The sequence below is a fragment of the Chionomys nivalis genome, chromosome 7 (genome assembly GCF_950005125.1).
Source record: "Chionomys nivalis chromosome 7, mChiNiv1.1, whole genome shotgun sequence".
NCBI lineage: Eukaryota > Metazoa > Chordata > Mammalia > Rodentia > Cricetidae > Chionomys > Chionomys nivalis.
Genome location: NC_080092.1, coordinates 56588499 through 56832291, shown reverse-complemented (window position 1 = coordinate 56832291; position 243793 = coordinate 56588499). Strand labels below are relative to the sequence as shown.

General features: G+C 49.7%; 3 protein-coding genes across 8 annotated transcripts; 2 read left to right on the top strand and 1 right to left on the bottom strand.

The window, feature by feature from the left end:
* Positions 1–2151: 2151 nt before the first annotated feature.
* On the bottom strand, positions 2152–6662 carry Liat1 (ligand of ATE1). 2 transcript variants are annotated; one of them, XM_057776356.1, is made up of 2 exons: positions 6397–6662; positions 2152–2708 (listed from the first exon to the last, which is right to left on the bottom strand). In XM_057776356.1, exons 1-2 carry the CDS (start codon positions 6599–6601, stop codon positions 2227–2229), a joined length of 687 nt encoding a protein of 228 aa, XP_057632339.1. In that variant the 5' UTR covers positions 6602–6662; the 3' UTR covers positions 2152–2226. The 2 variants fall into 2 exon arrangements, with proteins under 2 accessions (XP_057632339.1, XP_057632340.1); XM_057776357.1 differs by having other exon boundaries at positions 2152–2705.
* A 20072-nt stretch (positions 6663–26734) lies between these two features.
* On the top strand, positions 26735–165578 carry Rph3al (rabphilin 3A like (without C2 domains)). Of its 4 annotated transcripts, none has more exons than XM_057775140.1 (9): positions 26735–26845; positions 83211–83320; positions 85148–85291; positions 87593–87722; positions 113454–113546; positions 142505–142679; positions 161712–161819; positions 163623–163769; positions 164696–165578. In XM_057775140.1, the coding sequence occupies exons 2-9, from the start codon at positions 83244–83246 to the stop codon at positions 164728–164730; spliced, it is 909 nt and encodes a 302-aa protein (XP_057631123.1). In that variant the 5' UTR covers positions 26735–26845; positions 83211–83243; the 3' UTR covers positions 164731–165578. The 4 variants fall into 4 exon arrangements, with proteins under 4 accessions (XP_057631123.1, XP_057631122.1, XP_057631124.1 ...); XM_057775139.1 differs by lacking the exon at positions 26735–26845 and adding an exon at positions 56557–56633; XM_057775141.1 differs by lacking the exons at positions 26735–26845; positions 113454–113546 and adding an exon at positions 56557–56633.
* A 44469-nt stretch (positions 165579–210047) lies between these two features.
* Positions 210048–238612, top strand: Doc2b (double C2 domain beta). 2 transcript variants are annotated; one of them, XM_057775136.1, is made up of 9 exons: positions 210051–210655; positions 219555–219634; positions 223789–223863; positions 225477–225586; positions 225676–225802; positions 228938–229095; positions 232519–232600; positions 233507–233603; positions 234047–238612. In XM_057775136.1, the coding sequence occupies exons 1-9, from the start codon at positions 210283–210285 to the stop codon at positions 234181–234183; spliced, it is 1239 nt and encodes a 412-aa protein (XP_057631119.1). In that variant the 5' UTR covers positions 210051–210282; the 3' UTR covers positions 234184–238612. The 2 variants fall into 2 exon arrangements, with proteins under 2 accessions (XP_057631120.1, XP_057631119.1); XM_057775137.1 differs by lacking the exon at positions 223789–223863 and having other exon boundaries at positions 210048–210655.
* Positions 238613–243793: the final 5181 nt, after the last annotated feature.

The following is a 243793-nucleotide window of genomic DNA, read 5'->3' as shown; positions in this document are numbered from 1 at the left end:
GCAACACAGGAAAAAAAATAACAAAAAACATATAAGTGTGTGTGTGTGTGTGTAAACAGTGTCTCAATAACCCAGGCTGAACTCAAATTGATTAAGTAGCTGAGAATGACCTTGAACTCCAGATCCTCTAGCTGCCACTTCCCAAGTGCTGGAATTCCTGCTAGCAAGGCATTTTGTAATGTTCCAGAATTTTGCTTAAAGTTCAGCCTGGCGACACAGACCTGTAATCCCAGCTACTAGGGGAGCTGAAGCCAGAAGAACTGCAAGTTCAAAGCCCACCTGGGCTACCAAATGAGTTCAAGGTTAGTCTGGGCATCTTAAAGAGACTCTGACTCAAAATAAAAGATACTCCAGCTCCAGAGGATCTGATGTCCTCTTCTGGCCTTCAAAGGCACCCATGCCCACACAGAGAGACACCAATATACATATAATTTAAACAGTTAGCTCCGGCTGCTCCTCCAAAGAATCTGGGTTCAGTTCCCAGTGCCTACACAGTGGCTCACAACTGTCTGTTAAGTCCAGAAGAGGATTTTATTCCTTCTTCTGGCCTCTGAGGAGGACACCAGGCATACATGTGAAGCACAGATATACACATAGGCAAAGCATCCATACACATAAAATAATTCTTACAAGATTTTAAATAAAAAGAAAAAAGAGGGTGACAGGCAGAGCTTGGCAGCGGGGTGCTTACCTGGAATGCTCAGTTTCAGTCCCAGTACTGAAAATATGAAAAGTAAAACTATCTTTATAAAATTAAAGAGAGAGAGAGAGAAAGAGAGAGAGAGAGAGAGATTCTCTCTCTATTCCTGGCTGTTCTAGAGCTTGCTTTGTAGACCAGGCTGGCCTCAAACTCAGAGATCTGCCTCCCAAGTGCTGAGATTGAAGGTATATGTATAGCCACAAAAATGTTTACTGGGGATATTCGCTCAATGGCAGAGTGTACACATGCATCAGACACTAGCTTCAGTCCTCGGTAACACACACACACACACACGTCTATTAAAAGAAACAATTTTGCTTGACCTTGCATAATTATTTCCCAGGGATGACATTTTAGATTATTTTTGTTAATTTTAAAAACTATTATTGTATACGCATGGGTGTTTTGCCTGCATGTAAATCTGTGCACCACAAGCTGATACATGAGGAGGTCAGAAGTTGTCGTTGAATCCCCTGGAACTGGGGGTACACACAGTTGTGAGCAATCATGTGGGTACTGGGAATCAAGCCCAGGTCCTCTGTAAGAACAAATGCTCTTAACCACTGAGCCATCTCTCCGGCCCCCTGCTTTACTCTTAAGATTTATCTGCTTATTATTTTATGTGTGCATGTGTTTTCCCTGCATGTATGTATGTGCACCATGCACGTGCCTGATATCTGTGGAGACCAGAAAAGGGCATTGGATCCCCTGAAACTAGAGTTACAAAGAGTTGTGAGCACCCATGTGGTGCTGGGGATTGAATCTGGGTCCTCTACCCAGGCCCCTAGGACTCAAATTTTAAACAACACATAAGAGCAAGTAGTGTATTTAGTTAAAAGAAAAAGACCTCCTGCTGGGTATGGAGCTGTACACGAGTAATCCAGCCCTTGGGAGGTGGAGGCAGGAGAATCAGGAGTTTAATGCCAAACTGGGCTGCATTGCCCCGTGGATGTGCACTCTGTAGGACTTTTATTCAGGATCAGCTTACGATTCAGGATATATGCAGCTATACATACTCTGTTTTTTTTTTTTTCTGAACAACTTACAAATGTCAAAGTGTTGAGAAATTAAATTACAGAGATGACGGCTTACTTAAGAAAAAGGAAATTCTGATAGGCACAGCACTGTGCTCACAAAAGGAATGCTTTCCTTTAAAATTAAATTTTTACCATTCTAACCCTGTGTGTGTGTGTGTGTGTGTGTGTGTGCATATGTACCTGCTTATGAAGGAGGCCAGAAGCATCAAATTCCCCTGCTGCTGAGGGTTGTGAGCAGCCTGATGTGGGTGCTGGGAATAGAACTCGGGTTCTCTGGAAAAGCAGTACACATCCTAACCGCTGAGCCATCTCTCCAGTTCCAAGGGCACCTTTCTGAACAGGGATGGTGACTCCTTGGTACCTGGGCACCAACCCCACACTACAAGCATAGGCTTCCTTTGGGTTCTGGTCTGATTTCTTTTTATTATGATTCTTTTTAAACATATAAACGTGTGGCAAGGAGGAGCTTGGCAGCGGGGTGGACCGATGTCACTCTGCTGCAGTGGTGGCTAATTCGGGATGCAAGAGTTTTGTGGCCTCAAAGTAGCTATGCGCGTGGTCACCCTTGGAGCTGGGCTGTTTGCTGCTCGGACCACAGTCTTTGTCTGAGAGGTAGGGCAGGTTCTCCACGCTCTCCTCCGTGCTGGGATCCGAGTGGAAGCCCTTGAGGGCCACGAGCCGGTACCGCTTCCTCCGGTTCATCTTGTAGATGCGGATTCTTTCCTTTTCTGCCTCGGGGTCGGTCAGAACCCCATCCCAACGCAGACTCTCATTGATCTGGTTCGAAAGGCTCTCTTCTATTTCGGTAAAGTAGGGGTGACTCATGCTGCACGAATAGGGAAGGCCATGCCGACTTTCCTCTTTATCTCTGGGCTCTGCTCTTGAGCCATGGTCTTTGTGGGGATTTAAGATGTCATGGAAAGATGAAGAAAGCGGCTGAGTCTTCCGGCCTCGGCTGTGATGTTTATCTGCTGAGGAGGTGAGGAGACAAATGTTTGTGCCTGCTAGAATGCCCTTGTGCCCGCTAGAATGCCCAATGAACCAGTGATGTAAGGGACGGGGCCTGCCCTTAGCTAGGGTTCAGATGGCAGGAACCTGGGACATCGCCACTGCCTGGATGCTTTCATCAAGGTATTTTAGTGCCAGAGGCACCTTTTTCTTTTTGTGGGTGCACCCACGCCTTGTGCATGCTAAACATAAGCTCTGCCACGACCTACACCCCAACCAGGGAACCAAGAGACTCTAAAGAGACCCTAAAGTTTCATTAACCGTTAGTGTCAAGCGACAAAAGGAGAAGCCAGATCTGAAGGCCCGTGTGACTCCTGGTGTCCTGTTTTTCATACTGCATCTGCTATCCCTCAACTTAACCTCATACCTGCACACCAAATACTCTGCCCACGTCTGTGACTCTACACCCATCCAGACACTGTATGGTAAGGGGGGGGAATGGAGGAGGCACTGGGGAAATTACAAATATTGTAATCAGTAGTGTATGGAACCAGGAAATGCTCTTTATTTTCCTTAAGGTGTTTTAAAAGATTTATTTACTTTTTGTATATAAGTGCTTTGCTTGAATGTTGTTTGTGCACCATGTGCATTCCTGGTGCCCAGAGAAGTCAGAAGAGGGCATCAGATCCCCTGGAACTGGAGTTACAAATGGCTGTGAACCACCATGTGGGCGCTGGGAATTGAACCTGGGTTTCTGCAGGAACAAGTATTCTTAACAATGGAGCCATCTCTCCAGCCCCTCCTCTTTTTTTCTTGTCCTTTTTTTTTCCCCCTCTTCTTTTTTCCCCTGGTTTTTCAAGACAGGGTTTCTGTGTAACAGTTCTGGCTATCCTTGGAACTCGCTCTGTAGACCACTTTGAACTCACAGAGATCTGCCTGTCTCTGCCTCCTGAGTGCTGGGGTTAAAGGTGTGAGGCACCACTGCCTGGATTTTTTTTCCCTCTCTTTTTTTTTTGAGATGGATTCTCCCAGGCTGGCTTCAAGCTCCCTAAATAGCCTAGGATGAGCTTGAACTTCTGCCTGCACCTCCCAATGATAGAACTGCAAGCATATACCAGCACCCCTGGTTTCTGGTGTGATGGACTCCAGGACTCTGTGGGTGCTAGGCAAACCTTCTATCAACTGAGCTACAAAAAGAGCCCAGGGACACGTATGTGCCTTTGCACGCCCCTTTCTTCCCTTCACTCTCCTTCCCTCTCCCTCCCCCTCCCTTTTTCTCTTTTCACATCTCTAGCATTGCAGAATTGCTTTTAAATGCTATAAATGCTGATTCTTTCATCTGCTCCTCTTTCAGCTTTATATCTCCTCAAAAAGGGCAAGCTGTGGGAGGATTAAGATAATAATAATAATAATAATACAGTTCAGTCTTGACATTTCCTCACCCTCCTATTCTCTGAAAACTATCTGCTGTCCCCTGCTAACAGTTTGATTCCTACAGTCAAAACTTGCGCCAAAAAGACAAAACCAACTCCGTGTTTTGCTGGTACACTGAGAATCCTTTGGTTTTTCCTCCCTTTAGCTCCATTCTGCCTGCAGAAGTCATTATAACCCCCATTGCTCCTTCCCCAAACCACAGCACTGTGGGAAGCCTGTAGCCCCTTCCACTACCCACACTGCATGTGCAGCCAACCCCCAACACCTGAGCCCATGTCTAGCCATGCCAGAGGTCAGGGCCACTTTCCTGCTGGCCAAAGCCACACAGGTGACACTTGAGTCACATCACTGTCGGGTGGAGTCATCGTGTTTCACTGCTGCATTCTTCATTAGAGTGGGCACTTGGTGTCTTTGCTAGGATATCTGGGGGTGCTATGATTGAACTTAGGGAGAGGCAGGGACTCTGGGTTCCTGGACGGTGCTGGTGTATGTGTACGTAGGTGAAGGTCTTGGTGAGCAAGACTAGAGTTACCTGTTGTGGGTGTGATGTTTGTGCACGTCTATGAATGTAAGTGCCTAGAACACCTGTGTGGGTATAATCTTTGGAGGGGGGGTATCTGCTAAGTAATTTTGGATATCCCCAGTTGCGGGTTTTTCCACCTATGCAATAAACCAAATCCAGCCGAATTAATAAAACCAGGTTTAATCTGAGCAAAGCAACTTCTGGGTGACTCTTGGGGAAGAAAGCAGGAGAGAAATCACGTGGCTGGTCTATGGGCAGGGTCTTAACTACTCTGTAGGTGTGATCTTGAGCTTCTCAGGGGAAGGAGCCACAGCTTGGTGGACTTACTCTGGGGCGGGACTGGCAAGAGAGAGAGGGGTGGGACCAAGGTGGGGCTTCCACCTAAACAGTATCTATGTATGAGAGTGTCTAGAGTACCTGCATGGGTATGATATATGGGTGTATCTATGCGTGTGAGCGTCTAGAGTACCTGTGTAGGTATGATATATGGGTGTATCTACACGTGTGAGCGTCTAGAGTAACTGCATGGGTATGATATATGGGTATATCTACACGTGTGAGTGTCTAGAGTACCTGCGTGGGTATGATATATGGGTGTATCTATGCGTGTGAGCGTCTAGAGTAACTGCATGGGTATGATATATGGGTGTATCTATGCGTGTGAGCGTCTAGAGTAACTGCATGGGTATGATGATATATGGGTGTATCTATGCGTGTGAGCGTCTAGAGTACCTGCGTGGGTATGATATATGGGTATATCTACATGTGAGCGTCTAGAGTAACTGCATGGGTATGATATATGGGTGTATCTATGCATGAGAGTGTCTAGTATCTAGTTGTGTTGGCATTTATGCATCTATGTAAGTACCTAACGAAATCCACATGTGTGCAGCCTACATGTGTATGCATGAAGGTGCCACCATACTTTAGATTAGTTGGACAGTGTCATATTGCTATAAGAAGGCAGTATAAAGAGTGTTAGTGATGTTAGGTGGTGGTGGCGGCGGCACATGCCGCTTTTAATCCCAGAATTTGGTAGTCAGATCTCTGAGTTCAAGCCCAGCTTGGTCTACAGAGCTAGTTCCAGGACAGCCAGGGCTCCAAAGAGAAACACTGTCTCGAAAATCCAAAACCAAAACAACAAAGAGTGTGGGTGGTGATGGCAGGATGAGAAGGGACTGCCATGAGTTTAAGCAGTATATAGCTGTCCCTTGGTGGAGTCCATTCACGGAAGATTCTGTCTACATTTATTTACACAGGGGTGATTCCTACTAGAGGGGAGAGAGCCTGAAGTCTATCTGTTCCTTTGTGGGAGTATCAACTAGTATCTTTCCTTCAAGGCTACTCTCTTTGAGAAGTCTGTTTGGAAGGGTGTGTTTGCCTGAGGGGCTAGGAAGTTGAAAGGAGGTGGGTATACAAAGATTAGGTGTACGGCTCTTGGGGTCGGTATCTGTGAAGGTATCTGTGTGGGGTGGAAGATCCTTAGATATTGAGGGTTCTCAGAGGAAGGAGTCTTTGGATGTATTGGGACTAAAATTGGTAGAGACTTCCTTGGTAATTAAGGGGTCTCTGTGGTGGTGGGCATAGTCTTATGGATAGGGCTGGGCATCTCTGGACTGCCCAAAAGTGTCCTGTGTCACTGTCGGGGTGTGACGTCTGTTTCTGGCCTGAGGTGACTTCCAGGTATAAGGGGCATCTGTGTGAGGAATCTCAGGTCCAAGAGCCAAAGCAGCCTCGCTAGCTGCTCCTCTTACCGTCGCCCTTGCCCGAACCTTTGGTCTTTTTCTTCTTCTTTTTCTTCTTCACCTTCCGTTTGGCCAGATCGGAGGTGGTGCCGACGATGGGGGGCAGCTTGGAACTCGGGGAGCCCTCAGCGCCTCCTTCCCGCACTTCCTCCTCTTCCTCGTCCTCTCCCTCTTCGCCATACTCCGCCGCTCCGGTCCCACCGCGGCCGGCCATCCGCCCGCGGGACCGCGACCTGCGCCGGGAACAGCCGAGGACCCGCGCCAGGCAAGCTCCGGGCGCTCACTGCCTGCCCGGCCACGCGTCTCCATGGCGACCGTTCCTCGTCGCAAGCTCAACCAGGAAGTCGCCGCCAGGGGCCGCCTGCACCTCTAGCCCTAAGCATGCGTGTTTCGGTTTGTTTGAGACCTGGTAAATCAAGGTGATCAGTGCGAAGCAGGATAGAGATTGTTCATGCTTGGGCTGACAGTGATATATCTTAGTCATTTCTGTGCCATTTTAAATGATAGCTCTTTTTTCTCTTTTTCTATTTTATCTTATTTTATTTATCAAAAGAGAAATTTTATCTGTTTTGAGACACGGTCTCATAAAGTTCGAGCTGGCTGACCTGGAATTAATTCCTTATTCTCTTGTACCTGCTCCCAAGGACTGGGATTACAGGCATGAGCTATTGCTATCTGCACCCCCCCGCCACGCACACACTTTAATAAATTGTCCAGGGTGGTCTGAAACTCTCACTGTATCTCAGTAGGCCTGGAACTCATTGTTTTCCTGCGTTAGCCTTCCAGTAACTAGGATTACAGGTATGAGCCACCAGTCCTGGCACCTCATAAAAATAGTTTTCTGTCGGGCAGTGATGGCATTAAAATCCCAGCACTCGGGAGGCAGAGGCAGGCGGATCTCTGTGAGTTCCAGGACAGCCAGGACTGTTAATACAGAGAAACCCTGTTTTGAAAAACAAACAAAACAAAATTTGTTTTCTTTAAAAAAAGAATTTATTAATTAATGTTTATTTTGTGTATGTTTCACCTGAGTGTATGTGTACCTCTTGTTGAGGTTGTATGCATGTGTTTTTATGTTGTATGCATGTGTTTTTAATTTACTGGAGCTCTTCTGTAAGCCAGAGTACACAGGGCAAGACCAAGTAGAGATGGTTATATCTCCTTCACTCCTGTGCTGTCTCAGAGGTAAGAAGGGCACACCAGACCCTCAGGAACGGAGTTAAAGATGTCTGTGAGCTGTGGTGCTGGGAACCCGGATTGGGTTCTCTGCAAGAGCATCAAGTGTTGCAAACTGCTAGCCACCTCCTCAGCACCCCACCCCACCCCACCCCACCCCCATGGCAATTCTTATCAAGACTATACTTGCAGGCTGGGGAATTTAGTTTATTATTATTTATAATTATTATTATAATTAAATGTAGTTTGATGGTAGGGCTCTTATATAGCAAGTGGGAGACCCATGTGTCCCATCAACCCAGCACCACAGTTTTAAGAACAAGCTCATTAATTTAATTCGAAAGGCCTGATAGAATCTGTTGCTTACTTTTCTTTCAGGTCTAGCTGCTGCCACAGGTCATATTACCTAAACATGACTGCCAAAAGCCTGAGGTGTAGCTTAGATGGCACCATGCTTGCCTAACATACATCAAGTCCTGGGTTTGTGTTTGATCACCAGCACCCCATATACTGGGCAGGGTGGCACATGCCTCTAATGCCAGGACTCGGGAGGTGACGATAAATAGATGAAGAAATTCAAGATCATCCTTGGCTCCAATCTGATTCTGAGGCCAGCCAGATTACAGGAGACACTGTCTAAAAACCACAACAACCAAACCCAAGTATGACTGCCATAAAATTTCTTATCCCATAAGCTTTTCTGGAATCTCACCATTCCCACAGAAGGAGGCCGTCAGACTCTTCCCCTTCGGTCTGGGTGCATTTGTTGACGTTCTTGTCATGAATAGTCCGGGTCACGTCTGTGGTGTAGCTCATTTGTTGGATGCTTGCCTTACACGCACGGACCCTGGGCTTCCTACCTTCACGTCCCCTCCTACTCTCACCCTGTCTTCCTTGCTTGCTTTATTTAAAGGTGAGTTTAAAATTTTAAACTTCCCTGAGCTCAAGACCAGCCTGGTCTACAGAGTGAGTTTCAAATTTCTGCTATGGCAGCGCATTTCTGGAGCTGAGATTGCCCACACCCCAGCTATTATATGGTTTAAGATGAAGCCCCTTCTTTAAAATGGAGTTTGCAAAGTCAAGTCCTCACACCCTGTCTCGAACTCCTCCCCCAGAGGAAAAAAAAAAGAAAGAAGCTATGTTTCCTTGACTCTTAAGGTTAGGTTCAAAACCCATCTCAAATTAATTTGTGAGCAAAGTTAGATAGAGATCAACAAATGAATTTCCAGTTGTTCCCCCAAACTCCCATCAAGAAGACATTCTTTTCTTCATGGACTCCATTCAACACTTTTTTTTTTGAGACAAGGTCTTGCTATATAGCCCAGGCTAGTCTCCAACTCACAATCCTCCTTCTGCCTCAGCCTCCCAAGTGCTAGGATTATAGGAACCATGCCTAGTTTAACTCAGAACATTTTTAGAAACCTATGTGCTGTGGACTTCCAGTGGTTTTGTTGTTATTGTTGTTGTTTTTCTTTATTCGAGACAGGGTTTCTCTGTGGTTTTGGAGCCTGTCCTGGAACTCGCTCTGTAGACCAGGCTGGCCTCGAACTCACAGAGATTCAGTGTTCTGTCCTTAGCCTCAAGCCAACATCACCCACTTATCCCACATCCAGCATCCAGCCTAACTGCCCACTGCACAGATTCACTGGAACAGGCTGCATCAGTTACTGGGTTGCTTACTGTGTCGATTTGAGATCCCCCCAAAACAAGCATCAAGGCAAGAAATTGAGTGGAAAGAGTTTACTTGGGAGGTAATCCCAGGAAATACTGGTAGAAAAGAAGTGAATGAGTGAGCCCAGAGGTGGGACAGATAACAAAAGGCCCTGTCAGGTACTTCTGCACAGCCAGAGTGCAATCCTCCCAGAGAACTCTGGGTAGTGCTGTAAAAACATGCCCAGAGTGATCCCAACGGAGACACCAAGATGCAGCTGGAGATTATCCACCAGTGCCAGGAAATGGTTCGATTTCCAATGAGTCTGGCTTGCTTTGGCAGGCCCAATATGCTCCACGCAAGATAGAGTTGAGGGGCTGGAGAGATGTCTTGGTAGTTAAGAATGCTGACTGTTATTCCAGATGACCCAGCTTCAATTCCCAGCACCTACCTGGCAGCTCACAACCACCTGTTAACTATGCATGTGGTACACGGACATATACGTAGATTAAATACACAGATACATAAAATAAACAAAAAAAATTTTTTTGAAAGTGTCCACCCAGCCCTCAGGAGGCTGAGGCAGGCGGATTTCTGTGAGTCTGGTGTCAACTTGGTCTATGGAGTGAGTTTAAGTTACCCATGGCTACACACAGAGAAACCCTGTCTCAAAAAAAGCAATTAAAAAAAAAAAAGTCCAGGGCTGGAGAGATGGCTCAGAGGTTAAGAGCACTGACTGCTCTTCCAGAGGTTTTGAGTTCAATTCCCAGCAACAACATGGTGGCTTACAACCATCTGTAATGAGATCTGGTGTCTTCTTCTGGCCGGCAGGCAAACATGGAAGGGATGTTGTATACATAATAAATAAATCTTAAAAAAAAAAAAAAAAAAAAAAAAAAAAAAAACTTAAAAAAAAAAAGTCCAGGTAAAAAGTCTTCGGCACATGGAGGTAAGTGGCAGAGCTAGGGGTGGAGGGGACAGTCTGCTGCAGTGGCCACACCTCTTCATCCCCCTATTCTCCTGCTGCAGGGTGCAGTAGTCTGGTTTGGGTACCCGCTGCAAAGACCGTCTGTTTCCTGACCTCAGGGTAGAATCCAGCAGGGCCACTGTGACAACCCTAGTTATTTGCCTCATAGAAGGAATTTGGGACCCACTCCTGGCCCCGGCTGGAGGCCCCTGGAAGGTGCCAGGCCCTGTTGTGTGTGGATATGGGGCCAGGTCATGGCCAACATCTTCCATGTGATGAGCGTTAGCCCAAGAACAAGCCAATGCTCCAAATGGGAGAGACTCTTTGGGAACCCAACCTTTGAGATACACCCAGATTTAATTTTTCATGCTAGAGGGGTAGGGAACAAGGGGGAGCGTTGTGCGTGTGTGTGTAGGTGTGCGTGCGTGTGTAGGTGCGTGCGCGTGTGTAGGTGTGCGCGCGTGTGTAGGTATGCGCACATGTGTAGGTTGTGTGTGTGTAGGTGTGCGCGTGTGTGTAGGTGTGTGCATGTGTGTAGGTGTGTTCAGAAGCCACATGTGTCAAGTCCTCTCTGTGCTGGGATTACAGGCAGCTGTGAGCTGTGCAACATGGATGCTGGGCACTGAACCCAGGTCTTCTGAGGAGCAGCAAGTGCTTCTAACTACTGAGCCATCTCTCCAGCCCCTCGAGAGAAATAAATCTGAACAGCTATAACCTTAGCACTTGGGAGGTGGAGGCTGGAGGAGGAGTTCAAGGTTAGCCTCAAGACGTTTGGAGATCAAGGCCAGCCTGGTCTACATGTGAGCCTGTCTATTGAAGGTGGATCTAGTGATGGCCCTTGCTCTTTCCTTTGTCCTTCTAACCTGTCTTCTAACTCATTTCTTCATCCTGGCTTCCTGACAGCAGCCAGGTGTTAAGAGCAGAGACACGGCTCCCTCATCAGCAGTGGCAGGAGGGTGGCACTGGCTCTCTGTAGTGTCCTCAAAACAGACCCCTGAGCCCGAGAGGAGGCTGCGGCCGAGACAGGGTTGAAACTACTGAGCATGTGCAGACTTCTGGGATGCCAGCTTCTGTTCTTGTTGTTCAGCCCTGGAGCTGTCTTCAGGATGCAGGTAGCCTCCTCTTCCCTGGCAGTCGCCCTCTTACCTGGCTATCCAGACAGAAATAAAACTCCCTGCCTGCCTCGCTGTTTCCTGTCTCTCCACTAACTGGATTCTCGAGGCTGCAAGTGAGCAGACCTGACCCGGTCCCTCAGTACAGGGGCAGACCTCACAAATAAGCTAAATAAAAAGGGTGGTTTCAGGGAAGGCAACGTGGAGCTGAATGGGGGCTGGAGAGATGGCCTGCTCTTCCAGAGGACCCGAGTTCAGTTCCCAGCACCCAGCTCAGGCTGTCACAGCTGCATCTAAGCTGGGAGAATCTGATGCCTTGGGTCTTCAGTGCTCTGCTCATGTTGGAATTATTGATGTATACTCTACACCCAGCTTCACTGTGCAGCCTGGCACACCTGAACTTCCCTAAACCAGGCTGGCCTTGAACTCACAGAGCTCTACCTGCCTCTGCCTCCCAGGTGCTGGGGTTGCACCTGGAGTGATCTGACTTTTTGAAAACTGTAATTAACTGACATTTTGAAAACTGTAACTAATACAATTAATTAATTAATTAATTTTTATTTTATTTATTAATTGATTTGGTTCAATTCAGTTTTGTATCCAAGGATGAACTACTTACTGATCCTCCTGTGTGCCTGGATTAGAAGCAGGTGTCGTCATATTTGATTTATGAAGTAATATGAGCAGCGGGGCTGTGTCCCAGGCACCCGGCTGCCCTCATGGCTTTACCCAAAATAATTACACGGAAACTGTATTCTTTTAAACACTGCCTTGCCCATTAGTTCCAGCCTCTTATTGGCTAGCTCTTACATATTGATCTAGCCCATTTCTAATATTCTGTGTAGCACCACGAGCTGGCTTACCAGGAAAGATCTTAACCTGCGTCTGTCTGGAGTGGGAGAATCATGGCGACTCCCTGACTCGGCTCCTTTCTCCCAGCATTCTGTTCTGTTTACTCCACCCACCTAAGGGTTGGCCTATCAAATGGGCCTAGGCAGTTTCTTTATTAATTAACCAATGAAAGCAACAGATTAAAACAAGACCCACCTCCATCAGATTTATGCAGTTCTGGGACCTCACCCAGGACCCCCTACAAACTAGGCAAGAATGCTACCAACTGAAGTGCATCCCCTGCACTAAGTTTGTTTCTCTGAGATAAGACCTTGCTGGATCCTGGACAGGGTCTGGGCCAGCCTGGAACTCTGACTCAGAATGTCCTGCGACCAAGCCTTACCACCCGAGTTCAGTCCTTGGAACCCACGTGATGATCGGAGAAAACCAACTCCTGAAAACTGTCTTCTGAGTCCCTCTCCCCCCACATTAGTTAAGTAGAAATTCGGAAAGATTTAGCTGGGGTGGGCTGCACCCGTTATCACAGCTGCTCAGGAGGCAGAGCAGAGAGGCTCAGCTGAGCCGACAATTGCAACACGGTAAGACTCCAGCTGAATCAGCTTGGCCTTAGCTCCCATTTATCTGTCTTATAAATAATTCCCACCCTGAAGAAGTGCAGTGGGCAATGGGCAACTCTCAGAGAACCTTTCTTGCGTGCCTCCTCTGCCCGGCCAGGTTCCTTGAGGTCAGAGCCTGTGGCGTGTTTAACTGTGTCCTCCCTGCAGAGCCCAGCTCGTGGCACAGCTGAAATGCTATACATGAACGAATGATGTAGGATAATGGGACTCGGTGTCATCTCTGTGAGGGACTGTACCCGTCGGTGTGTCCCTGTCTGATAGACAGAGAAACAAGCACAGACTTAAAGTGACTTGCTCAAACTTTTCATGTTAATCAAGTGTTCCCGGAACCCACTGTTCCAGATCTACATATCTGTGTGTTTATCTGTCTGTCTGTGTGCATGTGTGTGTGGGCAGTGGTGGTGAGGAGTTGGGATCCATGCGCTCAGCATGCTCTCTGCCACTGAGCCCCCCCCCCCCCCCCCCCCCCCCCCCGCGCTCTGTGGCTTCTTTCAGAACACAGTAAGCTTCCCAAGTTCACTGACCCTCAGGGGAGCTGGTGGGTGGTGTTTTCATGGTCGCTGTTGGCTTCCTTGTTGACACTTTCTCCCCGAGGTAAGTGGCTGAGAGCCGTGGAGTCTTTCTCTGTGAGGATCAGGTTTGTTCCCCTTTGGTCCTCATTGCCATGGGTAGGGTTTGTGGCTTTGCGGCTTCCTGTTGCCTGCACAGCCTGGCTCCCTCAGCAGGCTGCTATGCTAAGCGCTATCCTGCCCAAGCTCTCTGTGTTTTCCCCAAGGAGGGCAGGCTGTTTTATCAGTACCGACCTGAGATTTGGGTCTAAGGAGCCCCTGATGCCGATCTCATATTTCACAGAATCCAGCTCAGCCTCTGCTCCGGTGACCTCTCCCGAAGGGACAGAGATGCTGTAGCCTAGGTTCCTGTCACCAGCAGTGGTGGGCCTCCTTCCTTGGTCCACTTCCTGGGCCCCTTCAGGCTGAAGGCAACATGGGTAGAACCTGGAAAAGCAGGTCAAAGTTTCCAAACTTGTGTGCTTAAGGGACCATTTTAGAGTAAGCTGGGAACAGGAGGGGAGGGGGCAGGCTGTGGGATGGTGGCACAGAACCCCCACGAAACTGAAATCTGGCCTGCCAGATTGGAGCGAAGGTGCATTTGTCAAGGTAGGCGAATAGTACATATTTTACTTAGCACTTTGTCAATTTAATTTCTAACATTTAATATTTACGCATACGGTGCGTGGGTCCCCGTGTCTGTTCTTGCCCTGGGGTTTGCAACTGTTAAAGGCAGGCCTGAGGCTAAGGATGTATCTCAGTGGTAGTATGCTTGCATAACACATAGGGTACCCTAAATTCAACCCCTCGTACACAAGGGGGAAAGAGAGAGGGTGATGTTAGCATTCATTCTGAGGGCTGGGGTTGTAGCTCGGCTGGTAGAGTGCTTGCCTAACTAGCATGTGAAGCCTGATGCCCCAAAGTCCTGAGTTCGATCCCCAACACCATATAAACTGGCTGTGGTAGTACACACCTGTAATTCTAGCACTTGGCGAGTAGAGACAGGAGTTCAAAGTCACTCTTGGCCAGCATGGGCTATAACAGGCCCTTTCTGAAAAATAAAATAAAATGGGGAGGGACTAGAGAGATGGCCCACAGGCTGAGAGTGCTGTTCCCTTCCCAGCTGCAGCACTGGATGCCCCAGCAGCCTATAGCTCTAGCCCCAGGGGATCCAATACCCTCTCCTGGCCTCCAAGGGCTCCTGCATTGTCCTGTCCCCCTGGACCCCCTGCACAGACACATGGGGAAAAATAAAATCTTTAAGAGAAATTTTTTTAAAAAGTAACAAAAGTACCCCCTCCTGTTAAAATAGGTTTGAGACCATTTGAGCAATAAAGCAAGAACCTGCTTCAAAGGGGATGGGGGCTGATGATAAGGTTACTTCATGGGCCTGAATCCTGTCCTAAAAGAAAAAGAGATTAGACCCAGGAGACAAAAGGGCATCAGCAAGGTAAGCAAGACCTCAGAAGAAGCCCGCCTGTGGCCCCTCCATCTCAGGCCTCCCGACTAGACAGCTCGGAGCCGACATAACTCTTGTTTAGCAAGTGCTGTCGCAGCGTTGTCTGTGCCCTGTCTATGGGGCTTCCTTGTGGCAGCCCCAGAAAACAATACAGCTCCTTTTGTCCTCCTCCTCCTCCTCCTCCTCCTCCTCCTCCTCCTCCTCCTCCTCCTCCTCTGCCTGGGGACCACACTTTGTTTGCTCTTTCCTGTTCTCCACCTGAGACCTGGCTCACCCCGTGACTTCCTGGTGTATCGAGTCACCAGAGCAGAGACGCTCAGCATAGTTAATGGTGGGTACGAAGGATTCAGCCACCTCTCTTCATCTCTGGATTTTGACATTTTCAAACCCCATCTTTGAGGGTGTGGGTCTTAGCTATGCAGGAGCTGGGGCTCCAGAAAGCGATGCAGACAGTAAAATTTCACTGGGCTTGTTAAGAAGGGGTGGGAGTGGGTTTGTGCGGGAAGGCACCCAGCTGCCCACTGGTCCCATCTGGAGGCTGCGTCCTGCTCGGCTATGTGCAGGTTTGAGTCTAGTTTTGCTGTTTATTTGCTATGTTGTTAAGAATTTAAGGTTAGTGGGGATTTTTACCCAGTTCAAGGCCCCCAATAATCTAGTCTAAGCCACCAATCACAATATACCAATGAAAGGGATAACTAGTTGGGATTGTTATAAAAGTAAATCTGCTGGCCTTGCCTGTCCCCTGGGTACCCTGTCCCTTTAAGGGACAAGCCCTGTCCACTCCCAATCTACCCCTTCCTGCCTAGGCAAGCAGATCTCCTGCCTCCTGTCTTTCCAAGAGGCTCTCTCTCTCTCTCTCTCTCTCTCTCTCTCTCTCTCTCTCTCTCTCTCTCTCTCCTTTTTTTCCCCTTGGATTTATTTATTTATTATGCATACAGTATTGTCTGCAGGCCAGAAGAGGGCACCGTATGTCATTATAGATGATTGTGAGCCACCACATCCGGGAGTGCCCGGGCTCTGACTGGGCTGTTGCTGAGGAGTCAAGAGCCCATCCTGGAGACTTCATACTTGGAATCCAGAAACTAGTATTTATGAGCTTTGTGACCTTGGGTCAGTAACCTCCGGAGTCCTCAGCCCTGCTTCCTCTACCTGTAAAACAGGTGGCTTTGTGAGGTTGCGATGGGGTCAACCAGAGTGTGATGGATGCAGGTTCTCATGTTGTCCTCTGAACCATTTCTGGAGGCCTTTTCTCACAAGTCCCAGGAGGCGGGGCTCACTCACCTGCAGTTGGGTTAGTTGTTTACCCGAACCTGCTTCACTGTGTGTGGTTAAGAGGAAGCTGGGACCTCTTTGAACCTCAGCTACCTTCAGCATGTGGGTTGCTGTGCCCGCTCCATCACCCAGGCCCCATGGAGGTGGCTTCCGGAACAGATTTATCTCAAATAGTTGTTATTGATTTATGCTCCTGTTCCCATAGGATGTCTCCAGAAGAGGAAATAGAATCAGGCCTTGCTGGGGACAGCTGCTGTGAGCCTGAACCCTGCAGGTTGTTGGTTTTCACACAGAGAGGGAGCCCCAAAAGGCTTGTTTCCCAGAAAAAAATCCTGGAAAGTGTTAAGAAAAACAAAGCTGCAGGCTGGAGGCTTCAGGTGCCATGGCCTTCATAATCTCTAGAGTGGGGAGAGGGAGGACTGGGAGTTCAATACCTACAAAGAGTTGAATGCCTTCCCAGGATGCAAGAGATCCTATTTGTTAAAACCACACACACGCACACACACGCGTGTGCACACACACATGCATGCATTCACAGGCACGCATACACACACGCACACACATACACACATAGCCCAGACCTGGTGGCATAGGCCTGTAATCTCAACTACTTTTGAGACTGAGGCAGGAGGAGCCTGCTTGGGTACTGAGGCAGGAAGAGCCTGCTTGGGTACTGAACAAGATCCTAGCTAGCTTAAAGGGCTGGAGAGATGGTTCAGCAGCTAAGAACATGCCTGCTCTACTCTTCCAGAGGTCCTGAGTTCAACTCCCACATAGCAGCCCACAACTGTCTATAATGGGTCCGATGCCCTCTTTTGTGTGCAGGTATACATGCAGACAAAGCACTCATATACATAAAATGCATAAACAAATAAACCTTTTGAGGCAGAGGTAGTGGATCTCTGTGAGTTTGAGGCCAGACTGGTCTACACAGAGCGTTCACGGCTACATAGAAAGACCCTGTCTTAAAACAAACAAGCAGAAACAAAATGAAAAGACTCTGTCTTTACATTTCTTGTTTTAGTTTGGTTAGGTTTGGTTTTTCAAGACACTATTTCTCTGGATGTCCTGGAACTCACCCTGTCAACTAGGCTGGCCTTGAACTCAAAGAGACCCATCTGCCTCTGCCTCCCAAGTGCTGGAATTAAAGGTGTGTGCCGCCACTGCCTGACCTGTCTTCAAAATTTTAAAGTTAATAAAAAATAGGGTAGGGAGGCTGAGGCTTTAGCTCAGTGGTATAGCACTTGTTTAGTATAAACAAATCTCCATCGAAAAAAGAAAACTTAGGAAGAGAGAATTTAAAGTATAGACAGTCCCTCAAATAGATATGCTGTGGAATAATCTTGTAAATGTAAAGATTTGTCACTCAAATTGGTTTAATAAAATGTTGATTGGCCAGTAGCCAGGCAGGAAGTATAGGCAGGTTGACCAAACTAAGGATGATGGGAAGGAGAAGGGCAGAATCAGGAGTCTGCAGGTAGATGTGGAGGGAGCAGGAGATGCACATGTCACGCTAAGAAAGGTACTACCATGTGACAGGATATAAATAAAGGGATATGGGTTAATTTTTAAAAATGATTTATTTGTTTTTATTTTTATTTTATGTGTATTAGTGTTTTGCCATGTATGTCTGTGATAGTGTTGGGTACCCTGGAGGAAGAGTTATAAGCAGTTGTAAGCTACCATGTGGGTGCTGGGAATTGAACCCAGGTCCTCTGGAAGAGCAACCAGCACTCTTAACCACTTAGTCTTCACTCCAGACCCAGAATAGGGGTTAATTTAAGAGTGAGGGTCCGGCCGGGCATTTATATTTCATATTCAACCTTTGAGTCGGTTATTTGGGACCAGGCAGGTGGGATAGAAAGCATCCCCTTATATAGATTCATGCACAATCAATAGGCATCCTCAGCCAAGCACCTTGGTCATGATGTTACACCCTAGGATGCCTGTGGGCCCTGCTGTTTTTCTCCTGGGATCACTTATCTTCAGGCTCTCTTCTTTTGCCTTCTCTGACGGATGGATGTTCGTGGCCATCTCAGAAGCACCGTACCTTCATCTTGGCCTGGAAGATCACTCTGACTGCTTCTTCAGCATGCTGGGAAACTGAGTCCATATTCCCATTCCATACTTCCCTCCCAAGGCCTGGAATTCAAGGCTCTTTGGAGCCTGATTCCAAGCACTGATCCCCAAGAGACAAGACTATGTACGGGGCAGACTAAACCTTGCCTTGGCCTGCTGTAACTGATGATGGAAAGCAGACAGGACTGGGATGTAGCTCACTAGGGGGTGTGCTAAATGTGCATGAGGCCCTGGGTTTGGTCCCCAGCATTGAGGAGTAAAAGTAGATCCACTAGCAATGAGCACATCCACGCTAGTGTCATTTTCCAATAAACTAATCCCAGCTCCTTGAAAATATGGCAGATTCTAGAATCATGGAAGGAAAACAAAATGAGCCTCAAGCATCTTATAATGCCAAAAAGTAAAGACGTTGCTAAGATCCCATCTTCAACTCCAAGTCCCCACATTGATAAAGATGAATCAAAGACCCATGGGAACCAGGTAAAAGACTGCCTAATAGTCAAAACTGGAAGAATAGGCGCAAAAAATCAAAAACAGAATTGGAATAAAACCCAAACTACACGATAAATGTCCATGAAAGTATACAGACACACACCAGTGACTGAGTAAACGAGCAGAGAGGAGACAGAGGTACCAACAGTGTGTGTGAATCCTCACTTCAAGGAGGCAAACACCAAGCTGTGGCATGGTGGTGCACACCTTTTTTTTTTTTAAATATTTATTTATTATATATACAATATTCTGTCAGTGTATGGGCCTGCAGGCCAGAAGAGGGCACCAGACCTCATTACAGATGGTTGTGAGCCACCATGTGGTTGCTGGGAATTGAACTCGGGACCTTTGGAAGAGCAGGCAGTGCTCTTAACCGCTGAGCCATCTCTCCAGCCCAAGTGGTGGTGCACACCTTTAATCTCAGCACTTGGAAGGCAGAGGCTGGCAGATTTCTATGAATTTGGGACCAGCCTGCTCTACAGAGCGAGTTCCAGGATAGCCAGAGTTACACAGAGAGATCCTGTTTCAAAAAACAAAGCAGCGGTGGTGGCGCACGCCTTTAATCCCAGCACTCGGGAGGCAAAGGCAGGCGGATCTCTGTGTGTTCGAGACCAGCCTGGTCTACAAGGGCTAGTTCCAGGACAGGCTCCAAAGCCACAGAGAAACCCTGTCTCGAAAAACAAAACAAAAAAAAAAAAAAAAAAAGCAAAAACAAAACCAAAAACATATAAAGCAAATAAATTAATAGGGGAACACCTCTGTACTCTCAATGTAGGCTGAGTGGGGCTTCTTTCCAAAGAACACGGCATGGAAAGTTGGGACAGAGTGATATTGCAGTGGCAAAGTCTGACAGACATCTCAGCCAGTGGATCAAGTGATCAAGGCCATCTATAGCAAAAAAACAAAAACAAAAAACTCTGCACTCTTTGTTTTGTGTATGTGTGTGCACATGCATGTGCATGTGTGCACGTGTGTGTGGGAGTGTGTGTGCAGTGCCCATGGAGACCAGAAGAGGGCATCAGACCTCCTGGGATTATAGGTGCTTATGAGCCATGCAATGTGGAAGCAAATTCAGGTTTTCTGTAAGAGCAATACCTGCTGTTAACCATTAAGCCATCTCTCTAACCCAATAATGTACACTTCTATGATAGACATATATAAAGGCTCTTCACTTCTAAATCTGTATTTCTAGTCTAATGATGAGAGAGCTCTCTGGTGGATTCTAATAGAGACAGCTCTGCTACATCTCAAGCAGGGAAGGTCATCAGAGGCAGCAAGTTTAAGAAACTGTCACAGCCAGGAGGCCACCAAGGAGACATGATGACTAAATTAACTGATATTTTGGAAGGGATCTTGGGACAGGAAATGGAATTAGGCTCCATCAAAAGAACATCTGAATGAACTGTGAGTTCCAGTTAGTAAACATGTTTCAGAGTTTGAATCATTCATTATCACAGATGTGAACTGGGTACCATGGCCCAAGTCTGGAGTCTCATTACTCAGGAGGTGAAGGCAGGAAGGTCATGAGTTCAAAGCCATCCTCAGCTATGTAATGAGTTCAAAGACAACCTGTACTATATGAGACACTATATAAAACAAAGCAAAAATGATAACAAATGTGCCATCCTAATGATAGGGAGTTCTCAATAAGTCTCTCTCTCTCTCTCTCTCTCCCCTCTCTCTCTTTCTCTCTTTGTGTGTGTGAGAGAGTAGGTGGTACATACAGAAGTTCTATGCTGTCTTCTCACTTCTTTTCTATATATTCACAGCTGCTCTAAAAATAAAGACAAGTCTGGAAGAAAAGTCTGGGATTCCAGCTGTACCAGGGCTATGGGATTGCAGGGAAGGTAGGCGAGGTTGCTCTCCTCACACCAGCTCTATGGGGAGCTCTACAGCTCTGCCTGTGCTGTGCCCTGGGCTGCCTACACCCCTGCTGCTTCAAGGCAGCCTAAAGGGGCTTCTGAGGCCAGTGTGCTGGTGACTGGTGACTGAGTGGGGCTGCTAGTCAGTGCGGCTCTGTGTCATTGAAGGTCTAGAGACTCCCACACTCTTGTGGTGTCCTGTGTCTGCCAAGTCGCCTACCCTGACTGCTCCCACCTCCAGTCTTCTGGACAGAGAAGCCTGAGCCCAGGTCCATTAAGGGATTAAAGGATTTAATATCCCTGGGTGTCACTCCTTGTTTGCACGGGGTGGAAACTGAAGTTCTTACTGTAGGAAGATGCCAGGGTGACTCCTGTCTCTTGGTCTGCAACACCCTGGTACAGTGTGAAAGGCAGCTGCAGGGTTGTAGTGGGAGTGCAGTCTCTTCTGTGACAATTTTTAAAGATTTATGCTGTTATGTGTAATGTGTATGTTATGTGTATGTGTGAGTGCTTGCATATATGTAAGTGTCCATGTGCATGCCTGGTGCCTGCAGAGGGCAGAAGAGGGCTTCTCATGCCCCAGAATTAGTGTTATATGGGAAATCGTGAGCCTGTATGTGGTTGGTGGGAACTGAACTCTGGTCTTTGAAATAGCAGCAAGTGCTCATAACTGCTGAGTCACCTCTCCAGTCCCTCTGAAACAACTTTCATGTTTTTTTTTCTGAAGGCTTGTTGTCTTTGTTGCTGTTGTGATTGCTCCATTTTTATTTTTTATTTATTTTCATAAACAGGGCCTAATAGCTCAAACAGAATATGAACTCACTATCTAGCTGAGGTTGGCCTTGAACTCCTGACCCTTGTGCTGGGACTCCAGATCTGTACCACTGTGCCTGGCTTTGACTCCTGCTATTCCTCTCCCTTTCGTCTGTCTACTAAGCCAGAGTCCTCGAAACTAGAGAGGAAGGAGGACCCTGAACCCGGCAGAGCAACTGCTCCTTAGAAGATGCTCCAGGAACGTTTTAGAACAAATCGGCTGTCGCAGGCAGGGTTTCTGTCAGCCCCAAAGGAAGACAGAGCTTGAGCCAGTAGACTGGAGAGACCCAGGCAAATGGACAGCTTCACCTGACTATTTGAAACGTGAAAAAGAGATTACTGATTTCCTTCTACTGTTCCATTGTGGGGTGTGTGTGTGTGTGTGTGTGTGTATGTGTGTGTGTATGTGTGTGTGTGTGATGTGCCACAGGCAGCATATAGAAGGTGGCTTATTGTTTACTGGACCAAAAGGGTGTCAAGTTCCTTGAGGCAAGGTGAAGAGAGTTCAAGGCACAATCACTAAATTCTAAGTGTGTCTCTGCTCATAGGAGCATGTCTCTAACCTGACATCTGGGTATCTGTACACAGATCATGTGTGACATAAATCAAGAGCTCTTGGGAATACAGGAAGCTCTGTAATGAGGATGTGTTTGTTACACATGAATATTCATGGTCTTAGCAAGAGTTAGCAAGAGGTCCCACCTGTGGGATCTGATATGTATTTATCTACATAATCTGATAAGTATTTATCCTTGTCTTGTGGATAAATTCAACAGGAAAGAGGCGACACACACACACACAGACACACACACACACACTGCTGGTTCTCTTCTTTGACACAAGATTTCAAGTAGCCAAGGCTGGCCTCCAACTCTCTAAATGACCTTGGATTCCTGACCCTCCCAGGTCTACTTCCTGAGCACTAAGATCACAGGCACGTGCCACCGTGCCTTGTTTTATTCAGGACTGTGAATGAACTCAGGATCCTGTACACAATAGGCAAGCATTCTATCGGCTGAGCGTCAGCCCTGATACTTTTTGCTGGCACCTCCAACTTTAGTGTCTAGGCTAGAGGCCATTGGTTATTAGGGCCTCTCACATTAGCCCCCAATAGCCTCTTTTTCTGCTCTGTCTGCCCATTTTCTACAACTTTCCAACATTCTCCTGCTGGATTCTTCTGTGTTGTCCCCCATATTTCATGTCCTTCCCCACATTCGCAGACTCCTGTTCACCCTTCATGTCTGCCCGAGGGTTTGCTAGGGGAAACTCCTCATGTCTTGCTACACTGAGGCTTATGTTTGTACCTTTGCCTCTGTCCTCTGGCGCTGGGATGGTAGGAACGCACTGCCTCTGCCAGCTTTTTCATGTGCCATGGACTGAACTTCTCATGGTCAGGTGACAACATCTCCCTCACCACCGCCACTTAAAATAAAAAGACATTATGTGTAGATGTGTGTGTATCTGTGTGGTTCCACGCCTGTGAGCGCTGGTGCCCTCAGGGGACAGAGCCATCAGGTGCCCGCAGAGTAGTTGCCAAACCTCTCCCCCCACCCCCATCATCATTGTTGTGTGTGTCCTCCCCCACTTAAATTTTGAGAAGGGTTTTACTCAGCACCTCAGAATGGCCTAGAACTCATGGCAGCCCTCCCCCTTGCTGACACGAGCCACTCTCCTGGCTCCTCTCAGCTCTTGGTGGTGTCTTCATCCCTTGAGTGTGTCTCCCCTTTATATGCACGGCCCTCACATGTGAGCCTTCTCATGGGGGTCACGGCTTATAAGATACTGACAATATCTCACTGTGAAATCCTTAATTTAAGGTCTGCCAAAAAATGTTTTTAAGACGGGGTACTCTGTGTTGCCCTGTCTGTCCTGGAACTCACTCTGCAAACCAGGCTGGCCTCGAACTCAGAAATCCACCTGCCTCTGCCTCCCAAGTGCTGGGATTAAAGGTGTATGCTATCATATCTGGCTCCTTTTTCTTTTTTAATATATGTATTATATATTATACTATATTATATATATTAGAAAACAGGTCAGTCACAGGTATGGCATGGATATTTTTTTTTCCCAGACCCTCATTTAATCATGCAGATCTGTAAATCTAAGTTCTATTGTCTTCCAACTTCATTTCTTTCCCCTGAAGCAGAGGGAAAGATGGCTTTCCCCTTCCTCACCCTTTTCTCTCCTCCAGACTTCCGCTTTCGTGGGGCTTTTCACGAGCCCCTGAGACAGCTGCAGGAGTCCTTCTGAACACTTGCTATAGAGGTCATCCCTCGGCCTCTACAGCCAGGAGTTCCCTGGGATCCAGGCACCTTCTTGACTTGGGATCTCCCAGGACTGCTAGGCCCCCAGCTGCAGTTGGCAGATCTTTCTTGGCCTTGGGTATCTCTCTTGGAGATGCAGGCCTCCCCCTCCCTGCCTTGCCCTGCCTTGCTTTGCCCTGCACTGCGAGCTGCTCTGCTCCTCACCTTCCCTTTCACGCTCTGCTAGGCAGGAAACCAGTCCAGGGTACTTGGTTCTCACTGGGAAGAGGGTGTTGATGTGGGAGGAAGGTGATCTCCAAGGACACTTAGCGATGTCTGGAGACACTTTTCATTGTCACAAGTGAGTGACAGAAGTCTGTACTACTATTTAGTAAGTAAAGGCTAAGGGGGCTGCTAAGTCACCCATTATGAGCAGGATAACCCTCTAATAAAAGTCCCTTGATGAATAGGACAGCAGTCTGGTGGCCGAGTGACTCTGCTTTTCCTCCATGCCTATCCTAAACTTAAGGATGAAGGCCCAATTCTCAAGAAACGCCTTCTCCCCATAGACTCTGCTCCTCCAGGGGCAGCAGTACTGGGCTCTGGTGATGTTCTCACGGGCATCCTGGATGGCCTGTGTGGCATGATGGTAGAGGAGGAGGCACAGAGGGTGTTGAAGAGGAGATGGCTTTCTCCTAACTCCCTCCCACGGAACTCAGCAGTTCTCAGTGGCCGTGGGGACCAACTGTCTCTCTTAGGGAGTCTTGGCCAGGGTCCTTATCTATCCATCTCCCTGGGAGGTTCCAGTTGGAGCTGTGAGCTGAGAGGAAGCGTAGTAGCCAGTCGACACCAGAGATTCCTTTCCTTTCTCCTCTCTGCTGGGAAAGCCCTGGTGAGGCAGAAGCTCTTCCAGCTTCACCTGTGTCCCCCGTACGTCAACATAATCACTCTGTTGCAATACAATGGCCTCAGTTGACAGTGAATGAAGTCTGCCTTATTTGGAGTTCTCCAAATAAGGTGAATTTGCAGCTGGAAGAGGATATGGGCTGGGGATGGGATTCGGGTGGTAAGGTGCTTGCTTGGCACACACAAGACTCTGTGTTTGATCCCAAGCATGACATAAACCAGGTGTGGGGGCGCAGGTCGGAAACCTCAACACTTAGAAGGTAGAGGTAAGAGGATCAAGAGTTCAGGAATACCCTCGGCTACATATAGAGTTTGAAGCCAGCCTGGGATACAGGGCCTTAAAAACAGACCTGTAATCTTCTTTTTAACAAGGTCTTTGCTGTATTTCTCAATTTGTCCAGGATGACATCGATGGCCTTGAACCTGTTATCCTTCTGCCTTTTCTTTTCTTTTTTTTTTTTTTTTTTTGTTTTTTGAGACAGGGTTTCTCTGTAGCTTTGGAGCCTGTCCTGGAACTAGCTCTGTAGACCAGGCTGGTCTCGAACTCACAGAGATCCGCCTGCCTCTGCCTCCCAAGTGCTGGGATTAAAGGCGTGCGCCACCACCGCCCGGCCCTCCTTCTGCCTTTTCTGCTGAGTAGCTGGAACTTCAGATGGACACCATACCCTACTTTGTGTTTGTTCCCTCAAGCAGAGGATCAAAAGCATGTGCACTCTGCCCCTGAGCTACACCCTGACCCCATCTGTAATCCATGCTAAGAAAGAAGAGAGTTGGCTTGGATCAAAGAGCAAAAACGAACTGTGTCAAGTGGATGTGGAGGAGGCTCTTCCCTACAACAGGAAATGAAGAGCTGGCAAGAAGAAAAGGACTTTGGAGCAAGCGCCCGTGCTGTTGGCGACTGGCCTATAGTGGTGCGTGTATTCACATGTATGGGCATTCTCACACAGACAGACATACAGACATGTGGAAGTATGCCTCCCCTAATCAGTGGGTGCACATTCAGGAGCCACCGGTGAGAATGAGGCCATCTCACAATGGGGCAGGACAGGATGCCTAGGCTGGTCTCCTTTCATATACAGGATGCCCCCAGGTAACAACCACACAAGGGCAGTTGGTTGTGTTGCTGCTGGGAGCCGTGTGGGGGACACTTAGGAAACAAAGTTTAATGAAACTGGCAAGAGTCCTCAGTCCAAGCCGGGCGGTAGTGGCGCACGCCTTTAATCCCAGCACTCGGGAGGCAGAGGCAGGCGGATCTCTGGGAGTTCGAGGCCAGCCTGGTCTACAAGAGCTAGTTCCAGGACAGGCTCCAAAGCTACAGAGAAACTCGGTCTCAAAAAAAACAAAAATAAATAAATAAACAAACAAACAAACAAGCAAAATAAGAGTCCTCAGTCCAACCCAAGTACACCGTTGAAGTACCTGCCACGAGCACCCACCAGGAGCTTTACTAGCCACAGGTTGAAGCTCTAGCTAAAGCAAGGCACTACACAAGGCAATCGGGATATCTATCAATTTCTCTTGGAGTGTCTTCCAAAGAGAGGCTGGGTCGCCTTAGAGACCGAGTATGCTGTAGCAGGCTATGCATACAGTCCTGTGAGCAGCTGCTGGAAGCTACTAGCTTGTGGGTGGACCAGTAGCCCTGCATCCTTGAGATCTGGGGGTTAGTTCAAACTTCTGTACTGTGGAAAGTTTCCTGGCAGGTCTCACTTACAGATTCACACAAGATCACGTTTCCCATGGGGGAAGATCTAGAACCCAGATGAAAGTCGATATGACCTGGGGACTAATCGGGGCTGCTGATTTGATGTGGTAACCAGGTGTCCCAGGCTTTTCACTGGACTGATTTCCAAGGCCATCTCGGGAATATTTTTTCATAACCGTTTTGTCTTGAGGGCTGGAGAGATGGCTCCACTCTACTTGGATGCCCAGGCACCATTCAGGCTCATAGCCGCTGGAAATGAATACAGCTTGATTTGTTTTGAACTGGTGGAGCCAAGCACTTAGGCTCTTTGCAATTGCTTCTTTTGCAGACCGTAGCATGCTCCCTCCATTCGTGCCTCCCCCAGCCACCCATTCATTCAACAAACACACATTGAGCTCCAGCTAGTGTTAGGCACCGCTGCAGTTTCCAGAAACCCTATCTTTTGCCTTCTGGGGTTGCTAGAAAGCGTTTGAAGCTCCCCAAAGAAAAGACAGACCTGCAATAAACGGAGCCCTCACAATCTATTCCGTACTAAGAAGAGCCATCTAAAGGGGATGGTACCTATCAGATGGCTTCAGGCCATCTTTAGCTGGCAGGAACAGGTCCCAGGTCAGAGGGGGCGGACCGGGGCGGGGCGCGCGCCCGGTACCTGCAGTGGCCGCCAGAGGGCAGCCAGGGAGCGCGCCCGGCCGGGGCGAATCCCCCAGGTAAGTGTGGCTAAAGTGGGGCCGCCCCCCTTTCGGGGCCCAGTCTCTCGGGGCCTGTGTGTGTGTGTTTGGCTCCAAGATGGGACCAGAGCGCATGCAGCGGATAGCCCCGTAGCTAGAGCTCAGATCCTGGAGATGTTGGAACCCGGGGTGGGGACGGTCCCTGGTCACCGTTGGGGCGCGGACAGGGCCTGGTGCCGAGCTTGCTCCCGGGCTTGCTCGCCCTCTCCCTTCCATGCCCGAGACTCCGGGCTGTACGCAAGCTGTCCCGGGACAGCTCCGCGATCTGCTCCGTCACCTCGCTCTCACTCCGGGGATCTGACCCACACCCCGGGGGGTGGGTTGAGCCTCGTGCTGCCCCGAGTGTGTCCCCGGCACGGGGCGGGGGCGGTCGGTGGGGGAGGGGCGCGCGGGCGGCGCGGACGGCAGGCGGCGCTGGGGCGAGCGCGCCCGCGAGCGAGTCAACAAGTGCGGAGCTCAGCGAGCGCGCACGTGCGGCGGGAGGGGCCTGCGGGTGGTGGCGGGCGCTGCTGTCCCTCAGTGCCCCTCCTGGTCAGGGTCAGGGATTCAATGCTTTCGGTGTTTGGTGTGTGTGTGTGTGGTGGTGGGGGGGTGTCCTTGACCCTGGACTTAGACTCAAGCCCACTGGTGGGCGTTCAGGAGTGGGAATCCGAAAGCACGTGGTGCCTTTTAGTGTGCAGGTGCAAGGTGGCAGCTCTCCGCCGTGGCGAACCGGTTCTGCCTCTGAAAACCCCTTCCCCGCTGTCATTCAGGTTTGGGGGAATGTTTCAAACCACACCGGACGCCGCCGTGCGCTCAGAATGGTGACACCCCAACCGGCTCCCAGGAGTCTCAATCCGTTTGCTCACTCCGAAGTGGTTACCTCCCGCCTGGCTGCTCTAGGGCAGAGAGACCCGATTTTCCACCCGTGTGTTCGGCTACACTTTAGCGGTCGCCCTGGGAGAAAGTGGGATGCTGAAGGTGGAAACCCGATCTCCGTGAGATTTGAGCCCGTGGGATCCAGATTGCTGCCTGTGGCTTTGTGCAGCGGGGAAACTTTGATTCCAGAGGGCACGGGAGGGAAAGGGGCGTCCCTGAGGCCCCAGAGTGGGAGCATCTTGGAGAAACCAGCCCTGTAGTTCAGGGTCCGTCCCGCCCCAACCTGAAGAGATTGCGCCCTCCATCGCTGCCTTTGTCAGCCACTTGGCGGCTCCCGTCTGAGAAAAAAAAAAAAAAAAAAAAAAAAAGCTGAACCGTGAGGTGAGCTGTAAGCTGCTCTCCCTGTCACATTACAAGTGAGCTCTGCACCTGCCGCCCTGTCCTCTCCCTAATCCCGCAGCCTGACTGCTGCCCTGCTACTTAGCTGAAGCTGCTAACTGGCTTTCCTGCCAGCCTCCCGCCCTCCTGTTCCCACTCCCTACCCATCCCCCGGTGCCCACTTTGCCACCTTCCTTCCCCAATGGTGATCTTTATTTCCGTTTTGTTCTTCTCCGGTTGTTTTTTTGTTTGTTTGTTTGTTTGTTTGTTTTTTGTTTTTTCTGAGCCCCCTTTCCTTGTTTCTGGTTTCCAGACCCAGATCACAGCTTCTCGTGCAATGGCCCCGGAGAGGCTTCTGGGTCACACTGTCTGGTGTCTAGTACTGTCCAGGCTTGTTTTGAGCTGCCCCACAGTCTCTCAGAGAGAGTCTGAGTCTGGACAAGTGTCTCAGACAACAGCCCTTCTCGTTCTGTAAGGCCACCCTTGCCTCTGAGGGCTCTTCCCTCTTCCTCTAGGACAAGCTTGCCCTGTACTGAATCAGTGTAGGTCTGAATACAGACTTCTGCTGCCAGCCCCATGCCACAAGCCATCAGGCATCTCACCTCTATAATGAGCGGCCCTTGACGCTTTCACTGGCTCCTAAGAACTCCTCTGAGTCTCTGGATTTCCTTAGGCCTTTCAGGGCTCCGCTCCTTTGCTGAGTTTACAGGCTGTCAGTCCTGGCACTGAACCTTCTCGCTTCCCTACACGGTCCCCCTTGTCCTTCCCTGTACTGCCTGGCTCAGGTGCAAGGGCCTGAGAAAACTCGATCCCACTGGTCCAGGACCCCCTTTCCTGGCTCTGTGTCTTTATCCACTGCTGTCATGTGGTTCTCTGACGGCAGCGTCTTCCTCTTTTCCCCTGGAGTCTTAGCACTGTGCATCCTGTAAACTACCCCCCAGATTTCTGAGAACTCTCCATCTAATCACCTGGAGCCCTGTTCAAATCAAGTCTCCCTCCAGGAGTTACTGATTCTTCCAGCTTCAGGGCCTTCTGCCTCTCTGGGCTCATGGGTGTCTTGGTTTCAGGGTGCTCTGTGCAGTGTAATCTTGAGTCTTCTCTGCTGTTAGCTTCTTAGCCACAGTAGTGCTATCCGAGCGGCCATTCTGTGTCCTGTGTTGGGCAGTGTACCAGGGTCCGGGTGTTTGTGAAGTACCCAGAGAGGTGGATATCAGGATTATCGTCTTCTTTCTGCCCATCACGATACAAACTCAGAGAGGGCCTGGGGCCTTTCTGAATTACATAGCTTGCCATTGGGCAGAGCTGAGATGGAACTCAGTCCGGCAGACTCAGTGGCGTCTTAAGATATAAGGGTTTGTTGTTTATCCCCAAAGTGTATTGTTCCACGTCTCCAGTGTCCCCTCAGTGTCTGATCCTGGTGTGCAGGGCATATTGGTGGCTTGGGACTCTGCTGGACTCTAGGAAAAGAATAACAGACAAATGGGTAACGGGATCCCTAACTCCAGAGGCTGTGACATCAGTCAGGGATCCCTGGAAACATGCTGTTGTCCCATCTGGCTTTAGAGTTACCGAGTAGAGAGCTGTGTGGGGTGGGGGTCCCCTTAGATCTGCCCTCCCAGAGTTTCCTAAGTGCCCAGCCTCTTCCAGTGGTCCTTTTGGAACCTTCAGCTAAGTTTCTTTAGAAGGCGCCCTTCCCTTCTGTTGCAGGCCACTGTCATATGAAAATGAGCTCCTGCTGTGAAATCCTGTTACCATAGCAACCAGTAGTGCTCATCCCAACCCTCCTGCTCCTAGGTCTCTGCACTGTGCGTGGAGGGGCTTTTTCTGTGTTTGCTGCCTGGAGAAATTAAGTATTCCCCTTCACGTTCTTTTTGTGTAGCTATTAAATTCTTTTTGCCTCTTCAAACCAGTGGCTTCTGGCATTGTGGGTGTCCCAGCCGGTCGCCAGGCAGCTGGTTCGCCATGGTGATGACCCCAGGGTGATGACCTTGGTTTAGGTAATCTTTTGAGTGATACCCACTACTCATGTGTAAGAGTTATTCTGCTTCTCATCTTGGATGCTTGTCAGGAAGAGGTAAAGCAGGTGCTCGAGGGGTGGGCAAGCCAGTTTTCTTCTTCAGCCCCAGGGTGGGCAAGCCAGTTTTCTTCAGTTGTCAGAGGCCTTGTCCATAGACATGACCCAGAACAGGGCACCTCAGAGGTGTGAAGGGAGACAAGGATGCCTTTGGCAGCGGCCACAAGCTATTAATATAGACCGAGTGTGGGGCTGGAGAGATGGCTCAGCAGTTAATAGCATTGGCTGCTCTTCCAGAGGACCAGGGCTCAATTCCCAGCACCAATATGGCAGCTCACAGCTGTCTGTGACTGCAGTTCCAGGGGATCCAGCACACTCATACAGACATACATGCAGGCAAAACACCAGTGCACATAAAAATAAACAAATCTTTAAAAATCCTTAAAAAACAAAAGCAAACAAAAAAGAAAGAAAAAAGAAAGAAAGAAAGAGAAAAATATGGGCCAAGAACTTCCAGATGCAGTTTCCTTATTTAATTCCCCACCAAGGAAAGTTAAAAAGTATTACTATTATCCCCGTTTTCCAGGACAGAAATGCCCAGAGAAGTAGCGTTTGTCAGGTGACGCACGGGTCCACGATGGAAAGTCTGTCCTCTGTGTCAGCCCTGTGTGGTGCGGATGGACAATGAAAGACTATGATTTAAGAATGCATGGGGGAACTGGAGAGGAACAGACCGGCTTTTCTAAGATTCAAGGCCTAGAGCAGGTGTTTTCAACATTGTATAAGTCTCCGGGTGGACAAGTAGCTACAGTGGAAAGAAATGTTACATTCAGACTGGCACTGTTAAACACCCAGTTAAACTGGAAAGGACTCAGAGTCCCCAGCAGGGACTGGACGTAGAAGTGGGGGCAAATGTAGGTACTCGAACTCCGTTGCGGTGAGAATGGGCGCTCCCCAGCCGCAGCTGCACCCTGAATGAGTCATGCTGGCTGAAATCTGAGGCAGCTGTAAGTCAGCACAGTGCTGCTCCAGAGGCAGGAGGGTAGCTGAAAACCTGCTGTGTTCCCCGGGGCTGGCCCTCCTGCGTCCACCTCATCTGGCTCTTTTTTTTTAAAATCTGGTTGGTCACATGTTTTGTTCATGCTGTCAGAATCCATCAGTCCCCACCCCACCCCACCCTGTGGCGCTGAGGACAGGGCTCAGAGCCTCATCATGTAAGAAAGGAGTCAACACCTGAACTGGACCCTAAACCCAGAATTTACTCGTGGGGCTTGGTGCTTCCTTCCCTGTATATATTATATGTCAACAGAATGTTCTAAAAGGGGCTGCCGTGAGCCTGACACTAGGGTGTGGTGGACACAATGCTCTCTTCCCTTATAGAAGGGTCACACACCTGTCACCTCACTGACTTTTCCTGGAATCTTGGCTTTTCAGTAACAGGCAGGAGGTGACTTGAGAATGGACTTCCAACTTCTAGAAGGAGTTGGTTTGGAGGTTGAGGGAGAGCCAGGGTTAGCTCTGCTCATGCCCCTTGCATGGCACTGACTCTGCCAGAGAGCTCACGTAACTAACAGGTAGCTACTGGGCTTGGGCACTGTCCCCGTTCTGCTCCCTGGATGGGCCAGGGGTGAGTGAGCGAGAGCACGTGTGTTTCCATTGGCTAGTTGCCAGGCGTTGGGTCTTCCTGGGTGTTGCAGCAGCCCCAGCCCAGACCTCGGTCTTCAGCAGTGAGCTGCCAACAAAAGAGCATTGCAAGGCCCGGGCTGGCTGCAGAGCCCAGCATGTGCACTGAGAGCGCTGCTCTGTTCGCACTGCATTTCCATGCTGCTAAAAATACAAGCGCGCCTTATGTAAGACTGCAGGTACCGTGTAGACGCCTTATATAAAAGCACTTCTCAGACCCTGGACAGTCAGCCACATGTCTCCATGACCGTTGTTAGGGTGCAGTTATGAAGCTGGTGCTCCACAGACCCTGGACAGTCAGCTGCATGTCTCCATGACCGTTATTAGGGCGCAGTTATGAAGCTGCTGCTTCTCAGACCCTGGACAGTCAGCCGCATGTCCCCATGACTGTTAGGGTGCAGTTATGAAGCTGGGGGTGGGTTTGCCTGTCAAGGAAGAGAGCTGTCATTGGTACCCTGCCCTGTCAGCAGTGTTTCTGCCTCATTCACATGTTGGTGTGTTTGTCTTTGAGTGTGGCCCATCTGAGCAGTCGGGTTGATGCTAGACTCTGAGATTTGCCCTTCCTCTGGTCCCAAGTCACTGACAGTGGATCCTCTGCTTCACCAAGATGCAGCATCTTAGAGTTAAGGGACTCCTCCAGGACCCCCTTTCATCATGACTAGGTGACCTTTTTGATTTGCCTCCAATGCTCATGGTGATGGGCACAGCCCATCTTATTGGTTGGCCATGATTTAATAATAAGAAGAAACAATGAAAACTAAGAAGTGCTGGGCCAAAACCAAGGAGAAATTTTATAGGGGCCTGACCTGTATGTCCATGGGTCCTGAGGCTTGGACAGGGGGATCTCTGTAGGGGTGTGTGTGTGTGTGTGTGTGTGTGTGTGTGTGTGTAGGTCAGAGGAAAGCTTACAGGAGTTGCTTCTCTCACTTGTGTCCTGTCAGGCTTGGTGGTGAGTGCCATTGCCCACTAAGTCATCTTGTCAACCCCAGTTGGATTTTTGAAGCAGCGTTTTGCTTATGTGGCTCAGGCTGACCTGGAACTCACAATCCTGCAGCCTCAGTTCCTAAGTGTTTTGATTGCAGCCATATGCCTCCATGGCATGCCTAGGCCCTGGGTTCAATCCCCAGCCCGTAAGGTGGGGGAGGGATAAGGGGTAGGAATACATGGCGGCTCTGGGGCAGCCTTCCTTCCTTCCTTCCTTTCTTCTTTCTTTCCTTTTTTTATTTTTAGACAGGGTTTCTCTGTGTATCCTTGACTGTCCCGGAACTCACTCTGTAGACCAGTTTGGCCTCAAACTCAGAGAAATCCACCTGCCTCTGCCTCCCGAGTGCTGGGATTAAAGGCGTGCACCACCGTGGCCCATCTACTTGCTTATAGCACCCAAGACCACCAGCCCATGTAGCAGATGATGGCTCTCAACTCTGTCCTCCTGTGTCTACCTCTTAAGTGCTAGGATCACAGACACGTACCACCATGCCTTCCTTTACTGTCGCACTTTTATTATGACTTTATATATGTTAGTGTCTGGACATGCAAACCCTTGTTCTTAATTTCCTTGGTTATGCTTGCCTATGTATTCATTATTCTTTATGAAGCCCTATGATTGTTTCATTGCATTTTCTAAAAGTATCATTAAAATCCCATTTGGAATTGCATTTGTGAAATAATAAATAGATAGAGTTTTCCAGTCCAGGAACACAGTCTTTCTTTAAGTCGTGTCTTCTTTCTGTCATCTCCTGTTATTATTGTTTTTAATGGAAGTGGTGCATATTTCTTCTTAGGTGTTTTAAAGACAATTTTTAAAATTACATATTTGTTTAGCATGTGAATGTGCAGGTGGCTCCGCCTTCTATCATGCGGGTTCCAGGGATCGTACACAGGTTTGGTGGTAAGCCTCTTGATTCTTCGAGCCATCTTGCCAGCCTCAAGTTTGTAGGTTGTGTTGCTTTTGATAATGGAGTGCTTTTTCTCAGCTGTCCATTCAGCCCTCCCTCCCTTTCACTCTCCCTCCCTCCCTCCCTCCCTCCCTCTCTTCCTTTTTTTTTTTTTTTTTTTTTTGGTGCTGGGAATGGAACCTAGGGCCTCAGTTTACTACTGAACTACCCTTCCATCCTCATTTTCTTGGTGATTAAATATTTTTGAAATAAAAGAAAATTACTGATTTCTTTTTTCTTCTTCTAAGTCTTACTATGTCGCTTAGGCTGGTCTTGAACTCACCAACTCAAGGTATCTTCCTCAGCCTATAAAGTTTCTGGAACACAGGTATACATCACAGTGCCTAGGTAGAAGTTATTAATTTTTAAATAACTATCAAATACACACACACACACACACAGAGAGGCACACGGACACATGTGAGCAGTTTGAGCAGAATGATAAGGCAGCCATGTGCCTGACCGACTTTACACACTGATTTTATACCTCTCCTTAAACAGATTTGTCCACCCTGTCTCCAGGGGACACTCTGGCCCTAATGCTATTTAATCATTAACTGCTCTTTATAGCTTAACCACATAGGTTTATAGCTTTAATGTCCTGTTTGATTTTTGCATGCATTTAAGCTTTTGTAAGTGGAGCCATACATAATCCACTTTCTTAATAGCCACATGGTGTGCGTGTGTGTTGTGGGGCTTACCCACTACTTGCCTGTTGCTGTGGTTTCTTCTGTGACTCTTGGTAAATGTCCACCTTATTTGTCCCTTCCACTTGCAGATGGACACTGGGCTGTTCGCACCTTCTTAGGCTATGGCCAGCGTCCTTTCCAAGTGCAAGTTTCCCTGGGCTGTTGTTCCCAGAAATGAAGGGACAGGGTCGCATACTGTTGCTCCTTGAAGTCTGAAGCTCCGGGTGTGCCTCTGCATCCTCCCAGTCCTCCCTGCACTCGCATTATCCACACTTTTAGTTCCTGCCTCTGGCCTGGCGTGCTGATCTGATTAGTGTGGGGGTGGCGTGTGTTTGTGGGTTGTGTTTCCTCATTTACTCTCCTGTACTTTCCGCTTTTTTTTTTTTCCTCCTGTACTTTCCTTTACCTCCCACCCCACCCGCTTTAGATTTACATCTTCACACGTCCCATGGTGGCACTAACCGACATGTGCTTCTGTGTCGCAGTCTTCTCTGGGATGTGGCTTTCCACTGAATTAGTAGCACCCTTTGAAGAATCAAACAGTTGGGTTCTTCGGTGAGCCTGCTCCAACCCTTGTTTCTGGTCCTGTTCTGTGGTTTTGAGGCTCAGATCCCACCATTTGTACAATGCTGCACATATAATAAAGTCCCCAAACCTGGCTTGTCCCTTCTGATGAACTCAGATAAAGGAGACTTTTTGTTTGTTTATTTTTGAGATGAAGTTTCACTTGGTAGCTCAGGCTGGTTTTAAGCTCATGAGCCTCCTTAATGCCGGCATTGCAAGTGTGGGCCATCAAGCCTGGCTTCTTTTATAGGGTTTCCCTCTGTTACGTGCTGAATTGCTGGTTTCTAGGCTAGGTGCAGGAGGGTGTGTGCACTGTGTGTTCACATATGTGCTTGCACATGCACAGATACAGAATCTGATGTCAGGTACCTTTCTTTTCCACCTCCACCCTAGTTGTTGAGACTCCGGCATCCATCCCCCTCTAGGATTACAGATTGTCGCTGAGGATTGAACTGAGGTCCTCACTCTGGCACAGCAAGCCCCTTTGCTCGCTGAACCATCTTCCCAGTCCGACTGCTTTACTAGTTGAAGCATAGCATCCACTCAGTCATAGTCACCAATGTACTGTGAATCTCATTTTACAAAGTGACTGTACCTCTGAGGCAGTCTCCCAGGTCGTTGAGGGACCTTGGCCCCCACTGTCGTGCATCCCTGGCCTGCCCCTGACCTGAGCCCTGGCTTGGTAATGCTGGCACGGGGAAGATATTGGGGCTAATATTCCCATCATGGCAGCTGATGAGCTCAGGACTCAGCGCATTGCAGTCTTCAGGGTACCTGTTTTAATGTCAGAATCGTTCGTCTTCCCATGGATAGCTGAACTACAACATGCTTCTCTAGGAAGTTTGTACATTTGTCAGCCCAACTTGATTCCTGTTGTTTACAACTAAAGATCCCTGTTGAATAGAGTGTGTCCAGCTGTCAACTGGAACCAAAGACAATGGAATGTGTCTCTCACATTGCTAAGTGCTGAGCATAAATCAGTTGCCTAACAGTTGATTAAGATCAAACCCAAAGTTTTTATTTATCTGACCCTGTTTGAGTCTCTCTGTGTGTATGGCTTTTGTTTGTTTGTTTTATGTTCAATGCTGGGGAGTGAACCTAGGGCCTTCTACACGCTAGGGAAGTGCTCTACCCCTGGACTGTGATCAGAGGCCTATGACTCTATTTGGATGGTTGGTTTTTTGGGGGCTGACTAGCAAAACTCTCAAGCAGGTAGTCTCTTAGTTAACTGGAGGGGCTGGAGAGATTGCTCAGTGGTCAGGGCACTTGTTCTTACAGAGGGCCTAGGTTCAATTCCCAGCACACACATGGTAGCTTTCAACTATCTGTAACTCCAGTTCCAGGCCATCAGACACCGACTTCTGTCTTCTGTGGATACTAAGTGCACGTATGGTGCACACGCATGCACAGAAGCAAAACACTGATACACATAAAATAAATAAATATAAAGGAGAAAAGAGTTAACTGGAGGCTGGCTTTGAATGATAGCACATGTCTTTACTCCAAGCACTGTAGAGGCTGAAGCAGGTGGATTGCTTTGAGTCAAAGACCAGCCTGGTCTACATAGTGAGTTTTCAGCCAGCCAGGGCTCCACAGTGAGACCCTGTTCTAGCTCCCAGGTCAGCGACCTACAACCACTCCAATTCCAGGGGACCTGACACCCTCTTCTTTGCTCTGTGGGCACCTGCACACACACACACACACACACACACACACATACACATGTGACAGATACTCACATAGAAACTCAAATAAAACAAAATCCTTTTAAAAGAAAGTTAACCAGAAAAGTTTTCAGCCAGCGGGGAAGGATTGGTGGATATGCTTGTCTAGTGTGTGTAAGCCCTGGGTTTGATTTTAGTCTCCCTCCAGTGACCCCAAAAGTTAGTTGCAAACTGTGTTAAACATCTGGTCTTGGTGTTTTGGGGGTTCCCCTGCTCCTTACTTTAAATTCAGTTCTGAGTTTTGAGGCAGTCCCCTGTGGCAAGCAGATGAAGAACACTGGCTTAGTTTAGCAGGAGAAGAGGAGGAGGAGCCTGTGTTGTTTTCCAGACTCTAGTTTTGGGAGCCTAGGTTTACCCCTCTCACTCCCTGATGGACAACATATTAGGTGAGGGGGTGTTAGGGTCAGGGGACAGAAAGCCAAGGTTCCAGACAAAGCAGTTCCCCCACCATCACAGAAACTGCGTGTTCTAGAAGGTTCCTGTCTAAATTGCTGTGCTCTGAGCAGTCTCATCTGAAAGTAAAAAAAGAAATAAATTCTCTTCTGATTTCTTTCTTTCTTTCTTTCTTTCTTTCTTTTCTTTCTTTTAACGTCATTGACTCACACAGATTAGTGACAGGGAACGACCCACTTTCAACTGGTCTCTGAATTGTCACAGTGCTTGTCCTTGTTAATGTCAAGGTCTGGGAGAGTATTTGATCAAGGGGAAGGGACCACGGGTGAGGCTGGCAAAGGAAAGGTCAGAGATGGATGTGATATTATCTCCAGCCCCCCATGGTAAGCAGCCCAGGCTGTCTGGCAGCTCACACAGCTGTGGTTCCAGGGTTCGTTCCCCAGTCCCTGATGGTTCCTTTCAGAGCTGGTTGCTGTGGTGACCTTTCTAATTCTGCTGCAGGGCCTCCTCATTTTCACTTCAAGTCCCTTGCCCTCAGTTTAGGCACAAAGACTTCTCTCCCCTTGCTCTGACCATACACACTTGACTTGAGCTAAGCAGTGGCAAGACATAATTCTCAGGAAGTCTCTGCCTTCGTCCCTGTGGGCAGCTGTATGCACACATCATAAGCCCCGTGTGTTGCTCATAAATGGGGGGAGTATGTTTCTCATCATCCTGGAGCCTGAGGGATTTAAGACGAAAGGCCTGGGCAGATTCTGTGATTGTGAGGGCCCCTGCCTGCTTCATAGACAGTGCTTTTGCACTGTGTCCACGTGGCAGGGAGGGCCACTGAACTCTAGAGGACATCTGGGGCTTTTGTTGTTGTTTGCTTTGGGGGGACCCTGGTGGAAGGGGTGAATGACATCCAAGGCTTTACTGAGCTACATCCAGCTCTGGGGGACCTCTTTATTTGTTTAATCCTTTCTCCTATGTGTGTGTGTGTGTGTGTGTGTGTGTGTGTGTAGCACTTATAGGCTAGAATTTGACTTTAGGTGTCTTCTTCAGTTTCCTTCCATCTTATTTCCTATTTTTTAACTTTTCCTTTTATTTTTCAGATTATAATATGATTACATTATTTTCCCTTCCCTTTCTTCCTTCTTTCCAACCCCTCTCATATATTCCTCCTTGCTTTCTTTCAAATTCATGACCTCTTTTTTTCACTAATAGTGTTGTTACATGCATATATGTGTATGTATAAACATACATATTTCCAAATACAACATGCTCAGTCTATTTAATATTACTCCTGTGTATTTTCAGGGCTGACCATTTGGTGTTGGATACCAGGCACTGTGCTCTTCCCTGAGGAAGACTGTTTCTCCCACTCTCAGAATTCCTTAGTTGCCTATAACTCTTTGGGTAGGGTTGAAGCCTCATGAACTTTCCCCATCCACTTTGGGTTGTCCTTGTTCAGCTCATGTTTAGACAGTCATGTTGGTGAGACTGTATGACTAAAGCTTCTGATATTATAAAAGACAACAAAAATTCCCTGATCCTCTCCCCTCTCTTCCAGAATGTTCCCCGAGCCTTTGGTTAGGGATTGTGCTGGTTAATAAAATGGTAACTGTAGGTTCTTCTCCAAGATCCATGACTTTGCTAGCCCTTCACGGTTGTCTAGGTTTGCAGTACCAGGCATGATTTCCCACTTGTTGAATAGATCTGAAGTCCAACTAGAGAGCTGTTGGTAGCTACCACGTTGTGTGCGCCACTACTGCACCCTTAGCGTGTCAAGTGAGTCACGTGAGTTATAGCTAGGTAGAACTGTTGGTTGCTTCCCTTCTTTGGAAGCTTGCACAGCACCGACTTGTACCATGAAGCTAATCTTCAGGTCAGTTCCAATTCAGGAACCTCTGTGTCTGAAGTGATGGTGTCTTTCACTTCTGAGGGACAGCCAAGGGCAATAGCAATAGGCAGTATAAGCAACCATATCCTTAGCAAATTATCTTTTAAAAAGAACCCTATAATACATGATTCTGTGTGTAAATATAGATGTATAATTTAAATGAAATTTTATTATCTGAGCTGATAGTGCTCCTTCTAAGAGCCAAAGACTCCCTAACAAAACCACCAATGCCAGACATGAGCAGCTGCCTTTGGGGCTGTTGGTGAAGTTGTCCAAGAGACTCCCAAAGCACCTTAGTTTTTGAGATGGGGGTCTCTCCCTGAACCTGGGGCTTGTTGATTTTGCTAGACTGATTGGCCAAGAACCCCCAGAAATCCTCCTGTCTCTGCATTTACCAACAGTGTGGGGTTACAGATGGGCTCTGCAACTCTTTGCTTTTTTTTTCGTGGATGCTATCATGTTTGCGTGACAAGCGCTTTACCAGCCCCTGGGGCATCTTTTGTAGGATCACTAATCTCATCATGAGGGCCCTACCCTCATGGTCTGATCACCTCCCAAAGACCCAGCGTCCTAGTCCTGTCGCTTAGTGGTTCGGATTTCAATGTGATCCGAACCCAGCAGTCTGTCAGGTGCCACCAAATAGGTTTCTGCTGTGAACATTTTGTTCCGCTAGAGCTGCCAATGGTTGTGTACATGGTGGGTGTGCCAGAGTCACTTCTGTAGGTTGTGTGCCATGTGGGGACCTCATGTGGAAGACAGCTTTGGCCTGAGTGGTTTATTGTGGCAGTTTGCTAACAAAGGAAGAGGAGTACACGGAGTACCTTGTTTTAATCTTTTTCTTTTCCACTTTTTGGTCTTGTTTTTCAAGACAGGGTTTCTCTGTATAGCTTTAGAGCCTGTCCTGGAGATCGCTCAGTATACCAGGCTGGCCTCAAATTTACAGAGATTTACCTGCCTCTGCCTCCCAAGTGTCGCGATTAGAGGTTTGTGCCACCACCGCCCGGCTCCTTTGCTGTGTTTTGTGGTGATCACTTTTGTTTGGGGAGACAGGATCTTGTGAACCTGGCTGCCTGGAGCTTATGGTCTTGCTCAGCCTCCCTAGTGCTGGTTATAGGGATGTACCACCATGCTTGGTTACTATGGTTTCTAAGTGGCCGGGGAAGTGATGTCCCTAGAGAAACATCTCTTTCGGTTGTGTGCAGAAGTGCCCTGTGGACTGGTCTGGCCTTAAGACACTGTCCCCCCAATCCATCTTAAGTTCTGGTGTCAAGGGGAAGTGAGTCACTCTTGGTAGAATGATCAGGGAATATTAATAATTCAGCAAAATGGAATAGTTGAGAATGCAGAGACTCCACATGGAGTCGAAACTGCCATTGTAGACTTGAAAGTCCCCATCCAGCTCACACAGTAGTCAGGCGGGGAAGAATAGGCCAGGGGCAGCCGGGATGAACTCTATGCCGACTCTTCACTGTGCTATGTCCAGAGCCTGGGCCAGTGTGGTAGCTGAGGACGGTCAGAGGCATGCACCATGGCCTCCACTGCTGTAAGAGAGATCACTGTGTGACACTGTCAGATGTGAGCACTCTAACAGGTGCAGAACAGGGACCCTTAGGGTGGATGTAGCCTGGGGGACACGTAGCGCATGAAACAGCCAGAAGAGCACACACAGCAGAAGACTGCTGGAAATAGAACCTGCTCGGGGTATATGAGTCGAGAAGAGACATATTTGTAAAACATGACAGGCAGGGGTCCCTGCAGCCATTTTCAGGGGCCACCAGAGGGTAACGGGATCCCAGCACTGGCTGCCTCAGGACAGACGCTTAGGAATGAAGAGAAGGAAGCCTCTGTGGGAAGGGCTGGACTGGAGGGGCCTGGTGCTCTGGTCTGGGGTGTGGGCAGTGCGAGCACAGTTGAGAGGCCACAAGAAGAGGGTCCCGCCTAGAGCTTTCACCTTGGTTCTCTTGTTTCCATTCTCTGCGGCCCTCTGTGAACCCCGGCTTCCTCAGCTGACGACGGGGTATCCGTGGTATTGCGGTAGGCATCATGAGAAGTTGTATACAACAGTTATAAGAACTGCTCCATGCCATGGGGGTGGCTTGTGTTAGTATCAGGGTGTCCCCAGCTTGCCCCAGGAGTGTCCTTTTGCACCTGGGATCACTGTGAATGGGGTTCATACTCAGAACCACCTCTGTCTGATTGTAAGGGGTGTCGCATGGCCTTAGTGCTCACCTTGTTTCTGGGGCAGCCAAGCGCTCTGAGTCAGACATGATACCCAGCTAAATCATGGAGTTTCCAGAGTCGTCTCTTCAGCTTGGTTCCTGTTTTGTTTTGTTTTTTTTAATCTTTGTTTAATTTTTTTATAACATTTAGCCCCCAAATTGCCTTCAGCCCTCCTCGAAATAGGCATTTGTACATTTGTACTGCATAAGTACATTCCCCACCACGCATTCACTCAATAGAAGTGAGAGAGCCGCCTGCCTGTATCCTGTTATACCTCAGAGAAGGTATAAGCAGTAAAAGGTCTGCCCTTGAACAGGGAGGGTGTGCAGCCTTCCCCACACCCACATTCGAATCTACAGCCCTGTGCATTCTATGCGAACTTCCTGCCAGTGAGTTTTGTCCCAGCCCCAGTCCAGTCATGCCCCTGTAGTATGCCTGGCACCGTGCTAGGTCCTTAGTAGATGCAAGACTGCTATGAGGGATGCAGTAGCGGGACCATAGAATTCTGGGAAGTGGACCCTGTGAGCTCTGCTAATGTGTTCTGCTGGGTTGGGCTTCTGGGGTGGATCTGGGGACATCCCAGGGGAAGGATCTGGAAGCTCAGGTGGCAGGGGCTAACTGGGGGTGTAGGTCTGCCTGGGGAATCAATCTGTAGCCCTATGGAGCCATATGAAGGGCCCACAGACAAGGAGTCCCTAGGATAGCCTCCCAGTCTGCAGGCTCCCCAGCACAAGCGTCCTGGTCATCTCATGCTACAGGAGTGTAGCACAACCACCCGAACCTGCTGGCTTCAGCAAGTGCTTATTTCTCAGTCTGGGAGTCAAATGAGCTGTCACTGATCTGGGCTGTTTTCAGTGAGCTCTGGTTGACTTTGCAGTGTGACTGGGCTTAAAAAATATCCCATGTGACCAGTGACCACACAGGGCCTGTCTGACTTGGGATGATGGGATCTGAGCTAACTCAATCATACAGTATGTCAAGTCATTGCACACATCATATTCACGAGCATCCCATTGGCCAAAGCAAGTCACGTGGCCAAACCTGAAGTCAGGGGACAGGCAAGTACATTTCCCACCAGAAGACCATGTCAGGATGTGGCTATTTAGTATTGTTTCAGGAGTGAAAACTTGAATGGAGTAATTCAGCCTCCTCGATGGTGGATGTCATTCATTCCCTGAGCAAACATTTACTGGGAGTCCTCAGTGTGCCAGACTCTGTCGCTGCCAGGGGAAGAGATGGGTCTTGTCTTCGGGAAGTTAGAACACACCGACAGCTGCATCTGCCATTTGTCATTTAGCTACACTTGAGATCACTGCAAAGAGGATTACAACACGCGAGCCTCCAGCTGTCAAAGAGCCTGGCCTTGTCTATCGGGGAAGAGATGGCTGAACTCAAACTGAAGAGTTAAAGTTCCTGAAGAATTAGGAAGGAACAGGGTGGTGGTGGTGTTCGTCTTTCATCCCAGCACTCAGGAGTTAGAGGCAGGTGGATCTCTGAGTTCCAGGCCAGCCTGGTCTGCCATGACTGTTTTACAGAGAAACCCTGTCTCAAAAAACCAAAAGAAAAAAAATTAAGCAGGAAAGTTGGGTCTGCTCGTACACATTAGCCACTCTAAAGCTGAGGCAGGAGGATCACAAGTGCAAGGTTAGCCTGGGCTACATAGTGAGTGAGACCCTGGTTCAAGAAAAATGTATGTATATAATAAAATCAAAAAAGAAAGAAAGGCAAGTAATCCTTAGGAAGTTTATACTGGGCTAGCAAGATGGATGGCTCAGAGGGTCATCTTGCCACCAAGCCAGATAACCTGAGTTCAATCCCCAGCTGGTGGAAGGAGAGAACTGATCCCTACAAGTTGTCCTCTGGCCTCCATATGTGTACCATGATGTTCATGTGTGTATGCTCACATGTAAATAAACAAATGTTTTTAAAAATAAAGCCACAGGAAAAGTTTAAGAAGCTTAGTGCCAGCCAAGCTTGTAGTAGGAGCTGCGGGCTACGTTCCTGCCGCCCGGCTCCCGGCCACCGGCTAGCTTTACCCGAAATAACAACACACAAACTGTATTCATATAAACACTGCTTGGCCCATTTCTATTAATGTGTGTAGCACCATGAGGTGGTGACTTACCAGGGAGATTCTAGCCTACGTCCATCTTAGGTCGGAGCTTCATTGCATCTGTCTCAGAGAGCAGAGCGATGGCATCTGCCTGAGGCATCTTACCTCACTGCCTTCTTCCTCCCAGCATTTCTTCCTCCCAGCATTCTGTTCTGTTTATTCCACCCACCTATGTTCTAACCTATCAGGCCAAGCAGTTTCTTTATTAATTAACCAATGAAATCAACAGATTGATATGACACTCCCACATCACAAGCTGTCCTTCAAAGTGAAGGAATGGCTAAGGGGCTGGAGAGGTGACTCAGTGGTCAGGAGCACTGATTGATCTTTCAGAGAACCCAGGTTCTAGTTCCAGAACCCACGTGGTGACTCACAACCATGGGCAATTCTGGGTCCAGGGAATCTAGTGCCCTCTTCCAGCCCCTTTTGACGCCAGGCCTGTTTATGGTGCACAGACATGCATGGAGGCAAAACACACATACACCTAAAATAAAAAATAAATAACATTCAGGAGAAATTAAAACATTTCAGATAACTTATTTTCAAAAAATAATGGGCAGCAGGGGGGCTGGAGAGATGACTTAGCAGTTAAGAGCACTGGCTGCTCTTCCAGAGGACCGGGGTTCAATTCCCAGCACCCACATGACAGCTCCCAACTGTCTGTAACTCCAGTTCTAGGGGCTTTGATGCCAATGCACATAAAAAATTTTTTTAAATTAAAAAAAAGAGAATTGGCTGGGTAGTGGTGGCATATGCCTTTATTCCTGGCACTTAGGAGGCAGAGGCAGGCACATCTCTTGAGTTTGAGGCCAGCCAGGGCTACACAGAGAAACCCTATTTCAAAAAACCAAAAAAGAAAGAAAGAAAGAAAGAAAGAAAGAAAGAAAGAAAGAAAGAAAGGGGAGATTTGAGAAAATTTGTGATTAGTAGATATATCCTGTAAGAAATTCTAAAATGAATCCTTGGGCCGTGTTATAAAAGATACTACAGAATGACTCAAATCCATGTGAGAAGATAAAGAACATGTTGCAAGACATAAATTCATTTTGTTTATAATTCTCCTATCTGATTAGTAAGGCCAATGTATAAAGAAATAATTATAAAACTGCTAATAGGCTTATGCCATAAAAAGCTAATTTGTGTGACAATAATAGCTCAGGGAAGAGGAAGGGAAGAAAATTAAGTTGTGTTCCACTCAACAGGGGCAGGCTTGAGAAGTCATTGCTAGGCAGTTCATCAGTGTGCAGACATTATGGGGCATGCACCCCGAGTTTATCAGTGTGCAGACATTATGGGGCATGCACCCTGAGTTTATCAATTCATCAGTGTGCAGACATTATGGGGCATGTACACCGAGTTTATCAGTTCATCAGTGTGCAGACATTATGGGGCATGCACCCTGAGTTTATCAGTGTGCAAACATTATGGGGCATGTACACTGAGTTTATCAGTGTACAGACATTATGGGGCATGTACACTGAGTTTATCAGTGTACAGACATTATGGGGCATGTACACCGAGTTTATCAGTGTACAGACATTATGGAGCATGTACACCGAGTTTATCAGTTCATCAGTGTGCAGACATTATGGGGCATGCACCCTGAGTTTATCAGTTCATCAGTGTGCAGACATTATGGAGCATGTACACTGAGTTTATCAGTTCATCAGTGTGCAGACATTATGGGGCATGCTCCCTGAGTTTATCAGTTGGCAAACATTATGGGGCATGTGCCCTGAGATGACTGCAGTCTCACCAGGTGACGTGACTTCATGAAACAGCTGTGGTGTGTGTGGTCCATGTTGGCTGAAGCAACATTATGCAGCACGTGACTGTGTAGTAGAGCAAAGCTTCTGTATTTTATTGAAACTAAATCAGTGTTAATCCAAGTTAGGTGATTGTAAATTAAAATGTTAATTGAATGGACTGGGGATGTGACTCAGTGATAGAGAAATTGCCTATCATGTGTATGGGCCTCGGTTTGATCCCTAACACCACACACACACACAGTAATTAGAATTATAATCTACAATTATAATCTCATAACCATTTAGGAATTATCTTAAGATGTAATAAAAGATGATTAATGAACAGTTAGGTTAGAAAATATCTAACAAGAGGCCCAATTAGATGACTCAGTGGTAAAATCCCTTGGCTCAAGGCCTGACCACCTCACTTCCGTCCTCACGGATGGAGGGAGAGAAACAGTTTTTGGAAGATGTCCTCTCTCTGACCGCCACATGCCTGCCATGGAATGCACGTATGCATGTGTGACTATGTGTACATGCACACACGCATATACAATACATGTAAAAGAGATGAAATGCCTATATTTTATATAGCAGATAAAATAAACTTTAAGACAAAAACTGTGACTGGGAACATAGTGCAGTGGTGGGGTGCTTGCCTCGCATGAACAACACCTGTGCTGTGGCAGGGGTGGGAGTGGCCAAGGCTGGTCAACACCTGTACCATGGCAGGGCTGGGAGTGGCCAAGACTGGTTACTAGAGGGACTAGGAAGATGTCTCAGTGGGTGGGATGCTTTTGCTACAAAGATGAGGGCTTGAGTTCGCTCCCCAGCCCCCATGTAAGAGCTTGGCATGACCATGCATGCCTAGAACCCCAGTGCTGGGTGGCAGAGAAAGGAAGATCTTGGGAGTTCACTGGGCTTGCCTAAATGGAGAACTTCAGGTTCAGCAGGAGACCTTCAGCCTCAAGGGAATAAAGTGGAGAACATTAGAGGAAGACGTTTGATGTTCTCCTCCTGGCCTCCCATGTATGCACTTGGGTGTATGTGTGCACAGTGACCTGTGCACACACACATCACACATACATCATTACTGAAGTGAATAAGGACATTTAGGATGCTAAAAAGATAATGTATCAGGAAACCGTAACATACACACACACACCACATATATATATATATATATATATGTGTGTGTGTGTGTGTATGTATGTATGTATATTCAGTAACTGACCCCCAAACTACTATAGAGAGCAAAATTAACAGCGAAGATGGGAGAAATGGGAAATTCAACAATAGTTGCAGGCTTCAAGGTCTTTTGCTTTATATTTAGTTAATTATTTTATTATTTTTGAGACAGTATCTCACACTAGGTAGCCCTCACTGGCCTGGAACTCCCTATATAGACCAGGCTGGCCTCAAACTCACAGAGATCCACCTGCCTCTGCCTCCTGAATGCTGGGATTAAAGACACCACCACTACACCCTTGTTATATGGCACAATCTGGCCTTGAACTTGCAACCCTCTTACCTCACCCTCCTGAATGCTGGGGTTACAGGCATGTGCCACCATTCCTGGATTTGAGGTCTCATTTACAATGGTGGATGCACATATAGGCAGAGGACGAATAAGGAAAAAAGACTTGACATTATAAACCAATGAGGCTTAACAGAGATCTAAGACATCTACAGAGTACTCTACCCATAGCAGCTGGGTCTTCATAATCGTACACAAAGCATCGTCCAGGAGAGACTACATGTTAGGCTTGAGAACAAATCTCAATAAATTTAAAGGGATCGAAGTCATATAAAGCATGTTCTCTAACTCTCCTGGAATATAAGTTAGGGCATCAAAGCTGAAGGAAACTGGGGAGTTCATAAACATGTAGAATGTAATTTCCTCCAAATACTAAAAGGAGAACTCACAAGTGAAATTAGAAAGTGCTTTAAGGAAAGAGAGAGAGAGAGAGAGAGAGAGAGAGAGAGAGAAGGGAGGAAAGGAAGAAAATGTAACGTGTTAAAGGCTGGTGAGATGCTCAGCAGTCAAGAGCTCTTGCTGCTTTTCTAGGGCAGGGTTCGGTTCCTAGCACCCAGGTTAGGTTGCTCACAACTGTAACTCCAGATGCAGGGGATCTGATGCCTCTGGTGTCCCTGGGCACCTGCACTCACAGACACACATGTACATACAGATAATTAAAAATAAAAGAAGTCTTTAAAGCTTACAGAATATATAGTTGTAGATGTCTATATTAAAAAGGGGGAAAGGCCTTAGGTCAATAATCTTGCACTGTAAGAAACCAGCAAAGGAGCAGAAACTAACCCCAAAGCAAGCAAAAGAGAGAAGTAATAAAGATTAGAACAGGAGAAAATGAAATAGTGAATAGAAAGGTCATGTATTGTATGACTCCATTTATATGCAGCTCCCAGAATATGCAAATCCACAGACAGAAAGTAGATCAGTCTTTTCCAGGGGCTGAGAAGGGAGATTGGAGTGACTGCTAATGCTTTTTTCTGGGGCGTTGAAAATGTCCTGAAATTCAACACTGGTGGTGGTTGCACAGCCCTGTAACTGTGCAGAAACCCACTGGGCTGTGAACTTTAAAAGGGCGACTTTTATGATTTGTGAATTGTATCTCCATGATGGTACTAACAACAAAAACAAACATTTTTTTTTTTTAACAGAAATAATTACGTGAAAGAGATTGCATCAGGGTTCCTGCAGGTCTGGGGGAAGAGTGTGTCATTAAAGGAGATAGGCAAGAAAGTTTTGGTATTGTATAAAGAGCAATAGGAAGCCACTGGGGCGATTTCCATAGTGGTTGTATGCTAGCTCTGGCCTTTTGCGAAGCTCACTGTGACAGAAGCTAGGATGACCAGCTGGGGTGGTAGCTGCTGTAACCAGGCACAAGAATCCGTGTTTCAAAAGGTTTGGTGTTCAAGGTCACCCTGCTCGGTGGAGACAGACCTGACAGCCTGCCTGGTGCCTCTGCTCCCCCAGTGCTGGGCTGAACCCCGCTCCCAGGTCTTCTTTGCTCAGGGTTGCAGGGGGAGCAGGGAAATGTATGTTCTATGAGGCAGGCTGCTGGGTACCTGTGGCTGACCTGGGCCGGTTGCAAATGGTAACAAGTGAGCAGAAAGAAGAATCCACTATCCAGGGGGCTGGAGAGATGACTCAGAGGTTAAGAGCATTGCCTGCTCTTCCAAAGGTCCTGAGTTCAATTCCCAGCAACCACATGGTGGCTCACAACCATCTATAATGAGGTCTGGTGCCCTCTTCTGGCCAGCAGGCATACACACAGACAGAATATTGTATACATAATAAATAAATATTTAAAAAAAAAAAAAAAAAAAAAAGAATCCACTATCCAGGCACTGGAGCAGCTCCCCGGAGTAGAGGGTGTCCACCCACCCGACCCTGGAAGACTGAATGAGGCTCGTGTTCTAGAAGGAGGCCTGGTGTCTGCTTCTTTCTCTGGCTCCCTGCTCTCTTAACCCTGCGGATCCCGTTTCTCATAGCTGACACAGGGCTAGGTCTCAACCCATTTCCCTAGGCCCCTGCTTTTGCTGCTGGAGATCTAACCTGGGGCTTCATGCCCACTCAGCTTGTGCTCTGTCACTGACTATGCCCTAGTTCCCACCATCATCCCCCAATTTCTCAGGTTATTAAGGGGGGCCCTTAGATGTGCTAACTTGGCCTGGGTATGGCCTGAGGGGACTGGGTGGTCACAGTGTAAATAAGGAGCTTCTGGTGCCATGCTTGGTGGTGGCTAGGCCATCAGACAGGATGCCAGGTTACCTTATTTTAAAAGGTTCTTCCTCACCCCTATTTGATAAGTTCAACATTCCCGTCAGTCTCCCCCAGAGGCTAACTACACAGGCTGTCACTTGAGTTTATTTGCGGACACGGCCTTTCATCTCCCATGCTCCCCCTTTCAGCCCTTAACTGGGCAGCTAAGAGTCTAGAATATCAACCGTCTTACTGCCTATGCAAAATTGTCGGTTATCTCCGAAAAGAAAGGCCTGGCCTGTGTCCCCCTGAAAAACATGTTGAAAGGACCCTCAGTCTCCTTTTTTTTTGCCTGCTGTTTGCCTGGAGATCTTGGGATAAATAGGCTTATAACTGGGGACTGGAGGGGAAGGGGACGGGCTCTGAAGTCTGTGGGAGGCTGTGGGAGGGGCACCTGCCCACACTGCCCTGCTGTTCCCTGCCGTGGCTCATACTCCTCTTTCAGCTGGCCCACGGGGACTGCATGCTGTGCCACCCTTTCTGTGGGGACACTGAGGTCAGGGGGCCGCATCTCAGGTCCTGAGCAGTGTGATTGATCTTGGCTGGGGTTTCCTCCCTTGCTGGGAGAAGCAAAGCCTGGAAGACCTGCAGTCGGCAGCTGCTCTCAGACATCAGAGGGGGACGGGGACAGTCTGAACGCAGATGCAGCTTGCGAGGGGATCTTTTACCCGCAGCATTTATGAAGAAGCCACTCAGTTTGCTGTCTCATTATTCATGGCCCAGTGCTGTTGTCTTTCTAGAATGTTGTCTCCAATACTAATTGCCAGCCCTGTGCACGGAGCCGTGGTCGATGCACTCAGCCACTAACCTCTGCATTTAATTTGCTGTCACTGAGCGGAGGGAGTAGGGCAGGCTGTGTTAGAGGCATCTAATAGTTGATAAAACCTCAGGGTGGCTGGGCAGGCGGGGGCGGGTGTGTGGGTCATCTTCCCCTTCCCATACAGTACAGCTAGCTGACAAGAGCTTCGGCAGTAGCCTGGCTTCTGACCGCTGGTACTGTGCTCCTCCCAGGGCCCGATTGTACTCCAGCCCTTCAGGCAGAGGCTGTGCCCTGCTTGGTTGTGTTCTTCTCTGATATCCGTCTGAACACTTATCCATCCACTCATCAGTACCCCATCATATTGCACATAGAAATCGAGGATGCCCATATGTCGTATGTAAGAAATGTACAGATATTTGTGATAAAAAGATAAAGTAGGGTGCTATGTACCAGGCCTGTGTATAGATAATGGTATGTGTACAGACACACATTTAGATTATCTGTTTATATGAGCATGTATAATTAAATAGAAGCCCATAAAAATAAGATCAGAAAAAATATAGATTAACTAAAATGTCAAACCCAGGGGGAGACAGAATATATATTCAGGCCATTGAGTTCAATACATTTCGCTATATTTGAATCAGAATTAGTGGTGTGGTTCATGTAGTGTGTAAGGAGGACACCAAGCGTGTTAGATCTGGAGGAAATGTCTCACTTTGGTGGTCACCTATTGGAGCCTCAGTGAGGAGGAAGATGCGGCAGAAAACGTATAGAAAGCTCTGCCATCCAGGTGCTCCCCTCCGGCACCACGGAGGACATCACTAATTGATCACTTCCGCTCTGAGACTCGGGATGCCTCGCTGCTCTTCGGGGCATAATACTCCAGGCAAACGCCGCTACTTACTTAGAATCTACATGGTATATGAAACCCACTTGCTCTGCCGGTATAAGGGATGGTGGCAGGATCAGGGGACTGCTGTGGGGGATTGAGTGGAGAGCCACCTTAAGCTGTGGGCTGCTCTTTGGGTATGGTGGGACAGAGCTGGGAAACAGGGCTTAGGAGTGACAGGGACCTTACCCCAGCAGAATGTGTCCTGACCCTCCTGCACCCACTGGCCTGAGGAGCGACCCCATCTACAGCGGGTTCTCGTCCTGCCATGCCAACTGCTCCTCCACTGACCTAGATTTCACCCTGCAGGAGGACTTCGTACAGCTAGTTCACAGAGACAACACGTTTTGGCTTGAAACATGTGTTTGTAATATGTCTTCACGGAAGTTTCTTTTAACTTGTAATTGTGACTTTTTCTTATTTCCCTCCTTTAAGTTTTTTTCTGTTTCTCCCTTTCTCTTTCTTTTTCCCTCTCTCTCTTCCTCCGTCCCTTCCTTTCTTTCATGACAAAGTCTCATGTAGCCCAGGCTGGTTTTGAACTCACTGTGTAGCAAAGAATGACCTTGAGCTCCTGGTCCTCTTGCCTCTACCTCCCAGGTGTTGGGATTACTGGTGTGCATCACCATGCTCAGTGCTCTTGAGTGTTTGTGTGTATGTGCACGTTCATTTGTGTGTAGGAATGTTGGTGCAGGTGTGCTGTGTGTGTGTGTGTGCGCGCGCGTGCACACATTCATTTGTGTGTAGGAATGTGGGTGCAGGTGTGCCGTGTGTGTATGCACGTTCATCTGTGTGTAGGAATGTGGGTGCAGGCATGCCATGGCATGCATGTGGAACCCTGAGGACAGCCTTGGGTATCAGTCCTCCCTCACCTTTTGCTTTGGTTGAGATGGGTGTTTTGTTTTCCCACTTACCACCCTAGGCTAGAGTGCCTTGGTACACCAGGTTAGATGACCTGAGAGCTTCCTGGATTTGATGTTGAGTGCTGATTGTCAACCTGGCAGGATTTGGAAGCCCCGAGGAGACATGCCTTCAGGCAGGCTTGGAAGGGATTATTTAGGTTAAGTTAGTTTCTGACCATGCTACTGAGAAATTATATAAATGACCTTAATTGAGGTAGAAAAACCCATCCAAATAGTGAACGGCACCATTCCCTGGCTTGGGTCCTCGACTTCATCAAGAGAACAAAGCTAATGGCATTAGCTTGCCTCTTCCCACCTCTTGAGGATAGATGCAAAGTGACCGCGGCCTCAAAGTGACCTCTTGCTATCATTTCTCCACCAGGATGGACTGTACCCTTGGACTGTGAACCAAACACACCTTTCCTGTTATAAGATGCTTCTTGACAGTATTTTAGGCTCTGACTTTTTTTTCTAAGTTTTTTTTTATTTATTATGTATACAATACAGTGTTCTACCTCCATGTATGACTGCATACCAGAAGAGGACACCAGATCTCATTGTAGATGGTTGTGAGCCACCATGTGGTTGCTGGGAATTGAACTCATGACCTCTGGAAGAGCAGTCAGCATCTTCAACCTCTGAGTCATCTCGCCAGCCTGACTTTTCTATTGCTGTGATAAGATACTGTGACCAAGGCAACTTGCAGGAGAAAGAGTTTATTGGCTTTCAGTTTCAGAGGGTGAACCCATGACCATCATGGCAGGGAACATGGCGGCAGGCAGGCATGGTGCTGGAGCAGTAGCTGAGAGCTTACATTCTTATCTGCACGTGGGAGGCAGAGAGCTAAATTGGGAAATGGCATGGGTTTGTAAAACCTCATAGCCCACTCCCCGTGACATCTCCCCTTCAATAAGGCCACACCCTCTAATCCTTTCCAAACAGTTCCACCAAGTGGGACACCAGCATTCAAATGTATGAGCCTTTGGGGGTTGTTCTCATTCAAATCACCATAGGAATTTTGCTGCAACATTGAGATAAATAACTAAGATACGGGGATATAGGAGCTCTAGAATTATAGATGATTTCACTGCTGTGTCTGGCCTTTATGTGGGTTCTGGGGATTCAAACTCCAGTCCTCAGGCTTACATGACAAGTGATTTTCACTCACTGAGCCGTCTTCTCGGGCTTCTTCTGAGCATTTTAAAATGCCTCAGTCACTAAGTTAGCAACTTCATTTGCTGTGTGTATTAATTATCAAATTGCTTATTTTCCTGTGTGAATCACTGTTTATCATCCTTGCCTCCCTCTTGCAAACTTTGCACGTTCATGGATTAAACAATTTAGCATTTACTTCCCTGCTTAGAGAGCAAGGAAGCAGTGACAGCCCTGCGCTGTGACTCCTGGCCTGACCGGTTCTTAAGCCAGTGTGTTAAGCCAGGAATTCTCAGGACCCTGCTGAGGGTGCTCGTGTTGGCAAGACGCCTTCTTTCTCATGAACATTCTGGATGCACTAGTCTGGAAGGGCAGAGATGTTCAGAGGTGGATAACGCAGTCTCAGCGTATAGCCTGGGAGACGGGCCAGGGTCTGGGATGAGCTGGGGCAGGATCTCTCTGGGGGAATCACTGGACTGGAGACATAGATAGGTGTGATTTGAAGAGAGTAGATCACACACCGTGACAGACACACCATCCAGGGACCACAGAGAAAGCACATGGAGGCAGGGTTCCCTGTGAGTCCCACAGCTACAGCAGAAGAGAAATCAGCCAAGGAGAGAATGCTGGAGATTGGAAGGAAGGCAGTCTGGCCCTGGCTCCTCTGGGTGGGCCAGAATGCTGCTGAGCCAGGCCTCAAAGGACAGTTAGCTGCAGGAGCAGACAGCTCCCCAAGGACTGAATCTATTTAGCTTGTGCATGAGTTCTGCAGAGGTGATTTTCTCAGAGTTTATGACTGCAAGTCAGGGCCCAATTGAAACTACCTGAAGCAAAAATGGGACCCCATGAGCCTGGCACCCTGGGAGCCATAAAAGTGGGTCAGACTTGGCTGCACTCAGCGACTGACAGTGTCTTCAGGAATATTTACTTCCGTCTGTTGACTCCCTAAGCCTCATTTCCTGACTGTTTCTGAGAGGCGGCAAGATGGCACCGTTTACCTTCCACACCACCGCTCTACCCATTGCTCACTTCCCATGCCGTCTCTACCCAGCACTCACTTTCTGTTATTAAAGGTAGAAACCACAGTACCAACAAGTGCTACATCTTTTTTTTTTAAAAAAAAATATTTATTTATTATGTATACAATATTCTGTCTGTGTGTACGTCTGTAGGCCAGAAGGGGGCACCAGACCCCATTACAGATGGTTGTGAGCCACCATGTGGTTGCTGGGAATTGAACTCAGGACCTTTGGAAGAGCAGGCAATGCTCTTAATCGCTGAGCCATCTCTCCAGCCCCAAGTGCTACATCTTAATACTCGTGGGAACACACAAACATCTTTAATAGGGCTCCTGTCCTTTCTCTACACGATAGATATGTCAACACATATTCCCACCCGCTTAACTTTCAAATCACCTTCGAAACACTTTTGAACCTTTGTAACCATGTGGACACTGCACACATCAAGATGCCATCTGTAGTGCTTGCTCCCCATGACAATATTACCACAGCTCACTGTCCTGAGAGGTATATTTCTCAGTAACCCAGGGAAGACATACCTTGGCCTGGGTCACATGCCCAGCCTTAAGCCAGTCATTCTCCAGGAAGTGGAGGAGGATGGTGGATATTTTAATAGGTCCCCAGTCGTGTCCACTTCCTCAGGAGGAAGAAGCAGGGGCCAGTTTATCTTTTCCCAGAAGGATCACATGACTACTTAAGCCTGAAGAAGGAAGCCGGACAGCAAGATGGATGTCCATCACATGAGGCCAGCAGAGGCCCAGGGCCTGTACTTTGCTAAAGGGTAGAATTATCTTCTGAGCCCAAAATGCACAGCTGTCTGGACCTTGGTGCTGCGGGTTTAAGGCTACTGTCTGCAGGTGTGGTGGCATCCCCAGTTCTGGTTCACACAGGGTGTGAACACTAGCACTCTTCACACCTTCCTGTAAGAGGCATCCTGGGCTTTATGATGGAGGTTTCCCACATCCCTGTACGGGAATTTCTAGCTTTCCTATCTAGTTCCCTCATGTGCAGTAAGCTGCTGTGTGCACGGGGGGTTGGGCGGGGGGGGGGACAGCTTTTCCCTGGCATGCTTGAATCCCAGGATGCTCCGGTGCCTCTCCTTGCCAGGGTTAGTCTCTCTGGGATGCTCATCTCGGCTCAGGTCCACCTGGTGGCTGGTCCTCCAGGTACTAGACAGAGTAGCCAGGCTGGGCCCTGACACAAGACTTCTGAGCTCAGTACATGCGCATAGCTGCTTCTGAGAACAGCTGCTGTGTGGCAGCAGCACCCCATAAGCCTTGGGATCTTCTGCCACTTCCCCCCTTTCGGCACTTCACCGAGTTTTTTATTTTCCTTTATCATTTTAGTATTAGTTGCTTCCCTCTTGTTGCTGTAGCAAATGTCCAAGGAAAACAACTTAAAGGGGGAATTGTTTATCCAAGCTCACGGTTTCAGAGGGCTCAGTGTGCCATCCTTCAGTCCCATGGATGGAACATCATGGCAGTGGAAGCATGTGGCAGAAGCAGGGGCAGAGATGAGAAGGCAATGTGTCAGGGCAAGACGTAACCCCCAGGACACAACCTGTGTGACCTCCTTCCTCTAGTGAGGCCCCACCTCCCACTATAATGTCATCATATTTTGAATCTATAGATGGATTAATCCATCAGTAAATCAGAGCTCCCACGATCCAAACTATCTGGGAAAACCATCGCAGACACACCCTGAGGTGTGCCTTCCTAATCCAGTTTCTTAATCCACAGCTTGCGGCTTGCCAACCAAGACTGTCCTTTTCTATTTCTCTGAGCTGGGAATGGAACTTTGTTTTGCTTACTAGGACTAGGCTCTGCCTGCAGGGCTGCACCCCAGCCCACTGGCATGCACTGTAAACCGCAGACTCTTTTCTTCAGATGGAGTCTTACCTGGAAGGCTGAGTTGTACTGGCCGGCTTGTTCTGTTTTTACTTTGTTTTGTTTTTACTATACAGCCTGGAAACTGGCTTCAGACTCACAGAGATCCGTCTGTTTCTGCCTCCCAAGTGCTGGAATTAAGGCATGTGCCACCACACATGGCTCTCTGGTTGGGTCGGAAAGTTGCCCACTCCTCTCCCACCTACCACAGCATCCCTGAATTATATCAGTGTCCTCCGGCCCCTCGGAACCCCATCTGAGAAGCCCTGGGTGATTGATTATGTCCACTGGACGCTCTTCTTAACATTTGTGTTTATCTCCGTGGGGATAAGGTCGCTGTGCTTTGACCGTCAAAACATTTTCTTCCTTTACTAGATTGTTTGTGCTCTGAAAAGGTCAGTAGTGAGCTCTTTGTCATCCCCGTCCTCGAATGCAGACATCGACCTGGACCACGCTCTGGCTCAACAGGCCTTTCCCATTGCCATTTTGCTCAGATGGCTGCCTTTGGGAGGCTGTTCTTCTACAGTAGCACTGGTCAAATTATCAGGGCTACAGTTTACTGTCTTCCCAAGAAACCACAGCCAGAGGCCCCACCCCTGGCATTGGAGAATCTGGGAGACTCTGTGATGCTTGGGTTCCCACCATGACTTTTGAGAAATGTCTACAATCTATGCCCTTTCTAACAGCAACAGACAGACAAGCCCTCCAGCGCTGGCATGGTGGCACGTGCTTATAATTCCAGTTACTTGCAAGGTTGAAGCAATAGGACCCTGAGTTCAAGGCCAGCCTGGAATATATAGCGAGACCCTATTTCAAAAACACATTCCCCGGAGGATGTAAACCTCCCCCCACCTCGTACCCCCATCCCCGGGGCCCTGCCTTGGAGGGGAATCGCCTGCATCTGTCTCTCTGCTACTGTCTCTGTGGCACTTGGTCTCTGGTACAGTTGTGGGATGGCCTGGCCCAGCTTCCCTGCAAGAGGGAGAGAATCCAGGCCTGAGTTTGGCTCCAGCTGAGCCTTCCACCAGAGCTGTTACTTATTGAGTTAAGTCAGAGTGGTTCAAATGTTGATGTGCAGCACCTGGGTCGCCCTTGACAACCAGCACGAAGGGAGGCCCTCCTTCTGCTGGGGCTCTGTGTAACCCTGTCTCGGCTGGGCCCATTGCTTCCTGGTAGGTGCTGCTGACTCTCGGGGCTCTAAGGACCCAGGAAGCTCTCTCTTTGTGTGTCTTTCCTGGCTGGTGCTTGCAGGGGCTTTTCCAGACTTTGCTGTGGGGAAGGGGTGCAGCACGCTTGCCTGGCGGTGGAAAGGTAGCGGACTGGAGGCCGGCCAGGAGCCTCCGCCTCAGACGCTGCCTTCTGCCTGTACCATGCTTCATTCTACTGCCCACTAAGGACAGGACCGGGGCGAGGTCCCGTGTGATGGCTTCTGAGTTTGGGTGGAAAGTTGGACAACAGGTGGACCAAGGGCCGGGCAGAGAATGGGACTATGCAGCTGGCAAGTCACCCTCCTCTGTTGTTGGCATGCTTGTGACAAGCCCGGCTCTGTGCAGTAGAATCTGGGAGACTCTGTGATTCTTGGGTTCCCACCATGACTTTTGAGAAATGTCTACAATCTATGCCCTTTCTAACAACAGGAGAGAGAGGGAGTAGAATGTCTGTCTGTGACTGGTGTTCACTTGTGAGGTCAGCTAGCATAAAACTAGAAAAAAGTCTCCAGATAACCACGAGGCAGGGCCAAACCCCAGGAGTCCCAGAGACAAAAACAAATACGCAGAGAAAAGCTCTATTTCTTAGAATACGTCTAGTGTTTGAAATGCTGGAGAGATGGGCTTTTAAAGCATTCTGCTCATTGATTTGCTACCGTGGGTGTTTTGTTTTGCTGTACTGAGATTTGAACCCAGGACCTTGTATTTTAATGGATATTAGAAAAAAACCCATAGCCTTTATGCAGGTAATGTGGTTTTCTACTTATGATAAAGATGGAAAGTTTCCTTTTCAAATGAATTTGAGCAAAAGCATGAACTGATACAGGAAAATACGAAGTCTTGGGAGCAGCCTTCTAGAATGCAGTAAGAAAAAAAGGGTTCATGGGAGAGTGAAATGGGCCCAGGAGGGGCAGGATTAGTGATGTGGGCCTGGAAGGAGAGAGACTGGATTCCTAGGTCCAGAGATGTGGCCGCAGATATCGGTGTAGTTCATTTGCGTTGTAATGGAGAAGACTGTAGTGGCTAGAGGGACTGGACGACCAGGCTCAGGGTGCAGACTTTTAATTCAGGAGGCACTGGGAACCATCGAAGGAGAAGTGGTTCATGATTGTCCTTGAAGAGTCTCTTCTGTGATAGGTACCAGGACTTGGAGTCAGGATGACCAGGCTGAGGCTTAAGTAAAAGTATTATTATGCGGTCATGCTAGGCCAAAGCTCATCACCTGCTGACTGGTTTACAGCCAGCTGTATCGGAAAGAGTCAGGTCTGAGGCAGATGAGACCAGCCTTGGTCCATTACAGAGAATGCTGAACTGCGCGTGGTGGTAGATCAGAAGCTGAGGACAGACACCTGGGGCAGGGGTGGGGTGGGGGAGTGCTGTCTGGATGTCCTGGGAGGGGAATGGGGAAGAGAACCCTGCGACAGCCCCAGTGCCTCCTGGCCTAGCACAGAATGTTCTGGAATGCTGTAAGGGAAGTAGGTGGGGTGAGTTGAAGGAAGCTTTTCTGTGGCCAGACCAGGAAGTGTGCAGTTTCCTGCCTGGGTTTGGTTCAGCCGGCCCTGGCTGACAGCCCAGGGTCAGGGATTCATTCAGCAGAATGACCTGTGTTACCTAGTTTGTTCATGACTGTCCGGTTTCTTCCTTCCCGCATGAGAAGTCCATCAGTTCAAACACCAACTTTGTTTCAAACCCCAGGCATTCACCCTTTGAGGGCCTTCTCAGTGCCAGGCAGCTAGGGGAGGCCTGCCTAGTCAGGTGGTACGGTAGGTGGGGTGTCCCTAGCAGCCAGATCCCAGGCAAAGATACCTGGGAACACAAATCATTCCCTCCCTCTGTGAATGTGGGGCGGCCCCTGCAGGGTGTGGGGCTGGAGAGTGCCAGTGCTCTCAGTCCTGGGCAGCAACATTTTGGAGCATTGATTCTGCCCGTGCTGTGGGTACAAGGCAAGGGCGGTGTCAGCATAAGCCTGTGGTCCGCACAGGCCTGACCGCTCCTTTCTGGAAGATGTTTCAGGGAGTGGGGGCCTCAGGGTGGGAAAAAGCATTCTTTTAAATTTATTTATTTATTTGCGTTCTTTTAATTTTTAAAATAATGTCAGCATCTAAGGGGGTTGTTCTTAACCTTCCTAATGCTGTGACCCTTTACTACAGTTCCTCATGTTGTGGTGACCCCCGCCAACCAACCATAAGATTATTTCATTACTACTTCATAATTGTAATTTTGCTACTGTTATGAATCCTAATGTAAATTTCTGATATGCGACCCCCAAAGAGGTCACGACCCACAGGCTGAGAACTGCCGGTGTAAACATTCACTCTTTGGGAAGGTGTGTGATCACTTAGCCACCGGCCTTGGCCTGGATATTGGGTGACCGTGCACAGTAGCTGCCATACTCTCTCAGCAGCCCTACTTCTGGGGAAGCTTGAGAATCAGGGTACCCTTGCTATTTTCATAGCCGTCTGGAGCCCCTGCTCTGTCCAGTGTTGGTGCTAGGAACCGTGTGAACTTGGGTGGGTACAATCACTTCCCTGTCCAACAAGTCTCCTTCCTGCCTGCCAGTCTGGTTCTGTGTTCCTTTCTGGCCCAGCCATCAGGAGGCCACCAGCAGGCTTCCTCCCTGGCGCCTCTGGGAGGACAATCCAGGCAAGCCGGCCCACTGCTCCTCCCAGTCCCGGGCAAGCCTGCCAGACTCCTCCACTCCAAGGAAGCCCTCCTCCTCCTCCTGGGACTGCCACAGGATCGGCTGTCACTGCGCCTTCCCTGAACCCCTGCCTTAGTTCACACAATCCCAGCATTAGTCACACTATTGACTGGTTCGTTCCAGATGCATCCCACGCTCCTTGTGACACAATAGAGGTGACCCTTCTCCCTGGGGACCACGTGGAAATTAACAAGTAAACAAAGAAATGTGTCTCTGTGTCCCTAAGGAGGGCACGTGGGCCTTAGAGAAATAAAGACACAAAACGTCACCAGCTTAAAGTAACTAGGGCTTATTGGCATCACCGTACAAGCTCTCAGAGTGGGGTGACAGTGTGGAGGGGTGTGCTGGTGACAGCTGGGACACTCCTGTTGAGAAGATTGCAGTTTTTGTCTGTGGTGCAGGAAAAAAAAATGGTTTTGATCAGAAAAGTTTAAAGTTTATTTTCTGAGAAAAGCCCTCATGTAGCCCAAGCTGGCCCTGAATTTGTGACCTTTCTGTCTCTGCCTCTGGACAGCTGGGACTACAGTCATATGCCACCATGCCTGAATGCGTGATTTGTACAAGGACATGTGCTATATTGTTAAAAAGTAATTACTTAGAAAAACACTTTTAGAAAGGAAGTGAAATAAGATTAAATTTAAGATGGTGATGATCTTATTTTTTTTAAAGACCTTGCCACCCAGCCTCTCTTTTTAAATATGTTCTGGGGAGGGGCTCACAAGGAGTTGCAAACTTGTTATAGCCTTAAGGCTTCACAAGGTAGCATTTTGTCAGTTCCGAGGCTCCTATCCACTGGAAGACATAAGGCGTGGGTGGACCTTGTAAATTAAAAGTTAAACTTAAGTGGGTCATCACTTGGCACACGCTAGCATGGGTCTGCCCAGCAAAGTCATGGCATTCATTTCCTAATGCTGTGTGTGTTATTTACTGTGTGACAAACTTCCTAGGAAAAAGCTTGTGCTGAAAGCAAGACAGGAGCCAGGAGATTCTGATCCACGAGTGTAGGTTCTCATCTGGGCGCCCAAAGGTTCTGATCCCAGGTGCCCACAGGGTCTGCTCTAGAAGTAAGCCCTCTGTCCTTATGGAAGGACTGTAGTGTTCTTAGAAAGAGGAGTCTGTGACTCAGAAACAGACTGAGGGCTCCTCCCCCAAGAGGAACCTACCTTAGAGAAAGAACCACATGTAACATGGAGAAAAAACAGCTTGCTACTTCTCTAGGATGCTGTAGGATAAAGACTAAGGAATAATAGGCTAAAAACTTGGGGAAGCGATACTCTTTGGACTGTAGGAGGTGGGTTCACTGCAGGTGGCCTCCCGAATGTGACGGGGGCAGTGATTGGCATGTGTGAGGGTTGAGGATGGCAGGAAGGAGAGAGCATAACAGAGAGAGACAGCTGTTGGGCATGGGTGAGGCACCTGGTTCTTAATCTTTGGGGGCACAGATGAAACACCTGGGAATGTTTGACTGCCATGACATGACGTTCAGATGAAATCCTTGTTTATGTTTGCTGCTTAGAATTGAACTCCTGGTCTTGAACATGCTAGGAAAATATTCTACCCTTGCCACATTTTTGGAGGAGGGGATGAGGGCTTTCTTTTGTTTGCAGGACTGGTGCTTGAACCCAGGGTGTTGTTATACATGGCAGGCAAGCCCTCTATCACTAAGCCGTATCCGTACCCCCCTTTTAACTTTCATTTTGAGTCTGGATATCTTGAAGCTGCCCAGCCTGACGTGGACTTACTCAGGCTGCCTCTATCTAACATGTACTAGCTTTCTTTCTTTTCTTTCTTTCTTTCTTTCTTTCTTTCTTTCTTTCTTTCTTTCTTTCTTTCTTTCTTTCTTTCTTTCTTTCGAGGCAGGGTCTCACTATGTAGCCCTGGTTGTCCTAGAACTCACTATGTAGACCAGGCTGGCCTCGAACTCACAGAGATCCACCCACCTTTACCTCGCAAGTGCCCAGAACACAAGTATGCGCCACTACACCCAGCGTGAACTCTTTTAAAAAAAAACAACAAAAGTCTTTTATTTGCATTTATCTTATGCTGAATCTCTTCCCACATCCTAAGCTTCTCTTTCATCAGCTGCTTCTGGGATAGCTTTTGTTCTGTGTTGGCTCCTCTTCTGGTCTGGGACAGTGGGTCTTTTCAGTGAGGCGCTCTCTATGTGACAGGGCGCTCATGGATGCTAATCCCACCTGGAGCTCTCACCTCTTGGGGCTCTGTGCACCTGGAGATACTGAGCCAGAGAATCTGCATCCAGACCTGACACTAAGCTGCTGCAGACATTCAGTACTATTTGGGGGGCTGACCCTGTGTCCAGCTGGGGCACACACCCCATGTCTCCACTGGAATGGTCCGCGGTGCTTCTGTGGAGTGACATCCTTTGCTTTGGTGACCTTTTAGATATGCATGTTTTGCGTTCTGGATGACCCAGACAACTTCACAGGTGGTGTGTGTGTGTGTGTTTGAGACAGGGTTTCTCTGTTTAACCTCTCTGACTGTCCTGGAACTCACTTTGTAGACCAGGCTGACGTCAAAGTCACAGTAATCTGCCTGCCTCTGGCCCCTAAATGCTGGGATTAAAGGTTTGTGCTGTCAGCCCGACCTCACAGGTGTTCTTAAAGTGAACAGGAAAGCCTGACGCTATTGATGGCATGAATCTGTAGGCTTTTCAGAGGGAAAGTAGGTATCTTGGTTAGTTTTTTGCCAAATAGAGACATACACAAGAATCCTCTGAGGGACCTCTGTTGCATAAATTCCTGGGGCAAGTCTGTGGGGCATTTTCTTGATTAATGACAGATGTGGGAGGGGCCAGGCCCCTGTGGATGGGGCCACTCCTGCGCAGGTGGTCCTGGTGCTATAAGAAAGCAGGCCGAGAAAGCCGCGTGGAAAGCCAGTTGGCAGTGTTTCTTCATGCCCTCTGTGTCAGTTTTTGCCTTGACTTCCTGCCTCATCTTCCCTCAATAGACTATGGCCTGGCATATGGAAGCCAAACAAATCCTTTCATCCCTACATTGTGTGTGTTTGCTTTTGGGGGGGACCATGGTCTTTATCACGGTGACAGACACCGATCTAAGGCAGTGGGCCACGTCAGGCTACTTATAGAAAGAGCCTGGCAGTTAAACATGTGATTTGTATTATTTCAAGGTGATGAGGGGAAATTAAACCTGGGGTTATAGACAGCGAGAGTGGTCCTCACTAGGAGTAATAGCTGTTTAGAGTTGTGTGTGTGTTGTGTTTGTGCGGTCATGTGTGTGTCCATGTAAATGTGTGTCATAAATGTGATGAGACAGAACAGAGAGTTTGGTTGTTTGCTCCCTCTTCCCCGCATCCTCACCCCCCTTTTTTTCCTCTCCTCCTCCTACCCCCAACCTGGACTCAAACTTACTTTATATAACTGAGGATGACCTTAAACTTCTGCTTTTCATGTCTCTACCTCCCAAGTTCTGGGTGAGAATTACAGGAATGCATTAACGGGCTGGTTTATACAGTACTGGCGATCCAACCCAGGGCAAGCACTCTACCGACCCCCTACACCCTCAGCCACTGCTTTGTGTGTGCATGTGTGTGTTCTAGGATTGAACCCCAGGCCCTATACATACCAAACAAGTGTTCTACCACTGAGGCACGTAGTTGTATTTTGAAAAGTTATGAAAGCATCCTGTCAACGACGCACAGCTGACTGCTACAGAAAGCTAATTCGTTACTGAGGTCAATGCTCTGCATTTGGGAGGAAGGTCTTCTGCAGTGGATGGTCGCTTGCTCCTGAGCTGGACGGTGGTTGCTTTGTTGTCTGGTTAGTGAAATGAGATGAGATCCGTACAGGCTGTCATGTCCTGAGTTGTCCCTCGGTGCCGTACCTTCAGAGTGGCCTGATGGGATGGAGAAACCTGATTTCCTGTCCCTGCACTCAGGAGCTACATTCCCAGGGAGGCCTCAGCCAGGCACAGCAGTGTGGTCAGCTCTTACGTCTCCCTGGAAGGCCTGGCCATGTTTTGTTTACAAAAGGCTATTTCGGTTGTTTTCCATTTATGAGTAAAGCTTCTATATATATCAGTGTGATGTGGGTGTAACTTTTCTATTTGTGTGTGTGTAAACACCACAAAGTGCAGTAAGACTGTAATCATCTAGTGTTTTCTCCAGTGTATCATTTTAACATTTTCAGTCTCCAGTGGAGGATAGTCATATACCCTTTATTATAGTATGCTATTACAAATTAATTATTTATGTAGTTAGTTTTTTCAAGGCAGGGTTTTTCTGTGTAACAGCCCTGGCTGTCCTGGAATTCACTCAGTAGATGAGTCTGGCCTCAAACTCACAGAGATCCATCTGCCTCTGCCTCCTGAGTGCTGGGACTAAAGGTGTGTGCCACCATCCCCTGGCATAACAACAAACATTTCTAACCACTGACCTATCTCTTCAGCCAGTATTTTTTAAAAAGTGTGCGTGTGTGGAGGCCAGAAGCTGACAATGGCTGTCTTCTTCAAACACTTTGCATTTACTGAGGCAGTTTCTGATGAAGTAAGAGCTCACCAGTTCCAGCTTGCCCTGGGACATCTCGCCTCTGCCATCTGAGAACTGGGCGACAGGTGGGTCACCATGCCCGGTTAGCCTTCTCCATGGGTTCTCGAATCTGAGCTCCAATCTCATGCTCGCGTAGTAAACACCTGATCCACTCCCAGTTTATTCTGTTCATTAGTAGTATTGTCAAACCCCCTCTGTAGCACTGATTCATTATCTCGTGGTCCAGGCTGGCCTTGAACTCCCATCTTAACCTCCCAGGTGCTGGGATTATAGATATGTGCTATCACACCTTGCTTGTTGCTAATCTCTTACTAGACTTAATTTCTAAATTAAACTTCACAGCTTGGTCTGTATAGGATTGAAAACACCGTGTGAGCCATCTCGGTGAGTTCTGGGGACTGAACCCACATTGCCAGGCTAGCCCTACCAGTACCGCACCCTCTGAGCCACCTCTGTGCTTCTCGTCATAAATTTTCTTCAGTGTTCAGATCTTTTCACTGTTTTTACTTTATTTTATTGGGGTGCTGACACCCCGAGGACGCTTCTGCCACTGAATGATACCGCTAGCCCCTGCTCAGAGCTTATGTCTACTTTCAGCTAGGTCGTGTGTTCTCACCTTTGGAAAAAAATATTCTCCGTTTAATATTTTAATCATTGCTTCTAACCTACTCAACAGTATAGAGCAGTGGTCCTCAGCCTTCCTAATGCTGCAGCCCTTTAACACAGTTCCTCATGCTGGGTGACCCCCCCAACTATAAAATTATTTTCATTGCTACTCCATAACTGTAATTTTGCCACCGTTATGAATCCAAATGTAAATAATACACAGTGTATCTGCTATGGGACCCCAGTGAGAGGGTCATACAACTCTCAAAGGGGCTGCAACCCACAGGTTGAGAACCCCTGCTCTAGATGTCCCGACTCCTGCTCCTTTAGAGACGGCCTAGTGTTTTTTGTTTTGTTTTTTGTTCTGCCCTGTTCTTGTTTTGAGATAGACCCTCACCATATAGCCTAAGCGGCCTAGAACTTTCAGCCCTGTCACCTTGGCCTCTTGAGTGCTTGCCATCCCCACCTGTTGGGTTTTTTTAATTATATTTATGTATATTTGTGGGGGGTGGGGAGTGTACTCAAGAGTGCAGGAGTCAGGGAGGACAGAGGCATCTGATCCCCTGGAGCTGGCGTTAACAGGCAGTTGTGAGCCGCATGGGTCTAGGGACTGGACTCAGGTCCTCTGTGAGAGCAGTATACCTCAACTGAGCCATCCTCTTTCTGGCCTCACAGCACATCACCTGTCCCTTTTAGGAAGGTCATGTTACTTGTCCCTTGAGCTGAGTCTTCTTCCCGTGTATATGGAAATGGCCCTTGCTGGGAAGTTCCCAAGAGTGGAAAAGGGGAGGCCTAGAAACTGCCTTCTTGGAGCCTGGGCCATGCTCTGGAGCGCCTCGTGTGATGGTCAGGGGAACAGCAGGGCTGGTCTCCTCACATCCACAGTTTGCAAATGTCTTCTTCCATCCTGCCAGTTCTCTTGTCGCGTTCTTAACATCATTGCTCAGGATTTTTGTTCTGATGAAGTTCAATTGTCTTTCTGCTGTTGCTTACGCTGCCACCAAGTCACCAAGTGAGGCAGTGAGTATGGGGCAGGGGGAGGCTCAGACTGGGACACGGGGCACGACACCAGCTGTTCCTGAGATGCGCATTGGCAGGACAGGTGTTCCATGGTCCAGGAAAAGACCGTGAACTCTCAGGTGAGGACACTGGACTTGATCCTAAACAGCTGTCTGAGCAACATGGGGCCCTCCGAAGGCTGCCTGGGGAGGACAATAGGCTGACGGAGGCCTGGAGAAGCAGTATCCTTCTCAGAGACTTATTTCTGGGCCCACGAGCGACCACAGCAGCAGGCAAGCCAGCAGAGGTCCCCGCTGCCTGTCTGGCACCTCTCATCCCAGCCACTGCTCACTGTTTGCAAGCCAAGACACAGCCTACCTCCTCAGCAGCACCCTCCAGTCTGCTCTGGCCTTTGGCCACCTCCCGCCCCACTCAGGTTCTGAGAGCCCCTGGAGAGTGTTTGGTAGGTGTTGACAACTCCCCCACCCCCTCTGGTTTATTACCTTTGTGAGGCACCATCTGCCAGCAGCCAGGTCTTCCTGGAGGCAGGGAAAGTGGGGCGAAAGCCCCAGGGCTCAGCCCAACTCAGATCAAAGTAGGCCACTTGTGGTAGCTATGGACACCAAGTGGTGGCTGCAGCTCTCTGGGGTTGGTTCCTTTGTCTCTGTAAGAGAATAGTGGTCCTCTCATCCCCGTGGATTGCTTTGAGTGCCAGCTATCAGGCTGTGGCAAATCCCCAGCGGACAGGCAGCATCTGTAAAGCTGGCTGCTTTGTCTTCCCTCTTTGGTAACGCAGGGTCGCGGTGAACATGTGTACATGTGGTTTTCATGTGGGAGCATCTTACGAACCCTGAAGACGCCCGGCTAGGTGCCACCGGTTTTGTCTGGACGCTCCTTCTACTCATCTCCTCTGCACCAGGTCCTATTCTGGGGTAGCCCCCACTGTTGCGTGGAGCCTAGGCAGTTGACACCAGGGATGTCATGGTGGGCATCTTTGTTTACTTGGGGTCCTAGGTAGCCTGCAGAGAAGCTGACAGCTGGCTCCTCGGCAGTATGGCACTTAACCTTGGAGCTGGAACAGAGAAACGTCTGTTTGTGTTTCCAGGAACAAGAGGGGACAGCTGGCCCGCAGATAGCAGGCTAGGTCAGCTGAGGGTTGCCTTGGCGTCTGGCTTTAAGCAAACAGCCAGGGCCAGGAGCTTGGGCGGAAGAAGGATGGAGAAGTGCCTGGAGGGACTGAGAACAACCTGAGAGCTACTTTCTGTCTGGGGGAGGCAGGGTGAAGGAAGTTACTCCAGGGACCCGCAGGACCACCTACCAGGCAGCTGAGAGTCAGGCCTCTACCTGACAGGTAAGGAGAGGGGAGCTTCCTTTCAGGGGTTCTGTCTCCTGGTAAATTTTGTCCAGCTCCTTCAATAAGCAGTACCTGAGCAGGAACTAAAACCATATTTCTTTTGCAGAAATTATGTTTGCCTGGGCTTTCAAGGTCCCATAAGTTACATAACGGAAGCAGGTTGATTTTTGGATGGAGAGTTCCAGGTGTGATGATGGCTCACGCCTACAGTTCCGCACTCGGGAAACACAGGCAGGATTGTAGAGAGTTCCAGGCCAATTTGGATTATAAAGTGAGTTCCAGGCTCATATAGATTACAGGGTAAAACTGAAGTCAGAGAGAAATAGAGACAGAGAAGGACAGAGAGGGAGAGACAGGGATATGGGGTGAGACACACAGAGGCACAGAATGACACGTGCACACACCCACAGGAGATCCCCATACACAGAGATCCACAGAGACCCAGATAGACCCAAACACATACACACACAAGGACACATAAACATTACAGAGACACCCAGATACACACATACAGAGAACCAGGCACACACACATGCACGCAGAGACAGAGGCACATACACACAGACAAACACTACAGAGACACCCAGACACACACTCAGACTCAGGCACATATATACAGAGACCCCACACACTTACTCAGACCCACAGAGACGCAGGCACACACATAGAGACAAGACACACACACAGAAGGACACACAACACATATACAGAAAGATACCCACAGAGACACATACCCACACAGAGACACACAGACACCTACACAGAGACTTACAGACAAGCAGACACCACAGACACACAATGACCAGAGACAGACACCCACACCCACAAACACCCACAGAGACACACATAGACACATACACACAGACTCCACAGAGACAGACACATAAACACAGACACACACACAGAGACACTCACGTAGACACAGATGTATACGCAGACAGACAGACACACATAGACACATATAGACAGATACACACACAGCATAATATGCTTCGGTGTATGTCTCAAGCCAGTTTTCGGAGCCCTGGGAGGATGTAGCATTTTCTGGGCAGACGCTTGCTTTCCCTGACAACGTGATGCTATTCCTATAACTGTTGAGCCAAATTCTGCTTCCACTTCCACATGTATGTACTCTACTTTTTGACAGTCTGGTTAATGTTTTTATTTTGTTTACTGGTTTTTTTTTAATTACATGTATTCACTCAGTGTGTAAGCATGTGCATAGCCATGCCATGGTACATGTGTAGGGACAGCTTTCAGAAGTCTGTCCTCCCCTTGCATCAATGAATCCCAGGGTTTGAACCCAGGCTGTCAGGCTTAAACGCACAGACAGGATAATTGAGGGAAAATAGTTGTGTTCATTTACAGTGATCGCAGTGGGTTTGAAAGCCGTGTTGTAGTGAATCCATGCGCTGTGTTGCTGATTCATGAGAGAAACAGCTTTACAGTGGGGTCAAACCACTGCTGTAGTGTGTGTATGTTCAAACGGGTGTGTGCGCGTGAATGTTATGTGTGTACACGCCTGCAGAGCTCCGAATTCATTGTTCAATGTCTTCCTTGTTTTGACTTATTTTTTAAGGCAGGTATAGGCTGGCTAGTCGGTGTGCGCTGGGGCTCTGCCCGTCTGGCCCGCTCTCCCAGCACAGTGGCCATAGATTTGAGTGCCGCTCTATCCCACACACTGCCACCTTTTGTTTGTTTGTTTTATTTTTTGAGACAGGATTTCTCCTTATAACAGTCCTGGCTGTCTCCTGGAACTCACTCTGTAGACCAGACTGACCTCAAACTTGCGGAGATCCACCTGCCTCTGCCTCCCGAGCACTAGGATTAAAGGTGTGCACCACCACCACCTGGCTATCCAAAACCTGCTGTTATGTGGGTGCTGAAGATGTGAATTCAGGTCCTCATGTTTATCCAGCAGGCACTTTACAGTCAGCCTTTCCCAACCCCCACGCCTGTAATTTAAAGTAGAGAGGAGTATTTTGAGATATCTGCAGTTCTACACTGTGTTGGGAAAATATCTGATCTTATGATAAAGACACCACAACATGACCGTGATATGCCATCTATATTCATAGTGAAAGGGAATGCAACATTCAGTTGTAGGTTAATGAAAAAAGTACTTTTTTTCCCCCTAATTTAAATCACAGATTCCTCCTTTAACTCCCAGGGGATGCAATAACCAAAAGGGGATGTTTCATGCTCCCTCCCTTCCCCCACTTTCCCCACTCCCAACCTCCCGGCTTTTCTTTAGAGACAGTGCTACTGTGGAGGCCAGGTTGGCTTGTCATCTCTGTTTCCTTCTCCCAAATGCACACTGCCAGCATGGAATCCTCTTGTGTGTGTGTGTGTGTCAACTGTGACTTCTTTGTTCCAGAAGTTGGAACCCTTTCTAGGTCCTTAGTACTGCAGGACATCCGCAAACAGGACCCTGTGAAACACCTTACACATCAGTGCACATAGTTGGATGGACCCACGGTGCCTCATGTCCCACCCCCATGACAAGACCGAGGCTGTTATCCTAGTACGTTGTGGTTGAACTATATCCCTCAAAAGGACATATTGATGTCTGACCTCTCAGTGCCCTTGGATGCGGCTTTAACTTGGAAACAGAGTCATTCCAGGTGTAATGATTAGATTGAGAGTCTTGTGGAGTGAGATGCTGTCTAAGTCTGGCATGCTTGCAATCCCAGGACCCAGGCAGAAGAGGGCGGAGAAGTGCAGGTTCTAGGCTAGCCTGGGCTATATAGTAAGTTCTGGGCTAACCTGAGCTCTCTAATAGCAAGCTCCTGTCTCGAAAACAAAACAAAGAAAACATGGGCAGGGAATAGAGTTAAAGGGTCCCGGGTTCAGTCTCCAGGACAAAAGGAAAAGGGAAAAGTCAAACTGAGGCTGGGTTATGTTAGCCCAGTGGCAGCACTGTGTTCTCGGCTCAGCACTGGGGAGGGAGAGCAGGGAGGGGCTGGGAGCAGAAGGAGGACAGCTGAGTGAAGGCAGGCAGACAAGAGCCCCTTGCAGTGCAGACAGAACTCAGAGGTGGCAGCTTCAGGCTTGGGAGTGCTGAGGAGTCAGCAGGCACCAGCGTGGGACACCTGGCAGCCGACACTCAGCCCTGCCATTTCCTGTGTTCAGACTTGCTCTAGCAACTTTGTGGCGGCACCCCCAGGACACCGCTATGGCCTGGTGCCAGCCGGAACAAGTGCCACATTGGGGCTGGAGATGGCCTGCGCTGGCCTGCACTGGCCTGCACGGCTTCCCTCCTGCGCCTTCATGGGTGATTCTTACCCAAGGAGTATAGTTAGTTACCCTGTGATTGCCACAATCTGAGTGTTCCTACCTGCCCCATGTCAGGCCTTTTAGAAATGTCAAGATCAAGCTGAGCCTCTGGGAATGCGTGGGCAGAGCCTGTGGCTTGAAAGATGGGGGAAGAATGAAGATATTTTACATCTCATTTCAGGTGGAAGCTTTTCACCCTGGGAAGATGAAAAGCATTTGTTAGACAAAGAGGCAGGCAGGGGTCACTGGCCTGGGCATCCCAGCTACTTAAAGGATCCAAGGATTAAATAAAAGAAGACGCCGTTATATTAAGGTGTCTTGTGAGTACACGTGGGAGGCCTGCGGGATTATGGAGGAGAGCTGCCTCTGCCAGGCCCCCAGTGCGTCTGTTGAGTCGACGGTGAGGTGGGACCGCATGCTGTTCTGTCTTGCTTGGGTGAGGACATGGATGAACCCTTTGCTCCGTGGCTTAAGTGGGATGGATGTGTCAGAACACAGGTGTAGGAGCCCCGCTACACAGCTGTGGGGCGCAGGGAATGAGCCTGGTCCTCCGGGACAGTTAGGGCATGCTCATCTGTTTACCGGCCTCAAGTCTTCCCCTGAAGGTGACCGGAAAGCTCAGTTCCCTACTGTCCCGCGAAGCCTGTGCCAAGGCTAGGAGGCTCCGCTGCCATTCTTTACGTGTCTCTCTTCCTCTCTCCTTATCTGTGCTTAAATACATCAAAATCTTTAAAGCATTGGCTGACCTGAAACTCACTGTGTAGACCAGGATGTCTATGAATCCATGAAAATTACCTGCCTCTGCCTCCCGGTGCAGGCATTAAATGTGTGTATTATCACATCTGGACATTTTTTTTCAAAAAAAAAACAAAAACAAAAACAAAAAAACTCCTTTTTACTGTGTGTATGATGGGGCACACAGTTGAAAACATTAATATGGGATTCATAGGGTAACTTGAAGGAACCAGTTTTCTCTTCCTCAGGCTTGGCAAGCACCTTTTCCCACTGAGCCATTTTACCAGCCCATTAACATCTTTTTATTGTTTTAAAGCTAGGTGTAGTAGTTCATGCCTGTAATCCCAGTACTTGGGAGACTGAGCAAGGAAGGATTGCCATCAATTTGAGGCCAGCTTGTGTTGTAGCCTGGGCCACAGGGAGAGACCTTGTCTCACAGTAAGAATGAGGGAAGGGTAAAATAAAGCAATAACGAATGTCTTTATAAACGCCAACTTTTCTTCATTAGATTGAAAAAGGTTCGTTAATAATTCCAGATGGCACCCTGCCATGTTAACACGCAAGTCCCAGAGCGCATCATGCATCCCTCTGCCTGCTGTTTGGTTCCTCTTCTGCAGCTAACTTGCTGTGATGACTTTTCCGGGTCGCCTGTCAGTTTTGACATTAACTGACCTTGGGCTAGGTTGTATCATTAATCATTCTTCAAGAATCAGGGTCTTTTCTGGGTTTCTAGTTGGTGTGAACCACCTTGACGTGGCCAGAGACAGGACACCCGGAGCCGGGTCTAGGCATGGCTGGGACACTGGGTGGATAGGAGACGAGGCGGCTAGCCAGCCTTGTTTTGTGGGCTGTGGCATATTGCTTCTTTAAGGGTGTGCCAAATATCAGCATGTTCTGGTACTGTGCTAGTCCAGGGACATGGAGGACATCTCCAGAGTTGTCTTCCTAGGGACAGCAGAGACAACCTGGAGGAGACAGAAAGCAAGATGGGGTCAGTCCAAATGTTGGCTAGGGAGAAGCTACAGAGAAGATGGGGCTGGCTATCTGTAGGAAGACAACAGGAAGAAAGTGTCCCAGGTAAAGGGTGGTGAGATGGGTCAGTGGGTAAAGCCTAATTAAACACACACACACACACACACACACACAGATTTAACATGGGCCTGGGGAGATGGCTCAATGGCTAAACCCTTGCTGTACAAGGATGTGGACTTGAATCCAGATCCCCAAACCCATATAAACACTAAATGAGCCTGCTCCCCCCACCCCCATAATTCTGGCCTTGGAAGGAGAATCACAGGAGGAGTTAACGAAGATGGTGGGTCCCAGAGTAAGTTGACTAGGGAGGCCAGGCATATTCCGTGAGCTCTGGGTTTGAGAGGTTGGCCTCACTGAATAAGGCAGAGGAACAACAGAGGATGTGCATGCATGTGCCCGTGTACATGTGCACACATACACGTGCTTGCATGCATGTGCATGCATACATGTGCTCGTGTACATGCGCACACATACTCGTGCCCGTGTACATGTGATCACGCACATATGTACACACGTGCTTACGTACATGTGCACACATACATATGCTCACAAGTCAGCTTGTGGTGGCATGTGCCCTTGATCCCAGCACTTGGGAGGCAGAGGCAGGTAGATCTTTGAGTTTGAAGCCAGCCTGGTCTACAGAGTGAGTTCTAGGACAGCCAGAATTACACAGTGAGACCTTGGTCTCCAAACAACAGAAAATGTCCTAGGTGAAAGGATGTGGGAGACAGGACCGAGCTCTGGGATGTGTCTGAATTCTAATGCCCAAAATCTGGTCTTTTAAAGAAATGTGGTAATAGATAAAACTCCAGGCGTATTCATGGACTCTTTTGAGCACAGCATGGGTCATCCTCCCGGTAGTGTGGAGCCATGGGCGTTTTTTGAGCACACTCTGACCTATGCTACTAAGGAAGATCTCTCTGGTTCCACAGGGTTTGAGTGTGAGCCAAAGTCTGGTTAGGAAAGCATTGCTAGAGTGTTGGCAAGAGAAGGGGCAGCACCTGGAGCCTAGGAGGAAGAGAGGAGTTTCCCCAAGCTGGCAGATCTGGCAGGAAGGTGATGACAGGGCAAAGTTACACAGGCTTCCCTGGGGCTCTTTGCTCGTCTTGAATCCTCAGGTCATTCCAAGATGCTTCTGAGTGAGCCTGCTCCTGGGTTCAGGGCTGGTCTTAGAGGCCTCCAAGCCTCCTGTCTGAGTCTTCCTTCCTCCCAGTGCAGCCTGATAGGTGGGGATGTAAATGTTTTGACTCCCCTCATTTGGTAGCTATCATCCTGTTTCTTGTATCATAGTAACAGAGCAGATGTCAGGGCCCATTGCTAAGGACTCCTGGAATATTAATGCCTGGGTGTAGAGTGAAGAAGGGCTTTCCCGCAGTGCCCAAGGCCTCAGCAAGCACTAGTATAGGCACAAGTATTCTTTTCTTCGTCCCAGCTTTTCCTCCCTCCCTGAGGGGTCCCCTGACCCCATCTCCTCTCTCACCCTCAGCCTATGCAGAGCTGCCTATCTTGAGGGTGACAGACTTGACAATAGCAAGCGTGCCCCCACTCCCCCTCCCCCACCAGGACAGACATGACTAATGGATCACAGCATTCTTCTATTGGGGCTGGATGGGGAAGCCCTCTGCGTGCTGGCTCAGATTCTGCACTCAGAATGAGGCCTCTTTCCCAGTCTCCCAAAAACTACCTCCTACCCCTGCTTCTTGGGGCTTGTCGTTTGTCATGTGAGCTTTATCTCGCATTTACTTCCTCTACCTAGACTTTCGATTTTTCCACAAGTGGAAAATCAAACCTGAGCTGGTAAGGGGTTTGATTGGGAGTTCAGGTCAAGTCCAAAGGTTTTATTTGCTAAATACTATTAGTATGTGTTATGTGTTGCTACATTAATGTGCAAAACAACCATCCTAGACTCTGAGGTTCAACACAACCGCTTTCAACCTTCCTGAACCTTTCTGCCTGGTGGTTCTGCCACCCACGCTGGGCCTTGTGTTTTATCTAAGCGCCATGTGACTCTTTAAGTGGCCGTGAGGAGGCACAGCCTACACTGGCTGGTTGCTTTCAATCCCTTTTGTGTTTGGTGCCACCACCAGACAGGGTTTGCGCTCTAGTTCCCACTCGCCTGCCCTCTCCTCGTTCTCCTGTGCAGTTTTCCGTTCTTCTCACATGGAGATGGTATGGTCTGGCTTGGAATGTGTTTCTCCGTGGGGCAGAGGGGAGCCTCTCACTTGTGGTGGTGTGGAAGCAGACCCTGGCCAAGCAAATTGTCTGGTCTTCGGCTCAAAGTCTAGCTCCTCCTCAGATTCTCCACTCATTCTGGAATGCATAGGTTTGATACCATCGTCAAAAATGTCCCTGAGAAGAGATCGAGGCGCTGAACACCCCAGGGAGAGAGTGAGCAGGAAGAAGCTGTCCCTTGGGGCTGTGCCCCACCCCAGCCATGGGTGGGACAGAGGCTCTGTGAGGGTGTCACAGGTCTCCAAGGGCAGGTTGATTTGCCCTCCAGGTACAGGTGTGTCAGGGGCAGCTGTGGGTGGGTGGTCTCCACCCTGGCATAGCTACAGTGAGGATGGGGATTAGGCAGCAGTGTTTCTGGGGTCACAGGGACCCCTGGGGCCCATGGTGGGAAGGACTTTGTAGAAGGGGGGTCACCTCTTCTCCCTTTTGCATAAATCCTCTTGGTTTGCCTACTTGTTTTTATGGTACTGGGGGTGAAACCAGGGCCGTATTCAATCACTTTACCATTGAGCCACACCCCTAGCCCTTACTCCTTTTTATAGAACATCCTACTGGCTAGCTGGTGCAGTACCTGCCTAGGCCCATCCACCAAAATACTGAAACAGTTGGTCCTACCAACTCCGAGCTAAGGAGCCAGAAGCCTTTTGTTTTAAGTGGATGCAAAGATTTGCAAAGAGGGGACTTTGTGGGAGTCATTTACTCTTGAACCCACTAATTGAAGATCTATAGGTAGGCCCTTCAGAAAACGCAACATTGACATTAGGCTGACAGGACCCTGCAGCTTCCAACAGATGTCCCCTGATGGACAATTCTAGACACACTTCTGAGAGAGCAGGCAAGAGGCCCACAGTTCACAGCCTTGAGTGGCTGTGAACTCTGCTGCAGCTAAGCTGACTCAAAATGTGTTTCCCAAAAATGCCCGCTCCACATCTCTTTTGAGAATTTATCCTGGGGAACTCTTCAGAGATGGCCACCGGGATGGATCTCTCAGGACACCCACTTTGTGTTGAGTATACAGAGAAAACTCAGAAGTCACCAGTGTGTCCCGGATGATGGACTGTGTCTAGAATACTCAGTTGTCATAGTTATAATACTGAGGAACTTTGGAAAGCACAGCATATAGTGGTAACCTGAATAAACAAAGTAGGCAATAAGAACCCAGTTTTACTTAAAATCTGTGTATAACACCCTCGGACACCTCATAAGGTCCTTACTTTGTTAAGATGCCGAGCATTGTCATGGGGAAGGAAGGGGGTGTGTGGTGCTTTTTCTTTAGGGTGTGTTGAGGCGAGGGAGCATGTCTTGCATGGCATTCATGTGTGACAGTCGGAGGACAACTTGCGGGAGGTGGTTCTCTCCATCCTGTGGCTCCTAGGTATCAAACAGGTTGTCAGGTTTGGAGGCAAACGCTTTTTCCCACTAAAAACAATTGTCTGGCTCTTGCTTTCTCTTTATCACACAACAGCCCATAGAGGCCAGGGCATGACGTTCTCAATGGGGACAAGTGCCCCAGGAATGTGGGCAGTGAACCCCCGGGATGACCAGCTTTTGAATTTGGAGAGATCCTGATCTCTCGGCAACACAGTGTTTGCTTTTACAGATCTTGCTCAGAGAGTTGACGGGGGCTTATGAACCTCCTGTCCCCTAGGAATTTTCTCAAGGAGTTGGCATAAGCCACTCCTGTCCCTGCCTGCCCCTCAGTACACTGTAGCCTACCTGAAGGGCCTCTGAGATGTCTACTGAATGCAGTTTCTGCTCAGCTTGTCTCACCCAGCATGGGATGAGAGATGCAAGGAGGCAGCTGCCTCCCTACAAAGGACCCGTGGGTGCCTCAGCCCCCCCAGGGAAATCAGCCAAGCTGTCAGAGCCACCCACTGCCACGTGGCAGCCAACCCACGAGGAATCTTGAGAAATAAACTGCCTATGAACCAACCAGCTGCAGAGCCTGACTAGAACCTGTCCTGTCGGCTTTTTGCACATCTGGATTTTTGACTCAGTGTCTTATTTGGGAAGAGCCATCTCTCCATGAAATACAGCTCAGCTTAGCAGGTAGTTGCTGCAGCAGACCCTGTTCCCAGGAGCCACAGTGTAGGGGGAGAGAGGATAGAGATGTCATTGCGGCCAGGCAAGGACCCCTGAGCCAGTTTCCAGGGTTGAGATCCCTCCCCCAGCGGCAGTCTTGACTTGGGTCCGTTGGATGTGCACAGCCATCGTACATGTTACACACTTACGCACTCACCTCTAGGGTCTTGCCTGTCACAGCTAAGATGACCTTAGAGAACCTGTGCACGCACACTCTCTCTGTGTGTGATTAATAGAGGAAGTGACCAGAGCCCCACACAGCCATCTTTCTGTCCATTTGCCTCTGTTCCCCTCCAGGCTAGTTCTACCCTTCTTCCTGGATAGATAGGCAGGGTCACCCTCCTGCTTCCTCCTTTTTTGTGAACCCTTGTTTTGTTCCCTCATAAGTTATTAACAAATAGGCAGGGCACACATTTAACACACACAGTGCTGTTGGAAGCTGGGAGGCCTCAATTGTGTGGGGAGGGGGGGGTTGGGGGGTAGCTTTGAGTGTGCACACTAGGCAGGTTCACTACCACTGAGATACACTACTAGCCTTTGGTTTTTGTTTTGTTGTTGTTTTTTTGAGACAGGATCTTTCTAACTATCCCAGGCTGGCCTTGAACTCTTAAGGATGTGTAGGCTGTAACCCTCCCTGAGGCCCTCAGTGAGGAGCAGGGGAGACATGTCCGATGGTGTGTAACACAGTTCAGCAGAGAAGTACTTAGGTAGAGGGGGGATGGGGGGCATGGTGAGGCTCGACTGCCAAGTCAGGGAGCTGGCAGCTAGCTCAGCCCGAAGAGGTTTGGCACACCCAAGCTGGCTCTGTGGCAGGTTCCTAAAATGGACCTCCTCGAGTTGCACTTCCTGTCCCCCATCTGTCCCGAAGCCGCTCTGTGTGAAGGACAGACAGCTGTGCTTGCGGAGGTGCTAGCCGCAGCCTAGGGTAGGGACGGCGGCCCCTGTGTTCTTGTCTCTGACCTTCCTTCTGAACCACCTCTGAGTATGTGCACTGTGGACTTGCCATCCAAGCGTCCCTGCCCAGCTCGTGCCGTGACCCCATGCTCCAGAAGTAACGTCGCTCCATCTCTCCTGACCTCCCCATAGACTGTAGTTCTGTCTGTCTTACAGTGGCTCCCGTCTCTCTATCCTGTGGACTGGCTGGTGCAGGAGTGTAGGTCTGTCTGTTTGTCTTACAGTGACTCCCGTCTCTCTATCCTGTGGACTAGGCTGGCTCAGGGGTTCCATCTAGGGTCCTCTGTCCCTGGACCCACCAGTAGCCGTGTCATACACCCGCTGTGAGACTCAGGGCAGCCTACAGGCCATCCATCCCTCTTGTACCATCAGGAGACAGGCCCCGGGAAGACCACTGACTTGTCCTGCACCTTTAGGAAATTTGCATGAGCACCATTTTTTATTTGCTTTTGCTTCTATTTTCTTCTGTGGACCTTTTCTTCCAATTTCCTCACTGCCTATATAAAGGCCGCCCTCTGTGACAGGTGGGGAGCGGTGCCCTCCACAGGTAACCGCGTGACCCTTTCATGGCCTCTCGACCCTCTCTTCTCATCTAACAGGAAAGAATACTGATTAGGTTAGGAAGGGCAGAACAGAATGGCCCATGGGCTCCACAGACTACATGGATTTGTAGTGGGTCAGCGGACAGCTGCGTTGGCAGTCTAAGGGTTCCCTGGCTTGTGGTCCCTAAAGCTGTGGCCCTGGGGTGTGACCTGAAGGCAGTGCAGTCATTCCCTAGAGATGTTTTAGGGGTTGGCTTGAAGCTCTGAGGAGCTCTCTTACATTCTCTGCCGTCACAGAAGTAAGGATGTCAGTACCAAGTCCTTCCTCGTTTTCCCTGCTTGTTCTCCCTGCTCATCCTGTCACGAGCTTCAGGTTAGAAGCTTCTGCAGAAAGTAAGGTCTTCCCAGTGCAGAGCCCCAAGGTTCCCTGGCTTGCTTCTGTCTCCCAGGGTCACCCTGACTATGCCTCTGCCTCTGTACAGTGGCCAGCAGAGCACAGGGGGTCACCTCCCTGCTGTGTCCAGTCACAGAAGAACTGGGCTGTCAGACTCGGGGTTGCTGTCCTGGACAACAGTCTGGGCATAGCGCCCCCTGCAGGTTAGGGGCAGAGCTGGGCAGCCTGTGTAGAACCTGTCTACCTGGATCATTGCCCTTTCTTTTCTTGACACTTGCAGAATGTTAGAAGGGGAAAAAAGAACATATGAGTCACGTGTTCTAAATATTTACTTTGAGCAGAGTGTACCACATTTCACACTTCTGTAGCAGTGTGACCACGCCGTTCACAAGCTAACAGAAACCAAAACAAAAATAACCCCACAGTGCACTAGGGGCTAGGAATGGGGCACAGACAGGTTTAAATTTTTTAATGGGCATGGCAATCCTATTGCATTGGATGTGTTTGGAGGAACAGCACATGCTGCAGCACGCCTGTGGAGGTCAGAGGACAGCCTGAAGGAGCTAGTTCTCTCCTTCTACCACGCGGCGCCTGCGATCACCTTTATGCGATGACGGCTCTCCATCCTTGAACTAGTCTTTTTTGTGCCTCCCTGTTTTTCTGGACTATATTAGCTCCATTTCGGAGAAGGTCCAGAGGTGCCTGGCTTGCCCATGGAGCCCATATGCCTGGCTGAATGGGGATCTTAAATGAAATGTGGATCAAGGTCGGATGTCAAGTTCACCGGAAGGTCAGGCGCAGAGACCTGTGGGGTGACAGTGCGTGCCCGCCAGGTAGCTCCAGCCCACACATTGCCCCCTGGGGGTCATGATGGACATGGGCTACGTTGGTCTGGAAGAGCAATTCTCTAAGGGTCCCCAACACTTTTCAGAGACCCCTAAGACCAAAACTATTTCTCCTCAACATGTGACCTTTGGCCTCTTCCACAAACACTGAGAAACAGGAAGTACTCAGATGTGGCTTCAGAAGCTGGGCTGGAACTATTTTTTAAGCGAGTGCCATCTGTTGAGTTTCAGTGCGGAAAAGCACACACCGTTATCTGGGAAAGCTATTAGACTACTCCTCCGCCTCCCAGCCATCCTCCACAGCCGCGAGAGCCTGGATGTCTTCCACATGCTTCACCGGAACCACAGCTCAAAGGTTGAAAGAAAAGGCCGACAAGAATGCCCAGCTGTCTTTAAACCCCAAATCAAAGCGAACTGTAAAAATATAAAAGCAATCTCTTTAATTGGAGTTTTTAGATTTCTCAGTAAAATATCAATAGATGTAACTCATATTTTGGAATGTTCAAAAGTTTAGTTTTATTTTTCATCATGTGTGTAAGATGATGTGTACCACGGCACCACTCTCTGGAGTTGGTTCTCGTCATCCACCTCATATGGGAATTATCACCCTGTCTAATGCCAGAATATTTCATCAGCCCACAAAGAAACCCTAAAGACATTAGCTGTCGCTGTTCTCTTGGGCCAACTAATGGCCGCTAATCCACTATCTACCCGTAAATTTGCCTGTTCGGACACGTCCATAAACAGCCTCATTCAGTATGTGATCTCTTGTACAGCCTGGCTTTTCCACTTAGCTTCACGTTTTCAGGGTTCAACCATGTTAGAGCAGGTTGGAGAACACTAACATTCTGACGTGTGGACAGGGCACACGTTATACCTTTATTAACTGGTGGATGTTTTAGCTGCTCCTGCTTTAGGGGCTGTTAGGAATGATGTGGCTAAGAACATTTGTACACACATGTTTGTGAGGACATATGTTCTCAGTCCATTGTAGTTGATATCTAGGACAGCTGAGTTGCTGGGTCATGTGGCAAGTCTGTGGTTAACATTTTAAGGAAATAGCAAACAAATTTCCAACCTCGCAGTTTTTCCCCTCTACATAATTCAATTACACACCTTTATTGGTAGCATGTAAACATACATTTCTTTATTATTTATTGTTTTTATTGCGCTATACATTTCTCTTCTTCCCTCCCTTCCTTCCCTTTCCCCTTTTATCCTTTCCTGTGATCCCCATGCTCCAAATTTACTCAGGAGATCTTGTCTTTTTCTTCTTTCTATTTAGATCCATGTGTGTCTCTTAAGGTCTTCTTTGTTGTCTAGGTTCTCTGGGGTTGTGGACTGTAGGCTTGTTTTTCTTTGCTTTATGTTTAATATCCTCTTATGAATGAGTACATATTACATTTGTCTTTCTGGGTCTGGGTTACCTCATACAGTATGGTTTTTTTTTTTTAGATCCATCCATTTGCCTGCAAATTTCAAGATGTCATTATTTTTACTGTTGAGTAGTACATCATTGTATAAATGTACCACATTTTCTTTATCCATTCTTCATTTGAGGGGCATCTAGGTTGTTTCCGGGTTCTGGATATTATGAGTAATGCTGCTATGAACAGAGTTGAGCACATGTCCTTGTGGTATAATTGAGCATCCTTTGGGTATATACCCAAAAGTGGTATTGCTGGATCTTGAGGTAGATTGTTTCCTAATTTTCTGAGAAATTGACATACTGATTTCCAAAGCAACTGTGTAAGTTTTCACTCCCATCAGCAATGCAGGAGTGTTCCCCTTACCCCATATCCTCTCCAGCATAAGTTGTCATCAGTGTTTTTGATCTTGGCCATTCTGACAGGTGTAAGATGGAATCTCAGAGTTGTTTTGATTTGTCTTTCTCTGATGGCTAAGGATGTTGAGCATTTCCTGAAGTGTCTTTCAGCCACTGAGATTTTTCTGTTAAGAGTTCTCTGTAAACATTTATTTTTAACACATTGCTATAATGTAAGGAAATTGTATTGAATAGGGATGAGGAACTCGTAGCAGTCACTCTCCTGCCAAGCCCATTGTATGTTCACATATGTGTCAGTGTGGTTTTGACCAATAAAGATAGAATTGTAGCATCCATACGACTTTTATCTCAGGGCAGGAGGAATTCAGTAAGTGCGAAATTTTATTCTGAGAATATCCATGCATTGTTTCCAGGCAAAGCTCCTGTAGTGTGATACAGTAGTGTAGTGTCTCCTTCTCAGGAGAAGAAACCACCCCAAAAGCAATTGGAAAGCTTGGAGAATAGAGCGAAGCCTTGATTACAGCACCGCCCCCCCCCACTCAGCATCTATGCTTTAAAAAATTATTCTGATGCAAATGTGTATTACATGCATGCAGTGCCTATGGCAGCCAGAAGAGGGCACCAGACCCCTTGAGAGTGGACTTGTCGACTCCTGTAAACTGCCCTGTTAGTGCTGGGAATTGAACTTGGGTCCTCTGGAAGAGCAGCCAGCCCTCTTAACTACTAAACCATTTCTTCAGCTTTCCTCCTTACTAATTTTTATAGAATATAAATGGATTCTGAATTTGCAGTGCACTGGACTGGATTCACTAAAAGCTCATCCTTGTGCACACTGACCCAAGTTCATCTCTTTTCCTCCCCAACATGTGAGCACACACAAAAGTGCACATGCACACACACTCTCTCTCACACTCGCTCCCTTTAGAAGGCACAAACAACATCATAATAAACGGTCTGAGTTAGTCCTCTGTTCAGTAACGCACAGAAAGCCAACTAAAGGGTCCCTTCCCTGCAGAATTTTCAAGGATAGCCCTTGTGGACAATGACTTTTAAAACTGTGCCTAGTGGAGGTGCTGGCGCCTCCTTATGCTTTGGCCTTGGAAGAACACTGTGGCTTTGGTGGGGACCTCTTGGGGAGCAGAGCAGAGCACTGTGAGCTGCTTTTCCATTCCCACGGGGGAAGGGGGAGAATCATGGGCTTGCCTCGGTGTCTCGCTGTCTCCTCATGGGCTGGCCCTTGGGGGTGCACTGTGTGAGAAAGGGCAGGGGTTGGATGCCCCGCGGGCTGCAACAAAAGTTGCTGAGATGACAATTAAGATAGTCATCAATCTGGCTGCAGGGCAAGGCCAGTTCAGGTACCCTCTCCACTATTGCTTAGGGTCTTAGCTGGAGTCATCCTGTGGATTCCTGGGAATTTCCCTAATGCTAGGTTTCTCGCTAGTCCCACAATGGCTCTCTCAATCAAGGTATCTCTTTCCTTGCTCTCCCTCTCTGCCTTCCCCCATCTCAGCCATTCTGTTCCCTCATGTTCTCCTCCCCCTCCCTTTCTCCTCTCCCCCTCCCCTTCCACCCTTGCTTCCCCCCCCCCCCAATGCTCCCAATTTTCTCAGGAGTTCTTGTCTATTTTCCCCTTCCTAGGGAAATCCATTTATATCTCTCTTAGGGTTCTCCTTATTACCTAGATTTTCTGGGAATTTTGGACTATATGCTGGTTATCCTTTGCTTTACGTCTAATATCCAGCAACTGATGGAAGCAGATGCAGAGATCCACAGCCAGCTCCCAGAGTCCAGTTGAAGAGAGGGAGGAGCAATAATATGAACAAAGGGGTCAAGACTGTGATGGGGATACCCACAGAAACAGCTACTCTGAGCTAGTGGGAGCTCACTGACTCCAGACTGACAGACGGGGAGCTGGCAGAGACCCGAACTAGGCCCTTGGAATGTGGATGACAGTTGTGTGCCTCGGGCAGTCTGTAGGGCTACTGGCAGTGTGACCGAGATTTATCCCTACAGCTTGAACTGGCTTTTTGGAGCCCATTCTCTTTGGAGGAATATATATAAGATATAAGGGGAGAGGGCCTTGGTCTTACCTCAAAGTGACATGCCAGACTGTTGACTCCACATGGGAAGTCTTGCCTTCTCTGAGAAGTGGATGCAGGGTGGGGTGAGTGGAGGTGGGGAAAGCAGAAGGGGAAAGGGAGAGGACACTGGGATTGGTATGCAAAATGAGAAAAGATGGTTTTAAAAAAATAAATACGAAAAGTTGCTGAGTGCGTACCTTCTCGTCGTCTTTCTGATTCTCGCCCTCTGATGTCCCTTCTGCTCTGGGCTCTTTGTCATGTGATGTACCTGGCCACTCAGTCCAGGAGCTTTGCTGGAGGCCCTTGCTGGAGGAGCGAGTGCAGTGGTCAGTGGGACCCCGCTTGCCATCAGCTCCCAGCCACTGACGTGCTCTTTCCTGTCCTCCCTGTCTCAGATGTGACTCCCGCCTCAGGCTGTGCTCCCTGCCATGGCTGACACCATCTTCAGCAGTGGGAATGACCAGTGGGTTTGCCCCAACGATCGGCAGCTTGCTCTGCGAGCCAAGTAAGTAGTTTGTGGCCTGCAGGGTGGCCCTTCCTTCTCCACCTGCTGCCGTCCTCCCAGGCCTTTGCAAGGTTTCTTCTCAGGAGAACGTTTGGAGAGAGATGGCTGGCGAGTACACACCACTCTTGGCCCACGGTGTAGAACTAACTTGTCCCCATTTCTCAGGAAAGGAAAGTGAGGCCTGAATGTCTTGCCCATGTCACTGATGAGCAGCTGGGTTGGGACCCACATCTGAGTTAGCTGACTCCCAAACCTGTGCTCTAGCACAGCAACCCACAGGGAACAAGGCCTCCTCATTGGCTCTGCTCCTGTCCCTGATGTCATAGTGGGACAACACGGAGCACGGGCTTGTTCCCTGGATGAATGGATCTCTTTGGCAGAGACCATAGCTAGTCCACAGCATCGCCCCTCACCCTTAGCAGGTTTTTTGTTCCTCTGTGGCTCCCTTGTGTCCCTTTGGGGTGGGGGGTGTCTTGATTTTCCTGTTAACCCTCAGCCTAGTGACCACTCGGTTCCAGTTAGGTCTGCTCCCCACCACACTCCCCACGCACTGTGCACCTTTCGCTGATCCTTCCAGATGTCCTCTTGCTCCTAGTCTCTTTCAGCTCTCTGGTGGGTGCTGTCCCTGGCTCTGATAGGCAAGGAGCACCCTGCAGCTGTTAGACTGTGCCAGTACCAGGAGCCAGCATCTCCCAACTGGGACCAAGTTTAAGAAATCTGCAATTAGACATTATGAGCCTGCGGGGGACAGGGCTAAGACATCAAAGGCAGACAGAAAAGCTAATCTAAACCGCTCAGGAAGAGTGGTGTCACGTGTCACATGTGAGCATCCTTGCTCCGCAGCTGACTTGTTCCTCTCCTCTGGGTGCCTCAGCACCCCCCCACACACACACAGGGAGAGTGACAAGGGATGCGGATGGTCCCTCTTACCTAATCTCTGATGCCAGGCCGTTGCCGTGTCCTCCGTGGCAGGGCCCAGCTGTCCCTTGACTCTCCAGTGTCCCCTTCATTTCCAACTTGAACTCTTGCTCAGCAGCTGCTGAGAGTTGTCATGGCCTTTCAGAAAAGCCAGTGTGAGGGTCTCCTCCTGGGTGTGTGTCTGAGGGACAGCTGTAACGACACCCCACTGCAGAGCTGGGAGCCGAGTCCAGGGTACCCCCTCCGGGAACCTGAAGAGTTTTCCAACTCACGCTCTTCCTACCGGGCACCCAGGAGTCCCTGAACATCCCTGAACTCATTTGGCCCTTTGAAATAAAGCAGAGATGGGGAGGGGTGAAGCTTGCTGTGGTTTCCTAGGGATGTGCAGTTCTTTTCATTGCAATGATTGACAGTGGGCTGGGGGCGGGATACTAACTGGGTCCAGGACCAAGAGAGACTTCCCTTTGAGTGTGATGCTTCTGTTGACCCAGAGAAGTAGACGTTGTTAGGAAACAGGGAAAGTTCCAGGCCTAGGAAACAACACACACAAAGGTCCTGAGGTGGAAGAACCATGGCGTACAGAGAGGCTGACAGGAGACAGGTGTGGTTTGAGCACAGAGTGTGGGGGTACACAGTGAAGAAAGCAAGGAGGTGGCTGTTATCAGACAGGATACGGCCTGGCCCTCCAAGACCCCCCACAAGACTGGAAAATGGTGGGTCCCACATTGCCTCCTAACAATGCTGACACCGGCGATGGGAACAAATCCACATCTTACAGGAATTCTCATTATGGACTCCGAACCACAGTGCCCAGGCTGTGTCTCCACCATTCTTGTGGGGGCTTTGTGGGTACCCTGGGGTCCTGCCGCAGTGGGCAGCCTCATCTCCAACCGTACTTTTCCTCCTAAGGCTGCAGACAGGCTGGTCTGTACACACCTACCAGACGGAGAAGCAAAGGAGGAGCCAGTGTCTGAGCCCCGCGGAGCTGGAGGTCATCCTGCAGGTCATTCAGAGAGCAGAGCGGCTGGACATCCTGGAGCAGCAGAGGATCGGGTGAGCCAGTCAGCAGCTCCAGCGAGAAAACCAGGGCACTGAGCAGGGAAGCTGCAGGGCGTACCAGTCAGCCATAGTCAGCTTCTCATCCGGCCCCCTGGAATGTAGACAGCTGGGAACTGGGTATTATACTGATCCTGGACCCCAGGACTGAAGGAATGAGCCCAGGGAGTGGTTTGGATTTGGTCTCTGCGTACCCCCTGCCATCTGCAGCTCAGTCAAGGGATGCACTCAAGTGGAGGCTGATCATTGCTTTGCCCTACCGTGGCCCCAGCAGGAGGCGCCCTCCAGTATGTCCTCAGCTCCTCTTCTGGTTGCTAACACCCAGGACTCAGCCATCCACCCTTTTGGTGTGCCTTTTTATTGCTGTTTGATTTGGAAGACCTCAGGTAGGAAAGTGCGATTGCACTCCACTGCTTTGGGCAGGAGCTCAGTTTGTCCTGATCTTGTTATTTTTCTGTTCCTCTTTTCCCATTAGTTCTATGATCATTTTTTAAAATCAGACACAGTAGAGAGGCCGCTTTAGAAGGCGATGGCCCCACTAGAAAGATGACTGCCGCGCCAGTGGCCTCTTGTATGAGCCTCAATCACACAGACAGGCCATTATCGTGTCAGTGCAAATAGGGATTACGTCAGAACGGCTGGGTCTTTTTTTCGTCTAACCTGACTTCTCGCAGATTGCTCCCCAAGGGTCCTGCCAGGCTATGGGCTAGCAATAAATGCTGGTGATCGACCCCCACCCCATCCCCCCCAGGATGGTGAGCAGGGGAGGCTCCTACAGGCTCCCCCAGGATGTGGAAGTACTTTTAGATGCCTTCAGCCAGCAGGCCACCATCTCAGGAAGTCCCTTTCATGGTCTGGTGTCACCCTAAGTGCTGAGCTGCAGGGCATTGGGCCCAGAAGCAATACTGCATGCCGAGTCACGTGGAGGAAGTGTGTCCTCTACATGAAGCGTGGATACATGACATGAATTGACAAGACGGTTCCTGAGAGCAAGAGGGTCATGCCAGGCTAGAACTGGGTTTGCCCCCAGGCCCTACAGGTCCCCAGATGGACAACAATGCCAATATATGGAAACCACAGGTGGTCACCGTGGGGCATGCAGATGGGAGTGGCCTCACTGTGGGGCACAGATGGGAATGACTGCACTGATGAGCTAGGTATCCCATGTCCCCCTTAGCAACATCCTGTCACATCAAGAAAGTACAGGCCTGTGGTGAGGGGGGCCCTTACCAGGCAGGTTTGGAGGTGCACCCAGGCTCCTCTTCTTGGGAGCTTCATGACTCAGCAAGCCCCTTCCTATTTCCTCCGCTCCAGTCTTTTCTGAAACAGGAAGTGTAGTTTCCTCCTCCTAGGGTAGGGGTGGTCATCAGAGGGTTTGATGTGGTCACACACTACTCTTCATCCATTCAGGAGTTTCCACTGAGCATCTGCTGGGTACCAGAAATAGAGTGGCTGGCAAACCAAACAGTTCCATGGAGGCTGTGGTTACATAGCAGGAGGTGGGGGAGGAGAGGGGGTTTCGGTGGAAGGGGTACCCGTCCAGGCCCATCTGGGTCCCTGGGTGCTCAGCATTGGACAGTTTCAAAGAAGAGTTTTGTTGTTTTGTTTTTGTTTTTCTCTGCTGCTGGAGTTTCTGACCCACCTGGGTGCTCTGACCCAAAGTCAACGGTCCCTCCCCTACCAGGCCTTCAATACTGCCCTCTGGGATGCAGCTCCAGGCCGCCAGCCTTCTGAGAGAGGTTCTCCTCCTCCTGGCTTCCTCCTCATTATTCCAGATTTCCACAGGAACTTAGAAAAATGTCACTTGGGTCAAATCCCCTTTAAACTCTTCAGTGGCTTCAGATTGAAACCAAACTCCAGCCTGTGACCTGAAAATCTCTGGGATCTGCCTTAGCCCCTGCTCTTCTCTGGCTTCCGGGACATTTCTCAGGCCTCTGTGTTTTCAGAGTGCCCTTGCCTGGTCTCCACCTACTACTGTGCCTCTGGCCCCTCATCTGTCTTATTGTCCCCTCACTCTTGGCTTGCTATTTTGCTCTTGAATTTCTCCTTTTGTCGAATCTAAGTTCCAGGAGAGCCAGGACTGTGTGTGCTATCTGGCCTGTTTGCTACCATCTTCCCAATGTCCTGCGCATCCTAGGTGTTCAGTTAATGGCAAGTTAAAAAGTGACTGGGAGTTACCCAGGGGAAGGGGTGAGGGAACAGCACATATGCTTAGACGCCAACAGCAGCTGTACCTGTGTAGTCTCCGGGTTAGGGACAGGGAGGACATTCCGTCTGACTCTGTGCCCTGTGTTGCAGGCGTCTGGTGGAGCGGCTGGAGACGATGCAGCGGAATGTGTTAGGCAATGGCCTCTCCCAGTGTCTGCTCTGCGGGGAGATCTTGGGCTTCCTGGGCAGCGCCTCTGTGTTCTGCAAAGACTGCAGGAAGGTAAGCCCCGCTCTAGCCTTGCTGATCAGCTCCCCAGCACAGGTTGGCTTTGCCGCCCCGTGGCTTTGCGCCCCCTGTTTCACACGTGTGTGTGTGTATGTTTTTGCATGTGGTGATATCGTTTGCTTTTTGGCAAGAAGAGTGGATGGTTTGGCTTCTAGAGATAGCTCTGAGGAGAGTGCGAGCTGGGTATGAATCCTGCTCCTGTTCCAGCCATCAGACCTCAGAATTGGTCTGGTATCTCGTGCCTTGTCTTCTCAATCTGGAAAACAGGGGCAATTATCACATGTACTCCAGTGAACCGAGGATCAGATACATCAGGTGCAAGACTCAGAAAGCCTTACCTAGTGTCTTGCTGTGGTGTGCACACCTTTACTCCCAACATTCAGGCGGCAGAGGCAGGCGGATCTACAGAGGGAGTCTCAGAACAACCAAGACTACACAGAGAAACCCTGTCTCAAAAAAAACAAAAACAAAAACCCTTGCCTAGTCTAGACAGCCAGGAAATTATTAGGCACAATGTCTCAAAAACCAAAGACAAAAACCCTTACCTAGCACAGACAGCCAGAACATGTTAGTAGCACTAGGCCTGTGCTTCTGTTCTGGCTGCTGTTCTCCTGATGTCAGGGAGAAAGGCCTTCGCAAGAGCAAATAGATTTTCTCCATTTCTCACATTAAACTGTGCCACATATTAAATCACTTTATAATGACAGCAAGACTTTGTTTTCAATTTTATTTTATGTGCGTTAGTGTTTTGCCATGGGTTTCGGGTCCCCTGGAACTGGAATTACAGACGGCTGCAAGCTGCCATGTGGGTGCTGGGAACTGAACCCAGGTCCTGTGCAAGAGCAGTCAGTGCTCTTAACTGCTGAGCCATCTTTCCAGTCCCCGAGCCCAAGACTTTTTACTAGTCTGACTTTAGTTTATTATTTCCCAGAGAATAATATACCTTCCAATGTTCACATTTATTTCAGATCTCAGTTTTACTTGCTGTCCTTTGGGGCATGTTATTTTTTTCTCCCTGGCAGAAACTCTTCTAGATTATTCCTCTTCCAGCTGTAACTGTGCTGTGCAGTGATGAACACCTGGCCTCCCTTTGCTGCCTCCCTAGCTCAGAGACGCTGTTAGCCCCCCCCCCCCCGCACCTTTTCCCGTTTCCCCCTCGTTTTGCTGGCCCCACCCTCAAGCAGCTCCATTTGTATCGGTCATTGTTTTGAGCTTGAAGTTCTTTATTATTATTATTAATTGTATTTATTTATATCTTATGTGTATTGGTGTTTTCTCTGCATCTATGCCTGTGTGAGGGTGTTGGATCCCCTGGAACTTACAGATGGTTATGAACTGCCATGAGGGGGCTGGGAATTAAACCTGGGTCCTCTGGAAGAGCAGAGAGTGCTCTTAACTACTGAGCCCCAAGCTTGGAGTTCTTAAAGTAAACAAGACAGAGGAAAAAGAATCTTTTCTCTTAAGATGACAAGCCTTTGTCAACTAAGATGGTTTGGGGATTAATCCGTCCTGGGAAGGACAAACAGGATAGAAACCGAGGAGTGGGGTGGGTGGTGAACACCGAGAAGACAGTAGAGGTGCGCAGGCCGGAGCAGGAAACATGGACCGGAAACACGAAGTCTTTTGCAGCCTTGACAAGGGCATCTTCAGTGGCATCCCAAAGCTAACTGTGAAAGAGGTTAATGTACCAGTGACTACGTGGGAAAGCTGGGGTTGGAGGCACAGGCCCTCCCCACTCCCTATTGCCTGTGGTAATCCTAGTCTAATGGGCACGGACTGATCATCCGAGCACAGCAGAGGGTGATGTAGACCACACGTGGTGGCGTGGAAACCTGGCAATGCTTTGCTCCTAGGACTGGGGTCAGGTGGGTGATGTTTTGTGACTTCTTCTCCCCGCCTCTGCGGCCCCAGCAGCAGGTTTCCTCCTCCTCTCTCTCTCTCCACCTCACAACGACTCTGAAGAGTCCAGGTTTGAGGGACCATGATGGGCAGTGCCGTATCTCTTTCCCCCGGGAACGTCCTGGCCTCTTCCACAGAGCAAGCTGCGGTCCCTATAATAGTTATCAAAGAGTTAATGCCAGCTGCTCCTCAGAGAGCCATTGCCTAGGCAACGGACTGTCCCAGGGGAGGGCCTCAGCTGGATGAGGGCTGTGGGAGAGATGCTCTCCCGACTCCCCTCCCCCTCTGCCCAGTGCCCTGGGGCTGGACTGGTCGTTGGCTAGAGGGCATTTATCCATTCTGTGTTCTTACTCTGCCAGCAGAAAGGAGACTGAGTGCTGGTCTGACAGAAATTTGTTCAGGGTAAAGGCGGGGGAGGGGATAGTAGATTGAGGGCATTGGGAGGTTTGGACGAGTTTCTTCTTATGTCCTCAAGAAGACTGGGTTATCCAATCATAGGTAACCATTTATTTAAGTTTTGATTTTTTGAGACAGGGTCTCTTTGTGTAGCTCTGACTATCCTAGAACTCTCTCAAACTCACAGAGATCCGCCTGCCTCTGCCTCCTGAGTGCTGGGGTTAGAGGGGTGTGCCGCCGCCGCCTGGCTGACCATTCTTTAATAGTAGAGGGTCCACCGTGCACAGGCTGGTTCCAGGGATAGACAGACCCTTGCTGTCGTTGAAATTGTTTTCCCAGCAGAAAAGGGACAACAGGCAAATTTTAAATGAGTAAACACAAAATAATGTAGGAAGACTGAGGGCTGTGTACTGGGCGGGGACAACGATGTGGCTCTGGCTGTGAAGGGGCACTTCTCTGAGCTGAGCCTGGACACAGGCAAGAGTCGGTCCTAGGAGGATCTGCGTGGACATAGGTTCTGGGCAGAGGGAACTGCAGGCACAAAGATTCTGGGGCAGAAGTAGCTTAAGGAGCTAATTAAAGTATCTGGAACAGAGGAGGCGAGGGATGCGCTTGGGCCAGGTCCCACAGAACCTCAGGGCCAGGAGCTGGAATTCTCTTATGAAACTGAGTATTGAGCTTGGCGTGCAGCACTGAGAAGGAGTGGGATACAGTCTAAATGTCTTCGTGTTTTGCCCCGTGTGTGTCTGTGTGCTCTGTGAGTGCAAGTGCCGCACCGGCCAGCAGAGGGCAGAAGATCCTCTGGAGCTGGAGTTAACAGTTGTGAGACGCCATACAGTCCCTGGGACTTGAACCCTGGTCCTGTGGAAGAGCCACCAGTGCTCTTAACCACTGAGCCACCTCTCCAGCCCCCGCTGTGTGTTTTTAAGAGATGGTTCTAGTTGCTGAAGGCCAAATAGACTGCAGAGAGACGGAGAGAGCAAGCTTGTGGGCAAGCTTGGTGGTGATGGCTACCATTGGCGGAATGATGGACTTAGGGGACGGGGCACCATGGGATGGAGGCCTGTGTTAACAGAGCATCAGCGTCTTTGGTGTGTTCTGAACAGATGAGGAAAGAGCAGAGGTCCTAAATGAGGGTTCCCCGATGGAGAAGAGTCCTAGCCTGCAGACGGCCAGAGCGAAAGACCACTTGGGCCACCCTAAGTCTTAGAATTGCCAGTGTTCTGCTTCTGCACCAGCCCTGGACAGTGCTTAGAACTCCTGACTGGGTGTGGCCACTGGGGAGGGGCGTGTCTCTCCCTCACAGTGGGAACAGAGGTGCCCAGAGCTGTAGGGTCAGCTTGGGTTGTGTTCCCAGCTTGTCTGCCGTGGAGTGGTCTGGGCCTTTATTTCTTTATCTGTAGGTCAAGGTCACAGAGCAGCCCTTGGCACCAGGTGCTTGTGAAGTACGGATTGGCTGGTACGGGAAGCCTTTCACAGGCTGGTCCGTCACTAGCACCTAGCAAAGACATGGGGACCTGCCACTGTCCTTGTGACTGGGCCGCCCCAGGTGCTCCCTGCTCAGACTGGACACTTGCCACAGAGCATGGACCTGACCTTCCTGGACCACAAGAAAGACACGGTGACACCACAGTCAGCCAGGGCTATGCCCCTTAACAAAATATCTTTACTTCCCCATTGCTTGGAGAACTGGGAAGTCCAAGGCAATTCAGCATCTTCCTGGCCTCCAGTTGGTGGCTTCTCCTATGTCCTCATATGGCACCGGGCAGGAGCCTGATGTTTCTTCCTCTACAGACATAAGCATATCAGATAATGGTCTCACACTTTGGGCCTCATTTAACCTTAATTCTTTACTTTCAGAGTACCCCTTTTCCCAGTATAGTCACAATGGGAGTTGGGGTTCAACATTGGAATTTTGAGGAATCCAGTTCAGTCATTGTACCCTGTGTTTTTTTATTAGAATTCATGCTATTTTTTTTTAAAGATGGAGTTTCAATATGTAGCCCATGGTGGCCTCAAACTCAACCCTTCTGCTTCTGCCTTTGGAATGCTGGGGTTCTAGACAGTACCACTACACCTAGAAGAATCCGTTCTTTCTCGAACTTTGTATTGAAGCTGCCATCATTAGTCAGTTGCTTTCCAAAGTTTAGGTAACTGAATTGAGAACTTGGGTACCTTTGCAATTCTCAGTATTGGTGTCGGGTTGGCAGGGACCCTGTTAGGATGCTGATGCCTGTGAGCCCTACAGCACCCAGGAACAGTCTGTGTGGTACCTGGGGTGAGGGGACTCTAGAAGGGGAAGTCTTCTCTCAGGTCCTGACTGCCAAGGTGGATGGGCAGTATTCACTAGAGTGACAGACTTGTCACCAACACCCCACTGCTATTGTGACCTAGAGTTCCCAGGACTTAGCAGCCAGGATTGCTGTCTGGAAGAGATAGTCTTCTAGGAACAAAAGGTGCGTGTGCTTGGGCAGGCTGAAGAGAAAGGATGCTGGGGAGATCCCTGGCATTGGAAGTGTCCAAGCCAGACTTCTTAGGGGAGGACAGATCCTCAGGTGCTTCTGGGGTCACGGATGCCTTTCCAGCAAGATCTCTGACATTGTTCAGCAGTCACAAGCTGATGCACGGACAGGTGGGAGGCACAGCAGCCCTGGGCTGTAGTCCTCTGTAATTGGGCTCTCTCTGTGTCTCTGTCTCTCTCTGTCTCTGTCTCTCTCTCTCTCACACACACACGGGGTGGGGCGCTGGCTGCCTGCCCTCATTTCCCCCACTGTTGTGGGAAGGGAGGGGCCGACTGGTTAATTAAAGAGGCCTGGTACTCCTAATTGCCTCCCATCTGAGTCAGCCAGCCTTCAGCCTAATTGAGAGACTGACTTTCTAGCCATGGGAGGCTGCGCTAGTCTGCAGGATGACCATCTGAGGCCAGGATGGTTCTGTCACCAGTCTAAGGAAGCAGTCGGAGCTTTTCCTGATCTCCGCCAAATGGGTCTCACAGTGTGGGCCCAGGAGAGTCAGCCTGACACAGCCTAGATGCCATGCGCTGAGTCAGGGAAGCAGTCTGAGGTTAGCCTGCGTTTTTCTCCAGTCCCTGAGCAAAAGTGGCCCCAGCCCAGCATAGGGAAACACTGTAGGGCAGGGTATGGGCCGCACCCGATCCCTCCTGCCACAGGCTCCAGACTACTTTGCTCCAAGACACAAGGATCTGTGTCTTGCTGCAGAGACTGGCAGTAACCCCCCAGGCTGGGTAGAGGCTGTGCCATTTCCCCTGAGCCACAGACTCCATTCTGTTCAGGATGAAGGACTTGTGGCTGCTGAGCAAGGGAGGAACAGATGGCACTTCCTTGTCACCCTCCTGCCTGCCAGTAGCCTGGGCAGTCTAAGGAAGCAGAGTCCCTTCCTGCCCTCCCCATCACCAGGTACTTTCCACCGGCTGGTGGTAGCGCTGCCTGTAAAGTCTGCTGACTCTGAGCAGGGACTCATGTGCTCCTGTCAAGATTTAGGAGTCCTCCCTAGTTAGTCCTCAGAGAGCACCTCCTAAAGGAGTCAAAGAATTCAGGTGCTGGCTGCTCAAAGTGCAGACTGAGGACCAGAGGCACAGACATTCCCCCTGCATCCCCTCCGAGAGTGCAAACTCTCAGTCCCCTTATGTCCCCTGAGCCAGAATCCACTTTCCAGCAGATCGTTAAGCATGTCTTCAAGTGTTATACCACAGCGTGTGCCTGTTGGAATTCATCTCCCTTATGAAGGGACCGACCTTCCAAGGCGTCTATCTGACCATACTTGGTTGATGGATTCATCTGTGATGGACACTCGGGGGGTCCCACATTGTGAACAAGTGGCTGTGTATGTGGCTGTGCAGATCTGAGATCCCACTCCCAAGGCCCTGGGAGTACATACCCGACAGAGGCCTCGCTGAATCCCGCAGTAGTTCACATGGTTTTCTGAGAAGTCGCCATACTGCTCGGCACAGTGGCCGACGGAATGATTTGACCTCCCGCCACCCATGTGCGAGAGTTAGGAGGTGGCCAAGGTTTTTTGTTTTGTTTTAAGCAGGGAGTTGGGAGTGTGCTGAAAGTTCCTAGTGGCTCCCATCCTGGACTACCTTTCCAAGCCTGGTGTTAAACACCTCGGCCCCTGGTGAGGAAGGAGAGAAACATGACGGCGGCAGCCAGCCGCCTTGAGTGATGGCATATTCATCCTCGTTGCCTCGAGATTGGCCTCGCTGTGTCCTTTCTCCTCCTCGGCCTAATTCAATGCGGAAGACGCGTGTTTGTGCCTTATTACAAAGATGGATTCTTTCATTGAGCGGCTGATGTTTCCTAAATTCCCGGAAAAAGTCACTTAATTCCTCCGCCCTGAGGGGCCGCTCTGGCTGCTTGCCTGTCGCCAAGGCTGTTTGGCAGGAATTGACTTGGCTCCTGTTGTCAGGATCAGAGGATTGGACCAGACACCAAGCTACATCTTGGAACATCCACCTCGCCTGGGGTTGGCAAGCAGAACATCTCCATTAAGGGGCACTCGTCTTGCCTGGTGCCTGCAGCCAGGCTTTTCTTCCCCTAAATATAGGAACTGCCACTCAGTTCAGATCAGAGCTCATTCTATCCACCTTGTCCTGCCACCAGAACACGGCTGACCTTCTACTCAGGGTCATCTAGACAGAAGCAGGTGGGCTGTGGCCCACTGGGCCAGTTAATGCCCATAGCTCCATGGATGCCCGCATGTCAGTTCTGCAACTCTGGGCATTGTGCACATCTGACTTCCAGGGGAGAGGCGGGGATGCCAGGCCTGCCCGACCCTCCATCTCATATGGGTGAGGGAGAGCTGTAGGCGGGGTGAGAAAGGTGCCCAGCAGGGCCTGGCTAGAGCAGCCACGGCTCTGGAGAGGCACAGGGATGGTGGGTACTTGGTCTAGTTGGTGGTTTGGGTAACTGGGAGACTGAGATGAGAAGGGAGAAAGGCGACTGAGGTTGGAGGAAGAGAGGATGACAAGGGGCGGGAGGATGGCATCAGAAAACAGAGGGAGGGGCCAGGCTGAGGCATCTGCCTCAATAGAGCCACCCAGGGAAGCCCAGCAGTTCTGAGGTCTTTGAGAGAGGCCAAGTCCACACAAACCTCTCTGGGAGATTCGGGGGGATTGTGGTGCACTGGCAGAAACACCAGGATAGACACTCAGAAATAAGGAAGAACAATTATGAAACAAGTTCAAGTTATTGGGGGTTGGGGATGTGGCTCAGTTGCCAGAGTTCTTAACTAGTATGTCCAGCAGTACATAAAAGTTGTCATGGTGGCATACTCCTCCCAAGGTCAGCTATACTGCAAGTTCAAGGCCAGTCTGGGCTACATAAGACTCTCTCTCTCTCTCTCTCTCTCTCTCTCTCTCTCTCTCTCTCTCTCTCTCCTTCTCCCTCTCTCCCTCTCTCTCTCCCTCTCTCTGGCTTTTATAAAGTCAAGGAAATTTATTTCCTGAGGTCATGAGACAGGAAGTCAGCTCCTAGCCACTGTGGAGCTCTGGTGTGAAGGTCAGAGTGCTGACTACATGCTGGGTGGACCAGGAAGCTGGAGTCTGTGATCACAAAATGCTCGATTACCTTAGTGTTTCGCACAGTGGTGTGCCTGTCCCTGAGCCTGCTGGCTGCTGACCAGGCCTGCAGAAGCAGCCACACAAGGCCAGCCCACCAGGCTTTGCTGCAAGACCTCAGGGAGGGGGAAGAGCATCAACAATTTACGAGGAAGACCCTGTCTTTTTTAAAAAGCTTCCGGTGCCCCAGTGCCAGGCCCCCTTGCCCACTTTATCATCAGAGCCACCTTGGGAGTCAGGTGAAGAAAGGGACACGAGTGGAGGGTGAAGTTCTTCTCCAAGTAGGGTCTTAACGGCCTCACCTAGCGGACTGTGTCTGAGCACAGGTGTCTGCCATGCAAAGGTCAAGGCAAGAGAAGTAAGCAAGGGCACGTGGCCTGCCAGTTGACATTTCCATGACCTGATATCTCAAAGGATCCAATGTTGTAGTGTCAGCTTCTCTACACAGTAAGTGAGCTAGGACCAGTCGCTGGGCACCTGTCTTGTGTGGCTGTGTCACCCAGGTTGAGGTGGGGCAACATTGAGAAGGGACCACCTTGTGACCCCACAAATCTGTCCAGTGGGGCATGAGGAACAGAGGAATAAAAACAGAGACCATGCGCTGAGCCTTCTTCCCTGCCTAGCGCCTTCTCAGCACCTGGGAGCTGTCCTTGGCAGCAAGCAGGCTGCCCCTGGCTTGGCCACCAAGACCGAAAGGCAGACTCGTACCCTAGCTTGAGCTTTCAGACTAAGTCCCAACCCCACCAATGCCTGTACTCTGGCTTCAACTCTGTTTCCAAAACCTGTGACCCCTGCCACTTTCCTAGCCATATGCCAGCTAGTCTGGAGTCTGCTGTGGACAGGCTGCTGGACCTGGTCCTCCCGTACACCAGGGACCAAGAGCTGGTAATGCTACATCAGGGGTCCCTCTTGCTTTGGACGAGCCATGAGCTAGAGTGGATTTGACAAGAATTGAAAACAAATACAGAGAGAAGCTTGAGAGGGGAGAACACTATTGCTCCGGGCTTATCAGAGCACAGTCAGGCCTACATTGCATATTGTCCTTGACCGCAGTGGCAGAGCTGAGCAGTGATGGGACTTGCTTCCTGGTCCTCCCTTTCCTAGCCTAGAGCCCCTGGTGGCTCCAGAGGGTAAGAAGGGGGCTTGGAAATGTGGCCTAGTGGGAGACCCTGACTGCATTATCAGTACTGCAGAAAACAAAAGAGATGTGGAAAGGGAGGAGACTTCTCCCCTGGTTATGTCATTGGTGGGGCCTAGGCAAGCGGTGCAAGTCGGATAGTTGAGCCCCAGCAGCTTAAAGAATTGTGTTTTCCCGGATTCCGTATTATGCAGGGTGTGGGACGCAGGACCTCAAGCTTGCTAGACAAGCCCGCTGTCACTGAGCTACACTCCTGGCCCCTCTTCCTGGACTCTTACAAGATGATCAATACTACTGCCTACTAGTTAGAGCACTGGGTTCAGTTGCTTATATTCGCCTGTCTCCATTTCTCACCTGGAAATTGGGGGTAATAGAAGTTCCTGCCCCAGCCTGGGGTTATAGGGGTTGAATTGAGCCAGGCATGCAATCTGCTCTTTTTTTTTTTTTTTTTTTTTTTTTTGGTTTTTCGAGACAGGGTTTCTCTGTGGCTTTGGAGCCTGTCCTGGAACTAGCTCTTGTAGACCAGGCTGGTCTAGAACTCACAGAGATTCACCTGCCTCTGCCTCCCAAGTGCTGGGATTAAAGGCGTGCGCCACCGCCCGGCGTGATCTGCTCTTAGAGACAGTGTCTCGTGCACAGAAGCCACAGCTGGAGAATTGTAAAGCATTTGTAGGTAAAATATTAACCCAACCCAGACCCTGGGGGAGTTTCCCTTCCAAATGGTTGGCCTGGAACTTACTGTGTGGCTGAGGATGGCCTTGAGTTTCTAATCTTCCCACCTCCACCTCCCAAGCTATGGAATTACAGGCCTCCGCCTACCTCTACTCCAGTGCCTGTTTTCTTGATGGGACTAAACGTATTTCTCATTCTGTGATTCCCTTTGTTTATATTTCCACTTTGTACCACATCAGAATCACCCCCCCCACGCACACACACACCACAGGCAAAAAATAATCTGATTCTGTTTTTAGGAACTATGTAATAATTATAAGGGAATTTTACACCCTTTTCTGTAGCCACTCCTTCCCAGGCTACTCACAGCATGCTGGGGCCCAGACTGGAGTGTAATGAATAGATGAATAAACGCCCACCTTCTTTGCTGATGCTTTCTCTAGGGTTTCTCTGTAGCTTTGGAGCCTGTCCTGGAACTCGCTCTGTAGACCAGGCTGGCCTCGAACTCACAGAGATCCGTCTGCCTCTGCCTCCCGAGTGCTGGGATTAAATGCGTGTGCCACCACTGCCTAGCTGGATGCCCGCCTTCTTAGATGGCAGACATTTCCCATCCTGTTTCCTTAGTGTGCCTCTCTCCTGGGACCCACAGGCCTGCAGCTTGCCTCCTGCCTTCTGCCAACACATATATACCCATCTATGTCTGAAATCCAGGTGGCACAGTTCAAGTTTATTTCCAGAAGGCTCCTTGGTCCTTCTGTGGGGGTGGGTGGGAACCCCGTTGTCTAAGTCTATCTGCATCTACCCTCTTGCACCCACCACTACTAGGCTATATCTAATCACAGCTCTGTCCTTTCTGTGTGACCTTAGATGAAAAGCCACCCCCACACACACACATCATCATCCCTCTACTCCACTCTAGGACCTCTGTGACAGGAAAGGACCAGACCAGACAGGCTCTTTAGCAGATCCATCCTGTGAGCTCAGACCCACCCAGGTCCCATCCGCAGAGGGGGACCCGTGTGCGACAAGGGGCACCTGGGAGCGAAGCACACCCCCCACACCTCTGCGGCGCCTGAGCATTCTTCGGGGGCACTAAAGCCACTCTAGTGCATTTCCTAGCCGTCAGGAGGAACCCACATAGGTTGGTCTGGGCTCTGAGAGTCCCTCTGTCTCCTGATACTGCTGTGAAGTCCTGAGTCCCCCACAATCCACAACTATCACATAACGGGCAAAAGGCAGAGTTTAGAATGGAGACGCTCAGCTCAGTTTAGATGTTGCTGCCATAGCTTGTAATAAGGGAAGAGAGTAGAAGGCATGCAGGAGACCTCTGAAAGAGGGAGCCATGAGTGTTAGTGCCATGAGTGCTAGAACCTTGTAGATGGGGTTCCCCAAAGCCAGAAGCAACCACAACACCCATGGCGGATTATAGAGTAGGGAGTGGTACCCAACACTGACTCCCTAAGGCAGTGCCTCTCACAAAGCAGACCTGAGGCCTTGCCCTGGTTTGTCAAAATGATCTGGAGATGTCTGGACAACAGATAGACTTTGCCGAGGTCTGGTTTGAGTCATTCCGAGGCTTAGGCCCTCACCAAGTGGATAAGAGATCCTATAGCCCAAGGGTGGGAAGCAGAACCTGCCTGGCTCTGTGGGTCTCTCTGCTGGGTCACAGTAACACCCCGCTGCGCCCACCATCCAGTGGCCTCTGGCTGCTGTAGATGCAGCCCCTTCCTCCAGGTCTGGTGGGTAGAGCCGCATAAGGGCTTCAGCAGCAGGAAGAGCCACTGGCCAATCTATTTAGCAGCTCTTAGCGAGGTAATTCTGTGCATTCACTTGTCCTCTGTTGTGGTAAATAGCAGATAATGACGTTCCCAGTCCACAATGTGGCTCAGTGCCAGGCACTGCCCCTCTCTAGTTGCCTTGCCAGCTGCCACACTTCAGCGGCCTGCACTTCTTCCTTGCTCTCCCATCGCCCCTTATTTCTGGAGACTTCTCCCTACCGCTGTCAGCTGCTCACTGACCACAGCTCAGGGATGTTTAGCCAGTCCTTCTGCACCCTGTGGGTACCAGAGTAGCTCTGCGGATGGGGAGCCGAGAGTGGGGAAAGAACTGGTTCTCCTCCTCTAGGCTCCCTGTACCCCCGGCCTCAAAATCAGACTAGATCGGGTACATTTAGAATGGTATCGCTGGAGACCCTAGCCTCAAAATTAAAAAATCAAGGCCTGGGAACATAGCTCAATGGTAGATCACTTTCATCGCATGAAAGAGGCCCTCGGCTCCATCCCTGACCCCACCTAAAAACAAGACAAAGAATTAGGGCTTTATGAGACATTTGGGGGGTTCTCTAGCCCCTTTCCTTTAAAACTTTTTCCTCCCTTTTATCCACCTCCGATGAGAGGGGCATTTCTTCCCGGGGATGTAGATGGAGAATCTGAGGCTGAGCGGAGAAGCTGGGCTTTCCCTTCTGAGAAACCACATTCAAATTCGAATAGGAGTATAGTTGATCCTATAGAGCCCAGGGAAGGCCATGCTGCTGCAGTAGGGTGCCCTTCCTGGCTCCAGTCACCGGAAGGGGCTGTGCTGCTGCGGTAGGGTTCCAGACTCCAATCACCAGTTCTACTTCCCTGCTGGCCCTCTCCGCCTGCCCTCTACACCTTCCCCCCCCCCCTGAAGTGTTCAGTGGCTCCCCACTGCTTGCAGGACAAAGTCCAAATGCCCCCACATGGTGTCATGGCCTCCAGTTCCTTCCCTGGCAGCGGCATGTTGGTAATTGGCACTAATTCCACCCAGTGGGCCCTGTCTCCACCTGACCCTGATTGTCATTGCTTTCCGTGGAACTCTAGGCCTGCCACCTCCAGGGCCCCTAATTAGCCATTAGTGCCGTTGCCCCAAGATTGTTAGAAGCTCTGGGGTGTTTGTCTAGTCTTGCTGAATTTTTCACAGGAAAACAAACAGTTCCCAAAAAGGCACCCACCGGTCACGTCTGCAGAGCTGGAAAGAGCTAGAAGGGGAGGATTAGTGTAATCTTTGGAGACCAGAGGGGCCCTTGCTGTTCCTCTAGGGCAAGGTAGGGCTGACAACGAAGAGCTGCCATGCTGGGGGCCTGTGGACTGGGGACTTTGGCCAGGGGTCTATGCTGGCTTTGTTTTGGAGGGTGCTATGAATTTGTCATTTTGGCCCACATCCACACTCTTCACTCTGCCCTCTGTGGTCCAGCCATTTGGTCTAGCAGGCGTAGGGCTGCCCGACTGTGCTCTGGGTTCCACCTGCCCCCCCAGACCCTGGACCCAGCAGTAGTACCCCTTCCCCCTTTTACATTGTCCATCCTATCAGCTGCATCCCTGTTTCCTCGAGTCTGGGACACACACACACACACACACACACGCCAGCTCAAGTTCCCTTCCTGACCAGCTGTCGCTGGTGCCTAGTGGGCCTCTGGAAGGGAGGCTAAGCTGTGCCTTCTCCCATCCCACCTGCCATCAAGCCTTTCTGCTACCTCTTTCTGGTCCCCAGAGTGCCATTTCCCTACAGTCTGCCCGCAGCTGCCTCTTACTGTTTCCTTTCCCTCACATAAGCATTTGCTGAGCACCCACCCAGGCTTGATGTCTCTGTTGGGGAAAAAGGGTGATTCCCCAGATGTGTGGGGATCAGCTGGACAGCAGATTCTCTAGTTGGAAGGTCTCCAGTCAGGGCCTGCAGGTCAGGGCTGGGTTCTACAAGGCTGCACCCCACCTCAGATAGCTGCTGGTCGGAAGTCTGGCCTCTGGAGCGCCAGGCCAGCAGCCACATTCATCTCTTGGACTGATGCTGAGACAGCTCAGAGTTCAGGGAGATGTACTCCCTGGTTTGTTAGGAAGGACATTACAAAGCGTTCAGATGAAAAGGTTTCAGGAGGAGGGGTACAAAGCCTCTTTGTAGGAACTTCAGATGTTCCACCATCCAGAAGCCTAGACCCCCATCCTTCTGGTTTCTGTGGAGGCCGACACTCAGTGAATACATTGTTGGTCATGACACCTGATTCGATTTTCAGCTCTTTCCTCTGAGGCTGAGTTTGGTGTGGGGAACAGTCCCAAACCTCTAACCATGCCCTGTCTTTTTGGTGACCAGCCCATTTCTGAGCTGCCTTAGAAGTCGCCAGCCACCTCTTTAGCATATGAAAAGATTTTTTTTTTCTTTCATTTCCTTTTTTCTTAGTACATAGCCCAGACTGTGCTCTTGCTTCCAACCTCCCCAGTGCTGGGATTATGTGTGGGCGTGCCACCAGGCCCAATTTCAAAAGCTGCTCTTGGGCTACCGTGGTGGCTCAGTGGGTAAAAGTCTTTGCCGTACATGCCTGAAAACCTGAGGTTAGCTCCCCAGAACCCACACTGAATACCAGAAACAGTAATCCCAGGCACCTACCGTGAGCTAGGAGGTGCCTCTTGGGGAGAGATTGCCAGAGGGAGGCCTGAGTCTCCAGGACCTGAGGCCTTGGGTAGGGATCACTTTCCTTTTGTGGGCAATGTCTATCTGGGAAGTTTTTCTTCAACTTATCCACTTGTGTTCCCTGGCCCCCCAAGAACCAGTAACACCCAGCTCTGAGCCCAGAAGCATCCTGCTTAATGTACTAGAGCTCAGGTGAGAGGCAAGATTGTTTGCCCTTCCCTTCCTAACCCACGTGACCCTGACAAATATCCCAGCACCTGGACATCAATGCCATAACGTTGAGCTGGGTGTAACACAAAGCACAGTTTATGGAAGTGCCCACCCCACCCTCACCCCACCCCCTCTGCACTCACTTCTCCCAGTGCTGATCGAATCAAGGCTTTCATGTTATTACTCTGCCACTGAGTTGCACCCGCAACCCAAGCTCTTACTTTGGTATTACCCACCAGGGTCTCAGGGTCCCGATTTAGTTCTGCCCTCTCCTCCATGTGTGAACTTGGCTGAGCAGCCCAGCATCTGGGGCCTTCAGCTCCTCATTCGTGATATGTGATATTCAGATCATAGATCATGAAAGCCTCCCTGGCAGGATTGTTGTGAAAGTCACTAAGATTAAATTTGATAAAGATAATGTGTGCTGAGTGCTGAACGTGGCACCAGGCGTGGGCTACGTGCTCAATCAGTGGTGGCTATTATCATTGTTAGGAGTTGTAACTGTAAGTAACCACACGGCAGGGGGCAAGATTGATGTGAGCCTCTATCACCTGGGCCTTCCGCCCCCCCACACTGCCTCCAGGCCAGAAAGTCATTTGAATTGCATAGGTGAAACTGGGCGAGAAAGTGACTTGCCACTGCTGGTCCCCAAGGTGACTGGCCTAAGCCTTAGTCCTTTGGGGATTCAGACAGGGTATCTGTGCCTTAGTCTAAGGGCCTAGGCTGGCAAGTCGGGTGTAGAAACAAGAAGTGGCTTCCAGGAAGGCTTTACCTTAGCCAGGCTGGTTGGTTTTGGCAAAGGGAGGGGCCCAAGGGAGTCTAGGAAGCTTGTTTTCAGGATCCAGGGTGGCATGATCCTGTGCATATATGTGGTTTCCAGTGCTTGCTCACCCCTGGGGAGAGCCAGTGTCATCACATGCCCCCTCTTTATGCACACTGTGAGACTCGGGCATCTCCCCTTTGATTTTTGAAGCAAAGAGTCCCCCCACCAGCTCCTCACCAGGAACTCTTGAGTTCCTATTGCTTCTGGGAGGCTCTGGAGCACTGTTTAACTGTTCAAACCCCAAATAGGGTCCCTGTCAGTAAATATAGAACCCTTCCATATTCTTTCTTTATGCTGTTAAAATGGTATCAAACCTGCCCTGAATAGCACATACCCGTTCCCTTCCCCCTCACTGCGCACCTGTTCCCTGCCCCTCACTGCACCCCTCTTCCCTGCCCCCTCACTTCAACCTGTTCCCCGCCCCTCACTGCACATTCGTTCCCTCCCCCTCACTGCGCACCTGTTTTCTGCCCCCTCACTTCATCCCTCTTCCCTGCCCCCTCATGGCACACTCCTCTTCCCTGCCCCCTCACTGCACACCCGTTCCCCGCCCCTCACTGCACACCCGTTCCCTGCCCCCTCACTGCACACCCGTTCCCTGCCCCCTCACTGCACACCCGTTCCCTGCCCCCTCACGGCACACCCGTTCCCTGCCCCCTCACGGCACACTCTTCTTCCCTGCCCCCTCACGGCACACCCGTTCCCTCCCCCTCACGGCACACTCCTCTTCCCTGCCCCCTCACTGCACACCCGTTCCCTGCCCCTCACTGCACACCCGTTCCCTGCCCCCTCACTGCACACTCTTCTTTCCTGCATTCTCACTGCACACCCCTCTTCCCTGCCCCCACACTGCACACCCCTCTTCCCTGCCCCCTCACTGCACACCCCCGATTCTCTGACTCACCAAAAAGACAGAAACCCCAAATTCAATCTTTCAGTCTGAAATGGGATGAAGAGGTTTACTGGGTCCAGAAAGGGTTAAAAAGGGGGTGGGGGTGCTGGGCACTGTCCTTGGTACCCACCCTGCCCACATCAGTCAGGGCCTCAGGTTGTTAGAGAATCTCAATGTCATGGTCAGAGGCTCAACATAGAGTCACAAAGGCACAGAAACAAACAAAGCTGAATCTAGCCACGGTTTCTTTTTATGACTGTGTGAATGATAACCGAGAGCTGGTACTGTTGCCGTTTTTAACCCTCTCCTCTGCTGGGGACGCCATGGTGACTGTGAGTGGTAGGTAGAGGGAGGCAGACTTTGGAAGCCTAGTTCTAAAATCAGCAGGGGGGGGGGCAGGGGGCTGGCACAGGTCTGGGGGTTGCACATAGTCCCTACAGATGCAAGGGAGCCTGTCTGGCTGGTTCTCCTGGCTGAGAGGGGTTGCAACTGCAGGGTCCCCAGTGGAGCATCAGGGTAGGAAGCCCTTCTGTAGGGCTGCTTCAACTGCCTCCTAGCTTCTGTCTTAGTCCAGGCAGTGATGGCTGTGTCCCTTTGGGTCCTGTTTGTGACAGTATTTGAAGATGATCAGGATGAAGTCTGGAATCTTTAGCCTTGCCCACAGCCTGAGCTATGTCCTGGTGAGTGGGAAGGGCAAGGCTGGGCCCTCTGCCAGGTGAGGCTTGACCTTGTTTGTGTCTCTGGATGAGGAGTGGGGTTCTGGGAGCCAGCCCTGCCTTAATACTAGGTGGAGAAGGCAAAGTTGGGTCCTGTAGTAGGAAAAGTGCCCTGCCCCAAAAGGTCTGTCAGCCGCAACTAACTTCTATGTCTCAGACAGAACAAGGTTCACATTCTCGCTCCCCAAGGCTCGGTTATTCAGATTATCCTTTGTGCATAAGACAGGACCCCAAATCCCAGCTTCACAGAGACGCTATGAAAATTAAATGCAGCGCCCTCAGTGCCTGGCACAGTATAAGCGCCACATGAAGTGTTTAAATATTTATAACACGTACATCAATATCTGAACTGTATGTGTTAAGCTGCCTGGCAGTGGAACCTGGGGTCTTAGCACTGAATCTATGGCAACAAGACTGTTCTCAGCTCCTCCGCCTAACAAGATTGGTGGTGCAGCTGCAGGCCCCGCTGGTAACGACGTGAGGGTCGAGCAAGGCTAGGCCTGCAATCAGTGGGGTTGGGGACCCAGTGATACCACCTGGCCTGGTTCTTCATTTGACCCAGCTGACCAGTAAGCCAGCCTCCCACGCTGTGTGCCGTCAGCTTCACCCTGGCCTGCAGAAGTCCAGATCTGATGACATAAAGGACAAGTTTTTTCCCAAAGTGTTCAACATAGGCTTTTTTGAGACTTCTCTGTGTAGCCCTGGCTGGCCTGGAACTCACTCTGTAGACCAGGCTGGCCTCGAACTCAAAGATCCACCTGCTTCTGTCTCCCAGGTGCTGAGATTAAAGGTGTTCGCCACCCCTGCCTGACTAGCATAGACTTCTTTTAGGAACTCTGGACTTAGGGATGGCACTCAGTGACAGAGCACTTACTGCTGCAGCATGCATGAGGTCCTGGGCTCCATCCACAGCCCAGAAGGAAGGGAGAGAGGAAGGAAGGAAGAACAGAAAGGAATTCTATCTTGGTGCTGGGGATTGAACTTGGGGCATCACACATTCTAGGCAAGTGTTCGGCCACTTAGCTGTAGCCCAAGCCCTATTGTTTATGTATTTAAAATAGCTTCTGAGGGCCAGTAGAATGGCTCAGTAGATACAGGCACTTGCCACCATGCCTGATGACCCAAGTTTGAGTCAAAGCACCCAAATGGTAGAAGGAAAGTAGTGACTCCCACAAGTTGTCTTCTGGCCTTCTCACGTGTGCTGTGTGGCTCACATGCACATGTACTCACGCGGGCGGTTTACATTTTGACTGATACCTTCCCAGCAGTCTCCTGTGTGTAGACAGACTTCTGAATGCATTACGCACACATACATAGTCATACGGCAGCGTGCCTACACCAGACAATGCCGTATGTTTACGAGCTATTTTTAACTTATTGTGCGAATCCCCCGTTTCATTACCTGTGCAGCATTGTCGGTATTTTTGTCACCTGTTCTGGTTACATCGTCATCATTTTCATTGCTGGCACGGCTTCCCCAAGTACAATATGATTTAGTCGTCTTTTGTGGCCTTGCTTTCAAGCATCAGGCACAGCATACGGGATAAGTGGTACACTCGGAGGCCCGTACTTCATGTGACCTGTCCACGTGCTGAGACCGCATGGGGCGGCCACTGTTTCTCCCTGCTTCCTTGGGGTGTATGGGCAGTGTCACCTGCAGTGTGTCACCCGCAGCGTATCACCGGCAGCGTAACGCCTACGTAGAAACAGTCCCATTCATCAGCTTCAGTGCACTGGATCTTTTGAGAAATGACTGACCCATTTTTTTTGTAGCATTGTGTATTTGGGTGGTGCTCATATATGTGGGGGTGCACTTGTACCATGGAATGTGTGTGGAGGTCAGGTTCTCTCTTTCCACTGTGTGGGTTCTGGGAGTACAGAATCAGGCCGTCAGGTTTAGTACCGATGCCTTTACCTACCCAGCCACTGTAGCAGTAGGATCCAAGGAGATTTTCCTTATTTATAGACCCCCCCATTTGAAAAAGTACCACCGTGTCATTTGTTCTCAGAGTGTCTAAAACAGCACCTTTATACGCAATATTAATCTATACTGAGGCACCAAATACTTTTCAATGAACTGTTCTAAATGGCTTGTCCCTGTAGTTCCAGCTGCTCATGAGGCCGACATAGGAAGGATTTGGATACACCTTGGGCAACCAAATAAGACCTCATGTCTAAAAAATAAAACAAATACGTACTTGCTAGGTGCCGTTACCATCATTTCAACAGCAGGGTTTAGGTTGCTCAGACCTCCTGGTGTGTATAGTCTCGGAGATAACCTCACCTCTTGGGAGGTGACCTCACCTCTTGGGCTGATGAAGCACCATGAACATGAGTTTCTATGGTGACAGTCCTTAGAACACCCAGGCCCTTCCAGGTGTGTGTGGCCATTTGCCCCATTCTAAATGGCTCCAGACAGCTGTCCCGAAGATGGAGGGCCTGCCGTTGGGGCAGTTTCTTTCCTTCCAGTCCACTCTAGCTCCTCACTCCAGGCAGCTGGCTGAGCACCCTGCATAGTGTAGTGGGGTTGGTGCGTCAGGATGCCAGTGAGAACCCACAGGGACCTAGGCAGAGGCATCTGGGCTTTGGTCTTCCCGTCTTTGAAAGCGTTTTAATTTTTTTGTTTTTTTGTTTTTTTTTTTTGAGAAAGGGTCTCATGTAGCCTGAGTTGTCTTAGCATGTAGTTGAGGATGGCCCTGGACTCCCAGTCCTCCTGCCTCTGCCTCCCAAGGGCTGGAGTTACAGCAATGTTCCACCACCCCTGGTTTGTGCAGTGCTGGGGATGGAATTCAAGGCTCCTGGGCAATGGACAAGCACTCTGCCAGCTGGGTTCCATGTCTGTCCCTTGAAGGCCTTTTGTCAGGCTTCCTGGCTCTTGGATGTGGTCTGGGAGGGGGACATGTGGCACTGGTTTCCTGGACATAACTGAAGTATTAAGAGAACATTCTTGCGGGACACAAGATCCAGCCTCAGAACAGATATACACATAGGTAGCCTACGGGATGCACCATGGGAGTGCTCTTGTGAGGTAAGATGGGTATCCCTGCTGCCTACCCTGGCAAAGGATGCTCCATGTCACTTCTTCTGAGGCCTGCCCTCCTGGATTCATGTTTCTCCCTTCAGAACAAACCCCTCCTCACAGCCCACGGTGCCAATTCCTCTGGGGACCCCACACTATCTGTGCCTTTCCCAGCGTCCCACTCATCAACACCTGTAGGGCATGAACCTTGTGCGTGGACCTGGCTCATGGTGCCAAATGTGTGTTTCTGTGTCTTGCCTCCCAGAGCTTCGGCATATTCCAAGGGAGACCATACCTCACCTTGTGGGTGGCAGTACTAAAGGGAGCTCCCGTGTGTTCCCTTGAGGATTCCGTAGATAGTTGTGGTGGCACTGGGAACCATAAAGCAGGCAACCATATTCATGGCCTGTGCCCTGTCTGACAGGGGTGTCTGGTGGGGGCAGTGGCAGTATCGCATCACACAGAGCAGAGGACAAACATAACCCTGACAGAGGGGAGGAAGAGGCAAGGGCCCGCAGTGGGGTTTCTCCTGGGTAAAGGCGGCAGAGCAAACCTGCCTTGAAGAAGTGGTGCTTCTGCTCGAGTCTGAAGGACATGCCGGTTAGTGAGGAAGACCACGTGGTCACATGCATTCCAGCCAAGGCCCAGCACTTAGTAAGATCCTGGGGCAGAGGCAGAGCAAGGACTAGACACTGAAGGAAAGCCAGTGCGGCCCAAGTGCAGAGCGGAGAGAGCAAGGCTGTAAACAGGAGGCAGATAAGAAGAGAGACCAGCGAGGGAGGGGGTCCATCCCGAGCACCCCTCAGCATGCAAAGGGGTTGTGGTCTTCACTCAAATGCAATGGGAAACCTTTGAAGGCCCCCTAGGTTGGCAGGGGTGGGAGAGATGACATCTTGCAGAGATCCGTCAGCTGCATGCTGTGAACTAATTGGGGGCCTAGCTGGTATGGGGGACACTGCTGTGGGGCCCATGGTGTAGGCAAGGCATGGTAGTAACAGTGTGGCTGCCGGGCGGTGGTGGCGCACGCCTTTAATCCCAGCACTTGGGAGGCAGAGGCAGGCGGATCTCTGTGAGTTCGAGACCAGCCTGGTCTACAAGAGCTAGTTCCAGGACAGGCTCCAAAACCACAGAGAAACCCTGTCTCGAAAAACCAAAAAAAAAAAAAAAACGTGTGGTTCACACAGAGGTGATAGAGGGGAAGTTTATAGCTCAAACACCTTTGGGTAATAACCCTGGGGAGGGGATCATTGAGTGGGGGCGGAGATAGGAGAAGGGTGCCTGCTGAGTTGGGGCCATACTAAATGTATCATTCATTGAGAAAGGTGTGCTGGATGCCATGCGCGGTGCTAAGAACCTTCCTTGGTCTTCACAATGGGGCACAGGTTGTCTCTTACCACTGACGTAGGGGGAGAAAAAATAGAGGTTAGAAGTGCAAAGTCCAAGGCTGCCTCCAAAGGGGACCATCTGTTTCTGGCATGCCCAAAGCCTGTGTCCTATTGACTGTCCCCAAGCTGGCCCCTTCCCTGTGCTCTAGGGGCTGGAACACACATCTGAGAAGAGTGACACACAGGGCACATCGTCTGAAGGCTTAGACTGTTGTTGCCTCTGATCTGAGTCAGGTGTAATTTCCTGAGCCCAGATGGATTGCAGGCTGCAGAATGCGTGAGGCAGCCAGGCCCCCAGAAGCCAGTGCTCCACCGTAGATGGCAATCCTGCTCCTGGGAAGCCCATCTGGGCAGAAAGCCAGTGGCTTCCCCCAGGCCCAGGCTCCCCTTGCCAGTTGGAGAGGCTGCCTTACTCTTTCTTACACATTTTTCTTCGTTCATTCTTTTTGAATACTGACTGCTTAATTTTCTGTATTGGAATCTGAAAACAAAGACCAAACTCATAAAAGGAAATGGAAATTATTCGTTATTTCCCTCTTGATCTGAGATTTAATAGAGCAGCAATTCTATTTGACATGAAGCATGTTATCTTTTGGTAGCCCTAATCTCTAAGGAATACTGTACACCCCTGCCAGTCAGGCATGCTTCAGACATGTGAATTTACCTGGGACTCATTGTGGCTTCCATCAGTGGCGCTAAAATAGGGTGTGTACACATGGGTAGGTGTGTCCCATCCTGCCACCTCTCTGATTCCCCTAGAGAAAACTCTAAAAGGCAAAAGGTAGAGGAGACAAACTCCAAGAAACCGCCCCCCCTCCTCCCTTTCTGCCTGAAGTAGGCACCTAGCTACCCTCAGTCCTTCTTGGCACCTAGAGAGCAGGCAGCGTTGAGTTCTCTGCTGGAGAAAGTGGGGCGTGCATACCCCAGTATGGATGGGCTACCTGCCCCTCTTCTCCTCTTCCTTCACCTGACCAGAGCTCACCCTACTGTCTTCAGTCCATGGGGTGACTGCATGCCACTTCTGTCTGCAGACTCTGTGTCCCGGGTCTGTGGGTGGAGGATGGGACAGTTTTTGTGAGCTTTTCTTCTTATTTTCTTCCCTGGACCTACAGCATGGATGTACCATCTATCAGACGGTTTAACAAGACATGTGCACCCTGTCTTTCAAAACCCTGCTTACAAGCCAATGAGAGGGTTCGGCCAATAAAGGCTCTTACTGTCAAGCCTGCTGCCTTTGAGTTCAATCCCTGGAGCTCACATGTAGAAGGAAAGAACTCATTGCCTCTCCAAGTTGTCCTCTGACCCCCTACACACGATAAGTGTTAAACTTTAAAAACATATATCCCACTTAACTGCCCCCCCATCTCCAAGCAGGAGTCACCCTGCCCAGCACTTTGACAGGTACATGGCCCTGCCTGTCCACGTGTGTTATCCAACCTACGCTGGCATCCCATACACACTGGGCATATGGATGGGCAGGTTTTGCTAGGCAAATATTCTATCACTGAGCCAATTCCCTGGTCCCTAGTTTCACTTTAAGTGATCATCCATGGCTGCTAGACACTATACCAAACCATGCAGGGCTTTAGGAGAATCACGCAGGCTTTTAGAACAGGGTGCAACAGATGCCACTAATAAAGACGGTGCTGGGCACTGAGTGCTGCTTTTGTAGCAGCTGCGTTTCACATGAATCTCCACTAATTCTCCAAGCGATGGTGAGCTCGTCATAGACATGAAAACATCTAAGACTTGGACTGGCTTGGGCAGCCTACTCAAGAGTCCACCCAAGGGCTCACCCCATCTTGTCCCAATCAAAACCTTTGCCCCAGCATCATGAGCCACTGACTCTGCAGGAACCAGGAGCAGGGTTACAGGATCATCAAATTGGTGACTGAGTGCTGAGTGACATAGACTCCAAGTAATACCAAGGATTTCCAACATGTAATAGCAGAGAAAGACCCAGTCCTGGCTGGAGGCCACTGTGGACTGAATATTTGTGTCCCCTCAACCTGTATTCTGATGCCCTCACCCATGGGACACTTGGAGGTGACGTCTTTGGGAAGCGCTAGACATACAGGCAGTCACAGGATTGAGCCCATGTGGTGGGGCTGGGGACTTCATAAGAGGATAAAGAGACCAGCGCTCTGTCGTCTATCTTTTGGGAATACTCTAGAAGGCTGCTACCCATCTCCCTTGCCACTGTGGAAGAAGCTTCTGTGACTTGAGCCAGGAGCCATGGTACAATCATATCAAACTGAGCTGCTGTAGACAGGGCCTGCGGCTGCACTGTTCTCTCCTAGGGACTTGCAGGAAACCAGTGGAGGTGGCTAGGCTGAGAGAGAACAAAGAACAGAATCAGACTGGCCAAGAACCAGCCAGGGGGGCATGTGTGAGTGTGTCCCGGCTACACCCCCATCCCCTGTGAACCCCAGGTCTCAGAATCAGTCTGTGCTGTGTCTCGAGCCAGCTAGTTAGGACGTCCCCAGGTCCTTGCTGGAACAGAGCCAGCCCTCAATTGCTGTGGGTAGCAGGCAGACCCTGGGGGAAGGGCTTGATTGCTCTGGTTGTTGACGCTGGCTCACAGTCTGCAGGATCTCAGCCTCCGTTTCTCCATCTTACCAGGGATCCCATCACATATCTCCTCCACACTTTGTGGCCAGGGTCTCTGTACCTGGCACGCATAATTGCTCCATAAATGGTAGTCATTGGTATTTTAATCAGGCCTGATTTTCAACAGCTGTGGGAGGGCAGAGCGCTCTGTATTACAGGGTGAACTATAAGGCAAGCCACAGCAACCTCTGGCCCCTCTGAGACCTAGCCCTGAGATGGTGGTCTAGCACCGTGGTTCTCAACCTATGGGTCACCACCCCTCTGGAGGTTGAATGACCCTTTCATAGGACCGCCTAAGACCAGCAGAAAATACAGTTTATATAACAATTCATAACAGTAGCAAAATTATAGTTATAAACTAGCAGTGAAAATAATTTTATGGCCGGGGGGCACCATAACATGAGGAACTGTATTAAAGGGTCGCAGTATTAGGAAGTTCAAGAACCATTGGTCTAGGAGATGAGCTGCCAATCCCAGGAGAGGCTTACTGTCCCCAGCCTGCAAAGATCCCAAAGCCAGGGCCGGCACTTAAGCAGCTGCCTCTCCCATTAGACCCTGGGAGCTGAGGGCACCCCTAGGGCACAGTCTGCAGAGACCCTGCCTTGATTTGCTTGACCATAATGCTGCAGACTCAGTACCTTCCTGAGAGCCGGGAAGGAAGCCCTGTGCTGCCTGGGACCTGAGAGGGGGCTTCCTGTTAGCTCAGAAAGACTTGACCTGAGAGCACATTCCACTTTGTTTAGAAACCCAGAGAAGTGATATCGGATGGTGGCCAATCCAGGCCCCCACGAATGTGTCATAGCTTCCCTCCCGAGTATGCTGGCTCCTGCCACTCCTGCCAAGCTCAGACTCAGCCACCCAGTCAGGCTGGTGACACATGCCTAGAGAAGCCAAGCTGGTGACATTTCCCTCTCCGTGGAGAGATATGTCTCTTGCTCAGTTGGCAGCCTGCAGAAAAGGCCAAACAACAGATCTGTCCTTCCCTCAGTGGAAGCCCCCACCCTGTAGGGACAGGAGCCTCTGTACCCCCCCCCCACACACACACACATGAAGAAAAAATAGCCATTGCTGAATCACACACCCCTGGTAGGCTGGGAAGCAACCTCAGCCCCAACAAATCCACCTCTGCCACCCAGTGTTTATCCTGGCCTTCCCCACCATTGCTTGTTGCTGTGTCTCTCGGGAAAGCAAAGTGTGTGTTTAGATGTTAGGACTTAAACAACTCAGTAGAAGAAAAAACACTGGAGCCTGTGGTCTGGCTATTTATGTCAGGAGGGAGGAATGGGAGGGCTCCGGAATCATTGCCCTCCTCCAAGTTCTCCTTTGCCACACACCTTGGACAGGGGTTTCCACACCCTCAGTTCCACACCTGCGCAGTGAGCTTACCACCTTACTGATGAGGTCCTGGAACCCTCACACGAGAAACGTGGCACCAAACACGTGTGCTTAGGCTGTCGCTCATATTTCCCACCACGGCTCCTAACCTGTCAGGCCCACGTGGGAGTCTCTGGCCTGCTCCTAAGCGAGTGTGTACTTTCTTTGGGAGAGGACCGTATTTCCCACCCACATCTGCAGGTAGCCACAGTCCGCTGTAGGAAAACAGCGTCTCCTCCTGCCTTGTTTGCCTGGATCCTTCCCAGGTATTAGGCATTTGGGTGATTTCCAGTTCTTTGCTGCTAAACGCTCTGGCACTGTGGGGATCTGCTAGCTGGTTTTGAGGTGGTCCTCTCACAGAGCAGAATCATGGGATGCGCAGTCTGCAGCCTGGAGATCCATCCGTGAGACAGCTACAGTACAAAGGCATCCAAAGCTTCCTCGATTGGCTTTGGGGAGCCCTGCCCTTAACTCAAAGCAAGCTGTCCTCTTAGAAGATGCCAGAGCATCCCTTGGAGACCACTGCCCTGGCCCCGTAGTCCAGGCGGAAGCGGCCAGAATATTGACACATATGTGTCCTTTCTCTTGTAGAAAGTCTGCACCAAATGCGGGATCGAGGCCTCCCCCTCCCCTGGCCAGAAGCGGCCCCTGTGGCTGTGTAAGATCTGCAGTGAGCAAAGAGAGGTAGGGATTCTGAAGTGGGCGGGGCTTGGGTGGGGCAGGGGCCACTGCATTGAGGTGCTGGCAGGAACTTCTCCAGAGGGAAGGTCCCAAGGAGGACTGCCCAGGATGACCTCACTCGTGGAGAGGTACGAGTCGGCCCGGTTCTTGGGCTTTGGGGCCTGTGGTTTCCATGGGTAGCCTCCCTGTGAGCCTGTGTACATGTGACAGAATGCGATGGATGTCCTCTGAGTATGTGACACCCCACTGAACTACTGACATCTGTCCATTCGTTTCTCCTTTCACATCCCCTGTGGTGGGTGTCATTTTCCCCCTTCCGGTGGGGAAACACCGGAGGCCAGATGGCCTGTGCAGATGGAGCTTGTGGTAGGGGGATGGGTGAGCAATTGAGGGCAGCCCCAGCCCGCCATGATGCTGCCATCCACAGTCATTTCTGGTGCCAGTGTTCTGTGGGTGGAGCTTGACTCCTTTCTGGGGAAGTAAATCATGCTGGGGGCTGTGATAAGGCCCCCGAGGGGATGGGGCCTGGAAATGTCTCTCCTTCCCCCAAACGTGGGTTTTCCTGTCTGTCCAAGGTCAGGATGGAACCTGAGCAGGCCAAGGCAGGCAGCTTCCGGGGAGGCAAGTTTTGGCCTTTCAGTTATTTTGCTTGGCACTTTTTACCTGAGTTTATAAAATGCCTTCTGTTTTGGAAAATTCTGCTGTCCTCAGATATCTCTGTGCTGTCATTCCATCCTCCTCTTGGGCATCTTAAGTTTTAGCCCCCCTCCTTCCCCAGTCCATCCTCTGCACTTCTAGATTCTTGAGCAATTCCTTTCACTGAGTCCTTGACTCTGTGGGGCAGAGCCAGGCATCCCGGGTGTGGGGTGAGCATGGAGGCATGCATGCCCCAGCCCTGCTGTGTGCATTTGCCCCTCTCCTCCAGGCATGCTTTCTCTCACATGCTCCTGTTTTGGGACTGGGTCCTACGGTTTGCACCCCTCTCTCCCGGGTGAGAAACCCTCTCTCTAGCCTCATTTTTAGTGACTTGGCTGTGGTCCCTCACCTCCTGTAGGAGGCTTTAAGTTCTCATATCGAACAGGACCAACTTCCCAGCTGTCTCCACCCACTGGGCTCCATGGGTAGCGCATTTGGATACTCAAAATAGTAAGCAGCTAGGCACAGCGGCACACATCCGTAATCCTAAGCTCTCAGGAGGAGGCAGGAGGATCATAAGTTGGAGGCTAGCCTAGAGACTATCTAGACAAGATCATATGTATAATTTTTTTTAAAAAAAGGAGTAAGTAGTTGAGCCTCTGGTCTACTGAGGTATACATCTTGGTTTTAAGCACAAACAAGCTTCCATGTTGCTTTTAAATATCTCTACCTGTTGTTGCTGGGCATCTAGAAGACAAAGGTGCAGGGCGTTGGTGTGTGAACTGGCATTTAGACCTCCCTGGAGGTCCCTTCTCCCCAAATGGTGATGATCATGGCCCTTCATGGAATGGCTGGGTAGGGGCAGGTGTTTGCAAGCTTAGGAAGTGTACCTACTGACTGTCTCACACTCCAGAAGTGTTAGAAGCTGCTCCTTCCTCAAAGTCAGAGCCCCCTCTTTGAGCCAAAGTCTCTCTGGTCTTCAAGGGACCCCTTTTAAAACACAGATAAGATCCCAGCACTCAGGAGGCAGAGGCAGGTGGATCTCTGTGAATTCGAGGCCAACCTGGTCTACAAAGTGAGTTCCAGGACAGCCAGAGCAAATAGTGAGAGAGAGAAAGAGACAGAGACACACACACACACAGAGAGAGAGAGAGAGAGAGAGAGAGAGAGAGAGAGAGAGAGAGAGAGAGAGAGAAGAGGAGATACGTAAGGAAGAAATTTCTCTAAATGGCGTCTTCACGAAGGATGCTTCTGGGTAAAATAATGGTCACAGATGAGCTGAGATATTGGAAGTCAAGTTACCACAAGGGAAACCAAGTGAATGGGAGGAAAGGAAGATTCCACAGCTGATCAGCTCATCACAAGTTAACTACACACGCCTTAAGAGTCCTGAGCTCCCCGACAGACAGAGGGACATAGGGAGGGCCTCTTAGCCCATCCTAACCTCTAGGATGCCCCAGACCCAGAAAAGTCTAGAATAGCTGCAGATGAATTTTCTTCTCTTTCCTAAGGCAAGGAACGCGAGGCTGTGCTGTATGCTATCAACTTGTCCTTGAATTTTAGGAGCCGATAAAGCTTAGCAAGATGGACAAGGTCCCTCTCTGCGGCTCCAGGCAGCATTGGCTCAGACACTCACTGCGGGTGAACAGGGTCATAGACGGGGTTGTGAACACGCTGGTTTATCATCTGTGGGTTCTATGCCCACATACTGGAGTCTGCTGTCTGCCATGGCAGGGAGTGGGGGCAGGGCAATGGGTCTCCAGATGCCTTTTTTCTCTTCAAGAAATATCTAATCATAACAAGGAGAGAGTTAGAGAGAAAGGACATTTAAACTGCTGTGTTCTAAGCCCTGAGTGGAGCTGCTTTGGAGACTGTGATGGGAATTTGGAGTTCTGTCCAGCATTGGAAGGCAGATCGTGACAGAAGAACTTGGGTTGCTGATGGACTGTCTTGTGCCACTCTGCCCGGGCAATCTTATCTCCCTCTCCTCCCAGCTAGCTTCCATCAGCCCTTGCTGTAATTGCAAGTCATTTCTCTTGAGTGGGCCGAATGCTGGCTGAATGTCCTAGGGCGGGCAGCTTGGCGTTCCTGTCTATCTAATGCACGTGTAGCGGCAATGTGCATCTCCGCCTGTCAGGTTTGGAGTTTGCCACCTCATGCATTCATTCACTTGGGCACTTGGTGCATGTTTATCGAGCATCTTCTGGGTGCCAGGCATGACAGCTCTTATGAGAGTGAGAGAGAAGCCACAAACACGGGAAGGTTCGTCCTGTAACTTCGCAGTTGGTGATAATCCGATCCAGGGAAGTGGGCAAGAGGTAGTGGGAACAATGACCCCTATCCTTCACAGGGGCCGGGGCGGGAACCCCTGAGAACATGACCTTTGCGCAAAGATCTGAGGTATACTCGGTGGCTGTGGAGGGGAAGCATGGTAGAGCACAGGGGAGGGGAAGTGTGTGCAAAGGCCCTGAGGTGGGTGTGCATGAGCGGGGTGACCAGGGTGAAAGGGGCAGGGTCAAGGTTGAGGAGAGGTTAAAGATGCAGAGGGAGGTCAGACTGTGGTAGTTGTATGCTCCATTGAGAGACTCAGGCTGCTCTAGTCAGGAAAATGGTGGGTTTTGGAGGATCTTGAGTATCGGAGTAACATGTCCTAAGCTCATGTTCTGGCTGTTGTGTGACATAAATTGTAGGTTACAGTCGCAGCATGCTTTGTTCTCCATGTTTAATATTGCTCAGGGTGCCCAAGTTATCTCTTGGTAGCCTTGCAAGTGTTCATACACACACACATACACACATACATATACACAGACATGTACACGCATATGTACATACATGCATGCACAGGCATGCACACATGCACATAGAGAGATGGAGGGCGTGCACTAGCTATGTTGGTGGGATGCACCTGTGAGCCCAGCACTTGAGAAGTAGAGGCAGGGGGATCAGAATTCAAGGCAAGGCTTTATGAAGCCCTGTCTTAAAACAAAACAAAACAAAAAAGGTATATTTTACTGTTTTTTATAACAGTTAATGTGGATAATTGAGGAATGGTGACAATACATAGAAACGTATAAAGACGTACACACAAAAGCATATTCTGAGTCTCTGGAAGCAACCACTATAAATATTTCAGCATATTACTTCCAACCTCTTTGCTGGTTTACCCCCTCTAGTTTGTCAAAACTGTTTTAAATTAACGTTCTATTTTAAGTTATTTCACATGTAATCAAAAACTCTGGAGATGGAGTCTCAATGATGTTCTGTCTCAAACAGCTGGCCCTCTAGTTCAGGACGTGTGAGCTATGTTTTGTGACAGTATCTCATGTAGCCCAGGCTAGCTTCATATTTCCTATGCGGCTAGGATTAAGAACTTTCTGGAACTCCTGATTCTCCTGCCTCTACCATTTAAATGGTTTCCAGTTCTTCTCTAACTAGTAACTATGTGTCGTTCTTTGATGACATGCCCTTGCAAGCTGGGACAGAACTCCCACCCTGGTGCATGGGAAGCCAGCAGTCGGCTGCCACCCCCACTCCCCTCCCAGCCCCTGCAGTGTAGATTATAGCTCACAATAGATTCCTAGGCCCAGAGGACAAGAGAGCTCCACACAGCTGGGACATGGCTATCCAAAAGAGACGATGGAAGAGAAAAGACAGAAGCCACACTGAATAAGCAGGAAAAAGTACAGGCAGGGTGGAAAAGGAACTAAATGAAAAGTATTATTAAGGTATTATTGGTCTATGAAGTTCAAGTGACTGCTAGCCATTCCTACAGCAGGGAAGCTGGCGGTCACCAGAGGTGGTCACAGTGGTTGCCTTGTCCGTTGTATATAGATTTTTTTTTTATTTCCTGGTTGGTACTTCTAAGCCTCTTGCCAACTATCTCCTGTTTAAACTGTCACTTGAGATTCTCCTGCCTCAGCCTCCCAAGCCCTGGGATTTCACGTGTAACCTGACTGCATCCCAGCCGTCCTCACGGGTCTCCAAGCCCCCTGCACCCTGACAAGCTACTTTCCTTGCTGAGGAGTGCAAGATTTAAGGAAACAAACTGGGCCCCGGTGGACTTAAGAGCACATTGAATGCGCTCAGGGAGGGAGGGAGAGACTTGATACACTCCAAGCATGTGACGAAGACTGGCAAGCTGAGGAGGACCAGGCTGTGCCATGCAGAGGAAGAGGAAGTGGGATGGGAATCGGTGCGTGGCGTGCAGCGTTCTCCCAGGGGATGGTAGGCACTCAGGAGAAGGCTGCAGCAGGCTGAGCTTGCTTTCTGATTTAATAACCAGTTGAAACTTTATTGTATTTGACAGTTAATATTTTTACTGGCAGCACTGGGTAGGGGGTTGCTCAGTGGGTAAAGTGCTTGCTGCACAAGCCTGAGGACCTGAGTTCAAATCCCCAGCATGCATGTAAAATGTTGGGCGTGTTGCCTGGCTGAATCCCAGTGTTGGAGGACAGGGATAAAAAGATTCCTAGAGCTCACGGGTCAGTTGGCCCAGTCCGTCAGTGAGCTCCAGGCTTGCGGAGAGACCCTGTTTCAAAACATAAGGAAGAGAGTGATAGAGGAAGGCCCTGATGTTGACCCCTGACGTCCTGCGTACAGAACCACATACACACACACTTTTGTGTGGATAAGCCTAGAACAAGCATACAGTATTTAGACATTTGATCCAGGAAAGCTTTTCAGTTATATTTTTGATTATTGCTTTATGCCCACCACTTCCTCAAGTCGCTGTCAGCTGCTTTCCTGTTTCCCTCCAGCCCGGAAAACCTTAAAGCTTTCCACCCACAACACTGATTTCTTTGTTTTTTTAAAATGTCTGATTTAAATACTTTGCTAGATTTTACGTTGATGTGTGTGTGTGTGTGTGTGTGTGTGTGTGTGTGTGTGAACAATCAAAATAGGAAAGAGCCTTGAGGGCTAAGGATGTAGCTTAAGTGGTTGACAGTAACAGCACGTGCAAGATCCTGGGCACAGTGCCCACACTGCAAACAAATTATATACATACATGCGTATGTACATACATGCAAACAAAAATAAACACATTGGGGCTGGAAAGATGGCTCCGCGGTTAAGATCATGCATGGGCTGCTCTTGTAGATGACCCAGGTTCAGCTTCTAGCACCCAGGACAGGCAGTTCAGGACCGCTCGTAATTCCAGCTCCTGAGGACTTGTAACATCTCTAGCATTTGTAGGTACTTGAGCTGTGTGCATATACCCATACTCGCACACATAGTTCAAGAGAAAAAAATAAGTCTTTAAAAAATAAGAGAATCTTGACATCTCCTTATGGAGGATGGCCACAGCGGCATTCATCCATACTTCTAACCACTCAGGAGGCTGAAGGAGGAGGATCGCTTAAGTTCAGAAGCTAAAGCCTTTTTTGAACAGCATAGCAAGACTCGATCTCAAGAAACGTTCTTTTTTTTTTTTTTTTAAGATTTATTATATATACAACTTTCTGCCTCCATTTATACCCACACGCCAGAGGAGGGTGCCAGATATCTTTACAGATGATTTGGAGCCACCATGTGGTTGCTGGGAATTGAACTCAGGACCTCTGGAAGAGCAGACAGTGCTCTTAACCACTGAGCCATCTCTCCAGCCCCTTCAAGAAACATTCTTAAAAGACATTTATGTCTAGAGAACCATAATAAAAGTGATAGGAACTAGCCCCTGCCCAAGTCAAGCCCTGCTCATGACCACACCCGCCCTTGAGTGCAGCATCCTGCCTTCATTTTCTGGGCCTGGCTGCTTTTACTGAAGATGTGATTCTGGAACTGACCATATCAACGCATGCAGACGTATTTGTCTGTCCTGTCTCTGTTCTGCTGTGGACCCTCCCCCTCTGTCTTCTTTCCTTTCTCTCCCACTGGTGGATTCAGGGTCTCTGTTCCTTTGCCATTCGGAACAATTCTCCCCTAGCCGCTCATGCGTCCCTGAGCACAGAGGACGGAGTTTCTCTCGGGCCATGATATGTGCTCATGTTCGACCTCTTCATGTGGCTCCCAGGTATTTCCCAGGGGAGCCAACTGATGACCTAAGAGCAGCAGGCATGGGTCCCTCTCCAGCCAAAAGCTTAGCTGTCCCTCTCCTCGATCGTGCCCAGAGCAGACTCGGCTGCTGCCCCCTCCTCCCATTTCCCCCATGTTTGTTTGTTTGCTTCCAACTTTCAATCCTCCTGCCTCACACTCTTGACTGCTGGGTTTTAAAGAAGCACCCCTGCTCGCCGCCACCTGATTTGTTCTCCAGACTCTGTTTCCTGAGTCATTCTTTATCTTTTCAAGACACTAAATGCTGTCCATTTCCCCTGAAACCTGGTATGCATAGCCATGGAGTTTCCAGGTTTCCCATGGATTGATATCTCTAGAGCAGTCCCCAGCCTGCTTATTTCTATGGCTGTTTTACAGCGTCACGTTCCCCTGTTCATTAGTCTTCAGAGAGAGGGACCGGGGTGGACCTGGAAACGATATGAAAACTTCTCACAGTCCTCTCGGCTGGGAAATTTTGCCTGTAACACTTTGCATCTCAGAGGTGGCATCTGTGACCCTCTGTGACCACTGGAAAGGAGCAAGGACCTAGCGGGCAGAAGCCCACTCTGCACCATCTTCTTGGCACTCCTTGCCTCTGTTCTCCCCTGTGGGAGCCTGACTGAAAGACATCCACCTCCCAGTTGCAGTCTACATGGCCAGCCTGACTGTCTGGGAGTCTGTCATCTCTTGAGAATAGTGGCAGGGTTGGCAGACAGAAGGATGGTTCTGTGTGCCTCAGAGACCTAGTGCTCTGCCGGTCCCCTCTGTCACCTGCAGTATAGTCCCTGCGGGTGGTCTCGTGGGTATGTCACTTGGGGTTGGAAGAGACTGCATTGGGGGCTTCTAAACATGAGACCAACGTAGCAAATGGAAAATTCATTTATTGTTCAGCCTTTCTTCCTCATCCATTCAAAACAAAACAAAACAAAGCCCGTGACTCACCAAAGTTGTCCTGCAATCAGTGGAAAGGTTAATTAGAATCCAGATTCCCCCGGATTCTAGAAAGCAGAGCCCCAACCTCTACCGGGTAGAAGGCATCTGGAGCTTTGTATCCAAGGCAGAGAGCGAGGAAGGGGTGAAGACCAATTTGTAAGTAATTGGAAGCTGATTAATACAATTAGAGCACTCTTCTTCAGCCTGGCCTTTCTCCTGTGCTTTCCCACACATCCTGACGAGACCTGGGGAGAGCCTGTGCCAGACACGTGCTGAGGCTCCCACAGTGTTTTACAGAGAAAGGGGCTGGGGAGGTGCTTGTTGATCCAAGGGGAAATTTGCCAAGGAAAGACCTGATCATCTCAGAGCATCTCCCCAGCAGCGTGCCTATGATCTGACTCCCTAGTGATCCTGACTGGGGGCCCACTGAGGCTGGGGTAGACCCCCTTCTCCTCTCTTTCCTGTTTGTTGATTGACAGAAAGGGAAATCTGTGACTTGGGGGAGGGAGGCGTGAAGCTCGGAGAGAGCACCTTTTGCTTCAGTCCACTGGGTCTGGAGGTGAGTGGTACCCCAGCGGGGTCATTCACCCCCCCAGCAGAGCCACCCCTCCTCCGGACCTCACAGACCTGACAATGGATGGGAGGACTCAGGACTTCCTCCTCCCCATCAAATTGCCCTGTGACTGCTGAGCCCAGAAGCTCAGCACCTGCCTCCCTGGCTGGCAGCCTGTGTCACTGCAGGCTGCCATCTGCCTCGCCATGCTGGGTGTCTCCATTGCTTGCAGTTTGGATTTTTGCTGCAAACAGCTTTGCCTGAGGGCCCCTTTCACAGGCCCGTGAGCGCACTGAGGAGTGGGTGGCTGGTGGCGGGACAGGTGGCTGCCTGCGTACCCTACCATCTGTGCCTGGCTTGCTCTAGCTGCTGTAGCGACATTCCTGGGGGACCTGGATGACCACACTTCCTCAGCATGTTGTCGCTCACCTCCCACACTGCTTTGGCTCTGTCAAACAGCCCCTGTCGCTGCGATCTCCTGGCCTCCCACACGGGCACAAGCGGCAGCAGGAGGCTCCTGGCACCCACCAGGTCCCAGAGCAGTTTGTCTATCTGGTCGCCCCCACCAGTAGGCATCCTCACAGACAGACTGAACCATTCCCATCCCCCTATCACTTGCTTGAAGTGCCAGTCTGAGCCCTGAACAGGAACTGTACCCTGAGATGCCAGCAGACCCTAAAGGGAAAAGACTTCATTACCGCCCAAGGCAGTCCTCTGCGCTAACTGTACACATGCTCGAGTGGGCACGCACGCATGCGCACATCATGTGCCAATATCGGCAGTGGATGTTGGCCACATCCAAGGAGTGAGCATTCATCTTCCCATAGGAGCCCAGCAAGGGACTGAGGGTCTTTTGTCCCCAAGACAGAATAACTGAGGCTCAGAGGAAGGATGTCACTTTCCCATAGACCCCAAGGAACCAGGAGTTGAAGCTAGATGTGCCTTTCTCCAAAACACCTAACAAGACAGCCTTCTAGTCAGTCATTCAGTCATTCATTCATTCACATAACACCCCTGGGTGTTTTCTGTGTGTCTGGCACTGTTTCAGACACATAAGAAATGGGAATGAGCAAAGCATCCAAATGTTGCTTTCCCGTGTTCTTACTCTAGCAGGGGCGGCCCAGGTAAAGAATTATGATGAACCATGAACAGACAGTAAATAAGGAAGGATGTCATGGGGTCACTACTGCTGTGACGAAACATCAGAACCAAAGCAAGCTGGGATGAGAAGGTGTATTTGGCTTACACTTCCAAATCACTGTCTTAAGGACTCCACTGTTGTGAAGACACCATGACCATAGCAACTCTCATAAAGGAAAAGCACTTAATTGGGGCGGCTTATGTTTTCTGAGGTTTAGGCCATTATCTTCATGGTGTGACATGGTGCTGGAACTGAGAGTCCTACATCTAGGCTTGCAGGCAACAGGAAGTGGTCTGAGACACTGGGTGGTACCTTGAGCATATATGAGACCTCAAAGCCCACCTCCACAGTGACACACTTCTTCCAACAAGGCCACACCTCCTAATAGTGTCACTTCCTTTGTAGGCCATTTTCTTTCAAACCACCACATTCTACTCCTAGGCCTCCAAGGGCTTGTAGCCATATCATAACACAAAACTGCATTCAGTCCGACTTCAAAAGGCCCCATAGTCTATCGCAGTCTCAACAACGTTTAAAAGTCCAAAGTCTTTTCTGAGATTCATGCAATGTCTTAACTGTAATTCCCTATAAAATGAAAAGTCAAAAAGCAGATCATATACTTCTAACATATAATGACACAGGATATACATTACTATCCCAAAACATAAGGAGGGAGCATAGTGAGGAAGTACTGAACCAAAGCAAGGCCAAAAACCAGTGGGTAAACTCCAAACTCTGCATCTCCACGTCTGATGTCAAAGCACTCTTCAGATTTCTTTCAGTTTTGTTGACTACAACCCGCTCGTCTCTCTTGGGGTGGTTCCACTCCCTGTTAGCAGCTCTCCTCAGCAGGTGTCCCATGACTCTGGCATCTCCATTGTCTTGGGGTCTCCAAGGCAATCCAGGCTTCAACTTCACAGCTTCACACAATGGCCTCTCTAGGCCTCCAGTCAGGGACACCCCTGACACATGTCTGGTCTCACTGGCTCTCCTTAGTCGTGGAGGCAAATTCCATAGCCCCTTTCTTCTATCTTTAACTAAAAAGCCAGAACCATGTGGCTGAAGCTGCCAAGTTCTGCTGCTTTCTGGGGCTGAAACATGGTCCCCTTGTTCAATTACTTCTTTACCAGCTTTCTGCTTTTGATAGTTACCTCCACTGCCTAAGCTTGGCTGTCCTTGAACTTGCTCTGTAGACCAGACTGTCCTCAAACTCAGAGTTCGCCAGCCTCTGCCCCGGAGTCCTTGGATTAAAGGTGTGCACTACCACACCTGGCTCTGAGCTTCTCTTTAATTCCTTTTCACAAGTTAGAAACTTAGCTGGGGGATCTTGCCCTGAGATCACCACTCCCTTTATAACAGTTCTTAATCCGTTTATCTCCTTGAACACAGGATTTAGCTCTATTCCACTTCCTGGTGCCCCTTTTCTCATTTTGTATTTTTATTTGTTGAGCTTGCTGCTTTTCATTATAAATCTTCATCATAGTTAACACTAATAAACACACTACAGAGTCTATACTAGGCTGTTTTGGGATTTCCTTTGCCAGCAGAATTAATCCAGATCTCTTCACGTTAGCCTCAGGCAGACTCTTTGGACAAGGGCAAAAGGCAGCCACATTCTTCACCAAAATATCATGAGAATGATATCTAGGCCGCATATTAATATTCTCCTCTAAACCTTAAGCCAGCCCCCCACAATTCAAATCATACCGAGCACCACTGTCGTCTTCTACTGGGATGACCCAGTAAGCAGAATTTAAAGCAGTCAACTGTTTTTCTAGTCTACAATCCCAAAGTCCATATTCCCTCAAACAGAAGCATGGTTAGGCCTATCACAGCAATACCCTATCCCTGGTACCAAATTCAGTCTTAGTTAGGGTTTCTTTTTTTTTTTTTTTTTTTTAAATATTTATTTATTATGTATACAATATTCTGTCTGTGTTGTGTGGCCAGAAGAGGGCACCAGACCCCATTACAGATGGTTGTGAGCCACCATGTGGTTGCTGGGAATTGAACTCAGGACCTTTGGAAGAGCAGACAGTGCTCTTAACCTCTGAGCCATCTCTCCAGCCCTTAGTTAGGGTTTCTACTGCTCTGAAGAGACACCATGATCACAGCAACTCTTATAAAGGAAAAACTTTTAATTGGGGTGGCTTACATTTTCAGAGGTTTAGTCTGTTTTCTTCATGGTGCAACATGGTAGCGTACAGACAGACATGGTGCTGGAGAAGTAGCTGAGTGACCTACATCTTGACTTGCAGGCAACAGGAAGTGGTTTGTCTAACTGGACATGGCTTGAGCATATATGAGACCTCAAAGCCCGCCTCCACAGTGACACACTTCCTCCAACAAGACTACACCTACTCCAACAAGGCCACACCTCCTAATAGTGCCACTCCCTTTAAACCGCCACACTGTCATCAAATAAGGTCAGGGCAGGAATTCAAACAGGCCAGGAACTTAGAGGGTGATGGAGAGGCCACGGGGGGAGTGCTGCTTACTGACTTGTCCCTCATGGCTTGCTCAGCCTGCTTTCTTATAGCACCCAGGGGTGGCACCACCCATAATGGGCCGGGCCCTCTCACATCAGTCACTAAGAAAATGCCTTGCAGGATTACCTACGGTCAGTTATGGAGACATTTTCTCAGTTGAGGTTCCCTCCTCTGATGATTCTAGCTTATGTCAAGTTGACATAAAAATCAGCTAGTACAGGGGCTGGAGAGATGGCTCAGAGGTTAAGAGCACTGGCTGCTCTTCCAGAGGTCCTGAGTTCAATTCCCAACAACCACATGGTGGCTCACAACCATCTGTATTGAGATCTGGCGCCCTTCTCTGTGTGCGGGCATACATCGAGGCAGAATGTTGTATACATAATAAATAAATAAATCTTAAAAAAAAATAATAAAATAAATAAATAAAAAATAAATAAATAAATAATCAGCTAGTACAAATGACGAAATCTGTTGGATACTGAAAGGGAAAGATAAAACAACGTGGGGGAGTCAGGACAAAGCAGGAAGGATGTCATGGTGTCACGTCCGTTAGGGTGGCAGTTCTAAGATGGCGGAAAATCCCCAGTGTTGGTGAGGGGGTGGGAAACCGGCCTGCTGGGCCCTGCTGGTAAAAAACACAAAGCAGTGTGGCTGTCATAGAGAAGAAAGTGGCCAATTCTTAACACATTTAAGTAGACGTACCCATTATCTAGTATTTCTACATAATGGATACTTATATTTGTAATGTTAAGTTGGGGGTGTCACTCCAGTCCCTAGCATCCATCCCAGCCCCCTGGCCTGAGAGTTGTGTTGGTCTGGACTCCAAATCCCAGGATGCCAGGTCCTGACCCCTCCGGGGGGGGGGGGGAGGTCAGGACCACTCCCACAGGGTATTTATATTTAAGTGGGTGCCCAGAGGAGGAACACGTGGTCCCGGGTTTTGCCTGTGCTTCCTGGTTTTCTGTCTGCCCTGCCATGATCTCGGCCACTCGAGAGTGCTGCATTTATTAAACCATGGGCATTTTAATTTGGTTTAATTTGGCTTGATTGGATTTCTGTGCGCTGTTGGAGAGGATTTTCTTAACAATATCCATTTATTCAGGTAAAATATCAAGAGTTATTTCACCTAAGTGAAAAGTGGGGACTCAAACAGATGCTGTACACACATATGTATGGCAGCGGTGTTCAAAGAGGTTGCCACCCGAGAGCCCATGGGACAAGTGGTTAAATGAAGCATGTTGCATCTCTCGCCTTATGTGGCCTCCAAGAGGCATGAAATTGTGACACAGCCTACATATGGGTGAACCTTGAGGTTCTGATGCTGGATGACAGAAACCCAGTCATACCCGGACACTGTGGGACTCCTCTCCAGTGAGGCACTGAGAGCGGACACATCCAGGGAGACAGACAGGGAATGGCAGTTACCAGGGCTGGATGTGGGGTAGCTGGTGTGTCATGAGCTTCAGCTTGAGGTGTGGAAAAGAGTTCTTCTGGCAGAAATGGAGGGTGGTATCATGGCAGTGATGGTGACAGTGGCAAATTTTATTGTTACCACAGTTGAGAAAATAACTGGATGTGGCCAATGTATATGCTGGTTACTTTTCTTGCGGCTATGACTAAATTACCTGACCAAAGCAACTTATGAAAGGAAAAAGAGCTATTTTGTCTCACAGTTTGAAGGTCTATAGTCCATCGTGGTATGGAGGAAGACAAAGCAGCTAGAATGTGAAGTGACTAATCACACTGTGCCTATAGTCAGGAAGCAAAGAAAAGAATTCTGGTGGTGCCCAGTAATTTTATCAGTTTGGGAACCTGGCCTGTGGGATGGTACTGCCCACATTTAAGGTTCAATGTCAGTTAAAGCTCTCTAGAAAACCCTCGCTGTGTCTCCTAGGTGACTCCAAGTCTAGTCAAGGACAATGAAGATAAACCTCAGTGGGCCCTTTCAAGAAGGTAGGATTTTAGCATAGACTTGAGGCAGGTGTAATGGGGAGGATAATGGCCATCTGGGCAAAGAGCATTGAACAACAGAGTGGAAACCCCCAAATGTGCATTAGGTCTATAGAGCTGAGATTCCCTACCTGTAGTGCTGGGGTCCCCTGAGGCAAGTACTGGGGCATGATCCCCAAAGCCTCAGCTGGTGTGACTCCATCCCAATGCTGCATCCCATCTGGTCCCTCCCACCCTGCTTATCAGGCCTGTGTTGTCATGGTTTGGCTCCGTCGAACGCACACCTACAGGGAGGCCGGTAAACCGCTAAGGCGGAAGTATCTGAATTTGGTCTCTCTCTTGCACTAATTTGAATAGAATGTGATCCAAGTTTCCAAGTTGTTTGTCAGATGCCAAATGACACCGGCTGGCACAGTTGTACGCGCGCCCCCCCCCCCAGATGGGATTCAGGAGCCGAGGGTGGGCCCTCACTTTAGGAAGTTTCAGCCCTGGAGCAAGAAACAATTAGGACACACACCCCATAGAGCTACCAGAAAGTCCTTCTGGCACAGAGAAGCAGGAAAGGATGGCATTTGCTGAGGTCTCCCCACAGGGTTGGCACAAGGCTCAAACCTTTGGTGACAAGTGTAAAGTTGCACTGCCAGGAATGGAGCGCTGTCGTGTGATCCTGGAACGCCAGTGGCGTTTCCACACGGGGTTCCTGCGATTCAGTGATGCTTGGTCTCCTCTCGAGTTTATCCTTATTTTGTTTTCATTGATGTTTTGCCTGCGTGTATGAGGGTATCAGAAACCCTAGAACTGGATTTACAGACAGTTGTGAGCTGCCATGTGGGTGCTGGGAATTGAACCCAGGTCCTTTGGAAGAATAGTCAGTGCTCTTAACCGCTGAGCCATCGCTCCAGCCCCTCAGTCTCCTGATGAGTTTATAAATGTTATTTGAAGATAGTTCCTAAACTGTGCTAGGTATGGAATATACCTCATGTGCATGTTAGATGTCATGGGCACACACAGGAAATCACCCAAATTAAGCAAAATAAGAAGCCTGGATTTGTGATCCAGAGAAATATCTGTAACATCTCCTAGAAAGCAAGATTAAAAAAAAAAAAAGGAAGATGAAAGAGAAGAAATAATAGCCAGACAGGATGAGGGATAAGTGAGTGGCAAAGATAGAGGGGCCAGGGCCTCAGAATTAGAGGTTTTCCCAAGTGGAACAAAACAGATTGAAAATGAAGCAATTGCCACACACACCATTGAGAAACACATCCCAGCACTAAAGACTCAGTCCTCCCCATCCTGAGAGCTCTGCCACCCAGGGGCCAGTGGTGTCACTTCGACTGGGATTGTGTTTAAACACTGGTGTTTTTGTTGTTCTGGGAATTGAATCAAAACTGAGGCTCTCCTCTGAGAAGACCGGGCTTGCTATAATTGGCCTGTGCAATTTTCTGCTCACAGCCTCTATTCATTTCCTGTGTGCAGCCCACACCACCTGAGCATGCTCCCCCAGACCTGCGGCAGAAAAGGGAGGGAGGTCAGCGTGGGGATTCAGAAGGATTTCATGCTGCTTATGAATTCAGAGTAAAGGGAAGCATTTGCAAAGTGTTGACAATCCAGTGGTGGCTAAGGCGCAGGAAGCTTTATCCCTGTGGCTTTGCTGATGTAGCAGGAACAGTCAGGATGGAGAACGGAGTCAGCACTGGGGGCCAGAGGGAGCCAACGGTCCTTTGGGGGTTTATGAGGATCTTCCCACATCCCAGTTAGCATGGGAGCCACAGGCCTGGAGGGATAATCCTGTGGGTGGGCTGCAAGGCTACAGAGAGAAGTTAGGGCTAGAGTCAAGGCCAGCAAGCCTACCCCTGATGCAGGGGCATAGCCCTCTGCCTGCCCACCAGGACCCTTTGGTACCGCACCCTGTGACACGGCAAGCACCCCTTGTTTATTACAGATAGGTAATTGTTACATGAACAGCCCCTCACCAGAGGCTGCTTCGTGGAAACCGGAGCGTTCCCTCTGGCTCTGAAATAATCCAGCCACGGTGTTTGAATTATGTACCCGGAAAAATAGGCAGCGCCCTCACAGTATTTTTTTTCCTCACTGCAGCTTTTCCTTCCCACTGGGCTGGCAGTTGCTAGTCTCCCAAGCTGACCTGGTTGCTCAAACCACACTTGAATTGAAGAGGAGGCTTGCTCAGACCCTGGGAATTCAGGGCTCCTTGGTGCTGAATTCAGTTTCCTGCCCCCAGGGCTCAGATTAGAGAGCATCCTGAGGGCTCCGCCTTAGTTTCCAGTGTCCTGGTGAGGTTGTGACTTTGCACCCCAGGCACAGAGACCTGAGAGGAGATAGCCATTCACCAGGGAGACCCAGGGGGCATGAGAGTCTGCATTCTCGATGACTGCATGCTCCCACTGGGGTGAAGGGTAGGCAGAAGCCTAAGCTTAGTTGGAGCTTTCTTCCTGACCCATCAACACACACATATGCACACACACACACATACACACAGCAAACACACAGTATACTTTAAATTATTATCCTGAGACTGATGGTCTTGCTGTAGGGAAGGGATGGCTCTCAGTGACCCAGCCCTTGCCTGTCATGCTTCAAACACAGGGCTCCATCCCCAACACCACCAAAGAAGAGGAAAAAAATAGGTGTCATCTTCAAAATGCAAACTGTGCTAATAGCCCATAGGAGGGGTCTCAACCTTCAGTTAATACCTCAGCTGGGAGCTGGCACTTTGGGAAGCTGTCTTGGTAGGGAGGGGAGCAGCCAGGGAGAGGCTGGCCCTGGTTCTCCCACACCCCTCCTGTGGGTGCAGACTCCGTTTGTGCAGAACACTGAGGGCCCTGTGCAGGAGGGATGGCTCATGGTTTGTGGGGGAGCAGGGCGGGGGGAGGGGGAGAGGGGAAGCAGCCTGTCTCCAGGAACACTTGGTTTTGTCCCCCAAGCTCAGTCTGAGCATACAAGAGGTGGTTGGTAAATGCTACCCACAGCTCCCTCTCTAGAGGCAATGGAGCAAGCAGCACGGCAAGATGGCTCTCCACTCTGTCCAAACAACAGTCTGCAACAGAGAACAACTGAAAGAAGGCCGGCTGGGGGAGCACCTCCTGGGCAAGCATGGGACCCATGTAAAACCAAACAGTGCTGGAGAGGCAGACAGGTGAACCCCAGGGACTCACTGGCTGGACTCTGGCCAGGGCCAGCAAGGTGGCTCAGCAGGTAAAGGCGCTTGCTGCCAAGTCTGAATATTCAGAGTTCCCCTCTGCGGCCCACATGGTATAGGGAGAGAACTGACTCCTGCAGATTGTCCTCTGACCCCCACAAGGGTCTTGTGTCACAAACGCAGTGTTTTCTTTTAAGAAATGCAGCTGGTTCCTTGGGAATGGTTTTTTATACCTGCAGTTGGTCATCTGACCACACACACACACAGTCCAGAGGTGGCGGGGAAAGAGACAGAGAGGGTAAGAAAATTAAAGGTGTGGTGGCACATGCCTTTAATCCCAGGACTCGGGAGGCAGAGGCAAGCCAGTTTCTGTGAGTTCGAGGCCAGCCTGGGCTACATAGTGAGTCCTTATTTTTTTCCCTTGAGACACTACGGTCTCACTATGTAACCCCGGCTGTCCTGAAACTCACTATGTAGACCAAGCTGGTCTTGAACTCATTGAAATCAGCCTGCCTCTCTCCCCCTGAGTACTGAGATTAAAGGCGTGTTCCCTTATGTCCAGGAATACCTTGTCTTTAACAAAGGTAAGAAAATTAAGCACGCAAGAATGACAAACTTGCCAGGTTTCAGTTTTGCTGCTCGTCACAGATCGAATATTGACTGACTCACTGATTGATACAAATTATACATTATAACTTCTCAAATATTCAAAGCAGTACTGTTTTATCACTTACATTATAATAGAAAAATAATTAACTCCACCATCACCATGAAAAATGAGGTTTAATTTGTAACCATTTGGTTTTTAATAATACAGTCTAGAACTTTGGATCCAATTGTTCCCCAATTCTTTTACAGCTGCTGTTAAAACATAATTTATTTCATATTACTATATTTTGTAGCTCTTCATGTTAGCTATTTAAACCACATCCTGCCTTTATCTCCTTGGGTACTGAATTTTCTAGTACCACAGTCCCCTCCCCCACCTTCTCGCTTTTGACCCTTTTATTTTTAATTCCTTTGAGTCAACTGAGCTACCACACCTTTGAGCAATGGTTTTTTTGTTTTGTTGTTGTTGTTATTTTGTTTTGTTTTGCTTTTGCATTGTCTTTTTCTTGCTGGCTAGTTCATAGCGTCTGTTGTGGGTCAGAATCACAGTCCTACTGAATTGAAGAATAGAGAGGGCTCTATTTTGACCCTAAGAAGGGCAGATGCCAACCTCTTCCATGCTTACGAATGTGGCTACCAGGCCATGTGACCTGCTTTACACTTCTTCTCAGAGAGAAACAGCTCTGAGCAAGATTTGGCCAGATGCTCAGCTGGTAAAGGTGCTTGCCCTGATGGTCTGAGTTCCGTCCCTGGATCCCACACCATATAGGGAAAGAATGGACTCCTGCTTGCTGTCCTTTGACCTCTACACACACAAATAATAAAGGTGTGGTTTTATTTTAATTTTTGAAAAGCAAATCTGAGGGGCTGGAGAAATAGCCCAGTGATTTTTATAGAGAACCTAAGTTCAGTTCCCAGCATCCACATTGGGCAAGTCATTGTCATCTGTAAGTCCAGCTGCAGGGGACCCAGCACCCTCTTCTGACCTCCAGGGGCAGCTGCACTCACACGCATACACGTCATACACGTGCGCTCTCTGTCTCTCTCTTTCTGTCTCTGTCTCTCTCTGTCTCTCTCTCTGTCTGTCTCTTTCTCTCTGTCTCTGTCTCTCTCGCTCACACACACACACACAGTGTTAGAGTTGAAATACATTTTTTAGAGAAGAAAAGAAAACCTGAGCAAATACCCGGCAGTGTCTCACTAGGACCCTGGGTCTCTGTCCAGCTTGAATAGGCCTGAAAGGCCGTGGGACAGCGGGTAATTCAGCTGTTAGAAGTTTGGGCTTGGGTGGGCCTGACCTGGTTTGAGCAACAGAGCTTTCCTAGCAGAAAAGTACTTAGGACAAACGTGTCTGCACCGTCAGCCCATCTCCCACGGACCGCTATGCTGGTCAGCCTTTTGTTACTGTAACAGATGGGAGCTATGATCCCCTGTGAGGAAGAAAGGGCAGTGACTCACCATTTTGAAGGTTTCTGTCTGTGATGAGACAGACCTGTGCCTTCAGGCCTCTGAGCAGGAATAGTAGGAAACAAAGCAAAACTGCCCACCTCGTGGCTGGGAAAGGAGCAGGTCTGGACTCTGGATCCACTATCCGCTACAAGCATTGCCAACACTGATCTGAAGACCACCTTCTAGGCCCCACCTCTTAAGGTCCTCCCACCTTCCAGTGGCACCGTGGATGGGGGACCATGCCTTTAATACATGTTTTTTTTTTAAATATTTATTTATTATGTATACAATATTCTGTCTGTGTGTATGTCTGCAGGCCAGAAGAGGGCACCAGACCTCATTACAGATGGTTGTGAGCCACCATGTGGTTGCTGGGAATTGAACTCAGGACCTTTGGAAGAGCAGGCTTTTAACCACTGAGCCATCTCTCCAGCCCCCAATACATGGGTTTTTAAAGGACAGACAAATCCAAATGAACAAGCCCAGCTTGACACTCTTGGCTGTTACTGTGATTTTCCCTTCCCTTTCTCCTTCCTCCCTCCTTCATCATGTGAGTTTACACCCATGCCTGGAGATTTTTGCATGTGGTAGAAGGAACGCTGCAGAGCATGCTCAGTGACTCCTCAGACGCACAGAGCATTTTGGACAATGCACACAGATACGACCTAGAATGTTCCTTGTTCTGTTCATGTGCACACTGTGGCTCCCATCTGTGGGGCAAATCTCTCCAAGTGCCAAGGGTGCTTCCAGAAGCCTGCTCCTCTGGGTCACTGAGATGGTCAGCATCGTGTTGGGGGCAGGTTGGCTCTTCATGTTCTTACCATTTTCTTTGCAGGAACCCGTCTTCCAGGCCCAAATTGAAAGGGGGAAGGTGCTAGGGATTGTGGGAGGGAAAGCCACAGTGCAAGTACAACTTCTGGGTCACTGAGTGGGGAAGGGGCTAGATTCACCATGGCTTTGCTGTTACTTAAGATTCTTTTATTTAGTTATGTGTATGTGCCTGTGTGAGTGTATGCATACCGTGTACAGGCAGGGGCCCTAGGAGGCCAGAGGGTATGTTGGAGCCCCTAGAACTGGGGTTACAGGCAGTTGTGACCCACCGAGAACCAAACTTGGGTCCTCCGCAAGAACAGCATTTGCTCTTAACCTCTGAGCCACCTCTCCAGCCCCTCCCCGTGGCTTTTCATACCTGCTCACCACCACAGAAACCTGGCTAGAGGTTACTACCCAACAGCCTCAGGGAGCAACATGGCTTCCTCCAGGTTTGTGACATCCAGGCTTTTCTCTTTCCTCCCTCCGGCCTTGGCTTGGCTCCTGGCTGCTGGGTGGGGACAGCAATGGGGGGGGGGGGCGTGCATTCCTTCTCCTGTGCTGTTAGCTTCTCTCCCTGAAGCCACATTGAGATTCAGCGTTCCAGCTAGACACAGATCGAGCCCCCCCACATGTGGACCTGCCAGGCAGCTCGGGGACTGAATGACATCCACATTCAATTACAGAGACCCATTATGTTTTCACTTCAATCAGAGGAATGCATGCAGTTTAGAAGAAAGGAAAATCAAATTGTTTGGCCAACCATCAGCCAGTAGAGGCAGCCACACGCTAGCCTCCCTCACCTAGCCCAGCATTCCCTGTTCACGTGCTGGGTCCTGTCTCTCTCTCTCTCTGTGATCCCTCAACATGAGATGCCCGCTGTTGACTCACACTGTGATAGGTGAGGAGCCTGGCCTCAGCCACTCTGTTTCCTCTCTCCCTTCCTAGTTTTCTAACATTTTAATATTTTTAGCACTTTAATTACATTTGTAACTTTGTGATATTGTGCCCCCTTCCATGGCATTGTATACCCCCCACCCGAGAGCTCTGACTGTGGGGGCTCCTATCCCTCCCTCCCCAATGCTCACCTCTCTGCTAGTCCAGATCTTACCTTAACTGGCAGTTGAAATTCTATTATTCAACTGGCATTAATTCTTTCGTGCTCAGTGATTTATATGTCGGTCCTAATTTACAGAGGTGGCTATGTGATCCCAGGCAAAGAAGGGTTTATTACTTACAGATTCTGAGAGATGGGGGACACTGTGCCACCTAGGCCTCAGGAGCAGCCAAGGGAAGTCACAGGCCATAAAGATTTGACTAGTTTGAGTATCTCCAGCAGCCTTTGGCCCTTTTCCTGGAGTTCTTGTCTGGTACCTGGGTGAAGGTTACTAAGGACAGAGGAAATACCAGGTTGGCATGATGGATCTCTCTATGTGTCTTCTCATCCCGAAGGCTTCCGGGGTGTGGGGGGAAGGCTCAGTGGCTCCTGCTGTCTCAGAAACTTCTACCCGCCAGGAAATGTGCAGGTCCAAAAGTGGCCATGGTTCAGCCAGACTCTCTGTCTTACAGTAGAGAGGGGGTGGGGCTTTCTCTCTGTGGAACGTTCTAGATAAAAGTGATTTCCCCCTAGTGGAATAAGAGCTCATCTGGGTAACAGGTACTGTCAGTGTTAAGAAGAGCAAGTATAGCGGCCAGAGTGCCCCTGCCCCTTCATTTGTGGACTGAGTGGCAGAGAGGGTGGGCAAGCCAGTGAAGACAGTGAGATACACCGGGAACATGAACGCTATGTGATACCCACAAAGAACTAAACAGCGACCAGACCCGGGTCTTCGGCCTCCCTTCCCCATCCTTGCCAACAGCCGCTTCCCCAGACTGCCCCCTTCCTACCACCAGAGCCTGGGCAATTACCACCTGCTCCTGCCACAGCCGTTTAGGAAATGCTGGTGATTAGCGATTGTTACTGTGGTAATTAAAATTCCCTGGGAGCAGCTTGGCTAATATCCATCAGTATCTGCAGTCAGGTTGGCCGTGAGCTGAAATGGTAATGAAAACCTCGAAACCTAGCACAAAGCGGTGGTACCGGGGAGCGGTAAGTGCTGCCAGACACCCCCTACAAGCACCATGGCAGCCGTGTGGGTCTTTTCTCATTAAATAGCATTTTCAAGGCTGGCTGCTTTGCTGGCCTTATCACAGCAAACCACACTTGGGGAGCAGCAACACTTGGCTTCTCCAGAAGGGAGTGTTCTCCTGTCTGTGGGTCTAGCCCAGGGTGGGGGTTCGACCCCGGAGAGGGCTTGTCCTGACCCTGTTCTTGGGGAGGGGCCAAGTGTTGGTGCCAGGCAGTGAGTGATGAACCTGGATGCCCTGGGCAGAAGTCACATGATTGGAGGCTATTGTTATGCAGGTTGTAGGGTTGGAGCGGGTGGTGAGGCAAGAGAGGGTCAGGATGTGCGTGGCCAGTGTGTGGCCAGGTTTGGACGGGATTGCTGCTCAGAATTTGGCCCGCTGGCATTCCTACCACTTGCTCAGCCATGTCGAAAGTGATTTCCAAAATACTGACAGTGTGTTTTGGGGACACATGCAGAGGCACGCTTCTGTGCTGAGTGAGGCACCTAAGCTCTGGACCCTCTGATGGGGGGTGGGGCAAGGGGCTCAGGAATTGCTGCTCCCACACTGGTCCAGTATCCCAACCATTCTGAGTGGCAGTGTAAGCCAGAGGACCATCCACCCACAGGACAGGGACAACAAGATTAGGATCAGACCAGAATCTTTCAGAAACGACCATTTCATTGGCTAGTCGACTGGGCGTGGGGGAGACAATCCTGGCTGGCCAGAGGGCTGTGCACATGGAGCACAGATACTGGATTGAAGCTGATAAGGTTTATATAGAGTTTGGGGGTGACTAGCCCCCTGAAAGGCAGACTCCTGGCAGTTGTAAGCTATTCAGCCTTGTGCTTCAGATCCTGTGTTCTTTATCCCATCTTCTTTTTTTCTTTTTTTTAAAAGATTTTATTTATTTATTAAGTATACAGTGTTCTGCCTGCATGTATGCCTTCATGTCAAAAGAGGGCACCAGATCCCCTTGTAGATAGTTGTGAACCACCATGTGGGTGCTGGGAATTGAACTCAGGACCGCTAGAAGAGCAGCCAGTGCTCTTAACCTCTGAGCCATCTCTGCAGCCCCTTATCCCATCTTCATAAAGCACTTGGTTGCGAGTATTTTGAAGGGAGGTGGGGTGGAGATGGGTTGTTGTGGTAGATGGTGGAACTGAAGCATGGCTTCTGGTAGCTGTGCCATTGCTAAGGAGCAGATGAAGGGCTGGAGTGGGCACCACTGGGAAGATGCCCAGGGACTCGCTCTTCACCAGCACACTTGCTGGATGCTTCCTCTCATCCCTCTTTGAATCTGAAATAGTAAGTCCATTTGGTCAACAGTAAGGACATGGGTGGATGACTCAGCAGTTAAGAGCACGGGCTGCTCTTCCAGAGGACCCAGGTTCAATTCCCTGTTGTAATATGAGCGGCAGGGCTGCGTCCCCGGCACCCAGCTGCCCGCATGGCTTTACCCAAAATAATTACACGGAAACTGTATTCTTTTTTTTTTTTTTAGATTTATTTATTTATTATGTATACAGTGTTCTGTCTGCATGTATGCCACCAGACCAGAAGAGGGCACCAGATCTCATTATAGATGGTTGTGACCCACCATGTGGTTGCTGGGAATTGAACTCAGGGCCTCTGGAAGAGCAGGCAGTGCTCTTAACCTCTGAGCCACCTCTCTAGCCCCGGAAACTGTATTCTTTTAATCACTGCCTGGCCCATTAATTCCAGCCTCTTATTGGCTAGCTCTTACATATTGATCTAACCCATTTTTAATATTTTGTGTAGTACCCCGAGCTGGCTTACCAGGAAAGATCTTAACCTGCGTCTGTCTGGAGTGGGAGAATCATGGCGACTCCCTGACTCGGCTTCTTTCTCCCAGCATTCTGTTCTGTTTACTCCACCTACCTAAGGGTTGGCCTATCAAATGGGCCTAGGCAGTTTCTTTATTAATTAACCAATGAAAGCAACAGATTAATACAAGACCCACCTCCATCAATTCCCAGCACCCTCATGCAGCTCATAACTGCCTGTAACTCCAATTCCAGAACCCTCACACAGATACATACATACATATGTGTGTGTGTGTGCGTGTGTGTGCATGTGTGTGTAAAACACTAATGGACATAAAATAAAAATAAATTACATACAAAAATCTGTTTAAAAAAACTCGGTGACCTCAAGACCCAACAATGCCTCTCCCATGGAAACTGCTCCTAAGCAAAAGTGCAGATTCGGGGGACCTTGCCCTGTATCTCTGTCATGGGGTAGATGTTCTCTTGTGAGGCATCTCATCTAAAGGTGGAGAGATGCCTTAGGTCCTTGAGCGTGATCTGAGGCTGTAGCCAGTATGAACTCATGAGTACACTGTGAAGAGACCTAGCCCGGCTCCAAGGAGGCAAAGAGCAGGAACAGTTCCAATGTCCACAGCGGGGGCTGGATTCATCAGGCTAAACTTGACCACAGCTGACCTGATCTAGGAGGTGAGGGACAGATGTGTTGGTGGAGACCATTTTTGTTTGTTCTTTTGTTTTTCGAGACAGGGTTTCTCTGTGTAACCCTGGCTGTACTGGAACTCACTCTGTAGATCTGGCTGGCCTTGAAATCACAGAGATACTTCTGCCTTTGCCTCCTGTGTGCTGGGTTTAAAGACAATGCATGCACCACCACTGCCTGGCTCCCATTTCTTATTAACACAGAACAATTGCCGTGATACATGGTGGGGAAGAGGCCAGCCTGGATGCATGGGACCCTGTCTGAAAAATAAGATTATGCTGCATAGACTTTAGGCAAGTGGCTGAGCTTGTTGAAGCCCCAGTTTTCTATCTGAAAACTGGGGTTGATAAACTTCCTCAAGGAACTTTTGGCACTCTATGCCCTGAGAAGAAGGAAGGAGACTCCATTCCTGTGCTTTGTGGGTTTAGGCCGCGTACACTACTGTCTTGGTCCATTTTCCGTTGTGATAACAAAACGCCTGAGATACGGAGCAGTTAGCAAAGTACAGAAGTTTCTTTGGCTCCTTTCTAGGCACTGAGAATTCCTAGAGCATGGTGCCTGTGTCTGGTGAGGGCCTCCGTGCTGTGTCTTGTGGCGAGCCTTGGTTTTGCATTTTTGCTTCTTTCTTTTGCATACAGGATGCATAGAGAAGTCAGAGGATAACTTCTGTGAGTTGGCTCTCTCCTTCCACTGTGGGACAGGTCCTCAGACTTGGCCATCTCGCCAGCTCCCCGACCCCTTTTACAAAAATTTATTTAATTTTGTGTGTATGAATGCTGTTTGTATGTATGTATGTATGCCGTGTGCACACAGGACCCCACAGATCCCAGAAGACAGCATTGTGCACCCTGAACTAGAGTTACAGGTGGTGGTGAGCCAGCACGTGGGTGCTGGGAACTGAACCTGAGTCCTCTGCCAGAGCAGCAAGTGCTCTTAACTGCTGAGTCATCTCTCTAGTCCCAGGTTTTTTTTTTTTTTTTTTTTTTTTTTGGTTTTTCGAGACAGGGTTTCTCTGTAGCTTTGGAGCCTGTCCTGGAACTCCCTTTATAGACCAGGCTGGCCTCGAACTCCCAGAGATCTGCCTGCCTCTGCCTCCCGAGTGCTGGGATTAAAGGTGTGCGCCACCACCGCCCGGCTTAGTCCCAGATTTTTAAAGTGGTGTGTGTGTGTGTGACAGTGGGGGCACAGGTGTTACACATGTGGGGGTCAACTTTGTGAAGTCAGTTATCTGTTTCCACTGTCACATGAATTCTGGGGATTGAGCTCAGGTCATGACAAGCCGTCTTGCTAGATCAACACTCCACCCTTGGTCCTAGAGATGAGACCCAGAGGCTTAGGAAAGCACTCTGCTGTAGTAGGGAGCTGCGGGCCTCTTCCCACAGCCCGGCTCATGGTTGCCTGGCTAGCTTATGCCCCAAAATAAAGACACACAAACTCTATTCTTTTAAACACTGCTTGGCCCATTTCTGTTCATGTATGTAGCACCCCAAGGAGCGCTTACCAGGAAGATTCTGGCCTACGTCCATCCTGGGTCAGAGCTTCATCGCGTCTGCTCTGGAGAGGAGAGCATGGCGTCTGTCTCTCAGAGGAGCTGCCCTGCATCTGAGCTCACTTCCTCTTCCTCCCAGCATTCTATTCTGTTTACTCCACCTATCTAAATTCTGCCCTATCAGATGGGCCAAGGCAGTTTCTTTATTAGCCAATTACCTTCCTCCATCACTCTGCCACCAAGCAGTATTCTCAGCCCTCTTTTTATTTTTAATTTTGAGACAGTCTAAATTGCCCAGGCTATCCTTGAAGTCACTCTAGCCTAGACAGGCCTGGAACTAGAGATCTTCCTGCCTCTGCCTCCTGAGCTGCTATGATCACAGGCCGGTGCCAGCAGACTCAGCTTCCTCTTCCTCTGATAAAGCCACTGACACCTCCTCAGAGGACCCACCTCCGGGACCACACCTAATCTATCTCCCAAAGGTCCTACAACTGAATACAATCACCGTACATGGAGATCAAGCTTTCTACAGAGAAGAGACAAGAATTCAAACCGCAGTAGTTTCCAGTCCTGAGAAATCAAAACGTGAGAGGTTTTCTCATAGGGATGCCAGAGAACATTCCTCCCACTGTCTGTGTTGGGTGAGAGACTACGCCCTGTTGAGCCTCAGTGCTAGGGTACCGCCTAGCATGCTTTCTGCATGGACCCCATGGCCCTGGGTCCCATCCCCCAGCACCACCTAAGAAACAAAACTGTAACAGGGCTATCCAAGGGCAGGCCCTTCTATACAGGCAGCAGTGGCTGAGTGATGTACACTGCGCTATGTTCTGGATCTGGGAGTCCCATGACCCCTTGTCTGCCTGGGAGAACCGTCTATATCTCCCTCAGCAAGTGCTGGCTGTGGTCAGCTTATTATCGTTCTATTTCTGCAGCAGACATGGGAGTGAGGAGTGAGGTTTGTGTGCTGGATAAAGATGGTGGGGTCCAGAGAGTGCAGGATAAGAATGGGGTGAGGTATAGGGTAAAGATGGGGTGTGGAGATAAGGATGAGGTGAGGGGTGCTGTGTGTGTGTGTGTGTGTGCGTGCGTGCGTGCGTGCGTGCGTGCACGCACGCATGTAAGGTGGATGGAGGGTGGGTAATTAGAAAGCCAACCAGGCAGATTCTAAGTAGAGAGCCTGGTGTGTGCTTTTGTCCTACTGGAGAATGCTGTGTGCATTTGTACTTTAAAGGCTTGGAGAAGCCCTTCAATGGCATCCTAGTTCTTCCCGAATGTGCATGGCCTGGGACAGTGTGCTTGTGCCTCTGCCACCCTCCCTTTCCTTCCTCCCCTCTCTTTCTCAGCTTTTATTCTAATATGCCACAGTTCAGATGTGGTCCCGTGGACACTTAGGGAATAAGAAGCCACTTCACAGTCAGACGGCCCTGGAATTCTGATTCCAGCTCTTCATTTTAAATAGGATGTTTGGCCCCTGGAGAATAACATCGTCCGTGTTTGTCACACAGGGTGACCTAGGTGACAACCATTATCTATGGGCACCTGCTTTGAGGTTTTCAGTTCACTCACGAGTCTGATCCACTCTGTGAGACAGTGCCACCCCAGATCTGTCTGCTGGTGAGGACACTGAAGGTCCGCATCACACAACAGCTGGGCCATGGCCCCAGGACTGACTCTGAATGTCTGCCTGGAACCGGCCAAGCCTGGCTTTTCTCTAGGAAGGTGACCCCAGCCCTCCCTCGCTCTATTCCTCCTTACTCAGTAATCTAAGCACATTCCCTTCACAAGAAAAGAGATTATGCGGCTCTTGGCTGTTCCTGAAGTAGCTATCAAGGGTTTGGGGGGCCTTATCTCAGCTGCTGCTCTGAATTCTAATCTGAGGCTCTTGGAGATTCCAGTCTTTCCGTGTCTGTAGAGAATCCCTCAAGGGAGAGCTTCCAGATACTATGATGTGGCCTAGTCTGGCTTTTCCTTAAGCCCTCTGTCACCCTTCCCAGAACTCTAGGAGGAAGGCACCTGTGGGGTGCTGGACGCAGTGCTGGGCACTCCCAGCTTAGCAAGCATCACTTTGCTTCACCAGTGAAACGAGCAAAGCTCAGAGAGGTTGACAGTCACCCAACACTGCACAGCCAGCGCACATGGGATCTGCGGTTGGCTGTGCCTTGTTCAAACAGCCCCTTGTTTGAGTCATTTGATTCTCGTGCCATTGATTCTTCTAAAGGCGAGCAAGAAAGGGGAGCCAGGGGAGCCATCCTGGAGATGACAGGGCTCAGAGGGATTCCCAGAGGTTTTCCTGACTGTCATTCCTATTCTGGACAAGGATGGGCACCCTCAACTTCTAGGGATCCATGAGCTTTCTGAGTACTCTTCTCAACCATCCCTGTTATCTTTACACTTCTTCCCACTTTAGTTCTTCTCCAAGGGGGAAGAGATGGGACCCAGCCAGTATCATATACCCGTCCCCTACCAGCACTTCTGAGAGGCCCTGATGGCTGTGTGGAATAGGGGGGGCTCATGGAAGGCGGGGACCCCCAAAAGCACAAAGCTGAGGTGGGAAAAGGAGGAGGAGACAATATGTTTGTGCTGTGGGAGCAGCCTCACCAAGCCTGAGACACTGCTGAGGGGCAATGATGTGACCCAGAGGGATGCTGTATGGGAGCTAGTTTAGAATAGTGGGGATGGGGACATTCTCCTTGAGAAGCTGGGGCTCAAGCATGGGATCGTGGGAGGATCCATGACTGACTGGCACTGGAGGAGCTGATTGCAGCTACTTAAGACTGGATCAGTCTGTCCTGTTCAGCCTTAGCCCCTGAGACAGAGAAGGTGCTGGTGAGGCAGCTGGCTATGGGGGGCCCAGCCCAGGTGGACAGGTCAGGAACTGAAGCACTTCCTGCTTGTTAGCATTTGTGTACTAGAAGTGGGGAAGGGTTGGGCTGGACAGGAAGTAGCTAGGCAGGCTCTTGGATTCTGGTGGGTGACAGGACAGACAGGGTAGCAATGGATGGCTTTCCTAACATCCCTTACAAGCAGGAAATGAGGAGCAGCAGGGCTGTGTGAGGGGAGCACGCAGGGGCGAGGCAGCGCCACTTCCTGTACTCTAAGCATGTGTCTCTCCTTCACAGGTCTGGAAGAGGTCGGGGGCCTGGTTCTACAAAGGACTCCCCAAGTACATCTTGCCCCTGAAGACCCCTGGCCGGGCTGATGATCCCCATTTCCGACCTCTGCCCGTGGAGCCCACAGAACCCCAGCCTCAGAGCGCTGAAGCTACCCGTGTCTATACTTGGGCCCGAGGGAGAGGTAAGATGTTCTCCAGCTTGCTCCTGAACAGAGCGTATCTCTGACCGTAAGCACAGCGGTTTCTTGCTTGGTAGAGGTACAGAGGGTCCTTCTGGGATTGCTTTCCCAGCAAGGCAGTAACTCAGGTGTAAGAGCTGCACTGTGGCTCTTTGCAGGAATGGCTTCTCACTCCAAAAGCTTTTGTCTTTTTTAAATTTTGTTTATTTTTATTTTGTGCGCATTGGTGTTTTGCCTGCATGTATGTCTGTGCAAGGATGTCCGACCTTGGAGTTACAGACAGTTGTGAGATGTTACGTGGGTGCTGAGAATTGAACCCAGGTTCACTGGAAACGCATCCAGTGCTCTTAACCACTGAGCCATTTCTCCAGCCCCAGCGTTTGTCTTGTTCTTGCTTGTGGTGCTGAGACTAGAACCCAGGGCCTTGTACACAGTAGGCAAGCTTCTCCCCAAGGAGCCGTCAACCCTTAGGGAGTCGGCAGGGGTGTTAGGATCGTCTCTCTCAGGCCTGCAGCACCTCCTTCCTTCGCCTGTTTGTTTCTCAAGAGTGGGAGATACTTGTGAGCAGGGTGACTCGGTGTCAGGGTGGCTGTCCAGAGGTGAGTGTGTCCTGCTATGATGGCAGTTGGTGCTGTAGAGGGCTCCTGCTGTCTTGTGGGTGTTTTTGTGTTTCTGATTGATTTTCAAAGTCCCTGTCTCACAGAAACTGCAGGAGGCTCTCAAAGTAGATATTCAGTAACACCATCTTTTGTCTGTTTTTCGAGACAAGGTTTCTCTGTAGCTTTGGAGCCTGTTCTGGAACTGGCTCCTGTAGACCAGGCTGGCCTCGAACTCACAGAGATCCGCCTGCCTCTGTCTCCTGAGTGCTGGGATTAAAGGCATGTGCCACCACCACCCGACTTCAGTAGCACCATCTTATTAGCCACATAGACTGAGGGCCAGAGCTGGGCTCTAGGGCAGACCCTTCCCCTTTGGGTCTGGCTGCTTCTGCCCTGTAGTGGCCACACTTCAGCCCAATGGGAGAGGGGTCACCTACTGGTGGCTTGTCTCAGAAAGGGTGGCCTCAAGATCACAGGCCTGGCAGCAGCTTTGAAAGGGCTTTGGGAGATGACCCGACTGTCTTCATGTCTTGTGGGCTGTTCTTTCCTTATCAAAAGGGTAACACATGTTTGTGATAGAAAAGTAAAGGTCACTAAACAGCAGGCCTCGGAAGGCGAAACCCCTGTGAGCCGCCCTCGCAAACAAACCGTGTTGGGCACACGCTGTCCCCTCTCAGGGAATTTCCGCCCTTGTGTCCCCTGGCACTTCCCTCACAGCCGTCCCTCCCTTCATCCTGATGCCGCAGCTCTCTCTGGCATCTAGCTTCCCTGATGCCACAAATGGGTGTGCAGGGCACAGGGCTGCAGGGGAAGACCTAGAATATATGTATGTCCTGTTCTTATATGTAGGGGGACTGTGGGGAGCATCCTGGCTGGGACACTGTCTCACAGAGATGTCATGACCACTGAACCTGAGTAGTAGCCATCTTCCATCCTGACATGCTCTCTGGGTATATCCTTATCCCGCAGTCTAAAGAAGGGGGTGTGACCTCAGAAATGGCAACAAATGGACCAGCAGGTTCAGAATGTTGCTGTGGGTGGCTGTGAAGAGGTCTGAGGCCTGTGTAGGCAGACGGGACCTAAGTGCTCACTGTAGAGTCCTCACCATCCATCTGCTTCCAATAACCACACATATGCACACACATGCATGCATATGATCACAGGTGTACACATATGCATGCATATGATCACAGGTGTACACATATGCATGCATATGATCACAGGTGCACACACATGCGTGCATATGATCACAGGTGCACACATATGCATGCATTTGATCACAGGTGCACACATATGCATGCATATGATCACAGGTGCACACACATGCATGCATATGATCACAAGTGCACACATATGCATGCATATGATCACAGATGCACACATCCATACAGTCACAGACACTCACACATGTTCACTCGCATGTAGATTGGCATATAATATGCTCATACACACTCAGACACACGTATACCCTGGACACAGGTGCACTCCCAGCACCTCCTCCACTGTGGAGACACAGGTGGCCTTTTGATTGCACAGGTACAGAGGCCAGCATTCCCACACACTTGGAAGGGAGGCAGCATATAGGCTCTCTGCAGGAACTGGCTCTCCCTCTGAGGTGATGAGGGGGCAGAGCCCTCAGGCTGCTATGTCAGGCCTGTTGGAGCCCCGTGGTCCCCAAGTGACTTGCAGCATGAAGGCCCACAGGCAGCAAGCAGGGCAGGGAAGGAGAGCTGGCGGTGATCACATCTGTGCCCACACTGAGAGACACCCCTAGGGTGTGTGGTGCTGGGAAGGGCAGGGCTGCACTCGGAAGGCAGAGGAGGAGAGCCTAGGAGAGGACAGGAGAGTCCTGTCAGCATAGAAACCACAGTGCAGGGTTGGCCAGAGCTGCGAACGGGCCCGATGGTGTGAGCTCTTCAACTGCTGTGGCCGCTGCTGGGCAGTGTCTGGACCTGCTCTGGTTAGTCTCTGCATTCTGGCTGAGGGCAGTCCCCTGACTGCCCCAGGTCTGGCCATGTCCTCACAGGGTGTAACCTCGGCTACTGTACCTGAGTGACTAGACCAGCTGGTGTGTTTACCTAAGGACATTCTTGAGTTATGGACTGAGATGAGGGAGCTTCCAATCCCTTCCCTGTGTCTTTGTAGTAGCTCATGTAAACCTCAAGGTAAGGTTCATGGCAATCTATGGGCAGGGTGTTGTCACTCCTGCCTCAATGAATCCTGGGAGCTGGCAGAGGCTGCTGTTCTGTTGGACTCCAGGGAGCAGAGGGCCTGCATCAGGCAGCCGTGGGAGTATAGCGTGGGGCTATCTCATCTGTCCGGTCCTCTGAAGACTGTATCCCCATGGTGCTTTCCAGTTCTGAAAGGGACTTCTCCACCCTCCCCCTAGCACACCATCAGGTGCCCAAGGTCATGGCAGCTGGCTGGGCTCACATATCTGGCTGTGACCTAGGGCCAGCTAGTGTTGATAGCTCTCGCAACACCACGATTGGGCTGACTGAGTTCAGTAGGGGTCAGAGTAGCCATCACTGTGGGTCCCATTCCTACTACCCTGCAAACTCCTGTGGCAAGGCCACATCTGTCCTCAGCAGGCCAGTGCCTTAGCACATAGCACAGGAGCAAGGTAGACGAGAGGCTCCACAGATAGACGAGCAACTGAGCGAGCCTGAGCCTGCAAAGGAGGCCATGGGGGGCTTTCATTCTATCACAGGCGCCTCTGGTCCATGAGATGCCAGATGGAACCAAGAGATGCTTGAAGGCTGGTAAAGACACCTGCTCTCACCATGAAGTTCTCTTCCTGCCCCAGGCCCTCAGGGACTCCAGGCCACCCTTCTCCTGTCACCCTTCCTCCCACAGGCATGGAGCTGAGGCTAGTCCCATCTCACCCCATCTTTAGCCTGTCTGTGACTCTCTTCCTCACCCTCCACCCCGATCCCAAGCCTTGGGCTCCAGCACCTATGTCTCCCACCCCCTCCTGCTCACATCCTAGTCCTCCCTCGCTTCCTTTCTCATGCCCTGTTGGGAATGTAGAGGTAAACAATAGAGATGGGTTATGAATGGTTTTGGTTTTGTGTGCATACATGTACGTATGCTATTTGTGTGTGCAAGTGCACACGTGCCACGATGCACATGTGGAGGCTGGAGGGGTGTGATCTCTCCTTCCACCTTTTTGTGGGTGTCACCAGCCCTGCACAGCAAGTGCACAGAGACATCTCACTGGCCCCAAGCTTTTCAGTATGCACAGGGATCTAGGAGTTAATAGATGTTTGTGAGACAGGTGCCCTCCCATCCACCTCCGCGGTTTTATTAATTTTTAATAATATAAAAATACAAGCTGAATAATTCAGCAAGGAATGAAAACCAGTAACGTCTTCTGTCTGTCCTTACACCATAGCCCTTAACCAAACACCCACTGAATGTAGGCATTTCAATTTGCTTTGGAACAGAAATAAACAGGCTCTTTCTGGCCAGTCACGTTTTTACAGTCACATTTATTTGTTTGAGACTGCCTCACTGTGTAGCCCTGGCTAGCCTGGACTTTTTGTGCAGATCAGGTTAGCCTCAAAATCACAGAGGTCTGACCACCTCTGTCTCTAATGACAGGATCAAAGGTGCGTGCCATCATGCCAGCCTGTCACAAGAAGGTCATGAGCTACTTCTACTTGGATCTAGGTTGTACTTCACTTCTGTGGCTGAGTAAAATCCCATGAGCATCGGGGTATGTTCTCATTGTTCTCTTAAATGGACCTTAATGTTTCTAGATTTTACCTTGAATTATCTTTCGGCCTGGAAGCTGCAAACCGAAACTCGGGACCATGTAATAACCTAGCCATCTACGCTGCAACAGTGAGACTATGCATCTTTGCTGCCAGTGCACTATTGAGGGTTCTAATCGGGGCCAATGCACAGGGAGGAAAAACAACATTTCATTGTTTTTCTGTCCACAGCTGAGTAGTTCTCCCTACGTCTATTATTTACCTATTTTAATTCAGATGTCCTGTTTTTCCAATTGTTTCCTGAAGCCAGGCCCTGTGGTGCATGCTCTCATTACATCACAGATGCCTCTGGTCCAGGAGCGGCTAGAGGGGGCCCAGCACTTGGGAGGTAGAGGTGGGAGGCCTCTGAGTTCAAGACTGGCCTCAGTTTCGTATTAAGTTCTAGTGAGTTCCAGACTAGCCTGGGCTACAGAGTAAGCCTGTGTCTAAAAACAAAAGCAAATCTTATTAACTGATAAAGCCCTGAAGCCAGGTTCAATCAAAATTCAACTCAAGAATCTCCACCATTTGATCCTATTTGAGAGTTTGGCCTTGTTTCATTGTGTGTCGTGTTTTTCTGTCAGGCGCTTGGGATAAACCCTGGCCCTGAGTGAACAAGACGAGTGCCCCTGCCAACGCCTATGCTCTGGCCTTTGTTAGGTGTTTTTGTTGTAGGTTTATTTTATGTATGTGAGTGTTTTGCCTGCATCTGTGTACTGTGAGTGTGCCTGGTGCCCACAGAAGCCACATCGGGTGTCAGATCCCAAGTAGCTGGAGTTACAGACAGTTGCGAGCCACCATGTGGGTGCTGGGAACTGAACTCAAGTCCTCTACAAGAGCAGCCAGTGCTCTTAACCTCTGAGCCATCTCTCCTGCCCCTTACTAGTTATTAATTAATGCAGTAAAGCAAGAAATAAGCAGCTTTCTCTTAATAGCGGAAGCGAACAAAGGAATCTACCTTCTTTGTAGCTGACGTATGTAATCAATCAACTCCAAATAAAGCCTTAGGATTAATAAAGAAATCTAAAAATTGACAAGCCCGAAGATAAATCAATTTAGCCGGGTGGTGGTGGCACACACCTTTAGTCCTGGCACTCACTTCGGAGGCAGAGGCAGGCAGATCTCTGAGTCTGAAGTCAGTCTGATCTACAGAGCAAGTTCCAGGGCAGCCAGGGCTACACAGAGAAACCCTGTCTCAAAAAACAAAAAGATAAATCAATTTTAAAAATCAGTAGCTTTAATCTGTACTGACTGACTAAAAGCCGAAGTGAGAAGACCTGTTTGTAACTGCAACATGAAATTATTTCATGCCTGGAAGCAGACTTTAAATGGAAATTCTAGGGACCAGCATGAAGAAAATTAAAGTGTTACTGTATTAGTATGCTTCAGCTGCTGTAACAAAGTACCACAGACTGGGTGTGTGCCTCGAGCTACAGAAATTGATTTGCTTCCATGTCTGGCTGGTAGAGCGAGATCAAGGTCCTGACAAGTCTTGTCTGGTGACCCTTGTGCCCCCAGTAGCTGCCTTGTTCAGCGTGTTCATTCATGTGAGGGCAGTGGGGTGGAATACTCTCTGGTCTCTGCTCAGGAGAATGTCCATCCTGTTGACTCAGCCCCACCCTAGGCTTCACTCAACTCTTCCAAATTCCTGGGCTTTTGAGCTTCAACATGAACTAAGGTTGGGGAAACAAACATTCCCCCACAAAAAGGATGAAAAAAAAAATGAGCCCTGAGCAGAAAATCAGGTAAAACTCTCAATCATGCCAGGTGTTTAATCCCAGTATTTGGGAGGCAGAGGAAGCCTCATGGGTTCGATACCAGCCTGGTCTACGTAGCAAGTTCCAAACCAGCCAGGGCCACATAGCAAGACGCTGTTCCAAAAAGGAAAAAAAAATCTTAATTCTTCCATTTTTTTATAGTTATATAAGATCTACCCCTCTCTTTCTCTCTCCTCTCTCTCTCTCTCTCTCTCTCTGTGTGTGTGTGTAGACAGATAATATAAATGTGTGACCTGTAACATGGATGAGCCTGGAAAACTTCACGCTAAGTTAAGGAAGCCAGAGTCAAAGGCTACGCAATATATGATCCTTTTCATAGGAAATAACCAGGCTAGGTAAACCCATAGACAACAAGATGAATGCGTGTGTGGTGGGGAGACCGCCAATGAGGACAGAGTATGAACATATTCTGCAATCGAGTAGTGCTGGCAATTACCCAGTGTTATGACTGCATTAGAAACTACTGCATTGTATTCCCCCTGAAGAGTGAACTTTATAGGGTATGAATTATGTCTCAATTTAAAAGCTTGTGCGGAACTTAGAGTAGCTATTATAGAATACACAAATAGATGAATGGATGGGAATTAAGGTAAAATAGGCCCAAGAAGGCATGGAAAGCCCAACATAGGGATTTTTCAACTCTGCGGGGAAAGGCATATTGATTTAATAACCAGAGCTAGTGTGATTCAACTTCCGTGTGCGTGCAGGGACACATTACAGACCTAAATGCTTAGAATAAAATAGTGGGCCGGGTGGGGTGGTCTGTGCCTTTACTCCCTGCTACTCAAGATGCTGAGGCAGGAGGATCATTTGGCCACAGAGTTCAAGACCAGCCTAGGCACCACAGTGAGACCGTCTCAAAATCAATCGTTGGGGAGATGGAGTAGGTGTCCCTTCTGGGGACTGCTGTCAGACAGGTGGGCTGACCTCCTGGGCCTTGGGTACTGAGCTGAGACAAGGATGCCCGTTAGTGACTCCGGGGAGCCTCATCTGTGACGAGACACTGATTCTCACCCCAGGGGGCTGCAAGGACCAGCATGGCCGAGGGGAACCCCAGGGTCAATGGAACCAGCCACTGTGTGCCACCTGGTTTCAAGTAGCAGAGCCAGTGCTGAGGGCTCGCGGCTCATTGATCCTTCAGCAGCGCCTACCCCTCTCCCCACTCACAAGGTACACATACTCTCCGCCTCTCCATCTCCTTAGAGATGGCAGACAACAGAAAGGCCGGGGCTTGGCACAGCTGCATTTGCCTTAAGCTCCCTGAAGCTCAGAGGCTAGTATGTTCCCTCTCTAGGAAGCCTGTCTCTGGAGTCCTCTGGTTCCACCTCCCCCCAGCCCCAGTCCACCTGATCCAAGCATTTCTTTCTGGATGATGTACTGGCTGCCTTCAAGATCTACCCTAGAAAGTACTTCAGGGTCTTGGATTTGTTCCATTTGGTAATTTCAAGAAAAAAAAAATGGGGTTTTGATGCCACCTCATCAGCTACCAGGTTTTAAGCAATGTTTTTAAGATCCTGAACCGAAGCAGGAGGGGTCTGGAGTCCTGAGGAAGCAAGCATTGGGGTTCCATCTGGGGTGAGCAGTGTGGCTCAGCTAATCTGCAGAGTTTTTCCAGGGTAGCCCTTACTGTGTCCTACCCCCTCCCCCAGCTGACTTATTGTCTGCCCCTGGGGCCAGCACCTCCTAGAGAAGCTGAGTCACTGGGGCTGCAGCTGGCCTTGACCAGGGCACCTCCTAGAGAAGCCGAGTCACTGGGGCTGCAGCTGGCCTTGACCAGGGCACCTCCTAGAGAAGCCGAGTCACTGGGGCTGCAGCTGGCCTTGACCAGGGCATCCTGTGATTCATGGTCATTATCTCATTTGAAGCTCAAGACAGCTGCAGACGGTGAAATTGACTTGGTGATGGATGAGGAGGGATGTCGCACAAGGTCACGTAGCCTGTCTGCGGCACCGAGGGTCAAGGACCAGGCTCTTCCCGTGAGTGCAGCCCCTAGTGAAGCTCTTGTCTCTGTCACCACACAGCTGGCTTTGTCCTGTCTGATGGCTCAGAGGGTTTTTCAAGGGAGGGAGTTACTGCCAGGCTACTGAAGGAGGGGGTCTTGTGGCAATGGAGGGAAGCCAGAGCTATTCTGCCTGTCTGTGCTCTTGGCCACTCCCTCTCAAGCTAAGTCTGCATGCTCTAAGTTTCTGTACCTGCTTGCATCCCATCCACAATCAGGAGGGAGGCAACTGGTCCCTCATTTCTGCCCAGAGCACCCTTTAAGCATCCAGCCGCCGTCAGACATAATGGATGGCACCCAGTGTCTTCCAATTAATTACCATCCAGCCACAGAACTGAGGGTTTTACATCTGACAGGGTAGTGAACTGCTAGTCAAAGAAGGCGTTTGGGGGAGGCTGGATATTACAGTGAGGGATCTGCTGTAGCAGACACTGGGGGAAGCCAACTATGGGCTACTAGTGTGTTTCCTGTTATGCCCCCATGTTAGCTCCAGTCCTGGGGCCGGGGAGGTAACTGTGGCCTGAGGCTGGGAAAGCCACACGGTCTGTGCGGCTTTGAACCTGTGACCTCTGTCTCGTTAGCACAGAGCAGCAGCCGACTGAGCTAATAAGCAGGTTCCATAGCCACTGATTTTCCATCGAGCGCATATGCCGCTTCCTGACTTCTTAACGCAGCAAGATATTTATACCAGTCAATCCATTCATTCTTAATGAGCCTTGGTTGTGGATTGTAAAATGTTTTATTTTCAGACAGGATTGCTCACTGCCCAGAGCCAGCTGTTGCTATGCCTCCTTCCTTCCCTTCTCTGTTCCTGAGAAATTAGCATTTTGGAAGCTCCTTGGAGCGCGTGTGCAGGCGCGCGCACACACACACAGTAACACACTTCTTCTGTGGACTCTGAACTGTCCTGTACCCGAGTCCCCCACAGCCTTCGGAGTGCCTAGAAGGATATGTTAGGCACTGGGGCCCCAGCAGGCTCAGGCAGATAAAAGGAGACTGCTACCTATCCTTGGGGACTGAGACTCTGCCTGTATCACACGTCATAGTCTGGTGAGGCAGTGACCAGAGCTAGCTGCTTAAAATGCACTGTTAAATATTTTAACTGCAGAGGGTTCTCACTTTTTTGAAAAAAAAAAAAAAATGGAATTCTGGCTTCTCTTTTAAAAATCAGAAGGTCTGCCAATACCGCCCTCTCAGAGACAGTGGCAGCCTCCCCTTTCGGTAATGGAGTGTTCTGGTTTGCCCCAGTCCGCGGCCCCCCTCGTGATCTCTTCAGTCGTCCAGTATTGCCATACATGATTACTAAGGAGGGAACCTGGGGTGCAACTCAATGGAGTGCTTACCTCGCATGCACCAGGCCCCGGCTCCCATCGCCAAACCACAAAGAAAAAAGAAAAGTAGAAATTCCTCTGGGGTTTGTCTTTCTGTGAAGAGAAAGAAAATCGAGGGCATGTGTCACGCGTTTTAAGAAAAACGAGCAGACTCCCATGGTTCCCCATGTCAGCCACCAGTTCGCGGTAGTAGAAGGCAGGGCCTGGCCATGTCACATGTGTGAGTCCCTACACCTAATTCTGACACATGGCCTTTGCCCATAGCAGCTCTGTGCCTGCTGTGAACATAGAGGAGACTACATAGCCACCTCCCTAGCCTTCCAGCCAGGGCTCCCCGGGCCAACCTATAGCTCTTTGAGCCTGTGGGGCTTCTGGAGATGGTGCTTACCCATTAGGATGATGGGGGAGGGGCTAGGACAGGGTCTGTTCTCTTCCAGTTTTCTTATCTTGGAGTTCAAGGACCCCTCCAAGGGTAAGGACCCTAACAGAGGAATTTTAAACAAGCCGTAGAGCAATGTGAAGATCACTCGGGGAGGCCAGCCTCTGTGTGTCAGCTAACACTGTCACCCCACACACACACACCAGTGCCACCATCCATTCATCATTGCCATGTCCCATCTCCTTGCAGGGATTTTATGGCCCTAGGATGCTGTGGGAGGTAACTGGGATGTTTTTAATGTAAAGCTATCTGAAGCTACCAAACATACACAATGACATACAGACCAAGAAGAACCAATCAGACAGAGGATGAAGACCTAGGGTGAGCCATCTAAGAACCACCTCCAAGTCACTGACCCTGGTCTTCCTAGCGCAGGACTGCCATTTTTGTCAAGAACATAAGTGAAAGAAAGTTTGCCTCAGCTGGGGCGGGGGGACTTGAATGTCAGAGGCTCGGGAGGAGAAACTGGTTCCCAAGTCCACTGTGGCCTCACCAAAGGCCACCCCTGGCTCTGAGCCAGCTGCCCATCTTCTGCCTTTCTGCCAGATCCAGCAGAGGGCTTAGGACCAGTAGCTTTTGTCCTGTGCAGATAGAAGGTACAGAAGTCAGCTGTGGTATCCAGCAGCTCCGGTTGCATGGATTCAGGGTTGCTCATGGTAGTCTGTAAGGGGGCTGGAACTTCTGGAATATCAAGAGGACATTCTGGAATGGGCACTGCGCTTGCTCACTTATAGGAGGGAACGCAGGATACAGAGTCCAAATAGCGTGTGTGGCAGTCTAAGTACAGAGGTGAAGGAACATGCCTGCAGCCTTCTGGGGCTGTGCCTCAGCTAGCTCTCGGAGACACAGAGGCCACCATTCTTGTGTGGTCATGGCCATAGTCATGCTTAGAAGGAAAGCCCATGCATATGGTCTCATCCTGCCTTTTGAGCCCTTGGTTCTGCTGAACAGCAGTCTCAAAATGGGGACTGGAAACAGGGAAGAGCCTCCACTCCATGCCTCCCCCTTCCCCCAGTAGCCCCCTGCCTGTCCCAATGTCTGTGCTGGCTTAGAAATTGATTTCCTAGGGCAGAAGGCCCTCATTAGCCACACCACGAAGGTTAGGGGCATGGCTGTCGCCTCTAATTTGCCCAAGCCCAATGATGGACTCAGCGGATTCGTCAATTCCAGATGCAAGGTGAGGTCTTGAGGTGCCGTGCCCTTGTGGAAGCTGTGTCTGATTCAAGTGCAGCCCAGGGGTACAGAGCCGCCCCTGGGGCCAGCTGGGCTGAGCTCTCTGTACACAGCACAGTATAACCCTCTGCCGCTGCCCATCTGCCTTGCTGGCTAAACCTACAACTTAATTCCACACGCTCCAGACTGAATGGCCTTTGGGAATGTGGGTAAAGTGAGTGAGCCAGGCCTCCCGCCCTTCCTGCTTCCAGTAAAACCCTGGAGGAAACAGTGGACTCTGCTCTACACAGTTCCTCTCCTAGACTGCCTGCCCATGCCAGAGCAAGGCTGGTGTTGCAGAGGGTGCCCAGCTGATTCCTCACTCCCCGCTGGGAACACGGCAGAGAAGAGGACTCACAAGGGAAGAGTCTTGTCCTGCCTTGGTTGCCTCCAGAGGACTCATCAGATCCAGGCAAGGCAGGTGTCCCATCCTCTAGATGGAGAACTGACAGAGAAACGTGGAGGGAGAGAGACAGATGATAGAAACAGAGACCCGAGGGAACTCCCCACACATGGAGCCCAGAGAGAGAGAGGCTTAAAAGGGTGTGAGAACACACATGGCGATGGGTATCTGTGACCCCAGCTCTTAGGAAATTGAGGCAGGAAAGTGTTGAGGAGTCTGGGTCACGTGGCAAAATCGGTTTTCTTTATCCCTATTCCTGTGTGTGGGGTCAGAGGACAACTCACAGGGCCCTGTGTTCGCCTTCTATCATGAGCATCCTGAATCTCGAACTCAGGTCATCAGGTTGGTGGCAAGCGCCTTTAACCCGCTGAGCCATCTCATCAGCCCCAGTGAGACCGTTTTCAAAATAATACATCCATGGAAGAGGCACAAGTTGAAGTCAGGAGGAAACAAAGGCTTGTGTCACCTCTGCCAGCCAAAGGGCAGGAGAGACAAACTCCTGCTTTGTGTCCACTAGAAACCAGAGCAGTCACCTGTGCCCTAACAGAGCAGAGCATACCCACACCAGCTCATCACCCCCCACCCTCCTCAGGGCCTCTGCCAAAGAGCTTCCCGATCCATAAAGAGCCTACTGCCCAGTCTTGACTGTCCCTCCACTCTGTCTGGGAGGCCTGGCATAACCCAGGCTTACTTTTGTAGCTGCTTAAATGACATCCATTTGTAAATCCCTCCTCTTTCAGGGAGCTCTCTCTGACTTCTCCCCCTGACGCTGTTTCTCCCACGCTGTCATGCCCTCCCCATCCTCTGTATCCCATTCTCTCTGGAGGGAGCAGCTCTTTCATCCATCCACGCACCTACCCATCCGTCTCCTCTCCAGAGCTCCTCATTCGAGGTCAGGGACCACAGGGTTTCCACACCGGCAACCACATTTCTATTGATCTGCGGATTTGTCTTCATTAGCCGGTGCCTCCTATCTGTCTGTGAGCCTGAAGGAGAGAGAAAATTAAAATCGATGTGAACGAATAAGCCAGCCCTGGACCCCATCCTGCCCCAGCTCGGACTCGTCAGTGAGCTCTGTGCTTTCCCACCGCCCCTTCCTGTCTGGGGTCAGCCTGGAAGGGGTACCAGGAAAGGAAACACCCCAGTACCTCATCTAGTATTCCACGGGGTCATGTGACTGTCCCTGGCTACACACGAAGTCAGGTTGGAAGCATACGATGATATCCTGTCACCTGGTCCCAAGAAGAAAGGACAGGTAGGCACTGAACCTCTTCTGGCTGCCAATGGGCCCTCCTGGGAGAACAGGCTCCCCCCAGCCTTGGGCCATCCTCCTTCCTGGCTGGAGCCTTGGGGACAAACCTGAGGATGAGCTCACTATTCCCCTCCCCTCCCCAGGAGCAGCATGCTTCCCTCGGGGCCCACTTATTCCATGTCCATGGCGAGGGGCTTCCCACCCTCCACCCTAGTCCTTGTCCAGGCTGAGGCCTGGCATTTTCCCTTTGAATGACTTCCAGGGAAGCATATGAGGTGCCAGCTGGCAATACTGAGGTGACCCAGGGGCTCTAAGGTCATTTGTACTGCTGGCCTGCTGACCTTGCTGCCATGCAGAGCTGTCTCCCCCCCCCCCCCAAAAAAAAAAAAAGATTTTAAAGTACAGTCAGTAGGTGGCTTTATCTAGGACTAGGGCAGGCTCAGGGAAGGAAATGGATTCTGGTCACAAGCTGGCCTTCCCCTGGGGTAGCTCCTGGCAAGGTGAGGTCAGAGCAGGAAAAGCAGGAAGTGGAGGCAGCCAGATGGGCAAGCTAGATCTTCTGTTCCTGGGGCAGAGGGCTCTGGGCAGTAGAAACAAGCGTTGAAGGGACTCTCCTATCAGCTTGTATAGTATTTGTTTTTCCCTGCTGGATGGAGTCTTATTGAGAATTACTCGCTCCTTCACTTCTTCCTCTGATACATTTCACAGATGAGACAACTGAGTCTCAGAGTGAGGTATTTGCCCAGAGTTATTCAAAGCAGAACCAGAGTTCAAGCCAAGGCAGTGGGCATGCATGAGACAGCCTCTCCAATGCCAGGGCCCCTGGTTCTGGCAGCAAAAACTCAGAGTCCACAGAAGAGCCCTAGTCGGGGGAGAAAGAGAGAGAGGAGGGCGAGAGCGAGAGAGAAGAACCATCTGCACAGGAGGGTTCCTGAGAGGTGAGACAGGAACATGGTCGCCATGTTCTCACTGGGCAAGGTGGGAGAGCGGGAATCCCAGCTCAGTCTCTAAACATCCCCTGAAGGCAGGCAGCGCTCTCCTCTTCCTATGAAACATGGATTGAGGGTCCACACTCCCTCAGGAGTCAGCTTCACCCCTGTGAGGTGGGCCCAGGCCCAGAGCATGGAAACTAGCTCCATGCTAGGGCCGTGAGCCTATGCTGTAGGCCCTGCTCTCTCTGAATGCTCGTAGCCACTAGAAGGGAACCATGATTCATCCATGGCCCCACTGAGCACAGCTGGGAAGTGACAGCAGGACACAAACCCGAGTCTGTGCCTCAGCAGCCCCCCCCCTTCAGCATCCCATGAGCCCCGGCTGCTGCCGCCAAAACAGGGACCCCCACACACACCTATTCTTGAATTATGGGTGCCACAGCCATCCTGGTCAACTGCATCTGGGCTATGTCAGCCTGGTAGACCGGGAGGACTCACTGGGGGCGCCCGTGCCCTCCCCAAGGCCTGGTTGTCGTTCCTTTACGTTAAAAATATTTTTTGTTGTTTTTAGTATGTGAAATTTTCCACCATCTGCCGCTTCTTGGCAGGATGTTGGAAATATCTCCCTACTTCCCTAACTCCCATAGCTTCTGGAGACTTCGGGCTCCTTGGAGCAGAACAGCCACTACTCCCGAAGGTCCCCCAAGCTCACAACCTGCCGCCATCTTTGCATCCAGCAGGTGGATGTGGTGTGGTCCAGGATGAGGGAGAGTGTCCCCATCTCTCAGTCAGAGTGTGGCAGCAGATGCTTGTCTGCTACTGGCCTGACCTCACACCCAGGGAGCTGCTGGGTCGGTCTCTGGGTTTTTGCCATGAATCTTGAAAAGGTGCCTGGGAGCATGGAGAGAGGTGATGGCTAAGCAGAGCTGGGGGAGAGGTCCCCAGGCCCTAGTGCCCACCCCTGTCCCCTGAGCCATCCCAGCTAGGTGGCTTGACAGGGCAGCAGCTGCCACATGTGTCCTGCAAGACATTCAAGGGAGATTTTCCAAAAAGGAAGAGTTCCCCCCCACACCCCGCCTCATGTACCAAAACTCAAGAGTTTCCATGGTGACAGTCAAATTGCAAATCCATCCGAAGAATGAGCTGGGAGGGGGATAAAACTGCCCATCCCCAGAGAAACAGGCCTGGCTGGCTCTAAGCTGCCCACCCGCTGCTGAGGATGAGGGCCCAGCATGATGGGAAAATCTCAGGGATGCCAGGGCCTTCAGTAAGTGGGGTCAGAAGTCAGGTGGCTGTGAAGGAAACCAAGATGGGAGCCCCCCCTCCTGCCTTGTGGGGGAGCCCTATGCGGGAGAGGATACATCCCACAGGCTCTCAGACCAGTGTCTCCCAGGGCTTTCCTACCTTCTGGCCGGAAGCCAAAGCGTGGCAGAATACAGCACTTGTCCCCGACCTGACCCAGATCTGGTCCCTAGCCACTCCTGGCATCTTGTAGAGGATGGAAGCGCAGAAGCCAAAGATTTATGAGCCCAAAAACTTCATTTAGATTCTGGAAGGTTTGCAGTTCCAGGCAGTTCGGAAGGCAGCATTGGTTCCTGGTGGCAAATTAACCAAGATTTGGATTTTATGGGAGCAGGAGAAAGAAAAGGCTGCTTTCTTAACCATAGGAAGAAGCTGTGGCTACTTGGGTGACATATCTGTGAGACCTGCGTGTACTCAGCCTCTTCGGGGTCTCTTTCCCCAGGGACTGTAAGTGACCAGCCACTGGCCAACACTGCCTCCTTTAGCTTCCTGAGAGCAGATTGGAGATGGGATTTGAGTCTTTAGCACAACAACCTAGCCCCAGCTTAAAACCCCCAGGCACAGTGCTGGGCACATGGTCAGCAAAGTGTTTGCTGCACAAGCCTGGGGACCCAGAGGTCTGCTGCCCGGCACCCACGTGAAAAGCTGGCGCAGTGGCACACACCTGTAAACTCAGCACTGGGAGGCGGCGATGGGCAGTTCCTGGCCACTGAGTCTTAAAAGAGAAGTAGAGGGTGACAGAGGAAGAAATCCAGTGCCAACCTCAGGCTTCTGTGTATACGTGCACACACTTGATACCAGAGTCTGACCCAGCCTAAAACCCTGGGTAGAAGGAGCAAAGAGGCCATGCAAGGGGACAGTATGCCTGAAAGACGCTCATATCTGGGACAGCCGGATGGTCCCTGCTCTGTGATCCCTTTGGGGTTCACAGGAGACAAAGAACGAGTCAGATGAGAGTAACTGGGGGAAGCTTTCCGGGATCTGTTTTGTTTCTGTGGTTTCTTTTAACCCTTGTACAGCACAGGTGCCCGGCACCCTCCCCCACCTCCAGGGCTGTGCTGTTTTTGGTCAAGACATACAACTCTTCATAAATCCTATCTGGCACCTTGAGCCTGCTCCCAAGCCCACTCTTGGAACATGTACCATAGATGACAGAGTGCAAGGGATGACACCATAACCAACTCCTGGGACATCCAATCCCACCGTCCCTGCTGAGCCCCTTGGCATCTGTCCATTGGCACCAAGAAATGCAAGTGTCACACAGCATCTCAGAGCCCTGTGCCCAGCCTAGCTCCTAACTATGAAGTCCCCAGAAAGATGGAATATTCCAGGTAAGGAAGCATTGATAGATCACGCAAAAATGTCTCTGCCGGAGAGACCAGTGTGGGTATTAGTCACCAGCCCCTCCTAGGTACCGTCCTACCCCCATTAGCAAGCTCCCATCCTGTGTTCCTTTACTGCCCCAAAGGGGAGCACAGGGAGCTACTTGCTCCAGGTGTTTTAACAGCAGCCCACTTCCTGCCGGCCTCCTACCTCCTGTGACCGGGGCCCTGTGGGGTTAGTGTTTAGTCAGCCCAGCAATGAGTCAAAACAGCGTGTTTGCAGCACGGTGTCTTTGGGATCTGGTCTCTGTGGATTCATGTTCAGTTCAGACCTGAAAAGGAACTACAGCGTAAGTCAGGTTCTTTCCTACGACTCTCATGAGCCATGAAGGGGCACGTGAACCCACCCCCATCTCTCTTCACCCCCACTTCCTCTTGGTTCTGCCAGAAAAGGCCAAATCAGAAGTCTTTCCAGTGGCATATGGGAGAGAAGCAGAGCAGCAAAGGGGAAGAGGCTGGGGCAGAGGAAGCAAGGCCAGCGACAGTCACATAGTCACACTCAGCAATGCACATGAGCCTCTTGGTGAACAGGACTGTGGGCTTGGCCCTCTAGAGGATGTGTGTTGGCTGGCACACCCTGACGATGCAGAGGGAGTGCTGACACTGACAGTCATCCTGGCAGGATGAGGAGAGGTCTTGGGTGGAGGAAGGAAGTCAGTGAGGATGGTGAAGAGGGAGCAGATTCAACCTCTGCTGAAGGGGGTTGGCGAGTGCCCAGTTGGTGGGTGCTTGCCTGGCACACACAAAGACCTGGGTATGGGCGCCCAGCATCATAAAACTGGGCATGGCGAGGGCTGGAAAGATGGCTGTGTCAAGCCTGATACTGCTCTTGTAGAGGGCACAAGTGCAGTTCTACACCCGTGTCAGATGGCTCCTAGAACTCCAGCTTCAGGAGGAGCCAATGTCTCTGGCTTTCATGGGTACCTGCACACATGCACACATGCCGTTAAGCAAACAGAAACTTAGGCATGATGGCACATACCCAAATACCAAGCATGTAAGTGGTAGAGGAAGGCAAGTCCATAATTCAAAGTCATCCTTGCCTACAAAGCAATCCAAGGCCATCCTGTCCCGTTTTGGTGGTAGCTCTGATAGCGGCAAAGCAAGGTGAACACTATGTCGCTATCAGACCTTACCTACTGTGTGCAGCCTAATAATCTCTTCAGGCTAAAACGGTTAGCCAGCTCCAACTTTGGCTACTTGTTTCTTGTAACCCGAGTCCCTCAGCCAGAAGGTAACATAAGCTAAGACACAAAGGCCCTGGATCCAGGCAGAAGGGTCCATTTCCTCCCTTGTTCCCACAGGAATTCCCCTCAGTGCCCTTTCAGGAGACAGCACAGCCCCAGCTGGAGCCTGGTTGCAGGCCTTAACAGGGAGCCATTGTGTTCCTCTTCCCAGAGGGAACCGCTGGCTCTGAGTCGGGAGGAGGAAGCCTCACTTGCCTAGTGAAGACCTCAACCCACCCTCCTCCCACCCACACCAGAGCTTGACATTCCAAAGGAAAGCCTCAGCTCTGCCCCTCCTGCAGGTGACGCACCTGTGAGAGAGTGCTGTTTACCTTTGATCCCACATCTACTTATCTTCATTATCACTTAGTTACGTGCTATGTAAATTAACGAAGAGAGTCAGAAAAGAGGCCAGGGCTGTTTCGTCAACACCAAGACTTTGTAAAACTTGAAGAAGCAATTTTCCTTTTTTTTTAAATCTATTGAATTAGGCGTGGGCAGGACAACTGTGAAAAGCAGAAGGAAGATATGGAAAAATCTAGGAAGATCCTGCTGTCGGGTCTTATTTGCCATGGTCGTTAAGCTCCAGTGATAAGAACACAAGCCAGAGTCACAGGCCATGGTACAGGTTGGGCCCCCTGGGCTGGTCCTCAGAGAAGCCCCCGGGCTCAGAAGCACCTCAGAAGGCTGGCACACGGATGTACATCCCTGCTTCAAATTAAAATAGACTGTTTGAAGGATGAATATATTCTGTATTACAACGCCCACGGTCGATGAACCAGCCAACTATGGAGTGCAGAAAAGAGGGTGTTCGCTCGGAGCCTTCCTTGCTCTTTGTGGTTCACGACACCCCAATGTGTGTGGCTGCTGAGAACCCAAGCTAGCTCCTGCTGGGTTGCTGATGACCGTTAAGGGATCAGGAACCACAGCCAGCCTTCCAGGGTTAGGAGTCCATCTTCTGACTGCCAGGGGCACATGCCCCTGCCTGTGCAGTGGGGCAGGGCTATTCCCTGCCTCTCTGACACTTTTGTGAGTGCGTCTGGAAAAGCATGCTGATTGCTGAGGCTCAGCTCTGGTGGGTTTCCTGTCCATGAAGCCATGGCCTTGGTGTTTAGTGTGGCTAGGCAGAGGCCTCAGAGTCCCTGTGCCTACCTCAAAGGTGGCCATCCACTCCTACCAAGCAAAACGACCTTCCCTAATGGTGCCAGGCATGCGGGGTCCATGTCCTCACCACAGGTCTCACCTCCTTAGCTGGTGGGAGGAGGTCCTGGTCCCCATCTCTTGTTTCTCATGCCCCAAACAAAAGAGCTAATTGAAATTCCTGGCCACTTGATGGTGGCAGGTGGCCAGAGGGAGATCTACCCTGGCCCACTCTGTCCAAGCAGCAGAAAATAACCATGCCCTCCCTGCTCTTGTCTGTTCCAGTGGTCTCCAGTGACAGCGACTCGGATCTCAGCTCCTCTAGCCTAGAGGACAGTGCCATGCCCACAGCGGTCAAGGGCACAAAAGGTGACAAGCCTAGAGGGGACTCGGGTAAGTGTAGAAAGTCAGCTGTTTGCTGCCAGAGATGCTGAGTGGCTTTTTGGTTTCTTTGGTGGCAGCTTCTCCACTGGTGTCTGCAAAATGTCCCTAGGTCCATAGGAAGGAATGAGCATAGAGGCTCAGCAGAACTGGGGAGGCAGGCTCGTCTCTATGTGAGAGATAGGAGGGATAAGGAAGAAGGGCAGGACAAAACGCAGGTCACTCCCTCTGCACACTCTTCCTAGGGAATACCCTGGTCAACACTGTTCAGTTTGCCTTGTGAACAGCAGAGAGATTAGGAAGTCAGGTACAGTTCCCTGAGCCGCCATCCTTGTGCCGTACAACTGCAGTGGCGTCCCCAGCATGTGCCATCACCTCCTGACGGCACTGCCTTCTCCTCAACACAGATGAGGTGGAGCAGGCCTTCTCCAGAGTCCCTTCTCACACTGAGCCCACTTTGTGACTCCTGACATAGGTTAACCTGGGCAATGAGGCAGGAACAGAGAGGGAAAGGAAAATGGAAGACTTTCCTCTCTTTGAGCACAGGAAGGGTGTCTGTGTCCTTTTGGGTCAGAACTAGGACCTTCGAAGGAAGTTCCAGGGAGGCTGATTTTGGTGTGGAAAGAGGGAGCTTTATAATATCTGTCCCAAGTTGGGCGGTGGTGGTGCATGCATTTAGTCCCAGCACTCGGAAGGCAGAAGCAGGAGGATCATTAGGACAGCCAAGGCTATACAGAGAAACCCTGTCTCAACAAGACAAAACCAACAATATCTGCCCGAACTGGAATAAAATGCCTCAAGGTGCTATCCTATAGCTAAGACTATGACCTCAGGCCAAAAGATGATGTGGAAGGAATCCTTGTTGGGAACAAAGATTTGGGCTTAATCAGAGTAGCAATTGTCTGGCGCACACACACACTACCACCTCTCTGTCCAGTGCCACGGCAGACATTACTAGTAGACTATGATGCTCTTTCTCACCGAGCCCTAATGTGCTTTCGGAATCCTCCTTAACAGTTTCCCAAGTGGTCAGTATGGAGAAATGAGGCAAGAGGTGAGAACTAGTCTTGCACTTGGCACCAGGTACCCCGAGGCTCTACCTGGAGAATGTTGTACAAATTGCCTGCCAACCCTGTTTTCAGGACTGGCCCTGTCTCCTCCCTCCATACCAGCTGAGTAGGACCGTCTTGAAGAACCACGTCATCTGCTCTCCTCCTCTGTGTTTTATTGTTTTTATTTATTGGCTTGGAGGCCACAGTGCATGTGTGAAGGTCCTGACAACTATGGGAGTCAGTTTTCTACTTTCTCCTTCTGCCATGTAGGTCTGGGGATCAAACCCAGAGTGCCAAGTACCTTTGATCCATTCTCCAGCCCCATTGTGCTTTTCTAGAAGCTGCAGTGCGTTGCTAGTTCCCATCTCCCTCAAGGTCTCTCCCTCCCCACTCCAGTTTCAACACTCGGGCACAAAACCACAAGTGCACACATAGATGGCTCCAGGGTCTTAGTTGTAAAGGTAGCGAATGTTACCTTGGTGCATCCTCCCCCTCACTGAGTTATGGACACACACACAGTCCTTCCCCACCCCTCTGTGAAGGGGGAAAAGTTACCAATTGCCAATTTTCATATCAGTAATCCATTACCTAGGGAAAGAGCCTATTCTATTGCTCTAGTGTGTCTCGGTCAATCAACAGAGGGTAGAGGACTGCTGGGCAAACGGTCCATAGTTACCACCCACAACTCCAGATAAAATCTAGCTGGCTGTTTACTAGCGAGCTCAGTTACATCTCCATTCCCATCCACACACGTCTCTTTCAGGTGGCATCATGGAGTCACCCAGGATTGGGCCTGCCTGCCCACCCAGCCGTCTCTCAGGCAGCCAGAGCAGCCTGGCCAGTGAGACTGGGACAAGTGCCCCAGACCCACAGAGAGGCACCCCACCCCGGCCTGAGCCTAGGGTGCCCGGTGAGTCCTGCCTTGGCTCTGCTTGTCCGGCAGCGTCTTTATCCCCTCCTCCCTCCCTGAGTGACCGATGGCATTTTCAGTTCATGTTTAGTGAGCTCTATGCCAGGCAGTGGGGAACAAAGGCCAGCCAGATCCAGTCCTAACCCGAGGGACTCAGAATGGTGCCACTGTCTTCTGTTCCTGTCCTTTGTCAGTCTTCCCTTGCTCCTGACAGCTGCAGGCAGTCCTCACTGTTCCTGGCCTGGGAACAGGGGAGCCAGATAAGGAGCCTTCCACCTCCAAGGTTGGCTTTCTGGGTGCCTTGATGCATACCTGTGGTAGGTGGAGAAAACAATGCTCTCACCTTGCCTTGTACTCATTGGTCCAGCACAGGAGCATCATGACAAGGTGCCTCTCATTCTTAAACCAGAGGAGGCATCGACTCCTTTAAATACCAGCCCCAGCTATGCTGGGCAACCCTGGCCGACAGCCCACAGATGCAATAGCATCTAATAAGCCCCTTAGGGCCTCCTTCAAATAGCCTGTGTTCACCCCACTAACCATCCCATTCCCTGTTCCATGGTTCCCCGCAAAACCACAGGGCGCTGAGAGGGAGACAAGAGTAGCCAAGTCTGGGGAGTGGATCCTGTCCCCTCTCTTCAGCCTCCTGCAGTCCTCTATAGGATACATTACTTCCGGCCCCAACACTGAGTCTGGGCAGCAGTGACCCTACAGGGGGCTAGAGGTCACTGCCCTGAAGACGAAACTGAAGCATGGGTGCGCAGATAACCAGCCTGTGCGTACACAGCATGGAGGACAGTGAAGGTTCATATGCAGGCCCCCCTGGGCCCTGGAGGGCCTGCCCTCACGTCATCTGCTTCGTTTGGGTGGTCACTGGGGAGGAAGCCACTCCACTGTTCAGTGATCTTTTTCTCTCTCTGTCAAAGGTAAAAGACATACATGGACAACTCCCCGCTGCTGATGCGGTCACCTGACATCCCTAGGCTGAGGCAGACCTCCGGAGGAAGATTCGGAGAGAGAAGACAGGGCCAGGCTCCCTGGCTCCTTTCTGAGGGTCCTTGAGGCCTCACAAGCACCCTGATGGCCTTGACCAACTCAACAAACCAGTGTTTGGGGACTGCGTGTGCTTTACCCCCACCTAGTGCCTTACTGCCCCCTTATCTACCACCTCACTCAGCACCCCCACCTTTATTTATTGCCCTACCCACCCACCCTGGTCATCCCCATGTTTTGATTTGCTTGGGTCTTGGATTGGGCTGGAAGGGCCTTCCTATATGCACTGAAATTTCAGTGGGGCAACAAAGGACGTTCTTTGTACTAATGGTGACAAGAAATTGAACCCCGTGTGTAACCCTGCGGAGCTGAGTGACCCCTCAGTGTAGAGCAGTGTCCTGTTTGCCCCAGGCTAGCCCAGGAGCTGGGCTTCACCCAGCTTTGAGGTTTCCTTGAAGCCCCTATTGGCCCCCAGGTTCTTTCTCAGCACGGGCACAGATCCCCTACATTAAAACATTTTGCTCTTCAATGGAAAACAAGGCTCCCACCCTGTCTCGTGCTCACTCCAGCCTGGGAGTTTCACATTCTCAACCCAAAGAAGGCAGAAAAATACTCAAAAGATAAATGCTTCTAGAAAGCCCTCCCCTGGAGTGGGGTGGGTATCTATGTCCTTCCTTCCCTCCTAGTCCAGGTCCATCCTTCCTCACCACCATCCCTTCCTCTTTGGAGTGTTTTCTCTCCAAGGCCACCACTGTTAGCCTTTTGTCCTTGCTGCTGGCAGAAGATAAAAACTCACGGTTTCCCTGTGACATGTACTATTCAGCATTAAAATAATCAACATGAGAATTTTCATGGAGCCACTCTTGATCCAAAGACCACAATCGCCGCATCCCAACCTATATTGAGATGGCAGTGGATGGGTTAAAAATTTTAAATGTACTGCTGATTCACTGAAACCCTTCCTAAAGCCTGGGTTAGAGAAATCAGCTAGATCAGGTCTCAGTGCAACTCCTTAAAGCAAGCCCATCTATACAAAAACTAGTTAAAATGAGCTCAACAGACCTGTACAAAAATGTTTTCTAAACAGAGACTGACTTCTGGGTACCTGTGATCCACTGGGCACGTGCACCATTTCTTCTGTGCCACTCAACACTAAAGGAGTAAAAATGGATTAAACTGCAAAGACAAAAGGATGAGAGCTATTTGGAAAACTAAACCGATGGGATGGTAATATGCATTCATTGTCAGCCTCCCTAAGGCCCAAGACTCGGGTGGGAGGAGCCAATCACAAGCCAGCCCACTTATTCTGCGCCTTCCCTAGAAACTCAGACTTGGAGAGACCAGGAAGTTCAGCAAGGGTCTCAAAAGCACTGGATTTTTAAATGATCGGGGTTGTAATTCAGTGGTAGAGAACTTACCTAGCATGTAGGAGCCCTGGCACTCAATCCCCAACACTGCAAAACTGAACAGTGAGCCCTGGCCTTATCCCCGTACCTCCCCCATGGACTCTTGACCCACATGGCCTGGTGCCTGCCCTTCCGTGACCCTGGGAACAGGTTTAGTGCTGGCCAGAGTTGAACTTGAAAGGCAACCAAAGGTTGGGTAAGGTCCCTTGCTCAAATCTAGAATGGTCAGGAAAAAAACCAGCCTTTTGCCCAATAACAGCCAGGCCTATTCCTTCCCCTCCCCCAAAGCAAGATGCTTACATTTCTGTGGGGGAACTGATGATGGGCCCTGGCATTAGGGAGTCCCCGGCATCCAGTCTCCACTCATTGTTTACTGGCAAGGACCACGGTCCCTAAGCTCCAGCCATGTGCTGAGAGCAGTCTGCCTTGTTCACATGGTGGGAACAGGCCAAGGCACCCAGAGCCTGGTGGAGCTAAAAAACAAAAACCACAAAACCTAGAGCATCCAGCTCACAGGAGGAAGAATTTAGGTCCTCTGAAGATGCTACTGCACAAAACAAGAAAATGCAGGAGCAGGGACCGGAGGCAGATCACTCTCTCTAATGTGCAATGCCCCAGGTTCCATCACTGAGGCTACCAAAAATTAAGTTAATGACAACAGTGCTACTTTTTAGAAAAGATGTTCTTCAGAATAAAAACTGTAAGAGCACAGGCTGTGGAGATGGGTCGGTCAGTACCACTCCACAGGCGTGGGGACCTCAGTTTGAGCTCTAGAACCCGTGTAAAACAGCTGAGCATGGTGGCTTGCCTTGGTATTCCCAGAGCTGGGGAGGCAGACAGGCAGGCCCCGAGGGCTTGCTAGCCTGCCTACCTAGCCTACTTATTAAATTCCAGACCAAATGAGAGACCCTACTCAAAAAACAAGATGAAGAGCACATAAGAAACAACCCACCTGAAACTGGCCTCTGTGTGTAATAAGATAGATTTTAAAGTGAAAGTTGGGAGGGCGAGATAAGGTCCCTGGAAGCAAAGCACAAAACCCAGAAATAGGAAAGTGCTGGGGATGGAGCCCAGCGGTCGATACCTACGTCTTTCCCTAGCCCAGCGTCAAACTGGGCATCGGTGGTGCATGCCGGTAATCCCAGCACTCAGAAAGCAGGGCAGGAGAAGCTCAAGACCATCCTCAACTACATAGCAAGTATAAGCCTACACTGGGCTACATGAGACTGTCTAGGGGGGTGGTAGAGAGAAAAGAGGCCCACAGAAAAACTCTAGCAATATAGAAGGTTCAACTTCCAGCTAAGGGAACTTTCAAACAAAAAATAACGGAAGAGAGAAAAGTGAGGAGAGGGACCCGTGCGTGCTGGGGGCTGGACGGATGGCGCGATGTTCCGAGCACTTCCCTGAGTTTGGTGCCCAGCACCCATGCCCAGCAGCCCACAGCCTCCAACTCCGGGGGCTCTGGTGCCCTCTGCTGGCCTCGGTGGACACCCTCATACAACGTGGCATGCACGCATGCGGGCGCGCGCGCACATACACACACACACACAAATAAAAAATCAAAAAAGAAAACTAACAGAGGAGAGGACAACGATGACAGGACTCATGAGTGTTTCCCAGCTGGGCATTAGTTGGTGGTGGGGAGCCCCAGCAGGAGCTGCACAGCAGGGTGACTGTAGAGAGGACCCACAGTTCCAAAGGCTAGAAGCAACGTTTGCATCATTGGGAACTGGTAAGGGAGCTGGAGAGATGGCTCAGCACTGACTGCTCTTCCAGAGGCCCTCAGTCCATTCCCAGCACCCATGTCAGGCGGCTCACAACCACCGGTAACCTCAGCTCCAGGGGGATCCAATGCACCTGCACTCATGTCCATATACATGAGTTCCCCTATATATTTTCATATATCTGCTTAAAAAATAAAGTTTAAAGACCAAATGAGTGGCTGAGGATATAGCTCAGTGATAGAGCATGTACCTATCAAACATGAAGCCCCAGGTTCAATCCTCAGCACTACACAATTAACTAATGTAATCATTGTTTCTCTTACTACTGTGACCAAAAATAATGACAAAAGCTAACTTAAGGGAGGAAAATGTATGATTAGCTCATAGGTTCCAGAGGTTTCGGTCCATGGTGGCAGCAACGCATGGCAGAGCTGGTGCTGACCACCTGGAACTAGGAGCCCTGATGTCGTGTTCATGGAAACAGACACACACACACACACACACACACACACACGGAAGGTGGAGGGAGCAGGAGGAGGAGATAAGAGAGGATAATGGGATAATATGGTCAAAGTACATTCTATGTATATATGAAATTGTGAAAAAAATAATTTTTTAAAAATTGAAAGCCAGAACACAGAGAAGTCATATATTCTGAATGCTGACGGGAAGCAATTCCTGATCCAGACATACCCAGCCTAAGGTCTGCCAAGTGTGACGGGAGAATGAAGGTGTTCTCGAGTTTTTCACCTTTCATGCACGCTTAGCTACTGTAGGACGTGCTTCAACCAGAAGGAGATGGAACCAAAAAGAGGATGCGGGGGACACAGGAGAGAGGCAGGGAAGCCCCGGGGTCATCTGGAGTCATGTGGTTTTACTGGGTTGGAGCATGAGGACAGAAGAGATGGGCAGGAATATGAACGAAGTCTGCAAGAATGGAGGGGGTTATCCATAAGCGCTAAAGTAGGGCATACATAAGAAAACCGGAAGATCAAAAACTAAAACTAGTAGACATGAAGACGGGGACACAAGGGAGCTAAAAGTCCCCAAGGTTGTCCAGAGAGGCACTTGGGATGGACTGGGATTGCCATTTATTTGGCGAGTCTCATGGGACACGGGAAATACTGGAATGTTTATTATGGTATGTACTACGATAGGGTGGTGCATGTACCACAGCACACATGTGGAGGTCAGAGGGCAACCTTGTGGGTCTGTTCTATTTTTATGTGAGCTCAAACTCCGTTACTCTTGCATGGCAAGGGCTTTACCCACTAAACTGCCTTGCTGGCCCCCAGTCTTTTAGTGGAAAGCATACCTATCAAAGGTTATAAACGCAGGGAGGGTGGCTGGTGGCAGCAAGGAGCTCTCAGCCTCTAGCAGGGGTGAGGTGGAGGAGTTGCCAGGCAGAGAGAATAACCCATGAGCCACACTGCAGCCTCCTATGCAGACCTCTGTGACTTAGTGCCATCAGCTCAGGACTGCTTGGCAAGGGTGCAAAAGCCCACATTCATAGAGACCATTGTGCAAATTATGCCAGTCTCACAAAGGCAGACGCTCTACATGGTCTCTCATTGTGGTTCCTAGATTGTATACAGTCACATAAAAACATGTGTGTTTATGGTAACGCAAGGAGAAGTGGGATTGTCTTCTAAGGCAGTGGTCTCAACCTTCTTATCGCTGCAACCCTTTATTTAATACAGTTCCTCATGTTACAGTGACCCCAACCATAAAATTATTTTCATTCCTACTTCATAACCAAAATCTTGCCCCTGTTATGAATTGTAAATATTTTTGAAGATAGAGGTTTGCTAAAGGGGTTGTGACCCGGAGGTTGGGAACCAATGGTCTAAGGGAACAAGAGAGACTCATGGGCAAAAAGAGGAGAGGCAAGAAGCGGGGATAGGGAAGGGAAGGCAAATACATTCAACATACAATATGTACGCACGGGCTGATGATGAGGCTGAGCAGTTAAGGCAGCATTGAGAGGACCCGAGTTCAGTTCCTAGCACCTATGTCAGGCAGCTCCAGGAGGGCCTGGCCTCCTGCAGCACCTGTATGCATATGTACATACCTACACCAGCAAATTAAAAATAAAAATAGTATATACTTGTAAGAAAACTTTCAGAAAAAGATTTTCCAGCACTCCACGTTCAGTAGAAACTTAGCAGGCAAGTTGTTTTAGTAGGGGAGTAAGTTGCTCATACTTTACATGTATGAACATCTTGCCTACACATATGTCTGTGCAACATGTGCATGTAGTGGCAGCTAGAAGAGGGCAGCAGATGCCCTGGGGCTGAAGGTTATGAATCACTGGTGGGTGCTGGAATCAAGCCGGGGCCCTCTGGAAGAACAGCCAGTGCTCTTAACCCATAAGCCATCTCTCCGGCCCCAAAACTTTGAGTTTTGTTTTTTGCTTTCTACTTTGGTGTTTTGTTTTTAATCCCCCACACTAGTTAACTCTAGACAGTCCGGTTCCTCTTGTAACAACGAGGGCGGCAGTCAGCAGCTGCAGCAGGGCAGCGCTGAGAACATGAGGGGAACACCTCCGACCCACAGCCTACTCTGCTGCAAGCCATGGTGTTTAGAAGGTCAGGTGGACACCATGCATTTCACCTTAGGGTAGCTCATAAGACAGGCTTGGAGGGACAGAAGCTATCCTAGATCTAGGGGCCCCTGCATCTACACCCCAGCCTGTAGGGGGCCATCCCCTTACCCCTACTCTAAGCTACAAGGCTCTTTCCATGTCTCCAAGAATGGCCGAAGGCCTCCCAGCCCAGTGCCGCACACATGCCCCTCCAGACCACAGACCTGGGCTCCCCAGCCCCCACACCCTGCAGCTCCTAAAGCAAACTACAAATGTCCTCCCTGAAGACAGCTCACCCCAAATTAATCCTGGACAGTTTGGCTTTCCGGCTGAGATGGACTCTAGACCCTTCTACAAGGTCAGGGGCTGCTCCAGAATCAGGGGTCCTCTCAGCTGCTATAGGACCAACAAATCAATTCTTTGCAGAATGCATTTAGGGTCCCCAGCCAAGTTGCCACTTGGAACTGAGCTTGTCATGCTGATGAGTGGAGAGTGCATCTACAATGTCAAAATCCAGAAGCAGAGAACTATCTCAGCCAGCAGGTGACCTGACAGTCCCTAAAAGAGGAAGCAGGTCCGGGAAGTTCATGACCTTGGAACACCTGGTTTCCAGTCTCAGCTCCACTACGTCGCACCTGAGTTCATTAGTTGATCTCTGGGCCTGTTTTCTCATTTATAAAATGGGGAGGCTTCCTTCCCAGGACATCTGCGGCCGATTAAAGCATAAAAGCCCCTGAGCGTTCCTCCCAGCATGTCTGTCCCAGCTGTGAGCTGCTGCCCCTGCAGGGTTCAAGCATGATGCCAACCCCAGCCATTCAGATACCCTTAGAGCATGGTGCATGAGGTCAGCTAACAGACGCCCCCACTCTGCCCTCTGCAGCTTTGGAACCGTGAAGTTCACGGTGCTGATCTGACCATCCGCTGCTTGTCAGGCAGCTGCAGAGACCAGGTGTAGTTAGAAGTTAGAAGCCGGGGCTCAGCAGCACACAAAATAGACGTGCCACCTCTGCCCTCTGCCACCTCTGAATCGCCAGCAGACTGTACAAACAACACTGGGAACTCTCCACGGCGTCTCTGGGTTAGAAGCTGTTATCAGAACTCTCTCCCTGAGTAGGCACCAACAAATGGCTACCCCCTCCCCGTGGGGTACCCACTAGACAGTATGATTCCTCCAAAGTCCAACGTGGGAAACCCATGAACTTATTGGGCTTACTCACCAAACATAGGTGATCCCAAAGCTCTTGCTCACAGCTACAGAGATGGAGTTCAGTTACTCTTCTGCTCTCTATACCCGCCAGATTCCTCCTGAGATCAAGAGGCCACAGGTGAGTGAGTGTGCGTGCGTGCGTGCGTGCGTGCGTGCGTTTAGGGCAGAATCACATACAGCTGGCTGAAAGGTGCAAGAGGGCGCGGCTAGAATCTCAGGTGAGGCTCTGATGGCCCTCCCTCCTTCCTCCCATGAGGGGCGTCAAGACTCAACAGGCCCTATTTGTAGGGTCCCCAGCAAGTGGTCACAGCTGCCCTGATGACGATGACGCCTGTATACTCAGAGCTGCACTCTCCCACACAGGTCAGGACAGAGGCTGAGGAGGTGATTTCCACACTCCCAGGGGCAGGAGATCTCTCCGTTGGAACTTCACTCTGAAGCCCGTTGAGCCTTCGGAGCGCCCTATCTGTGTTCCCTAGGCTGGCAGCCCTAGTCCCATACTACCTATGGGATCTGGCACAGACCTTGGCAGAAGAGATGAGTCAAGCAGAGAAAGCATATTTTCCTCACAGGCCTACCTGACTTCAGATAGCTCCTCAGCATCCCACCCAAGCTGGAGCAGCTCTGGCACAAGGACCACCTACAGCAGAGTTCCCTCAGACACACTCAGCACATTTGAGCCGTTTCCACCCCCTCAAAAAACGGGGGCTGGTGTCCCTCCCTAGGACACCAAAACCACACAGCATCTGACGTCTGCAGGTTCTCAGGAGCCCACACTACCCATGTCTGCCTGTGTCTGCCCCTCATGTGAGTTGTTGCTGCATTCCGGCTGAGCGCAAGGTGCACCCAGCTGAAGCTGCCGGCCAAGAGCAAAGGAGGCCAGCCTCAAGGACTCCAGGCAGCGCCCTCCCTCACTCCCCTCACTCCCCCTCCGCTTCCCCGCCTCCTCCTGGGCTGAGCTTTGTTTGCTGACAACAAACAGCTCTCAGTTTCACCGAGCCAAGGCCAGAGAGATGAAGCGTATTGCTATGAGGGGAAGATAATAACCATGGTGGTCACCATTTGTTGAGTTGGACACATGCTATCCACCCAGGAGTCAGGCACTGTCCCCACTGTACAGAGGAGGGAGGCGGAGACATCAAGAGACCCTGTTAATGCACCCAGCGGGGAAGAGATGCCCAAGATTGGGCTATGAGCCTGAGGCTGCAGCAGGGACCAGGATTTGTGGGAACAAATCAGGATTCTGAGCGTGAAGGCAGCAGCTGCAGAACAGCCTGGCTAGTGAGGAACACATACGGAAAACTAGGCGGAAGGGGAGAAAGGCAGCATCTTGTCCCGCTGGAGAATTTCCTGCTGATGTGACAAATGACAATAAAGTCCAGTTCCCACACAGATTTCACCCTCTTGCTGGAAACCACCTGGTGCCTATAGCCCAGTGTGGCTCAGAGTGCCCTGTGCTAACACCTGTCTTTGTTCACTAAACTGGACCTAGTGAAGCTTGGGCGTAATGCCTGGGCTTTGTGCAAGAGGGGATTTGACTCAGAGCTTCTAGGAGCTTCTGTCAATCAAGCCTCCTTTCCAGGCTTCCGAAGCCTCAAACCTGTGCACTCATCCACAGCCAGAAGGTGTGACCAGGACATAGGGATGACCCTTGAACTCCAAGAGGACATTGCTCCCCAGACCCTAGCTTACCTCACAAGTACATTCTCCATGGTCACTTACTCTGTGTGTGTGTGTGTGTGTGTGTGTGTGCATATGTGTGTGTTAAAATTACATATAATTTGCCATTTTAACCATGTCAGGAACTCAGTTCAGTGACATTCGTTCACAACACTACGTAACCATCACCACCCCTCATTGTTAAACCTTTGTCATCAGTCAGGTGATGGTGGCACACACCTTTAATCCCAGCACTCAGAAGGCAGAGGTAGTTGGCTCTCTGAGTTTGAGGCCAGCCTGGTCTACAGAATGAATTCCATGACAGGCTCCAAAGCTATACAGAGAAACCTTTTCTTGGAAAAACAAAAACAAACAAAAAACCTTTGTCATCACCCAAACTGGAGCTCTGTGGCCATCAAGCAACCGCTCCCCACATTTTCCCACTTCCAGCCCTGCTAACCGTCTACTGTCCCTTTTTTTTAAAAAAAAATATTTATGTATTTATTTATTATGTATACAATATTCTATCTGTGTGTATGTCTGCAGGCCAGAAGAGGGCACCAGACCTCATTACAGATGGTTGTGAGCCACCATGTGGTTGCCGGGAATTGAACTCAGGACCTTTGGAAGAGCAGGCAATGCTCTTAACCACTGAGCCATCTCTCCAGCCCCCCCTTTTTTTTTGACTACCTGAGGTGCCTAGTTTAAGTGGGACATGTAATATATGTCCATTATGTTTGTAGATTTCACGTAGGATGGTGTCTTCAAGGTCCTTCCATATTGTGACGTGCATCATTTCAGACCTCGGACATCAGCGGAGTGACATCCCGCTGCATGGATCCGCTATGAGATGCTGAGCCGCTCATCTCCATGGGCATTTGACTTGCTTCTACCTTTTGATGTTTGGAATAAACTGCTGGGCACACAGGCCTCTGAGTACGTGTCCATGCCCCCTCCTTTCAATGCTTCTGTAATGGGTGTGCTGGCCGTTGTCTGGTACATTGCTGGTCAGTCCCTGGCACAGAAATCCCAGGAAACTTACTTTCTAATTCCGAGAGGGACGAACCAGGGAGCAATCACAATCAGAAATAGCAACTCGCACAAACAGCCCTAAGAGAGTCTTTACTTCCTTCTGAAACACACCAGCCAGGCCTACAGCCCATTATCAACCACAGCTGAAAGGCAGGTGGGTTCCTCACAGGGTTGCTTCTGGCACTCATCACATGCTTATCTGGTCCAAAGATGGGCAGGCTGGGGGCTTTCAGAGGACCTGTAAGCTGGCCTGGGGGTTAGTGTCACCCGACCGACACAGGGGACATTAGCTCCCTGGTCATTTTAGACTCAGCCCGGAGGGTTCAGACATACACACTCAGGCTAATGCTATCGGTCAGTTCTCAACAGGAACTGGCTCTTCACATCCAGCCTCTTGCATCACACCTCACTTCACAAACAGAGGCCCAGGATTCAAGGTCGCGACATGTGTACCTGTACTGTAGAAAGGAGAGGAAAATGTGGCTCCCCAATGGGACAAGATCTAAAGCATTCCTGGTGGAGCAGGGGTGTCTCCACTGGAGAATTCACTGACATGGGCATGGATACCTGTGTCCTCTCCTTCCTTGTTAGTGACCTTGAAAGAAGGGGGAACATATCTGCCTTAGTCACGGATAGACACTTGACCACTGTGACATTAATGATGACTAACTTTATCCATGAAAAAGCCACCATTCAAAAAACCTCTGACACGAACATTCCCTTTGACCCGTTTGTTTTTAGACGCTTAGTGAATAATTTACCCAAAATGTAGAGAATGCTTTTTCCTTAGCCTGTTGTTGTCACAGCAACTGCAAAGTGGGGAAGAAAAAAAAAAAACAGGCGTCCATGGCATGAGGGGGCAAAACCAAAAGCAGCCAGCAAGGTGGGAACGAATAGAGAAAAAAACAAAAAAAAATTTTTTTTGAGAGGCTGTGCAGAAAGAGCAGGCTTTAGGACCCCGCGGAGTCCTCATGTCCAACCTCCCACCCAAGCAAGCTGGTCTGTCCCTGCCTCCAGCTGTTGTTACTGGCTCCCAGAAAGCCATGATGCCAAGGCAAAACGCCCTCCCTGTCTTCGCTACCAGCTGACTACTGCAGTGCCTGGTATCGAACCCACGGCCTCAAGTGTACTTAGGCAGTCCTACTGCTGAGCCCAATCCACAGCCCCCAAAGCCAGCACTCACACCATTTCCTTCCTCGCTCCTCCTCCAGTGTCCCAGTGTCACCCCAGAGGGGCACGAGGGAGCCTGGCTGGAGAAGGGGCGTGTGTAGACAGAGCATTTACACGATCAGAAATGGTACTACCCCACAGCCCAGCTGATGGAGACCCTGTTCCTGCTATCATAACTTCTGAGAGCTCCCGTGTGGTGACGACTCTTTGAGACAGGACATTCATAGCTCTCTCGAAAGCTTGAAGGAGGAGTAGGACCCGCCTCCAGGATCACACTGGTCCAGACAAACAACGGAAGGGGATCCGGCACCCGAGGAAGCTTTCCTCCACAGGAACAGAACTTTCCCTCCTAGCTCCGGCACAGCCTCCATTTGGGGTTCGGCACTCCTGACTCAGGGCAAGGCGGATGTCACTTTCTTTACTCAAGAACCAGGAAGCTGAGTGGGCCTCCCGTTCCCATAGATAGCCTACACCCAGGTGCCTGCTCTTAGCTGTTCACAGCTCAAAGGCCAAATATCTGAGTGTAGGGTTAAGAAGCAATCAAGCAGAGGAGTGTCCTTGCCCATGGACACTTCCCAGCCGTACTGTTACCCGGGGGAATGTACGGGGAGTCTCTGTCTCCCACCCTTCTGCCCTGGGAGATGATGGTTTCTTAGGATTCAGTTTGCCCTGTCTCTTGGTGCAGGGGTGGCAGCATAGGCTCTCAAGGGAGTAATCTTCCTGCTGTAAAAGGTGGGAGCCCAAGTCTCTACTCTCCCTACTCAGCAGAGGTGGGGGTTAACGGGGGGGGCTCCCACTGTGCTAGTCATGGTGGAAGGGGGAAGGAGTCCCCTCGCTAGGAAGGGGCCCTCAGTGCCAGATGGGTCATGGTCACATCTGGTTCCTATGCAGTTTCCAGTTAGATATACAACCTTGAGTAGAAGGCTTCTCAAACCATGGAAGAGGGACCCCAAAAACTATTACAGGGTGCTGGTGGTTACCTGGAGGATTGCTGGGTTTGTTCCCTGACATAAACAAAGACTGAACATCTAGGAAAGACAGACTACCAAGCTGCGGAAGAAGGGAAAGATAACAGCTTCAGGCCTTGGAATGGGAGAAGCCTAAGGCTGAGAGTCTGCTAAAAACACCCTTTGGTCCTGTAGAGGAAACCCCTGCCCCCATACCATCTCTAAATTTCTACTGTAAACAAAAAACCACCAAGTCAAGGAATCATTTTTTGTCTTTTAGTCCCTGTCCCTCTAACTCTCCACTTTCAGACATGAATCCGGGAGTAAAATTGGTACATCATATCATCCTATGTATTTATTTTATTTTTTATTTATTTAGGTGTGCAGTCTCACTCTGCAGCCCAAGGGGCCTGGAGCTTGCAATCCTCCTGCCTCTGCTTCCTCGGTGCCGGAATTTCAGGCTGGTTTCTCCACTTTGTATGCCTCCAGCAGAGCCCTGGGCTCTGCCTTTTCTCTCCCACTGGTGTTATACTCTTGAGTCTCCTCACTAGGCCCCAGCACCAGCCCCAGTGACCCACAGCCCCTGAAACAGGGAGCCACCAGGAAGGCTGGGCTACTCTGCAGAGGCTGGCATCCTACAGGCCCCGGTGCTGGCAGCATAGGACACTGCTGCCTGTGCCATCCCCCGGGGACTCACGGTATGTTCCACACTTTTCTGCCACCATCTGGAAATAATGATTTTGAAGGCAGAACCCTGGACTCTGCAAATGATACCGTGGGTCCTGACAGGTACAGTAAATTTACACTCTGGAAATTAGGCCCCAGCAATAGCCAGAGCCTCCCAGGTGAGTCCTTGAACAAGGCAGCCTGGGCTGGGGAGTCCCTAACTGTGCATGGCCTGCCCTCAATCCTGGCCCTGCCTGCCATTGTCCTTGTCTGCCTCTCATCTGTGAGATGAGAGAGAAGAACTCAACAGTTTGGGTTGTGCTCTCCAGAGCTCCTGAGGTGAGGAGGAATGATGGGAAATTCCAGAGGGTGGGTTGGGATGTGTTCCAGCCCTATTGTCAACATTGACCCCCCCCCTTTTCATCCTCTGTATTATAATAGACTTTAGACTGTGCCATCCCAAAATGCAGCACCTTAGTATAATGGATGCTTAGAATGGAAGGAATCTGAGGAGTAGCCCACACAGGAAAGCCCTTTCTGACCCTGTCCTGACCTTTCACCTCTCCCTTGAAGCTAGCCAGAAGATCTGGATGAGAGGAACCCTCCAGATCCTACAGGAAAGAAGTGGAGGAAGCTGAGGAGAGATGCACCCTGATCCCCCACAGCGGGCCCTCAGCCTCCACCCTGATCCCCCACAGCGGGCCCTCAGCCTCCACCCTGAGCCCCCACAGCGGGCCCTCAGCCTCCACCCTGATCCCCCACAGCGGGGGCCTCAGCCTCCACCCTGATCCCCCACATCGGGGGCCTCAGCCTCCACCCTGATCCCCCACATCGGGGGCCTCAGCCTCCACCCTGATCCCCCACAGCGGGGGCCTCAGCCTCCACCCTGATCCCCCACAGTGGGCCCTCAGCCTCCACCCTGATCCCCCACAGCGGGCCCTCAGCCTCCACCCTGATCCCCCACAGCGGGCCCTCAGCCTCCACCCTGACATCTTTCCTCACTCTGCCCACTCTCCACTGCTTTCCCCCTGTGGGAAGGGAGCTCCTTGTTTCCTTAGGAAGGCTCTTGGATCACAGGAAACTTACGGTTCACGTGTGTGTCATGCTTTTCTCTTGTTAACCTCTTTATTGTACAGGGGCCCCGGCTAAGGAACCTAAGATGGGGAGAAGAAAAAGGAAATGTCTACCCTAAGAGCAGACAGGAAGCTGAGCCTAGGCTGGAAGGTGACCTGGCTCACTCCTCCACCCCATGCCACTCAGTTCTCTCCAACATCAAGTGACCAGAGGGAAGGCTCACCTATTGAAGAGGTACCCCAGATGCCAGCTCGAAATATAGTGAAAAAGGCCTTCACTGGGGGACACCACATATAAAAGTTATATACATACACACACACATACAGACATACATGCATGTGTACACACATATCTGCACATATTAGAACATATTGACAAGGGAAAACTCAACTGTTTGCAAAATAATATGACCAACAGGTCAAACTGCTCCTCGGAGCGCTAGCCTGAACACCATACACAAGGATGGGGGCAAGGGCACTGCTTCACCCAGACCACAGGAGGAGAAGGAGCCATCAGGTCCACTGGCAGAGACACCAGTAAAACTGGATCCTGAGCACAGCTGCACGGAAAGGCCTGGAGGCTCCAATTTCCTCTTTTCCCTCCTCTGCAGCTAACACGAGGCTCTGCCAATGGCCAGAGCCCCAAGCCGCACACACCAGCCCCACCCCCGGGCTGTCTTCTGCAGACAGCAAAGCATTGTCGCGTGTACACACACACACACGCATGCACACACACACGCATGCACACACACACGAGCACAGTACCTTAAGCAGAGGGGCGGAAAAGGGCAGGTGGAGAAGTGGGAGCTCTAGGAGCCCTGGCCCACACCCACCCCAAGCTGCCAATCTTGAGGAAGCAGGTGAAGGCTGAGCTTTGATGCAGACCCCAGGATGTCTGCAGCTTCTTTGCTGCCAATTACTGCGTGCTCACCCCTGCATCTCAGCAGACACTCTTTGGGGACATTTTAAGTCTGACTGTACCTGCTGAGCAGCTGACAAATGAAGCCTCTCCCTCCCTCCCTCCCTCCCTCCCTCCCTCCCTCCCTCCCTCCCTCCCTCCCTCCCTCCCTCGAGATGCCAACTCCTGTCTCTCTGCCTTTGCTTTTTAAGGCTGGGGATAGGGGAGGGCTGAGGTGGAAGGTGTTGGCCTGTCACAGGGCAAAAGCCTGTAAATCTGTCCCTTATATCCCCTGCCTGGACTAAACCTTCTAGAATGGGCTGGAACGGTCCTATGTTCCTTAGGGGCCATGTCTTTCACTTCCTCCTTAAAGGCACAAGCCATGCCTTAAGCACCCCATTAGCAGTCAAGAAGTAGGGATGGGTTGTGTGAAGAGATGGTTCAAGGGTTAAGAGCACTGACTGTTCTTCCAGAGGACCCAGGTTCAATTCCCAGCACTCACATGGTAGCTAACAACCATCTGTAATTCTAATTCCAAGGGGATCCAACGCTCTCTTTTGGCCTCTGTGAGCAATAACACAGACAAAGCATTCATAGACATAAAATAAAAATAAAGAAATCTTGAAGAAAGAAAGTGTTTGGTCAGAAGCATCACCTCAGCTCCCTAACACCCTTTATATAAAAAGTCTGGATTGTTTGCGGGGGTCATAAGCTCCCTCCCCTGGGAGTTGCCTCAGTCCAAATTCCATATCTGAGAAAGCCCGCCAAACGATAACCCCTCCCCAGGGAGGGTCAAGAAAGCCTACCAAATGGTAACCCCTCCCCAGGGAAGGTCGAGACCACTCCCACAGGCTATTTAAACTGCCCCCCAGAGAATGAACACATGGTCTTTGGGTTTCGCATGGTCTCCCCTTTTCTCTCTTCCCCTCTCCATGTTTTCCTGGGGCCACCTGGGAGCACTCCATTAAACATGGGCATCTTTTAATTCAGTTTAATTCGGTTTGATTGGGATTGTTTGCATTGGTGGAGAGGTTCGGCTAAAGAAAGTACTAGGAAGAAAGGAAGGAAGGAAGGAAGGAAGGAAGGAAGGAAGGAAGGAAGGAAGGAAGGAAGGAAGGAAGGGGAAGGGAAAGGAAGGGAAAGGAAGGGAAGGGAAGGAAGGGAAGGAAGAGAGAGAGAGAAAGAAATTGGGTGGGTGGGTAGGGTAGATGGGTGGATGGATATGGATGGACGGATGCATAGATGGATGCATGGATGGATGGAATGCAAGCGAGTCAGTCAATGGACAGATGGAGAGGTGCACTGATGAAGCATCAGACATGATGGAGAGAGCCATGGTGGATATTTTGTGTGAACCAACACATTGATGGACATCTGCGAGAATGGACAGGGGAAATGCTATCCCATCAGAAGGATGGGTAAATGCATAGAGAGATGGGCAGATCCAATAAGAATATGTCTATACTCAGGCTGAACTACTTATCACCTCTTGGGAGAAGCCAAAAGATCATGAGCCCCTGTTGTGGTCCATGGCCAGCCCGGACCATAAATTATTTTTCGATCCAGAGGGGAGGTGTGGGAATAAAGACACAACTCATATGACTTTATCGAGAGGGAGTTTTCAGGGATCCCTCATGAAATCCTGAGTTCACATCCTGAAAATTTCACCCGCGTTTAATCTCCAAACAGCTTTTATACCAAAACGTAAACTGAAGGAGACATTCATTAGCATTCTGTTTCCTAGGTAGCTGGGAGAATGACTGTGGTCATGTCCACACCTTTCTATGCCCATTTCGTCACGTCTTCCTATCTATGGCTGCTCTGTAGGTCTCTGTCACATAGACTGAATTAACACCTCTTTCCCAGGCGACCTCCCAATTACAAAGAAGGAGCAGAGCGACATTAGCATATCCTGACCCTTTGTTTAGGATGTCTCAAAAGGCTAGGTAACCACCTCTGTGTGGCAGGTACACTGTGACCTGAAATTCTGGCTGCCATACCATGTAGAAATATGGGCCTGTATAATGTGGCCCCTATAAGCCCCAACCTGAACTTCCCACAAACTTTAGGTCCCCAGTCCTTGGCTCACTCTATTCAAAACAGCCAAAAGTACCCCCAAGAAAGAACTGATCTTGAGGTAACCCCAGAGGGCATTAAGGACTCAGCCTCTAGGGCCTCAGTGAGTAGCTATTCAGGGAACTATGCCAAAGTCTCCAAAGCAGCCTGTGACCAGATCTGGTTGCCCTAAAACTGTCCACCCACCCAGCCAACCCAGCTTGACCTCCCCGCAACCTGGAACAAAGTTGAGGGGTTTCCCCGAAAGGGATGTGGAAGATGTAAGGGGCCAGGACATGCCCTAGCCTTAAGCCTCCTCGCCTATCCCTCCCACCATTCCTCTTGGTATGAATAGCCCTGATTTCACAGGTGAGAATTATTCGTTTACTTTGCATGAGCGCGAGCCAACCTTAAACACAATTGTAGATCTGGACACAAATTCATTCAGCAGTCACATATTCGAATCAGTCACCCAAACATGCTGGGGCTCTGTTCCCTTCTCCCCGAGAGCCCTACAGGCAAGTGGCCTGAGGCCTTGGGGTCCCTGTTAAATGAAAGGGAGAAGTACCACAGGATCTCCTAGCCCTGCACGCATCTAGGTTCTGAAGCAGCCCACCCCAAGGTTATGGGCTGAAAGCAACAGATCCCCACAAGGGAGTGGGGAAAATTCCCAGCCCTGCTGTGATTGCCACAGATCTGAGAGCTCAGCCGAGATCCCTAGAGACTTTCTGTGTGCATGTTTATATGTGTTCCTGTGTACCAATGTGCCACATGCCAGAGCACTTGAGCATGTATATATATGTGAAGGCCAGAGGTTAATGCCTGGCATCTTCCTCCATGGATTATTTTTTGAGACACCTTATTTTTTGAGGCAGTCTCTCATTAAACCTGGAATTCACCAATTAATTGGCTAGGCTGGCCAGCTAGCTAGCAAGCCCAGTGGTTCTCCTGTCTCTGCCTCCTTAGTGCTGGGATTACAAGCACGTGCCACTACATCCAACTTTCAGGTGTGTTCAGGTCCGCATGCCTGCATGGCAGGCACATTGCCTAATGAGCCTTCTCTCTAGCCTTACCAGCCAGACTTATCTTCTTAAGGCTTATGATTCATTGACACATGTGTATGCGTGTGCTTGTGTGCACAACGTGCCAGGCATCTGTGTCCACACGTGAAAGCCAGAATTACACATCCTCTATCACTATCCACCCAGTCATTCGGGGCAGAGTCTCTCTGCAAACCTGGGCATCTCATTTTCTTGGGAAGGCTGGAAACTATTAAGTCCCAGTGATCCTCCAGTCTCCACCTGCTCAGGGCTGGAGCTGCAGGAGTGTGAGGAATGCCTGGTTTGTTACGTGGGCGTTGAGATTTAATACCAGCCTCACAACTACACAACACCACACTGTCTAGCCTCCCCTGCCTCAACCAAGCAGCTGGAACTGCAGGGAGGATTTGCATGCGTAGCTTGGGAAAAATACTTAGTGTTTATTTTTTTTTAAGATTTTAGTTTTATTTATGTGTATGTGTGCATGTGTCTGTGTATATGCCATGAGTGTATGGGCATCAAAGGAGGTTGGAAGAAGGTGTGGGATTCCCTGGGCCTGAAGTGAAAGGCTGTTGTGAGCCACCAGATATGGGTGCTGGGAAGAGAATTCTGGTCTTCTAGAAGAGCAGTGAGTGTTCTTAACTGCTGAGCCCTCCCTTCAATCCCTAGGAAAACATTTTGAAAGGCAAATGCAGATGAGCCCGAGAGCACTTGTACACATGGCCACAAAAGAGACATTAGAATGAACAGCCTTTAAGTGAAAAACAGAAATGAGGTAGAGAGGGGATCCCCAAGAGAAGCCCCACCGAGAGGCTGAAGAGTTAATGTGTTGTGGGCACACAATGGCCTCTCCTCACCCCACACTAGTCATCCCCAGTGCTTCTACACCACCAGTGCCTTGTGGAGATGGATATGAGAATGAGAAGTTGTTCTCTGCCTTTTATAGGCACACACACACACACACATGCGCACATGCGCGCACGCACACGTACACACACACACACACACACAGAGGCAGGGCTATTTTAACTCACAGTTTCAGAGACTTCAGGCACTGGTAACTTGGCCCTGTCATTCTGGCCCATGGTCAGGCTGAACACCATGGTGGGATATATTAGTTGTAACATGAAGGGGTGGCCTGCTTGTTTGTTGTGGTTTTTGTCCCTCCTGGTGCCCCACAACTGTTTAGCCCCAAAGAAAATCACACATAGGTCTCCATAAATTATAAGCTGATTGGCCCATTAGCTCTAGCCTCTCACTGGCAAACTCGCACATCTTGATTAACCCATTTTTCTGACCTATGTTAGCCATGTGGCTCAGTACCTTTTCTCAGTGGGGCAGATCACTGCTGCTTCGGTGGTCTGGGCAGGAGTGGGGGGGGGAATCAGCTTCCTCCTTCCCAGAATTCCCCTGTTCTCATTACATCATTTCTACTTCCTGTCTGGTTTTCCCGCCCATATTTCCTACCTGGCCAATCAGCGTTTATTTATAACATGATTGACAGAATACAGACAATTCTCCTGCACCAATTAGTCAGGGTTTTCTAGAGGAACAGAACTTATAGAATAAATATATATGAAAAATATACACGTGAAAGGGCATTTATTAGAATGGCTTGCCGGCTGTGGTCCATCTAAGCCAACAACAGTTGTTTACCAATGGAAGGTCCAAGAATCCAGTAGTTGCTGAGTTCACAAGGTTGGATGGCTCAGCAGGTCTTCAGCATACACCAGAATCCCATAGATATTAATAAGCTCTAAAGCCAGTAAAGGAGTGGTCTCACCAGTGAGAAGGAGAGCAAGCAGACAAAGAGAGAGCAAGCTTTCCTCCCATGTCCTTTATAAAGGCTGCCAGCAGAAGGTGTGGCCCAGATTAAAGGTGGACTTCCCACCTCAAAGATCCAGATTAGAAGTGGGTCTTTCCACTTCAAATGATTTAATTAAGAAAAAGTCCCCCGCTGGGTAGTGCTGGCACACACCTTTAATCCCAGCACTTGGGAAGCAGAGGCAGGCAGATCTCTGAGTTTCAAGACCAGCCTGGTCTACAGAGAGAGTTCCAGGACAGGCAAAGCTAAGACACCTTGTGAAGCCAAGACAGAAACCTTGTCTCAAAAAATGAAAAAGAAAAGAGATATTTTGTTTGTGCTCTAATAAATAAAGCTTTTCTAGAGATCAGAGTGTGGAGCTAGCCATTAGATAACCATGGAGGTCTGTACAAATATACAGGAAGTGATATGTCTGTGCAGAGAAAGGAATATAAGGAGGAGACAGGAGCTTGGCACCTTTCCGTCTGAGGATTTCGTAGAGGGAAGAACTTCAGTGGCTGGCCGCTTCTCTTATCTTTCAGCTTTCTCCCTCTAATAACTGACTCCAGGTTTTTATTATTAAGACCAATTAGACACATCTGGTGCCCAGTGTGGGGCATAAATTCAAGTGAAAGCTGCTTGCCTGTGGCTTTGCAGGCACGGGCACAGACTGGAGCGACACATGGCTGGAGTCACTGCCCCACTGGCCAGGTTTTCCTTTCCTCTTTCCCTCAAGCCCTCTGAATGGGTCTGACTTTTTTTGTTGCAGCCTCTCCGCAACAAACTGCACAGGCGCGTGGGCTCAATATGCTGCCAGAGTTAGCCCCTCGCCACCAGCCAACTCTGCATTTAGGCAGTTCCCTCTGCACTGTTTCTTCCCCTGTGTTTTTTCCTGGAACCTCTTCTTGGGCTGCCTTGACACCTGCTCGGGCTCCTACTGTTCTGTGTAGCGGCGTCTCTGAGTCATTGTCAGCAGATTTGGTGAGACAGTTGGGAATTCTTAAAGGCAGGAATTAGTTAAAAGAGAGGTTTTTGCCCCACATTAAAAAAAAAAACAAAACAGGAAACATTATTATCATGGTTACACAATGAATTGTTTAAAAATGGAATAATTAAATAAAGGAATAATCAACTTATCAGGGATTGACATGTTAATTATCATTTTAATAATCTTTGTTATTGTTTGATAATTCTTAATTCTTTTTTTTTTATTCTTTAAAAAGTTGGTTGATATGAGTGCCAAGATACAGGCCTCAGAAAAGCTTGTTAAAACAGATCACAGAGATATTCAGATCCAGACAGAGGAATTTAAAGGAAAATCAATTTCAGCATTGCATTATAAGGTTAGAGAGGAACAGCCTTAAGGTTTTCAAACAATCAACTTTAATTTATCCAGTAACCTTACGGGAATTGCCAAATGATAGCTAACCCCAAAGCTGTGCAAGAGCTGAATGGACCCCTGTGGAAATGGTAGATTTAAGGAGGTTCGAGAAAGTGGTAGTCTCGTATAGCATGCATTCACCTTTTGTGCAGCTAATGTTAAACTCATGGTCAACTCGTAATAGAATTATCCCTCAAGACTGGAGAGACTTGGTTACAGAAGTCTTGGAGGCTGGTCCTCAAGGACCTGGTGGAAAGATGAGGCCTAGACCATTGAACAATGAAGCAGGGCTAGAGGTGTAGAAATCTCCCAAGACCGACTTCTTGGAGAGGAAGAGTATGCTAATGCACAAAGGCAATCTCTATATGATGGACACACCCTGGCTTTATGCCAAATAGTAGCTTTAAATGCTTAGGACAGAATTGAAGAAATAGGAAAGAAAATTAAGCCATTTACTCAAATCATACAGGACCCAAAAGAAACCTTCACTGATTTCTTACAAAGATTGACTTCATCAGTAAATAGAATGATATCAAATTCAGAAGCTAGACAAATAATAATTGAAACCCTGGCTTTTGAAAATGCACAATGCAAAAGGGTAATTAGGCTGCTAAAGACAAGACCAACACCCTTGGAGGAATGGGTCTGAGATACAATCAATATTGAATCTCATGACCATGATAATGCTTGAAAAAGGAGGTGATTTCCAAAGGTTTGAAGAAAAACTGAAATGTCAAGTGTTTCAATTGTGGTAAACGAGGGCACCTAAAAATGGATTATAAAAAGGGCATTCCTAGAAACAAAGTCTTTTCCAAGAATAATTCAGACAGAACACCCTCCTTTCTGTATGCAGAAGATATGGCAAAGGCAGACAATGAACTTATGAATGTAGATCAACAAGGAATAGTCAAGGTAACCAACCTTGGGGGACCTCTCACAGGCCCTCATTCAAATTTGGTTCAGTCATTTCTTGTAATCGTGTAGAAAACTCCTTCCCAGAGCAATTAAAGAACCTAATGCCCATTGTAAAAAACACATACTGCTCTGGATGATAGAACAGCTTTAGAAGATAAGACAAAAATTCCAGGAGAAACCATAAAGCAAATATTATAAAGATTAGATTTGAACAAGAGAGACCTCTAGATTAAAAGAGGTGATATTAATAGTTCATCAACCAGTGTGACCACTCAATCTAAACTAACTTATACGACTAACAATGCTTCTCATTTGATCAGATATAACTTGACAAAAGGAACCTCCCCAAAGTTAGGGTTGGGGCAGAGTTTTCATTTTTCTTTTCAGGAGAATAAAGACATCCAGCTAAGAAATCTGAAGACCACTGGACAAATAAGACATCTGAAGAAAAAGGACAAATCATACAGAGAAAATGTCAAATAAAAAGAGTAAACTGGCCTATTGGTATATCACATTTCCAACAAGATAAAATTTCATAAATCTTTCCAAATGTTTGCTTCTGCTATTCTCTACAGACACATAATGCAAATGGTCTTTTTGTAGTCTCAGTCCAATTAAAAATTAAAGCAAGCCTTGGAGTTGGAGTGTGGTTTTCTCCTTTTCTAAACAGAAGCATACTTATTAAAGTGAAATCCAAAATCTCTGTCTCATGTCAGAGGAGCCACCTGATATGGTACAGAAGAAAAACAAAAATTAGGGACTATTTTATTGCCACTAACCTCACAATCCTTTAGTTTTATTTTGACTCTTTAACAGCTTTTTTTTTTTTTTTTTTTTTTTTTTTTTTTTTTTTTTTGGTTTTTCGAGACAGGGTTTCTCTGTGGTTTTGGAGCCTGTCCTGGAACTAGCTCTTGTAGACCAGGCTGGTCTCGAACTCACAGAGATCCGCCTGCCTCTGCCTCCCAAGTGCTGGGATTAAAGGCGTGTGCCACCACCGCCCGGCCTTAACAGCTTTTCTTAAGGTATAATTATTATCTCAAAATTTATTTATAAGATATATATGATATATATCTATATGCATGCATATAGATATATATCATATATATGAAGGTATAAATATTATCTCAAAATTTATTTATAAGATATATATATGATGGGGCCCCACAATGACGTTTCCACCAGTACTATGAAAACACCACCAAGTTGACAAACATTGCCTAAAGATCAGCTTTGAACTACAAACTTCTCAGGACAATTTCAAGGTGGCTAGCTGAGATGATCCAGCTCACAGACTACTCTAGCCAGGACTGGAGACAAGCCCTGCACTCTCTCATTACACAGAGACTGAACAACAAACGATACAGCTACCTCTCCCAGGATTTCAATTAACACAATTTCTTTTCAGAATCCCCTAAAGATGCCATCACCCCCAGACAGTAGGAAGTAATTTTAAGAATATGATGCCCACATTCCCAAAAGTTGGGGTGGGTGGTTTTTGGTTGTTCAATAGGTTATGGATATTTGTCATTATTTAGGGTAGTTGGATACAGGTTGTTATTTGTAGTGGTCAGGAAATAAACTGAACAAAGGAGATTGGATTCAGAGTTCTTGTTTTGAAAAGGGAAAAGGGGACATAGAAGCGATGGGATAAAAGATATATTATTGAATCTACTCTGAAAAGAAAAAGGAGGGATATAGAAATAGGATAAAAAAGTAGGGGGCTGGAGAGATGGCTCAGTGGTTAAGAGCATTGCCTGCTCTTCCAAAGGTCCTGAGTTCAATTCCCAGCAACCACATGGTGGCTCACAACCATCTGTAATGAAGTCTGGTGCCCTCTTCTGGCCTGCAGACATACACACAGACAGAATATTGTATACATAATAAATAAATATTTAAAAAAAAGTAGATTATTGAATATACTTTTAAACAAAAAAGCAACTATTAGTTTTAAATATTTTATATTGATATGGATTTTTGTATTTTTTTTTTATTTATTATGTATACAATAGTCTGTCTGTGTATATGCCTGCAGGCCAGAAGAGGGCACCAGACCTCATTACAGATGGTTGTGAGCCACCATGTGGTTGCTGGGAATTGAACTCAGGACCTTTGGAAGAGCAGGCAATGCTCTTAACCTCTGAGCCATCTCTCCAGCCCCCTGGATTTTTGTATATTGATACAAATTTAAGGTTATTTTTGTTAGGACATGCTGTACAAACATTTCTGATCTTGTTTAAGGTATTGTACCTATACAACTCATTTAGCAATGTAATGCAAATTTCTATTCCTTGAAAGTTATTATTACCAATTATTTAGGATAATAAGGAAATACAGGTAAATAGTCACTATTACAATCATATTAGGTATGTTTTCAAGGTCAAACAGACATATTTTAGATAGACATGTCTTCAAATACTTCAGAGATCAGCAGAATATGGCATTTAAGATGTTTTAATAACATAGGGGGTTTTTATGACAATGAGACATTTCTGCTTCTGACAGCACCAATCTACTTTGGGGAAGATGATGGGCACTGAAGAAACTCCATATGGAGCTTACTTTCTTTGTGGCAAAAGTAAGCCACTGGGCAAGAAAATACCCTTGCATTAACTGCTGTCCTAATTGGACAAGCTGGACATAAAAGAAAGAACTGCTGAACTTTGCCAAGACAAGGTGGGACAGCCCTTCGGAATATCCTGCTTCACAGAAAAGTCTGCCAGATATGCTAGGCCTGTAGGCTGAAGATGGATGACCCAACATTGCAGAGAAACCTTGGGTGACTGTCCAGGCAGCCAGCTGTTTTGTCATTTCTCACATTTTTTGAAAGTTTCTTGCTTGCACTTCCTGCTTACTCAGGTAATATTATTGCATTCTCAGGTTTCTGATGGAGTTGAAGACTTTATAGTTATAGTTTTTCTTGTTGTCAGATTCAGAAAAGAAATTCACTAAAGAGGTGTAAAGTGTATAAGGTTAAGAGACATTAAAAGATAGTTTTGGTAATGCAAGTTAGAATAGAAAGTGAATTAGGTACAATCCTTTGAACTCACCAAAATAGGATAGATATGAAGTATTTTCTCTAAATTTGTCAAACAAATGGACTAAACATTGCTGTTGTATTTATTGACTGTATATATTGTATATAGTTATTGTACTTATTGTATATAGTTTTTCTTATATTAGTTATAACCTTTTTTATTTTAGACAGAAAAGGGGAAAGGTGGTGATATTTTATTTATGCTTTAACAAATAAAGCTTGCCTGGAGATCAAATTGTGGAACTAGCAATTAGTTAACCATAGAGGTCTGGAGGTTTGTACAGACAGACCGAAAATAATATGTCTAGGCAGAGAAAGGAATATGAGGTGGGAAGAGACAGGAGCTTAGTCCCTTTTGGTCTGAGGATTTCATAAAGATAAGAACTTTAGTGGCTGGTTGCTTTACTTCTCTGGTCTTTCAGCTTTCACCCCCTAATATCTGACTCCGGGTTTTTATTATTAAGACCAATTAGATTCATGCTACTCACAGCCATTGGGTTTTAATTAATTCCAGGTTTAGTCAAGTTAGTAAAACCAAGAACAACTATTACATGGGGTGAGGAGGGCAAAGCTGCTCAGGTCATGGTGACTGAACCATGAAAATCAAGAGAGGAGGTGCCAGGATTCCAGCATCCCGTTAAGGACACAACTCCAATAATTTAACGTGCTCTCAGCAGTGCCATTTCTTGGGTACCAAGGCTTCAACACATGAGCTTTTGCAGGAATCACTTAAGAGTCAAACCATAATACTCATCCTCACCATCTCCTAAAGATCCTAAACTTGTCAAAAACTAAAGCCAGTCTCTGCAGCCTCACTCGCTTTGCTGGCCCAGCGTCCGCTCGAGTCAGCTAGCCTGCAGAAACCTCCTCTCCGTTCTAGTGGTTCTGCCTTCCTTGGACACAGTCTCCCCCACACCCAGCCGTAGATCCCAGCAGCCACTGCCACCCCTGCCTCCCTCCACCAGTTCACGAGAGAGAGCCCCGTGCCCCTCCACGGTACCCCAGCCCCTTCTCCTGTGTCCTCTCCCCCTTCACACACCAGCAACTCCCATTTCCCTGGTCCCTTTTAGAATGGGAAATGGTGCTGCAGAGAATTCAAACAGTTTGGGATGGAATGGGCTCCAACAGTGTCGGCTAATGGAAATAACAAGATGATAAATTAGTCCAGGGGGAGCGTGATTTTCCTTATACCCTACTTGACCCAGAAAACACTGACTGTAGTAGACATTGGAGAAGTCAGAGCCCAAACCTAGAAAAAGAGAAACAGAAGCTTTCAGCCCAGTCCTGGAACTGCAGTCTCCAGATATGAATGATAGCATGAGGAGAGACCAGGCTGGGGGCACAGCTAAGTGACGAGGCTCGGGTTCAAGGACAGGAAGCAGAGGTCCCAGTCAGGGAAGTTTGCACGTGTCAGCTCTTCCCAGCTCTGCACTGACTCAACCTTAGACAAGTGACTTAACCTCTCAGAGCTCAACTTTCCAGAAATAACAATAGTGAGGGCGACGTGAGTAACCCATGACACACTCAGGGTGGCACATGGGAATGGCTGCTATTGGGCTGCCCGGCCATGTCACCCCCGTCTGTGCCCGCTCCCATAAGCAGAGGGCACAGAACTGCTGGGACTGGGGCCGCAGCAGCAGGTGATGGGCGCTACAGCAGGGATAGGATTTGGATGCAGGACCCTGGGACCATGAAGGACACCAGGCCTGTCTCAAAGGAACAGCTCCCAGTCGTGTCAAACACCACTCATTCTGGGGGGCTCGGCCTGATCCCCCACCTCTCTCCAGTCACTATGCATCTAAGAATGTTCTCTATTCTCAACGGCTTTCAAATAACTGAAATTTTATTATTTCCCTCACCTGCTTGAATTTTGTTTGGCTTTATGATTCCTTTTCAAAAACAATTACTGTGTGTGTGTGTGTGTGTGTGTGTGTGTGTGTGTGTGTGTGTGTGATGTTCACATGTCATGGCATACACGTGGAGGTCAGAGGACAACTTGCAAGAGACAGTTCTCTGCTTCCATCACATGGGATCGGGAAATCAAAACTGAGGTCAGGTTAGCAGCAATACCCTTTAACTATTGAGGCATCTCACTGGCCCCCATGATTGCTTTTTAGCTAGTTTTATGGAACTCAAACCCCAAGCCTTCATAGGAAGTTTTGAAGATGTTCAAGGAACACCATTTTCCCAGGTAACAAGTGTCTTGTAAATTTTGAGGGTTTTTTTTTTTTTCAGGTGTTTTAGAAGGAAGGGGACCTCTTTGTATTCCATGCTAAATAGTTCCAGGGAGCTGGAACCCCAGGAGACTCCTAAATGGCTGCACCAAGAGGCCAGGCCCAGAGGGCATCTCCTCTGCAGAAGCCAGCACCCCTATGGAGGCCAGGAGGGTGCCGGGTCACCCTCTGCTGCAGAAAGGCCACATGCGGGACCCGCACCACGCTGCTCCCTGCTCAGCTCTGAAGCTAGTTCTTACTTCTTTAGAGGCCTTTGATTCCTTCCATTCCCAGCAACTGGCTGGCTTCCCAGGGCTGGAGAGGCCTTGAAGCTGACTGCTAGACAAGGGAAAGAGCTTTTCTCACTACTATTGTTGACTCAGTCCAGAGTCTGAGCCTGTACCATAAAGACTTCAAACATCCGGGGAGGCTTCCTCGGCTGGAGTGTGGGCAAATGCAGGCGTGAACACGAGGGGCCGAGAAGAAAGGAGAAAGGAAACAGAATTCCAGGGTACCCCAAAGAGGCTCAAGCTTGAGGGGTTCCACAAGACAGCAAATTGCAGAGGTAAGGCCCCAGCAGCACTGGGGCTCAGTGCTGGAGTGCTCACCGCTTACCTTGGCAGCTAAGAGCTGGCCAAATGGCACACGGGGTAAAGGCTCATGCCACCAAGCCTAACAACATGAATTTGACCCCAGAACACAGAGCCCACATGGTTGAAGAAGAGAATAGATTCCTAAAAGTTCCACATGCTCACAAGCATGCATGCACATACACACACACACACACACACACACACTAAATAAAGTTTTCAAAATTAACATGTCAACTAAGAATACAAATGTAGCCACAAGATGTGGTGGAACAGACCTCTTGTCTCATCATTTGAAAAGTCAGGCAGGAAGATCCTGGGTTCAAAGCCAGCCAGGTCTTCAGCATGAGACCTTGTCTTAACAAAAAAAGGAAGAACATAGAAACAACTATACATAAAATCAATCTCATTTCAGGAGAAAAGGGTCCATTTCAGAAAACAGCTGTCTTAGTCACTAATCTCCATTTTCCTCTGCTTTCTCCTGCTGTATCTGGGTCTGGTGAGAAGGCATTTTTTCAAAGGCCCATCATCGTGGCCCAGCTCCCCAGGCCAGAGCCATACCTTAAGAACCAGATACCAGAGTTCCTGGATTCCAGGTCTGGGGTAACCCATTGCATAGTCTGGCCAGGTCTCTGTCCATAGGCAGTCTGACTTTGAACCTACTCTTACTGGAACAGAAACCTGAAGTTACCTCTGTGCCTCAGTTTCCCCATCCTGGCAGCGGCAGTAGTCAGTACACCCACCTCTTGGACTCTGGAATGGACTGTGTGTATTCACACATTCCTGAGGTGGTGTTGTAGGGAGGCCCTCTAGCCTTCTGCAGCTTCAAGGACGTGCAGAGTCTACTGGTAGGAATGGTCTTTGGGTGGAAGTATGTAGCCAGTTGGAAAAGAGGCTGGCTCCCATTCCTGACAGCATGGAACCAGCCAATCCCTGAGATCATGCCAAGCTGTGTTTCTGAAGACCCAAAGCATGCACCTGAGCAGAAAAGGGGATCCTAAGGCCCAGCCCCACAGCTGGAAGGCATGTTTCATGAAGAGACTGTCAGAGCTCCACCAGGGGACCCCGTCACAAGCTCACACATACACATATGCATACACCGAAGAACACACATGTGTAAGCATGCACATATGCATGTGCACATGCATGCACACATGTGCACACACTCCACTTTGCAGAACAAAGGACCTCTGAACACCAGCTCTGACCAACTGAGTGTTTATAGGACAATGTGTGTATAGCCTGTGTGGGCACACCTGTGTGGATGTGCATCTATATGGCTGTGTGTACCTATATTACATGTGTGCCCATAATGCTGTGTACAGGCAAGTATGTTTACACATATTCACATGGATAAGTGCATTTGCAGATATTTCAGTGAGTATAAGGCTCTGTCCTGATGTGTTTCTCCCCATCCCCTGATACCCATCTATCTGATCATACTTTCTTTGTTTCCTTCTCTGTCATAAGAAAAGGCAAGTGAGCCAAGTATGGTGGCATATTTGTGAGGCCGATCCAAGAGTTCAAAGCCAGCCTAGGCCACATACACAATTCCATGCCAACTTGGGTTATGACAATATGTCTCAAAGAATAAAATGAAAGAGCCCAGCTGTAATCCTAGCACTTGGGAGGCTGAGGCAAGAGGATTGGTGGGAGTTCAAAGCCAGCCTGACCTGCATAGCAAGTATCAAGCCAAACAGGGATACAAAGCAAAATCCGGGGGGGTGGGGGAGAGAAAAAATAGAAAAAAAAAAGAAAAGTAAAGGAGACTAACCAGGGGCAGCCACATTTGTGAGTCACACAGACTTGGTCCAAGTCCCAGCTCTGCCACTGCCTGTCCCTGGGGTCCTGAGCAGGCCACTCAACTAGTTAAACCTGTTTGTCATCTGTGAGGGGTCACAGCTTCACAGGCCCACCCTCCAGCAGCGAAACCTGTGATTCTAGGACTAAATCACTGGCTGGGGCTGGCCTGGGGCTCAGCCTGTCTGTCAGTCTCTAGGAGGGTGACCTTGGGGAGCTTCTCACCCTCCCCTGTGTCTCCCTGTCATTGTCTCCAAAATGCACTTTTTCCAAGTTGCTGTGAGGACTAACTGAGGTAACATAATGTCCCCAAAGCATGGGCTGGCACCCACCAGGGGCCTCCTGAGGGGAAGGAATCAAGATCTGTCCAAAAGCACTTGAAGCAAACGGGGCGGGGGGGGGGGATGATGGGATGTTCTAAAACTGGATTGTGCTGACGGGTGCACAGCTCTGTACATGTACCCAAAACCGTCCAGTTGTATACTCAGTTATGGTGCATAAATTGTACCTCAGTAGGGCAGCTTTTAAAAGACCTCTTAGACAAGGATGAAAACACAGCGTGCAGCATGATAGGAACAGGATTGCTGTCATTTACGCAAAGTTCTAAACTATGCAAAACAAATTTATGTGTTAAAAATACACAACTCAGTCTGGCATGGTCTATGTGAGTTCCATTACTGGGCCTGCCTCCTGGGGTGAAGCTGGACCACAAGAAAGGTAGTTTTTATCTGTGATATTTTATTGCATTTATATTTGTATTTATTTATTTTTGGTTTTTCAAGACAGGGTTTCTCTGTCTAACAGCCCTGGCTGTCCTGGAACTCACTTTGGACCTTAAACTCACAGAGATCCACCTGCCTCTGCCTCACGAGTTGCTGGGATTAAAGGCATACACCACCATGACCAAGCATATTTACTTTTAAATATTGAGCCAATTTTTAAGTTAAATTTTAATTTTAAATTTTAAACCAAACATCATTTACTTTAACCTTTTAATTCTCTGCCCGTGTGTGTGTGTGTGTGTGTGTGTGTGTGTGTGTGTGTGTATCTATACACTTGTGTGGGTTGGTGCCTACACAGGCCATAAGAGGGCATCAGAGTCCCTGAATCTGATAGGAACCACCCAAAGTGGCTTCTGGGAACTGAACCCTGGTCCCTGGGAGAACAACAGGTACTCCATCTCCCTGTATTTGTATTTTTAAATACAACGGCCAGGAGAAGGGCTGGGGAGATGGCCCAGCCGTTAAGAGGAGGTACTGCTCTTGTAGAGGACCTGAGTTTGATTCCCAGTGCCCACATCAAAACTATCACTCGCTGCAGCTCCAGGAGAGCGGGCGCCCCTCTGACTTCCAAGGGCATCTGCACCCTCTGCACACACACACACACACAAGACCAGGAATGCTAGGCAGCGGCGTCCCATAGATCAGAGTGGGATGTGAGGGGCAGTAGAGCGGGGGACCCGGGTCTCATCTCACACCTGGGAAGGTCACGGACGCTGATGTATGCTGTGCTTTTCCGCACATCTGAACTTTCTGTGATTCTATACGCTATACAGCCTCAAACCGTGAGCTTGTGCTGCGGGTGGGATCCACCTTATGTATGCTAAGCACATACTCTGTCGTTGAGCTAGACCCTCAGCTCCACAGTTACAATTTTTCATTAAAAAAAAACTCTAAAAAATATAAAAAATACTGATTTTGGTGGGTAGTTTTCAAGTTTATTATGTTAGTCTATGTACTCTTGTGTATCAAAATTCAAAATAATTCAAACAAAATAATTGCCTTCTGAGATGGGATGACGGTTCCAGATGGAATCCGACACCTTCGAGAGATTTATCTGTTTTTAAATGTTTTACTGTGAAGCAAATGTCTGGGCTGGAAAGGGAAGGTAATTGGCAAGGAGCCCTCCCTCCCCCACCGCTGTGGTCCTGGGGCTCTCCTGGCTCTCTCCAGTGCCCAGGGACAGCCTGCCCATCAGGCTCCCAGATGATGGGGAATGCCAGGCAGATGCGGCAAAGGTGCCTCAGACAGCCTCCTCGATTTCCCAGGCACTCCACGTCTCGCCTGACAGATGACCCTCCCCTCTGCCTCCTCCTTCCTCTGAATACTGCTGTCTCCAAGGCCACCAGCTGGAGTGGGAGCGAGCTGGTGCAGGCAGAGGCAGAGAGGAGCAGAGCTAGCCCAAGGCTAGTGGGCCTCTGCAGGCCTCTCCTCCCAAATGCCCTGCCTGTAATCCTGTAGCCTGGATCAGCTGTCTCTTAGCACTGCGATTTGAGTGCCCATAAGCTGGGAGACAGTCAGCGCCAGGTCCCTGTCCCTGAGGAGCCTGCAGACATTGAGCAATAAACAGGAAGGGACATAGCAGCTTTCTATGGCTGTCTCTGACATCTCTAGAAACTGGCCTTGAGCTAAGACCTACAAAATGAGAATGGGCCAACTTGAGGTGACCTAATGGGGGAGGGTATCCCAGGGGTGGGGAATTTGATGGGACAAAGGCTCTGAGGCAGGCCTGGGCTTCGGTTCACAGATTTAGCCAAGCATAAGATACGAGTTAGGAAAAAAATAAACAGAATTAGATTCGAAGAACAAAGTGTTCTCTGGTTCTGTCAGAGGTGGCTACTAGAACCAAGGGGCCAAGGAAACAACCCCCCAAAGACCTCACTGTGGCCTCACTGGAGTGGACTTCAAGGCCTAAGCCAGGTATAGCCAGACGGAGTGCTGCTATAGGGCCCACTGATGTGGCAGCTGAGGAAGAGGCTGATGAAGGCATCATGAGGCCTAGGCCTGCAGCTGCATGTTGGCTATCAAAAGCATCCAGGTGGCGCATAGAGGGCACTGGGGGCATCAGTGGCAGCTGGAGTGCAGCCTCCAAGGGAAGCGGGGCCATACAGAGGACAGTACAGTCCTGGGCAGGATGAAAGGGAAAAGGTGGTGGAGCCCAGCTCGTCTTGGATCTGAATACAGAGAAGTAGGACCTCAAGTGAGGGCAGTTGCCATGGAGAGCCCCTAGGAGCCTAGATGGAGAGCTGGATATGTTATGGGACGACCCTGGGAAACACAGCATGGGGCAACCCATCTTGGTCCTTGATCTTCTTCATCCCAACTGCCATCCGGACACCCTGCCTCAAAGGCTGCAATCATGGATCCGTCATCTGTCATGCTAAAATACTATTTGGTTGGGGTCTTTGTTGTTATTGTTGTTGCTGCTGCTTTCTGTTTGGTTGGTTTTGTTGTGGTAGTAAAACAGGTATAACATAATCTGGGTGTGGTGGCTCACACCTGCAAACCCAGCACTCAGGAGACTAAATGAAGCAAGGGAATTTCAAATTTGAGGCCAGACTAAGCTTCAAAGCAAGACCCAGCCACAGACAAATAAATGGGATAATACAGAAGGTGCCATTGTAACCAGTTTTTTGTTGTTGTTTTGTTTTTTTCGAGACAGGGTTTCGCTGTGGTTTTGGAGCCTGTCCTGGAACTAGCTCTTGTAAACCAGGCTGGTCTCAAACTCATAGAGATCTGCCTGCCATTGCCTCCCAAGTGCTGGGATTAAAGGAGAGTGCCACCTCCGCCCGGCTATTGTAACCACTTTTTAAGCCTGAGGACAATTTTATTTGTCTGTCTGTTGTCAGTGCTGACCTGGTCAGCGATCGCCCATTGTAACCTTTTCTATGTAAGCAGATCAGTGCCCTCGCAGTGCCGTCCAATCCTCAGCATTGTGTAAGCAGTCAGCGCACCATGGTGCTGTTCAATTGTCAGCACTATGATCTACTTCCAGAACTTCCTATAACCTTGAGCTCATTAAGCAACAACTCTTCATCGCTCTTTTTGGATTTGCTTATTTTTGTTAATAAGATAATGCATGCATGTGGTGAAAATGGGCCCCAAAGAAATGCCCCTGTATGGGGGTTGGTGAGATGGTGAGATCGTTCAGTGGTTAAGAGCACTGGCTGCTCTTCCAGAGGACCCTAGTTCAATTCCCAGCACCCACATGGTGGCTCACAACCATCTATAATGCTATCTGGTGCCCTCTTCTGGCCTACAGACAGAACACTATACATAATAAATAACAAACAAATAAGAAAGAATGTCTCTATGTCCCAGTTTTCTCCCAAAAATGAATGACTCTTTTTAGTTTCCCGTAAACTCTTTCAGAGATTTCCTCTACATATACAGAAAAGCAGATGTGTGTGACCCTTTATTTATACAGAAAGGAAACACACTGCTTTATGTCTCTTGCTTTTTTATTTGCTAGCAAATTTGGGGCCAGCAAGATGGTCCAGCGGGTAAAGGCCCTTATTGCCAAACCTAATGACCTCAGTTCAGATCCCAGAAACCACATGGTATAAAGAGAGAACTGACTCCCCCAAGTTTTCCTCTGACTTCCTCCCACACATCTACAGACACACACACACACACTAAATTAAAATGTAGGTAATCTGGGGGGTTCTGCTTTGTTTTTGAGATAGGATTTCTTTATGTATGCCTTTGTCCTGGAACTCGCTCTGTAGATGAGGCTGGTCTTGAACTCACAGAGTTCCAACTGCCTCTGCCTTTTGAGTGCTGGGATTAAAGATGTGTGCCGCCACCACCCAGCTAAATATTTTAAAATAGTAAATCTGAGTAAGATAAGGAACTTTAATATATCAGAATATCAATGAAGCTTCCATATCAGACCTACTGCACCCTTTAAAAACTGTTTTTTATATTACTTTTTTAAATTTACTTGTCGAAGGGGCCCGTTTGAACTGCAGCATGTATGTAGCGTTCAGAGGATAACCTGTGTAAATCGGTTCTTCCCTTCCACCATGTGGGTTCTGGGGATGGAATCCAGGGTACCAACCCTGCTTCCTCCTTCTAAAGGCAGCATGCTGTTCCGTCCATACAGGTGAACGCCACTGTTCTAGTCAATCCCATGCTGCCTTTCAACCCGGTCACGCTCATCTGATGATGCTAGATGCCCACCATCAGCAGCAGGAATGAACTAGCACTAGTTAGGAAGACAAATCAAGCAGACGTTGAGACCCGTCGGCATCTCTTGAACCAGCTAACATTTGAGTCTGCTGCTACAAGTGTTTAGGAGGACCTGGAGAAAGCAAGAGGAAGTGAATTGCTGGGGAGAATGGAGATGATGGTAATAAATTTGAAGAGCAATTTGGCAATATATGGTCAAGCTATTGATGCACAACCCAAGGCTGGCAAGATAGCTCAGTGGGTAGAGGTGTTTGTCGAGCAAGCTTGGTGATCTGAACCCCACATGGTGGGAGGACAGAACTGACTGCACAGAGTTGTTCTCTGATCTCCACATGCACGCCTTGGTGCATATGCTCTCGCTCTCTCTCGCTCTCTCTCTCTCTCGCTCTCTCTCTCTCTCTCGCTCTCTCTCTCTCAAACACACACACACACACACACCATGCTATACACATGATAATAAATACATGCACAAAGAATTTCTCTGTGAGTTCAAGGCCAGCCTGGTCTACAAAACTAGTTCCAGGATAGCTAAGACTATTACCCAGAGAACCATCCCACCCCTGTCTTGAAAAACAAAAAGTAGGTGAGGTGAAGGCCAGGCACCATAGCACACAGCTGGCGTAATGTGCGCTATGGGGGTAGATTGCCAGATGTTTGAGCTCACTGAGAAGCAGGCCTTGGAAACAGGGTTGCCCAACTCCACTTTGGACCCAACTGTGTCCATGTCAAAGTGTTCTTCAATGTCTGGACATGGGCTGGTCCACTAACTCTGTGATGGGGGAGGGGACAGAAAATCAGCCTAAGTGTAAACACACTGTGTCCTGGAAGACATTCAAAGGTAAGCCATTTCCCACCATGTTCTACTGGTTATGTTCATGGGGGAAAGAAGCTGGGAACTCAGCCAAAAACTTCAGCTGATTGCCTCAACTTCCCAAGCTGATGTCTGCTGGGTGCCACAAGGACCGGATGTGATGATGTCATCTCTGTCCATTGAAACTGGTATTTTACTTGGATATCTCACCTGGGGAGTCGCTCTGCCATGCCCGGGGTTTTTGGAAGAACTCCAAATAGCCTTAATGGGCCATCGTCAGTTGGTCTCTTTGAATGCTTTGAGTCTCAATTAAATGCTTTCTTACCTAGGTACTATTCATTATTTAATCTTTTACTTTGGCATGCTAGATATTTAGTAACTCACTCAGTCAAAAACAAAAACATGGCTACTGTAGATTACTCTCCAAACTGTACAATGTATCTTTAAGGCCAGCACTCAGAGGCGGAGGCAGGAGGATCAGCAAGTTCTAACAAACACCCTGGTTACTTCTGTTCTGTGATAGACACCATGACCAAATGCAACTTGAGAAGGAAACGCTGCATCTGGCTTACATGGTCCAGTCACTGTCCATCACTGAGGGAAGCCACGGTGGCAATTTACAGGTGCAGAGACAGAAAACCTGGAGGAGTGTCACTTACTGGCTTCTCCTCATGTCTTGCTCAGCCTGCTTTCTTATACCACCCAGGACCACCTGTCCAGGAATGGAACCACCCACAGGGGGCTGGGCCCTCCACATCAATCATCAGTCAAGAAAATGTCCCTACTGACTTGCCTATAATACAATCTGATGAAATTTCTCAGGAGAGATTCCCTCTTCACAAGTACATCTAGGTTTATGTCAAGTTGACAAAAACAACCAGCAGAGCCACCCTGAGGTACATAAAACTTTTCCTCAAAAAAAAAAAAAATTGAGGCCAGGCAGTAATGGCACATGCCTTTAATCTCAGCACTTGGAAGGCAGAGGCAGGCAGATCTTTGTGAGTTTGAGGCCAGCCTGGTCTGCAAGAGCTAGTTCCAGAACAGGCTCCAAAACCACAGAGAAACCCTGTCTCAAAAAACCAAAAAAATAAATAAAATTAAATTAAAAAATCGAACTGGAAAGATAACCCAGCATAAAAATTTTGAATCTGATCCAGCATTCACATAAAAAGCTGGCTGTAGCACGAGGCAGTTGTAATGCCAACGACAGAGAGGTAGAGACAGGCAGGTTCCTGGGGCTCACTGGCCAACCACCCTAGCCTAATCAGCAAGCCCGAGGTTCCAGGGAGAGAGCCTGTCTCAAAGAAAACACGGTGGGTAGCTCTGCAGAACAGCACCTAAGGTCGATCTTTTGCCTCCACATACACACGCACATGTACACACACATGCTCACGCACATACACACGCACACACACACGAACATATATATGTGCACATACCAAAACTGTGCAAAGAGGACATGTGCAAGAAGATAGCACTTAGATGAAGTTCTGAACCATACAAACAATACCAGTTATTGTTTATACAATAAATTTAAAAAATAATTGTGTGGAGAAATAGAATCAAATTCTATCTCAAAGAACATTCTTGCCTTGGAAGATAATGCGATGGAGGAAAACAATTATACTCAGGTTTCAAATACATTTGTAATTTTTTTGAAACAATTTCTCTGTGTAACAGCCCTGGCTGTCCTGGAACTTGCTCTGTAGACCAGGCTGGCCTCAAACTCACAGATTCACCTGCCTCTGCCTCCTGAGTGCTGGGATTAAAGGTGTGTGCCGCCACCACCCGGCCACATTTGTAATTTTTTAAATATTAAAATATAGGTGAGGAAGTTTATCATCTCAGTCACTTCAGTGGATTGCTGTGGGTCAAATCCAGGGACTACTGAATGCTAGGCACACACCCTGGCCCTGGTTCTCGGCCACCACCACCCTCCATTTTAACCTAAGTATGGATTTCAGCAGCATGACCCAAACGCAAAGGGTTGTGCAGCAGCCATTTCTGAACCTGTTTTCCATCGCATTAAACCTACTTACTGCTTAACAATAGCTCCCCATCCTCTCTATATTTAACTTTTGGGGTTTTGTTTTTTGTTTTCAGACAGGGTCTCACGTAGCCCAGGCTGGCCTCCAACTCAACATGTAGCCAAAGAAGGCTTTGAACTTCTGGATTTCCTGCCCCACATACCTAGTACTGGGATTACTGGCATGAGCCAACACACCCAGTACAGTTGGAGGTGTTAAAGACAGGGTCTTTCTGTGTTTCCCAGGCTGGCCTTGAACTCCTGGACTCAAGCCTCCAGGGTCCCTGAGACAACAGACATGTACCATCACACCAGGCTCCTGTGTCTAGTTTTTCAAAGAACTGGAATGATTTATTTTAAAGGTAGTTGCTGGGTGCAGACATTCTTTATTTTATATTCCAGGCATTTTTATACGAGGAAAACATTCTCCAAATTTAAGAAGTGAAGCAAACTATAATTGAAAGTTACTGCTTGCATTGTTAATACTTTTGAATTGCATCATTAATCCGAAGCCATTTGCCTTGGGTTTCAAATTTATTAGCTTGAGTTTCTTCCTCCCCAACCCCCACCCAGAGCTAGAAAATCACACCCAATACCTTACACGTTCTAGGCAAGCATTTTATCAAAGGGTCACAGCCTCGGACCTGTGCCTGCCATTCTAGCCCACTTACAATACTGCAGTGCTCAATCCCATGCTGAAGACTCCTTGAACCAAAGCTTTGATCTCTAGAAACCTCTAACCTGGAAGTGATGTGCTGTCCCAACCTAAGCCTCAGATCACACCTTCCTAACCTTGTAGGTCATTTCTGGGGGTTCCCAATGACATAACACTGTGCCTTGGGTGATCTCTGATCTCCGGTAGAGATGATCTGACTTTAGGCTGTCTCTCCTGGCAGGTGAACCTGCCTCTGTCCAGACTGGCAGCTTAGACCCTGACCAGTACAGAGGGACAGAGCCCAGTCCTGGCTAGTATCGAGGGAAGGGCCTAGTCCTTCCCTACCTCCAATGTGTGGGGGCCAAATATCAGAAAACCAGGTCTGCCTCACTGAACATGGAGCCAGGCCCTTCGTCTCTCCAGGCCTCCAGGTCAGGAGAGCAAGTGAAGTGAGGGGCTCCAAGACCCATACTTAATGGGTGCTGCAGGAGAAGCGGAAGCCCAAACCCCTCTCTGGGCCATTTAGCCCATTACCAAACTCCAAAGCATTTGACATCTGCAGAACCTCATTAGGTAAGTGTTAACTTGTCCCTTCTGCTAGGCCCAGCCCTCGTAAATGTACTGTGACGAGGGCGATGTGTTTATGAGAACGCACATGATAAATTATCAGAAAGCCACATTTTAATGTCACTTAGTACATCATCATTGCCCTGCAGCAGACACCAGCTAATGGCAAACACTGAAGCTCACGGCTTGGACTAGCACTCAGACCACAGTGTGTGCTAAGGTACAAAGAAGGCAGATACCCCCAGAGCGCCTGGTTCCCAGTTCTCCTGATTTACCATCCCTCATCCAGAATCTAAAGAAAAATGGGGTTTCATTTCATCGCCAGCCCCCTGCAGACTGCAGCACGCAGAGGAGGCGCTGGGTAAACATTTGTTGAAATGTGGAGTCATGAATAAATGAACGGACAAGAACCCCTGGAAGGCAACTCTCCACCAACCAGCAACAGTATTTGGAGTTGCTCTGCCGGACTCTCTTCTGGGTTAAAAAACCCATTAATAAAACTAAGGTCTATCAACATAACCTGGCAAGATTCCTTCTATCAGAGAAGGAAGGACAAGCTGTAGGAGGTGGGGTGGCGGTAGGCTGGAACCACCAATGTCCTTGCCTCCCTAGATACACGTATACTAGCTAGGGACACTGTAGTGGCATTTCAAACGTATTTTAATAAATAAAGACTGCCTTCAAAGAAGAACCCCGGAAAAATCTCCAATGGAAACAGATGACCCAAATGATCCAACATTCAGAGGATATTTGTTGCAGCTTCCTCTGAGTTCTGCATCCAGAACAGCTTCCAGACAGATCACTCCAGTAAGGACTTGACCATAATTTTAAATATTCTTTGGGTCCCCATAAGATTTTTGGCACCTCCAATCGGCAGGAAGTAGCCTAGAAAACTACACCCATATTCCCCCTCCCCCACAAAATGGATTATGGATGTTTGTCTTTGTTTAATGTGTTGCAAAGTTGTTATGGATAATGGTCAGGGAAAAAGCTAAACAAAGGAAATTAGATTCAGGGTTCTTGTTTTGAGGAGGGGGAAAAAGGCCAGGCAGTGGTGGCACATGCCTTTAATCACAGCACTTGGGAGGCAGAAGCAGGCAGATCTCTCTGAATTCAAGGTAGCCTGGTCTACAGAGCGAGTTCCAGGAAGGAAGGAAGGAAGGAAGGAAGGGAGGGAGGGAGGGAGGGAGGGAGGGAGGGAGGGAGGGAGGAAGCAAGGAAGGAAGCAAGAAAGGAAGGAAGGAAGGAAGGCAGACAGAAAGAAAGAAAGAAAGAAAGAAAGAAAGAAAGAAAGAAAGAAAGAAAGAAGAAAAAGGAAAAGAAAAAAAGGGATATAAATATGATAAGATGGAAGATATGATATAAGATAGAATCTACTCTGAAAAGAAAAAGGGAGGATATAGATATAATAAAATAATCTACTTTTTAAAAGCAAGTATTAGTTTTAAAAGTTTTACATTGGTTTTACTTTTGTATATTGTATACAAATTTTATATATTGTTACAAATTTGAGATTAATTTTGTTAAAACATACTGTACATACATTTTTAATCAGCTCATTTAACAATATAATGGAAATTTCTAGTCCTTGAAAATTATTACCAACTGTTTAGCATAATAAACAAATATAGGTTAGTAGTTAATCACCTAGTATAATCAAACTTATAGTCACATTAGGTATGTTTTCAAGGTCAAACAAAGATATAATTTAGATAGATAGGTTGTCTTCAAACACTTCAGAGATCTACAGAATATGCCATTTAAGATGTGTTAATAACCTAGGTTCTTCTTTTTTATGACAATAAGACATGTCTGCTCCTGGCAGCACCAATCTACCTCAGAGAAGATGATGGGCATCAAAGAAACTCCACATGGAGTTTACTTTCTTTGTGGCAAAAGTAAGCCACTGGGCAAGAAAATGCCCCTGCCTCAACTGCTGACATTATGCTGACCTAATTAAACAAGCAGGACACAAAATATCCTGTTTCACAGAAAAGTCTGTTGAGTATGCTAGGCTTGTAGGCAGAAGATGGATGCCCCAACACTGCAAAGGAACTTTGGGTGACTATCCAGGCAGCCAGCTGTTTCTGTCATTACACACATTTTTGGAAGTCACTTGCTTGCACTTCCTGCTTACTCAGTTAATATTATTTCCTTCTTGGATCTCTGAGGGAGTTGAAGATTTATAGTTTATCAAAGCAAGTTGTGATAGAAAGTAAGTTAGGTATAAGATTTTGGACTCACCAAGAGAGAATAGATATGAAGTATTTTCTCTGAATTTGTCAAATGCAAATGGACTAGACATTGTTGATGTGTTTATTGCCTGTATATATTGTATATAGTTATTGTACTTATTGAATATAGTTTTTCTTATATTAGCTATAGCCTTCTCTTTTTTTAGACAAAAAGGAGAAATGTAGTGGCATTTTAAATGTATTTTAATGAATAAAGACCGCCTGAAGATCTGAGAGTAAAAGAGTCCCCCTGGTCAGCCTTACAGACCAGGTTATGGTAACACACACCTTTAATCCCAGTAGCCAAACTGACATGCACCTTTAATCCCTGTGGCTGCCCTAGTTGCCATAGAAATCAGATGGTGCATGTCTTTGATTCCAGCCCTAGAGAGGAATTTAAAATGGGGGAGGGGGGAGGGAGACAGTCTCATTCTGAGATTCCTAGAGGCAGGATCATCATTCAGACTGAGATCGAGGTAAGAGACAGTGGCTGGCTGTTTTGCCTTTTGGATCTTCAAGTTGAACCCCAATTTCTGACCCTGAGTTTTTATTAATTGTACTCCAGGACACCAATCAAGGACATCCAGCCAACTAAGTAGAGGCCATTTCCTCAAAAATGCAGGTCGCCTGACTGGGTGATGGTGGCGCACGCCTTTTATCCCAACAGTTAGGAGGCAGAGGCAGAAGGATCTCTATGAGTTCAAAGCTAGCCTGGTCTACAGAGCAAGTTCCAGGGCAGCCAAGGCTACAGAGAAACCTTTTCTCGAAAAACAAAAACAAATGGCATGTCACCTATAATCCCAGCACTAGAGAGGCAGAGGCAGAAGGATCAGAAGTCCAAGGCCAGCCTCAACTACATACTGAGCTCCAGGCTATCCCTGAGCTACAGGAACCCTGTCTCAAAAATAAGAAGAAATGTATGTCACCTTCAAAAGGGAAAGGTTTTCACTGTCCATTCTGGACCAAGAAGGAGGCCAAATCAAGCTCCCCTCTCTGATTTGGCCAAATCTTTCTAGAAATGCTCCCCTCCCCAGATACCACACCCATAACTCCTGTCGAGCACTTACTTCCTCAGAGGAGAATGGCTAAACACTGAGAGGTGCTGTCGATGGCATGTGTGACATGTGCGAACTGTGACACGCGTGAACTGTGACACGCGTGAGCTGTGCCATGTGTGAGCCGTGGGGGGGCGCCTGCTAAATACCGAGAGGTGCTGTCGATGGCATGTGTGACATGTGTGAACTGTGGGGGGCCTGTGGCTTGAGCATCACAGTACTAAATACCAAGAGATGCTGTTGATGGCGTGTGTGACATGTGTGAACTGTGGGCGGGGCACCAGCGACTTGAGCATCACAGTATCAAACCATTAACACCTCCTAACCTAGCAATTTGCGGCCTTGGTTGTGCATAAAAATCATCTAGAGGTGTTTGTTGAGACACATCTGGCATTGCACACACCTCTTCTGGGTCAGCGGGTGTGAGGTGGAGCCCTGGAATCTGCATTATTCATAGACATCCATCACAGTGGGACAGACAGCCCAGACATCCCTCGTGGAGTCCATTTTATTTGTAGAGGACCTTGGAGAGAGTCTGGGGGGGAAGCAGACTGCACTCACTGAACCTTGCAGGGGAGGGGGGAGTTCCGCTGTGGAGCTGCCCACCCCAGCAACATGACTGATTAGGCTTGGATATATCCAGCTGCTTGGAGAACCCCGCCCCCTGCCAGCTGGTACTCAGCACTGGCAAGAACATTCATTTCTCAACAGGTTTCCTGTCTGTATCCTCATCTGGTCCTGGCAACAGACGAAGCAGCTGACTGCATTCACCCAATAGAGAAACTGAGGCAGGCACGTGGCATAGGATGACATTTACACCCAGAAGACACGGCAAGAGTGCCTCCTACCAGCCAGATAGTGTGTTAGGCATCCTCTGTCCAGAATCCCTTTAATCCTAGCTCCCATGGGGCAAAGAACTGTGAGCAGCTCTTCCAGAAAGCCCTTCCTCAAATGGTCAAGAAGCCAGGAGGAACTGGTCAGTCCCTCCTCTGTCCCAGCCTCCCCATGAGCCCACGGGTCAGACTTTGGCTTAAAAAGAACACAGGGTCAGGAGTCGATATACCCAGGCTCCTGTGCCCAGTCCCACCTGCTTGCCCCTTGCCCACCTGAAGCCTCACTTTCCCTGTCTCCAAGATGACGCTCACCTTTTCTTGTTCCTCCTGCAAGAATGTGGAGGCTGCTCTGCTGCTGTATTCTGATACCCACTTCATGCTACAGGCACCTCTTGCCACCCCTGGCATAGGGAAAGTCACAATTCGCGTGCATAAGGAGTAAAAGCCACCCCTTTAGTCATCGTAGAAGGACCGCCCTGCCGAGACCAGGTACCTCCGTCCCTCCTTAGAATCTCCAGAAGGCTGAGTAGGCACTCCCAGCACCCGCCACCAGGCCAGTTCACTGCCCTGTAATCCCTGAAGCTCAGCCCTTCCACCCCACCTCCACTCCATCTGGCTACCCCCACTCAAGAAGCCTCGTGGGGATCCTGGAGTGCAAGGTTTTACCTGTGCAGCCAGGTCCACTCTTAGCCATTCCAGCTCTGTAGGGGTGAGAAAGCTGGGGGGGGGGGGGGATGGAAACAAACGAACACAAGTTGTACTGTTTGAGAAGGGATCTTGCTGTGCTGCCCTGACTGGTCTAGAGCTCACTGCGTAGACAAGGCTGCCCTCAAGCGTATGGCAATCCTGCCTTTGTTTCCTGAGTGTTGAATTAAAGGTCTTTGCCACCATACCCAGCCCTCCGTTAGGTCTTAATTGCAGCTCTCTTAATTGCAGCTCTCGGCAACCAGCAGTCCCCCAGGGCTGTTCTCTGTTTCCTTAGCTGCAAAATGGGAACAAGAACCTCTGGCTCCATGAGGGGACAGTAAAAGGATCAGTGAAATGGTGACTGGGGCATGTGGCAGAGCAGGACATGTTCCAAAGACAGGTGGCCACCCACGCACAAAAGCCAGGCCCGGAGGAATAGGCTGTTGTCCAGTACTCCAGAGCTGAAGAGGAGGATCAGAAGGTGAGCCCAAGGCCAGCACAAGCCGCTCAGGGAGACCTTGTCTCAAAGTAAGAACTTCAAAGAAGACTAGGTACAAATTCAAAACCAACCCCAGACAGAAAGTTTCCTACTGGAAACTTATGGAAACCCATTCTCAAAATAAAAACTACTGAGGGCTGGGGGTGTGGCTAAGTGGTAGAGTGTGCCTAGTGTGTGGGAGACCCTAGGTTCAAGTCACAATGCCACAAAAAAAAAAAAAGAAAAGTGAAAAGAGGGGGAGGAATTCTCCACCATTTCTTACCAATGAGTCTAGTCTCTAAGAGGGAGGAAAAGGCGGCCTTGTGAAGCTCCTCAGGCCTGTCATCTTCAGTGTTAAACTAACGTGGAGATCCACCACAATGCTGGGAAACTGGAATTAGTCCCATTCCACAGATGAGGAGACTGAGATTCAGGGGCTCAAATGATGTAACTAAGAACAATAGGGGAGGCTCTCTCCTTTCCTCTCTCCAGTCCTCACCTTACCCAGGTCTCATGGTTGACACCCTCATTCAGATTCAATAGAGCAGTGGTCCTCAACCTTCCTAACGTTGTGACCCTTTAATACAGTGCCTCATGTTGTGGTAACCTCACAACCATGAAATTATTTACATTGCTACTTCATAATTGTAATTTTGTTACTGTTATGAATCATAATATAAATATATTTTCTAATGGTCTCAGGTGACCCCCCCCGTTGGAAGAGTCGTTCGGAAACCCCCCCCCAATAGGTCGTGAACGTCGGCAATAGGGTAGACACGGACAAAAATGATAAGCCTCTCCCTCTGTCAGCGAAGAGCAGAGGAAACAGGATTCCATCCACGCCAGACCAGGGCTTACTGGAGATGCACCTGTGCAAGCAGCAGCCCGTTCCCAGCACAACTCTACCCAGAAGGCAGGCAGGGGTTTGTTTAGTTGCCTGGCCAGGGGAGGCACAGGTCCGGGATTTACTCCCAGACTCAGGCATCACTCCCGTCCGGAGGTCTCTTCCTCTCCCAATCCTGACCATGCCCTGGGCTAAGTCCTCACCCAGTCTGTCCTGGTGGGTCTTTCAAACCATTCAGGGACTGAATGAAGAAGAGCCCGGTCCAGGTCACAGAAACTCCCGTTTGCTTGTGACCTGAGAGGAAGTGAGCAGACCGACTGTCCCAGAAGTGACCTGGGACAGCCTAGGGTGCACATGTCATGCCAGAATGTAAACAGCCTGTTCCTGTTTTCCCGAGAGGGTAGCCCTGTGGCCTGTCCACCTGCCTCTGCACAGGAGGGGGATTTTGAGGAGTTCACGGCCACATCCCCAAATGGCTTCTATGGCTAGAGTTCTGCTAGTTGAGTACAGCACGGGAGTCCGTGTCCTGGGCATCTTTGAGAACATGTGTTTCTTGGATGTATATGCCTGCTGGGGAGATGCGCCGTGCCATAGCATCTGCCACCACTGCATGTGCCTGTAGCCTGTAGCCCCAATGGGTGACCGTTTCCACTGATTGTCTCTACGCACGTTCGTGTGTGTTTGCAGTGCTCCACACACCTGCGCATGTCCCGCAAGAGTGGCTGCAGCTCCTCATGGGAGAATGAGTGGCACGCGGGTCCCGGCCTGCGAGTGTAAGTGAGGGAAGGCTCCGAGTGGCCTTGCGCGTCTCCCGCGCGTGTGTGTGCGCGCCGTGTGAGCGCGAGTGAGTGGTTGCTCTCCTGGCTCGCTCGCTCGCTCCCTCGCTCTCTCCGCGCCCGCCAGCCCGCCCGCCCGCGCGCGCAGCCCGCACACTCACCGCTTGGTTGCTGCCGGGTGACGCGGGCTGGGCCCGCCCCCTGCTGCCGGCCCCACACTCACTCGCACCAGCCGCCGCCAAGCAGGCAGCAACCGCGTCAGGGCCGTCCGGGGGCCACGCCGGCAATGCCCGCAGCCCTCGCCGAGCCCCGCGGGACCCGCTGAGTTGCCCCCGGGCCGGGGTCATACCGGGCCGGGCCGGGCCGCGCGCCGCGGCGCTGCCTGCATGACCCTCCGGCGGCGCGGGGAGAAGGCGACCATCAGCATCCAGGAGCATATGGCCATCGACGTGTGCCCGGGGCCCATTCGGCCCATCAAACAGATCTCCGACTACTTCCCCCGCTTCCCGCGGGGCCTGCCCCCCACCGCCGCGCCCCGCGCCACCGCGCCCCCGGACGCCCCCGCGCGCCCGTCCGCAGCCAGCGCCGGCCCCCGCAGCCCCTCCGACGGCGGCCGCGACGACGACGAGGATGTGGACCAGCTCTTTGGAGCCTACGGTTCCAGCCCGAGCCCCGGCCCCAGCCCCAGCCCCGCGAGGCCGCCTGCCAAGCCCCCCGAGGATGAGCCGGACGCCGACGGCTATGAGTCGGACGACTGCAGTAAGTTTCCCGGTCGCCCGCTGCTGGCCCCCTCCCCGCGCCCGGGTCCCCATAGGGCATGCGCCGCTGCCGCCCGGCACACCCGCACGCAAGAGCAGGGAAGTTTGGGGGCGTCCTCTGAGGGCGCCCCGTTTCCGGGCCTCCGTTCCCTTGAGCGCGCCCCGCACCCCTTCCCGGCCCGTGCGCCGGGAGCTTCAGCGCGGGCGGCGGCTTTTGTTCCCGGGAAGGGCGGAGCTGCGCCCCGGGAAGACACCAGTTGCTGCGGGCCGCGCGGTAGCTCCCGGCCCCAGAGCCCTCTGCGGGCCGCCCGGAGTGGCTGCCCGGCGAGCTGGGGACCCTGTGGCGGCTAGGGCGGGCCCAGCGGCCCGCAGCGCCACGGCTTTGCTGGTGCGCGGGCCGAGAAGCAGGACCGCGAGCCGCTTGTCCTTTGGAAAAACCTTGGCGGTTCCTCCTCCCGCGTCCGCAGACCCCACCGCAACGCTTGGCCGCGGACCTCCGCCCACCTGTTACGCCGGCTTCCCTAGGCAGGAGGGTCCCCAGCCTGGGTCTGGGACTCAGCCCCAGGGAGACAGCGGACACCAGGGTCTCCCAAGCCAGGCCAGGAGCACTTCTGGCGTCTTGTGTGGTCCTTGGGGGTGCCTGGCCGGCCCACCGGGGACCATCCGGGAAGCCAAGGAGGGAATAGGTTGTAGTTGGAGTCCAGTGGATTTACTGGGGGGGTGGGGGGGTGGAAGTGGGGGTCGCTTCATGGAAGAGCCCCTGCCCAACTGTGACTCCAAGCTGGTTCACTTAGACCAGCCTCAAAACCTAGTTACGGTCGCCATGGGATTGTGGGGTATGGGGCTCTCACACCAGCTTCCCCGTGGCAAAAGCAGCCCCTCCTTGGTGCGACGGTGGTGGTTTGTGCCTGACCTGGGTGTTCCCTGGGGCCTCTAGGGAAGGGCCTGGCTTTTCCCCCCCGGCATAACTTGTGCCTCTGAACTGAAGATGGGAGTTCACGGTGCTGTTCTGGGAACAGACTCCGCATTTCGCTTCAGGGAGCCCATCAACAGAGGTGGATCAAGCCCCGCCTGAGAACACCATGTATTCTAGGCCTGGACCCTCTCACCAAGGCCCTACCCCCAAGCACAGAGGCTGGGGAGCAGGCCTCACCCTCTGCTGTCCTGCAGACTGCGGAAAACTGGGTGGGCAGAATTTATTAAAGTCTACAGAGCTGTGCCCTGGATTTACTCCCTTGCCCAGTTCCTGGCACTCTGTGCAAGGATCCAGGCTGACAGGCCTCTGGGGAGGCTCTAACTAGGACCGCAGTCACCCTCCTGGGGGACCCAGAGCCATCCTGGGAAGAGAGGACAGGAAGTGGTTCCCATTTCCAGCCTTCTGCCTGCAGCCCGGGGAGTGAGCAGGTGGATGCAGCTTGTGCTTGAACTGTAGGCCACACTCCAGGTGCCGTAGAGGCCCAGAGGATGACATATGGCCTAGAAGGGAGAAACCTAGTCCTTTTGACTCTCCTGAAACCCCACCACAAAGACTAAAACAGACCAGAAGCCCCATCTCCTGTTAGTCGGCTCCACAGTGTTTGCACAATACTGTTCCAGTGGCTGGGGATGGCACAGAGGGAACCATGCTGAGGCTCTGGGCTCAGCCACAGGTGTCCTAGCTGGGGACAGGCTCACATGAGCTGGGCCCTAGATACAGCTTTCTCAGCTGAACCTGGGGGCTGGCCACACCCAGATCACTGTGACACACTAACAAAGTGTGGAGAAGAGGCCTGGAGGTCGCATTGCTGAGGAAGTGGATGCAAGGCTGAGCCAGGAGGCTTGTATCTCATCGGGCTGAGAGTGTGAGGACTTTGGCTCTCATGGGTGAGGAAGCACAGAACAAGACCACCCTGTACCTGGTACCCAAGCTGTGCACCCTCTGAGCTCTGACAACCAGATCCCTTAGAATAAGCCTAAGTGATTCAAGCCAGATGGTTCATTATGGCTTTAGCCAGGGTTATGCTATTTGCTGCTCTAATTATTGGATTATCTGTTCAGACGAAAAGAAATGAGGGCGGTTGCTCTGTTGTCCAAGCAGAGGATAAAAACAGCCTCTTTGCTGGGCCCTGTTCTCCTCTTTAAACCCCTCCTTTGCTCGTCACCTCAAAGTGTGCAAGCATGGTCACATGAATATAAACACACACAACACACACACACATGCACACACTGAACTCACACATAAACACACACACACACACCCTTCATTCCCTGCTGAGCTTAGGCCAGTGAAGAAGATGCAGCATCACCCTAGGCTTCTGCTCCGCATGTCCCAAACTACCTGCTCCCCATCTACAGAGGAACCTGGACCCCAAAGCTGCGTTGACTAAGAGGCTTTGGGTTGCAAGCACCATGAAATCAATTCAGAGGAGCTCGGCCCAGCAGGGAAGCAAAGGTCCTGCTGCAGACACCATGGTACACTGGAGCAGCCTTCCAGCATCCCTGGTGATGAGGCTTCTGTCAGTCCTGCTCAGCCAGCTCTTTCCCTCTTGGGCTGAAAATCGGGGCAGATTTCCTATTCCCAAGGGTATATGGGTGAGGAACATCAGCTGTGAAACATGGTCACAGTGATGCTCTCACTCTCCATCAACTGAGCAGGACCCTCATGACCAAGGTGGCTGCTGTGAGTCCAGGCATCACATATCACAAGGTTCTAGATTTGATTTAAAACCGAAACAAAAGAAAAAAAAAAAAAAACGTTTTCTACTCTCAGGTCTAGGATCCAGAAAAATCTCTCCTAGAAGTTCCCAGGAGACCTGTCCTTTTGTCTCATTGGCTAGAATTGCATCACATGTCTGTGTTCCCAAATGACTCACTCAGCTAGGTCAGGACGGGTGTCCACAGAGGTCTGGAGCAAGGGTGAAGTGGAGAACCGTTGTTGGGTCTGCCTGAAAGGTTCTCCTGGGCATGGGCGGATTCCAGTCACTGGTTTATATGGCCTCTTCCTTCACCCAGAACTTGTGTGAGCCTCGGTCATGTTCTGGCCAGACCTCTGTCATATATCACATTCAACAGTGCAGTGCCAACCATATGTCAGGCGTGGTACAGGGGTCACAGAGAGCCGAGCACAGGCTGGATTGCACACAGTCTCTGGTCTTAGGATGCTCACAGAAACTCAGCAAGAGATAGGGAGGCAAACATCCACAGAGGCCTCCACTCTGAAACTGGGGGGGAAGGGGAAGAAGGGCAGCAAAGTGGAAGGAGGTATTGGGGGCAACAGGAACCAAGGTGTCAGAAATACAAAGGGAAGAAGGATGAGGTCAAAGTGAAAGGCTTAAATGAGGAATCAAGGAGGTCAAATCTTGTCCTGGATGTGATAAAATTTTGAACAGCCTGAAGGGAAGGTCAGAGGAGAAGCCTACGGTCTGAATCTGTCTCTAGGCGCTGTGAAGGGGAGGTGCATGCTGATTCCTCTGCACCCTCCCCACAGTGCCTACCAAGTGCACTACCTCAGTTCCCCAGCCTATGAAGTGCTTTCGAATCAGGCTTGGCAATTTTCTATGATTTCATGCCAATTAAAAAAAGCATTTTATTGTATTTATAATTGTGTATGTGTGATGTGAAGGGGTGCACTGTGCTACAGCACACACATGCAGAGGTCAGAGGACAACTTTGTGGAGTTGGGTCTTCCACTTTTCTGTGTATCCCAGGGATTGCACTTGGGTCATCAGGCTTGCAAAGCAAGTACCCTTGCCCACTGAGCCATCCCCTCAACTCCAGAGAAACCGTTTTAGAGGTTGACATTTTTCTTCCAAATACAAAACAAAAAGGACTGATTTCTGATTCCCAGGGGTGAATGGGTCAAGTGAGTTCAAGTACAGACCAAGGTCATGGCCAGCTAGCTGCCTGTGTGCATAGGCCCTGCTGGGGAACACTCAGCCTTGGAGGAAGCAACAGGGGCCTGAGCTTGATTCTCTCTGAATTAGCCCCATTAAAGCGCTATAATTATCAGCAAGCCGGTGACAACTCTCAGAGGCCCATTAGTGACCAACCTTCATTATTTTTCCAAAGATGTAAACTTTCATCAAAGCACGTGATCTGAGTAGCGCTGAGGGCAGGGCCCTCAGGATCCTGGGGCTCACAGAAAGGCACTCTCTCTTGTCCTTTGAGCCCTGCCATTCCCTCCACCACCACCACTGCCACCCTGCCCAGGCCCTTCAGATTAGCAGTGAGTCCCTATCCTATCCCTGCCTCCCCTGCCCTGTTGCTGAGGCAAGAACCCAGGGCCTGTGCATGTGAGGTCAGGGCTCTACTGCTGAGCCACGCCCCCAGCCCCTTCCCTTCCTAAACATGCTGCATCTTCAGGATGGTGAAGGAAAACTTTCAGGAAGCCACTAGGCTTTTTAAGACAGAATCCCCAGCTTTGCGGGGCCACCCTCACTTGGCCACCTCCCCTCTCTGAACCTCATTTCTATAAATGGAAAGGGTGAACTTGGGGGTATGTGTTCCCTAAGACTGCTCCTTCACACATGCAGTCTCTCGAAATGGCGACCAATGTTCTGATGACAAGGTAGAATTTCTTCTAGAACTTCAGTGGCACCAGACATTCATCAGTCCTTTCCTAGCCACACACCAGGCACACTGTTCTTCTCTGGTGGTGGTATCAGATGTTAGTGTCCCAAGAGGCACGTTCCTGGACTCGTCCTCTGGGGTTGGGACACAGGCAAACACCCCAGAGTATGTGCTTGTAACATGTGGTATCACACCAAATCCTTCCTGCTGGGAAGGGACCGGACAGCAAAGCCGTTTGAGTGGCTCCACCATAAACACTGACCTGCTGCTTGCTGATCCCAAGGTGCCTGAGGCAGTGTCCTCAGGGTGAAGTCATCAGGGAACAGGTATCCTAAACTGGACATCATGCAAACTGACTGTCATGTGAAGCCATCAGATCTGCAGAATGATGTTGCAGAAACCCAGCGGGGTGGCTGCAGTAAAGGCAATGGTTGAGTCCCTATCCTATCCTTACCCTCGGGATACTCATCTGCAGTATCCTTACCCTCAGCATCTTCCCCTCCCCTACAGCATCTTCATCTACAGTATCCTTACCCTCAGCATCCTCACCCTTAGCATCTTCTCCTGCAGCATCTTCATCCACAGTATCCTCACCTACAGCATCTTCTCCTATAGCATCTTCATCCACAGCATCCTCACTCGCAGCATCTTCTCCTATAGCATCTTCATCCACAGCATCCTCATCTGCTGCATCCTCACCCTCAGCATCTTCCCCTCCCCTACAGCATCTTCATCCACAGCATCCTCATCTTCAGCATCCTCACCCTCAGCATCTTCTCCTGCAACATCTTCATTTACAGTATCCTCACCCTCAGCATCCTCACCCATAGCATCTTCATCCACAGTATCCTCTCCTGCAGCATCTATACCCTCAAGATACTCACCAGCAGCTTCCTCACTCTCAACATCTTCACCCACAGTACCTTCACTCACAACATCTTTTCCACAGCATCCTTACCTTCAGCATCCTCAGTTATGGTATCCTCTGTAGCATTCTCACCCACAGCATCCTCACTTGCTCCCCTGAGGATGAGGATGCAGCAGTAAAGGGCATGCATTTCACTAATGCATGCATTTTCCACTAGGAGAAGATACTTGCAGCTCATTCCAGATCTAGGGACTCTTAGTCTGAACATAGTTCTAACTATTATTACCTGGTTTACAAAAGAAAAGAGCTGTTTGTGCTATCAGAAGCAGGAGCAAAGGGAGGAGGCAGGAAAGTGAGGTACCACCTAGGACCCCCGGTGGGGTAATCACTTCACATCCCTCTGCCTCACTGTGACTGTGACCCATAGCAGAATCATTGTTAGTCATAGCAATGGCTCTGCTTATGCAGAAAAGCTTAAGTGATGGTTTCTATACCATGTTCCCAAAGGCAGGGAGAAGGTGATCCAGTTTAGGGCAGTCCCTTCCAAAAAGTACTTAGAGGGGCAAGCTCAGAGCTCTAGAAGTGTCTGCTGCTCCTGTAACCACATGACAAGCCTCACGTGCCAGGAGGTAGTTACAGTTCTCTCCAGGCTGCAGATGAGGAAACTGTCTGAAGTCACTCAGCAAGGACATGCCGAGCTGGGATTTGAACCTGCAGAGTACACCAGCAGATGTCATCCTCCACACTCACAACTGCACTAGAAAGAGACAAGAGCATCACCTCGTTGGGATGCAGGGCACCTGACACAGTTCCACATGTCTCTCAGAACGAAGAGAAGAGCCCTGGATGGACCCACCTCCCTCCAGACACAAAGGCTGTCATGATGTGGCCTGCCCTTGTGACTAAAGGCGGACACTGTCCTGATGTGTGTTTACTTAGGATCCAGTGCAGGATCCTGATGAGGACAGAGTCCCAGTCAACCCCTTCCTTCATCTTGGCCTCACTTCAGCCATCAGCCCCCACCTGCCAGATGCCTGTGGTTATGATGTCCCCTCCAAGTCATTCATACCACTGGCCAACTGCTATCTGTTGTTTTCTCCTCTCTCGGGTGAGGCATCAGTTCCTCCAAGAAGCCTCCCCTGATGGCCCAGTTTACACTGGGCCCAGAGTCCCTTTTGAAGCTCTCTTGGCTCACCAGACAATGTTGTGACCTGTCCAGCAAATCAGGGATTGGGAAATATCTAAGCATGTGTAGTCTGGAGACTTCAAAGGTTTCCCTCACTCAGACCCTGCTGGCTCTCTTGCTGGGAACCCTCAGGACATGGCAGGCCACAGCTGTAGCAAGTGGCTGTTCCTAAGGTGGCAGCTGAGCCCAATTATTGCTGCATCCTCTGCCTGGCCCTTGGAACTTATTGATGCTCTTGAGAGACTTGGGGGCAGCAGCATGGGGACCCAGCTGGCTTGTCACTGCCCACGTAGGATCTCTCAGGACCAGGAGACCAGGGGAGCTACAATAGTGTCACTTGTCACCTGGGGCTCAATCAACAGTCAGCCACTCAGGCTGGTCAGGTCCTGCAGTGGATAGGTGCCTTGGAGCCTATCCTCTGCCTTCTCATACCACTGTGTGTCATTACTTGTGTGGGGGAAACTGAGGCAAGGGCACCCAAGCCGTCTAGTTCAAAATAGCACCACCATGGAACAGGACAGACTGCACAAAATGGGTGAGAGCCCCTTTCTGAGCCACCTACCTGGTTGTGATCAGGTTACCATGCGTGGGACTTAGGTGATCCGCCCAGAATCCCTGAACCTCCTCATCTAACAGCGACAGGATGTTATCAGTCTGAGGGCTTAGTGTTTCACTGGGAGAGATAGATAACAAAGTTGGCATATTGTAGCTGCTCTGTTGTCACAGCAACAGCCATTGAGCTGGATACAGTAACATTCTTTATTGATAACTTTTCTTGCTGGGAACTGAACCCAGGGCCTTTGCTCCTAAGCTAGATTTCCCAGCCCAAAATCTAGCTTAGAATCTAGGTAGTGACTGGCCTACCGCTGCTACCACATGCAGACTCTTACCGTCTTTGGTAGAACTTGAAGTGTTTGTTTCATTTTGCAGTGCTGTAGATGGAGCCGACGGCCCAGCGCAGGCTAGGCCAGTGATTGCCCCTGAACCACATTCCTGTCTGCATCTCTGCTTTATTTCTGAGACCTGTGGATTGGCCTAGCAATGGTCAATTTGAACCTGTGCCTCCACCCTAAGTCAGCTGCCCGTGGTCCTCAGCACTGTGGGTCTATCCACTTCCTTACTCTCCATGCGGAAGTCATCTGTGTAGTTTAAAAGGGCTTTACTGCCGTCCCCGTGTGGTTCCATGAAGCCTTGCTGTAACCGTATTTTGCTTGTTTTAACTAATTCCAGCCATTTAGACATTTTACCTTTTAGTTTGTGCAGTATCCTGAAAACAGATGCTGGAGACAACTGGTGTCCGTTGGGGCAGAGACGGTCGAGTTGGGGTTTATGCCAGGGGTTTTCACCTGTGCCCCATGTGAGCATGCCAGAAAACCAGCTTCTCCACAGATTCATGTTCACACATTCTTTTTTAAATTATTTATTTGCTTATTATTTATTTTATTTATATCGTTATTATGTCTACATGTATGTCTATGTAGCAGTGTAATGCCTGGTGCTCACCGAACTGGAAGAGAGAGTCAGGTCCCCTGGAACTGGAGTTACAGATGATTGGGAGCCACTATGTGGGTCCTGGCAACAGAACCTGGGACCTCGGAGAGCAGACAGTGCCCTTAACTGTTGAGCTGTCTCTCCATCCTCCCATGTTCACATATTCTAAGGACTGTGATGGACATATTTGCCTTATGGTTCTTCCAAATAAACTTTATTTGTTTATTCATTTATTTATATGTTTATTTTTGAAAGAGTAGCTCTATGCCAGGTGATGGTGGCACACACCTTTAATCCCAGCACTTGGAAGGCAGAGGCAGGCAGATCTCTGTGAGTTCGAGGCCAGCCTGGTCTACAAAAGCTAGTTCCAGGACAGGCTCTAAAACTACAGTGAAACCTGTCTTGAAAAAAAGAGTTGCTCTGACTAACCTGGAGCTCACTTTGTAGATCTCAAACTCAAAGGGCTCTACCTTCCTTTGCCTCTCAAGTTCTGAGACTAAAAGCAGACACCACCAAATAAATCTTTTAATCTTGATAGCAATGTGACTGTTGGGCCAGCGAGACAATTCACCTACCAACTCCCGTGACCCGAATTAAAGCTCTATACCCCACATGGTGGAAGAAGAAAACTATACCCCCGCAAGTTTTCCTCTGGCCTCCACATGCATATCCTGCCACATGTATGTGCACACACACATGCACAAATAAACGCACGTTAAGTAACGATAATGCGGCTCTTGAAGCCCCACGGGGAGGGTGTTGCTCCCCCCATCACCTGCTGTTGACCCACATCTCCTTCTCCCACAGCCGCCCTGGGTACCCTGGACTTCAGTCTGCTCTATGACCAGGAGAACAACGCATTGCACTGCACCATCAGCAAGGCCAAGGTAAGCCCTGTGCCAACCCCAGCTCGAGCCTCAGGAAGGGGCCAGGGTCCTGGTGTCCCTGCTGTGTGGAGTGCAGCTGCCCATTTCCCAGACTGGCCCTGCCCAGTAAACCCAGTAAAGCATTTGGGGAGAGGAGTTTCAGAAGGAGACAGTGGGGCTTGCAGCTTTAAGAGCCTGGGGATGGTCACTGAAGAAGGGGAAGGTGGAGGGCTTATCTTACAGCGGGGGAGAGGAGGATGATTGGATGCCATCATCTCTACATCTCCCCACTCCGAAGTTCCAGCCCCTAAGCAGCTCCTATGATGTAAGCCGCAGGTACCACTGAAGACAGTTAGACTCCCGGCAGGGTGGTAGCCATTGGACCTTAGCTTCAGAGGCCCCATGAGCCTTGCTGAGGGGGAGCCAGGGCCATCTGTGGACCCAGTGTGGCCTGGCCAGGGCCTTTCCCCTGGGCTTCTGTGCAGATCTGCTCTTGAACCTGTGTCTGTCCCATGTTCTCAACCTCATTGTCCCCCTTACACTGCTCCCTCTGGGAGGAAGGTACCCAAGTTGATGTTTTCCCGAAAGGTAAGGACCTGTGTGGTCAGTAGAGACTCCAGCAGGGCTATGGGACGGCCTGGGCCAGCCCAGCACCCATGGAGTGGCTTCAAGTGCTGCCAGGCCTAGACCTCACCCAGCATCCCCGACCTGCAGCTTCTTTCCAACCCACGCTACCACTGAGGGGCTGCCCTTGGCCCTGTGCCTGCCTAGAGGGACAACCGGCTCCGTGCCCCTACCCAGCCTGGGCCACTCATGTGGAAGGCCAGTGTGAGAATGCTCTACCTTAGGCCTGGGGCCCAGGTAGGGTACTTGATGGCCTAGTCACTCCTCCCTGGTCTCTGTCCACTCCATTGGCACCTTTAAGCTGTGATAGTCTAGGGAACAGAGCAGAGCTCCTGGTGACCCTTGCCTGGAAAGGGGGAGGCAGGCTGCAGGGCCAGGCAGAGCCCCTCCTCCCCACTCCTGGCTTAGAGCTTGTCTGTGCTTGGGGGCCAGCGGTCAGACCACTCTAGTGGAGCCCAGCTTTCCCAGCTTTTCCTCCCCATCTCAGAGCCCAGGGTTCCTGCTGTCTTCTTCTCTGCAGCAGGTGTGTGTGTGTCTGTCTGTCTGTCTGTCTGTCTGTCTGTCTGTGGTATGTGTCTCTGTGCCTCTGTGCACAGATTTACATGGGTACTGGTGTAAGCAGGAGACCAGAGGCCTCTGAACCATGGTGGCCCTGTTCTTCTCTGTAAATGTCTACAAAACAGGGGACAGACCTGGGAAATACTGGGACCCCAAAGGGGATCCACAGAGTGTAAGCTGAAGCAGGGCTCCCACTCAGAACCTCCCAGGGAATCCATGGACTATGGACTTCTCAGGCTCCACTCTTACCTGGTGTCTTAGTTCATTGTTTGTTGCTGTCATAAAACCCTGAGCAGAAGCAGCCTGGGACAGGAAGGGTTTATCTCATGGTCTTGCTTGTGGTTTATCATCCAGGGAAGTTGGGGCAGGAACCTGGAGGCAGGAGCTGATGCAGAGCCCATGGAGGAGTGCTGCTTACTGGCTTGCTCCACATGGCTTGCTCAGCCTGCTTTCTTACACATGCCCAGGACCACCAGCCCGGGGTAGCACCATCCACAGTGAGCAGGGCTCTGCTACATCAATCATCAGTCAAGAAAATGCCCCACAGACTTGCCCACAGACCAATCTAGTGGGCACATTTTCTCAGTTAAGGTGCTCTCTTCTCATTGACTCTAGCTTGCACCAGGTTGATATACAGCTAACCAGGATTCTTGGTCACCCTCACTCTCCAGGTGAGAATGCATCTGTCCACGGGTGGACCTGGGCACTCACCTCCAAACAGTGCCCAGCAAAACCCCTAAGAGCCACAGTGCTGAAAGACCAATGTTACTTCACCACACCCTGATATTTCCTATACAGAGTTTCTCTGTGTAGCCTTGGCTGTCCTGGAGCTCACAGAGATCCACCTGCCTCTGCCTCCCAAATGCTGAGATTAAAGGTGTGCACCACCATCACTTGACACAATATTGCTTCTTAATTGTGATAAAAATATCACACATGTGAAACTTAGCAGTGGCATGTTGCGCCCACTCAAATGGCTGTGTTACATCACTGTCCATCCCAGAGCCCTTTCAGCGTGCCAGACTGAAACTCCTTGCCTCTCCTTGCCTGACCCAAGCTGCCCCTCCCCACTGTCTCCAGGGATCTTGTAGGCGCAAAAGTCATACAGTTTCTGTCCTTCTGCACCAGGCCATCTCACCGGCTGGTGTCTGTCCCTCTTCTTTGTGCTGAGCACTGAGAGCCTCAGCTTTGACTATCCAGAAGGTTCCAATCCCAAATGCTTGGTGAACAGTAACCTCTGGAAGTGTAGGGACAACAGAAACTTGGTTTGAAGGGAATCTGCCATTCCTTCCTATCTTCTTGGTGCTAGTAGTACCATCCCTGCCCCTCTCTAAGACAGGGGCATCTGCTTTTATCCCTTAGAAACACAGTAAGCTGATGGGACCTGCCGGAGACAACCCCTTTCCATGTCCTGCTGAACTCAGCTTCCTGCCCCCTCTGCTGGATTCAGTCAGCTCCTGGGGGCTGTGCGTACTCCTGGAGGGTCAAGCGAGGCTGCTTGAGCTAGGGAGTCAGTGTAGGAACTGAGCCGAGCCCACCAGCCCTTGCCTCTAGCTCAGTGTGTGGCCCTTTGGTGTGTCCAGGTACCTACCAGGTAGAAGGAGGTGGATGTAACAGCAGGGACCACATCACAGACTGGAGACTCAATGGGCAGAGCAGGCACCATTGTCATCTTAGCACGGCAGCTGCCCCTCCCCCAACCAGCCCGCATGGGTGCTCCAGGGCCTTAGAAGTGGGACCCACAGTATCTCTGGTTAACCTCCCAGTTCAAAGGTATACAAGGGAAAAGAGAAATAGTGAAACATTGTAAACATGATGAACTGGCATGCAGGAACTGTAGAAATGAAACAGGAGCCTTCAGCTGTCCCCTACTCAGGCTGGGCCATCAGCTCCCCAGGACACCTTCTCTTTACTGCCTGGGGGTAAGGAGCTAGCAGGGGAAAGCTAGCAGGATGTGAAAGGCCACCCTCACCAAGGCGCGCACACACACACACACACACACAGCCTCCAGGTCAAGCCCCTGTACCCTGAAGCCTGGCTTAAATCCCAACCCTTACCCCAGCTAGTTCTCTGAAATCTCCTGGGTGGGGAGGCAGGGAGGGAAGTCTCACCCTCACCCTCAGCCTCAGCCTTGCGTCTGTGTCCCTCCAGGCTCTGTTCTACCAGCCTGGGGGAATGGTTAGCTCTTTCCCCAGGATAAAGCTGAGCCGGCAATGCCTGGTCCGCTAACTCCCAAACCTGGGCCTGGGGCCACAGCAGAGGAGAAATGTTGGGTGGGCGCCCTGCGTGGAAGCTTGCCCAAGCCTGTAGGCTAGGCCTGGGAGAAAGGTCTGGGGTACGTGGCAGGAGCCGAGCCATGCCTCTCTCACCCATGTGGAATGTAGGCCATGCACCCCTCTGCTGCTTCCCCAGCCCCTGCAGGCCTTCACCTCTGAAAGGAGTAAACAATTCCCAGGTTAGCTGAGGCCCTTGTGGGCCCCCTCCCCTGAGCTGTACATTCCTGGGCTGGCAACTAAAATCAAAGTTAGCAAGGGGTGCCACCTTGTGGAAGGACCCTCCATGGCAGGCAGCCTGTGACTTCAGGGATACCAACTGGCAAAGGCAGAGGGAAATGGCAGTTTCAGCTGGCCTCCCATACTCGGAACAAAGTGCTTTCCAAGTACAAGGAACTTGAGAATGAGTATGTAGCCAAATCATGGAGACTTGGTTGGGTCAGAGAAGGAAGACCCAACAAGGGGTGGCATCTGGGAAGTGGGAAGGGAGACCGGCCTCCCCAAGTTTACAGTGAAGTATGTCCTCTGGGTTCAGTTGTCTAGAAGGGAGGAAGTGAAAGGACCTGGAGGGGGTCGAGGGAAGGGAAGCTTATGCCAGCACTGTTTGGTCCTTGATAACTTCCCATCTTCAGGGAAACTGAAGATGCCAGGGAGGAAGCCCAATCAACAGGCACTTGGCGTCCTTACTCTTAGCTCTCATCCTCTCTGGTCTCTGCTCAGGGCCTGAAGCCGATGGACCACAATGGACTGGCTGATCCCTACGTCAAACTACACCTGCTGCCTGGAGCCAGCAAGGTGAGGGTTTTTGCCCCAGACATGGCACTGGCTTGGCCTCCCTGGGACCTCATGAGTCCGTTACCTATCTGCTGCATGGACCCCAGAGAACATCCGGGTTACATTTCATAGGAAACCATTTTAGCCTGCGGTTCATATTATATGGGGGGACAAAAGACTCTATGGGATCAGGTGTGACGACGCACACCTTTAACTGCAGCGCTCAGGAGGCAGAGGCAGGCAGATCCCTGTGAGTCTACGGACGTGTGAAATCCAGGTCAGTCAGGGATGCATAACACCTTCCTAAAAAGGAAATACTGTTCCAGAGGTTTCTTGGTGGAAGGACCTGTCAGAGCCCTCAGTGTGTTGATGGGCCATTCTGTGGCTTCATAAGGGGACTGAGTGGGTAGCATTAGCTTGCCGTATTTGACCACAGAATCGCTGTTCCTGCTTCCCTGCAGGGTGGTCCAGCAAGCAGATACAAACACAAGGCTTTCACTAGGAAAGTATGGATCCCAGGCAGCATCAGCCAGAGTACAGCAGGGGAGGATGGGGACACCAGGTGATCCAGAAAAGGGGTCCAGTTGTACCACTGGCTTTGGGGACATGGCCAGTCTTGATGTGGAACTCTTTTGTAATGGGGTGGGGGCAGCTTTGGTTGAGCTAATTCCTATTAAACTGAACACTTCAACTTCCTAATGAGAATGAGTCAACCCAACATGGCAACTTCCCACCCCATAGCCGTCACCTCTACCCTGCCGTTGTCACCAGAGTCTGGGAGCAGGATGCTCCTCACACTAGTTCTGTGGCTACCTCAACAAATTCCACAGCTTGGCCATTTAAACACACTCATCGCCTCCCTGTTCCTGGTCGTCAGTGAGACAGGTTGCACTGACTGTACCAGAAGACGAAATGCCAGCCATGGCTGGTCCATTCTGGGGACAGCCATTCCCTTTCCTTTTTAACTAGAGGCTACCTAATTCCCCAGCTGAGGCCCCGACCTGTGTCTGAAGCCAGCTGAGCTCCCGACTGTGTGATCCTGTCTCTCTTGGTTATCTTTTGCTGTCAAAGACCTCTGTGACCACAGGGGCCATTCACATGTCTCCAGTAAGCTTGCTGGGTAGTTTCGTTTTGTTTTGTTTGTTTTTCAAGACAGGGTTTCTCTGTAGGTCTGATCTGTCCTCGAACTCTCTCTGTAGACCAGGCTGGCCTCAAACTCACGGAGATCTGCCTGCCTCTGCCTCCCGAGTGCTGGGATTAAAGGCATGTGCCACCACCACTGCCCTGCTAAGCCTGCTGTGTTTTTTTTTTTTTTGGGGGGGGGGGGTTCAAGACAGGGTTTCTCCGTAGCTTTTGGTTCCTGTCCTGGAACTAGCTCTTGTAGACCAGGCTGGCCTCAAACTCACAGAGATCCACCTGCCTCTGCCTCCCGAGTGCTGGTATTAAAGGCGTGCGCCACCACCGTCCGGCAAGCCTGCTGTTTTTAAGTTAACTAATTAACAGTGTTAGTTTCACCTTCTGCCTCACGTCTCCCCCCTGGGTCAGGTAGCATCTCCATGGGGAGGGAGCGGGCTGGCCAGCTTTTCAGCCACACTCATTCAGTACCAATAAGATCACCCTCTCTTTCTCTTTAGGCAAACAAGCTCAGAACAAAAACTCTGAGGAACACTCTGAACCCCACATGGAACGAGACCCTCACTTATTACGGGATCACGGACGAGGACATGATCCGAAAGACCCTGAGGTGGGTGAGGGCCCCCGTGCCTCCACCCCATCCGGGGACACCCTACCACTTGTGAATTCCCACTGACTGTGGAAGCCAATCGCCCCCAGGATCTCCGTGTGTGATGAGGACAAATTCCGCCACAATGAGTTCATCGGCGAGACTCGCGTGCCCCTGAAGAAGCTGAAGCCCAACCACACCAAGACGTTCAGCATCTGCCTGGAGAAGCAGCTGCCGGTGAGTGGAGCCAGGGTCTGGCCCCCCAGCCAGCGGGAGTTTACTATGAGCTTCTGCTATGCGCTGATGATATATTCTAGGCACTCTTCCACTGAGCTACCCTCAGCCCTTTTAAATTTTTATGTTTACAAATTTTAAAGTTTTTGTGTGTACAGTGTTGTGTGTGTGTGTGTGTGTGTGTGAGTGTGTAGTCTATGTGAGTGTGTGCGCAGTGGATACGTGTGTGAATGTGTAGGCCTGCCATCACCATGAGTGCTTCCTCAATTGCTCTCCACCTCAGTTTTTGAGACAGGGTCCCTCCCTGAGCCAGTGCTCACTAACTGGTCTGGCTAGCCAGTGAGCTAGGATGCTCTTGTCTCCACTCAGTGGTTACAGATTTGTGCCACTATGCCCAGCTTTCCAAGGATGCTAGGAATCCAAACTTACACAGCCAGCACTTGACTGACTGAGCCATCTCCCCACCCCCTTCTAATTTTCATATGAAACAGAGTCTGCTCTGTTCCCCAGGCCGGCCTTGAACTTGTTCTGCATCCCAGGTCGGGCAGCGAACTCTTGATCCTTCTGTCTCAGCTTTCTCAGTAGCTAAGAGGACAAGTCTGTGACACGAGGCAGGGCGTGGTGACACCTTAAGAGACTCCCTGCTTGCTGGGCTCAGAAGACCAGAAGCAAAGAGAGGAGAGAGGTGAGGGCTGGAGCCAAGAACCAGATAGAATGGGGGCTGAATGGGGACAAAGGCCTGCCTGCCAGGGCAGCTCCAGGTCTGGGGCCTGGGTACACAGAGGGAGGAGGGAACCATTCACTGGGGGCAATCCGATTGGAACATGTTAGGCCAGGAGAGCCATGAATGCCCAGAGATGACAGCGCATAATTCTCTCCTAGACATTATAATTTTTCAGCGTGATGTCAGCACCGATTAGGCCCAGTTGCCTTCAGCAGCTGAGCCCTCCCAGGGTCTTGGTGTCTGTTTCTGTCCAGCTACTCTGCTGCTTACCTTCTCTTCCCACCTCTCCTTCTGAGAGTCCAGGGGAGCCCCAGTGCGCAGGGCTGAGAGACAAGCTAAGTCCTCTGCTGCCCAATGCTCAGGATATGACTTCTCCCCCATCCCTGAGCCAAGGGAACAGCAGTGAGGAGGAAGTCCAGCATTTAACTCCTGTACGCCAGGCTTGGCAGGGTCTGGAGCCCAGGACATGGCCACTCCCCAGTCCTGGGAATCCACCCTGTGGCTGAGACACTACCTTTGTGCGAGGCGCTCTCAGATTGTGTTTTCACGCCACTTTCCACTCTGCACGTATGGGCAATGGGTAGAACCTTCACAGATGTGGTGGTAGTCACTTGCCAGGGGTGACCCAAATTTTCTAAATGGCCTACACCTCCGGAAGGCATGACCAGCGCCTGTGGTGCTTTGTTGTCCATGAGTTCTGACCTCAGATATAAACGAGACTCTGGTGGAGCATGGTGGTGCACGCCTTTAATCACAGTGCTTGAGAGGCAGAGGCAAGAGGATCTGAGTTCGAGGCCAACCTGGTCTACTGAATGAGTTTCAGGACAGCCAGGGCTACATGGAGAAACCTTGTCTTGAAAAACAAACAAAAACAAACAAACAAAAAAAAAAACCCCAAGACTCTCTATGTACAAAAATGTATGAATAAGTAGGGAATGTATGTACACATGTGCATACTGTGTGTAAATGTGTGTACATGTGTGTGAATTTGGATGCTTGTGTGTTGTTAGTGTTCCTGAGACATACTTTGGCCGTTGCTAAGCCTCCCTTGAATTTGCTATGTTGCTCATTGGCCAGCTTGGAGATACACAGTGACCACAGGGGTGACGTTTGCGATAACCACTCTGGTTATAAGGACACAGTTGGTGATTTTAGATTTTAGACTTTGTACTACTTATTCTAAGTAAATTCCTGGTTAAGTGGTGGTCAGATGCAACAGTGTCATCTGCCCTTGAAAACATCTCTGCTCATATATACTCCATGTAGAGTCTAGGCTCCCACGTCTGCACCAGTGGTCATGACTGAGCATTGGGCTGAGAAGGAAGCCAAGGCTGTGTCTGAATTGAGTGAATGCTGGGATCAATTAGCCATGTCTGCTCTGGACATGAAATTCAGAGAAAGGCCTGTAGGTCACAGGCCTCCCTTCCCTCACCTCACAGGACTCTCTTATCTCCAGTGAGGTTTGGACCTGGCCACGTGGGGACTCAGGTCAGCCCCAAGCAGAGCACAGCTGCAGGCAAAGGTTGAGCCTATAGAAGAGGAGCCTGGCAGACCCTGAGGAGGGGCGCTCAGGGAACAGGGGCTTCCAACTGTGCATGTCTGGGTGACTTTGGGGGAGGATGGGAAATGAAGACAGACTCTAGGTGTCAGGACATGGAGGGGGAGATGTGGAGGCCTAGAGGTAACATCTCACCCTGAAGTGGATGGATCTCTTACCAGGCTCCCAGCTGCCTGGGGCTCAGAAGGTAGCAAAGCTCTGTCATTCAGGCTGGGGGTAGGGGGCACCCTGCAGCATTTCCAGGAGTAGGTGAGATTAAGCAAAGACATGGAAGAGAGCACCAGCTCAGAGCTGAAGTCCACAGAGAAGGCTTAGATGTGAAGAAGGTAGAGCAGGCTGGGGCAGGCTTCCTACCCGGACGACAAATGCATTAGGCCCTGAAGACCAGGCCCCCTCTCTGTCACTACCACCCACTTCTCTTGCTGTAGGCAAAAACATCTGCGGCAGAGATGGAAATGGCCAGACTGTGTTCCAGAAAAAATTTACTTAAGGACACAGAAGTTGCCTGCCTGTCTCCCTTCCTCCCTTTCCCCACTTCCTTCTCTCCTTCCCTCCCTCCTTCTCTCCTTCCCTCCCTCCCTCTCTCCTTCCCTCCCTCCCTCTCTCCTTCCCTCCCTTTCTTCCTCCCTTCCTTCCTCTCCAAGCTAGAAATGGCTCCAAGGACCTCACTTGTGCCAGGCAAGTGGGTACCACTGAGCTGCACCCCCAGCCCCCGGGTTCCGTAGATCCCTGTATGTCCAAGCCTAGCTGAGCACTAGCAAGTAGACACTGGTGGGTGAGAATATGGGTGGCCTCACTGCTTAGCTAAGAAGGTGGAAGCAGACAAGGACGGCAGAGTGACGACCCTCTCCTGCAGGTGGACAAGGCAGAGGACAAGTCCCTGGAGGAGCGAGGCCGCATCCTCATCTCACTCAAGTACAGCTCCCAGAAGCAGGGCCTGCTGGTGGGCATCGTGCGCTGTGCACACCTGGCTGCCATGGACGCTAACGGCTACTCGGACCCCTACGTGAAAACGTGAGTGTGCGCCCAGGCCTGTGCCTGACTCCCCTGCTCACCAGGCAGAATTAGAGTCCTCCATGGCCAGAGCTGGAGCAGCATGACAAGCCCTAGGAGGGTTGCCTCAGAGCAGTGAGGCTTTTCTTTTGTGTGTTGTTGTAGTAGTAGTTGTTGTCGTTGTTGACGCTGGAGCTACGTGCAGTCATCCCATTTCATAGATGAGGAAACTGAGGCCTGCAGAAGGGTCTCCCACTGGGAGAGAAAATACTCATCTCTTTTTGGTGATGGGGGACATGGTCACCTGTATTCCAGGCTGCCCTTGAGTTTACTGCATAGCCAGATCCTGCTGCTACCTCCTGGCCGCTGCAGTTGAAGGTGTGAACCACCACACATGGACATGTGGAACTAGAGTCAGACCTGAGCCTAGGGAGACAAGGCCAGTAGGGATCCAGGCTCACAAGCAAGTTGGAGGAGGAGGCAGGGCCAGTGCCAGTGCCAGGAGACTAGGGGAGCTGGCCTTCCTGAGTGGAGACAGGGAGGTGTGGAGCAGGATTGGAGGGTCAGCGGCATGTGTCACCTCTGCCTGTCACACTGGGTTTCCCGGGCGACAGAAATGAGATGCAGAACCCCAACATGGCGTGAACATTTTAAATTGTGTTCAGTGCCAATCTGCTGGGTGAACTCCAACTGCAGGTGGTATGAAGGGTGATCCCAAACCTGGGCTTCCTCAGTGCTGACTTGCACAGGCAAACTGGCAGAAGCAGGGTACTTTGACAGCTCGGAGCTCCTCCCTGCGCCTGGGACCACATCAATACTTGTTACCTGTCTCTGAGTAATGGCGAAGTTTCTTCCCTTCTTTTCTTTGAGGGTGAGGAGTGGGGGTCGAGGCAGGGTCTCACTATGTGCACTAGGCAGGCCATGAACTTCTAATCTTCCTGCCTCAGCCTTCCAAGAACTGGAATCCCAGGCATGCACCAACAAATCCAACCCTCGGTAGAATCAGAGGGTCTAGGACCAATGGGTACAGAAAGTTAGCTGTTTTGCTCTTAGGAGCTCCTTGGCCCCGGGCATCCTCTGACTAGCTCTCCCAGTAGTGTTCCCTTCCCACATTTCACATCAAACACCAGATAGAGGCTGCCTCAGGCGGGCTTCACCTGCACGGTGCTTTGTCCAAGGTTCACCCACCCACACAGTATATGCACCGGAGACTTCATCTTTGATATGGCTGTGTAGCTTTCAGCTGTATGTGAAGCATGGGTTCATTGTTAGTTGTGTGTATGTAAAGCATGGGTTCATTGTTAGTCGCGTGTATGTAAAGCATGGGTTCATTGTTAGTCGCGTGTATGTAAAGTATGAGTTCATTGTTAGTCGCGTGTATGTAAAGCATGAGTTCATTGTTAGTCACATGTATGTAAAGCATGAGTTCATTGTTAGTCGCGTGTATGTAAAGCATGAGTTCATTGTTACTCGCATGTATGTAAAGCATGAGTTCATTGTTAGTCACATGTATGTAAAGCATGGGTTCATTGTTACTTTGCCAGTTAAAGAGCATGTAGGTTGTTTAAACTTTGGATGATTGTGTGTAAAGCGACCGTTAGCATGTAATTTGTAAACTGGGCAAGGCTGTGCATACATGAAACCTCAGCACTTGGGAGGTGGAGGCAGAGGGTGAGGAGTTTAAGGCCAGCCTGGGCTACACACTGAGTGCCAGGGAAGCCAGGCTGTGTAGCAAACTATGTGACAGATACAAAACAAATCCAGAAATATCTGTGTCGATATATATCTTCATTCCCCTCCCTTCCCACCAACCTTTGTTAGCATGCATTTTCTAAGATCTGTTTTAACAAGCTGGTGTTGTGTATGCAGCAGAACCTCAACTTGAAGCTGGATGTGGTTGTCACATCTGCAATACTAGCGCTTAGCAACTGGAGGCAGGAGGATCGGGAGTTCAGGGTTATCCTAGCCATCCTAGGAGACTGACAGCAAATGTTTATGCACGTGGAGGTCAGAGGACAACTTGTAGGAATCCTTCCTCCCTTCCAGTCTGTGTGTGCTGGGCGGGAGGGGGATAGTGTCCACACTCACATGGGTGGGCTTGGGCAGCAAGTACGAAGCCCCTAGCAGCCTGCTGGGCTTCCAGTAAGGATTTCTAAACAACAGCACTTAGCTTTTCCATGGGCAAAGTTTGGCAAAAAGCATGCAAGAGGCTTGACTATTGTGAGCATGACTTTGAACAGTTAAACCTCTAGGAAGCTAGTCATTTACTGTGTTGAGGTCCCCAGTGCCAGCCACTGAGCAGAGCACACTTAGCAGAAACAAGGCATTTGTCACACAATTGTCTGTGCGTCGACAGGGTGGGAGATTTTGCAAAAGAGAGTTTAGAGGCCTCCTGCATCCCCAGCCTGTGCATGGCCTCCCTGTCGTGGAGAAAGGAGACTGAGCCTGGCTTCCAAGCAACACTCTTGCTGACCGCCACCTTGGGCAAGCCACCTGGCCTTTCAGGACTTAAAGTAGATTAAAGCCTAAGGAGGAACCAGGCCATGGTGGCTCACGCCTTTAATCCCAGCTCTCAGAAGTTCAAGGCTAGCCTGGTCTACAGAGAGAGTTCCAGGAGAGTACACAGGGAAACCCTGTCTTGAAAAGAAAAAGCCTAAAGAGGGCAGGGCACAAGCTTTCCCACCCCTGGAGGGTCATCCCTGAGAACTGCCGAAAGAGGAACTTCCTCCAGGCTCCTACAGAGGGATGTGCTGAAAAACTGGATTTTACCCTTGAGAAAAATGGAGTTTATGCCGGGCGGTGGTGGCGCACGCCTTTAATCCCAGCACTTGGGAGGCAGAGGCAGGTGAATATCTGTGAGTTCGAGACCAGCCTGGTCTACAAGAGCTAGTTCCAGGACAGGCTCCAAAGCCACAGAGAAACCCTGTCTCGAAAAAGCAAAAAAACAAAAAACAAAAATGGAGTTTATGGTGTGTGAATTTCTTTTTTTTTGGTGTGTGAATTCTTAGTAAATCTGGTGTGGGGCCGCTGTGGAAGCTCGTAGCTCTTGGAGCTGGAGCACTTGCCTTATATGCATGAGAGCTCAGATTCAGTGTCAAGTGCTGCCATGTTCCCATTACCTGCCCTCACAAAAAAAAAAAAAAGAAACGACAATTCCTGAAAAGGGACAAACTGCTTTTCAAAACTAGCTTTCCTGTGGGAGATGTGAACTTTGTGAAGATCAGATTTCCAGAGAAAAGACACATCCTCTTCCAGGCACGCAGGTGTGCTTGGGTGACCATGCGGCCACCTCAGTGTTACCCAAGGTAGGCAGACTGGCACTTCAGGGTTAGGACAAAAGTCGCCGTGGATGTGTCTCCAGGGCAGTGCCCCACAGCAGTGTGCTAGCACCATGTCCAGTCCATGGCTCTGCCCGGCGTCTAACTGACCCAGTTATCATTCCAGATACCTGAAGCCAGATGTAGACAAGAAATCCAAGCACAAGACTGCGGTGAAAAAGAAAACACTAAACCCAGAGTTCAATGAGGTATGGCCAGGCTGGGGGTGACTGGTGAGGGGTTGTGGGGCTCCCCTGGGCTGGGTGGGGGTCTGAAGGGTCCTGGTTTTCAAAGGGGCACTGTGGGAACTGGAAAGTGGTAAGAGAGGGTGGGGAGCAGCTCCCAGAAAGAGCTCTCGGCCATGGTGGGTAAGACTCCCCTAGACGGCTCAGCGATGGGGAAGCTCATGGAACAAAGGAACGAACCTTCTAAAAGGTCTTGTAGGGGTGAAAAGAGAGAATGTTGAGCAGCCCCTGGGTTCCCTTCTAGATGACAGGGATGGGAAGGGAGGTGTGGAGAACATGGGAGGACGCTTCAGGTGGAACGTGAGGGTTCAAGACACCCAGCAGGTGTGGCAGGACAGCTTGAATGCCGTCAACAGCCAGCCATAAACTTACTGAAATACTTTAGGACTCTTCTTGCAGTTTGTTTGGAAATCAGTTGCACAGTTCTCAAGCTTGAACTTTGTAGATGAGAAGGTCATGATGCCTGAAAAGCAAACAGGACAAGTGGGTGCCCAGGTCCTCAGAGCAGAGGGTGGCACACAGATCTGGGGGTCTTCACTGAGAAGAAAGGCAGAGTGCCTCAGGCCTCACTCTCAGTCAGGGATTCACAGGAAGAGCAGACAGCAAGGCCAGCCCTAGGGGACAAGGGAAGGGTGACAAAAACTCTTTATTGGACGATTAATTGCAGCCAAGCGTTCTTGCAGCATCTGGGAGCAGTTTGTGGGAGAGAAGGGCAGTTGGGTGGAGGGTGGGCCTGGCTAGTCTCCCACCAGGCGGAAGTGGGCAGACTGGCCAGAGGGCATTCCACACTGCCCAGTGCCATCCTTCAGCACGTCACAGACCCCTCTCATCCACGTGGTCTTGGCTCTAACACCCTCTTCTGGCCAGCAGGAGTTCTGTTATGAGATCAAGCACGGAGACCTGGCCAAGAAGACCCTGGAGGTCACTGTCTGGGATTATGACATTGGAAAATCCAATGATTTCATTGGTAAGGAATACAAGGGAAATGCTGCTTAGCCGTGTGCCTGTCCTAGACAGATATGGGTCCAAGAACCGCTTATCCCTAGTGAGTAGGACCTCAGACACTCTCCAAACTGTTCTCATGTGACAAGAGACAGGCCCAGAGAGGGAAGGAGGCCTGGGAAGGGCTCACAGTCACTTGTGGGGGACCTGGGAGTGATCGGCACTTGGCGCTGAACTCAGAGCCCAGGTGACCACAAGCTTCTGGTGGGCGTGACATTGGTGTACAGTGGGCCACTGCAGCCCTTCCCGTTTCCGTCCCTAATATGTGTCATGGCACCCTGCCCCACACTGCTCTGGTCCCTGGCAGAGGAAGAATATGACATCAAGTACTCGGTCGGGTGGGCAGGAGGGAGGGAGACCCAGACACTGGCTTGCTGAGTCCCTGGTGGCCCCCGGCTTCTTCCACAGGCGGAGTGGTTCTGGGCATCAATGCCAAGGGTGAGCGCCTGAAGCACTGGTTTGACTGTCTGAAGAACAAGGACAAAAGGATTGAGCGTTGGCACACGCTCACCAACGAGCTCCCGGGAGCTGTGCTCAGCGACTGACTGCCCCATCTGCTGCCACCCACCCATGCCACCCAGCCCACACAGGCCCTGCCCTGGGCCCTCTCAGCTGCCATCAAGGGCTGTGGCCCTCACAATGGGCAAGATCCAGGTTGTCTGCTCGGACATAGCCACTGCAGCCCCTGCTTGGAGGCCACAGAGAATCCAGCCTCCGCCCCCCAGGGACAGGAAGACACAATATTGGACCTGTTTCAACCCCCTGGGGCCTAGGAGGGCTGGAGCTAAAGAAGTTCTCACCCTCAGCTCTGCCCAGAGGAAGGGCTATCTAGGGTGAGGAGGACCTTTTGGGGAGGTAAGGGGCAGAACACATGCTGCAAGCACAGAAGTGGGGGTACTCTGGCTGCCTGGAGACCCCAGAGGGAAGGACTACGGGCAGGTGGAGCCCAGGACTCTAGGACAGGCAATGTGGTCAACTGGGGCTCCCAACTTACTCATGCCAGGCTTCAGTGGACAGACAGAAAGAGTCTGAGCCCCGGGGCAGGGAGTCCTTGTCTAGCAGGGGGTCTGGGTGAACACATTACCACAGAGATGAGGCATACAGGAGCAGCTGGTTGTCTGCAGGGGCTGTGGGTACCGCTGACTGCCAGAGGGTGAGGACAGATTGGGCATCTTGGGGGAGTCAGGACTCAGCATGGCCTGGAAAAGCCAGCTGTGGCTCTGAAGCTAAGAGAAGGCCAAATACGGGGAGCAGGAGGCCTGGGGTAGGTATCGGGACTGGGACGGAGTCATGGGTGGGGATCTCAGGTTGGTCTGGGGCAGCATTAGGTTTTTAGGGAGCAGGAGGCCTGGCGTAGGTGTCAGGACTGGGACGGAGTCATGGGTGGGGATATGGGGTTGCTCTGGGGCAGCATTAGGTTTTTAGGGAGCAGGAGGCCTGGCGTAGGTGTCGGGACTGGGACAGGGAGTCATGGGTGGGGATATGGGGTTGCTCTGGGGCAGCATTAGGTTTTTAAGCAGGATCTGGGCTTGATGTGTACAAGCACTATAGGGAAACTGAGGCTGACTGTTCAAACCCAAGCTCTCCCATTTGATCTTGCTCCCAAGGGGCCTCAATGCACCCTGCTCCTGTTCTCAGCAGAAGTCTCTTTCCCGCGGCTTCAGGGAGAAGAGAAAGGAGTCTTACTAGCATGAAAAGAGACACCCACCTCTCTCTTCCTCATCTCCACAGCTCAGGCTGATGTTGGGTCCCTCAAGACTCCATGGCAGGCATCCCGGACCTATCAAGACAGTGGGTTGCCTTCAGGAATAGCAGTGGAAGACAGAACCTTGTTTGGGGGAAGGGGTGGGGGTGGGGCTTCTGCCCTCCGGAGCTGAGAGCTCTGACCTTACTTTGTGGGATAGGGTGGGACACATCTCAATCTTGAAGCCCCCAAATGTCTCCTGCCAACTAGGGCTCCAGGAAGAGAGGAGGAAAGAAGAACTAAGGAGTTATACCATCATTCCAAAGCCCCATTTTGCTCAACCCATCTCTGGGTAACAAGGCTTGGGGGTCCTGAGAGGGAAGATGTCCTGCCCTAAGCCGAGCACCTTCCTTCAGCTAAAATAAGGTTCCAGGGTCCCGGGTCACGATTCCAATCCCAAGCACTCACCAGCCTTCCCCACTTGGCAGGGAAAATAGGTCTCTATTCCCTACGCACCCACCTGTTAGAATCGGCAGGCACCTTATTGAATCTTCACCATCTTGTGTGGCGGGTGGCTTGGTCAGCCCATTTTATAAGTGAAATGATCTCAGAGAAGTTGAAAAACTTCTAGGGTCACCAAACTGGGAGGAGCTGAAACAAGACTTAACACCAAACCCTTTAACTGTTTGAGGGTAAGGCTCTTTTCCCTGCTGAATCGCTGAGACTTGAAGTTTGTTGCAGAGGAGTCTTTTATTTACCCGCCTCCTCGCCCTCTAGCTGGTATTGAAATCACCTGCGCCATTTAGAAGGCCAGAGCCAAGCCCTGGAACTCAGCTGCCTTACCCCCAGTCTGAGGTCAAGGCTGCCGGTTTCCCCACACAGCTAGAAACCGGAGCTTATGGGGGCCCAAGGAAGGTGTTCAACGCACCTGGTTGAGCTCTGAGTAATTCAGTATTTGCCCTTTGGGAAGCCCCGTTCTGAAAGGAGCCTGGCAGCCTCCTGAAGATGTGTTTATTAGACATGAGGTGACTGGGGCCCAGCAAGAGAACAGGGCTCAGGTGGAAGAACCTGGATCCCCCTGTTGTCCCAGGCATAGGGGGGCTTGGGCTTCAGAGATGGTCCTTGTGAACCCCAGGGACAGACAGGGTGGGAGATGGGGCTTCTAGCCAATTGGCTCACGTGTGAGTGCCCAAGCAGGAGCCCACTAAAGTGATGGAAGTTTCCCGTGGCCCTGGAGTACTTCCAAATCCCTGGGTAATTCCATCTCTGTTAAAGGAAAAGCCCTTTGAGAAGTTCAGAATCAGCTCATCCTTTCACCCCAAACGGGTTTCTTGCTTTTGGTCCATCAGCGTTGCAGAGAGGAAATTTGATACCAAAAACAGAGGTCATTCCAAAGTCGGGCCAGTAACCAGGGCGTCTCCCGAAGCTCGGCATCCACCTCTCATCCTGGTGGCGCCCACGGCCACCATTAGCCAATCCCCAAACGGGCCCGTCTTCCAAGCCTGAGGCGGTGACCTCCTGACCTCTAGTGGCGAGAACGAGGAGCTGCACCTCCGCGGCCGGCCTACTAGTCGAGCCTGGGCCAAGCATGTCTGGCCCTTTTGTCCTCCAGCCAAGTGAACCTCCCGATGCATGGACTCGGGCTGTCGTCGACGCGGACTCGTGCACTGCTTACGGTTTTGCTACCACGTGACGGCTGCAGAGTACATCCTCAAACTGCAGCGCCACGACACAATTTTTGTACTTTCGTCTGACCTTCCCGAGGGTGTCCTTTTTAAGTCTTATTTGTTAATATTTATAACGATATATAATTCAAAGTAAATGGGAACGTTGTACTGCGATCGCACTAGCCCGGGGACTCCTTGTAAGATCTGGAGGGCACAAGCGAAAGGCAACTGGGGTTTACATGTTGCATGTACTCTTTGTTTTTTGAAATGGTCTCACTTGTAAACCAGGCTAGTATCCAACTTATGGTGATCCTCCTGCCCCTCATTTACTCCTCACTGAGGTTCCTATGAAACAGGCTCTCAAGTTATGAATGAGGAAACCGAGACTCTGAAATTCGAATATACGGGGCTGATCAGATGCTCTTGCCACACAAGCTTTAGGACCTAAGTGTTGATTCCAGGAACCCAAATCAAAAAGGCAAGATGAAGCTGGGCAGTGGTAGCAGGGAGGTGGTGTCCTATGCCTTTAATCCCAGCATTATGGAAGAAGAGGCCAGCGTGGGCTATAGAGGGAGTTTCGGGACAGCCAGAGCTACACAGAGAAAACAAAAAACAACAACAAAAAAAGGTAAGATATTGTCTGGTGTGGTGCGGCCCTTAGTCCCAGCATTCACAAGCTGAGGCAGAACGATCTCTGAGTTTGAGGCCAGTCTGGTCTATACATCCACTTCCAGGACAGCCAAGGCTACATAGTTAAGACCCTGTCTCAAAAAATAAATAAATAAAATAAATGATGTGACAAATTAATAATCCCCGCAACTCCTGGGGCCAGATAGGAGATAGAGCTGGAGAACTGGCCAGAGCCTTCCTGCCAACTAACCTGGAATGAACGGACACCTGAGAAACAAGAGAGGCTCTGCATCGAGGCTGAGGTTGAGAAGAGAAAATAGTTATCCTTTGACCTCCCCACACCCGAGCCAGCTAGGGTGCTCTCTCACCCGCCCTCCTTTCCCTCCCTCTTTTTCCTCTCCCTCACTTCCACACACAATAAAGTTTTTTAATAAACAAGAAGTTAAAATGTTTCTGCAAACCACACAGAGTTCAATTCCAGATCTCGAGAAACGCTGCAGCCAGGTTTGGTGCTATTGGCCAGCAGGTCCACAACACGGCCAGGATCAGCATTAATGCTAAGTACCTAGAAAGATCATGTGACCTTCACAGATGGCTCTGATTGACTTGAGAGGGCACTGATGACAGAATACTTGAGAGGCATGTACCAGGTGGAGGGAACAGGTGTGGCCTCTTGAAAGCGGCAGGCCTGGTATGCTAGGGAACTTCAAGGAGCCCGATGAGACCAAGTGCAATGGGCAGGGAATGAGGGCAGAGGACCACGGGCAAGGCTGTGTGCTTTATTAAAACCTGGGCAGGCATGGTAGTTCATGTCTGTCATGAATTTGGCTAAAGATTTCAGATCTTGTCTCAAAAAGCTACATTTCATGGACTCTTCTGTTTCCCTATTTCCACTTAGGGCCCATGACCCTCATCTCTCCTGTGGGTTTGCCCCTGCTGCATCATGTAACATGAACATCCCGGCAATTCATTGTGCCCCATAAGGTTTGGCGTGCTTTTTTTTTTTCATTATATTTCAGTAACCTCTAAATTTTCAATGATTCAACAGTCAAGTGTGTTTTTCAACTCTCCAGTTTTTTTTTAAATATTTATTTATTTATTATGTATACAATATTCTTTCTGTGTATATGCCTGAAGGCCAGAAGAGGGCACCAGACCTCATTACAGATGGTTGTGAACCACCATGTGGTTGCTGGGAATTGAACTCGGGACCTTTGGAAGAGCAGGCAATGCTCTTAACCGCTGAGCCATCTCTCCAGCCCTCAACTCTCCAGTTTGTGTAGTATGTTTTTATATATAATTTTTGGACAGGAGGTTGCTCAGTTGGTGAAGAGAACACAAGGTCATGTTTGATCACCAGAACACCTCTTAGAGAAGGGGGCTGGGGACGGTTCCGGGGTTGAGAGCACTGGTTGCTCTTCTGTAGTTTGAATCCCACCTGAGAGCTCACAGCTGTCTAGCTCCAGTTCTAATGGTGATGTTCTCTGCAGGGACTGCATGCATGTGGCACATAAACATACATATATGTAGAAAAACACCACACATATTTTTAAAGCGGGACTGCTGGGCACAGAGGAATATACCTTTAGTCTTAACACTCAGGGTTAAGGCAGGAATTAAAGGTCAACCTGGTCTACAAACTGAGTTGCGAGACCATCTAATGCTGCATAACAGGACCCTGTCTCAAAACAGAATGACAAAACCGGGGCTCTGGCTGCTCTTCCAGGTGACTTAAGTTCCCAGCTCCAGGAATCCAACTCTTCTGGCCTCTGTGGGCACTGCACACACATGGTGGACACAGACAACCCTGACAAAGCATCAATAGACATATAAATGTAGGAGTTACGTTCTTTTTACTGAACCCAGTGTTCAGAGAACACTACTAAACCAAGAGCCCAATCTTCAGGTGGCACCCTTTGCCAAGTAACAACTATCCTTGGTTCAGGCACCTTCACAGCCTTCCTGCTTGCCCATCTTTCAACATCTGATAGAGATCTAAAAAATCTGAACCTACTCTCCTCGATTTCATAATTACATTAGATTTCTCTGTGGCCTCGTAATAAAGGCTGGCCTTCCATTCACTATGTAGCTGAAGCTGGCCTTTGACTCAGAATCCTTGCTCCAACTTCCTGAAGTGCTAGACAAATTGTTTTTTTTCTCATCACATTTGCTTGGAAATGCTCATGAAGGGCTGGAGATGTCACAGCAGTTTAGAGAACTTGTTCTTACAGAGAACCTGATGTCTGGCAACCACATGGAAGTTCACAACTGTCTGTAGCTCCAGTTCCAAGGGATCGATTGGACTCCCGCAGGCTTGTGTGAGCAACAGGGATATACCTGCTACATGTACGTACATGGGGGAGAAACACTCATACACATAAAACTTAAACTTGGCCAGGTGGTGGTGGCACGTGCCTTTAATCCCAGTACTTGGGAGGCAGAGGCAGGAGGATTTCCTAATTTAAAGGTCAGTCTGGGTTATAGATCCAGTTCCATCCTAACAGCCAGGGGTATAGAAAGAAACCCTGTCATGAAAAAGACAAAGCAAGAAATGTTAATGCTCATGAATCTTTTATGTTTGCTTGCTACATGGAGTCTACACAGGATGGACAATGGCCAGGCTTGGGGTAGGCCTGATTGGCACAGTACTGCCCGGTCTGCAAACTCCAGGTTTTATCCTCAGCACTACCTATACCAGAGTGTGATGGCACACACCTGTACTCCCAGCACCTTGGAGGCAGGAAGTTCAAAGTCATTCTTAGCTGAATTCCCAGGTCAGCCCAAGTAACATGAGACCCAACCTCACACCAAAACTGAGCAAAATTAGACATTACTTCACCCTCATGGACTGTTGGAGGGGGGGCTACCTTAAAGGAGGTGCAGGCTCTACGGGCTAGGAATGGATGTCCTCAAGAGTTTTGTTTTGGCTTTTGAGACAGGGTTTCTGTGTAGACCAGGCTGGCCTCAAACTCAAGAGGTATCTACCTGACTCTACGGCCCAGGTGCCGTGGATCAAAGGCATATACCACCACCACCCAGCCTCAGTTTGGATTTTTAAAGATTCACCATTTTTTTTTTTTTAAAAAATGAGTGTGGCCGGGCGGTGGTGGCGCATGCCTTTAATCCCAGCACTTGGGAGGCAGAGGCAGGCGGATCTCTGTGAGTTCGAGACCAGCCTGGTCTACAAGAGCTAGTTCCAGGACAGGCTCCAAAGCCACAGAGAAACCCTGTCTCGAAAAACAAAAAAAAAAAAAAAAAAAAAAAAAAAGAGTGTGCACACCACGTGTTTGCTGGCATTTGTGGATGTCAGGGGTCAGATCTGCTGGAACTGCAATTACAGGCAACAGTGGGTGTTCTTAATCACTGGGGCATTTTTCCAACTGGTGCGGGAAGTCCTGTGTATGTGCTGCTTTTATTGGTTAATGAATAAAGAAGCTGGGGCTGGAGAGATGGCTCAGAGGTTAAGAGCAGTGTCTGCTCTTCCTGAGGTCCTGAGTTCAAGACCCAGCAACCACATGGTGGCTCACAACCATCTATAAGATCTGGTGCCCTCTTCTGACCTGCAGGTGTACATGCAGACAAAACACTGTATACATAATAAATAAAATTTAAAAAAAAAAAAAAAGAAGCTGCCTTGGCCTGTGATAGGGTAGAGTAGAGCTAGGCCAGGAAAACTAAACAAGGCTGGGAGAAAGAAGGCAGAGTCAGAAGACAACACGTAGGGGCCAGAGGGAAAGACATGAGCTGCCAGCTGGAACCTTGCTGGTAGGCCACAAACCTCGCGGTAAAATATAAAATAACGGGAATGGGTTAATTTTACATCTAAGAGCTAGCTAGCAATACACTTAAGTGATTGGCCAAGCAGTGATTTAAATAATATAGTTTCTGTGTAATTATTTCGGGAGCCTGGGTGGCTAGGAAATGAACAAGCAGCCTCCTACTACAGATTGGCGCTCCAATGTGTGCTAGCTAAATCCACATAAAATCTGAGAGGGCTTGGAAAGGAATTCTAGACACTGAAAAAGTTTAGCTGCATTTTTTTTTTCAGATAGGCTCTGCTTGCTGGCGGCATGCCACAACTCCTTTAAGAGAGGTCTTCTTGATTCAGTGGTGGCAAAACCAAAAAACGGCATGGTGGTTTTGAAATGGCAGCTTCTTGGGCTATGCTGCTAGCACAAACTGACTCTTTTGGGAGGTCCAGCTACAAAGCATTTAAATGGGGTTTGTGAGTGGAGTGCTACTTGCTTAATGGCAACATAGACCCTCTGTGTGCCTGAAAATGGGGCTGTGAGCATGGCTCAGCTAAACAGACCTCTGCCCGTGTTGAACTGGGCAGAGCCAAAAGGCAAAGAAGCCTTAGTCTTAGTAACAATGCTTAGCGCTCCTGGACAGAAAAGAATTTCAGATGCACAATAGGACAGATTTAGACATAAATGACTTCTAAACAAGACACAGTGTTTTAACAATGTATGTATGCTTGGGAGAGAGAAAAGAGTAAAGAGATAGTAAATGTAATATGAAAGTATAAACAGATTAAAAGAGTAAATAAATATCAAACATAGAAAAATAGACTAAGAAAAATAAGCCACATAAAGATGGAATATACACAGAGGCTGTATTATTTATGTTTTCCTTGAATTTTTTGACTGTTAAAAGAGCTATGTAGCCGGGCGGTGGTGGCGCACGCCTTAAATCCCAGCACTTGGGAGGCAGAGGCAGGCGGATCTCTGTGAGTTCGAGACCAGCCTGGTCTACAAGAGCTAGTTCCAGGACAGGCTCCAAAAAACCACAGAGAAACCCTGTCTCGAAAAAACAAAAAAACAAACAAACAAAAAAAACTCAAGTCCAAGTAGATAAAAGATCTCAACATAAAACCAGACACACTTAATCTGGTAGAAAAGAAAGTAGGGAATAGCCTTGAACATGTTGACATAGGAAACAACTTTCTGAACAGGACACCATAGTGCAGGCACTACGATCAACAATTAATAAATAGGACTTCATGAAACTGAAAAGTTTCTGTAAGGCAAAAGACACTGTCAATCAGACAAAGCTGCAGCCTAAAGAATGGAAAAAAATTATCAATGTCACATCTGATAGATGACTAATATCCAAATTATATAAAGAACTCAAGTAACTAGACATCAAAACTTCAAATAGTCCACTTAAGAAATGGGTTACTACCTAAACAGAATTCTCACTAGAGGACACTCAAATGTCTAGGAAATATTTAAAGAAATGTTCATTATCCTTAGCTATCAGAGAAATGCAAATCAAAATAACTCTGAGACTCTATGTTATACCTGTAAAAATGACCAAAATCAACAACACAAGTGACAGCTAAGCTCATAATAATGAGGAGCTGTGGGAACACTCCTTCATTGCTAGTGAGAGTTCAAACTTGTACACCAACTTTGAAAACATATCTAGTGCTTCCTTAAAAAGTAGAGAATCAATCTACCTAAGATCCATATATACAACTCTTAGACATATACCCAAAGGATGCTCCATCCTACCACATGGACACTTGCTCAACCTTGTTCACTGCAGCTTTATTCAAAATAGCCAGAAAATGAAAGCAACCGAGATGTCTCTCAACTGAAAGATGGAAAAACAACATGAGGTGCCTTTACACAATGGAGTGTTACTCAGCTATTAAAAAAATTACATTATGAAATTTGTGGGCAAATGGATGGAAGTAGAAAAATCATCCTAAGTGATGTAACACAGAGACAGAAAGATAAATATGGTATGTATTCACTTATAAGGGGATATTAGCCATTAATTACAAGTTACCACTCTAAAATCGGTAGATCTAAGCCGGGCGGTGGTGGAGCACGCCTTTAATCCCAGCACTTAGGAGGCAGAGACAGGCGGATCTCTGAGTTTGAGACCAGCCTGGTCTACAAGAGCTAGTTCCAGGACAGGCTCCAAAACCATAGAGAAACCCTGTCTCGAAAAAAAACTAAACTAAAATAAAATCGGTAGACCTAGAGAGTTTAGATAAAGGGGAAGAATCTTGGGGATGCAGCGATCTTACTGGGAGTGGGAAATGGAATAGAACTTTAAGGGCAAACTGGGGGCAGCTGGGGATGGTGTCAAGGAGAGATTAAGTGGAGGCTGACATTGGGTAGAGGGAGGCAGTATGACAGGAAATGACTGCAATTAGGGGAG

Excerpts from the sequence above, each read along its gene's own strand:
- Liat1 (XM_057776356.1), bottom strand. The coding sequence starts at position 6,601 with ATGGCCGGCCGCGGTGGGACCGGAGCGGCGGAGTATGGCGAAGAGGGA. Across the intron at positions 2,709-6,396 it reads AGGTTCGGGCAAGGGCGACG|CAGATAAACATCACAGCCGA; the intron begins GTAAGAGGAGCA and ends TCACCTCCTCAG.
- Doc2b (XM_057775136.1), top strand. The coding sequence starts at position 210,283 with ATGACCCTCCGGCGGCGCGGGGAGAAGGCGACCATCAGCATCCAGGAG. Across the intron at positions 225,587-225,675 it reads ATGATCCGAAAGACCCTGAG|GATCTCCGTGTGTGATGAGG; the intron begins GTGGGTGAGGGC and ends AATCGCCCCCAG. Across the intron at positions 229,096-232,518 it reads TCGGACCCCTACGTGAAAAC|ATACCTGAAGCCAGATGTAG; the intron begins GTGAGTGTGCGC and ends TTATCATTCCAG.
- Rph3al (XM_057775140.1), top strand. The coding sequence starts at position 83,244 with ATGGCTGACACCATCTTCAGCAGTGGGAATGACCAGTGGGTTTGCCCC. Across the intron at positions 83,321-85,147 it reads CAGCTTGCTCTGCGAGCCAA|GCTGCAGACAGGCTGGTCTG; the intron begins GTAAGTAGTTTG and ends TTTCCTCCTAAG. Across the intron at positions 163,770-164,695 it reads GCCTGAGCCTAGGGTGCCCG|GTAAAAGACATACATGGACA; the intron begins GTGAGTCCTGCC and ends TCTCTGTCAAAG.